The following is a 288358-nucleotide window of genomic DNA, read 5'->3' as shown; positions in this document are numbered from 1 at the left end:
GAATAAAAAGAAGAGACAGTATCGTAAACAAAGGGTTTACGGGTGAGGCAGCAAAACGCCACGTGGGTTTTGCTGGTTGGCAGGAAATGGGGGCGGGGGTAGAGCCAGATGCAGGCTTGTCCCCCCTTCCAAGGTGAAAAACCAGGTGAAGGATCAGAATGGGGGGGTGGGATGTTACAAACAAGGAGGGCATGAAAGGAATAGAGGAGTGCCTAGGGGAGGAGATTTGAGGAGAGCCATTGGAAGAGAGAGTGAAGGGCATAGGGAATCTTTTTAAGTTAAGGTTGGGCAAAAGGGAGTTATACAGTTCAAAGTTATTGATGTTTATGTTAAATCCTGTCCTAAATAAATGACCTTTTACACCAGTTATGAGTGTCACTGTATGTGTATCCCGATGGAGTACAGGCTGTCGGAGGTTTGCATATAACACCGTTTACCCGATTTAGGGAGGACGATGTTTTTTGCTGTTCATCACTGCCAGGTAACCGGAGTAGGCTCCATCATGGACGTACTCAAGATCTGCTCACCTGGTAATCAGGCAGGGCAGGAGTGACCGTAGGGGACATCGGGTGATTCCTTGGAAGGCTGGGGGCCAGTTCTGCAGCAGTGCGGGTTGGTTTTGTTACTGGGAGCCAGTTTTGCAGAAGTGCTGTAATATCAGCCCCCAGTAACAAAGCAGTGGTGCTTCACAATTGCACCCTCTACTCCCCCTCATCCCCCCCACAAACCCTAGAGGGCTGGTCTGGCAAAGTTGCCAGGGCTGCTTTGGGTTCCCAGTGCTGCGCTGAAATGAGGTAGGTGGGCCAAGAGTGTGGTGGAGAGGGTACTACGTCATAGCTGCAACAGAGTACCCCCCTCTGTCAACTCTAAATCAAGCCCAAATTATTTAAGCAGTTTGTGGGAAGGGTGATGGTGTGAGCATGTGTTATTACACATAAAATGTACTCATCTGTACATCAAAAGGACTTTGCAACTCACCTTGGAATTCCATACGGTCTTCAAACGCCTCAGTTATTTACAACGTCCTTAAAATGTTTGTCAGTGAGTACTTTATCCCATATTTATAATGAAAATATACATAATACAATAAAAAGTAATTGCTCCATGAATTGTACTTTTCAATTGGGTAGGGAATGCTTTGTATTCTAAAATGAAAAAAAAATGTTATGGAGGGTACATTTAATATGCAAACCCCTCAATGACCATACTGTAGCAAGGCTCCTGCCTAAGTGGTCGAGTAGCACACCTGTAGATCAGACTTTTTGATCTCTTATTCCGGAAGATTGGCAGAAGCCATTTTGGCTGTAGAGGAAATCATCTGTGAGACTGCCAGTGTAATTACTCAACTCCCAAACCTTTAAATTTATGTCACACTGTACTAAAAAGATTGGCCATGGCAGTTAGGCATGTCTACTAAACAGTTAGAAATCACCACCCATCAGAAATCCAGTATTCTGAGAAATGCCAATTGATGTTGAGTTCTATCTTGGGGCTAAATTGTCTTCCTGCAAAAAAAAAAAGAAAACAAATATATAATAATAATAATAATAATAATAATAATAATAATTGTCCTACTTGAGTTCTCAAAAAAAACAAGCATTGTCAAAGCCAATGAGTTGCAACTTTCGGAGCTACTGGCTGTGACAAGGCTGTTTGCCTATGCTGTGCATTAAATAGGAAAAAATACAGGTGATGACATGGCTGCTTGCTGTGTCGGTTTGTAGGCACACACATGCGTGATAACATATGTGCGTAGATGCATCACCATCCATGCACACCTACAAATTATGTTGGTGGCATTATTTTAATTTACCTATCAAGAGATACATCTTCAAATGAATCAATTTAATGAGCATGAACACTTTTTTTTTTAAGTGGGAAGGTCCAGCAGCAATTTGCAGCATGGGGTTGTTATTACATATGGTAATAAAATATTACTTTACGTCAAGAAACCCGTAGAAATTCACTGAAAATACCAAAGGGTAAAGTAACATTATAAAAAGATATGTTCTTGTTTGAAACAAACCTTAGAACTTCACTGAAAAAAAAACAAAGGTAAAAGCGACTTTCTAGTTAGGTGACTATGGTAGTTAACCGCCACTATGTAAACTCTAAAACAAACCCACTCTTTGGATGATTGAAGTAAATCCATAAGAAAAATACCAATTCAAAAAGTAGAACACTTGTTTATTTGTTCAAGTCCTGAATAATGAAAGACCCCAGCCGCTCCTGCTCAGCTCCTTCTTTAACTGCCTCCAATCCCCACATTCCAGGCAGTACCATTCTAAGAGCAGGGAGAGCAGGAAGATACCATTTCACATAACATAAATAAACGAAGCGTAAAGGGGCAAGATATAATTACCTGAACCTTGAATTACAATTTGCATACATAAATGTTTCCCCAACAAACAGAATACCACACCATCTTTCCCCTTCAAACAAATAACTATAAACATATATACATAATATTATTTTGACATTCCTATTGAGATTCCTAAATAACAATTAATATATACACATTATTTTATTTTGACAATTCTATTGAGATCCCATCCTCGTCGCCAAAATGAAGTAAATCCATAAGAAAAATACCAATTCAAAAAGTAGAACACTTGTTTATTTGTTCAAGTCCTGAATAATGAAAGACCCCAGCCGCTCCTGCTCAGCTCCTTCTTTAACTGCCTCCAATCCCCACATTCCAGGCAGTACCATTCTAAGAGCAGGGAGAGCAGGAAGATACCATTTCACATAACATAAATAAATGAAGCGTAAAGGGGCAAGATATAATTACCTGAACCTTGAATTACAATTTGCATACATAAATGTTTCCCCAACAAACAGAATACCACAATGATGTCATTGAGATGTCATCAGTGATGTCTTCGAACATCTCATGAGTGATGTAATATGTGAGGTCATAAGCAGTGCATGGCTGGAGTTTAAGCTCTACTAACTATAACTGGTGAATTTCTGTGTTTTTTTTTTAATTCAAAATGTTAGTGTTGTCACTGACAGTCACATAAATACATCACTTCAACTGTCACTTTAAACTTTGTTTTTTTCAGTGAGACTTTTACTCAAAAAAATCTTTTTATCACACCTACTATAACATTACTTTAACAGATTTTTATCTGCACTTCATTTCTCTTTTTTTATTTATTATTATTATTATTATTTTTTTTATCGCAAAGCAATATATTAATACCATACGTAGAGTCAACCCACTGGAGCTGCAATAGATTATTAAGTGGAGGAGGGACATGGTGGCGTCCCCTTCCCGAGTTCTATTAAGCCTGGGGACCCCATCCCCTGAGGTGTGTTTTATCAAAAAGAAGAGGTGGGCTGCGCGGCCCCTCCTCGAGCCTTCATAGGCCCTAGGGACTCCGTGCCTTATTTAAAAGGGGAGGGGCAATGCAGCCTCCCTCCCTGAGCCTATTTTGGACCTAAGGACCTCATCCACCAGGGTCTCCATTAGTTATAGGTGGATACCCTGGTGTGTACCAGGTTCACCCATCATGTTTAATGCTGGAGGCTGGGGGATGAGCCTCTGGCCGCCCACGGCCCCACCCGGCTCCCAGCATAGTGCGGAAGCCGGCATTGCTCTCACACAGAGGGGTAGCTATTTATGCTGCTCATTTTGGGTGGGAGCAATATGCATTTTGTTTCCCTGCCCACATCAGTGCAGGCAGGGACACAAAAAACAAGTCTGCTCTCAGCCGACAGGTGCATTTTTAGAGCTCCTGCCAGCTGTGAGCAGACTTAGGACCTTAATATGACCCTGGCGGTCCAATAACCACTAAGGTCGCGGCGGTGGTCGGACCACCGCCAACGCTGCAGTCCAATGCCACATTACAACCGGGTTGGTAGCGCTGCGGTTGAACTGCCAGCACCACCAGATTACGACAATGTCAGTCTGCGGTGCTGGCAGTCCTAAACCCAAGCAGCACTGCCCTGGGGAATACGACTCCTTTCTCCACCAGCGGTTTCATGTTGGTACCACCGCCATGAAAGAAGCTGGTGTAGACGGGGTGCAGGGTGCCCCTGCACTGCTGATGCACTTGGCATAGGCAGTGCAGGGGCCCCCTTGGCCAGCCTCGTGGCAATGTTCACTGTCTGGTTTTAAAGCAGCCATTCCATTTTTCACTTCAATGTGCTGCCCCCAAGGCAAAGCACTGTGTTTCACTGTGCAGGTGGCAACCTGCCTGCACTTTTAAAAGGGATTAAAGATCCCCTCGCAGGTGTATGAAGTGAGTGACTGCACCCACCTGCAAGGGGACCATAGGACCCCCTTTCCCTTGTCGAGAGGGCCACTATCAGGGGGCTCACTGACTAGGTGGCGCACTGTCAGTGGGGCATACTGTAAGTGCACCTTCTGACAGCTTCTTTGCCTCTGCGCCCATGTCTATAATATGGCATTGGTGCAGAGGCAAAGGGATTCCCTCATTTGCATGGAGCCACGCCCCCATGCAAATGACGGAACACCCTCTGTTGATAGCGCTGGTGCTATATGTGCGCCACCACTTACTGGGTGTGGTCCTGTAAAACCTGAGTGGAGGAGGAACTAGTAAATCAAAATTACAAATAAAAGACCCTCACTGGCTATCGATTAGTCATTTCCCAAAACAAAAACAAAACAGTATCCAAATACCGTGAGTAGAATATTAATTCATCTATTTGTATCCTTAGGAGTTCTTTTTTTTTTTTTTACACACACACTCCTTATTCAAAGACTCCCCAAGTTCCCAACCTGTGACTTGTTTGACAATACAACTAAAGACAATTACGTAAACATTGTCAAGTGTCCCTAATGAATATTCTACACACGGTATTTGAGCACTTTCTGGAAATGGCTAATCGATAGCCAGCGGGGTGTCTTTTATATTTGTATTATATGTGCACCAGCGCTATTGGTATTACAGAAGAGGCTGTAGAAGCATCTATGGGCCCTTCTGTAATACCAAAGTGCCCAAGGGGCACGCAAAGCGGGCATAAATGCCCATTGCGCCCTCAGGGAACTTCTGTAATATGGCCCCAGGTGGCTGGATGGTCCACAATGCCACTGTCCCTGGCCGATAGAATAGCAATAACGAAGATAAGACTTCCAGAGTTTCATTACCAACATTCCTAAAGTGCTCCCACAGTCTCTTTTTAAAACATTTTGAATGCACTTAATAAAATTGGCGCAGGCAAGCAAACAACCCCGAATTAGCTGGAACATTATGTCATTGCTATATGCACGTGGAGGTTTTGGTGCACCAGATCTCCAACTGTACTATCTGTGAGCCCAGGCTTAGTTTGTGCACTAGTGATACCACCATCATGAATACATGCCCCACCGGGCGGTTGAAGCAGAATATGCACACTCCATCCCATTCAAGGTCATACTACCACAAAGGCTTATAGATGTGTCCCACATGGAAATTAACACAGGACATTGCACCTCAAGCTCAAAAGCTTCCCCTTTATGCTCCACCACTTCCCTTATACCATCACCCATCCCTATCAGTCACTCAAGAAATAGTAACACTCGCTCTTTTAAAGACAGCGGGCTTGACAGGATGAATTATGTGTACCCTGAAGGGCAATTTGTTGCCCTAGCACACCAGACATCTGCACAAAATGAGGCACCACACTTTGCATTCACATACTATTGGCCAAGGTCAGTTATCAAAACAATATTCCCTTCATTTCAAGGTGAACCCCCCACACTAAACGTCCTACAAACCTTACTCACCAGCCCCACATGCTGATACCTTGTCACTAAACTCTATAATATGGCCAAGGGGGACAGGCCAGCTTTCCAGAATCCAGTCCTGAAATGCTGGAATACTTCTCTAGACGCACCATTGACATTGGAAGACTAGGGGTTTCTGCTGTACACTGAGGGGGATGCTCACGCCCAATTTCAATTTACAGATAATCCACTTGAAGTATCTGCAGCAAATCTACTATACCCCCGCTAGATCATTCAAATATGGGTTGTGGGGTAACTCAAGTGGCTAGGCACTGCTCCCAACCCCATGCTGGTGCACAACCCCCGTACTGTGCAAAAAAGGAGCAATGGGTGCCCTGGCTGCGCCCAGGTAGTCCCAGCTAGCACCCATCGTGGGTGCCGGCGGGAGTTTTTTTAATTTTTTTATTACGTGGGCACCCACCCAGGGCACCCACAGCGTAACTTTTGTTTAGGGCTGTTGGGGAAGCCCCAGGACCCCAAAGCACCAGCCGGCTCCTCTTGCGGAAGCCAGCCACTTCAATTGTTGGTGGGTGACCATGTGCCAACCAGGGACTATCTACATCTCATTGTTTGGGTCCATAGGGGGAGCCTTTAGGCCCCTTTGGCCCCTGACAACTTCTTGGGAAAAACCACACTAGATTCTGGGGGTGCCAGCACCATTCCTTATCTGCCTCACATGCAGGAGCCGCATTTTCCACTGTTCATGCTCGGGCGGGAGCAAAGTTCTGTTACCTTCCCGGGAGAGTGTGGGCAGGGAAGCTCAATGTCTCGGGGAATGGGGTCTCTGAGACACTGCGATTGCGATCTGGGAAATTAAGTCCCAGGTTCAGATCTTCAGGTAGGAAGGCTTCCCCAACAAAAAATACACTGGCCCTGGGGTGGGGGTCCTCTTTGATGCTTGAGGAGTGGGAGCCACAAGCTCTTCTCTCTATATAAAAAAAAACAAATTGGCCTGAGGATTGGGATCCCTGGGGTCTCACCAAGACTTGAGGAGGGGCGTGCATGCCTCCTCCCCATTCAATACAAATGCATTGTCTCCCGGGCCTCAGCGTATCCTGGGGATGATTTTAATGAAATGCTGGAGGCTACCAGGCCTAGGTGGTCAGGCTACCTGTACCCTATCTATTTTTTTATTTTTTTTAATTTAGAAGAGGGGACCGAGTCCCAAAGTCCTAAGATAGCTGCCACTGTGTTGTTTTTGATGTGGTGGCAGCCAACCAGATCTCATTCTGAGATCTGTCAGCTCCATGGATCCTTTGCGTTGTGAAATTTACAAAGTTGTTGAGCCTTTATTTCTCCAAAACTACTGAATGGATTTGTATCAAATCACAAAAACAAACTTTCTGCCAAATTTGGTGCAATTCCATTCAGCAGTTTTGGTTATAGCGGTTTTTAAATTTCTAATGGAAAAATTAATGGGGTAAATCCATTTAGGGATTCCCGTTTTTTCTCCACCATTGTCTGATGGATCACCCCAAAACTTTTCAGTGAGGAGCTGAAGTGGAAGGGCGTTGTTTTGTAAAGTTTTGTGAAGATTCCTGAAACGGTGTCAAAGTTATAAGCAAACCAAAAAACCAGTGTCGCTGGTGTTGCAGGGTGCTCCTTACTAGAGCAGCTCTCCACCTAAAATTGGGAACTTCCCAGAGTTCTCCTTTGTTTTTTGCATATATATATATATATATATATATATATATATATATATATATATATACACACACACACACACACACACACACACACACACATATATATATATATATATATATATATATATATATATATATATATATATATATATATATATATATATATAAATATATATATATAAATAAAATGTTCATGAAAATAAGCCAAGGCTCTCCTATGAAGACATTTCAAGACCAAACACACGCTTCAAAACTACAGTGTTAGTAACAGGAAAATAATGGTGGGACCAGTGGACTTGACATGCACTCTTCCTGGATACGTTACAGGCCACCCTCACACTGATATTTTGGACAACTTGGAGGAGATGGAGAATATCTTTGCCCAATTCGAACCACGCACTTTTTCAATAATTTAACAGAATGGACACATCTTGAGCAGCCTCCAATCCTGGTGTGAGAGGAGATGGTTTAGCCACCTATGTCTTCAACACTAGAATTGTACATTCTTTACTACCGCAGCCATCAGACTATTAAGAGCACTGCGAATATCAAATATGGCTCGTAGATTCTTGACTTTGGAGAAGAGATTCAGCCACACTGACATCGCTCAATGTTCTGTTCCCCCTGCAAGACTTACTTTTTCCACGTGGCCTACCCTTCTTGAATTTTTTTTTTAATCATGTAAAGTATGCTGGCGGTGGAAGAGAGGCATTGTTTAAAAGCAAATGGTGTTAACTTTCTAAATGCACATATTTCATTCTATAACAAGTAGATCAATAAACTACACGCCCCATTGATTCTGTCTGCTTTATATATAGACTCTGTAAGTTTAAAATCAGAACTTCAAACATCAGATTCTTTTTATGGACATGCAAAAATCACAAGAGCGTGCTGCAAATCCATGCAATAATGCATGTATGGGTAAGGATTCAGGAAACTATGGGAAAGCCTGCAAAACTACTTTCCCTTCAACAGGCATTGCCACGTTCCTTCCGGTCACTTCAAATGGGAGCAGATGGTTAAATATAATTTGCGTTAGCTTCGGAATTTTGATTGATTATTTCACTTTTTAAATCCAATAACGAACTCCTCATGTGAAACATACAATATCATTGTTAAAAGGTCTTTAAATACAAGGCCAAATATCGTCCTTGTTTGCTAAGAGATGTATGAATGTCATGGCCCTTGAATTAAATAAACGTCTTGTACTGGTTGAGTCATAAAAAAGAAAGAACTCAAAAAAGCAGCAGCCACGTAGACCAAAGTTCACAATTTGAGTTAAAGTGCCCTTTGATGGTACTGGTATCGTCTGTATTGTACTTTACACAGAGACAATTGATTCAAGGTAAAAAAAATCAAAATCCACCACAAAACTGTAGCCCAACTGGGTGTGAAGCCCCTCCCCAGATTTATGGCCTCAACTGATGTACTACGCCTTAGCCTCAAGAAGAGGGATATCTATACCTTAGTTGATAAATGTACCACATTGACGTTCTATAAGATGCTCCATCAGTCAAGGCTGTTTGTAGAGTTTTAAACAGTGATGAGGGGACGATGGAGAGTATGCCCACCATATCTATGGAAGAAGCATTTCAATGCATTCATAACCATCTGTACCAAATGTCTTTAGACTGAAGTAATCTCCCCATAATACAAATAAAATACCAATATGTTCATATGAATTTATCTGAGCCAGTGGGATTCTGACAGTATAGCAATGCCCTTAAAAGATTTCCTACCAAGTACCATAACCCGGGAGGCCATTATTCTATACATAACTGGCCAGTGTATCCAGCATCTGCTGTAATCTATTCACTGACTGATCATGCAGCATTTAGTCATTTGCATACTACAAAGCTCTGACCATTAACAACTACAAAGCACCATCTTCAGGAGTGAAGAGCCCAACAGTTTATAAAGGCTGGGAGCATATCCCTCAGGTAGATGTTGAAGCTAAGGGGAGCAAGGAAACATCTTTGTCTGATGCCAGAAGATCATCAAACATTAAGGGGTCAATTAAGACTTTGGCGGATAGAAAAGGCCATCTTCCGAAGTCCCGACGGGCAGGTTGCTGCCAATGCAGCTGCCTTCCCGCAGGCCCCATTAAGAGTTCCCTGCTGGGTTAGGTTCTGCCCGCTGGCCCAGCGGGAAACGGCCTACAGCATTGTCTCCGGCTCATAATGGAGCCTGTGGCAATGCTGCAGTGTGTAGGGTGCAGCAGCACCCGTCGCAATGTTCACTGTCTGCAAAGCGATGAGCCTCAGGAGCATAGCCTCCTTATCTATCTTTTGTTTGGCCTATTTGCATCCTACTACTGCTCAATTGAAGTGAACTATGTTTTCCTTTTGGTTAAGCGTTACATCAGAGAACATGTGTTTTCAAGCTCTCTCCCTTTTTTAATTCTCCACCCCATCCAATTATCTGCCACTGACACTGTTTCTGTCTCTAATGTGCATGTGTTACTTTTCCCTTCTTCCCCACTGACTTTTTATTTAATTCCCAGCTCACTCCCCATTGCTTCTGTCACACCGGTTGCCCCACCCCACCCCCTGTCCACCGTTGCCTCCCTCACCTCCTTTAAAATATATATAACATATATTCCGGTTCCTGAATTATTAGGATTGGTGTTTGCAGCCAGCAAACTTGGAGTTGCTGCACTGGGGATGCCACTCTGGGCAAATTGTAGTGATGTTCTCCTTTTAGTGTAAAATCATCTGGATTTCTCTCCACACAAGATCAAACAGTGTGAATTATTGCCCTTGTTTGGATCCATTTTAAACGCCGAGCTATTCAAGTAGTTATTAGATGGGGGCATCATAAATGGATCACCTTTGTGCAATATGCAATAGATTTTAATCACTTTCTCACTATTCCGTGGTTTTGCAGAGATTGAGTCTTCATAAGCTACAATACATTTAATGTATTTATTCTCATAACCTCCCTGTTCCCAGCTAAATCATGACAGCAACATGTAAAGGACTCCCAGGTATATTTCTAAAAGAGTTAAATTGTTGAAGTTTGTGGAACTTCTGAAAGAACCTTTAGGTCATTGTGGTATAGGTGGTCCCATAATGGTGGGAGTCACTTGACTGTTTGTTCCATGGGATAGTGCATTCCAAGAGGTATGGAATGATAATGTTTGAAGTAGAATTTAACTGAGGGAGTTACTGTAGGCAGTGGCCGAGGCAACAATAGAGAGGCTCTTCTCTCCATCAAGAGTCAGTCCTCTTATTCCACACTGATATATTTTTTTTTGCAGCCATTTGATTTACTTTTTTCACAGATGTTCTCCTTTTCCAACCTGACCCTATGAAGTCATGCACACCTCACGTGTTTCAGGACTATTTTCTCATTGCACAGAAAAAGCAAGTCATGAAGCTGCAGTCAGAAAAGAATTTGACTACCTTATCACAAAGACTTCAAGAAAACAGTGGCTTTATAGATCCTGATAACTTTCTAGTTATTTGTTTGACTGATTTAAAGTCTATCAAGCATTTCACATGAGCTCTAAGCAATGCACTGTACCAGCATCCTCTTCTTGATGAGCTGGAACATTGGTGGTTTGTCACACAGAACTAGGGATCTAGACTGCTTCTAGAAACCCATTTCTGGAATCCTCTATATGAGCAGCATTGGGTGTATTTTTTATGTAATTGCCGTAGAATCTCAAAGGAGCTGCCTCTGTGGGAACATAAATGTATGTCTTGCTAGCGCTTTAAAAAAAAAAAAAATAATACACAGCAGAGGCAAGTGGTATACTTACACTTAGCACTAACCAGGGCCCAAACATTGTTCTGGGTAATGATTTCAACTATTGTATCAAATCAAATAAATACTTTCTCCTCTTGCTAGTGTTGTCAAAATCCAGCCACCAAGCAATCCAGCCAATGGAGACCCTTCACATTGTGGCTGGCTATTTTGGAATAACACTGATGTAGATTCTACTTACTCCTTGAGCGTGGCGATTGTGGAAGTCGAGGAATTCCAACAATGCTGTCTTCTTTTACATGAAGTAACGTTAGGTAGGCTGATTATTAGTATTTATGGCAGATTCACCTTCAGTCTCACTTAGCAATTAGATACTCTTCTAGCATACCTGCAGGTCTATCATATAGAGCACTAAAATTTAAATCCTTATAAATACTGGTCTTCCCTTACTGACTTCAATTTACAATAGAGAGGGACTGTGAACTCTTAAAGCTTTTACTCACTACCACCAAGATGAGCCCTACTTGATCAATGGTAATTTATAATAGGGACACTCATATAATATGAATCTAAAATGTCAAGGATATTAGAAGGGATGACACTTTCACTTTCCTTACTCGTGTTTGTCCACATCAGCTGGACAGGACATGAAGAACAAGGGATACCTATTCCACAAACTGTGGATTGATATTTAATGCACATAAGCCAAGACTGTAATTCGTAAAGCTATTAAAACCATCCAGTAACAGTAACTAAGACACTACTATCCATCATGCAAAAGCATTAACATTAACAGTTAAGAAAGACAACTTTTACCAGAAAATCTATGACAAGCTTTATTCTGTTATTAGGTTAATTGACTGTAAAGCATTTTGGAAGACAGACATTTAGATGTCAGAACAATGCTGAGCCCAGCACCATGCTTAATACAGAAAGGGCACCATGTTCAATCTGTATTATCCTTTCAAAAGCTGAACAGGGTGCATACATTTTCCTAATCAACGTCAGGGAAAGAGAAAACTTTATCTCCCAATCAAGCCTTGGTTGAATGTATAAAGAGGCCTTGTTGTTTTTAGGGTGATGGATGATATTGTTAACCCTAGGCAACATAAAATAATCCCAGTCAGGGCTAAGAGCATTCCAGTCTTCAAAAAGGATTACAGAAATTTGCTAGGAGAGTGCTGGCCAATCCCTTTTTATACACAGTCACTAAAATAATTTTTTGTTATTTCCTCTACACAGACTCACGCCCTCATTACAACTTTGGCGGACAGAAAAGCCCGTCCGCTGAAGTTCCGACAGGGAGGTTGCTGCCATTGTGGCTGCCTCCCCGCCGGGGCCATTACAAGTTTCCTGCTGGGTCAGTGCGCGGAAACTCAGTTTCCGCCAGCTGGCCCAGCGAGAAACGGACTGCAGAATTGTCACCTGCTCGTAACAGATCCGGCAGCAATGCTGTAATGCGTAGGGTGCACAGAGCACCTTCGCAATGCAAAGCAGACAGTGAACATTGTGACAGGGATGGTCAGGGCTCCCCCTGCACTGCTCATGCCAAGTGCATGGGCAGTGAAGGGCCCCCCTGGGGCACCCTGCACCCCGTCTCCGCCAGCCTTTTCATAGTGGGGTTACCGCCATTTAACCACTGGCGGAGAAGGGGGTCGTAATCCCCAGGGTGGTACTGCTTGCAGCGCTGCCCTGGTGGATTAGGACAGCCAGCACCGCCAGACTGTCACAGAGATGAAAATTGGCAGTGCTGGCGATCTGACCGTGGCGGTCCCAACCCCATCGCGACCCTGGCGGTCATAAGACTGCCAGGGTCATAACAAGGTCCTCCGTGTATTCGTTGTTTCTGAACTTTTGTCTCAGAGGTCCCACCTTTGTGTTCTTTGCGAATTTGAAGGCTGCATATGGTAAAATAGATTAACATAATTCTTTGCTAACTTACTTTAGGGTTCTCCATGGGCAGGTGGATTTGAACTGGCTATTACTCTAAAATACTACTGTACTGAAGTAAGAAAAAGAACAAAATCCTAGTAACAAAGGCTATATTCTAAGAGCATGCCCTGGCCTTGACCTGTTTAATGTTTTAATATATTTATAAACCGGTTTGATGTTTGGTTCCTGGGTAATGGACTGAAGTCCCAATGACAGGAAGTGACTATATTTCATTATTTATGTTGATGTTATTTTTCTACTGATCCTAACAGAGAAGTGCCTAATTACGATCCCATTTAGGAATTTTTTTTATGGACAAATGTGTTTTGATAAATGTTCCTAACTAAAAATATGATCTTGGGAATTGTTTATGTTTAGACTGGCGTATAAAGAGCAACATATTACAAAGAAATGGAAAATAAAAATAAAGTATTATAATTTGGGAATCTGCTTTGCGAATTATGCAATATGGTCTGAGAAAAAATGAAAATGTAAGTCTCGCTATCCAGATAATGGCAACTCTGTCTCCCTCTTAGAGGCAGGTTGGTGTTTGTACATATTTTGCCCGCAGAAAGATTTACAGAACAGAGTGCATTCCAAGTGCTTTTTATGTAGCAGAACCGTGGGGACACAAACACCCACGCTTTGCAAGCCATTTTAAACTTTCCCACATTTGCTTGCAACTCTATGTTATACTGAACTAGAATGAAAGCCTTGGCCATATTAAAAGCACTTCTGTTATGGACATAGCCCTCAACATCCGAATTCAAGTTCATTATTTAGAATGTAGGACTGTCTCAAGGCAGCCTTGCTGTCTAAATGGCTCGTCTATTTGTGTAAGCCACTATTTTTAAGTCATCACAAAGCTTCCTCCTTCCACCCAGTTGATCAATATCAAAGAAAGACTCTGGTTACACTTGGGAAGCCCCAGATGTGTTGACGTACATGTTAATCAAATGATTTGAAGAATTATCAAAATGGTAATTGGCCTAGGACTCTACCAAGGCAGGTAAAAAAAAAAAAACTTGTAATGTCTTTTAGCCACATCTTTTCCATACTTAGTTCATACATGCACAGCTCAATGAAGACGACACTGCTACCCAGCCATCTAAAATGACCACAGTTGCATCTTCTGCAGTTAAATCTAAAATACTTATTACATATCTGCACATTGGTCATTAAACAATCTGGGCCATAACACAATTCCCAAAACACATCTTCATATGATGAGTCAGTCTCTGGTGTTCAAGAATAACTCCGAGCCCTAGACGGACACGCATCCCAGGATGTCCACAATGCTACAATGTCACACTATGAAGTTTTGTGGTAGACAAATGTTTATAACATGAAAAATACATGACAAAACAAAGTCAGGGGTGTACTGGGTGTGTCATGCAAATAAAAGCTTGCATCGCTTTTGGTGCTAGATTGTTGCTCACAGTACCTAGACATCTTGAAAATGAGATGTGTTCAGTTTGGTTCTGGCTTCATGGGCCGTAAGTTACTCATAGTTCATAGACAGCTCACATCCTCATGAGGGCATCCGCGGTAGATTCAGTTTGCTTGACCTTGCTTCTTGTCATCCTAGTGAGAGGCTAGTCCCTCTCCACACTAGAGAGTGGAAGTCTTTCTTCTCCTAAGGACCGTGGCACCAACAGGACGTGCTCCAGAATCCTAAATCCTGTTCCCGGCCAAGCATTCCTTAGCTCTGGAGCAGCAGAGTTTCTTTAAATTTGTATATGAATAAAATGTACTGAGAGGGAAAGCATTTTATATGAAAATTAAGGAACACGAGGTGGAAGCCAGGGTCTATAAAGTGTGGCTTCTAGCTTCAAAACCATAACTGTAAGCAACAGGTAGATCCATTTTTCCAGACTTACTGTGCTTTCATAAGCACCAACTGGTTACGGAAACGTGGATTTCCAGCACAGCAGTGCAGACTTCATGAGTGGGATTGTGGTAGGGAATATCATGGCCAGAATAGTGAATGGTCACATTATCATGTCCCAAGTATCGGAAACCAGAATACTGAAGATGTAAATGCACAGATGGAGCAATAGATTTACTAGTCATAATTCTACATTTATGTACATTTGAGATCTATACATCACCAAGATACATATATGTAAAGTTAGGTATAGAAAATGTATACCAATTCATCTGTCCATTTTTTGGTCCTTGATATTCTGGCGACAATATTGTGCCCATTTGATATTTGGTTCTCGATATTACCAAACTGCACCCTGATCAGCATTAATTTCACACGCAATCACCAAATGAGCCCATGGGTAGAAGCCACACATGGCAGCAGGTCATGAAGTGGGCCTCACAAACGTCAAACACCTGGAGTTGGTATGCTACCTCGTACCTGATCTGAAAGCAGATCTGCCCAAGCAGCAAAACCCTTTACAGTCAGGTTTTTTGTTTTCCCATGGTGTGTGGGACTAAATGCACATTGCAGACATAAATACGAAAAGGTGAAATTTTTAAGGGACTTTTTAGGTGCACCCCTGGTGTTAGCTTCAAGGAGAGAAAGGCTGACATGGCCTTATCCTACAGATGAAATCACCTTCTGCATGCCATATGACCACAGCAAAGGCATCATTCTTACCACACAGAGACTCTAGGTGCTCCATACATACGCAATATATCACAACTCACTACATATTTACAGAAGGTTCTGAAAGAGTCCAGTTATATAGGATGGCCCTGCTACTTGAGGCATGCATTCTTTTTTTTTTTTTTTTTTTTTTTTAGAAGACTGCCCTGCTGCTTGAGGTCTGTCTTGCTCTTCAGAATATTGCCCAGATGCTTGAGGCCTGGCATGTAGCTTGAAAGAGAGAGGACCATCTTCTTGAACCCAGGAATCCCACAGTGACTCCAAGGTCAGTTGGCTGACCTCCTGTTTTTAGCTACAGGGACACAACAAGCTCCAGAGGCCTCCCTGTAACTATCCTGCTGCATCTGACCCTGCCTGAACCTCCAACTGGACCTGTCTGAACCTGCAACTGGACCTGTCTGAACCTGCAACTGGACCTGTCTGAACCTGCAACTGGACCTGTCTGAACCTGCAACTGGACCTGCCTGAGCCCTTCTGTTTTCTGCTGGAGTACGTTCTTGATCTCAAAGAGGTATCTCCCCAGGTCCTGGACCCTGTGCTGCCATTAGTTGCGCTCCTTCTGTGAAATCCTGAAGTTGTGACCTTTGTGCACTAGACTTTGAGAAGGTAACTTTTCAGCAGGTCTAATCTGGTCCCTGTATCCGGCCTGCACTCTATCGCGGTCAGCCTGAACCTGTGACTTTGTCTCCGTTTACCGCGATCAGATACCCACAGTTAGTGCTTTCTGATTCTCGTCAGTATTTTTTACTTTAACTTGTAAAATTCCATATCTCTGGTTCAAATTATTGGATTTTTATCATTTTATTTATTATATTTTACTATAGTTTTCGAAATTTGTATAGGAATTTTCTTGTGTTGTGCTTTCACTTTATTGCAGATTGTGTGCTGCATAAATGCTCAGCAGAGTGCCTCGAAGGTAAGCATGACTGCTTTTGTGTTAAGCTACCAAAGGGTAAAGCACAGGTTAATTCAGTGACTTTTGTGTTCACACCAACATGGACTGTGGTTGTTGCTTGAGAAGGGTTTTATCCCCCCGTCAAACAAAATCCCCCAATTTCTCACACTTCCCATTACAATCGTGCAGTAATGAGTCAACTGTCTGGGAAACGGAAGAGGATGGCTTCAAAAACTATAATCAGCAACTCCCTACTACTGTTGAAGTCCTGTTCATATGATTGTTTGTGCACTATTGAACTATTCCCTAAGAACTCCGATTAGGTGCATTTTTGCATCCAATAAATTCTGAAACACAAGAAGTTGTATTTTACCAAGTAAGGTAAATAGCACCGACTTCTCCAGCGCTCTAATAATCAGTGTCTTAGAATCAGAAAACCTGAAAATGGCTGATAGTTTTAGATGAGAAATGTGGCAAATGTGGAGAATGCTCTTGTTCTACTGCCCTGAAGTGCAGATATGAAAAATGCACGAGGTAAACAAAGGGGAGAACCGCACATATTGCCACTTCCCTTTCATAAGAATGGAGTGAGGTTCTGGGAGCCACTGAATTTGTATTCAAACCGGGATCTGTGGAGGTGGACGGTGGTATGGTGGGGTACATGCCTACCTGCTTAGGCTTTTTTTTTTTTTTCCAGAGGAGGAGACCTGCCACTGGTGTCTAGGCTCACACTTACAGGATACCAAGCTAACCGCGGATCACCGCAAGAGCTTATGTGCATTTTGAAGGCATGACTTCTCTCCAAATCAAAATCTATATTGCAAGAACACAGAAAACATAAAGTTGCAATTGTAAAATCAACACAGCACAGTGTCTGCCCATGCCTCCCAAAAGAAGCAGAAGTGAAAAAATACCATTAATCACAGGGAAGCCAGTACTTCTGGAGTTACATGCTGTAGGCGTGTCAGTAACTGACTGAAGTTAGAGTCACAATTATTGCCATTAGAAGAAATTCATATTTGTTAAATACATTGTTAGATTCTGGGCTTTAAGTGGCTTGGGTCGCTCCAGGTCTGGGGCCCAGCAGTAGTTAAAAACGGACACTGAAATGGTTTCCTATTGGGCCTTATATTCATGTTCTTAACTTTAACAGCACAACAGTGATCTATTTCTAAACAACGTACTTAAAAAACATTTGTCCATATCAGTGATTTAGTTACTGTTTATACTTTACAAGTTTGAGTTAATCTTACATTCCCTAAAGGTGTTAGCTATTTCCAGGATGATGTGTTTCTGTATTTTAGAGCATAATTTGAACTAAGTCATCTCCAGGTTTGTTTTTTGTAGGCCACGTTTGAGAGCTCTAGCATTGAGGCTGAAAGCAGCCGGAGTTTCTCATTGTCTGTCAGTGGGTCAAAAAGGTGTTCTGAATACATGGTCATCCAATCCTCGACTTCTCTACAGATCACACAGAACAATGATCATATATTCTAGTTCCAACTGTGATTCCGTGCATATGAGTGTGCAGAAGGTACACAGTTGTCAAAATATTAACAAAGCAAAAGTAAGTGGAAAAAAAGCGTTGCTTACAGGCGATGAGAGATCACAGCAGTTTAGTTTACATGTTTAATTTACACCCTTAATTACACAGGCTATGACTATTTTATAGCAACCCCCATACTTTTACATCCCACTTTTAGCCCTGGTTGTATTGCAACACATCCACAATCAAAAATTAATGGTTTAGGAATTATATAGAGTTCACTACTGCTGCTGAGGCTCTGAAATACTTTCTAAGAGAGCAGCACACTTCTGATGTGTACCCAGTGTTAGTGGTTACTTATATTCAGGCTTATGGTTGCTCATGCTTTTCTAGTTTAGAGGCATGTAGTTTACACAGATTTCTTGGACAAATGTGCGTGTCATTTCTAAATGGTTGCTGCTCCTGTGAACAGACAGTTTAGTACCAGTGTTGGCAACATTATGACAAGACCCTTTTCTGGCCAAGTATCCCTACCATGAGTACCCAGTATCAGCTACTACCTACAAATAGATTGTTTATTTTACTACTGATAACGGTAATTTAAGAGATTTATTGTACAATTTTGAACAGTTAATGTTTTTCATATATGGAGTAATGTGTGCAGACTGGTAAAACTGTGGGCGTGATTTAGATATTGGTGGACAAGTTACTCTGTCACAATGATGACAGATTTCCCGTCCACCAAAGTCTAAGTCCCACTGGATATAATGGGATTTAGATTTTCGCAGACGGTACTGACATGCAGTAGCCATGCTTGTGTTTATTATGTAACAATGATTCTATAATTCTTATTTCGTTTTTTTTGTGATTTAGACCTTGTCATCATCTACTTCTCTAAGTAATTACCATTAGTGATTTTTGTCATTCTTGACTATTTGAGATATTAGTAAGATGTCTCTAGCTGGCTATTGTTATCAATGGCCCTTTATGCAGGGTTATCACCATACTTTTTGCCTCTGACCTCCTATTTTTGACTGTGTGCTGCATTTCGTTTTTGCTGGCTTAAGGACTCTGGCCACTTTACCACTGCCAACCAGTGCTAAAGTTCAGGTGCTCGCTGTCTAAACTGTATTGATGAGTGGTTTATCCATGATTGGCATATTTGATTTACTAGTAAATCCCTAGTATAGTGCACCAGGTGTGCCCAGGGCCTGTAAATCAAATGCTGCTAGTGGGCCTACAGCACTGATTGTGCCACCCACATGAGTAGTCCTGCAAACATGTCTCAGGCCTGCCATTGCAGTGGCTGTGTGTGCAGTTTTAAACTGCCATTTTGACCTGGCCCAAAGCTTCCCTTTCACTACATGTAAGTCACCCCTAAGGTAGGCCCGAGGCAGCATTTTCTTGCTTAACCATTCTGTGCTTCTGCCTGTCTGTGGAATACATGTCTGGGTCAGAATGACAGTTGGGTTTTTGTGAATTCACTCAAGACAGTCACACAAAGGGAGCTTAGGTGTTCCATGCATATCCTGATGGGTCTTCCTTAGCTAGAGTGGTGGGCGGAGCTGACACTTGCACCTGAACAGGGCTGAGCTTGTCCTTACACAAAGCAGTCTCTAACCCCCTGGAGTGTCTGAGGCCAGGGCAGAAAAGGCAGGGTCGTGTGTACTGCAAAGACTGTTCTTTGAAGTTTGCCTACTTCAAACGCAGAAATGGGTATAAAGTACTGGAGCTCTGACCCCACAAAATTAGAACCCTTCTAGACTGAAGACATTCTGCCAGGAAGAATAGCTGGATTCTGTAGGAGGGACTGCCACTCTGTCTGTTGCTTTGCTGTGCTGGCCTGCTGCTTCTGTCCTGGGAGTGAAAGGACGGGGCTTTGCTTTATACATCCTGCTTCCAAAGGTTTTCCAAGGGCTTGGACTGGTCTTGCCTCCTGTTAAGAAGTCTCACAGACATCAATGACTTCATCTGCCAGCACCTGGGTTCTTTTGCTGAGAGTCCTGACTTACCAAGTGCTGCCAAATCCAGTTCCCGGGCCCTTGGGAGTGAGTTCTGGTGTTACCAAGAAGAAACAAGCACATCGACTCCACAGCAACTTTGGAACCGGAGCCGCTATCAGACTCTGCACCAATGTCTATACTGGAGCCGTAGTTCAGCTGAGTGAAACAACTGCGACCGATGCTGCAGCAGCACCTCTAAAGTCCGCAGTGTGAGTCCCGAGTACCATGTCACCGACATCTATGACCCCCAACTCTTGACTTCGCTGCAACACCCATCGCCCTGTAGTGTGACGGCGACACTGAAAAGTTGATGCCTTGCATCTTGACCTGCTGGATTCATCGACCCGCCTTGTCGTAAAGAAACTAAGCCTCGCCACCAACGCCCCTTCACCTCCCCTGCAACCATAAGGAACTGACGCCTCACCTCCCCTGCCTAGCAGTAAGGAACCAATTCCTCACCTCCCTATTAGCAGTAAGGAACTGACATTGTACCGGCTCCAGTGATGCCTCACCTCCCTGACTCCATGCAACATCTATGTTTCCTCGTATTCCAAGATACTGTACCTGGGGACCAGCCCACACTCCCTTGCGAGTGGCATCAGACTGTTGGGAACGACTCCGTCAAGACGTCATGATAGCCCCATTTGGAGCTATTTTGTTTCCAAGTCCTATACTAAGATTTAATATTTCCTTGTGTATGTTGGATTTTTAATGTTTTAGTCTTGTTTTACTCAGATAAATATTGGCTATTTTTCTTAACAGGTGTGGTGTGTGCACACACACAAATACTCTACACATTGCCTCTGGGATAAGCCTGACTGCTCATGCCAATCTACCAAGGGAGTGAGCAGTGGTTATCTTAGCTGTGTGAATCCCTTACCCTGACTAGAGTGAGGGTCCCTACTTCGACAGGGTGAAAACCACTGCCAACTACAGACCCCATTTCTAACAGCTATGCAGAAAGGAAAGAAACATGATGTCACCATCTTCCTGAATTCTAAGTGAATATCAGTGGCTCACATCTTTCCCAGGCATAAATCATTAAAACCAATCCCTTACTATTTATTGCTAGTAGACAGAAGAAAGTAGAGATCTTCTGGCAACTAAAAACCAGTGTGAGGTCTTTGGTACAGAACACATGGTTTTGAAGTGGCATGTGTAGAAATTGTCTTGCTGTTGCATTCAAAATTCCACAAAGGCTACTCATAACTGAAAGTGACACATCATGGTATAAGCCAATGGAATGGGCCATTGGTGACCTGATAAGGGAAATATTAGATTGGACTTTCGGAAGAAATCCCAGATGTAGTAAAATACATGGTAAAATTCTTATGGTGTGGCGGAATGTTGATTCCGATACTCAGTTCACCTAGGTTTTGACTTCTTTTGAGGTTATTGGTGGTATTCCTAACTCTTCAGGTCCGGATGTCAAAGGGTCATATGATTTCTAGGCTCCAAATGTTAGGATCTCAGTTTTCGAGGTGTTGAGTTTGAAAAGGCTTGTTAACTTCTAGTTAACATCGGCTTTCAGGCAGCAACCTAGTTTTCACGTTCCTAGCTTGTTCCGGTTCTCCATATTAAGGGCTAGCTAGGTATCATTTGTGTACATATAACATGAAATTTGGAACAACTTGACAAGTCCCAGGACGTTAAAAAGCAGTGGGAGATGATTCAGCTTTGAGGAACTCCAGACAACAAAAATGCAAGTGTTAGTCTCTGATAAATCAGCAGAACGGATCGATTTTCTTTGAGCGTTGTAACAAACTGGAGCACCATAAAATTCAATTCTGTGCAAAAATTAAACAAGGGTCTTAGTCACAATTTGAATTGTTTAGGATCTGTCTAAGCAATTTTGTAAAAATCATATATTCTACCCATTTAATAAAAAATGTTCAGGAGCATTTGGTCATTGCACATTGTGATATAATGTTGACTAATCACAATTTAATACAAGCATAGGCAAAACCAATAGATTTGCCCTTGGTAAACTGATGTGATAGTTATTTTTTTTATTATTATTAATTGCAAGTATATGCCACAGAATGAAAAGGAAAATATACAGCTTCCCAAACGTGACCTCCATATGATTACAATAAAAAGGTAAAAATTAAAAAGACATCCACTGATGCAGCAATTTTACTAGTGATGAAGCCTTTCAGTTGTACTATGCATTTTATTAATTGTAAAGGAGACCAGAATTTATCACCACATAACCAAATATTTAAATTGCAGGCAGCAGTGTTACAATGTTACGTAAGCAGTTTATAACTGAAACGTTAATATTCGTTGTCAAAGCTAATTAGTCCTGTCTTCGAGAACTATTGGCTTTGTCAATTGCTTTAGGCGTGCAGTACAGCATTCCCTATGCTGTGTAGAATGGCTAAGAAGAAAAAAAAAGCCTATGATGTAGCCAGCCACATCATTTTGCACATACCACACATACACGTGCCTACAAAACGACAAAGCCACTTTGTTTTTATTTGCCAATCCTATTTGGCTTGGCAAAGAAAACCAAAAAATAAGTGAAAGCATTTTTTATGAGCATGAGAGCAATATGGAGGGTACAGGTGGGGTGAGCAAGACGAGGGCATGGGTTGGTGGAGCAGCAAGAGGAGTGCGAAGAAGAAGCAACAGAGAAGGAGGGTGTGGAAAGCAACACGGAGATTAGGAGTGGGGAGAAGAAGCAACAGATGAGATACTAATGTGGAGCATGTGGGAAGAAGCAAATAGGCAAGGGGACTCAAGAGTGAGCGCAACATGGAGAAGGGCAGGAAGAACCACACGGGTGATGATGAGCAACACTGAGTGCAGGGGAAGAGAAGAACATGAGGGAGACTGCCGAAAAACAGATGCACTCTTGTGGAGTGCTTCACCAAAAAGAACAAAGTAGTGCTTGAAAAGGAAGCAGTGAAAGCATAGAAGTCAGCAGTTCAAAAGAGATGGTAAAGATGCTATGCTTCATGGCACAAACAAGCACAAGATTGACAAACTGGTACACACAAAAGAAGTACGAAAATGAGAATGACAAGAAAGCCAACAACCAGTGGTAAGCACTGGACAGGACTGTTTGTTCTTGGTGAGTTCACAAAATGTCTTTCACAACTAGACAACTGCCCTATCTGGTAGGCTTGACCTAAAAAGGAGACAGTAAATACATTTCCATCTTAGTAGGCAACCTAGATGCAGGCAAAATAAATAGCCAAATATAATGTTGATACAAAAAGGAACACAATAAAACACATTGACCCAGATTTTGTCACTGAGGAGAAAGAACTATTGGGGTCGATGTGAACAATGCGTATAGGCTTGGTGCAGTCACTCAAAAGGAAGGGTACCAATTGGTGAAGTGGGCAGACTCATTGCCCCATGCAGTATGTTGTGGTGGATGGAAGTAAAATGTTAATAGCAGCCGAACAGATCAGTGGATAAAGCCCACGGACCAAGAGCCCTTCTATCTATATATAGTATGTATGAGTTTTTCGGAACAACAATAGCCTGGCGAGAGAGGTTAAACTTCTTCAAAGACCAAACCTAGCAAAACATCTCTCCACTCCATCTAAGCATTCCACAGCTCATTCCAACTTTTGGGGTTAAACACAACTAACCTCAATTTACAACAGAGTCAGGCAAAACATGATCATCGTTTACATTCCGCACAGCCTTGCAAAACATTTAACAGAAATACTTTCAATTTTCAGTGATATATGCCATGGCAAAACAAATCATTCTTTCTGGGCCCAGTGGTCATTCTTTTGACAATTCCAACAAGTGGCACACACTTTAAAACCAATTAAGGGGAGGAGTGAAGCAAACATTCTAATTACCGACTCCATAAACTCCATAAACTTTACAACCTTTCTAAACAACTGAGGGAGAACACTCTTCATATACTATAATCAGGCCCACTGGAATTATGCGATTCTGCAGCCGCTGCTTTTTTCTTACAATTATGAATTTGCCTAATTTGCAACAAACCCCATCATCTGCTGCAGTCTGCAGATTTTAACAAAAAAATAGTTTCTAGTTCAAAAGTTACTAAAAACTTAGCTACATTTGTTCATGCTCAGTGGAAGTCCCTTTGCAAAAGTTAATTGGTCATCTTTAGTTGCTTATTTTTGTATTTGGTTTTTAAGCTGGTACTAGAGAGTGAAATGTTTGCACAGAAATTATTACCATCTGTAAAAATTAGAAAATTACGAAGTAATTACTATAATAAAATGTCTGCATTACCACATAATTTGCCTTTTCTTGCTGCATAATTAAGTCAACCCCTCCACATAATATGGTGCTCTACTGCTACATAATTCCAGTGGCCCCGACTATAATACTGCTTCCTGGCAGGAGAGTAGGCAATATCTGATCAATAACAGATTCAACCATATTTTTAGTTCGTTGTATAACATGGGCTACCGTTTCCTTTTACAATAATGACAAAAAACTAGCGTGTGGGTTGGGTGCAGAGTTCCAGCCAAAGCGCTATTCACTTAAGGATAACAGGTCCAAGTGCACTCTTGTAAATCCAATTGTCAATCCCACAGACAAGGATTCATATTCATAAATAAGGATGCTTGTGGCCAAGCTGGCAGGAGACCAAGACTAGCCAAGCATGCCCATTCCCATGGATATATTTGGTGTTCCCTCACAAAGAATTTAGTCTTAATTTGATCAGATCAAATATCTTTGAAAGTCAGGAAAGAAAAGACAGCATGCTGATTTGATGCACATGGAGGGTTATCAGGGCTGTCTTTGAAAGCGAGTGTGGTTATGGGTATGAGATAGCTTTGTGAAATAGACAGGAAAGGGCTCAGTAAAAGTCCTATGTGGAAGTGGACTTTAGGTCCTATAGAATATCATATGATGCGAAGCAAGAAAACAGGTTATGCCACTTTGCTTCTCAAGAGTAATTGCTTAACATGCTTGGGTCACACAGAGTGCACCTAGAGTCATGGGACAAGAGGTGAAAGCTCCACTTTGAGAAGGAAAGCAATGGGAGGACTGACTGTTGTGGTCGTTTGATGGGAGTATGCCTTCCCTTATGGGATTTGTGGTTCCTCTCGTAAAACATGCTTATTCCACGCTGATAAACTTATCATGTGCTTGTAGGTGACATAATATACTCATTATCTAATATTCTGTGTAATAAGGTCTAATAGTCTGTGTATTACACAAAAAATACTGAGGTTAGCTAATGGGCTCTTCAACATTAACAGATATTTTTTCTGGTCGCTTTAATGTTAGAGCACTTCAAGATGAGCAGGAGAGAAAGGAGTTTACATGGACGGAAGGTAGAATTATTCTTCTTGGTTTCTTGGGGAGTAACCAGGGCACAAGTCGGGGATACACGCGGGTAGATGGCGTCTATCACCTTTTTTACATGGTGGACGCCGTCTATTCCTCCAAGAACTTGGGCCTACTGACACATGCTGAATTTGTGGACGTAGTCAGCAGGAACGTTTCTCCTTGTTGCCAATTTCTTTGTGGCACAGTTTCAAAAAATTCATGTATAAACTGAGGTCCGGATTTTGCGTTGGGTTGCGTCACTGTTTGGCACAGCCCAATGCAAAATCTTATTTGTTAAATGTTGTATTGTGCTTAAATGTACTCATGATAGACCTGCTAAACATTAGTATGAGGTGTTAAGATGTCACTTCTTGTGATCCCACTTCCTCCGAGGTCGTGGGGCCACTTCCTGTGATGCCGCGTGCGATGTCAGGCGGCGTGATGTCACGTGCCATGATGTCACTTGCATAGTGCCCAGCTTGATTACTTTACTTTTATATATATATATATATATATATATATATATATATATATATATATATATATATATATATATATATATAACGGGTGCCGTGGGAGTAAGAATCTCATTATAACTTCTCCAGACCACCGTAACGTCTCTCTCTACAGTTCTCAGTGTATTTGTGTGTGTGACCGGGATAACTGTCCTGTTATAACTTATGGGTAAAGTAACATTAAAAAATACAGATTTAAAATAGAAACACGTCAAGCAAGATACTGCTTGGAAATCTCGGAAGATTAGAAAGTAGACAAAAGCAACCATTATGCTATCAGAGTCAGCACACGGCATACAGTTTGCCTCTTAACTGTTAAGACCTCCTTCGATGTTCGTCCCAGGCGAAATACTTGAGGCGGATGAGATATTTTTCACAAAGGCATTCGAGCAGCATAGAAACTGCAACAAATCACCCAAAGTAAGAATACAAACCGAGCACTGCAGAAAACGAGGAGGCAGACGGTCTGGCGTCCTATTTATTGTTGGAATAAACACAGCAGAGGGTTTACAACCGGCACATCGTCTCTCCCCCCGATGGGCTGGGGCGAGGGGCGACACCCCAGAAATAAAACAATGGCCCTGAAGTCTAACGCTGAGAACAGCAAACATGGCGTATTGATATGCAGGTACCGCGGGTTTTTTGAGAAAATTGACTGTGACAAACAAGGGCCAACACACAGTCCATTCACCAATGCACAGCCTGAACTATCTTTCACCTGACAACATCTGGGGTCCTGCTGTAAACAAGGTCAGCTTGAGGTTGAGATGGTTTTAGCTGCCGACTCTGTTTGCTGCTCGCTGGGGTTCTCTCACATTGTGAACTCGTACATTTAACACCGTAGCTCCTGAAGAAAGTCTGACGACATATCCAGCTGATAGGGACGTTTTTTTTTTTTTTGGGGGGGGGGGGGGGGGGGGGGATTTACGAATTGGAGAACGAAATACCTCAAAAATATAAGTTATTTATTTCTACTGTTTTTGGCCATCATTACAAGTTCAGGACTAAATTCCAAAGCAAATACCAAAAGATGTTTGCACAGGCAACCGAACGACAAGTTATGTGATAATTATGACACTGTGGCATAGGGACACCGCCCCCAAGTCCCCACTTAACAGCTAAAGCGGGGCTGCCACTAAGCCTCACGGCCTGGCAAGCTTGGTCACAAACACAAGACCATCTTTACAGGCCCCTTTGGTCTGTTATTTATGAAGAAGCACAAATCTAATACCACGAGAAAACAAAGTCAGAGCTAACAAGTGGGAGCCGAGGGTTTCCACTGCAGCAACAGGGATGAAGACAGGGAAAGAGAAAAATGATGGCAACGGAGGGGTTGGGGGTGATTTGGGGGTGCAAACAGGGAGAGCGAGGTAGAAACAAAGGAAACAAACTATGGAGGCGAGAAGAAAAGCAGGGGAAAAATGAAAAAAACAAAAGAGAGGAATGGGGAGAAGGAAAACCCCTATCACTTTCGGTATAGCTCGGCCTCGGCACAATTGGTACCACATATTTTTTTTATTCAAAGACAATTGGAAGATTTTTTGGGGGGGTAATTCTTTATAAAATAAATCACGCTTAATATATTAAATGCACAATTTGGACTTTGAAATAAATAAAAATGTTCATAGCGGCAGAACACTCCTCTCGTGAAAAGATATAGGGAAAGGTCGAACTCCCTTGCTTTGCTTACTCAGCGCAAAGTATTGGTGGGTGAGCCACTGAAAGCTGAAGCCATGCTGCAGCCAGACGCATGGGCCTTGCTCAGCTTGGGGTCCCCTCAGAGCCTAAAGAGCAGTTTCATATGGCTTCTGCCTGCCATCCACACTCTTCATGTGCCTATAATTAAAGGCAAGACAAAGCTTTAACCTGTGATGCAAAATAGGAGAGAGAATGAGATACACATCTGATGGCTGAATTGCACAATGTGAAACCAGAAAACTTAGGATCAATGCTCGCTTCCTCCCTTGACCAAAATGTCTGACCCTTGATAAATATTTTATTTCACAGATAATCCTTTTTCTTAATTATCACACATCAGAGCACCTTTGGATCTGTGAGGACAGGATGTGCGCTGGACAAAAACCTCTTGCGTTTGACTTAATAGACTATACCCTTGTTTTCTCTATAATAACTATATTGGCCGCAACTGGGATACACATGACAACTGACGTTCATGTTTAAAAATGTTTAAGACATACCTATCAACACAGTGTATAATGTGATGAAGAAAGTGGAAACACCGCTGCATGTTAAAGAAATATACTTTTGGGATTTTGAAAAGACTTTGGGCTACATGTACTCAGCAGAAAGGGTAATTTGGGGACTGTGGGCTACCAACTTCTTGAAGGAGATGGTAGAAGATGAATGTTTTATGCCTGTAATTCGGTCACAAAATATTCATGCATCTCATTCAGATTTGGTATTTGGAAAGAACGCCCTAAACATGCCCCTTCTAAATACCGAATCGCAAGCACATATTGTGATTCAGAGACAAGTTACCAAATTGCAATTTGTGTTCGCAAGCACAAACTGCAATTCGGTAACGCTGTACATATGTAAACGCATTTATGTGGTCAGAAATGCCCCGAACATCAATTTCCGACCACAAAAATGGGATACATATGGCCCTTTATCATATTTTTTCAAGAAGTTTGTTGCACGATTAACATGCTAAATATTTTCATTGCTCATCCACAAGCTCCGAGAACCACGCCATACGCTTTGCTCGACTCTCCCTGCTACTTTTTTGTTAGCTTACCCATCTCTAAGTCAAAGTGGGCGTGGGGTATTTTAATTACACCACCCTAGTCCTTACAAAGTGCACCATTTTAGAAACAGTTCTAAACCAGAGATGAGTGAAAATCCTATTTCAATGTGATATGTTATCAATTGAGACTTAAGGGGAGTGATGTTTGGAATAGTAGGTTTTAGTAGGTTTTTTGACATTCCTGTTAGTGGGAAGCAACACAGAGAAAAGGTACCTGTGCATGACACATACTCATGCCTTGATTGATAAACAAGTAAACACACCTTGAACAGTGTTTTGACATTACAACACAGCGAACAGATAATACAAAAACATAAAAGAACAGCACCACTTCCAACAAGCCCCAATACGCAGTGTGTGAAATCATATCTATATATTCAGAATGCACAGAATATATCCACATATTTCACAATGTGTTGCTGTTTTGAATGTAGCTATATATTAATTCTGAATTATTAGTATATAGATCCGATTTATGAATTGTGAGCCCTGAATTCTGCTAGGTATGTAATGGTTCGACATTAAATAAAAAAAATCAGTGAAAACAACTTTATAAAAAATATAGACAAAAGGATAAAATATAATACACAATACCAAAACCAAGTATCAGAATGAAATTTTTTTCTATAGGTACTTTTCTCCATGCATCCTAAAACCAATAAATGTTAAGATCTAAAACGCCATAACATGTTATGGTAAACACAGTACCTTGCTTCGCAACCTATGTTAGCCTGTCTCCTGACCCGCAGTTTCTTGATGGAAGTAAGTGGGAGACACGCAATGAGTCTTTATTAGGGGCTTCCGGCCCCATGGGAATGCACATGAGACAAGGGAGAATTAAGTTGAAAAAAAGGGTCTCTTCCCATTAGTCATTGGCCTTTCTCAGTTGCCAGATTTCAAGTACTTCTCTTCTACAAATCACAGACTGAACCTAATAAGTAGACTGGAGAAGAACATATGGCAAAATGACCCCAAGGCCGCATACATGTTTCAATACTGGTTCACTGCTTCTTGAGCTACTGCTCATAGTATGTACATACCACTTCTGAGAATTATACTACGATTTATGGTCTTTAGCAGACCTGACACTAACTCAAGCCTTTATTTTTAATATGTTGCTATAAATCTTTGCACTTTATTGAGCTCTCAGACCTCGATTTCTTATCAAGGTGAATAGAGCACTTTATGGCCCCGGAGGTTTAATTAATAATTATGTTAATGTAGGCCTTTTTATCTAATATGCTGCTAAAAAATGTTGTGTTCCTGCAAGGTCTAAGTACCAAACCTTTTCCCCCAGTTGCCAAGGCAGCACTTTAAGGTACTGGGAGTAGATAGTTTATTTAAAAGCTTTGTTTTTAGGCTTTTTATACCAAATAGTTGCTCTTAATTGTTATGTTGAACTGCTTCTTGCTTCTAATTTTGGAATTTCAGTTTTTTGCCTGAAAAATCCAGGACTTGATTGCAATGATTTTAATGGTCCTTAGGAGCCCTAACAATAATATTGCCAAACCAGACTCTTTATTCTAATACGCTGCTAAAAAAATTGCAAAAAATAACACACTTTGCACTTTATTCAGCCCCCAGATTTGGATTTTCACTACTAGAGGCAAATAGAGCACATTATGGCCTGGAGGCCCAACAATAATACTACTAATGTAGGCCGTTTCATCTAATATGCTGCTAACAAAATGTTAGCTCTGGTCAGGCCTTAATGCCGAACTTTTACCCAGAGGCCAAGTCAGCACTTTAATGTTTGGGGATCAGATAAGTGTTGTTTTTAGTCTTTTATCTCAAACAGCCGCCTTTAATTGTTATGTTGAAACTGTCTTCTGATCCTATTTTTTTAGTGTCTGAGTGTATTTATGATTGTTTGAAAACTCTGGCCTCGATTGTAACGATTTGAATTAATTTTGCAATAAAGATTATCTGATCTATCTTTACTGTTTGATGTCTTACACTAGATCTTGGTTTGAGAATTTGAGAAAATTGTGTGAAAATGTGGAAATCACTTCGCAAGGATGTGTTGCCTGTGTAATGCCCAGCAGAAAGTCAGCCGGCTCCTTTACATAAAGAGCACCTCCAACTTCGAATCGTTTAATCTCTCTGTTGACAAACAACTGTATTGAAGAAGGAGCTTTGGCTTTGAGTTGGGCCTGTTGACGTCCTGGCTGGCAGAGAGCGCGGGCCCTTTCTTCGCTAATTCCTATTTACCAGGCTTCAAAGAAAGGAAGCGCTCTGCCCTCCGACTTTGAAGTGTGCACCGGGAAAGAGGCCCTGTGCCAGCCATGCCGGCCGCCATTTCCTGACAAAGTTGATCAGGAATTTGCTTGCTCAAAATATCGGTCGAATCTTTTTTTTTCCTTTTCTTTTGTGCGTTGCCCAGAGAGAGCACGGCCATCTGTCTTCATCTTCTGACTGGCTGGCGGAGTTCTTTAAAAGACTGCAAGGCCTTCCTCCATTCTTCGCAGTGCTCCCTCTCAGGGACATCTTGAGGATTTTGGGGGTCCTGGGCTAAGCGTATGTTGGGTGCCCCTGTTCAGAACAGCTTTAAATGTATGATTCAGTTTCAGCTCTTCCGTGCCCTCTTTGGCCAGGCCACTGACAGTGCACAGGCACATTGGTCCATATTCTATATACGTTTACATCTAGTGTTCAGGGATAGCGCTTTTAACAGATACACAGCAGCAGCTGTATCTCAAATATTCTCTGACACGCCAACATTTCTCAAATGTGAGGTCTTGTTTTGATCTAAAATATTTTTTTTATAGGAGTTGCATAAAACATAAACGCAACATTTGTCTGCAAGCTGTCGGTAATAGACTCTCACACATTACCCACATTAAAAATAAAGTATAACGCTACTTACAACAATCTGTTAAAGAATTATTCAAGGCCATCAGTGCACGACTCTCTGCAGTAGGGAGCTGGCTGTTTGGGGGCTGAAAGGATAGGACCCTGGGTCACAGCCCACCTTGCCCATGCCTTAAAACGCCCCTGCTCCATCTATATCATATTGTGCAGAAAGTGGTCCTTTGGTTGCAGGATTTCCTTTAAGGAACCTGTATGATCTTTTTCAAAGACTTCAAATGTGAGCTCAGATGCATAAGTTTGCTTGGGAAGGTTCTCAAGGTTTCCATTGTCTTTTTCTTCGGAAATAATTTGTTATCTCTGACTTGCACGATTCAGGGGTATTTATCAAGGCCACGTCATCTCGCCACAGGTTCTTCCTAATTACAAACACATTGAAATATTTCAGTAGTAGCTGGTAAGGAGCTACTAAGTAATCAGCAACCACCAGAAGATATACCACAAGCATTATATGACGCTTTTTGGTATATAATTTAATTCCAGCAATAGCTACAGTTAAATATAATATCAACTAAGCGGAAGATAACCCAGAGAAATTGGAAGGATTTGAATTAGGGTTTCACAAACTTTGTATTGGCAGAGCTCTTTTCGATTTAGTGTTTCTGCTTCCACAGTTTCTTGACTTATAAACCTCCATTATCATCATTACTCTGTTGACTTAGGCCTGAAAAATCTGCCTCTCCTAAGTGACAGTATCAAAGTTTCCTGACAATCCCAAAGATGTTACGATCCATAGGTTTTTCAAACTGATTTAAGGAAGCCAGATAGCTATACAGGGAATGCCAGGGTGTAGCAGCAATCCTTTCAGATAACAGAAGCCCAAATCAGTTTACAGAAGCCCAAAGCAGTTTCTCCTGTTACTGTTACCACGTAAAACTGAATTGTAAAACTCAATTATTAAGCCTCTTTTGCACCAGGAGTTGTTATCTAGTGACCAAAGGTGTTGGAAGGGAGGCACTGAATGTGAATTCATATTATTTTCTGGTGCCTGTCACTTCAGAACCACTTACTGTGGGTGAAGAATAGGCCTTCTAAGCCCCATTCTACTCTACCAGGTTGCTTAGGATCAAGCAGTGATCTAGAAAGCTTGTGTTTCTGTCTCGGAAATCCCCCTCTCCATAGTATTCACAGAAATGTTTATTATATGATGGTAGCTGAACTGCCTATTTATTCCCAAATAAAATGAACCTGCTGAGACATCTATTTCCAGGCTACACCCAAAAGCAACCTCTCAGCCTGATGCCTCCCATCTCATTCAGAAGGTTCGTCACGTTATGTCCTTGGGAGACCTGATGCAGACATCACCATCTGGAGTCCGTGCTGGCAACGTATGGCAGTCCTCGGAATGGATTCAGCATCCATCATCTAAATGGATCACAGAGCATCAATTGCACATGTCCATTCTTAACATGGAGCGTGTTCATTTATTCCTAACAAGGAGCATGTCGCAGAGGTTTGTGCCCTGACACTTTGTAAGTTCCATGAGCCAAATGTAATGCAGGTTTAACTGAATGTATTTCATGGTAGCAACTAAAATGCTGAGAGAACACAACATTTATTCACAAGAAGTTGGTCCATGTTTTGCCCCTCGACGTACCCCGCAACAGCCACATCTCCGCACACCTGAGACACCTGCATTGGCTCCCAGTCAGCAAAAGGATCACCTTTCGACTTCTCACCCACGCACACAAAGCCCTCCACAACTAGGGACCGGAATACCTCAACCGACACCTCAGCTTCTACGTCCCCACCCGCCTCCTCTGTTCCTCTGGCCTCGCGCTCGCTGCCGTCCCTCGCATCCGCCGCTCCATGGCGGGTGGGAGGTCTTTCTCCTTCCTGGCAGCCAAGACCTGGAACTCCCTCCCCACCAGCCTCAGGACCACCCAGGACCAGTCCGCATTCCGGAGACTCCTAAAAACCTGGCTTTTCGAGCAGCAGTAACCCCCCCCCCTTTCCCCTAGCGCCTTGAGACCCGCACGGGTGAGTAGCGCGCTTTATAAATGTTAATGATTTGATTAAATCCATTGCCTAGCTGCTTCCTTGGAAATGGCTGTACATCGCATGTAAGTAAGTGCCTGGCTGACTGGCAATCTGATACGGCTTGTGTGGCAAAATGTGTAATGGAATGCTTAGCCAGTTGACTAATCAATCTAGAGGAGTGATTTAAGCACTCAATTCTGAGATGTCTGTGTAACCTGAGAGGCACATGTTTACAACCAGCAGGTCTTACTCAGCCTTTCATTTTTCTGAGGTTTCTAAATGAGGATTGTTGAATTGGGTACCATCAACTCATCACCCGAGAATACACACCTACAATAGGTTCTAAATCCATTTATGGGTGTGGTAGACCTTTCACTAATCGCGGATGGTTCTCCTGCATTGCAATACCTACAGTGCCCTGTACAGCCCCATCAGATATAATTTCATCAATAGCAAGTATTTTCTTTCAATGATTCTATGTGTGCTAAGGAGCATCATGGAAAACATGCAGTCATGAATTCAAAGAATCAATGTGTCTGAAAGAGAGAAGAAGTGAAGACCCCTTACACATACAGTGGTCCCAACTTGAAGCTCTGTGGTTGTGTGCAGAGAGGGCAGGCTATAAAGCGGACTGAGGCAAATATATCTGCACTTTAAGTTTTTTGATGTGCTTGCTCGAAACTACTTAAACACACTACGGGGACCGGTCCTCCCAAGGACAGTGTTTGTCTTGAACTGACAGTATTTACCCACGCTATGAGGACCGAACCAGTCCTCACAGCGTGGGCTATACATGCCCACACGCACAAACACACCCACCAACACATACACCATCACACTCACACTGTAAACAGCCCCATTCAGTCTAAAATCTAGTGATAGTGGTAATCTGTGGTAATCTTGGGAACCACCACCCCCTCCCCCAAACCCCCCTTCCCGGGACATCCCTATCACCCATCATCATTTTGTTTTATGACACTACTCATGACAATGAAGATAGAGGGTATGTTTGAAAATGGAAGTTTCTTTGTCATGAGTGCTGCAAAGAAGAAGTACTTTTCTAAACCAACAAAAGTAATGACAGAGAAAAAATATAAACTAATTAAGACATAGTAACTTGCTCAATGGTTGCGAAAACGTGGCATTTAACCAAATTATACGAGCCACTGCATGCCCCCCTGCCCTGTGGCACGTAATGATGCGTTGTACACTGTAGCCTGGCAATGGGTTTGTACATGCAATCACCTGCTGTATTCTCTATTTTCATATTTCCTGCAAGTGCCACTTTTGTTTATGGAGAAACTACAAGGCTCTAATCAGTGGAAGCAAATTTAAAGCTGGTTATGTCTTTGTATGTGTTTCTTCGGAGTTGTTATTTTTCACATCCCTCTTTTAGAGCAGTGTTATTTCAACTTCAATCAGCAGCTTTATTGTTTACTTTTCTTTTGTTTCGTTTTTTTGTTTGTTTTTGATGGGTGGGGAGAGGAGAGCAGCCGGTACCCAACCGCATATATGACACTGGTTGAGCGAAATCTGAAACTGAAAATCTGAATGAGACACGTGTTACGTTGACTGTTGCATGGCAAAATACATGCTAACAACTGCAGGCTGATGCTACGTGGCATGAGGACAAAGCCTCTGGAGTCTTCATTTAGCAGGTGGATTAGGTGAACTACTTTTCCGAATAAGGCAGCTCTCTGTCCAGAGTGGCACAGTGGGTGAAAACAAAGGGTTGGAATGATACCAATTGCAATTGCCAAGTAGGCTTTTAGACTATTTGCAAGCATTCCTCTCATCACCTTTTGTGCATTTGATGTACCACCATAGGTGGCTGATGCACAGGTTGTGTCCACAAGGAAGATGGCAGCCACATGGGCAGACGTCCAGGGTTTTCTCCTGTGTGCGACTTGTGAAACTGCCATGGCATCACCCTCTCACACTTTTGTACTCCATCACAGTCTGTGCATGCCACGTGGTATGATTGTTCTTGTTGTTCGCCTTATAAGTAATGGCTGACAAATGGAGACCCGACAGCTGCCATGGCACCATTTTCTCAATGGCAAGGGACTTTGTCAACTAACTGTCTCTTCCACTGAGTGATACGTTTCCCCTTGAGTTGCTTAGAGATGGGGTAAAGATAGACCCGTCTTGTCCAAGCGGGGGTGAGTGGCGTTTCTGGTACCTAGGGTAAAGGTAATTCTGACTCCCCACCTTGTCCTGCGGCAGGGTGCGTTCTACCTACTAACTGTGCTTGGTGTTTGGCAGGTTCCCCGGTACTGAATTCACCACTGCACAAACGGTACCAGACCGCTGTCACAGTTTTCACTGGCATTTTAAACAAAGGAGGGCAAGGAGGACCCGGCAGACAGCTACCCCTATGACAACTGCAAACAGGGATCTCCTCAGTTTGTTTTGGACATGATAGATTTTTAAGAATGCAAAAAGTTCACTGGCAGAGATCTGGAAGAAAGACAGTCGAGTCCTGAATGGAGCAGATGTGGTCCTATTGTTTAGTAAGGTTTGGAAGTAGGGGTCAAATTGTTTGAGAGGTAAGAAGTTAGCCTGCAAGGTTTGTGGTATCTTGATGCCACTAACTCTTGCTTACAGACAACGCTGAAGACATAGCGGCCCAGAACCAGATAAAAAGGAGGCGGTCATCGTCCTCAAAGAGCATTCAAGGCTACAGCCGAAGACATGGACCCAAAGGAGGAGGATATGAGGAGCAGGAAGAAAAGAAGTACATTGAAAATCTGAGGGTGCCTGTTCACAGTATGCTGTAGGTGCAACAACTTAACATATAGAGCAAAGTGTAGGCCATGAATCCAGGAACTCCGAAATTACGCAATCAGTTAAAGTTTTGTGCAAGAGCCCTGAAGCTCTGGCAATCCAGTGGGTGTGATGAAGGTACCTAACACTTCATCACACACAGAAACCACCAGTGCACACCCATTACACCCTCAGTCACTCAGTTGCCCAACTATCCAATGTTAGATCACTGCTTAGCAGGCTTACTGTACAGCTGCATGAACACATGGTAAGGAACATCACTGCCCTGAGCAGGAAGATGCAGCCGATAAGATCAGTCATAAGTGCTTTGCCCACTAGCCACAGTGGTGTGCACTGCCTGCACACCAGGCGTTAAAAGTGATGTTTCAAACCAATCTAGTAACTACATATGGAGCGGATGTCCTAGTTACATGGCGCAATCTGGTCACCCTATGTACCTGAGCTTTTCATATTGCAGAGTTTTGGCTTGGTGAAGGACCAACAACTTATGAATTCTCAGTTTTTATGCCTTGGGAACATAGCTCCAAAATGCTGCAGAGTGCTGTTGTAGTGAGGAGGCGTTATGGATTGTAGATCTAGTCTATGTCAGAATTGTGGTGAGGGTTAAGAAAGTAGTCTGTTGTTGGCTGGCCAGCTAGAAGGACAACAACCAATAAGCAGTTTATCCCAATAAACTACAGATTTCTTTACTACAGTTTGGCAATGACTGCCAGCCACAGCTGAGGTATATGCACATTGTTCCTCATGTATCTGTGAGCCCTACTCATGGAAGCTGCGAGTCCTGCCTGAAGCATGCTTGCATTAAAGAAGCTCTCAGAAAGCCTGAAGGCAGATTGGTGCACCTCATTAACACATTCTACCTTTCACTGCCAGTTACAGTGAGACAGCTAGTGGCAGCACACAGACATAGCATGATGAAGAAGCAGGAAGCTGAAGCACAAATATGTGCTCCCAAACTGAGATCAGTACCACAAGCTCCAATTCACACAGCTGCACTGTGATGCCAGGAGAGAACATGGATATGGTCAAAGACTCACCTTACAGAAAAAAGGTAATATCAGCTGAGCCACCCAAAATGTAGAGCTAGGACGCACTTGCTCAGTTCAACACATTATTAACGTGAAGAAATAACAACATATTAAGAACACCCCTGCATGAAACTGACCAAGTGGAAACAAGCACTGATATTACTTTTACTGCCACCTTTGGTGATAAATACACAGTCTTAAAGAAAATCATCAACAGACGCCTCACTGAAAACCTCAATGACCACCAACTATGCAATACCACTCAGCCTGGTTGCAGACCTAACCAATGCCCTGACTGCTGCCATGGATGACATCCACATGACTCTGGATGCAGGAGACACAGCAGCCCACATCCTCCTCGACCTCTCCAAAGTGTATGACACAGTCTCCCACCCCATCCTCGTCCAACTCCTACACAACATAGGAATCCAAGGACATGCACTCCGATGGATCTGCTGCCTCCTGACTGGAAGGGCCCAGTCAGCCAGCATGGCGCAAGACATCTCAGACACTCAGTATCTCATCTGAAGAGTTCCTCAAGGATCCTACCTGAGCCCAACCCTCTTCAACTTATGCATGATCCCTCTAGCCAGCATCTTCCGTTCTCAGGACATCAAAGTTGTCTCCTATGCAGATGACATGCAACTCATTCTCTCTCTCACTGACAAGATGCCCAGTACCAGATCAAGTTCAATACATGCATGACTGAGATCAATCACTTGATGAAGACCAACTGTCTGAAGCTGATAATCGACAAGTTCCTGCGTTGGAGATAGCAGGCAAAGACTTCCACTCTGCCTCCCTAGCTGGGCGCTCTATCCAATCCCAACACCAGCAGCATGAAAGCTGCGTTCGGATTGGAAGCCTTTGCTTGCAGTCCAGATGAGGAGCAGATTGGAGCAGCGAGGCTCAGCAGAGCCAAAAAAGATACGTTTTGTTTTTTATTATATATATATATATATATATATATATATATTTTTTTTTTATCATCGTGCCCCCCCGCCACGCCGTCCACCCCTTTTCCCTTCTGTGAGCCACCACTGTGGCCCAGCACACCTCAACAATCGCCTCTGCTTTCACAACCTTCCAGACACCGCTGCTCCTCCAAACTCCTACTTGCACACATCCCATACATACGCAAACCCAGATCCTGCAGTTGAACTTTGTCATACATCACTTCCAAAGTGCAACACCTTCAGCTACACGTAAGAGCCTCCTCCTCCTCACTTCTTGAATTGCGCAAGAAGCTGAAGACCTGGCATTTTGAACAGTACCACTAGACCCTACGTTTGGCCAGACTCACATCTGCTCAGTGCCAGGATAATCTCCCAGGTGACAGTGTACTCTACAAACCTGCATAACATAACAAGTGCAACCATACCATGCCTTACTGGAATACCCTGCTCCAAATATGATTTAATCAACCAGTGCCGATAAATTAAACATAGTAAATTCTTCCAGCAAAGCCTTAGAAAATATAGTGTAATAATTACTAGACACCAGTGAAACACATTGCATCTTGTTAGGTAAAGAATGGAAGCCATTCAGGCAATTATACAGTCACAGTGTTTCTTGTCACAAGTGGGTCTAAGCCCAACAGAATGAGAGGAAAGTAATAGGGTCAGTGAAAAATGTTTGATCACTCTAGGTGGCCAGAGCCATAGCCTAAACGGAAAGAAAACACTCCTTCCGACCGCATTAGGCAAAGAGGAACAACATGAGTTCAACTATCTACCAGTGGCTGTTGTTCAGCAGGGGATCGCTGATGTTTAGGAGGGTAAATAGAGTCTTGAACCTAGATTTGCCAAATAAGCAAATGACGTAAAGTAAGTTATACATCCAATCACAGAAATATAACGAAATGGTGGAAGAGTTTGTCAAACACCTAAGAGAACTAGCTATCAAATGTCAAGTTGGCAAGATGGCCGATGAAATTACTAATGACCAATTATTAATACAACACTCATATAAGAATGTGCAAGAAAGACTCTGGGCAGCAACAAATCTTACATTAGGAGAAGCAATAGACCAGGGCAGCTGGTGGATTTTAAAAATAGTAGGGTGTAAAATTACCAACCCAGTATATAATAAGAAAGCCCAACCAGAAAAAGTGGTGCAGTGGATTCCCCACCCGCAAGGAACATTTTGAAAAAAAATTATTCTAATGGTTGATTCGAGTGGCAAAGAAATACACTTTTCAATTTTTTAAGACAACGTATCTGGGGTCAGTCCTGGCTTTTGTGTTTGACCAAGATGTGTGATCCTCGGCAAATAATTTAATTCACAAACCCCCTCCCCAATAGTTGCATTTACACAGTGCCATTTCTACATGGAATCCGAACCAGAACCATCAGGTGCTTTAGTGTTAATTACATCCAGCAGTGACTGCAGGGGCTTCTTATCCTGCCCATATCTTGCCATGTTGAAGAAACACGGGGGCTTGACTTGACTACCTCTGAATAATATACCTGCGCTGTCCGTCTTCCACGTGAAAAATTACTGTTCTCGGCCCTGTTTGAAGCTCGTCAAAATAGTCTGTGCTCGCAGTTGCTGCTCTGCAGATCAGCTCTAGCTTTAAATTTTGTCTCGCGCCATCCACCTGAGCTCCAAAAACAACAAATGACCTAAATTAAAGACGCCTTTCAGAGCAGGCGTCTTTCTGCGTAACTGCCACAGCTCACCCTCTTGTTTCTTTACAACCCGCCCCTTCCCATCTCCTAGCAGGCTGGGGTGGGATCAATTAAACTCATTGACCCCATACGCTCTTTGGGACTAGATGGGCTAAGGAAGGAAACCTGATTGTATTGTAATCGTATTTATATAGCGCTTACTACCCCTGACGAGGCGTTGAAGTGCTTTTCGATGAGTAGCACGCTACTCTGGAACCCAACAAGAATTAGTGATGGATTAGTATTGGGAAATTATGAGTACAGTTTTAGTATTATTATGAGTTAATTTGAGCCGCGGATATGAGAGTTTGTTAGTTAGATTGACTGGAGTAATGGAGGGGTGGAGGAGGAAAGAAATCCAGAAGTGTTAATTGGGAGTATATCCTTCATTTACTCAACCCAAAGGCTTGGGGTGAGTAAAGGGGGCTGGAGGAGGGAAGAGTATGTGGAAGGGTTAGGGAGAGCTTAGTAGTAGGGCGAGATAAATGCGGAAGAATTTAGTAGGGTTGTGTGGGAGGTCACAGTAGTAGAGTGAGGTTTGATGAGTTAGATGTGGAAGCGGAGGGAAGAGCTTAGGCAGAGTTATTTAGGAGATTAAAGTAGTAGAAGGGATTTGGGATGAGTCAGAGTGGGGATGGAGGATAGTTTGATAGAGACATGACATACGATGATGAGTAGATAAGTGTGATAAGATGAGAGCAGGAATTAATAGATATCTAGTATAACAACCCACCCAGGAGCCATGCAATGATCCACGAAACATGCCAAGCACAGAAACATCTACACATATACACACACACACACACACACACGAATACACACACATATGCACATACAACACATAATTAGAACCATGGGTAAAAAATACTTAGTCAAACAGTTTTAAAGAGTGTGTGTGTATTTTATTGTTATGACATAGTAGTGATACATATTTTCTAAAGAAACTATAAATAAATGGAAATACACACATAATCTGAAAACATATTTATCAACATAGGCATATACAGTTCATAGTTGTTTGAATATGGTGGTTATGAAGGAAAGAGCCAACTCTTGAGTAGTTTTCTGAAGACAAGAAAGTTGTCTGTGGCTCTTATAGTTGGGGGTAATGAATTCCATAGTTTGGCTGCTTTGACGGAGAAGGATGTCCCACCTATAGTCTTTTTCTTGTATGGTGGTGTTCTAAGGCGGGGTGCCAATCTTGAGCGGAGGTTTCTTTGTTGGATGTATTTGGTAATTTTCTTTCTGATAAAAAGCGGTCCTGTTCCATGTATAGCTTTGTGGGTGATACAAAGCAGCTTGAAAGTGCATCTTCTGGCAACGGGTAACCAGTGTAGTGCTCTCAAGGCAGGGGAGATGTGGGCTTGCGGCTTTACATGTAATAGTAGCCTGGCTGCGGAATTCTGGATACGTTGTAGTTATTTCATAACAGATAGAGATGATCCATGGTAGAGGCCATTGGCATAATTCAGTTTGGATAGTACAAGCGAGATAGTAGCTTGCACCTTGTGTGGAAATCCGAGGTGGGGGAAGATGCGTCGTAAAGTCTTCAAGGTGATGAAGCTTCTTCATGCTAATTTGTCGACTTGGGCATTCATAGTTAACTTGGAATCCATGGTGATTCCTAGGTTTGTAACTTCCTTGGATAATTGAGGAGGTGGTCCGAGATCGTCAGGCCAGACGCACAGAGGGTCATAATTTTTCCAGTCACCACATATGAGTATTTCTGTTTTGGAGGTATTTAGTTTGAGATGGCTCCAGGTCATCCACTGATCAACGGCTCTGAGGCAACTGAAGATTTGTGAGTTTTCAATGTTTTTGGGGCATTCTAATTTAAAGTATTTGTGTGTCATCTGCATAGTTGTAGCATGTGAGATGGAAATCATTGATCAGTTCTGGTAAAGATATCATGTAGATGTTGAGAAGTAAAGGTGAGATGATTGACCCTTGGGGGACCCCTGCTTTTGTGAGGTAGGTAAGCCAGCTGCACAGAAAAATAGACAAAGGCGAAACGTATTGACATGTGGGTAAGATGTAAGAAGACGGCAGAACACAGAGGAAGACAGAAGGCAGGAGGAGATAGAAGGAGAGAAGTCTGAAGAAGAAAGAAGATGGAAGAAGAGAGAAGATGGAAGAAGAGAGCAGGTGTGAGAAGACACTTGACGGAAGAAGACACTAGACGCAAGAAGACACTAGACGCAAGAAGACACTAGACGCAAGAAGACACTAGACGCAAGAAGACAGAAGAAGAGAGAAGATAAAAGACGTGAGAAGAGCGCAGGTGTGAAGACAGAAGATGGCATGCGTTACCGCGAAGACAGAAAACGGCATGCAGGAAGAAAAAAGACAGCAACGAAAAAAGAAGACAGAAGACAGCAGCGAAGAAGGAAGACGTCAGTGAAGAAAGAAGAAAAAATAAGTACCTTCAACGTTGCAATAAGGACACTGGCCAGTGTCCAATAGTAGGTGACCAGAAGGAGTACTAGGTCCACAGGCAACTCGACGGCAAGATCGTCAAAGAAGATGAAGATAATGACAGGAAGTGACATGAAGACGACATGCTGGCCAATCAGAAGCAGGTAAATCAGAGCAAAGTTAGAGTAAGCCAGTGGTATGTTCAGGTAAGAAAAGGGCTAGTTCCAAGCCCCTTTTAAGTTTTTTTATTTTTTAAACCTAGAAAAGATTTCACAAGCATGCGCACAAGCGCATGTGCAAGTCAAACCTAAAAATTGGGCAAGCATCAATAGCTGGAGACATATGTAGAAAGGTGAACATCACCACAAATCGGAAACCTTTTTCTGAGTTAAGGAGCGATGATGACAAGATGAATATTGGGGAGGTCTCAAGTATTGCAGAAGGAGTGGTAGCGGTTACCATCATGCCTTAAATATGGCAGGAAATGTGTGAAAAAGTGTTAATTTGCCAAGATGTGCAAGAAGAGTTGGAAAGAGAGCACACCGCTAAGAGTTCAAAAACAGAAAGAGTTGAGCAGGTGACGGGTGTAGGGGATGATGAAGAGAGCAGGGAAGATGATGCAAACCCAAGGTGACATTTGTAATTAATAGTACACAAGTGGGAAACAGCCTTTCCAACGAGGCCGGAGCCACGCAAGAGGAACACTTGCCTGAACAACAACTACCTTTTTCTCTGCCTTAACCACGGTTGTGCAACACCACGCATAGGTGTGGTTAAAGCAGAGAAAAGTCAGAAAGCAGGCTAGTGGTTCGGGAGAGGATGCAGTGAGGTAAGTGGGGCCGGGACAGGGTACTTTTTAGGGGTGGGTGTGTAGTGTAGCCATTTTTAATATAGCTTCATGCACATTAGGTTAACATATTAGGCCTTTGTACACTTTGCCCTAGATACATTTTATTCAGCCTCGCACTGTTATTTTACAATAACCAGTTTTAGGGTCTTGTTTTATTTATTTCTATCACACTGTTTAGTTTAGTTCAGCACTGTGTTCTCAAACAATGCATTCTTGCTCACCCTGTGCGTCAGTCAAGGCTACAGTCTGGTACATTGCCGGTAAATGTGGTAGAAGTTTAGTCTCTAGTGTTCGTAGACAATACGCATCCTTACGTAGGGACATCTGGTGTTAGTTATAAAACCACTTTCTAGTCCTAGTACAAGGCAGAGGGAGATTCCGACCAGGAACCTACAACTAGATGCTGACTGCCTTGTTGCAGATGCAGATTACAGGCCTTTGCTAAGGTATGAGGGTTGATGTCCTCCCGGGGGAACCTGAAAGGCAGGCTTAGAGCTTCACATGCTGTGCTCAGAATATAACTTAGAGAAAACATAATCTACTTGCACTATGATAGCCTTATTCTTGTGCTTCACTCTCATCGTTACTATTTTAACCCTACTATGTTGTGTAGTTCTGGTTGTTGCAGCTCATGCTTTGCTATCTAAAATGCAGATGTTTTATTAAACCATTCTTTAAAACTCAAACTGCCTTTGTCATTTTTATATGAGACCATACTGTGAATGAGAGAACTGGTTGGAACCTGAGTGACCACAACTTCCCTAAGAGGTACTAAGATGTCATGCGCTCCGCTGCCCAATTGTCTCTTCCCTTTGGGAGAGATGAAGCACTGCTAGTTAGCTGGAGCAAAACCCAGATTTAGAGTGACAAGGGTCCTTCATCGTGGGTCAGACAGTCCCCCGCCCTGTGAACGATCTTGCCGCTAAAAATCCAGTAGTCTCATTAGGATAATGAGAGCCTACGCGACAGGTGGAAGGGGTCAGGTAGTGTTTTTTTTTTTAGGGGCGAGTGGGGAGTTTTATTTTTGGAGGCTTAGGGTGGGTGAGGGGGTTGGGTAGTTTATTTAGGTGCAGGGGTGGAGGGGGTCAGGGTAGTTTATTTTTGTGGGGAAGGGGTAGTTATTTTTGTGGGGGCGGGGTAGTTTATTTTTTAGTGGTGGGGAAAGTTTAAGGAAGGGCGGGAGGAAAGAAGAAAGGAGCGGGAGAGGATGCAGTGAGGTAAGTGGGGCTGGGCCAGGGTTTGGGGAGGTAGTTTTTAGGGGTGGGGGTGGATTTAGTGCTTAGTGTGGGTGGGGTAGTTTATTTTTTTAGGGGCTGGGTGGGGGGTTCAGGAAGTTTATGTTTCACAGCTTAGGGTGGGGGGTCTGGGTAGTTTATTTTTTAGGGATGGGGTTGTTTATTTTTTTTAGGAGTGGAGGAAGGTTTAAGGGGGCACGAGGAGGGAGGAGAGGACGTGGTGAGGTAAGTGGGGCTGGGGCAGGGTTAGGGGTAGGTTTTAGCAGTGGTTGTGGATTTAGGGCTGGGGGTCAGTGTAGTTTACTTGTTAGGGGTAGAGGGGATGGGGTAGTTTATTTTTTAGGGCTCAGGGCGGGTGGGGGGTGTCGGGTAGTTTTGTTTTTAGGGACAGGAGTGGCGAGTTGGGTAGTTTTTTTTTTTTAGGGCTTAGGGTGGGTGGGGGGATCAGGTTAGTTTAGTATTAGGGGTAGGGGAAGGTGGGCTCAAGGCGGGTGTGGGTGTCAGGGTAGTTTACTTACTAGGGGCGGGGGTAGTTTTGGTCCTTAGTGCGGGTGGGGGGGCTTGGGCTAGTTTGTTAGGTTAAGAGTGGGGGTTGCATGACACAACCACGCATGCTATTTCCACATATGCCTTTTCTAAGCATGCTTTTACAACAAAATTAGTTTTGTAAAGGCATGCATTGTAATGGCATGCATGGAAAAGACGCAGTCGTGGTTCCGACCTCATTAAGGCATGCGTGGTTCCAGCATGCGTGGTTGCGCCATACAATCTACACAATCTGATTTGATGGTAGATTCTTGATCTATGTATAGCATCATTCTAGCAGATTTACTAGCGGTAGTGTGGTGGAAAATTGCTTTGGTGCAAAGGACTTTAATCCCAGTGAATATCAAGGTAGTAGGATAGATGTATTAGGTTATATGTGTTCAGATATAACTTTCAGTGAGAAGAGGGTCATGGGTAAGGTGTACGTGGAAAAGTTAGGACCATCAATCTTGTGGTGGGTGCATTAATACGACTTGCATATCAAAATCAACCCAAAGGCTAAAGGCCACATTATGGCAATGGGGGGCAAAATCAGAGTTTGGAGAGAGACTGGGACTATGGAAGGGCTATGTTCACAAAATATGGCTGAGAGATGGAGCAATGCCCACTTCACTAAAGGCCAGGAGAATACCTATGGTAGCGAGACAAGAGAAGGAGATGGTTTGTGAGAGAGTGATAGAACCAGTATAATCTGCACTTTGGGTCTAGCTTATAGTGCATCACACAGAAAGCTGGGATTTTGAATACATCTTTGACACTGAATCCAAACATAATGGATTACAGCTTTCCTCTACCTAATACAAGCGAGACAGCACAAAGGATAAAGTGTGTGTGGGGGTGGGGGGGGTAGCCTTCAAATTACATTGGTAGAATGCTTACTAGCAGACTAAGTGGCAATGAGACTCAAAAGCTATAAGCTATAACTGCTTTTATAATCACAGATGTTTTTCAATCCATCAGGCTGCTTTCTTGTCTCTCTCCTACAAGTGCATCCTAGTGCATGATGTCAGATATCGTTCAACACCAAAGCCATACAGTGTTCTTTCACAGTAATATTCTGGATTTGCCACAACTGGACTTTGAAGCTAGTATTAGATAGGTTGGGAACAGCTGGAATGATACTCTACAAAGGTGACTGAAGACTTGTGAGTTTCAGGTAAATTTCATGTATTCACTCTATGTGCATTGGCTATTTTGTCATATCAGGTAAGAACACAAACATCTATAACCAGAGTCTCTCTGGATGGAGTATGAGGATCTGCCTATATACACATTTTCCTTTCCCTTAGTGTTAAATCTATATACATCTCTCTCTAAGGAATCAATGAAACACACTGACTCCCATCTCATGCCTTGTCTAAATGGTAACAATTACTTCCAGTCATTTCCTTGATGTCCTTCACTTGTCAGGAAGGTAGAATAAAAACTAGGCATTAATGGAGATGCTCTCACTCCCATTTCATCCCTTGGACTGATCACTCTTTACCTTTATATGCCCCAAGGTGAGTGACCCCACTCTTTCTGAGTTCTTTGGGGTGTATAGGTGCCCAACCTTATACTCCTTCTCCAGTCCTTGTATTTCTCACCTGGATTGGCTGAGTGGCTATTTTCAAGCTTACCTCTCCCCCTTGTTAAGAACAGGCTTCTCCCATCCTTCTGCCAAGAAATAAGCCATAAGCAAAATGAACAGGTGATGGACGGAATGTTGAACAATGCAAACATTCACCCCCAATCACAGAGATCTGGGTTTATTCCACGTTGTTTTTTTTTTGCCCACCATGCCACCCCAGTTTGGAACCAGCCTTATGCAAAATCAGTCTTGACCTTGCTCCCCATGGGAACAGTCTAGCCCGAACTACCAGGCCAGGTCCCCCCTGGACTTGAAACAAGCATCCGGGGACCGGTTTCAGGATATCACCCCACATTAGCCAGGCTAGCTTGAATCCAGTGACGCAGTGAGCACAGGACCCATGTCTGGGCATACCCTTCCGACCTGAGGCAACAAAGAAAAAAAAAAGAGATGGTGGACAGAATGCTGAAAAACATAGAAATTCACCCTCTAGTCACAGATCTGGATTTAATCCACCGCATTTTCGCCCACCAAATAAAACATGGCCCTTTACAGGCATTCTGCAGAAAGTTCAATTACTTGAAGAGATGAAATATTTGGGAAATGCTATCTCTACCAAAAGCAGATTTAGTGAAGGCGATAAAGGAGGATGATGAACAGAGAGGCAATCACCAATTAAAGCTTTTTGTAGGCTTAATCAAAATTATACAAAATGTATGTAACGTTTTACACATAAGACTAAACCTCTCTGAGTGTTGTTATGAAAAGGAAGGTCAAGTGCACAAAATGAAGTAAAGATGGTAATTGGTGATGCTAAGATATTGACACAAAATGATGTACAGAAAAAACATCTTTACCAATAAATGTGAGTATCAAAGGAATTGGTGCAGTGTTGTCTCAAATGCATGGAGGTGTAAATAAAAACCTGGCCTTTGTGTCTCATTGTTAGATTGATGCTGAAAGTAACAATTATATTGTTGAGAGGGAGACATTGGCTGCTTCTTAGAGTGTAGACTATTTTAGGACATATGTGTGGAAAATGGATGTTAAATGACACACTGACCAATAGCCCTTATTTAAGGTGTTAAAACATGGACGTACTGGAAATACCTGAGCCAAGGCGGCTAGATTAGCCAGTAGGTTGCAAAGGTAACAGTATAAGGTGGAATGCACCCCAGGTTGGCGAATAAACAGGGAGATTGCCTTTCACATGTGCAATTGTCTCTGCAAAGTGGCGATACAGAATTTGAATTTGATGAGTAAGTTACAAGTGTGAAGGATGTCTTGGCAGATTGCAGAGGGGGGTGATAATCATGGAGTAGTGGATGACTGCAGATGAAGCAGTGCACAACTGATGGACCTGGGGGATCTAATCTGAAAGGGGGCAAAAGACAGTGGTGCGAGTGTTGCGTAATCCCATTGTGTGAGCTGAGGGATGGCTTTTGAGGGTTAGGGTGTAATAATGCATGTTGAGAGATTTATACCCTCGGAGAGTTTGTAGCACACAAGGGTCACAGGACAATAAAATGGATCAATGAAAATGTTTAGTGGCCAAGTATGTATAAAGAAATTATCCAAAAGGGAAAGGTAGTACAGGATATGGAAGAAAGGTAAAAAAACATTTGTTTTAAAAAAAGCTGAAAGACAGTAAAGGTAAATCCAAGTATACAGAAGTGCTAAGAGTTTATTGTTATTCTAGTGAGCTTGCCAGAGGCATTATGACAAGCTGTAGTAAGGGTAGATTTATATATCAGATTACTAAAAGTTTGTGTGAGAAATAACTGTGGTCTTTACTACTGAAGCGGTTATATAGATGGGAAGGTGTGTTTGAGTGTTTAGTGAAAGACCATGGTACACGATTCACTTCAAGAGAGAATGTTTTGGAATAGGCTGGGGGTGAGGTACTGCATGGTAGCCCTCAAGATAATGTTACTGTGGAAAACGCAAATTGCATTGTATTGAAGTATTTATATAGTGCTTACTACCCCTATGTTGGGCACTGAAGCACTTGCCTACATGAGTAGGATGCTACACCACTTAGGATCAAAACAAAAACAGCATCCTTCCAATGACACTCCCTATGTGGCGGTTATCATGTTATGGGCTGCAGCATGCAGCGGTGTGTTGGATGATGAAGTATAACAGACAGACACGCAGTTTTATGGTTTTCAGAATGCAAGCAGCTTTGAACAGCTCCACAAGTTCCTTCTTGGCATTACATATGATACATATTGCTTATTTGGTTACTTCAATGGGTTGTACAATCAGACATTTTGTGTAAAGTTGTGATCCTGAGCTGGCATTGTTGGAGGGAGAAAGAAGTGGAGAGATCTGTTGGGATGGAATTTTTTTAGGATCATTCCATATCAGAGTGGCTATATTTGTTATATATACAAGCGGTCAGATTGCATAGGTGTCAATTGTAGAAATGTTCCCAGCCACCAGCATCGCAGCAGCTGAACAACAGTTGTGACAAACGCTACTGGCATTGTGTGCATTAAAATAATTACGCTCAACATTTACAAAATTTCCCTTAAGAAAGATGTGACTTACAGCCCCCTTTAAAAAGTCCCCCTTTTAGCCATTTCAAATGTCAACATTATTTGTATCAACAATATTTAGAACAAACTATTTCCCAGAATTTACCAAAAAATCCTTTGAGACCACAATCTCCATTCCCACCCCAAGTACCTCTCCCCCCACCCCAATCTTACTGGTCAAGGGTGTGATGGGAATGGCTTAGAAAACTAGGTTGAAGTAGAAGGGCTTTAAAGGAAATAGTGTGATTACATCATACTTGTGCTAATCATGATACAGGACACAGGTCTTTTTTTCATGACAATAGGTAAAGAAGGGAATAGACAGCTAGTGCCATTTGGACTAAGGTGTTGGTAGAATGAATTAGATATGGTATTAAAATGTATGGAGGAGGAGATGCTACTGAAAATGGAAAAATAGAGGTGACTGGATCAAGGTAAGGCATGGCCTTTTAGGTCTGGGATTTGTCAAATTTCAGAGGGCCATGCATGGTGGGTATCAAAAGGGATGGGAATCTATATGAAGCTGTAGAATGGCAAGAGAAGGAAAAGATGAAGAGCAGCGTTATATCAGAAGAATAATGGAACAAACCAGTGGAGCACACCAATAAGTCTAAATCTATACTTTATAAATAATGTAAAGTCACAATAAGTATAAGGATCATAATATGTATAACTAGACAGTTATTTTAGTCCTCTCCTTTTCTAGAATAATGTGGAAAATCGACAACACTGACCAAAAGAACAAGACATAACACAAGAATATTTTTATCCAATCCAAGGATATATTCATACAAATAGAAATTGTCATACAAAACAATAAAAAAATTCTTAAACAAATAAATATAAACATATATACATCAAACATATAACGAAGAAAGGAATGAAAAGCGATCAGCCGACACGTGTTTCGTCCTGAACGGACTTCTTCAAGGCTTTGATCCTTTACATGTCCGAAATGTTATGTTCATATCTCATCTATCATGTACTGTTTATAACCACAGGCAATCACCTCTTTTTGCCTCTTCATAGGCCGTCTAAACACTGGGTGTCACAGGGCTCGTTCATGTTTTGCAAAGCCAACTATCCATCCATTTTCGCGAAAAAAACGGAGGGCATACACGAGGGATACAACCCTTGCGTACTTCACGTCGGGATACCCCAACAAATACGATTGGGGTGGTGCATTTGAAGAATAGACAGATGGATGGATAGTTGGCTTTGCAAAACATGAACGAGCCCTGTGACACCCAGTGTTTAGACGGCCTATGAAGAGGCAAAAAGAGGTGATTGCCTGTGGTTATAAACAGTACATGATAGATGGGATATGAACATAACATTTCGGACATGTAAAGGATCAAAGCCTTGAAGAAGTCCGTTCAGGACGAAACACGTGTCGGCTGATCGCTTTTCATTCCTTTCTTCGTTATATGTTTGATGTATATATGTTTATATTTATTTGTTTAAGAAAATTTTTATTGTTTTGTATGACAATTTCTATTTGTATGAATATATCCTTGGATTGGATAAAAATATTCTTGTGTTATGTCTTGTTCTTTTGGTCAGTGTTGTCAATTTTCCACATTATTCTAGAAAAGGAGAGGACTAAAATAACTGTCTAGTTATACATATTATGATCCTTATACTTATTGTGACATTACATTATTTATAAAGTATAGATTTAGACTTATTGGTGTGCTCCACTGGTTTGTTCCATTGTTATTAGAACGGGTTCATCATCATGAACCCTTCTTTACACATCAAGGCAACGATGTGTTTCAGCGTATGAGCACCCATAATTTTCCTTGTTGAATACTTATTTGAATGTGCATTTATTTCAATCAATGAGTTGCCATTTGTTGTTAATTTTATATCAGAAGAATGGCAGGTGTGAGGATGTTGGAATGGAGCGAGATTTATGTAGTGGGTTGATGTCAATGATGGACAGTGAGTGCTGGAGGGTTTCAGTGTGAGTGCGGAAAGAAGTGTGAGGTCTAGTGGCGAGGGCGATGGCAGGGATGGCAAGGTCTGGTGATGGGAAAGCCAATTAACACATCTGAGCATAATATCATATTATAATATCATAATATTTTACTGATGATTGGCACTTCAGAACAGACCACGTGAGTGCTTTTGAAGGAATTTCCGAGTCTACTTTGCCTCCCACTGAGTTTCCATATAGACCTTTCGTGGCTCTACAGAACTATTGACAATTACGTTGTTTCAACTAATAGATGCAAGAGTTCTTCCCAGAGAAACCAGTCAGACTTGGTGATTTTATGTGGCAATAGTTTGTATTATCCTTGTGTGCTTTTAGGCTATAGTGTTACCTAAAGGTGATTGCAGCTCGTGGACAATTTTACTGGCTTGCCTGGAAAATATTTGCACGTTTTATGTTAATAGTTATTTGTATTATCATTCCAAAGGAAAGGATATGTGTTGTAGTTATGTATCTTTACGGAATGGAGATATCTCAGTGGGTTCTAATGTATGTTGTAAACTGTTGGTGAGGGTTCTGAAGTGAATCAGATATCAGCTGTCTGCGTAGCAGATGGGATAATACCTAATTACTAATTTGTCGCAATAACACTGAAGTGGCGCTGGGATCCTTTAGTACAAGCACCTTGCTGAGAACACAACATTTTTATTGTGGCAAACATTTCTCAAACAGGATGTGCTGTACATAAAACAATATAGAAGGTGCAGTTGAAATGAGGCAACAACAACCAGGAGGAAGTCAAGAGTTAGAGAATGGGCCCATATTTACAACCTGAGGACCAGGAAAACACATTAATTTTCTCATACTCGTATAATTGTTGGTCAAGTGACCGTACCAGGATTAGAACCTAGGTCCCATGGATAAAAGGCAAACAGCCAAGCATAATCAAATATTCCCTGCTTTGCCATAACAGTTTATTCTGTCTATTGTGTACTATAGGCCCTTCTTTCTGAGAGTGGCTGAAGCCTCATCCAAAATGTCAAAGGCCTGCGCCTACTACAAGAATGCAGGGAAAGGGCTCTGTCACGGGGTTAGATTAATCTTAGGGTTTTCCAGCTGTCACTTATTTATGTATGTATTTAATATTTTTACATAGTGCGAAGTACTGTGTTTTTTTTAATTTTATTTTTATTATTGATTTTTCCATAACCAAAAATGATAATCAAGGTCTCACACTAAAAAGTAAATTCCCACCTGGCAGTAGCCACATCACTGACACCTGTTGAAATTGTGACACAACTATTTGTATTTTGACCTATGTACCATCCAGTGATGCCTCGAAACCGAAGATGACTTGTCAGTATGATAAATCACCTGGATAGCCAAGCGGCTTTTGATACAATTCATCATGCATTTTTTTTTTTTAATATCCAGAGGTCGCAGGAGGGTTGTGGGGCATAACCCAGGCCTGTTTCTCCTCCTCCTAATGGGAAAGGTCCCAGCAAGTCAGGATGGAGAAGCAGAATCAGGTCCTCACCTGGTGCCCTTTTCTGTACTTCAAGGCCAATTTTCAGTCTATGGATAGAGCTGCTAGTCTTTGTGGGCTGGCCGGGTATTTCTCTGCATCTCACTGGAATGCAACTCTAACTCTTGTAATTTCATCAACTAGAGCTATACAGCAATTACCCTACTGGTATGAGGTTAATGGGCCTAGCATTACCATATGTTAAATGTCTCCAAAGATCCAATTTCACCTGATCGTTGACTTTTTTCTTGTCAGTTAACAATGTAACTTTTCAGGGAGGCTCTGATCCTGGGTGGTAAGGCGAGTACATTAAGCTTTGTTTTAGGTTCAGGGCTAACATTGAAATTCCAAATCAAGTGTCAAGTATTCCTACTGTTGAAAATACGACCTCAATGTAAACATGGTGATCCAAGCCCTATTCCTGTTCCACGAGGATCCTGGCAAGGCTATTTTGACTTGCTTTCTGTTGTATTCCATGATTTCTCATGTTTTCTCTGGGAGAAAATGTAGTTTTCCATTTTGCTTTAAGGAGTGGAACTTACATCATTCATGGAATGTTGTTCACTGAGCGTGTTAGGCTTACTTCCACAGCAGTTGCAATGTAAGGTTCATCAATGCGTGTTGTTAACCCCTGCAATAAAGTTTCTATTTTCAACACTGAAGCAGTAGTTTCTTTATTGGTGATGAACATGACCTGAGTTGTCAGTGACTGTTGGAGTTGTTTTCAGAAGGGATAAGTTACTGATGCCAATTTCTTTGGAACAAAGGATGATAGTTTTGCTTCATGAATGATATGGTGGCATGGTTGCTATGAAAAGAAAGGCAAAAGTGGGTTTTTGGTGACAAGGTGGAGTCATGATTTCGAATGATGCACGAGATATTGTTTTGCATGCCAAGTGGTAAGTCCCTTTCTGTGAGAAAATCTATTCAAATTTTCAGACCAACCGTGGCAAAGTTGGAGTTGACATTTGTGGCCCGCTCAACCATGCTAAATGAGAAAGATACGCTTGCATTAATCTTGGCTGTTAATTACTTTAGGTGCCCAGAAGTGAGAATGGCGGATAAGGTTATGTCCGACACTGTGAACTCTTTTCTCAGAGATATGTTCATGAGGAAATGATTTCCAAAAACACGGCTACAGACAATGGTCCTCAGTTTGTTTCTGGAGATTGAACAGAATTTTGGGAGATGCATGATATATGTTTACTCATGTTTTCTCTGAGAGGAAATGCAGCATTCCATATTGATTTAAGGAATGGAGCTTACATTGTCACAGAATGTTGTTTTCTGATAGTATTAGGATTCTTTCCCTGGCACATGCACTGCTGGGTTTCCTCAATGCTTGTTGTTAACATAAACCTCTACAGTGGGTTTCCTGTTTTTCACAATGAAGTAGTGATTTATTTATTTACCCCGATTGTTACATTTACACCTGGGGGTAGTTCAGTCTGGTTCGTGGAGGGGGGTGGGGTCATAATGGTCAAAATTATTTTTTCACTGCACTAGCTCCCTCTTGACACACAACTTGACTTCAAGATTATTGCCCTGCATTCAAGAAAAGCCTCATGGGAACATGAATATCCAGTCCAAAAATTCACAATTTCTGTATTTTACAGGACTACCAGAAGCCAGGCCATTTATTGGCTAAAAATTACCTAAATCACAAAAGCCAAAGAAGTAATGACACTTCTTTTTTACACGTGACTTGACTTTTTTCATTCGATTTTGATATGGCCTTAAAACGTCCACGTTCATATCAAGCATATCAAGAATGATTTTTCTGGCTTCGACTTTTGCCTTTTTGTCTACTTCACATGATCAGGAATGATTTATTTCATAATTTTCTGTTACAATGGCTATATTTTTCCCTTGAGTATTATTGTTATTTTTCTGTATGTATATATTAATAAGCTCCAAGCTTGGATGTCCCTATGGATTTAACTCCTAGAACTTTAACCACATGAAATAATCCAAGATGTCAATCCCAAGAGATGTCTCCACTTCTCTTTCCCTCGAACATGGCAGCACAGAACCCCAACTACACATACATCTCAGACTGGGCAACCCAGCGCAGTTCCCAGCCAAGCAGACTATATCATATAAAACAAAGTGACACGCAGCACTGTTCAAAGCTACCAACGTACTGAAAACCATAAAAATGCATCTGTCTCTTACAGTCCATTATCCAAGACTCGGATTTGCACTGCAACCCGTAACTGCACCTCTTTGGTCATCACGCATGACATGGAAATACTTCCCACATAGGGTCAAAACAAAGACATTCTTCCAACCACACACCCTACTCAGTATGGCGTGCTACTCATGTAGACAAGCACTTCACCGCCCCGCATAGGGGTAGTAAGCGCTATATAAATACTGCAATACAGTACAATACAAATGCCGCTTGGGAACAATGCCAGGTGGGAACCAGATAGGGCACTGGAGACGCGGGTCCCATGTACAATCATCTGGTAAGATTGCTCAGTGCCTGGACGCATCTGTCTCAGAAATGTTAAAGCAAATGCAGGTTTGATGTGGCGCCAACACACCCTTCATACTATAGTCAATAAAAGTATTGAGCAAATAGGAGCACCTGGTATTTAATGTGCTGAGAAACAACATGACTTTGGCAACAAGGACTATTTCCAAAATACAAATGCTCATATCAACAGCGTGCATCTGCACACTGCTATTTTAAAATACAGCTGACGAAACCAAAGGCACACAAGACCTGCCCGGGCCAACACATGGTCTCTGTTTCGTACTAGATCAAGAACAATCACAACACAAAGGCAAATACCTTTTAATTAGTGGCGAGTATTAATAGATATCCATAAATGTATACGCGCGTGCATTGGGCCTGGCCTCGTCGCCAGATGGTCTGTGCACATCTCACTTGAAGAACAGGTTTGCCCTTCGGGAAGGGCAGCAGCAGGCTGCTGGGTGCGGAGGAAATTTGCAAAAGGATTAGGAAGGTTTTAGGCTGCAGAGAAAGGCAACAGGTGCCGGGAGGCGGGGCCTTTGGAACAATGTATGTGAACCCTTATGGGATTCGGAAGATCACTTATGCACCTTCCGGTGGGGCTGGTTCACTAAACGTGTGTAACAGGCAAAGAGGTTGCTGAAATCCTATTGAACCAATAAGGCAAGGGGGAAACGTCACAGGGATGGTCTGTAGCACTTTTGCATCGACTGCGTTGGAGCAGAACGCGCATTACTTATTTAAGGTTTTTACGTTTATCGCGCCCAGGCCAGTTAAGGCAGCAGGGCGCTGCACAGTTGTTACAGGGAGTACAATATACAAACATGCCGCGTGCACACGCTCATGGTGCAGGGTTAAGAATGCTCCGATATCCATTTCGAAGCCATTTGCAGGGAGCACATTCCTTGGCCTCGTTCCAGTTCACTTGGTCTTTGAAACAATGCGATGAGCACTGGCAGAGTACGCCGAGCACCTTAGTACCTCTGGAAGGTTTAAGGCCTGGATAGTCTTTCCAACAATGTGCTCTTCGCCGTTCGCGTTTTGTCGAACTGCAGCTGTTGTTGCGGTTGTTTTTTCTGCGTTAGTTGTGTAAGCACTAATCTACAGTCCTGCCTTATGGGTGAAAGGGAGGCCCTGGCATAGTTAGGATTTGGCCTCTTTTTAGGGTCGAGCGGGCAAAGCGCTCTGTCCCTGGTGTAATCTCTCTATGAGCTTTTAACCACGCCCATCTGTTTGTTTGGTTCGTGGGCTTGCCTTTTAAAATTCGCTTGCACACGTCATGCCTTTTCTGGTGGTTAGCCCTCCTCCAGCGCAGCGGGCAACTACTGAAAACATACGAGGCTCGATGTTTTCCGTATGATTTCTGGATTACTTTTTATTTTTATTTCGTAGGTAGCGCAATCTCGCTGGGCAGTAATCGAGAGCTTTGCATGACATTGACCCTGTTACATGCAAAATTGCACTTTTTCCGGTTACATGGATAATTGCACTTTTGCAGATACGTTTCACTGCGAGTGAACTTTTTTTCCTTTTGTGTGTCTGCTTCGCGCTTATGGCGGCCGTCGGATCGCTTATGTGAAACTGTTTTACTTTTCAGTTTATGTGGCAAAAGTCTGGTTATGAGTCTAAAACAGCTAATAGCTGTAACTCGAGCAGACGTGAGACCCATTACATTGCAAATGCTTGACGGACAATGCTACTTGCACAATGCCCTGTTTTCTGCTATATTCAATTGTAGGGCTAAAAAAAGTGCCTAAATAAGGACGGTTAACTGATACTACCCAAGGAACTGAGAATACTTGGGATCCAGCGAGTCTACCGGACCCTTAACTAGAGATTAATTAGAATCTGTACTAATAAGATGCACAATGCAGCCCCCACTCTCTCTAATGAAGCGAACAGTTGTATAGCACATGGTAACCACAGGGACATTAGAAAATATTCAAACTCAGATGTAAGGGAACGCATTAAGATACATTTGAAATTAGCATATTCATGAGCGTTAAAGCATGAAAGATCAGGGATAGCTGGGATAGGAGGTGTTTTTTTTTTTTTTAAAGGAATAATGATATCATTATGCTCAAATGTAGGGCTCTTCAGCTAGGCAACTTCCATTTAGTGTGATATCATACAAGTATTCTGGCTACTTATTAATTAAGATCAAGGTGGAGCGGATTAATCCCTCCTGAACTCCGCAGGAGAGCAGGAGTTTTTTGGATCATGCGGTTCCCATCTGAACAAGTTGAAGGCTGTTCATGAGCGAAGAGAGGCACCACTGTAGTACTTTCGAGGTGAGCCCATGTGCTTTTCCAGAGTGCCGGTCAATGTTTGGTGGTTGACTGTGTTTTGTCAAATGCTGGAGAAAGGTTGAGCAGGGCAGTGGTTGTTTTCACGGATACGGAGAGCATCATCACTTACTTGACGGGTGGCAGTGTCCATACTACAGTGCAGTCTGAAGATGGGTTGGTGGCCTTTAAGCATGAAGAAGCAGCATTTGAGAGTAAATTAAGAGGTGTAATAAGTAGTGCAGCACTCTGGACCAAAAGGCTGGAGAGAAGAATAAAAAAACAAACAAAGAGAAATTTGAAAAATAGAGAAGAGCGGGCTGTGCATTAAAGTATATGGACTCCTACCCGTTTTAGACATATTTCATTGATATGTCATGGGAAATATAATGGAAAGTAACAAAATGAGTGGATCACTGAAATATTAGGATCTTCTTTTGCAAGTACTATTTTTCGGTGTGCACCTTCAATATTGACCCCTAAACATTGAGGGGACAGAATAGTGAAAAAAATAGCAACAATTAAGTCTGGAGTTTCTATACCTAACTCAACATATTTGTACCTACGCAGTACATATATCTTCAGATGACCAAGTTGTGGAGTTAGGAATAGCAAATCTGTAGTTCCCCTTTTGCACTTACCATTTGATATTTTGTCCCTCAATATGCTGGCATCGATATTCTTATATGATGATATTCTAGGGTCGATATTCAGTAGTACAATCTTATTTTACTGACGTGTTTGACGTGTTGCAAAAAACAGAAGTAACAGAGAGAGAACAACATGAAATACTAAATAACAGTGGGATTTAAAGCAGACAAAGTCAATGTGTAATGACCTTGCCACTCAAAGCCCATGAATCGGTCTCTCTGAAAAGAGAGCTATGACTTTCCCTACCCTATTGCTCAGTTATTAGATGGAAGTGTTTTAGGCAGAAACATCCGTGCCAATTTCAAGTCTTTCTCAGCCATCAATATAGAAAGCTTGGTGGCAGAAATCACATACTCTAATTCTTTACTCTTCTAATGTTCTTTTATGATTTTGAAGACTATCATGATGAGATTTCCACAATCACCTTTTACTGGATGCTGCCGCGTCTCGCAAACAAGCAGCATGTACTTCACAGCTTTAAGAACAATCTGTTTAGCCTCTTTAGTGAAGAAACCCAGTCTGTGCACAAATGATTTGACAAAGTTTAGATGAATGCCCACCTTCCTTCACTGGGCAAAAACTCTTGAAAATGTGAGGCCTGGCTAGCTCTAGGCGTTTGTGGAATCTAAATGCATGCAGCCTTCTGTCCAAAAGAGGCAAATAATTGGTTTCAGTGAGTGTTGTTCATTACATCTGAGAAGTTTTGGCATTTATCAGTGATAACATTTTGATCCAAAACATTTTACAGAGCAGAAATAACAATACATAGGTGTATACAGATATAAATACTATCAGGACCGTTCCCTTTCGTATTTGTTGACTGATTTGTGATGCAATAGATATAACGAAAACTCACCTTGGGTGAATTTATTTTAGTCCTTAACAGATAAATTAATTGCATTAGCTCTTTGGTGTCCACGGGAATCAGCCTCTCTGTTTCTTAAACACCCTAGATTAGGATTATTTGTAAACTTGGGTCTGGTATAAGTATTCCGGCAACACGCAGGGCAGGCAGTACTCATGCTTCAGCATTCAAAAGAAAATTCTGCAGGAAAATGCTTCACCTGCTTGAATGACTGATTGCTGGATGACCTACAATTAACTGAAGCTTAATCCAAGTCAAAGTGAAATTATCATATTTGATTCTTCTATGATCTATGGTCTTAGATGTTTAACCAATTCTATCCTCTATATTATTATTTTTCATTACTCTGTTAGTAAAACATAAAATGCATTTAATTAGACAGTGATTTATTTTCTTTTTCGAATTATCTGTGTCAATTTTCAGTGTAGGCCTCATTTTAATTTCAGCCTTGCACTTTTAAACGCACGTTTTCTTTCAGTTAATCACACAATTTGTATTAGCAATTTATCACACTCTAACAATTGTAAACATTAGCTAAGATTACCTCATTAGTGAAACTGCCATGCAGATGACTAGTGACACTGGTAAATATGAGTGGGTTTGAAGTAGACTACTGTGGTAGTGCAAAGGGCAGACCGCTTTCAGAGGGCCTGCCTTCCTGGGTCAGGAACAGAGGTGGACCATGACCTGCTCCTGAATGTCACCTTTGCCCTTTTTGCGGCTGATGCGGTCACTGAGGGCAGGGTGAATGACTAAAGCAGCAAGAATGTAAGGAAGAAAGTGGAATAATGTTCAGGAATAATTTCAGCTATTTACTATTTACCCCTAAGAAGTGGCTTTCAGGTAGTAGGTCATTTAAAGTGCTGCAAACTCACGGGCTGTGTGTCACGACACTACATACGTTTTCTTTCTGGATTGTTGGCCATTTATATTTCACATTTTGTCACTGATTTTTGCCCATTGTTGAGTGCTAACAGCTATTTTGGACGTCTTACCTTTCAGTCTGCTTTCATCTTTTAGTTAGAAATGTCCTTCTGTGATTGGTTTATTTGTTCTGCTAACATTCCAGGTCCTTCGTAGACTATTTTTATGCCAGTGGCTTTTACCTCCATTACAGTGCTTTTTTGTAGGCCATTTACTAGCTTTGTGTGTAATATTCATAGCCTGTTGCAGTGGCTGCATGAAGACATTACCCTTTTCGCAGATTAAAGACTATTCATACACAGACAAGACAAGAAACTGCATTACTTTGCACTTGGTGTTGTTTACAGATCCTCATTATGCCCCCAAGGCCTGGAATGTAGTGCAATCAGAATAAATTCACATGGCAGTCATACACCACAGCCTTACCCAACACGTACACATTACAACAACATAAGCTTCCAAGTGCAAATGATCTACAACCTATTCCACCTCACCACCCACACAATATTTACATTCACTAATTTATTTTGTACTTTGTAGATATTTGTGTTGTAGAAGTTTGGCTGGTGACATTTCAGTCACTTCGCAGCTCTAACAAGTTTCTGGAGTAGGAACCCTGCTGATGTCTCCGATAAAGTGTTTTGGACAGTGAAGGTTATTGGTTGACAGGCCTTCTTCTTGTGATAATCTATGGTGGAGTCATGCAAGGTGTCCAAAGTGATATTCATAGAGCCACTGTCCCTTTTTGAAAAGGGCAAGGCCTTCTAGGTGTGACATAAAAGTCTTTGAAGAAGCTTGACTTAATTTTTACTATGAAGGCTTCTAGATCTGGCAATTGCTTGGGTCAGGGCTCAGAGCGTTCGAAGGTTGTGAACCCATAACTCCAACCATTCTGCTCCTCGTTTTTTCTCGTTGTGACCTGGTCTAGGTGAGCAGGTTGTGTTTGACTGACCTAAGGTTGAAACGGAGTGTAGCGTTGTGTCACCATATCGGGTAATTGTCAGTCTTTCCGATTGTTACAGAGTAAGATATAGAGGTAGATAATATCCACATAAAGTGAAATTGCAGTTGATGCCTAAAAATACCTGCACCAGTGTTCTCGAGTAGGAGTTGAAAAATTATAACGTTATTTTTATGGGCTCTTTCCCAATGTCAAACTCTACACCCAGAAGTAAAAATATGCCGCTAAAATTCAGCTTTGTAGAACACTTCCTTTTTTCTTGATCTGTCACTACTAAACAGCCTTGGTTCCTACACTGAACAGCTCATTACTGGATTGCTGCAATGCCATCTACATCAGATTGCCCAAAAGGATCTTGCTAAACTTTGCTAAGAATTGAACGTCTGTAAATACTTTCAATTCTTTCTTTGACTTCCTTTCCTCTTGCTGTCGTGAAAAGAATGGGGAAACCCCATTCTAAAGGCCACCTTTAGAACTACATGCTGGAAGTTTTGTAGCAAGATAATTATTTAACAACAAGATGTTGGCAGTTTATGTTTTGGAGCCTAAGGTTTTGAAAAAGTTGTTTTGTCATCTTTATTTTCACATGGAACCCTACATACCACTTTCTACTGTATTGTAGCTTTTGTACACCTCTTACTACTCCTGTGTGAGGCACTGAGGTGCTTATCCACACGGATAGTAAGCTACACCGTGTAGGGTGTGCGGATGAGAAGATGTTTTCGTTTTGAGCATTATTACCACCAAGACATGGTTATCGCTTTATGGGACGCAGTGCTTGGCGATGTGATGGATATGTGAGAGATAGACATGCAAATTATAATTACAATAAGGACTAGCCAGCTTAGACACAGGGGCAGTGGGATGCTGTGTGTCCGTTAACCAAAAAAAGGGGAGTAATTAGAGAAGGCCTAGTAATTCATAAAACACTATTCACTGGGCAGAGATGCTGTCAAATCAGTATAAGGATACGAAAGGAACAAGAATGGGAACTGAGGACATAAGCAGCACCCACACACCATTTTATTTTATTATTATTTCAAGGAAGGGACACTATCTAATGCTGAACACATGCACCCCACAAAGGAGGAAGGATGTGGGATAGAAATGAAGGCTGGCAACCTGACCAGAAACTATTGAAACTTAAAAAGTCCATCTTCCAACTACTCCTGTTAGGCCACAGGAAGCCAAAATTTTGAGCAAGAGTTTAAGCCCAAAACCCTTTTCAGGCTTTCAAATGTGGTGACCATCAGTCAAGTACTTAGATTTGTACAGGGGGAGTTCAACAACAATTTGAACAATGACCTTGGTGGTAACAAAATGAAACTATTGAACATTTTACAAACAAGTTTTACATTCACTGTCACTTACCAAGAAGATGCTAAAGGGTATGCACAATGCTGCTACTCTAAAGAGACCCAAAGGCAAGCAAGATGGAGGAGGAAATGGTCTCATGACCCAGAAAATACAATGCACATGCCAGGGTGATACTCAAAACCATTTGTTAGGCCACTGCCTTGCCAAATAACTCTGGCCAGGGCTTCCATGGAGCAATTTAAAGCCCTTTAGTCATCGGCTTTAATCTCACCCTCAGCCTTTCACCCAAGAAGTTCTTGTTGTGTCTTATGTAATAGAGCAAGGTCACTCGGAGTGGTCACTAAAGAGTATCCTGTAGACCACTGCATACAATTAATTCTGGTACTGCAAGGGTTGAAGAAACTATAGGCTGAATCCCCAACATTTTCTTTTTAAGACCTTTAATCTTCACAGAGGACCGAGACATGTATTCTTGTTTTTGCACTCTTGCACTTGCTTGTATGGACCAATTTATTTGGATCAATTTATTCGCCCCTGTAAAAATTCAAAAAGTTAGTACCAGTGTGGCATGGTGTCAGCCAGCCCTGCACATAGAGGAACAACATTTTATTAAAAGTGTACCTCAGAAATAGATTTTATACAAGTGAATGGAAATTACCTGCCAAACACTGCTAGTTTTAAAATGGACATGGAGAGTAACGTTAATTTAATTCCAAGTGAATTTGTGCTTTAAGTCATGGGTCGTGTCAGCATGTTATGTTACTTTAGTGACACTTGTGTAATGAACAATTTGTCATTAACTTGGCTTTACTATACAGCAATCTATCTCAGTGCTTTTTCTAATAATTGTGAGATTTCCACACAGACCTGGGTCTGATCGTTACTTGTTGCCCTTTTTTGGTATTATGTTTCTAGGTTGGGTGGTAACAGCTCTGTGAATAAATAGTGGTTTTACAATTTTATCAACAGAGCGGTGTAGCCAGAAAGACACATGCAAGAGCAGCTATGGAAGTGGATAGTGGCTTCCATCTGATGGATCTTGTGTAGACTGGGTGGCAAAGGAGTTAGCAAAGGTTCACAATTTGAAATTTGTGAAGCCCATTTGGCCACACAATGAGGACCAGGAATCAATGTAGAAAGTTTAGTAGGTTTATTACAAATTAGTAATCACTCCAATATACGGGCAAATCAAAATCAAGTTGTAAAAGGTATAGAATCAGAACTGGCCAGCTGAAGTACATGAATAAATGCAATGTCAATAGCATACGGCATACAGAAATTACAGTCACAGCAATGCACATAATAAGAAACGGAAATTGACATTCCTCAAAGGAAATCGGATTGCTCATTTTAAGCATAAACAGATTTAAGACCATCTAACTTAGGCTCTTAACTAAAATACCTTAGGCTAAAGGTTCTCTATGGGTTCAGGAATGAAGCAAGACAAGTGTCAGCATCATAAAGAATCAAGTAGAACACTGTAGAGGCCAAAAAGGGTGTGAAGAGGTCTGCACCTCGCCAAGTCTAAGAAATCTGCCATAACTTTAACAATGAGAACACTAACTTAAAGTGGAAAGTTCCAGGAACAACCATATCTCCAAACATGTCACAAAAAAACAAATTGTTTCTCTTTCTCACGGAGCACACTTGCAATATTGGATGAATCTCCCATCCCACAGAGCTCCAACAACCAAGTTAGCCTTAAGTATCTTCGTTCCAGATATGCAATGAATAGGAGGCTTCTTCTGCTCATTAAATCACCCAGTCCTTGCCAAGATTTCTATTCTCAGCCATCTTTATCTGTAATACACAATACTCCTTTCTCTAACTAAGAAATCACGACTATGCACCAGTAAAAGAAAAACATACAAAGAACGGAAAAATCGGAAAAATACATTTCATTTAAAAATGAAGGCCTAGTTGAGCTAACTTAATAAATCATTGTCAATATGCAGTTTTAATACACAATTACGGGAGCAAGCATTATGCCAGAATGAATGCAGAACATGAATAAATTAATTCATGATTGCATATGCAATGTGCTTTAACTAAATGCAAGATGTAAATGTGAATAAGAACTACAAATCTTCAGGTTAAGGTTAAACATTAGAACAGATGTACATATATAACGCTAACGTCTAGTGATAACATCTCCAAAAATACCTTGTGATGCTTCACTTTAAATTAATAATGTTAAGGCACACAGAATATACAATACTGGTTACATTTGTGTATTACTTCTGTAACATGTAGGGGTGCAGCCACAATTATGCTGCTTCACACACAAATGCCTACACCAATCTGTCTCATAATACATGCACAAAAAAAAAGAAATAACTACAGCAGCTGCTGGCTATACTGCTTGTGCCAAAAGTGGTGTTTCCATTGTCACGCCATGAAAGTTGACAAGACACTCCCAAAACAAATGGAGACAATGCCACTCACTTTAAATGCCACCAGCCTTAGCTTTACAGCACTGACCGATTTCGGCTGGAAACCGGCCTTGGTATGTATGTATAAGATATGTTTAAAAAAAAAAACTAATTTAAAGTTGTTGGGGGGCTGCTGTTCTCTCTGCAGCCCACTGAAACATTATAAAAATGTTTGGTGGTAACCCTCCCTATTCTAGTGCCATCAAATATTATAAACAAAAAAAGCCTTTGCAGGGCATTATGGGGCTCTCCTTCAAGGAGCAGTGAATCAAATTCATTTTTGTATCCCGGTACCCACCCAGGACACCCTTTTTAAAATAATTATTGGGGAGGGGTGTGTGGGGCTCCTCCCCGAACCTTTACAAGGACCAGGGACGCCAATCCCCTCGAGCCATTTTATGGGGAGAGGACGCACGGTCCCCTCTCCCCGGGCTTTTACAGACCCTGGGGACCACATGTCCCATGGCTGTATTATTTTAAAGGGGCTCACGGCCCCCTTCCTGACCTTACAGGCCCAGGGGACTACATCCCACAGGACATTGTTCTTTTTTATGTGGCTGGGGCGTGCACCCCCTCTACTCAAGCCTTTATAGGCTCCAGAGACTTATTATTTTTAAAGGGGAAGCAGGCATGTTGTCCCCCTCCCCTATCCCTTACAGGCCCCAGGGACCCCATCCTCTGTGGTCATTAAATTTTATTTAGGAGGTGGGTGCATGGCCTCCTCTGGAGCCCAAGGACACCATCTCCAGGACCTGAGGTGTGTGCACCTGTGCCCACGCTGGGCATCCACAAAACACTATGTTGAGCCCATGAGGAGCCCAGGGCCCCCATTGCTTCGCCAGCTCCCCGCAGACACCCATCCTGAGGGCATCCTGGGTGTATCAGAAGCCAGCCATTATTGTCTGGCCACAACATGGACAACATGCTGTGGCAGCATTTACAGGACTGTTGAGTTGTGGTACCCACTGAACTGCATTGTAGTGAATAGCAGGTTGAGGGTCACAAAAAGGAAAACGTATAAAGGGTGATAACAGATTTTAGTTTCAATATAAATCATTTGTGATGGTACCATACAAATTGTTTGGAATTGTTGCGTGTTCTAAGATAATTTTACTCTGTGAAAGAGCCTTCTGTTGGGATTTCATGAGTCAGTTTGGAGAGAAAAATGTTTTCCCATGGAGGTTATGGAAGGTGCTTATTTTCTGCAAATTTACACTATCTTTCTATTGAGAACTCAGAAAATATGTCCTTCTTTTAGTTTTTTTAGATCACTAACCGCAAGTTCTATGGAAATAAGACCCTCTAATGTTTATAATTTCTGAAGGAAATGCTTTAGGTATTTCAGATTTGCATACACCAAGATGACGTCAGGCATGCCACACTTTTATAGAATGTTAGCAATCATCTAGTTGTACATTAGAATACTGTGAGGAGGCAGATGTCAGACGCACTGACTCAGATAATTGGGGGCAGGGAGGAGGGTGCAGAAGCAACAAGTTGACCACGCTGGGCAGGCAGGAGGGGCAGTGTTAGCACGATGGACCATGTAAGATAGGGGAGAGGGTTTAGGGGCAACAAACTAATCATGCAGGACAGGCAAGAGAGGCTGTGGCAATATAACAGACCATTCAGGGCAGAAGGAAGAGGCAATAGCAGTACAACCATACATGCCAACAGAACCGATTCAGGCATGAGACTTCCAATATTTTTTAGCCAAAACAAAGGGGTTTAGCTCATCTGTCTCTTGCCTAAAATCTCCTCTTTTTCAATGTAAGTCAAAGGGTATAATCAGTTCTTCAGGCTTTTTTTTTTTTTTGCAACATCTCCCAGTTACTAAGTTCAAAATGTTGGCAAGTATGGTACATTGGAACACGGAGAGCAGGAGTAATGTGGTAGGTGCATCGACTGAGATAACAGAGGGCAGGAGGGAGATGGGAAGGTGCACCAAAGTGACCTTACGGAGCAGGCGTCGGGGGTTGCAGCAGCACAATACACCAGACAGGGCAAGCGGGATGGCAGTGCAGTACAACAGACCATGTAAAGCAATAGGGAGGAGATAGGGCCATGCATATGGACAACAGAGAGCAGAAGGGAAAGAGGCAAGGGCAGCAAGCATAATGGACCATGAAGGGCAGAAGGGAGGGGTTAGAGGCCAGCACATTGAAATCGGGGGCAGGGGGCAGCAGGAGCAACAAGCTGACCATGGATGGCAGGAAGGATGGGCACTGAAAGCACGAACACAACACACCATGGAAGGCAAAGTTAAGACTATAATGGCATATACACAGACAATGGAGGAAACGTGGGAGGGGGTCAGGAGCAACAAGCTGACTACACTGGGCAGGTGGAAGGGACTGTGGCTGCACAGAAACTATGCATGGCAAGCGAGAGGGTTAGTGGCACATCAGCCTTGGTGGGCTAGAGGAAGGGGGCAGGGACATGCACAAGGGACTATAGAGGGCAGAAGGAAGGGGGTAGGGGCTGGACAAAGACAAGTGAGGGCAGGGCAAGGAGCTGCACAACAGACCACGCAGGGCAGACAGGAGGAGCAGTTGCAGCACAGTGGAGCATGCAGGACAGAAGGGAGTGGCAGCAAAATGGGTCCCAGAGGACAGGCAGGAGGGGATAAGAGCATGGAACCCAGACAGCAAGGGTGGAGGTGGTCAGGACAAGCTGCAGCCATTGACCATGCTAAGCAGGCAAGAGGGACAGTGGCAGTTCAACAGAATACTGGCTAGAATACGTTGGGCAGTGGCATGTCCACGGAACATAGTTGACAAAAATGAGGGAGCAGGAACATGCACACAGACATCAGAGGGCAGAAAAAAAGGAGGATAGGGGCAGCAAGCTAAGCACAGAGATGAAGCAGAAGGGTTACGATGGGGCACAGAATTGTGAAACAGGCGAGTGGAGTAGGCAGGGACATTGAGCTAAATGGAAGGCAGTGCAAGAGCATCGGACCATGCAGGGTGGCAGGGAAGGGGCTGGTGCATGGACTCAGACAAAGGGTAGAGAAAAGGTGGATGGGGTAGCAAGCTAACTGTTCAGGGCAGGCAGGAAGGACAGTGGCAGAACAACGGTCATAAAGGGCTGTAATAAGGGACATGGGGCATCGACTTGTCATGGAGGAGGGGGGCAGGAGCAGCAAACTTGGATGGGGGCAACACAATGCCAGGCCAGGCCCTGTGTCCATCCACACCCCACTGTGCATTGCGATAGGCATCTTACGTAACATTAATAAAAACCCTAGAAATTCACTGAAAAAAAACAAAGGTTCCAGGGATGTTGTCGCTGGGAAATAGAATTTTTAAAAAGCAAAGAAATTCACTAAAAAACAAAGGTTACAGGAATGTTATGGTTAGGCTCAGATTTTACACGCACAAAACTGTAGAAAGTCAGCTTTTATTGTTAGAGTTATTTCAAGTAACTGTAACTCATGCCCTAAGATAACTATAACTCGCACCAACACCACGCGCTGCTAAATACCCAGGCATTACATCACTAATGACATCTTCTGAGACATCATTGATAATATCAATGTAACATTTGCAGTAAAATTATTGATGAGAAAACTGTGCATGCCGAGGGCAGGAGTTATAGTTACCCTGAGCGAAAAAGATAAGGTTAAAGAGCAATTAAACATAGATAATTTAAGAATGCCTTAAAGACAGGGCTGGGGTATTAAATAAAACAGTTGGGAAATAAGGTGATAGGGTTAAGCTATAAAAGCCCAAATAAATGTAGTTATATGTATAGACTAATGTAATGATGGATGGTATCATGGTACAATTGCTTTGTTGTGGTAGCTCTATGCAATGGGGTCTATATAATGGTATGGTGATGTAAGGGCACCTGATATAGTGAACCACATCTTCCAACCTTGGTTCAGATCCAGCTGAAAAGATCCACTTCAACCATTAGTGCTATTCTGACTATTTTAACTGTAACCACTTAGGCAAGACCACCGGAACAATGTGATTCTGTGGCCACAGCGTTTTCTGCATAATTATTTGTCGCTTTTGCCACATAATCCATCATCTGCTGCACAATTTGCAGATTTGAACAAAAAACTAAATTTGTTTCCTCGCTCATACAGGCCACAAGTTACTAACAATGCAACTGCGTGTTAGACTAGTAATAATGAGGTGAAACCTTTGCCCAGACAGTGTCAATATATGAAAAAACCGACAAAATAATTAAGTAATATGAAATAATGCTGATAACACAGCTGTATTTAGAAGAAAGTAGGATCTTTATTCAGTTACATCTAACCATGAGGGAGTCTTCTGGGAACTGCCTGTCAGTCTCTCTTTCATTCCATTCTAGAATGCTATCACCCCAGCCTTTTAGCTTTCCAGGAAGTAACGCTTCTCCCTTCTTTATAGAAACTACTGCCAGGAGTGTAGAAAACTACTGCCAGGAGTGTAGAATTCCTATAGCCTCACGCCCAGGACATATTGTTTTGGGTCAAGTACACCACGTTTTCATGATTATTTGGCCTAGGGACAAGTAGGCCCAGTCCCTTCCAGTACAAACCGTTTGGCTATCAGTTTACAGTACATTATGGATCAGGGACGTGCATTGTCTGTTTGTCCATATGGCACTGCTTTTCGAACTTGTATTTATGGTCTATTAATGCAAAGATCTTAATATTAGGGTGTAGCACTCTAAGAAAATAATGTAAGATAGAACTGCACTACTGACAGTGCATCCAGTATAAAAATGTGTACACGTTTGTAAAGTTTAACAATATGAAGCTATGTATAATGTTCCCAGAATGCTCTTTGTTTAGATGTAAATATTCAGAGAAGCTTGAAATCAAGACTGATGATTTGTAGCTTTCAAAGTAAATGTTAAAAAAAATACAACTGGGGAAAGAAGGTTTTGCTAAACTACTGTGAAGTATTAGGTACTATTTCTTTGAAGCATCATTTAATGAAATGTGTTGATCTATGTTGGTATTTGCAATAAATATTTATAATGGAAAATAAATGTAACCAGTTTCAACAAGATTATGGGAAGCATGAACATAATCAAGCATTGCCAAAGCCAATAGGTCAACATTGGTGGGTGGCATTTTGTTTTGTAAGTTCATGTCTTTTGACATGGTTTCTGTAAAATATTTTGTTGTAAGAGCTGCTGGGCCCTACCAATCGTAACATACATTGACAAAAAACAAAAGTATGATTTGGTCTCGAAAAGCACACATTTCCACAGTAGGTTCTGGTACTGAACAAAATGACTGTGTGCCAATATGCTTTTGTGAAAGAGCAGAATGCTTTCACCCACAGTGGAGTTAGCCGATAGATGGACTTTTAAGTAAAACCAAAGGTCTTGGTTAACGCAACACCTAACTAGGGACCCATTTCATAAAGAAAAATCACAAAAGTGCACCCATAGTATATATCCTTGCATTAGTGCAAATTTATGTCTTTCATGAATTCACAAGAATTTAGACAAATTTGCAACAAAATTGTACTCCTAGAAAATATTTATGAACTGCATTTTAGCGCAAACAAATATAAATGTGTAGATTTGCTCACACGAAAATCAATTCAGCATTTGCAAGTTCACTTTCCCTTCAACCACTTTTTTCCCCAATCCTGGAAGACGTTTTACTTCTACCCTTTGTCTGGAGTAAATTTCCAACATTTTTCAGTATGAGAAAGGATTAGAGAAAAGGTGGTGAAAACACCTACAACATGCATGTTAGGTTTGTACGGACTAGACAGGGCATTCTGACCCTGAAACTATTTCTTTCCAGCTCCAGTATGTAAATCTGCTGAAAGGTGGCAAAAAGGGAATTGTCTACAATAATGTGGGGGTAAACCTAAAGTGTCACAGCGCTCCTACTTTCCCAAATCCAAATCACCAATTTAATTACAACACACGGTGCCAAATACTGGGGTTATACCCTCCAATATCCCCAAACAGTAGCACAAGGTTACCACAATATAAAATTGAATATTCGCACACGTGTAATCCTAATATAGCATGTTAATCCATGCCAATAAACATAATATATCTCCTCTCCCTAATATATTAATTTAATACAAATCACAATAATACATAATCTACCAAAAAATCAATTGTCCAAATTCCAGATACAGATAAGTTTATACATAATTTCAATTGTCCATGAAATCAGTGTCCATCTCAAAGTAATCCTTGTAAATTTAAGCATACAAAACAAAGTTCATTTCAAATTTCATCCTCTTGAATCATGTTCGTCCTGTTGTCCTAAAGTCTGTCAACACGTGTTTCATCCTGGGAGTACCCTTGGATTTCGTCAGGACCTCCTATAACAATAAGTATGTATATGCTATTGTAACAAACTAAATAAATGCCTAATTTCATAACAAATAAATGTTAAATGTGATTATATACACATATCACAAACAAATATATGAAATGTGCGGTGGGAATCCATAATATTCAATCTTAATTGTGCCAATAAAAATATAACTAAAATATCCTAAATTACATGTGCTAAAGTTATTGAGTGAATGTTAGCACACCACCCTTATGTGCCATTCATTTACAAACCATCACCTCAGTGAACCCCTATTTGTTTTAATACCGCTCTTAAATCTTGTGGTCTATAATATTGATTCACCTCCTACCTGAAAATATATGTCCTTATTCTTATAAATAACTCTTATTTGGAGTATACTATCTGCTTTCAGGAACTCTGCCCGAGAAAGATTAATTGCAATTAAACACTGGAACCAATATAACTAAATCTAGCATATTCGTTGCATTAGACTAGTATTTCCAACTAAAGTGCTCACCGTGTAAATCTCTTCGAATCTCTCCAAAACACGAGTACGCTTGCGGCTCGTATTTCTCCGAAGCCGAAGCTTAACTATTAGCCGCGTTATAAAGCGTCCACTTCGAGCTAAACATAGAAAACGGACCGCTGCACTAACAACGTCCGTGTTTACTCGATAATGGGAATGAAAATGAAAAGCGGACTGAATACGTCCGAGATTATTAAGCTTTAACGAGTATATTTTTAATCATATATTTCCTAATTCTTCTATGTCCTCCTATCTTCAAGTCAATATGTGCACCCATAATATATTTATAATAAGATTTTGGTTAGTAAGACTATGAAACTTTTCACGAGTATATTTAGTCTATTTTTCGAGCTAAACATAGAAAACGGATCGCTGCAATAGTAACGTCCGTGTTTACTCGATGGTGGGAATAAAAATGAAAAGCGGACTGAATACGTCCGAGATTATTTGGCTTAAATGAGTATATTAGATCATGTATTTCCTAATTCTTATGTGTCATCCTGTCTTCAGAGGCAGTATGTGAACCCATAATATATTTATAATAAGATCTTAGTTTATATTACTACGATACTTTGCACAAGTATATTTAGTCTATTTCATATATACCTCAAACATGTTCAACATCCAAAACTCCAATAGTACCTCGTATTATGTGCAGCCCAATTTTTGTATATTCATAGATCTGTATTCTTATTCACTATATTTCTCCTACATTATACTTGTTATCCAAACGCAAACTTCTCCTTCAGAACATCTAATACATTTCTATAAACCTACAAATAAACAGATCAACATTGAGAGCGGACTAGCACATTCCCTAGTTATCATTCTGAAATTAGGTTATTTTCTTTTTCCGAAACCCTCAGTACCAATGTCTAAACTTAACAAATTATAACATTATAAGTGCAACACATTATTTATATGATAGTGATACCTTATACAGTAATAACTGCTACTCATATATTTATACTGTAAATCGCCACATTTGAACTTTTACCGTCTTCATACATTTATACTAATTAAATCACACTGTCTGATTATAATGTGCGGTGTTATTACAGTATACATTATAGCTTAAGATTTTCTGACATCCAGTTCCCTGTTCATGTATACATAAATTACTTATCGCCCAAATAATATTCCATTTCATATTCCGTATTAAGACCATGTTCCACAGCTTGTAATTGTAAAATCCACTGAGATTCTTTTCTCCTGAGGGTGAGCTCCCTATTTCCGCCCCTAGGATTGGCCAAACAGTGATCAAAACCAAAAAATTTAAATGTTTTGTATTGGGTCTGTGCATTACAAATCTTCATATGGGACGCTATAGGATAACGATCATCCCCCACATTTATGGCCCTCCAGTGTTCCAAAATTCTAACCTTCAGTGGCCTTATTGTACTGCCTATGTATATCTTGTTACATTTACATATAATCATGTAAACTACAAATCTTGTGTTGCAATCTATATGTGAATTAATGAGTGCTATTTTACCCCTGCCAATCGTAAACTCTTTCTTGGGCTGCAATGCCCATTTACATACTGTACATGAACCGCACTTAAAGAAACCTATATTTCGTTTGTCTAACCAATTCAAATCCTTACTCTCTATTGGGTAACTGGGACTCAGTATATTATTGAAGGTATTTCCCCTCCTAAATGCAACATCTGGTCTGTTCCCTATGTATTTATTAAGTACTTCATCCTGAGATAGTAGCGACCAATGTCTCTTCATACTTTTGATAAGTGTTTTAGATTTCTCTGTATAGTCTAAAATTATTCTGACCTTATGGTCTTCACCTCTATTCGATTTGCCACTATCCTTAATATTGCAACCTAGTGTTTGTGTACGTGAGATTCTTTTCACTTTTTGTATTGATTTATCTATAGTATTCTCTAGATATCCCCTGGCCAAAAACCTTTGACCCATTTTGTCAATCTCATCAAAAAAATCACTATTCTTACTGCAGTTTCTCCTAGCTCTAGTCATTTCTCCCAAAGGTATCGCCCTTATCTGATGTTGCGGATGAGCACTAGTAGCAAACAAAGTATTATTGCACGATGTCGGTTTTCAATACAGTCTGCTCTCTATTTTATTGTTTTCGATGAATAATTCCACATCCAGAAATACTATTCGTGTTTCACTATATTCATAAGTGAATTTAATATTCACAACATTACTGTTAAGATATGTGCAAAATTTCTCCAATGAAATGAGGTCTCCTGCCGATAGCATAAAGCAGTCATCAATATAGCGTCCCCAATATAAAATGTTAGTGTGCCATTCTGCTGCTCCTGGGCCCCAAATCCACCTTTCCTCTAACCATCCCATAAATAAATTAGCATACGAGGGGGAAAATTTTGACCCCATAGCCACACCCTGTTTTTGTCTATACCACTCTTTCTTAAAAAGAAAGTAGTTATTATTCAGTATAAGTTCTATCATATCAATAACCATCTGTGTATGTGCCATTAGACTGGCTGATCTCTTATGGAGTACATGCTCTATCGCGCAGATCCCTACTTTATGTTGTATACTGGTGTACAGAGCCACCACATCTAAGGTGACCATGAACATGCCTGTGTCCCATTGTATATCTGAAAGTATACTTAAAATATGTTTCGTGTCCCTGATATATGAAGGCAGGTTACATACAAATGGTTGTAGAAAAACATCCACAAACTCAGATAACTTCTCCGTGGGACCACCCACTCCTGACACTATAGGTCTACCTGGTGGAAACATAGCTTGTTTATGAATCTTAGGCAGTGTATATATGCATGGATACCTAGGTCGATACACCTTAAGATATAGATATTCATTTTCATCCAATAGTCCTTTCTCCCTCCACTGCTTTAGCTTCTCATTGATCTCCCTAGTCAAAATATTAATGGGATTAAAAGGTATCCTCTCGTAACAGTTTACATCAACCAATTGTGTACTGATTTCATGTTCATAATCCTTACGATTCATAACAACTATATTTCCCCCTTTGTCTGCTCTTTTGATTATCACATCGTCATCCAATCTAAGAGTTTTCAACGCAATATACTCTTCCTGATTCAAATTTGATTTAAAATATTGTCTCTTTGAAGTCTCCTCTTTGTTCAGGTCTGCCCATACCATTTTATAGAAAGTCTCTATATTATTCCCTGTTGTTAGTCTCGGTATCCACTCTGATCTAGATTTCAAACCACTTGTGACATGTACATCAGATATAATACTCAAATCTTCCAATATAGTGGAAACCACTGTAGGATATTCTTCGTAATCCGTGATTGTCATGCAACGAATATGCTAGATTTAGTTATATTGGTTCCAGTGTTTAATTGCAATTAATCTTTCTCGGGCAGAGTTCCTGAAAGCAGATAGTATACTCCAAATAAGAGTTATTTTTAAGAATAAGGACATATATTTTCAGGTAGGAGGTGAATCAATATTATAGACCACAAGATTTAAGAGCGGTATTAAAACAAATAGGGGTTCACTGAGGTGATGGTTTGTAAATGAATGGCACATAAGGGTGGTGTGCTAACATTCACTCAATAACTTTAGCACATGTAATTTAGGATATTTTAGTTATATTTTTATTGGCACAATTAAGATTGAATATTATGGATTCCCACCGCACATTTCATATATTTGTTTGTGATATGTGTATATAATCACATTTAACATTTATTTGTTATGAAATTAGGCATTTATTTAGTTTGTTACAATAGCATATACATACTTATTGTTATAGGAGGTCCTGACGAAATCCAAGGGTACTCCCAGGATGAAACACGTGTTGACAGACTTTAGGACAACAGGACGAACATGATTCAAGAGGATGAAATTTGAAATGAACTTTGTTTTGTATGCTTAAATTTACAAGGATTACTTTGAGATGGACACTGATTTCATGGACAATTGAAATTATTTATAAACTTATCTGTATCTGGAATTTGGACAATTGATTTTTTGGTAGATTATGTATTATTGTGATTTGTATTAAATTAATATATTAGGGAGAGGAGATATATTATGTTTATTGGCAAAAAGGGAATTGCTAGTGTTCAAACCTTACTATAGAATGAGCCCTTGCATAATCAGAGAGGCTATTATCCGTGCTCTTATATAATGACATTGCTGCAATAATTTGTCACCACACTACATGGCACCATAGGGACAAGGGGATGTATTTACAGGACAAGTAGATTTACATGCCAACGCCTCTTTCTCAATTGTAGAATGCTTCTTTTCCATATCCATTAGCGGTCTAGTGGCATAAGAAACTGTGAAATCTTTTCAATCACAATTTTGCAGCATTACTGTTCCCAGTCCAACACTACTAGTATCAGTGTTAATGATAGTAATTTCTTTGGTGTCAAAAGGCCAGCGCAATTGCAATATTCTTCTTGAGCTCACAAAATTATTTTTCACTTGTCACACCAAACAAACTTTTTATTCTTTGACACAAGCACTTAGTTTTGTCAGCAAACATAGGAATAAACCTTGAATAATATCCTGCTACACCCAAAAATGGCCATAGCCGATCCTTGCTGTCTGGAGAAGGGGCTTTTCTATAGTTGTATATAGTTTAATTTTGTGAGAAATTCCTCTTCCTTCAGTCCAATTACCCAAATATTTTACACCCCTGACACGGATTTTGTAGTTCTCGCTTCTAATAGTTAAACCACTCTTTTGCAACATCTTTAGAACTGTCCTTAAAGCGTGCTCATGTTCCTCCATATTCTTGACAAACGCTAGAATGTCATCCTGAAAGTACGAGGCATGGGGTACACCCTAAAACAAGCGATGCATTGCTCATTGGTAAACAGCGGCTGCTGAAACCAATCCAAACAGCATCCACTTGTATCTGTAAGCTCTCACTGGCGTGATCAAGTAATTCAAGGGTCTAACATTTGGATGTAATACCATTTGGTGATACGCCGACGAGAGATCTAAAGTAGAAAATACCTTAGCCCCTTTAATGGTCGTCAGCATCTCACTTATGTAGGCAAATCCATATGGCAGTCATGCATATCCACAAATCCACACTGCTTTTTTTGGGCAGTACCTCTGAAGCCAAGCACTCAGATGACTCAATTTCTTCAATGATCCCCTCATCACACAACCTCTGTAACTCTTGATGCAAATGCTATCTCATATGAGTGAAACTACGCAAGTCTTCTGAGCTTTAGGAGTAACTCATCCTTCAATATGATCTTGCACATAAACCCTTTCAGCAAACCACCTTTATCATTAAACACACATGGGAATTCCACGTCAAAAGACATTTCTCCTACAACATGTATTGCAGACTAAAACTTGATAAGGGTGGTTGGGATCAGATGTCTAAATAGATCGCTCTGCTGAGGCCAACCTAAAAGACAACAACCATCCTTGGTGAAATAAACTTTGGAAGGAACTTCCTCTTTTTAAAACTCGAAATGGGTGTTGATGAACCCTACCAGCTCTATAGGTTGGTCCCCACATGCCACAAGTTTAGCATCAGGTGGGTTACGAACATGCTCAGGAAATTTGGATAGGTATATTTCCTCAACAAGTGTGTATCTTGCACCGGAATCTGCCATTAGTCTCACACTCTCACCATCTATTTTAATGGGTCACAATGGATTTTCATTATTGACATTTTCTACTTGACCCATTTGCAAAATAACTTCTTGACCTGCTCCTTCCTCATGACATTTTCCTACAGTATTTTTTACAGAAGTTTTAGTTGTTTTCCTAACGTCACCCATCCCGCCCCAACACTCTTGGAAAATTGTCCCCTCCATTTGCACTTCCTGCATATTTGACCAATTGCAGGACAGGTCTCTTCCATCACCTCTTAAACCACGCATTTAGCAAGTCCAAACACTCTTATCTCCAGCAATGGGAGCAGCAGATGAGCCACCATTCTTGTCTACCTTTACTTTTGTAGCATCTCTTTGACCTATTTCCACCTTTACCTCAACTACAACTCCTTCAAGCCTTTATTGGTGTTCGCAGGTCTTTTCACGATATCTATTGCCTTCTGTAAAGTCAAATCCTCTCTATTCAATATCCTCTTCTGTATTCTCGTGTGGACCTTCAATACTAGTTGATTTCTCGACATTTCTTTTCTTCAGAATTCAAAGTCAATTGCTTTAATACAGTGTCATATTCATCCATGTCTTTATTTTCTTTATCATTTTCTACACGAGGTGGAATAGGTTTGAAGACTAGTCTTGCTACAGCTCTAAAACAATGCTTAGGCAATGCTGATTTCCTTGATGCAGGAAAGGTCTCTTCTCCTATGGCTTCAAGGTATGCTGCAAAACATTCTCTCCAGTCCTCCCCGGGCACATATGGACACATAACAAAACAGTGGATGCTGATAATCTTTCCATGCAAGGCTGAGAAAAAGCTTTTTACAATTCTACTTCTTATGATAACCAGTTAAACTCGTCAAGTGAAACGGCTGTTTCTCGAAAGTTTCTTTATAAGGCAGTTTAGTCAATCTAAAACCTGAAGAGGATAACCCACTTTAATTTGGTGTGCTACGAGTTAATTAGTCAAAAGAGTTCATGGCAGAAAAAGTGTCTGTCTCCTAGCAACTTCACAAACAATTAAATCATTACATGATGTACACAGCACATGAGTACGCACACATGCACTCTCACTGAGCGCACAGCAGTTTCTTGTGCATGTATGCACACTTGTTGCTTCCATAAATTCCACACACATGGAGGACAGTACACTCTACTTGCTGAGGCAAGTTGACACAGGACACTGTGTGCAGCATGTCATGCTGTTTGGATGCAGGCTCCTATAGCGGCTCTCCTCCCGGTAACTGAGTATGGTTTCCGCTCTGCACATCGCCAGCACAATGAGTCCAATAGCGCAGCTCATTTAGAAGAAGGTAGGATCTTTATTTAGTTGCACCTGACTGGGATGGAGTCTTCCTGCAACTGCCTTTCAGTCTCTTTTATTCCATTCTAGAATGGAATCACACCAACCTCTTAAATTTGTAGGATGTAACACAATACAAAACGTCCCACGTTGAAAGGAGATATAGTTTGGGTGAAATAACCCAATCCAATTTTGTACCTTCCATTCAATGCAACAAAGCAATGCAGTGCAATAAAATACATAAGGGATTCTCTTGCATTCCCATCTACTCCAGCCCCATTGGCTGCTGACTGAGAAACTTGGTGAAGGCCTCTCATTACGCATTACAAAAGAAAGGGATATGTAATTTGCTCTGTGTTGTAAACACTGTTGTAGACACTCATTGTGCCTATGGGCTCAACCCCATCGTTATAGAAGCTAGAGCACCACATAAGGCACAGATGCAGTTTGCAACACTGTTAGACCTGGCATCCTTAGGGTGGTCTTACTTTTTGCCCTTTCCTTGTGTTTTACTGCTGTATCTTTTTGCTGGCCTTAGGACTCTGAGCACTTTTCCACTGCTAACCAGTGAGTAAGTGCATGTGTTTTACCCCTAAAACATGATAACATTGGTGTACTCACAATTGGCATATTTATTTTACATGCAAGTCCCCTGTAGAGTGGTAAATCATACACTCATGCCTTTAAATTAAATGCTACTAGTGAGCCCGCAGCACTGATTGTGTCACCCCCTTAAGTAGCCCTGTAAACCTGTCTTAGGCCTGCCACTGCAGAGCCTATGTGTGCAGTTCCACTGCCACCCTGACTTGACATTTAAAACCCCTTGCCAAGCCTTACACTCCCCTTTTGCTTACATCTAAGTCACCCCTAGAAAAGGCACTAGGGAGCCCATAGGGAAGGGGGCCATGCAAGCAGAAAGGCAGGACATGTACTTTGTAGTTTCCAGGTCCTGGTAATGAAAAACCCCTCAAATGTTTTTTTATTTCTGTGAGGCCTACCTCTCTTATAGGCCAGCATTAGGAATTCCTTATAATAATTTTAAGTTGTAATTCCTGATCTGAGAGGACTGGCTGGGTCATATTTAGTACCACTGGAATGGTAATAATAAATCCTCTTTACTGGTAAGGTTGGATTTATTACTACTGTTCTAGAAATGTCACTTTTATAAAGTGGACATTTCTCTGCACTCCCTGCCCTGTGAGCCTACAGCCTCCCTCCAATATACATCTGGATTGGGTGGGGTGCAATTTCCACTTGCACACTCCCTTCAGAGAGACACACCACAGGATACTCAGACATACCTGCATTCATCTGGCTACTGATGGGTCTTCCTGGGGAAGGGATGGGGAGGATCTCACACTTACATTTCACAGGGTCAGGGCTGGGGTACATACAAGAGGGCTGATTACCTTCTACTGGCTGTCTGGAGCTAAGTCTAACTTGAAAGGGGGACCAGCGCACTTTCACATAGATTCTTTGTTGGTCACCCCCCACATCAAAGGCACGTTCATGTCCCACTCTAGAGATCGCATCTGGACTCAGAAGAATCTCCGCCTGGAGTAACGGCTGCTGTGCCAAAAGGATTGCCACTACGCTGCACAGATTGTTCCCAGGAACGATTGCCTGACATGCTGAGTTGCCCTGTTGCCTGCCGACCTCTGCCAAGTGGATACAGCGATAAAGAAACATCCCTAGAGTGTCTCAAGGGTCCTGCTGGCGTGCTCTGTCTGCCCGAGGATCAAACCGGCGAACTGCTGCCAGCCACGACCGCCTGCCGTCTGGGTCATCTATCTTTGCCCCTTGGTAGGAGTCTGCTGAGCCATCCAACTTTTATAATCTGCCCAGAGCCATCGCTCTTGGTGACCGTACATGAACTGTGGACCCCCTTCCTCCCGTGGATGATGCTGCTGCTTGCTGATCAAGATTACCCTTCTGCCTGAAGGCCAGAGCAGCCATCCTACGTCTGGGGCCCTCTGGAGCTGTGCCCCAGAACGCGCCAGCACCACACCAGCATCCGTCTGCATCAGCAGCGCTTCTAGGATTCGAGATCCAACACAGCCTTGCAGGGCACCTGTGACGCCCTCCAATGGGGAAGCTGCCCCTCCCTCTATTGGTAACAGTGATCTCCACCTTGCTTGCAAACTCACCTGATTCGGTGCGTCTGAGGACAGAACCTCACCACTGGAGCGCCGCACCGGTCTCTGCCTCCTCGCATCCTTCTTTCCATGGCGAGGGGAGAACACAGGACTCCACCCAGGACACCATTCCCTGCCGCTCAAAAGAAGAGAGAGTGGCCACTAAGAACTACTGTATTGACCTGTGGTAAAACGCCTCTGCAATTACCGGAAACTCTGCTCCTTATAACAATGTCAAAGCAGACATTCTGATGTATTACTAAGTGGATCACTGTTGTTTTTTTTCATATAACTAAGCATATAAAGATCTTATATTTTTTCTACTACCTTGTGGAGTCTCTGTGGTGCTTGCACTGGATTACTTTGTGGAAGGTTTGCACAAATACTTTACATATTGCCTGCTAAGTTAAGCCTGCCTGCTCTGTGCCAAGCTACCAGAGGGTGAGCACGGGTCAATTTTGTTTATATATCTGACTTGCCCTGACTAGAGTGGGTGAATTCTGTTTGGTTGGGGTGCAACCTAGCCAACCAGAAAAACCCTTTCTAACAAACATACATGGTGTGGCTCTGTGGTTATCCAAGAGGCTTCACTCCTATCTTGTGATAAGTTTAAAAGAGGTTGCCGTGACATTCAGATTAAGTAGTGTTTAGTTCCATTAGTAGCAGATCACTGACAGTCCTACTTCTACCAAGGACAAATGTGTGGCACAATGGTTAGAGCGGCAGACCCTGATGCAGAGATCTGGCCCGGGACCAGGGTTCAATTCCCACCTCGGCGGGTCTTGGGCTCAATTCCCTTGGACCAGATAATTCTTGCCTCGGTGCCTAATTTAATTAATGGGTCCCAATCTGTAACCCTGGGCAATGGCTTGCTTAATCTCCACAACGGACCTCACAGCGCTTGGATGCCTGGCTTCACCCTGGGGCTGTCCAGGAGTGGGTGCCTCGCAGGGAAAAGCCAGGAGGGGCTCCACAGCGGTATGCGTACAGAGCCTTGAGACCCTAATGGGTGAGTAGGGCGTTATGCAAGTGCGAAGTTTACAGTTTAAATGTAGGTTGCTAATCTAGGTAGCTATCCACCCGCAGGGTCAGTACTCATATGTGGTGGCAAGACATATCCCAGGAAAATGACCTCCAGTGGCTCACAAATGGCTACTCCTTTCTAATTGAGCTCTTGGATTACACTGGAGCACACCCCTGTGGGAGCCTGCTGCAAATTCCAGATGCGCTCTCTGCTATTTCTTCCAGAACTGCCAGCTCCGGGTATACCTAAGGCATACACCCTTAGTCAATTGGGCAATCAAATTCACTAGGCCTCTACCCTGACATCCAGGCCTGCCTAATCTCATTTCTTCTTTTAGGGAGGAGCATTACATGCCTGCTAAAGATGAATATATTGAATTTTGAGGAAGGACCTTTGCCTTTCTGAGCACCAGCTCACAGAAGCAGGGAAAGCACACAGTCAAGACAACAGAAAGGCAGTATGAGCATTTCCTTGATTGAAACCTGTGACCTGCAGGTCTTAGCAGTTTGAAGAATCAGGACTGTACCTACTAAAAATGAGAATTCAGAAGTATATTAAACAATGTTTAATGCCCCATGTTGGTTTTCTAAATTAAATGGAGTGCAGAGTACTACTATACTTTTGTTTCAATGTCCTGATCGTGATTTTTTTTTTCTCCAAAATATCTTCATTAGATTTTGAAAACAAATACAAAAACTCATGAGATGAGGACCATCCCAACTAACTATGCCAGATCATAAAGAAGGTGTAGCAATCTTAGGGAATCTCAGCAGTGGGGGCCGTAAACAACTAGTTGCATGTCCACCCCTATGCAATCCCCAAATTATTTTGCGAACTCAACAAGCATCATTCTTTGGTGCTGAGAATCGTAGTTCGTGACCATTTCACCTCAAACTCACTCAAGCTACAAATAAACTAGGGGAGAAGGAAAACATATCACAACACCCTTGTTACATTTGTAACATTCTGCCTGGACGGAAATGCAAAGGCCTCTGGCAGCTGCTAAGGACTGGCAATACTGGGTGTAAGGAAAAAGGCCTTTTGCAGTTTTCTCCCCACCTTTTGCCCCCATTTGGATTATTAGCTACTGGTTTTTCAACCCTCTGGTGGATTTTGCTCATCAGGGACTCCAAAAAGTAATACAAATAAAATGTAATTTTATAAATTGGTGACTTCTTTCCTTCATGTGTTGTGACTTTATTTTGTTGTTTGGTGCTGTTAAGTGCTAAACACATAGTTCCTTTGCCTGCTCGCAGCCTATTGCTACCCAGGGCTGAGCTTAAGGTTAAGTAAACAAGCCTGACTGAACCAAGATGGCATTTGTGAGTGTACTGCACGATGAGGCCCCACTGCTATATCATATAGTACACCCAAAAACTCACACTGGGCTTATGAGATAACTTTGTCCACAGACTCCAATTTTAATTTGATTCTAGTGTCTTGTTGGAAAAACACTCAAAATAATTTAAGCCACATCTCAGTGTGGGAAACATCAGGTTTGTTTGTGTTGTGCTTACTTTTAACTGCCTTACTTTGCCTACCCATAAGCAAAAATCTATTTTAAGTATTTCATTTATTGACTGAGGTGACTGTGTTACACGGCATCAAGTCCCTGGAGTAATACTTGACTGTTTTCACTACCTACCCTTTGTACCCAATTGCCGTGCAATAATATCTGAGGATCTCCAGTGCCTAATCATGGTATCATATAATGCACAATAGATACTGCCCAGTAATTACTTACTGGCATCACTAAGCAAGGCACAGTGTGACGTAAGCCTCCACATGCACAACTCCATAAAAGTAAAAATAGCTGCATCACTGACCCTGAACCAAACAGCTGTGCAAAGAAGACAGCTATAATTAAGCAGATGAGGAGAACCTGGGAGAAGAACTCTGTCTCCTTATTAAGCAACTCCAACTGTGTTCATACTCATGCAGGACAGCAGCAAAAGGAGGAGAGCATATAAGAAAGGGAAGCTCATTTGTAAGACAAAACCCTGTTCTAAATTAACATGGCATGTCTAAATAGACAGGATCACAGTGGCCAAGACATCATCAACAATCTACTTCTTATCATCGCACCTCATATACGCCCATAAAACATGCCATATCAGCCAGGATGAAGCTGCAATGCACAATATCCTATGTTGACTCCCTGCAGACAATCAAATGTGATATTATTGACATATCACAAATATCTTTGTTCAGGAGCAATATCATGTCTTAGATGCGCTCAAAACCTATGTGGCATGATATGTAAACTTTCTCTTGACACAGCCACAGATATGACATGCACAGAAGAACATCTGTGGCGTAAGTGAGATCCCCCTTTCCAGGGGTAACAGCACACACCTCACAGTTAAAAAGCGTTACAGAAGCCCCTTTGGTTACTACCACTCAAAGGATTCACCATCCTTGACATATTGCTGGTATGAAACTCACAACCAAACTTCAATGCATATTTTAAAGGTATTGGTTCATGACATGAAGCAGCCATCATGGATGTCAGTGGACTATCACAGCCCAGATCAACCCGGTCCTACAACAGAGTTTGATAAATCGTACCACACAAGGATGCACCTCAACTTACTACTGCAATCACTTGTGACTCCCAACTTTACTCCAATAGGTGAAGACACTAGGTCCAGGGGCAATGTACCAATACAACAAGACATTGGAGCATACCCATTGTCATTCGTGTGCTTACATCTAGGAATATGTCAAATTTGCGTCCATCCACTGGAGGTGGGTAACCTGCTGCAGGTCTGCTTCAAGTTTCACGACATAGTAGTCAATAGAAAAGTACCAATCCTAAATGGTCACGGATGGCCTCTGCCAGGGCAAATACTGTAGCTACTTAAATATGGGACAGTCAGGTGAGAACCATTCAATGCTAAAAAAGGAAAGTAATTGTAGTTTACACATTTTATTGGCTTCAATTTGTCCTATGGAAGAACATAAATTACTGTACACCCTCATGATTTGTATAGTTATCGAAACCAAAAGCACTGTCACTGCTGTACCTCAGCCCAAAAATTCTAACTTCCATAACCACCTCAGTGGACCCACTCAGTCTCGCTGTAGACTGCAGAATGTATTGGAAGGAAGCGGGGCAGAGACAGTTGTAGTGAACCTTGCATTGTTCAGATTTATGGGAACAGGCACTGCTGCAGAAGTCAGGGGAGCAGGTAATCATTGCAGCTGATGCAGCCTGCACACAGACCTGAGCAGAATCACTCTCTTAGTGTCCCCCAGCCTTGCTTCCCCTACTTGCATGCACAAATTGCCTGCTATGGTCTTGGATGGAGCCACCAATTCACTAACCCTGCATTCCCCAAAGAATTCTAATGCAAAAGCAGATGGGAATAACGCTATCTCGAAGTGTCCACTGGCTACCCTTTCCACTGCTAGTAGCAGCATACTCATGTCTTTGCTAGGGACCTCGAGGTCCTTCCATCCTATCAGTGCCACCCTTATATAGTGTGAGCCTGTGGGGTCCTTTCCCTCTGCCAACTTTGTAAAATGTACCACTGCAGATAGGTGGGCTTGTGTCCATGCCTTCTTCCTCTTGGCTTCCAAGGCCCATTTCAGGAAATTTGTGAATGCCTTGCTGGTTGTACCGATGTCCTCGAAAAATCATAGCCCAGTCACCTGTTGCACCATTTGCATGTACTTCCAGTAACAACTCATGGACTCAGGTGCCAGTGCACGTTCGATCAAGTCTGACAGGTCTGGCTGGCCAGCTTCCACAGCTCCTCCGGGAAGTGAGTCATCTCTCTGTCTGCATCTGGGACTAGTGCCCAGAACCTGAAGGTGAGAGCATCCGCTTGAGAGTTGTGTACATCTTGCATGTGTTTAGCGCTGATCTCCAGGCTGCGCAATCGTTGTATCTTGACCATGGGTCGCATGAGCAATAACACCTCTGGGCACCTGGCTGGCCAGCCGTTGATCGCATGTCCCAGTCCTTTATTGTCTGACCACAGTTATTTTCAGTTCCCACAGCTGGTCCTGCCAAATGGATAGCCACCACTATGGGAAGTAGCTCTAAAAAAGTGATGTTCTTAGTCAGTCCGGTTTCTATCCAATCCAGGGGCCATTCCTTGGTGCACCCGGACCTCCTGAGGATCGCTCTGAACCCTTGACAGCCCGCTGCATATGTGAACTGTGCTATTTGTTTAGCCAACATCCAACCTTCTCTCCATATCAGTGTTCCAATAATGCTTTCCAAAAAGGCCATCCACATAGCCAAGCCCGGTTTCATTCCCGCCTCCAACCGGACATGGTGGTGCTTCTTTCTGAGGCCTGTAGTGAGTTAGCGGAGCTGCTTGGTGAAGACTCACTGTGCCGGTCTCACATTTGCCACAAAGTTCCGTTTCCAAACTCGCTCTTGAATCTCCAGCATTTTCAGCATGGCCCCTATGCCCCTTTTGAAAGCCCCTATCTTGTCCTCTGGTATCTTGGACGTGCCTTTGACCGAATTTAGCTCTATGCCCAGGAACACCAACTTAGCGGCCAGGCCCAACATATCTGCTGCCAAAAGGACCTCCAAATCACTGGCTAACTGTTTTAAGGCTGCCAACATGCTGCTACGCTCACATGGCCTTCTCACAAAAAATAAATTAAAAAAAATTATTCGAATAGTGGACTTTACCCCTAACTGGATGCTGCCTATGTAGCTCCCACTCCAGGAAGGAGAGCGAGATATCAAAGTATGTCTGACCTTCAAAATGGAAGCTCAGCAAGTGATAACTGTCCGGGCACACAGGAAGCAGCCTAAATGCCGACTATGTCTGCCTTAGCCTTCTCTGCCCCCTTGCCTGTTGCTCTCACCAAGTATATGTCCTCATCTACTGTTGGGTAACCCATCACACATTGTTCTGGCTTGATCCCATCATTTACTGACTGACCTGCTGGGAAGGACAAGTGGTGGATGAGTCTATACTGTCCTGGCTCCTTTTTGGACACTAGGGGAGATATTACTAAGCCTCGTGAACAGGGGTTCTGGAGGGGGCCTTTAACTTGCCCCAGCCTAACTTCTTTCATCATTTTCTGATGTACCACCACTGGGTAGTCGCTGGTTGATTTAAGGTTCTTTACTACCTGTGCGCTAGTTTTACCCATAAGGGGGATTTTAAACCAGGGCTTAAACCCATCCATCAATGGGTGCAACCATCTTTGTTCTAGTATCCATTAAGTAGTTCCCTAAGCTTGGGCCTGTTTATGGGGGACCTCGCTAGCTGAAATGTCACCCATTATCCAGTGCCCCCCTTGCCATCGAGACCCTCACTGTCCCTTCTTGCTTGCTTCCTTTTTGCAGCTATGTGACTTTCTCCTTCTGCATTCCGCGGCCGGGTGCTCCCCCCAAAGTTGGCACCCATGTGCATGAATTTGAATGCTGGGCCCAATCCGCATTCTTTTTTCAGCAACAACTGTGCTCCTTTTGCTCTGTCCTGTCTCGCTCCCACTTGAGTAAGGCCTGGCCCTGGAGAGGCTTCTGATTTTATCTGTTTCCCTTTAAATGCTGAGCTCCAATGGACTGCCCCATCCCCAGAGACCAAACATTTGCTTCCTTGACTAGCATCATTTTATGCATGTAACCCTCCATGTCCTCTTCATCATATCTGGGTATCACTGCGTTTTTAGGCTGAACCCTTTGTCATATTCTAGCCAAGCATATCCTGTGGACTGCCTGTGCACAAAGTGGATCTTGGCATTTTACTGCCATAAGTGCTGCTCTTAATGAGGACATTTCTCAGCTATTAAACAAGCCCTTATTCCAAAGGCATCAATGCAGTTATTGAAATTCTGCCCTCCTCACCCTTCTCTCTTTCTTGTCTTCATCTTTCTTATCCACAGTGGCCAGGTCCAACCTCTTCATTTTAATCTCTGCAAGAGGGAAGATAAACTCCCTGTTCCATATCCCCTTTTTAACTGCAAGTGGGATCATACAGGCAAGCCAGTGGCCCTGGTTACCACAGATGGCTGGCCTTCAGACGGCGCTGGGTATTTGGGGTTTTGTGGCGGCCCATTGCTCAGTGAGATGTCCCTTGCTTCTAAAAGGACCCCCTTTCTGTGTCTGCTATTCCCCCAGTTACCGAAACCTTAACATTCACCAGCACGCTGATAACTGGAAGGAGGCCTGCACCTTTCCTGATCTTCCTGGCCCATGGCCACAAATTATTGCGCTGGTGCGGGGTGTCACTGCCATAGCATGATCCCATTGTGATACAGTTTGGGGCCCCTGTCCTTGCCCCGCAAAAAGCAATATCACAAATGATTTCACAGACTCCTTGAAAATCACACTGATTCACTCACCGTTCGTACCTTTGCAGTTGCCATTCCTGAAGGCTCCTCAGGTTGATGCATTGGTAGTCTGTGCTGCACTCCTCGTTTCGGATGCGGTCTTGTCCGCTACCCCTGCACCCCTTCTAGTGGTTCTTTGCCTCTTTTTGCGTTCTTCCCTCATATTGATGTCCTTACTAAGTTCCACTGATGCTCTGTTTTGCAAAAATCCACTGACCACTGACCCCCTCCTCACTGGGCTGGACGCAAGGAGTTGCCTTTGACTCTCCCCCAAGCTGTTTCAAAAGCTAATCTTTCCTTTGAATGGCTACTATTGCCCTGGCCATTCTGATCATGGTCTCCAGCTTGCTTGCCTTTGCTGGTTCACTCATGTCTGGTTCCTGCTGGGCTAATTCTGCAGGATCCTCCCATTGACTCATTTACCTGCCTGTGTGGCAGCTAATGTGGGGGGGAGGTTTAAGTTGCAACACCACTGGGTGGTCACCTGCCAACAATTAAGGGGACTGGGTTATGTTGCCGCAAGGCTGTGCACAGTCTGGCCCGTAGACTGCCTTACAGCAGTAGAAGTGTGATGGCAGAATGTCATGGGGTGCTGCCGGCCTGGTCGCGTCGTCATTTGGCTGTCCCCAGGTGCTCCTGGCTCTCCGGTCAGGTTGCTGGGGACTTCACTCAGGGCCCCGTCCTCTGGCTGTTCACCCGCGAGTTCGGCAGGCAGTGGAGCTCATTCACGCCTCACTGGATTCTTCTGCAGAGCAGTGCTGGCACAGAAGGGTTTGCAGAGTCTTCCCCCGCTTCCCTCCCCCGCCAATAGCCAAGGAAAGGCCTCTTTCTCTCTCTCTCTCCCTGGAAAGGTTGCCTTGCCTTGTTGGCTGTCCCTACCCTGCTGCCGTATCTCCCCCTTCCTTTGCCAAGGATGGAAAATGGGACCTGCCACCTGTTGCACCTTTCTGGGTGGGGCAAGCGTGCTCAGTCTTTCGGTCCAGCCCCTTCTAGAATCTGGTATCTGGCTAGAATCAGCCCGTAGAGAGTCACTTGGCTTTAGGGGCCCAAAGCTAAGGCCTCCCTTTTGGGGGGCTGGGTGGATCACATTGCCTCGCTGATTGCTCCCTGCCCTGCTTGCTGCTCCTCCTTCAGCAGAATTGAGAACTGTGCCTCGCCGTTGTGATTAGGTTGTCCATGGTCTTTCTTTTTAATTAATTTAATTTTGGGCTTTTACACACATGATCGCCTATATCCACATGGCCGATGGGGTGAGGCAGTCTGGAGTTAAACATATGTCCTGACCACAAAACAAAATTATACCCCAACTTTTCCTGTCCCCCCTCCCCTCACCAAGTGTGCCTTTCATACCCAATGGTAATGCTCTCATGTGTGGCGGTTGTGAAATCAGTTCCTAGAGTCGTCAGTGGAGAAATCATTAGTTGTGTGTAGGAGGAAGGCGGGGCAGGTCCTACAGGTATAAGTTGTAACACTTTCAGATACCGTGGACATGCAAATTACAGAAAGTCTCAGGATAGTATTTGTATGATTGGGTCCCAGATCACCTCGTAGGAGGTGGGAGTCGACTGGTGTGTCCTTGTGATTTTTTCTATTGCCAGTGCATCCCAAAGGCGGGCATCCAATTGAAAATTGTGGGCAACAGGGTTGTTCCCCATACTCTTAACACACTGCTGCAATCAGGGTTACAGCTATCTTATCTAAAAGGATCACAGCATGCTCTCTTGGAGTTTGCATATCAAAGGTAGCATTAATCACTTTGAACTCTTCTTCCCAGTTTTTATGAAGTTTGTGGCATTGCCAAAGGAGGTGTAGTAGGGTGCCTGTGGCTCCACGACCCCTCCAGCAGTTGGTAGATTTTGACATGTTCCACCTTGCTACCTTTTCTGGTGTCTTATCACAGTAAGCCATGAATTTGTTTTGGGTTTCCCGCTGGCATACATCAATTGCAAATCTGTCATAAATAGGCTCCCAGTCTCTCTGCAACAGTTTGCAGCCTAGTTATGCGTCTTTCCTTTTTACCTCAAATGTTAATGCTTTGTTTTTACCACTTTGCTTTGCTTGGTATCGGTATTGCACGCTTGTGTTGTATCACATGCTTGGGATATCATATGCCGAGACAGCAGTGTCCCCCACTGGGACACAGCGATTACCATATAAATTAAACTTTCCTTTTTCTTGTATTCCTTTTTTTCTTGTATATGTGACAATCTACATGTGTATTCCTCTTGGCAAACCATGTGTCAGATAGCCCATTCGAGAATGCACACAGGGACCAGGGCCAGGTATGAGCCTCTATTCTTGTCTGGTATTTGAGCATGTCATGGAGCCTCTCTCCTGGTCTCAGTTGTTCTGTCCATTTCACTTTTCTTTTACTTTCCTACTCCCTCTGCTTGGCATGGAGTGGTGTCCATTGTCCTTCAGAGTGACCAGAGGCTTGGTGCCTGCAGGGTTCTAATCCTTGCTTCCTACACACGGGGCATCTTCCTGTGGAACTGTGTTGTGTATTGCAGTAGTCTCTCATAATTGACAGAGTGCATGCCTGACTGAGATCTGGGTCAGCTTAGTTCTTTGGATGGCCCTATTGATCTTTGCCATGAATCTTTCAGCCATGCCACTGGTTTGTGGTCAGAGAGGAGTGATCATCTGTAGGTTAATTCCTAAGTACTCTATGAACTTGACTGTATTAAAATATAACAGAGAGTACCTTAAATGTGTCCTGGCAATAAATGTAGCTGAACATTACAAAAAAACTACGACTATGAAATTCTTCTCCCTAAAATGGTGGTCCATTGCCAGTCTTGAGTGTGACTGAAATGACCCATGTCACAAAAATGTAATCTAGCACAGGCAACACCACACGTGCTGGAGAGGATGACACGGTGCACAGATGAAACTAGGAGCATTTGTCAGTCACTACTATGGGATATCCTCCAGTCTCCATATGTTTGTAGAAAGCAGCTGACATCATTGATCACATCTTGTCTGGAGAGTCGCCATCTGTAATTGTCCTGGTCTTAAGGTTTTACCATGCTTCGACACAGGTGACATGTTTGAATGACTACATCAACCATTGTGTCCTTTCCTGAAAACCAGACCTTTTCTCAGAATATCTTCCTAGAGGTTTCTATGCCACTATGTCTCTCATGAGAAAGGTTTACATCTTATCAGCATAGAGATTTGAGTAGGACTATTTGAATTCCATAGAGAAATCATTGCTCAAATTCAGATAGTTCTGCATATTCTTGAGCACCAATACCCCTTTCTTGTAATTCCCCTGAAGCTATCGACTGTTACTGTTGACATGCTTTCATCTTTGCTTTTTGAGGATAGCTTTTATTTATTCAGTGTTGCACCTTTTTGTGCCTCAACAACTAGTTCGTCCTTGGAAATTTGCATGGGGGTTGGCTGATACACACACAAAGACATTATTTAATTTCTCTGCCACTGACGGTGTGACAGGTGTTGGGAAGAATGTGTCTTCAGGCATAGTCTGTTGGGTTGTATTCTCTTCCCAGCTTTTAAATTATTTTAAAGTCATACTTCATCAGTCATATGTCTCACTTTTCTATTCTTGACCGAATTTTTACTCTTGGGTTTCCATATATCACATCTAGCACCTGGTGGTCTGTTATAAGGGTGAATGGCTTGCAGTACAGGAACATGTTGTATTGTTCACAGGCCCTCACCACTGGAAGACTTCCCTTTTATGGATGAGAGAAGTCCTTTAATACATCTGTTAGACTCTGAATTACATATGCAATAATTAATCTTGAGGATCCTTGCCTGGTTTGTGAGTCTACTATGGTGCCAAGTCCTACAAGGTTGGAACCCACTATCAGTTCAACACATAGGTTGAGGTCAAAGTATGCTAGATGATTGACCGAAGCTACAGCCACGTTTAGGTCTCCTGAACTAATAAAGGGTTCTGCTTGTTTGTGAATTCTTAGAGTGGGACTTGCACCATTGTAAAGTCCTCGAGGTTCCAAAAGAACAATTAAGGTCCAAGAAAGATCCCAAATACATAGCATCTGTTTTAGTGGGGATTCTGTTGAGAGCTGCAAGGTTGATTGGAAGCTTGCACAAGCTAGACACAAGCGTGAGTCCTGATGGTAGATCATGGCCCTGGGAACAGCATCGGCTGACAGGAATAGAGCTTGTTTGGAGCAGGAGAAACTCTGGACCACACATGTAGCACAGACAGACAGACACTGCGGATTGGTCCTCATCTGGTGCCAATTTTCAAGTGAGATTTGTACCATCTTTTACACCAATTGTCAGATGCCCTCCCATTCAAAAGAGTGCGTAATGAGAGCATGGCCAGGTACGATAATCTTTATTCTTGCTTTGGGGATACAGCATACCACGCAGCCCCACTCCCCAGCTTCCAGTGTTCTGCCCCCTTTTCTTTTTGCCTCTCCCCGACTTCCTATCCTCGCCCCTTGTCTGGTGTCCTTCAGAGTGACCACGGGCCTGGGGACTGCAGAGTCTTAAATGCTGCTTCCTGTAGGAGGCCCTGTAACTTAACTGGGAGACTTAGGAGAATCGACATTCATGGCTTCCTAGGTATGTACTCTGCAAGAAAAACAAGGACTGCCCAAAACCTGCATCGGTTGCCGGAGATAACTTACCTCTGCTTACAATGTCTCCACTAGGCCAACACCAACACACTTCCCTGTGTATCTGTGGACTCAATTATTTTTTCTTTTTTCTACTGTCTGGAAAGTAGAGAGATGATGTCCAGAAAGTAAGTAAAGGCTCTACTAGATTACATATTCATATGACCCACAGGTACTGTCCCATCAACCTTAGTCTGGTATGAAGCAGTCTTTGCTTATTCACTAGTGTTATGAATTTTGAATGTGGCTTTGTTCTAGCACTCCCAATTGCCTGTACTCTTAACTAGTCGGGCTTTTTTAAGAAACTGTACAAGACCATAATAAATAAAGAAGGGCCGGGAAATATATAGAAAGACCAAGGAAGATAACAAGAAAAGCTTTCTTAATTAAATGCAGCAGGAAAGCTTCCTACAAATTCATAAAATTGATCCTTCGCCCATTTTTCCTCCCCAATTGTCTATATGTCCTGATTTAGGGCATCATTCACATATCCTTGGAAGGACTAGCTTGGTTATCAGGTTCACCCCCACAGGTGCAGCATGTCGCCAAATCTTCACCTGACTACCAGGTCAGTAAGTAACTGGAGCCTTGTCTCCGTTACTAATAAGCAGGTAGTCAATTGAGCAGTTTTTAAAAAATATTCCCAGGAGGGAAACTATTTTTGCCTGTATCTCCCAACCCAAGCACCAATAAAGGAAATTGTGACCAGGTGACAACCTCTGCTGGGCCAGGGTGCTCTCCCAACTAGAATGTTTCCTCACGTAAGCACCATGCCACCCGCAGCGACGAACTGCACTGCAACAGAAAATGGCAGCCTCTCCCTTTAACCTATTATTCTCTTGCATTCGCCACTGAGCATGTACAGAAAGACTGGCCTTTAAGTTGTGTCTTTGCTCACCGTGTTGGCCCATGTCATATGTAGAACCTCCTGCAATTTGTTTGCTTATATGTGGGGAAGTCATGCCACGTCCATGTGCATGTGCATTAGTTGTGCAGTGATAGTGGTCATCATCATGACAATTTATTTGTACGGCAACTCTTTTTTAATTATTAAAAAAAATAAAAATCTTTGGGGGGAGTTTTAGTATGAGCAAGAGCCAAGTCTGGCACAAAACAGATCCTTAGGCAACTCTTGATAGAGAATTTCGTTTAGTGACATCTGGGGGCATATTTAGGAAATTGTGGCAAAGTGCAGCAAGTCACCTTGCTGCTCTTTATCACATGGAAAGGGCAGGAATATGTCAGATTTAAGGCAAAATGGTGCATTCCTGTCCTTTCCCCTGCGCTGGTGCACAATGGGCTGTCTAGCACCAACACAGGAACCCTTGCATCAAAGGACACCTTCCTACACAAAAACAATCCTGAGAGGCATATTCCTCTTTCCGTGTGAGCTGCAGAACACAGCATACATAGAGAGAGCAAGTAACAAGGAGAAATAAAAGATATTTCTCCTTGTTACGTCTCCCCTGAGAAGGTGTATTTTTTGGGGGGCATTCCCAGGTCTACCAGTTCTGGTAAATCTAGGAATACATCAAAAGTCATGGGAGCTGCGTGGGAACATCCATGAACACCTTTTCAGGGCAGAGTAAGTCAACACAGCGATGTGCACTGCGTTGCCTTACTCCAGATTTATGGAGCCACTCTGGGCCAAGAATAGTCTTCTTGTGTGACTTCATAAATCTCACTTTAAGTTTGTGACGTGCATGTACCACCATGAGCGGTGCACACACTACACTAACCGGGTCATAAATATGGCCCTTGATCTTTAGAATTAATTTTACTCAAGCACAGAATCCTGAGCAAATAATGCTTTTAGAGGTTTTCTTGAAGGTTTTCGCTCTGAATGGTACGGCACCTTCCCATAGTGCCACAACTCCAGTACAAGGATGAGCATTTTGTTTCATGTGAATTTACATATCATACCAGCTGTCACTTATCCCTGACTTTTGACCTTTGTTGGTGCAATAAACCTCGTGGTCGATGCTTGCAGAGCTGGTGTCACCACTGGTGTGGTTTCTGTAGGTTTTGAATTCTTGCTGTATCCCTGAGGCTTGTGTGGTAGGGAACAGCCATCTTGTGGCATGGAGGTTTCTGTATTTTTATAAGCCGTCGTATTTTCCTGGCCTTCGTTTGCTGCAATGCTGTCATTTTATTTGTGACAATTGAGGAGAACTGTATTAGTTTGTCTTACCACATTAAAGCTGTGGGTGGTTTTGGCTCTTCCATACCTGTGCACTGAAACGTAAAGTAAGTAAAGTGTAATCAGATACATCTTACTGACACAATAGCACACAGTCTACAAAAGGCACAGAATTATCATGGATTACTCATCTACTGCAAGAGACATCCGTACCTCATTGCGCATTCGTAAATGTACTTCACCTGTTTACCATTCCACACTGATCGAACTTTAAAGATCACAGGCTATTTCATAAGGCAGTGAATGGGTCAGTATCCACTTTCACAAGCTGTGCCATTGCCTGGAAAGTTAAAGAAGATCCTGATCTTCCATCCAAACGAAAACAATTCTAGACATACTGAAATACCAACACAGAGGCAGACTAAGTGCAAGACTCTACACACTGAGACAACCAGTCACTCCACATCTCTGCCTGCACGCAGCCTTTTGTTACAGCCAAAAGGTGTACTCTGCCTGTAGTTGGACATTTAGGGCACCCTCTTTTCCTTTCTCTTTATCGCCATGTGACCCTGGTGTCAAGAATAGTGCTTTCAGAGCGATCTTGGGTCCGTTGCTTCTTCTAAGGTATGATCTTGCTTCAGGGCCGGCTTCTGGCACGGGCGAGCTGAGTCCATGGCGAGTAAGGAGTTGTGTGCATTAAGGTCATGAGGACAGCAGAGCCTAAGTCACTTGCATCAAGTGATTCCCATTAAAGTAATTTCACTAATTTTTTAACATGCAGCAGGAGCTATTTTGAACACCCCATCAGCTGTCTGTCTTGCCCTCCCATCTCCCTTTCACCTCGGCTGCCACACACAATGAAGCCCCCTTCAACACACAACTCGGCAGCAGCGTGAGGATCTAAACTGTGAGTGATTCAAATGAGTTGGAGGAGGTTCAGAGATGTATGTGGTCAGAGGCCTGTCACAATACCGATGTAATCAGCCAGGGACTGACCTCTGAATTACAACAAACAATGGCAACGCCAATAGGTCTCACATATGTGAGAGATATTAGCTTTGCCAATGTCTTTTAGTCATATTGTACAGCAGCATGGCTAACAGTTAGTGTTCTGGCGCTGTTTTACTTTCACTAATGACAGAGCTAACAAAAATCTCTGGAATGCACTTCTTAGCTTAAAGAAGACATTTATTATTATTTCGCCCCGAGGTTCCTGAGAAAGGATATTAGTAGGTTGGAGGCACACGTTTAAAAATAGTCACAGCAATGAAAGGAAAATAGATCAATATGATTCTCAACTGCAATGTACACAGCAAATATGTGATTACATTATAGCATAATTGCAAAGCAAAGAATAAAGTAAAAATTCATCACCGTAGGGCCTGCTAATGCTCTTCATCTTTCTCATGCCAGCAAGTTGATGACCCCTGTTCATCTGTGAGCATGAGTTTTCCACCCTCATGGGACAAGTGTCTGTGTCAGGCATTTGACGTCCAATCCTGACTGAAGTCTTGGAAAATTCCCCTCGCTGTTGCCCAGGGACACCTTTTATAGGTTAAATAATCATGGGAAAAAGCCTTCTGAAAGGCCCTTCCCTCTCAGATGGGAATTATTAAAAAATACTGGCTTGTTTAGGTAAACCTTGACAGGAACGGGTCAAAAGCTGGCCATCGTTTCAAGACACGGCTTTCAAGGTCAAAACTGTTTTCTGCACTAAAGAAGAACACAAAATATGCGCTTCCTTATCATGCTATTGTGTTCAGTAAGTTTAGTTTAGCATCTGGAAAAACACAGCTCATCTGCAATGTCTCAACTGCAAAGTCTAACGCCACAATAAAGCTAATAGGCAGTTAAGCTGAATACAAAATGTAATGTGCAACTGGTGAACATTGAACAACTAATATGCACAGTGGTGAACCACAAAGTCAGTGGTCAAACATACTTATTTTCACTACAGGCGTCAAAGAGGTAATGACAGAGTGGCACAGAGTTAGAGTGGCTTAATGTTATAGCAAGTGGAATGGTGTAGAGTCGAGTGAAGGAAAGTGGCATGGGGTAGAGTGACGCAGACTGACGTGGGGTAGAGTGGTGTACAGTAGAAGGATGTGGAGTGGTGTAGAGTAGAGTTGAGTGGTGCTGAGTAGTACAGTTGTGGGTGTAACTGAAGTGTAAATAGAGATGGTGACAGCAACATAAATAAGAAGCAGTATGCCTGTTTTAAAAGAAGTAGTAAAGCACACTGCATGTCAAGGAATAATACAGAAACGCTTACAAAACAAATAGTGCAAGGAAAAACACATGTACTTGGTCCATGCTCCAGGGAGCAGCACTGTGTTATACAGAGTTTAGTTTTGCTGTCTGATTAAAGTACTTTCTTTTTCCACAAAAGATAAGCATTGAGCTGGATATTACCTTAATGCGTCTAGTAGTTGGCTGTTGAGTTCTGAGCTTCTGCACCACCACCTCTACTACTACCACACGACCTTTCTGAGAAGCCTGTGACTACTTGTCTTCCCTACTCTGAAGTTCAAATGCAGAAAGTGTTGCACTTTGCCCAGTTTGCAGAGCTATAGTAGGATGGACCCAAGGACACCAGTGGCAAATTAGTTGAACCTCCAAGTTTGGAGCCGAGTAGCCTCTGTCTGCCCTGTGCCCCCCCTTTCATTCAATAGGGTCTGACTGTCAGACATTTAACATTTTCGTTCTGTGGTCTGAGTTTTTTCCCATATTACTATCACTGATGCGTGCCTGCCAAAAGACCCACATAATGAACTATTTTAAAGGAAGGGGAAGGGAAGCCTACATGAAAGGAAGGGAAGCCTACGACAGCTAAATAATTGAAAGATTGCAATTGAGAGCGAGAACGAAAACAACTAATGGTGTGCTGGGACAGCTTGCAAGCCCACTGAATTTTAAAGAACAGGTCTCGCAGCACAGTGCATATTCTGTTTAGGGGAGACCTAAAAAAGACCCCCTGGCTGGCTCGTTTTACTCTCCAGCAGCAAGAGTGCCAAATTTGTTTCGGACCAGAATACTACCTTGGCAAAGGCTGACACTGCTTTGCTTTTGGGTACAAGGGCTTTAAGGTAAACGGGCCCCAACCTAAGCGCTACACAAAAACAGCAAGACAAAATATTTCAAATGAATCTGTGCCAGTGAATCTAGCGCTGAAGTTGTCTATGCTTTAGGGAGGAATCACGAGACAGTCAGGCTTGCATTGCAAGTCTCCAAGAATTACCGCAAAAAACATGTTGTTGCATAAGGGGAACTTCTCAGGACACGTTATCACACTGTCGGCAAAGTCATCAGTTAGGAAATCGTGTAATTTTTTTCAACACAATGATGCCTCAGAGGCGAATCATGAAATGTTGACAGGAAGTAAAAATGTATGTATCTTGGTGTAATGGCAGTGTAATCTCGTTTCTTCTTTTTCTGCAATTATTCAAGGTGTATGCAGTGCTACTCTAGGTCTCCTTAATAAAATCCTGTATTTCATAGACCTTGTGAAATCCCTCTTCCACATAGCAGCATCAGAGTATTACAATCCGGTCATAGGATTTCTAAAACATGGACGTGCTACACATCACGTGCTCTGTAAACTTCAAGTTAAGTCCACAAATCAGCAAGATTGTTTCTATTCAGAACGTGTTATCAGCTAAAACTGCTGTGAGGTTGCTGAATTTCACGAGCCTTGTACGCGTGAACCTTGACCCAATGCCTGAAGCACAGCACTGGTATCCTGTCCCGTGTATTAGATGTTGTGCGATTATTTGGACTTGAAAGGACAAAAAATACAGGCTGCTTGGCAATCACAGTTATTGCAGTACAAACATTATTTTGGAGTACAGTACTAAAATAAACATAAATACAGCATTTTTGGGATTGTGTGAATAAATTGTATTAATTGTTCATGTTAAAGCAATCACGTTTGTAAAAAAAATATGATTTGCTTATCATAAAATAGAAATAAAAAGCAAACAAAAATATATTTACTTTATAAATAACTAATAGGAAATATAGGCATCTATAGGAGAGTAGAATACCCACAATGCAGAGCTCTCAAATTTCCCAATTGCATGCATGGATAGCTCAGACAGCCCAGGAATTTTCTTTAAATTCTCAGAATGTATTCCTAGTTTTAGAAGGGGCTCAACAGGGCTACTAATCCTGCATGCAATGAAATACCCAAATCCATGGGTAGGTATCTCACCCAGTCCAGGGTAATTTGAGACCGCCAACAGCGTTGCGCACGCTACGACATAACAATCACCGTGCATATGGCCGGGTATCGCTGAGGCCTCCTACCACCAAACACCACCCCCGCGCAAGCTTAAAATTAAACCTTAGATGCACTTTGCTTTGGAATTAGGGGTCGTAAACCCCCAGCCGTATTTTTATTGGAAAAATATTGTTAATCATAATCAAAATTATACGCAGTAACCACAATCATATTCACAAAGTATTTACAGAGTTCAAGGGATGCCTCCCCTTAACAGAATACGCTAACACATCCACATTCCTGCCACTGACTAAAACAGTTTGTTCCTGCGTACCCAATGTTGGTGGCTGTGAATGAGATCATGACTGATTTCCTATTACCCCAAACCCTGCCTCTCCTTACGCTACGAATCCCAGGGTTAAGATCGCCATCAGAGTGTTCTCATACCTTCCAAACTGCATTGCTGTGGTCACTGTGGCCCCCTGGTCCGGTCGGCGGGCGTGAGAAAGACATGCTCGCCGACTGCAGCCACCTTATTAAAGCCAGCCCCGTGACTTCACAGTTGTGTGTGACAGCGGAAGCACAAACAGTGCTTTCGGGGCCACAGACCTCTTTTCAGCCAATCAGCTGTATTTTTCTTGTGGGGCGGGGGCCGAGGAGCCTGCAGCTCCCCGACCCACGCCCCTGCATCCCTCGGCCCAGAGCCACAGCCATCAGCGGGCCCCCCTGATTGGGGTGGCCCCTGTGCATTCTGCAGGGAATTTGCTGCCTGACTTTCTTCTCTGTTCAAATCAGAGTAGTTTTCCAAGCAACAGTCCAATCAGGATTGTTGTTATGGAACATTGTAACACAGCTGCTCGCAAGACGGATACCCCAGGGTGACCATCGGTATAGTGTAGGCTTGTGAACAGAGCAAAAGTGGTTGTGTCTTTCCTGATAAAGGGACCTGTTCATTAGATTTAGGCTGCTTTGGTTCTTCTTTTGACTCTGCTTCACTTTTGGGACTGGAATGACCCCTACATGGTAAATGGGTGTTTACCACTTCCACGAGTTCCTGCCTACATGTAAAGCGGGTATCTTAGCTTTTTTATATTGTTGTTATGGAACATTGTAACACAGCTGCTCGCAAGACGGATACCCCAGGGTGACCATCGGCATATTGTAGGCTTGTGAACATAGCAAAAGTGGTTGTGTCTTTCCCGTTAAAGGGACGTGTTCATTAGATTCAGGCTGCTTTGTTTCTTCTTTTGACTCTGCCTCACTTTTGGGACTGGAATGACCCCTACATGGTAAATGGGTGTTTATCACTTCTGTGAGTTCCTGCCTACATGTAAAGCGGGTATCTTAGCTTTTTTATTTTGGCACTAGTGTCAAACTAATCTAGCATGTGTACAGAGCCCTAGGCCTGTTCCTGAAAATGTGAAGTCCAGGAACCGTTTAGTTACCAAGAGGGGCCTGGTCTCACCTTATTTAGTGGACGATTCTCCTTTCCCTGGACCTATCATATAAAGCGGTGATGCAGTATACCATATTTTGGGACCTACAGAGTGACCAGACCTTTTTTGTGTCAGTGGCAGTGTATAAAGTTTCACTACGTCGCAGGACTGCTCAGCTTACCGCCCCATATCGCTCCTCAATACGGAGCTCAAGATTTTCTCCACGTTACTGGCCTTGAGACGGCAGAGGGTACTGCCTGCGTTGGTTCACCATGACCAGTGCGGTTTTGTGCCTGCTAGAAGTACCTGGCACTATATTAGGCGCTTGCACATGGCTCTGGCTCACAAGGCCCTTCTTACCCCTCCACTGGCGCTTCTGTTAGTGGACTTCGAAAAGGCTTTTGACACTGTAGATTGGTCGTACCTATGCTGCGTCCTTGCGAGGGTGGGGCTCGGGCTGCGGTTCCGTACATTAGTGGGCCTCCTTTATTCTACTCCATCAGCCTGGGTGCAGGTCAATGGGGCAGTCTCGGATGGATTCCCCATCCGCAGGGGGACCCGCCAGGGATGTCCCCTCTCCCCGCACCTCTTCAGCCTGGCGATGGAGCTGCTAGCGAAGCTAATTCGAGAGGATCCCCTGGTTGAGGGATGGTCATGGCCCACCGAGAGAGAGGACCTTATCGCGTTATACGCAGATGATGTCCTCCTGTACCTGGCTAACCCGGCCAGCAGTGGCCCCAGGGTGCTGCAGTTAATGGGACTGTTCGCAGAGACGTCAGGCCTAGTGGTTAATCCTAGTAAATCTTTATCGATCCCGCTCAGTCACTCTAGGGAATGCTATGATTGGCAGCACAGCATCCCTATTATGCGAAACAGCTTCTGGTACTTAGGGATCCAAATAGCACTGTTGCCAGAGTTGGTGTGGGCTTTGAACGTCAAGCCCCTAACCAAGCGGGTCAAGGAAGACCTCCAGAGATGGAGATCTCTTCCGCTCAATACTCTAGGGCGGATCGTACTATATAAAATGATGGTACTCCCCCGGTTCCATTACCTACTTCAAAACTTTCCCTATCAAGTTCCCCGACGGTGGTTCGCCGACATGAAGGCCGTGGTGCGACAGTTTTTGTGGCATAGATCCCGTCCGCGCCTGGCGCTTCGGGTCTGTCAGCGGGACGTCTACGAGGGTGGCCTGGGGAAGTCCAATCTTCACCTTTATCACCTGGCGATGCATCTGCTGGTGATTAACGACTGGCTGGGGGGGAAGATGGTCGGACCCCACCTATCAACTGGAGCTCCTGACAATGGGCTTCCCCGACTTGTTTGGAATGCTCTACGGTGACCCCGTGCCGTGTGGGATTCCCGAAGTGACAAGGGTGGTGCTTACAGGGAGGAGGATGGCGCAGCGAGTGTCGGGGTGGTGGCGTCGGCCTACCCAGCAGACCCCATTGTGGCAGGTTTCATAGCAGAGGGAGGTCTCGGCGCTCCAGGGGTTCCATAAGTGGGATCTTATTGGGATATCGTCGCTCGGAGATATCTGGGCGGGTTCACGTATGCAGTTCTTTGAGGAACTTCAACAGCAATTCTCGCTCAGCCAGACCCAGTTCCATAAGTATTTACAACTCAGTCATGCCCTTCAGGCAGGAACGGTTCTCCCAGAGTTCAGTCCCGTGGAAACCAAGACACTTATGGGACACCTAGGCAAAGGGGTGTATCGCGTATATACCGCATGTTGACTACTAATACATCGCAACCACTCGATAAGCTTAGTGCACGATGGGAGCAATGGGTGGGTCCGATGATGGAGGAGGACTGGAGAAACGCCCTGATGGCCGCAAGACTGTTGACTGTGACCTCACATCTTAGATTGGTGCAGAATTATTTTCTTCATGCAGCGTATCTCTCCCCCACAATGTTGCACAAGGCCGGCCTTAGGCCGCAAGCGGAGTGCCCACGGTGTGCGAGCTCGACAGCTGATTTCTTTCATATGGTGTGGGCATGTTCCGATATTGCTGCCTACTGGCGCGCAGTGTTAGCGAAGGTGTCCAGGGTTTTGCAGGCGGAGATTGAGCCAGCTCCCCTGCCGGTCCAGCTGGGGGTCCTCGAGGGAGTGGGCTCCAGCAGGGCGGAGCGAACCTTTGTAGGAATGGCTTGTTTGGTGGCCAAAAGGGATATCGCCTTAGGCTGTAGAGCGGAGTCTGCCCCCGCGCTGGCAAAGTGGCGCCACAGGGTGGACTGGTGAGCCTCCCAAGAGAAACTTGTCTATGAAGCACCGGGCTGTCCTGCTAAATATGAACGGGTGTGGGAGAAATGGATGGGATCCTGGGAGGAGGGCACTGGGCGTGATTCCTCGGTGTGAGCTGGGGGAAGTGCAACTAAGACTTGATGAAGACTTTAGGGGGATTATTAGTCCTGTGATTATGATCTATCTGTGTAGTGTCCAATCAGGGAAGGCAAAATGTGACCAGTGGTGTTATGCTGTGTTGTTTCTTTGTTCTGCAATAAAATCAATAAAGCTGTTTTATAAAAACAAATACAAAAAAAAAAACGTTTCACTACGATGGGAAGTCCAGAACCTGGTGCTGACGTGCCTTGTGCATGCAGAGCGAGTGTATACATGCAGTGCATGTGTAGCGCGCATATTGTACTAGGTCTGTGTTTGTGAGAGTGATACCAGGGGCCATGGCAATCCATTTTGGATGTTCCCAGTTTAGCATGGCACACAATAGAAGGTGAGGATAGCTTACCCAGAAAGTGGACGTCTACTGCCTACATTCCACGGGCTGGAGAGTGGAGACCTAGACGCGGACATGAGAAGGATTGAAACAGAGTTCCGTATAGAAATCCCAGAAGGGCATTGCTAGCAAAGGACTCTGATTCGTTCGTACTGAGCACTGCCATTTAGTGGATGGTAAGGGTGACGAGTGGGAACTGAGGTTTTGGTTGTTCAAGGTGAGGAAGTTTCTAGGCAGGGCATACACTTTTGTCTGTCTTTGATAACTACTTCAGGAAGGCTAACGACAGGCTGATGCAGAGATCTCACAGTTCTCTATGCCTGTTTTGTGTACTCCTGTTGTGAGTAACATCACTTTTAAAAAAAGGCTGGGTCTTGAGTGCACCCTTGAGGTGACATTTCACAGAGGGCAACCTAAATGACTTTATGAAGCAACACAGAGTGGATTTACATCCGAGGTCTGGAAAATGTGTATATGGGTAGGATCCTAACTACTCACATTGTTTCACTCCCAAGTTCTTTTTGGCAAAGAAACAGTGTTCTGAACAGAACTCAAAAAGCTGCTGTGCAACCACTTCTGGTTTTCTGCCTGCCCTGCCTCGTAAGAGAAGGAAGGACAGTGAATGGCACGACAGGAGGGGAGACTGTCCAGGAGGAGAGGCCCAAAGTGTTCCTGGCATGTAGAGCACCCTAAGGAAGAAAGCATAGTGAGGCAGGAGTGACTTGTGCTGCACAAGGGCCTCCCCAGTTCTCTCTGGGAAGATGCCATTTGAAATAAATAATAAATGTACCTTCTTGCGTAGCAGTCCACCAAAGTCTTGAGATATTGGGACTGCTGCTTCCAGCATAGATAACAAAAAGAATACCACCACTGAATCAGGAAGTTAATAGTGGCCTGGAGGCCGCAACTGTCACAGAGATCATCAAATAGAACACAGGTGACAAGCTATAAATGCTATGTCCAGGCATCGGTCTTCAGCAAGCCATGAGGGCCGCCGCTGGCAAGGATTGGTGTGACTGCGTAGACCTGCAGAGAGTATGCTCCATGAACCCTGACTCAGGCAAGGGTATCACTGATCCACAAAGAATAGACCAGGGTGAAAACATGACCTGCCCCCTCTTTACAGCCTGAACTGCAATTCAATTAAGGGCAGGTAGGATTGGAGCCTAGCCTGCACATGGGCACATAGACTGAAGCACCCTGTGCCGTGCCACTTATAACGTTTTAACCAAGGACTGAAAATACATTGAACCAAATTACCCTGTTAACAATTGACACTGCTTTGAGTTATCTGCACCTGTGCCTAATCCTTGCATACTCCACATACTGATGGGAGCTATAGAGACAAAAACCCAACCATAGCAAGATGGAGAGTTGCTAGGGGAAAAGGGGCGTGTAAGGCTTCACTGTTAAATACAACTGATTATAACCCAACTAGCATTGTGTTATATACTGTTTAGTTTTTTTCTGATTAAAGTATTTTTTTCCCCACAATGGATACGCACTGGCTGTTGAGTTCTGAGCTTCTGCCCCTCACCCCCCACAATGCCCCCAAGACCTCCCAACCACACTACCTCCCCGAGAAGCCTTTGACTACTTGTCTTTGCTACCCTGAGGGTCAAATGCAGAAAGTGTTGCACTTTGCAGAGCTTTGGTAGTTCAACTTTCAAGTTTGGAGCCGAGCAACCTTTGTCTACCTTGTGCCTCCTCCCATTAAACAGGGTCTGACAGTCATACTTTTAACATTTTTGTTTTGCGGTCCGAGTTTAATCCTACGTTACTATTACTGATGTGTGCCTTCCAAAACAGCCACATAATGGACTATTTTAAAGACCCTAAGGGGCTGAACTAGGACACCCCTCACCAAGGTCTTTCAAATGCCTTGATAGGTTCTGCTAGCACCTTATTCCTCTGACATCCAAACAAAGACTACTGCCTGCAGCTAAGACACCAGGCGACATTTAAAAGGTTCTGTGGACATGTTCTGCCACAAATGGCCAAAATATTAAAACCGTGTTTCTAAGGACTAAGGTCATCTCATCTCTCAGAGGTTCACCAACCCAACCAATGCTTACCAATCCACTTCTGATGGTGAGACATTTCTAAGGCCATAAATATGATGATCTCCTGAATCTACCAAAGGAGACTGGAAATGTAACTTTACCCAACCATGACCTTTGTCTGCTATCCCTCCAACTCCACGGCCTTACGACCTTACGTGTCGGCGGAATATGTGCTGTCTCTTCTCGCTCATCCCCTTTAACAGACTGGCACCCGTTCCTCCACTGGGGACATTTAACTGCCTTATAGGCCTGCAGCGTGATCCAAAAGCACGATGGATTCCAGTTAAAAATTCTAAGAGTGCATGCCTTCCTAAGGCTTCTGTTGAGCACACAATCATCATTTACATCATAAAGTGCTTACCAAACCTCTAACATCAATCCTCATACTTCTCGGATTACCGCAATATCCTCATACTCCCCATAACCAATGACTTATGATTTTAAGTTTATTTTCTTTGTCACCACTGCCACGGTCTTTCAAACATGTCTAGAAATGGGCCCCTTTTGATGCCAGCACTTTATGTCTTTATGACCCTCTGTGACATGAAGAAGGAACACACTGAGAGTACCATGATGATGATGAAAGAATAGCATCGAATCTTGACAAGACAAGGATAATGAAATTTAGAGGTGGTTACATTGAGGTGGGGGATTTTAGGGGGTTAGGGAGTATCAATATCATGTAAAGTAGGAGACGGGTGAAAGGCCCATATGCATTTTATAGTGTGATATAATTGCAAGTGGAATCAAATTATCATCAAACTGAACGGCCTAGGGGAAAGAAGGTGAGGAAGGAGTGATAAACCTCGCTTCTGGGTCATGGAGTGAATCCCCGCCCTATTGTGGGACAGTACGTAGCTGACACCCATTTGAGAGAAGTGTAGGCAATAAAACAATTGTCAGGCAGTACTACACCAGTTACTTTCCTTGTCAAAATTCTGTCCATTGAATACAACCATAGTATTTTACATATTTTCCCACAACTGCCAAGGATCACATGGTCATGAGGAAAGTGCCATGATTCCACCACCTTCTCCCATCTCACCATCTGGGAACACAGTTGGGCCAGTCACTTCTCTGTTTGTACATCCATCAAATACACCTTCCCAGGGTCAGGTGGGGAATGTTTTTTTTAGCATTTGTGGTGAGAAATGGTATCCCCTTCACATCGCTAGGATTATTGGTGGGAAAGGCATAACCGACGTGTCAGCTCCACTCATATACACTGGAAAGGGAAGAGCAGGGGCTTGCCTGTCCATTTGGGATTCCAGCCATTATTTTCGATTGATCGAGATACAATATGGCCAATTCAAGTATCTTTTGAATATTTTCCATGTTCTTACTCAAGTCACTTATTAGGAAAACAACCTGAAAAGTGCAGTGACCCACCACCCTAATGTCACACTGTTTTACCATAGTTTGAGGTGCAGTTTTTAGATAAAGTAATATTTATAGTCTCTGGACTTGTCAAAGCCAAGTAGGACAGTGGTTCCTAACCTTTTGACACCTGCGGACCCCCAAATGAATCACTACTGGAAGCCGGGGACCCCCAAGGAATTTGTACAATTTAAATTTCAAACATTAAAACAGTAATTAGCAAAAAATACACAAACAAGTACTCACCAAACAAATACTCAAATTATTAAAGATATAAATAATTTATATTGAAAAAATATGCAAAAATCAAGAAATTGTAATGGGAAGGTTGGCACTGCATCTCTGCGACTAACTTTTCAATGTTTGGTTAGGCATATTAACCATCTGTACTGTCCTTCGATGAGTCAAAACTACAACTAGACAAAACTCCCATCTCTCTCCAGCAGATACATGAATCACCAGAGTTATCTTGGCACTTATTTTTGCCCGAAAGCTGCTAGATTTACAAGGAACTTTAAAGTGCTTTTAAGGCTGCTACACAAAGCAAGTAATGAATATAAAAACACGCAGCGAGAAGCCCCAGCTGGACAAGTGCTTTCCTGCCCGCCGAGGCCTGCAGACTCCCTGGGAATGTGTCACGGACCCCTGGAGGTCCGCAGACCACAGGTTGAGAACCACTGAAGTAGGATATACAATGCATGTGAGCAGTAACTGCTGACGTCACCCATGAGCACCAACAAAGACCCTGGTGGTAGGTGGTCTCACAGACCACAGGAACTCATGTTAGAAGCAGAAAATGTGTTTAAGTTTTTCTATGATAGGCCTACATAGGCCCAGAGTATCAATACTCGGGGGGATGGGTGCTGGTCAGAGACGTTTTAAGGCATGGCCAAAGGGGTCCATTGCCCAAGGCCCCCACTTTCCACAAGGACCCCCCTGGGAAAGTGACATTTCTCTCTATCTCACCAGTCTTATTTTCACTCTCTTTGACCAGTGTCATGCTAAAGACTTGTGGATCCACTGTTTTTGTTTAACTGCGTTTCTGAAAGTGTGTTTCATATCATGCCAGCTTGAACTAGCAGGAAATGGGTAAAATAAATTAAAAGTTGTTACGAACATAAGCCCCCAAAAGTGTGTGTTGCCTGGGGTCCCAAAAATCCTTAATCTCACACTGGTATTGGTTGCTCCATTGTGGCACATGGGAGCACAGGATCGGATGATGCAGGTGCACCTCCAAGATGGGGACTGATAGCAAGCCCTTGAGACACGGAGCAGCAGCAGTGGTAGTCCTTGCAACAGTATTGGCAGAGTAATATGAAGTCGACTGCATCACTAAAAAGCCAGCATGGCTGCAGAAATCTCAGTTGCCTTTCCGCAATTGTTAATAAAAGCTTGCACAGGGAAATGTGCAGGGTTTGTGATTGATATGAATTTTTTAAATAATGATAATTAAATCCATGTAACAATTATAGAAAGCCGGCAAGGTAGACTGCCTGATAAGGCACCCTGCAGAACACAGCATTAGTATGCAAAGGCGTAACCTCAATGGGAGAGGTTAATAAATATGGGGGGTTGGGGAGGGGGATATAACCACAAGTAAAGTATTGAAACTTTAATCCAGTAACCCAACCGGGTAGATCTTTCCTGTTAGGACGTCACCAGCAAGTAGTGCAGAATTTAATATCTTATTCCCCAAAAAAACAACTGAACAAGGACCATGAAGACAAAAACATCACGCATAAAACGGTAGTAAACAGAACTCCCTACGTACGCCCTAAACACTCAAGACAGCTACCTCTAGAACAAGAAACTCTTTGAAATGTTTTCGCACAATGACGACTGAAGACACCTCCATCTCTCTGACAATAAACAAGGCTGCACTCCTCTCTACAGCCTAGTTGTACCAATAGACAGAAAAACAAAACTCACGTGCACTGAACCACTCACTGTTTGGAGCAGTGGTTCCCAACCTTTTGACTTCTGTGGACCCCCACTTTAACATTACTGGAACCCGGGGACCCCCACTGAATTATTATTGGAATCCATGGACCCAGGGCCGGCTTTAACACTGGTGGCAACCCCACCCCATGACCATCTCCTCAAATTCCCTTCATACCTCCCGAAAATAGCGCCCCTCATCTCTCCATAGCATCCCTTTCACATATACATTCGTTTTAAAGCGCTTGTAAAGGCTGGCTTTACCAATCCACTCAACTTTTCACATAAAATATAGTTCTGTTCTTTGCAGCAGGTATATTAACCTTCTGTGCTACTTTATGGCGAGCCAAAGCTGCGCTAGATAAAATTCCCATCGCTCTCCCTAGTAGGAACATTAATCACAAGAGTTATCTTGCCATTTTAATTGTTTCATGAAGGCTTAACACAGGAGGAACTTTCCAGCAGGTGCTTTTAAATCGCAAGTTTCGTTCCAAAAGATAAAGCATCCCACGTAGCGGGTAAAATGGCACACTTAAGTAGCGCTAAATAGAAATGGAGAAACCCCACTCCCGATGGTTCCTGGGGCTCATTGTCCTGCTCCACCACCAACAGATAAAGCATTGTATCATAATTTGCCCTTCTACGTCTCAAAATGAGATGCTGTGCCACTGGGCATAACCTTTTAAGTGCAAATGTTCAGAGTCTGGTGCTGCAACCGCAATCCTGTACTGCAACTATTCTCACCGCTCTCGCTCATAAAAGCCTTGAATATCTTCCATTTCCAGTCCCTAATCCCGCAGACTATTATCTGCCACCCTTGGAATTCGAGCGTCTCTATCAATTTAAGTAGAGCACCGTGTCTTATTAAACACAGCGCCCCCATCCAGGTCAGCACATGGTGCGACCGCACCACTCGCACCCCCGTAAAGCCGGCCCTGCATGGACCCCCACTGAGTCATCCTTAGACGCCAGGACACAGGCCAAAACATTGTCGATGATTTGAAACACAAAACACAAAAAATACAGGAACAAGTTTCCCATCAAACACATACACAAATATAAATTTTATTTAATTTGCAAACAAATAAAACAAAAATTTTAATTGAAAGGTTGAAGCTTTTCTAAATTCAATTGAAGTCACACATAGTCTCTACTATATTCTGTTTAATGCACCCACAGTACTCCCACAAATCAATCTGAGGATACTAATTTAACTTTTAGCTTCCAATTGCAAACTCCTCGACATTTACAGGTACAGGTTCTAAAATTTACAATTATACATTTAGTCACCGACACCCGAGAAGGGGTCCCAGGACCACAGGTTGGGAGCCACTGGTTTAGGGGGCTCGTGACCCCAGAAATGATGGTCAGGTATCAGAACCAGTCACACGGTCAGGGCAAAACTGCCCTGGGCCCTAATGTGAATAAGGGAAATGGGCCGCAGTAAAAACCAAAAACAACAGCAACAAAAACATATTTAGGGTGCGCCTGCTGTACCTCCGATAGCCACATCCCTTCCCACGGCTTCATGTAGGTTTAGTCGAATCGTAGGGATAGAGATGAGTAAGTAATGTGTGACACCGTTTTTAGAAATGTAATAGTTTTGCTTGTTGAGCTGAGAAGTAAAATACCTTTGCTATGCAGTCTCACGTCAATTCAGAGCAGTAGATATTAATGATGACGCAGTGTCCACGAACCGTAATAATTAAAGGGCCCACTCAGCGTAAACAATAATAAGCTGCTGACAATAAGCCTTCCAGAATGTTCCATTATTTAATGACGTCAGTTTGGGTTGTGAGATATGGTGCGTTGACATTGGCCAGAAGGCCCCTTTCAAGTACACACTGACAGAGTGCAGGGTTTCTGATACGTTTCACGTTTGCTATGTACTATATTTGTCCTTCTGAAAGTCTATAAGATAGAAAATATATGTGTCATTAAAGTGTTGTTTTATTTTAGTACATTAGCATACAGTTTATAGTCTTGAAGACTATGAGCATAGTAAATGATATTTAGCTCCAGAGGTTGGATTGTTGTTGGTAACATTTCTATGTCTTAAAAGTTGTAATTATTACTCCAATGCTGGTTCTGCATCACGGCTGGTAGAAAAAGCAAATCCAGGTTCCATGGTGTAAGCTTCAGGTAGTAGCTAACGAAATGTAGACTTTCCACTTTAAAATTAAATGCCCCATTATTATCTTCCGAGACATAAATCTCAATTTCCGGTTAAACTATAACCACATTTTTTTTATCCTTGAGTGGCCATTCTAAGATGGCCCCTGTACTTGTTCAGTTTGGTGAAGGGCATCGGCAGGTAGAGGCAGTGTTGGTAGGCAAGGTATGTAGCATAGACATTGGAAGTAATGGTGTAAGGGTGCTGCAGCACCACCAAAACACCCATGCTGGAGTTCAGAAGGTGAATAAGCAATAATGATTACTTCAAATTTAATTATCTTGCCACTTTTGCTGTGTAAGTAAGTAGACTTTATGCGATTTTCATGAAATCACCAAAGTATACAAAATACATAACAACAAACCCTGACAATCACTCTGAAACACATCTACATTAAATGACTTATAAAATAGATAAATAAGAACAAATAGTACTATATAAATAAAATCTAGGAACAAATTAATATCACAGCTTATAAGCTACAAATAGAGACAAGGACCCACCAAAAACATACTAGAGTCTAGTGCCCACAGAACAGCCCAGAAAAAAAATGACTCAGAAATAGCAAATAGTAGGTGATTTTAAAAGCTGGAGAAATATTAACGTGGGCCTCACTTGTTTAAAATTCATAGGCAACAAGAGCGAGTGAATATAGTTGAGCCAAAATTACTAAATCTCGTGTATGTCCCGAATGTGTGGAAAGTGTCAGGGAGACATCACCATAAGGACATGCTGGAAGATCCTAAATTTAAACCAAGATCCCGTGGGCAACAATAGTTGATGGAATAGGTTACATCTAAAATAGGTAAGTAACCTTTGATGAAAGATGGAAATCTCAAGGGTCCTTCATTCCAGGAACAGTTTTCACCATAACGAAGTGGCAGATGGTACGCTTATGGATGGCCATGGCTTCTCAATCCACAGCTGCAGAGACAAAAAATGCCTTCTTTAACGATGAAAGATCCCTCCTTACTATGCACCCTAGTTCTGCAAAAAGCTCAGCACAGCCAGAGGAAGTTAACATACCCTTAATATAAAAGAGCCACGGGATATGGACATGTCAAGGGCCAAGCAGTCATGTAAAATGAGCCTGTTAGAGACAGGTCCTCCTTCAGCCAAATGGACATCCAGCGTAACAAGGGGTGCAGTTCAATCAAATCAGAGATATACCCCACACCAACTTCCTTATGGAGCAATACAAGGGGTGTACTCTGGGTGGCATTGAGAAGGCCTCTCATGAAGGAATTCTCAACTACCTGAATCTGAGAATGAGACACACAGCCCCAGATGTCACATTCATAACAGGCCACTTTTGCTGTGCTTTAAAGACAGGTGGAATGCCAGAATATGTCTTCTGACAAATTAGTTTATTCATTTAATATGGCGATTGGTGTTTACATTTCTTTCTCTGACTACAAAGTGATAGAATTTTGTAAAGTGAACTATATGACAATCTTCCTGCGGCATAGGTCGGGTGAAAAGAAAGCCTGTAGAGTGTAATTTAATCAGCAAAATGTTATGCCTCTGCAAACTTAGGGGCTATTTCAATGGAAAATGTGCTGTCTATTAATGACTGTGTGCCTCTACTCCATGTTTAGTAAAACATTTGTAACAGAGTGCTGCAAAATAAAGCACTAGCTACACACCACAAACTTACAGCTCTCCTGCAGAACACATTTGCTCCACTTGATCTTTGTTTGGTGCTTGTATTTTTCACAATCTGTAGGACTTCAGTGATGTAACAACAGTGGCAGAATTTCTATTCTGAAAATTGTTTCAGCACCACTGGTGTGTAGCCGGGGAATGTTCAACAGTTCCATGATGACCCATGCGCATGCTCATTGTAATAAGGGCCATCAGCAGAACGAGGTGGGCCTTGTGGGAAGCCAGAGAGAGGCTGTGGCCGTTGCTGCTGCCTACTCCTACTCCTACTGATGGATAGCAACAGAAACAGGTGGCCCAGTTAAGTGGGGTCGACAGGCTCCACTCCCCAGAATACCTACTGGACTTGGGGTGCCAGCAGCCTGCATGTTTTGATGGAGGCATTTTTGCCCTTCGCTTCCCCACCTATATAGGGGCCCTGTCTGCCAGGCTGTGGGTCCCAAACTGCCTACATTGAAAAGTCTTTTGAAAGACAGACGTTTGTCATGTTTTCACAGGAGTCTCTATTCTGTTCTGCCTGCCCTGACTGAGTCAGACACACACAAGTATAAATAAGAATGTGTAATTCCTTTGTGCGCGCTCTGGAGGGAGAGATGGTCCTGCTAAAATAACAATAAGTGAATGCATTTTGTAAACAATGGAGAAATGCAGTCTCTAACATTGTTTTGGCGCCAAAGAGTATAAAAATTGATAATCATGGTTTTGAAAAATTAGAAGACACTGGAAAATACCTACTGTGATTCAATGGTGCAACACAAATGACAGTATCAAATGAAAAAGTGCAAAGGTGCACAGGACAGAAACAGGCAGTGGCAGCCTCTTGATTTTGAGGTTGCTCCAATACTAGAAAAGGTGCAGGTACAAACACAGAAGCACTCCCACTGAGTGCTGAAAGCAAAGGAAACAAGCATTTGCCAAGTCAACCAGTCTGGCTTGTATTTATGAGGCTCGAATAAAATATTTTAACGAACTTAATGCAATGAAAAAGCACGATTTTATAGTTTTCTTTATTCAATGTATCATTGATATAAATAATCCAAGGTGTTATGATTTCAATTACTTTTGAGATGTAAAAAACAAAAGTCCCTCATACAATGCAATGCAAGCACTTTATAGCAGACACAATAACACACCAAAACAGCTAATTGCATTTAGTAACAGAGAAGTGCTCCTCTGGGCAGAGCCAAAGTTTACTCTATTTATATTTTAAAGAATTGTTGCCAATACATATTGTAGTCAAGCCAAACCTAAAAGTAGTTCCCTGATGTAGGACTGTGAAAGGATACAAGTCATCCAATCAACAAGTGGCTGAAGGAACTACAAGTAGAGAAGGGGACCAATACAAGGAATAGAGGAAAAGCCATTCAATAAGATGCAAACAAGTGAGATTTACAAGAAGGCTAAGCAATTTTAATCAAATGGCCTAGAGAGCCCACTGAAAGTACTGGTATTGTCCACAACAGTCGTCAACATCAGACTGCTAAAAGCGGCCTGTAGGGGAGACCGCAAACAACAATACTTCTATACAGCTTTAGCAAGCTGCACATTAAATCATCCGCAAATAGTATGGAGATATCAAAGCCACCTCCACCTCTTCAGTAGACCAAAGTGCCTTCAATCATGTCGTGTTTTTTGCTACGGAAAGCGTTGTACTTATTGTTGCATTAGGATACAGGGTTTTGTGTTTGGATCATTCACCAAAGTTTCGGATAGCAACTGCAAAATCATCATACTTCATTCCAACACAGTAGTGTGCGACTTTGGCTTGGTGTAATTTGTGAACTGCCCAGCCACAAGATCGACTCAGTTGCAGGCTTAGCTTTACTTCCAGAATACTGCCGTTAAGCACTTGCAGCCATCACTTTTGGCAATTTGGAATGACTAGATCTGAATCGCAAGTCATTTGCATGTTTAAGGAGCATGTAGGTTTTTTTAATTTCTCAACATCTGCTCACATGCTGTAGGGGTGCATATAGTCAATAACTTCATTCATCAATGTTAGGAAGAAATGAAATTGTATGACATTATGTGCTCACTGCATGTAATTCCACAGTGTTTTTGGAACTTGAAATGGTAGAACTTTCTTCCAAAAGTGTTTCTGTAACTCTTAGGGAGAATGCCTGGTAAGATAATCCTTCTGTCATTGGAAGAATTATTGCAAAGGAACACGTTGTGCAAAAAGGCAGAACCGAGAAGTGGTTGAACCATCACAGATGCAGCTGTTTAGATCCTGTTTCTTGTTTTCAGTTTACCTTAAATGCTCTTATATGTGTAAGAAAAATCCATTCTCATCCAAATGGTACACAGCCAAAACCTCTTCTGAAGCAATGCTGTTAACAGGTCAACATGTGACTTGTACATTTGTGCTTTGCTTTGGAAAAAGGAAGAGCATGGCCCAACTGACCTTTTCGGTGCATCTTCTGGCCCAGCATTAGTTTGCTGATCTCTATTTTTCCTTCTCTGCTTAATAAGCGCATTTGCAATTGCTACAATTATGTTTTTCATCAGCAATATCCAAATGTGTTGTAACTGCAAATCTAAATACAACTATAGAACATCACAATGAACAGAATTCTGAAACAGAAATCATTTTTAAAAATTTATACAGGGCCAGGGTAATGGGGATTACAAATATATTTTGGAATTTTATAATGCTGACAATGTCTGGATGAAACAGTAAAAGTGTCAAGAAACTGGACAAATGTACAAACTTTAAACTGATAGCAAAATCATGATTACAACATCAGGACTTAACAAAAAAGGTTATAAATATCATCCACAGTGGGAGCACCAGCCATGAAAGAGAGTTCAATTGGGCCAAAATTCACAGCCATTTAAATAGCAGCAAAGCGCGCATCGACAGCTTCCCTCTCCCTATGTTGCGGTTATTTGACGTTAAAGCCCTGGATGTTTCCTCTCGACAGTTTGCCCCTACGGGGGTCTTATTCTCTAATAACAAACATACCAAAACTAATTTGCATACAGTTTTTTATCCATATTTCTCCAATCAACCTAAGTTATGCGTTCGACAATGTCTTAAATGTTACGAAGAACGCACGGCCAATCTCAGAACGTCTTCCTTTTCCCAGTTACTTATTTCTTTCCGCAAACCCTATAAGCCTGTTTCTTTGGCAACTCTTGCCAGATGGGTTCGCTGGGTAATGTCATTGGCAGGTATAGATACCTCTGTTTTTGGGGCTCATTCCACTAGAGGTGCTATGGGCTCTAAAGCTTTCTGGGTTGGTTCCAGTTTGGAAGACATTCTGAGATCGGCCGATTGGTCTAATGATAATGTTTTCAGAACATTCTATTGTACACCTGTACATACTGCAACTTCTGTGGTGATTAATATGCTTTAAAAAAGCATAATACGAGCATCCGTTCTTGACATAAAATGTAGATTTTCCTAGTAGGTTATGACGGAAAGTCTTCATTTTATTAAAGATACGGAGGCGGGTATTATCCCGCCTCAAGTAGGGCAATCTCCTGATTTTGTCTTCTTTTCCCTCCCTCACAGCAACATCTACAACATCTCAACCATCTACCTGATCGGACCTTAGTTCTGCCGATTCCAGATGCTCCTTCTGGATATCCAGCTTCTTTCCAGCTGAGTCTCCAGACTATTCTTCGGCTTTCTCCTCGTTTCCTCTTTTGCCTGAACTTTATCCAAGAACTTTGTTCATTAATTTTGGCAGTTGTAATTGTTCTCACTATTTTTCTGTTGTTTTCGCACGTTGATTAACTTCTCGCATCAAGAAAGTGGGCTGGTCGCAGTCAAGCTTAGTGGTCACGTGTGCCCTGACATTGTGATTGGTGCATTAGTTTTACTTGTTGACCTCCCATTGGCTTTCCTGTTTTCAAGCCCCATGGGAGTTGTAGTTTCTTGACTGCTGCTGTTAAAAATAAAGCAAGATAGAGAAGCACAATACGAGCCTCCGTTTTTGACATAAAACTCACTGGCAGCTACATACTCTTATCACCGAGTCCCCAACTATTCTCTCAATAATTCACCATGTCGCTTTAGGAACCTACATAGTGCAGCCCTTTAAGCTTTTCCCTCTTGTGACATGGAAATACTTTGTTCTTGAAGCACACTAACCTACTAGTCTATACACAAATATCCAGTCACCGCCCTTGAAGTTTTTTGGGTGCAACTTGCTTAGCATCTGCCCCAACACTTAGTCAACCACCATCAAAAAATTATGCAGATTTGCTCTCGACAGCTTCTTGGCCCGCCTCATTTGAGGGAGCGTTGGTGACAATCTCCCCTTCTGCATTTAAAAGGAGTTTTTGCTGTGAAGGAGTGAGTGGGCATTACTTGGAAACGTATGACTATGACAAGGCCATCAAACTGTGGTTGTTAGGTACACTTTACCTGACAGCAGGTTGAAAGCAATTTTGAAGGCAATTATTCACCTTCTTAGCTAATTCACTGGTTTGGTGATAGGTACATGGCAGAGCAATATTTTTATGGCAGTCTAGAATATAAAGTTGCACAGGGGGCAACAGTGGCGTGTGAGCTTCCAAATGCTTATCAAGTGACACACTGCGCAATTTCTCTAAAAATACATTGAGTTATTGTAGGAAGGTAGCCTCTTTCTAGCCTTGTTACCCCCACTTTTGGCCGGTTTGTGAGTATATGTCAGGGTGTTTTTACTGTCTCACTGGGATCCTGCTAGCCAGGGCCCAGTGCTCATAGTGAAAACCCTATGTTGTCAGTGTGTTTGATATGTGTCACTGGGATCCTGCAAGCCAGGACCCCATTGCTCATAAGTTTGTGGCCTGTATGTGTTCCCTGTGTGGTGCCTAACTGTATCACTGAGGCTCTGCTAACGAGAACCTCAGTGTTTATGCTCTCTCTGCTTTCTAAAATTGTCACTGCAGGCTACTGACTAATTTTACCAATTCTCATTGGCACACTGGTACACCCATATAATTCCCTTGTATATGGTACTTAGGTACCCAGGGTATTGGGGTTCCAGGAGATCCCTGTGGGCTGCAGCATTTCTTTTGCCACCCATAGGAAGCGCAGACAATTCTTACACAGGCCTGCCACTGCAGCCTGAGTGAAATAACGTCCACGTTATTTCACAGCCATTTTTCACTGCACATAAGTAACTTATAAGTCACCTATATGTCTAACCCTCACTTGGTGAAGATTAGGTGCTAAGTTACTTAGTGTGTGGGCGCCCTGGCACTAGCCAAGGTGCCCCCACATTGTTCAGGGCAAATTCCCCGAACTTTGTGAGTGCGGGGACACCATTACACGCGTGCACTGCACATAGGCCACTACCTATGTGTAGCGTCACAATGGTAACTCTGAACATGGCCATGTAACATGTCTAAGATCATGGAATTGTCCCCCCAATACCATGCTGGTATTGGGGGGACAATTCCATGATCCCCTGGGTCTCTAGCACAGAACCCGGGTACTGCCAAACTGCCTTTCCGGGGTTTCCACTGCAGCTGATGCCAACCCCTCAGACAGGATTCTGCCCTCCTGGGGTCTGGGCAGCCCTGGCCCAGGAAGGCAGAACAAAGGATTCCCTCAGAGAGGGTGTTACACCCTCTCCCTTTGGAAATAGGTGTGAAGGGCTGGGGGGGGTGGGGGGGGTGAGTAGCCTCCCCCAGCCTCTGAAAATGCTTTGATGGGCACAGATGGTGCCCATCTCTGCATAAGCCAGTCTACACCGGTTCAGGGATCCCCCAACCCTGCTCTGGCGTGAAACTGGACAAAGGAAAGGGGAGTGCCCAGAGCTCCTCCAGTGTGTCCCAGACCTCTGCCATCTTGGAAACAGAGGTGTTGGGGGCACACTGGACTGCTCTGAGTGGCCAGTGCCAGCAGGGGACGTCAGAGACCCCCTCTGATAGGCTCTTACCTCTCTTGGTAGCCAATCCTCCTTTCTTGGTAGCCAAACCTCCTATTCTGGCTCTTTAGGGTCTCTCATCTGGGGTATTCTTCAGATAACAAATGCAAGAGCTCACCAGAGTTCCTCTGTACTTCCCTCTTTGACTTCTGCCAAGGATCGACCGCTGACTGCTCCAGGACGCCTGCAAAACCACAACAAAAGTAGCAAGACGACTACCAGCAAGATTGTAGCACCTCATCCTGCCGGTTTTCTCGACTGTTTCCTGGTGGTGCATGCTCTGAGGGCTGTCTGCCTTCACCCTGCACTGGAAGCCAAGAAGAAATCTCCCGTCGGTCGACAGAATCTTCCCCCTGCTAATGCAGGCACCAAAAGACTGCATCACTGGTCCTCTGGGTCCCCTCTCATCTTGACGAGCGTGGTCCCTGGAACACAGGAGCTGGGTCCAAATGTCTCCCTTCAGTCCAAGTTTGGTGGAGGTAAGTCCTTGCCTCCCCATACCAGACAGAAAACCTGTGTACTGTGTGATTTGCAGCTGCTCCAGCTTCTGTGCATTTCTCCAAGTATTCCTTTGTGCACAGCCTAGCCTGGGTCCCCAGCACTCCGTCCTGCAGTGCTCAACCCTCGGAGTTAGACTCAGACGCCGTGGGACCCTCCTTTTGTGACTCCGGTTCACAAATCTTCTAAGTGCCTGCTTCGGTACTTCTGCGGGTGCTGCCTGCTTCTGCGGGGGCTCTCGGAGTTGCTGAGCGCCCCTTCTGTCTCCTCCTCCAAGGGGCGACATCCTGGTCCTTCCTGGTCCCCAGCAGCACCCAAAAACCTCTACTGCGACCCTTGCAGCTAGCAAGGCTTGTTTGTGGTATTTCTGCAAGGAAACACTCCTGCAACATCCAGCACGCCGTGGGACATCTTCCATCCAAAGGAGAAGTTCCTAGCCCTTTTCATTGTTGCAGAATCTTTGGCTTCTTCCACCCAGAGGCAGCTTTTGCACCGTCCTCCGGGGTTTCCTGGGCTCCTGCCCCCCACCCCCCACCCCCGGACACTATCGTGACTCTTGGACTTGGTCCCCTTGCCTTGCAGGTCCTCACGTCCAGGAATCCGTCTTCAGTGTTTTGCTGGTGCTTGTGGTTCTTGCAGAATCCCCCTATCATGACTATTGTGTCTTTCTGGGGTAGTAGGGTAACTTGACTCCTACTTTTCAGGGTCTTGGGGTGGGGTATCTTGGACACCTTGACTGTTTTCTTACAGTCCCAGCGACCCTCTACAAGCTCCCATAGGTCTGGGGTCCATTTGTCATTCGCATTCCACTTTTGGAGTATATGGTTTGTGTTGTCCCTAGACCTATGTTCACCTATTGCATCCGATTGTGATTCTACATTGTTTGCACTACTTTTCTTGCTGTTACTTACCTATTTTGGGTTTGTGTACATATAACTTGTGTATATTACTTACCTCCTAAGTGAGGGTATTCTCTGAGATACGGTTGGCATATTGTCACTAAAATAAAGTACCTTTATTTTTAGTAACTCTTGAGTATTGTGTTTTCTTATGATATTGTGCTATATGATATAAGTGGTATAGTAGGAGCTTTGCATGTCTCCTAGTTCAGCCTAAGCTGCTTTGCCATAGCTACCTTCTATCAGCCTAAGCTGCTAGAAACACCTCTATTCTACTAATAAGGGATAAATGGACCTGGCACAGGGTGTAAGTACCACAAGGTACCCACTATAAGCCAGGCCAGCCTCCTACAGTTATTTCCCTACAAATGTGAAATTGCCCACAGTACACATGCCCTTATACACCCATTACCTGACCTGATACATATCAGTTGCACCTCGATAAACTGCAGTTCTGCTGTTGCTAACTGTGCAGCATCTCCTGTATGAATTGGGCTGTATCCGTAACTTGCGTGTACTGGCTAAATTCTCCACTTCCTCCACAGACCTCTGGGCCTCCTACTGCCACTAAGCTACATGTGTTAATTCATCTTCACAGACCAGACAAAATATATAAGACTGCCTCAGTTACTTACAAGTCCGTTCATTTCACTCGTTCAGAGCTCCACAAACAAATGTTTACGTCTTTAATTCAATCTCAGCTGGACTATGAACATGCTGTTTCTCGAGATCTTCCAAAGGTACAATTAGGATGTTTGAAATTAATTCAAAATGCACCAGCACGTCGTCTTCTTTCTAAACTTGCCATGAAATACCACGTTTCCCCGTACTGTTTCAGATCCCAGGGCTTCCAGTAGCTCAGAGAACTGAACTCAGAGCGTCACCATGACCATGGATCATGGTGTGTGTAGAAGATGAATATCTGTCACTATTTCTTTTGTTTTACCCAACATACATACTCATGAACAATACATACATATACAGAAAGTGTGATTTTCATGTTACTTTTAACCACAGTTAGTGGTTCTCATGCTATAGTTGGCCAGAGTTAAAGTGATTTGACTCTTAAATTAGCCACAGTTAATATAGGCCTCAGTTTAAACACCTCATGACAACATTTCAAGAGCATTTTGGTTGTTGTGATTCTATGTCAGGACGAGAGGCTTCAGATTCTGCTTCTCTCTCTTTACTGAATAACTCACAGCAGCCAATGAAAACACTATAAACATATAAATGTTACCATCCACAAAGTCCTTTTTCTTTCTTTGCTGCTCACAGCACGAGATAAGCGTCATTGTTTTTACTATCTGATTAATGTGTCTCCGACTGTCCTCTTTCTGTTTCCAACTCGCGCATGCACTCTGACAGCACCTTTGGTTCCGATGCGCCTCAGAGCAAGGAGCGAGTTATGAATCGAAACAAGCGGTCTCCGAATTCCTGTTGGGGGCGTATAAAAGTTGTAGGGCTTTGCACTAGGGGTTGCAGGAGCTCCCTCCACTACTTTAAATCGACCAGAGCTATTTTATCAGCACTTTGGTGCTACATATTACTTTACCTGTCAGGTGATACCCCCCACCAATGAACTCCTCCTCTCCTCTCCTCTCCTCTCATTACTAACATGGTGTACTACGCTGACAAATAGGGGTTTTACCAGGAAAATCCTGGCATGCACGATGAATATAGAATAGAGGAAAGATCTGTGGAAGCCCTGGGCACCCACGTTCAGGACACAGTAAACCAGACTCTAATAAAGGCCTTTCACTTGCCCATTAGTCTGATATGGTCAGCGTGAATTAAGAGACAAACTCCCTATGGTGAATATGCCCAGAGACGATTTGTCATCAGATGTGGGCTTTGCCCAGTGAGCCTCTGTGGCTCCATCAGAGATTCTTGTGCAGATGGCTGCGTCATTGACCAAGGACCTCGAATATGACCCTTTCTTTTCCTTGGAAACTGCTGGGTCTCTGCCTGGGCTGACTACAAATACCTTGTGGAGGCCGCAGAATCAGATTCTTCCCATTCCTCAGAATCGGAACATGCAGGCGACCTGAAACCCTTAGGTAAACGCAAACACAAAACCCACAACATCGAGGAAGAAAGGACTTTGTCATTTGATCCTGAATCTATTATACACCCCAGATCAACCAAATGGATTCTCTGCGCAGAGATAGCACACTACATGCAGGACGGAATCGGTAAAGGTTTTGATTGCGACATACATATGACTGCGCACAAAATGCCCATGCCCTTCACTTCTAGAGAAAGTCGCAGATACTCCAGAGTTGGATCCAAATCTATCAACTTTTATTAAAAAGTTCACTAAAGACACCAAGAAGGATTTAGCTAGAGCCTGAAAAGGATGCCAGGACAAGTTGTTGGACATATCTGGCCCCATTACAAAGATCCTCAAACTGGTGGTGCAGGCTAAAGAAACCAATACTCCCTTAGATCCAGACACTATATTGCAATGGTCTCAAAGAACCATATGTCTGCTTGGCAACACAAACTGTGCCATTTCCACTGAGAGAAGGCAATCCTATCTCAGGAGGATTGACCCCAAACTAGTAGAGCTAGCCCACAACGAGGCAGGTACATTAGCAAATGGGAGCTGTTCGGGGACAGGTTTGTTAAAGATTTAGGGAAATAGGTGGCCACCTTTTTGTCCTTAGACAAAGCCCAATCATCTATGAGGAAGATGTTTAGCGGAGGCCTTTTTGTCAGGGCCGAGCGATTCAGAGGTCACTCGCCGGGCCGTGGATTCCATCAGCCTCAGGAGGATTTGTACAAAGAGGAAGAGGATCTTCTCATACCTCTGCGGGATTCTATCCCTCCAGATCACGAAGGGGCGGCCATGGCTAATCGAGGCAGTAACAGGGGAAGGTCCTCCACTTCAGGCAACACCACATGTGAGAATTATTCCCTTTTCTTAGGTAATCCAGGGGGCATAATTAGACACTGTGTAAACTACTGGGAGAATCTCTCTCCAGATCCTTGGGTCTTGCAAACCATTCAAGGGTTCAGACTAGAAGTCTATGCAACTCTTCAACAATCCAAATGCCCTCAGACTTCATTTTTCCAGAGAAGAGCGTTCTTTCATAGATGTAGAAGTATCCGCTTTGCTTCTCAAGCACGCCATAGTCGGGATGACTCCACACCCTCTCTGGTTTATCAGTCCCATTTTTCTGGTGCAAAAGAAAGGTGGAGGTTCTCGTCTGGTTCTCAATCTAAAGGAATTCAATTCTTGGATAGTATATTGTCACTTCAAGATGGAAGGTATCCATTTTCTAAGAGACCTGCTTCAAGAAAAAGATTATCTTGTGTGGCTAGACCTCAAGGACGCTTACCTAACCGTCCCGATCTTCGGGCCACATCGAAGATTCCTCCAATTTTTCTGGAGAGGCCAATGTTACGAATTTACCATCCTCCCATTCGGTCGGTCATCCACCTGTAGTGTTTTACCAGGCTCTTACAACCGGTGGTAAAATCCCTCAGAGAGAGGGGTGTTTGTCTGATTATTTACCTGGATGACATCCTGCTCATGGCCCAATCCAAAGAGACTCTTGTGACACATCTGTCATGGACTATCAGCCTTCTCCAAGACTTAGGCATCCTCATCAATTTGGAAAAGTCAATATTGACTCATTCTCAGAATACAGAATTAGACTCCATCAAAGTACAGCTTCTATTACCTCTTTTGAAACGAACCGCTATCAAGAAAGAGTGGAGGAGAGCCCTTGCCTCTCTGAATATATCATTGAGGATGTTAGCTCGCCTGGTAGACCTTCTGGCCTCTTCCATTCAAGCGATCTTCCCAGGACCTCTCCACTATTGGGCCCTACAACTCTTGAAGAGTCTATAGCTTTGCAGGGGTCTATCCTATTCAGAACAGATCCAGCTTTCCGACGAGGCCAAAGCAGAGATCTCTTGGTGATTGAATCATATGGATGCTTAGAATGGCTGAACAATATTTGCAGCCACTCCGCAGATAGTGATAAAGTCAGATGCCAGCCTTTGGGGCTGGGGAGCCCGTTGCGGCTCAGTGACAACAGGGGGGAGATGGTCCACTCAGGGGAAATTACTCCATATCAATTGCCTGGAGCTCTTAGTGGGATAGTTTGCGATTCGGTCCCTACCCCCTCGAAACACGAATTGTTGCATTCTGTTGCACTTGGACAACATTTCAGCGGTATGGTATATAAACCATCTGGGGGGGGTGTGGCGGGGGGGGGGGGGTAGACCAGGTCACGTCACAAGTGCTGTTTACTATAGCGAAGGAATTTTGGAAGTACTGTCTACAACATCAGATTTCTGTTGTGGCAGAGTACATTCCGGGAAGGTCCAACCTGATTGCAGATTGGAACTCTCGTTTCCTGAGGTAAGGCAGCGACTGGAAACTGAATCCTCAGATATTCTCCAGACTCAGTGTGATATGGGGTCCATGTTCCGTCGATCTTTTTGCCTCAAGTCTGAACGCACAGCTTCCTCGGTTCTTCATTTGGAGACCGGACCCTCTGGCAATGGGGTCGGACGCTTTCCTTCAATCATGGGAGACGGGGCTGCTATATGCTTTTCCCCCGTTCACCAAGATTCAGAGAGTACTCTCTCAGGTGACGAGCCAATCAGTGGAATTGGGCCTCGTGACCCCGCTTTGGAAAGCTCAGCCATGGTTCCCAGTGGATATAGAACTCGCATCTGCCCCTCTGATTCGGATCCCTTCACATCGGTCTGTTGCTGGACCCAGCAGGGTTACCTCATCTGTTAATAATGACAGGACAATTGTCCCTCATAGCATGGAGTATTTCAGGAACCATTGGCGGGTGTCGAGAGTTTCAGATAACGCTTTGTTCTTCCTGTCCCAATCCTGGGCTCCCTCTACTCACAAACTGTACAAATCTTCTTGGAAAAGATGGACGGGTTGGTGTAGTGAATGGAGTGTCGATCCCTTGGGGCACACATTAGTATAATTGTGAATTTCCTCTCAGATTTAGCAGCCCAAGGTTTGGCATATGGAACAATCAACAATTTTAGGCCGGCTATATCAGCAGGACAGCCCCCATATTGAGGGTAAATCAGTGGGAGAGCATCCATTAGTATGTAAGCTATAGCGTGGTATCAGGATGGTTAATCCTCCTAAACCTAAATATTCTGTGCTTTGGGATGTTGATGTGGTATTACATTTTCTGAAGGCTTGGCCTTGCAACGAAGATCTTACATGTAAACAATCAGCAGCGAAACTTACGATCCCTCTTTGCCTAATATCCTGTTGAAAAGTGTTGGATGTTAAAGCACTGGATTTGGCAGGTAGAGTATTTACTCCTTCTGGAGTATCTTTTACCATTTCCAAAAGAACAAAAACAGCTTCTAAATGTGTTTCTTACTCTCCTTTTCCACATCATAAACAATTGTGTGTGGTTCAATGTCTGAAAGCGTATGAGGAGTCCACTCTGGAAGTTCGCTGAGACTTCCAGGGTCAACTACTCACCTCATTACAAAAGTCTTTTGGTCCAGTGTCATCAGCTACATTAGCTAGGTGGGTTAGATGGTTAATGAACGAAGCTGGGTTAGATACCTTTCATTTTGGGGCTCAATCGGTCAGCGGAGCTATGGCTTCCAAGGCTTTTTCGACAGGTTCTCGCTTAAAAGACATTATGGTAGCGGCTGATTGGTCAACCGACTGTTCTTTTAAAGTATTTTACCATAAACCTATTGCTGATGTGGCTTCAGTTATAATAAATCAATTTTGAACTAGCATAATCTGAAGCCTCTGGTCCTGACATAGAATACAAAATGTTCTTGTTGTCGCGTCAAGAATTTTCAATTCTATTAAGGACACTGAGGTGAGGATTAGCCCATTCTTATTGGTTTACATTAAAGCAATTTAATGGAATATTTTATGCTATTGACTGAAATGATGTAACATGTCAAGAATTTTATATATATATATATATATATATATATATATATATATATATTTTTTTTTTTTATCTCCCCCGTTATTTTAAATCTGAGAACCATTTTAGTACGGTTTTATTTTGTCCTCTATTCTAGATGAAGATAAGAATTCATGAGATACGAGAGAATTCGTGAGAAGTCCTGATCTTCTGCAAGTTGGTGTCCCTTTGACTCAACATCAAGAAGATGTGGTTCCACTCAAGTGCAGCTGATCTTGAATTTGCACCAACAATTTGCAAGGTGCAAATCCCATCCCATGTTGCTTCAAACTGGTAGCAAAAAGTGATTCTAATTAAGGCTTAGGGAGTTTGAATTTGCCCCAGCAGAGTCCGCATCGTGAAGGTCCTGTGGTCTGGTTTAGAGAATTTGCAATGTTCAGTTGTTACTGAAGCGGTTGCAGTTTTCTAAGACTGTGAGTATAGTAGAGTTATGTGTCTGTGTGTTGTCAAGCATTGCAGTGCTTGTAGTTTTGATGTGTTAGTATGTTTCGTGTAGTGGAGTCCACTTGGGTCCAAAGAGGCTCCGGGTTGAGGTTGACATTTGAAATGTTGTTTAACGCATATGCTTGGGCTGATGAAGAGAAACAGCTTGCTGCAAAGAGTTGAAGTTGGTTATTGAACTTATCGTAGTCTAAGATCCCAGAATGGATATTGACTATCTTGAGTTGTAACTTGTCTGTTAAGGTTTATGGTGTCAGATTGTGAAGAATTATTGGCCGTACAATAAGATAGGGACTTATTAAACTTCTGTTATTAGCGTGTACTAATTGAGATTGGTGTTTTGTTAATCCTTTTGTGCAGAGGAGTAGACCATACTAGTCAGTGTGATTTCCCACTGATTGAGAGTTTACTTTGTGTGTGCGATAGCACCAGTAGGTTGCTATTTTCCATTCTTCCCCTAGAGTGAGTAGTGTTTGTGAATTTTCTTTTACTGGAACAGACAAGAACTATCATTTTGTTTTGAAATGATTTACTATTGTGAAGCTGATCGCAGATATGGGACAGCTTCTGTGAAGTGCTGTGAGTTACGTCATAAGGTACTGCACTGGCATTGGTCAGTCAGTGTTGGTGCCACGTTGGGACTGGTCTTTATATTAGAGAGTGCTGCACTGTGCGAGGTCAGTTAAGAGGTGTCACATTGAGATTGGGCACTAGTGTTGTTAAATATTCACTATGATTTGCCCTTTTCACTAGTGATGTGCACAAGTGTGTAATCCCCTCTCTGTCCCCCAGACTGTCCACCAAACCCAACCGTCCGAGACACCTTGAGGGTCTGGCTCAGTATGTGCTACAGTCACAAAAATAGATATGCAGTAAGTGTGAATAAAGGACAAGTCCAGACTATATAGTAGCAATCCCCTGATTCCCCCACCACATTTAGTGCAGGAAGGGTCAGGGAGCCTGCAATTCCCCCTATTCCTATTCCTCCTCCTCCTATTTCTACTCCTATTCCTATTCCTCCACCTCCTATTCCTCCTATTCCCCCTCCTCCTATTCCCCCTCCTCCTATTCCTCTTATTCCTATTCCCCCTCCTCCTATTCCTCCTCCTCCTATTCCTACTTCTCCCATTCCTACTCCTCCCATTCCTACTCCTCCCATTCCTACTCCTCCCATTCCTACTCCTCCCATTCCTACTCCTCCTATTCCTCCTCCTATTCCTCCTATTCCTCCTCCTCCCGTTCCTATTCCTACTCCCATTCCCATTCCTATTCCTCCTCCTATTCCTATTCCTCCTCCTATTCCTATTGCTCCTCCTCTTCCTATTCCTCCTCCTCCTCCTCTTCCTATTCCTACTCCTCCTCCTCCTCCTCCTATTCCTCCTCCTATTCCTACTCCTATTCCTCCTCCTATTCCTATTCCTCATATTCCTCCTCCTATTCCTACTCCTCCTCTTATTCCTCCTATTCCTACTCCTCCTCCTAGTCCTCCTATTCCTACTCCTCCTCCTAGTCCTCCTATTCCTACTCCTCCTCCTAGTCCTCCTATTCCTATTCCTCCTGTTCCTATTCCTCCTCCTATTCCTACTCTTCCTCTTCCTACTCCTCCTCCTATTCCTCCCATTCCTACTCCTCCTCCTATTCCTATTCCTACTCCTCCTCCTATTCCTCCTATTCCTACTCCTCCTCCTATTCCTACTCCTCCTCCTATTCCTACTCCTCCTCCTATTCCTACTCCTCCTCCTATTCCTCCTCCTCCTATTCCTCCTCCTCCTTCTATTCCTCCTATTCCTCCTCCTAGTCCTATTCCTCCTCCTAGTCCTATTCCTCCTCTAGTCCTATTCCTCCTCTAGTCCTATTCCTCCTCCTAGTCCTACTCCTCCTATTCCTGTTCCTATTCCTACTCCTATTCCTCCTCCTCCTCCTCCTATTCCTCCTCCTATTCCTCCTCCTATTCCTATTCCTCCTCCTCCTCCTCCTTTCCTCCTATTCCTATTCCTCCTATTCCTATTATTCCTATTCCTCCTATTATTCCTATTCCTCCTCCTATTCCTCCTCCTATTCCTCCTCCTATTCCTATTCCTCCTCCTATTCCTCCTCCTATTCCTTCTCCTATTCCTATTCCTCCTCCTCCTATTCCTATTCCTCCTCCTCCTATTCCTCCTACTCCTCCTCCTATTCCTATTCCTCCTATTCCTCCTCCTCCTATTCCTATTCCTCCTATTCCTATTCCTATTCCTCCTATTCCTATTCCTCCTCCTCATATTCCTATTCCTCCTCCTCCTATTATTCCTATTTCTCCTCCTATTCCTATTCCCCCTCCTCCTATCCCTCCTCCTATTCCTCCTCCTCCTATTCCTCTTCCTCCTCCTATTCCTCTTCCTCCTCCTATTCCTCTTCCTCCTATTCCTATTCCTCCTATTCCTCCTACTCCTCCTCCTCCTATTCCTCCTCCTATTCCTATTCCTCCTACTCCTCCTCCTCCTATTCCTCCTCCTATTCCTCCTATTCCTCCTCCTATTCCTCCTCCTCCTATTCCTATTCCTCCTCCTATTCCTATTCCTCCTCCTATTCCTCCTCCTCCTATTCCCATTCCTCCTCCTATTTCTACTATTCCTATTCCTCCTCCTCCTATTCCTCCTCCTATTCCTATTCCTCCTATTCCTCCTCCTCCTATTCCTATTCCTCCCATTCCTCCCCCTCCTCCTATTCCTCCTCCTATTCCTATTCCTTCTCCTCCTATTCCTCCTCCTCCTATTCCTCCTCCTCCTATTCCTCCTCCTCCTATTCCTCCTCCTGCTATTCCTCCTCCTGCTATTCCTCCTCCTGCTATTCCTCCTCCTATTCCTATTCCTCCTATTCCTATTCCTCCTATTCCTCCTCCTCCTCGTATTCCTCCTCCTCCTCGTATTCCTCCTCCTCCTATTCCTATTCCTCCTCCTCCTATTATTCCTCCTCCTATTATTCCTCCTCCTATTATTCCTCCTCCTATTATTCCTCCTCCTCCTATTCCTATTATTCCTATTCCATCTCCTCCTCCTCCTCCTCCTATTCCGATTCCTCCTATTCCTCTTCCTCCTCCTATTCCTATTCCTCCTCCTATTCCTATTCCTCCTCCTATTCCTCCTCCTCCTATTCCTATTCCTCCTCCTCCTATTCCTATTCCTCCTATTCCTCCTCCTCCTCCTATTCCTCCTATTCCTCCTCCTCCTATTCCTCCTCCTCCTCCTATTCCTATTCCTCCTCCTATTCCTATTCCTATTCCTCCTCCTCCTATTCCTATTCCTCCTATTCCTATTCCTCCTATTCCTCTTCCTCCTATTCCTCTTCCTCCTATTCCTCTTCCTCCTATTCCTCTTCCTCCTCCTCTTCCTATTATTCCTATTCCTCCTATTCCTCCTCCTATTCCTCCTATTCCTATTCCTCCTCCTCCTCCTATTCCTCCTCCTATTCCTCCTCCTATTCCTCCTCCTAATCCTACTCCTCCTAATCCTACTCCTATTCCTCCTCCTACTTTTCCTATTCCTCCTCCTCCTCCTCTCCTCCTATACCTCCTCCTCCTCTTATTCCTCCTCCTATTATTCCTCCTCCTCCTATTATTCCTCCTATTATTATTCCTCCTCCTATTATTCCTCCTCCTCCTCCTGGTCCTCCTCCTCCTGGTCCTCCTCCTCCTATTATTCCTCCTCCTCCTATTATTCCTCCTCCTCCTCCTATTATTCCTCCTCCTATTATTCCTCCTCCTACTCCTATTCCTCCTACTCCTATTCCTCCTACTCCTATTCCTCCTACTCCTATTCCTATTCCTCCTCCTATTCCTCCTACTCCTATTCCTCCTCCTCCTCCTCCTATTCCTCCTCTTCCTATTTCTCCTCCTCCTCCTCCTCCTATTCCTCCTCCTATTCTTCTTCCTCCTCCTCCTCCTCCTATTCCTCCTCCTCCTATTCCTCCTCCTCCTCCTATTATTCCTATTCCTCCTCCTATTATTCCTATTACTCCTCCTCCTATTATTATTCCTCCTCCTCCTCCTGCTATTCCTCCTCCTCCTCCTGCTATTCCTCCTCCTCCTCCTGCTATTCCTCCTCCTCCTCCTATTCCTCCTCCTCCTATTATTCCTCCTCCTATTATTCCTCCTCCTCCTCCTCCTATTCCTCCTACTCCTATTCCTCCTCCTATTCTACTCCTCCTCCTCTTCCTCCTCCTATTCCTCCTCCTCCTACTCCTACTCTTCTTCCTCCTCCTCCTATTCCTCCTCCTCCTATTATTCCTATTCCTCCTCCTCCTATTCCTCCCTCCTCCTCCCCTCCTCCTACTCCTCCTCCTCCTCCTCCTATTCCTCCTATTCCTCCTCCTCCTATTCCTCCTCCTCCTATTCCTCCTCCTCTTATTCTTCCTCCTCCTCCTCCTATTCCTCCTCCTCCTCCTCCTATTCCTCCTCCTCCTCCTCTTCTTCCTCCTCCTCCTATTATTCCTATTCCTCCTCCTATTATTCCTATTCCTCCTCCTATTATTATTATTCCTCCTCCTCCTATTATTCCTCCTATTCCTCCTCCTATTCCTCCTCCTATTCCTCCTCCTCCTATTATTCCTCCTACTCCTACTCCTCTCCTATTCCTACTCCTCCTCCTATTCCTACTCCTCCTCCTATTCCTCCTCCTCCTCCTATTCCTCCTCCTCCTCCTCCTATTCCTCCTCCTCCTCCTATTCCTCCTCCTATTCCTCCTCCTCCTCCTATTATTCCTATTCCTCCTTATTCCTCCTCCTCCTAATATTATTCCTCCTCCACCTATTCCTCCTCCTCCTACTCCTCCCCTCCTCCTCCTCCTATTCCTCCTCCTCCTATTCCTCCTACTCCTCCTATTCCTCCTACTCCTCCTATTCCTCCTACTCCTCCTATTCCTCCTACTCCTCCTATCCTCCTACTCCTCCTACTCCTATTCCTCCTCCTCCTATTCCTCCTCCTCCTCCTATTCCTCCTCCTCCTATTCCTCCTCCTCCTATTCCTCCTCCTCCTATTCTTCCTCCCTCCTCCTATTCCTCCTCCTATTATTCCTATTCCTCCTCCTCCTCCTCCTATTATTCCTATTACTCCTCCTATTATTATTCCTCCTCCTCCTATTATTATTCCTCCTCTTCCTCCTCTTCCTCCTCCTCCTATTCCTCCTCCTCCTCCTATTCCTCCTCCTCCTCCTATTATTCCTCCTCCTCCTATTATTATTCCTCCTCCTCCTATTATTCCTCCTACAACCTCCTCCTATTATTCCTCTACTCCTCCTCCTCCTTCCTATTCCTACTCCTCCTCCTCCTCCTCTTCTACTCCTCTCCTCTTCTCTCCTCCTCCTATTCCTCCTCCTCTCCTCCTCCTCCTCTCTTCCTCCTCCTCCTATTCCTCCTCCTCTTCTTCTTCCTCCTCCTCCTATTCCTCCTCCTCCTATTATTCCTATTCCTCCTCCTCCTATTATTATTATTCCTCCTCCTCCTTTATATATTCCTCCTCCTCCTATTATTATTCCTCCTCCTCCTCCTATTCCTCCTCCTATTCCTCCTCCTCCTATTATTATTCCTCCTCCTCCTATTATTATTATTCCTCCTCCTCCTATTATTATTCATCCTCCTCCTCCTATTATTATTCATCCTCCTCCTATTATTCCTCCTCCTCCCCCCCTCCTATTATTCCTATTCCTCCTCCTTGTAGTATGTATATATATATATATATATATATAGTACATGTATATGTACAAGTTTTATTATGTTGTGTTTATCACTTGTGAGGTTTTATTTCTACTATGTTTATAACTCTGTGTTTATCTTTGTAATTTCCAAGTTCTTTCACCGTTAAGCAAATGGAACCTTGTTTGAGTTCTAGAGCTTTAGATACCCTGGCCAGCATTCGTACTGGAGGTCTCCGTCCTGTGCGTACGTGTCTGTGCCTGTCGTGGACCTTTGAATAAATCTACATATTTCTTCCAACTTCGTGCTTCAACTTATTTAAGAAGAAATTGCCTACGATCCCATACTCTACATTTGGTACCAGGAGTGGGGTGAAGTCGTGTTTACTTAAAGATATCTACGGGTCCACCGACCAGCACTTGTTCCGTTTTTTCTACAAGAATTTATTCTCGTTGTGTTGCCGAGATTCCTGTTTTTCCTGGTGTTGACGGTACGCTGGAGACTATGTGAGGACTCTATTTGTTTTTTATGGATATTGAACCGAAGATTTTATCCTACCGTTGGCCGTTGCTTTAGACCGTGAGCGCTGTCTCGAGCGCACAACTCTAGACGCGTGCAGCACAGCAGCATTCGTTGTTTTGGACCGCGAGCGCTGCCTCGAGCACAGTACAACTGTAGATGCCACGTTACGGCACACGCCCCTAGTTGTGACGCTTGTGACGTTCACAGCGTCTCGGTTGCTCGGATACCCGCGCTGTACGTGCAAGGACGCGGAGTGTGTCTCGCTGTCCGTGTCTTGTCCACATTTTAGTGCGGCATATGTGCATCCTGTTAAGCGTGTATTTAGCAGCTGCTAAATTTGTTACACGTGCTTACCGGGAGTGTCTACGGAATTTACTGCGGAGCTTATTTTATTTTCCAGTGAATTATCGGAAACAGCTGTAACAATTTACAGAACAGTACTTATACAACGCTTAACTCTTTTTGTTTACATAACGTGTACAGTTTTATTTTATCTCTTGGGCAGTATATGTAACAGCATGGCTTTCAAATCAGTTAGTTGTTCAGCCACCACCATTTCTATCTAAAGGAGGGAAACCAGATATCAAATGGACTGAATGGTTAAGAATTTTTGAAAACGATTTGACTGCAATTGATGCCAATGACTTTTCCCCTGCAAGGAAATTTGCTCTTCTCTTCAATCATCTTGGTGTGGCTGGACAACGTGTGTTTGATAATCTGCCTCCTGTTTCTTCTCCTTCCGGGAGTGGTGATAATATGGTGTGGAATGTATATGTTGAAGGAAAAGAAAGAATTAAGAAACAGTTTTCTGACGAATCAAATGTGTTACTTGAAAGGTTTAACTTTGCAATGTGCAAGCAAACTGTAGATGAATCAGTAGATGAGTATGTTGCCAATTTGCGTGTGCTTGCGGCAAAATGTGATTTTGGCATTGATGTGGATGTACATATCAGAAATCAGTGTGTGTTTCATTGTCATTCAAGAAAAGTTCAGGAACGCTTATTGGCATGTCGCAATCCTTCTTTGGATGAAACTATTGATATAGCTAAGGCTGTTGAAAGGTCTATTGTTACATCCAAGTTGTATGTGGGCAAAATTAACAAACTAGTATTAACCAAGTACAGATGTTTGTTATGTTAAAGAAAGAGTAGCAAGACAGAGTAGAAATTCTTTGTCATGTTTCCGGTGTGGCTCGCGTAGTCACATTAGTAATAGCCAGTCTTGTCCTGCTTCAGGTAAGAGATGTTTAAAATGCCAAAAAATTGTCATTTTCAAGCTGTTTGCAGGCAATTTAATCATAATCCCAAGCAAATCAATAGTGGTATGAGAGTGAAAGTTAACAATATCTATTCCCAGGATGAAAATGCAGTTCAAGAATGTAACGAATAAATTTTTCCAACGTTGTTTTGACGGTTGATGTTTCTCTTCGCAGAGGAAGAGAGGTTTTGAGCATCAAAGGACCAATTTGCCAGGCAACTATTGACACCAAAGAAATTTTAGTCATAGCAGATTCAGGTGCACCTATTACTATATTAGCTGATGTGACTTATCGTAAATTTTGCCCAGCATCAAAAATGTTACAACAAGCAAACATAAGTCCTAAGGCCTTTGGTGATCACGATATTGATCTTCTAGGATGTTTTTCTGCCACTTTGTCCATATTAGGAAGGTGCATTGTAACTACAGATCTATGTGACATTGAATGGTAGAGACATTGTTGGATGGAAGGATCTAGCTAAATTGGGTATTATTCTTCGTCCTGGATGTGATGATCCAATAACTTTAGGTGATATTACCGTGGGTGTGACTGAATTTAGTGTGTATAATATTTCCACTGATTTTGATGCTGCACCATTTATAGCAAAGTTTCCCAAAGTATTTGCAGACAAAGTGGGCACAGTTAAGGGTTTTGAACATTGCATTAGAGTTAAAGATGGTGCCATACCTATTTCACATAAAGTCAGACCCGTTCCTATCTCTGTGAGGGGACAATTGAAGGACTTGCTGGACAAATTAGTTGAAGATTGCATCATAGCCCCCCACAGATTCGTCAGAGTGGGTTTCGCCGGTTGTGCTCACAAAGAAAAGGAATGGTGATTTAAGACTATGGCCCTCATTCTGACCTTGGCGGGCGGCGGAGGCCGCCCGCCAAAGTCCCGCCGTCAGGTTACCGTTCCGCGGTCGAAAGTCTGCGGCGGTAATTCTGACTTTCCCGCTGGGCTGGCGGGCGGTCCGCCTTCAGACCGCCAGCCAGCCCAGCGGGAAAGAGGCTTCCACGATGAAGCCGGCTCGGAATCGAGCCGGCGGAGTGGAAGCTGTGCGACGGGTGCAGTTGCACCCGTCGCGTATTTCACTGTCTGCGCAGCAGACAGTGAAATACATGTAGGGGCCCTCTTACGGGGGCCCCTGCAATGCCCATGCCAGTGGCATGGGCACTGCAGGGGCCCCCAGGGGCCCCGCGACCCCCCCTACCGCCATCCGGATCTCGGCGGTCCGACCGCCGGGATCTGGATGGCGGTAGGGGGGGGTCGGAATCCCCGCGGCGGTGCAGCAAGCTGCGCCGCCGCGGAGGATTCAATGGGGCCCGCGGTACACTGGCGGGACCCCGCCAGTGGTGCCGGTCCGACCGCGGCTTTACCGCCGCGGTCGGAATCCCCATTGGAGCACCGCCGGCCTGTCGGCGGGTGCTCCCGCGGTCCTCCGCCCTGGCGGTCAAAGACCGCCAGGGTCAGAATGACCACCTATGTGTGGACCTCAGGTCTCTGAATAAGAATATTATTGTAGACTGTCACCCTCTTCCACGTATACAAGAATTAATTTCTAGTTTGGGCACCTCGAAAAAAAATTCAACAATAGATTTACGTTCTGCGTATCATCAAATTGCTCTTAGCGAGTGTTCTCAAGAACTCACCACATTTGTAACCCCTTTTGGCGCTTTCAAGTATCTCAGGTTGCCTTTTGGTTTGGCGTCTGCAGCGAGCGTATTTAAAAAAATAATGGATTCTCTATTTGGTCATCTTAAAAATGTGTGTGCGTTTCAAGATGACATCTTAATACACACTGAGAGTATTGAAGAGCATAAAATTCTACTTAACAAAATTGTTTCCATTCTTGAAAATCACGGTATGACCATTAAAGGTGAGAAATGTAAATTTATGGTGAAAAGTGTAGAATATCTAGGTCATACAATTTCTGCAGAAGGCATTAAACCTAAACAGGGGAATTTGGAGGCTATTAAGGATGCCCCTTCTCCCACTAACAAGGACGAACTCCGTTCATTTCTCGGTTTATGTAAGTATTACTCGCGATTTGTTGATGGATATGCCATGATAGTACAACCTCTCAGGTCCTTGTTGAAAAAGGGTAGTAAATTTGTCTGGGATGATCAAGCCAGTGGTGCGTTTGCAGCTATCAAGCAAATTGTTTTGTCTGCTCCAGCTTTAAAAATCTTTTATACCTTCAGCAAACTCTTTCATTACGGTGGATGCTAGTTTGAAGGGTTTAGGAGCGGTGTTTGGTCAATGGGTTAATGGACAGGAACATACAGTTGCTTTTGCATCCAGCGCTCTTTCTGAGGCAGAGAGTAATTATAGCAACATTGAAAGAGAGGCTCTAGCTTGTACTTGGGCGGTGCATAAATTCAAAACACACATTTGGGGCTCTGGTTGTGCTCTATATACTGATCACAAACCTCTTGTTTTGCTGTTGGATGGCAATGGTCTTGGAAAAGCTTCTGCCAGACTGGTAAGGTTACTTTCAAAGTTACAGGAATACAATTTGGATGTTAAGTATCTATCTGGTGGAAAGAATGGTAGAGCTGATTGTCTTTCACGTTTACATCTGCCAATTTCTCGAGACTCCTATTAATGAGGACACTGAATGTGTAATTGGTACACTTGACGTTGTCTCAGCGTCAGATGGCTTATTTAATGAGCAAGAATGGAATTCAGCTATGTCTAATGATACGCTCTTGTCAGAAGTAATGCACCATATCAAGCATGGGTGGCCTAATCAAAGAAAGTATGGCAGTGAACTGAATACATATTGTCAGGTGGCAGCTGAACTGTCTTGTGAAAATGGTATATGCATGAGAGGTTCTGTTTGTGTTCCTCAGAGTGACTTGAGATCCAGATTGATAAAAGCGGCACATGAGGGTCATCTTGGCATTTCAGCTACTTCCAGGAGGCTTAAAGAGAAGTATTGGTGGCCTGGTCTTGATAAGCATGTGACTGATTTTATTAATAAATGTACCTATTGTGTGGTGTCTGATAAACACTGGAAGTGCCATACTAAACCCCTGCATAACATTCCTCTCCCCAATAATGCTTGGGAAAGTTTAGCTATGGATTTTTCAGGTCCTTTCCACTTGTTACCCAAGGACATGAGGTACTTAATTGTTGCCATTGACTATTATGCTAAATGGATATACTATGAATTTGTTGAACATGCTGACACAGACTCAGTAATTGCATTCTTGTCTCATGTTTTCAGTCTGGAGGGTGCTCCCTCCATAATTGTCACTGATAATGGTGTACATTTTAAATCTACCAAGATGGAGAACTTTATGAAAAGGATTAACATTAGACATTCACGAGTGGCTTTGTATAGTCCATCCTCTAATGGTTTTAGTTGAAAGGGCTAATCGCTTCCTGAAAGAAGGCATTCAAACTGCTGTTGCAACCAATTCTGATGTGAGAGAATTTTTGAATGAGAAAGTATGGGCATATTTAAATACACCTCACTCTACTACTGGTTTTTCTCCTTTTATTCTTCTTAGAGGTAGAGAATCTAGATCTCAGTTAGTACCGTCCTGGATGACTTAGTTATGTAATAAGGATGTGAATGTAGATATTGAAGAGTTAAGACAAAGAGTAGGTGAGAAACAGAGCGTGCAGAAATATTATTATGATGTCAAAAGAAATGTGAAGGATGTTAAACTTAAAGTAGATGATTGGGTTCTCATCAAGAAACCCCATAAAACATGTAAGGGAGAATCAAGATTTTCTCTCCCGGTTAAAGTAATTAAAGTTACTAAAACGTCTGTCTTGCTGGAGGGTAAAGGATGGTGGAACAGGAACTGTGTGGTTCCTATATCTGTATCACAAAGAGATATTTTCCGAAATATATATGAAGGGAGGAAAGATGCTAGTTTGGATAGTACATTCATCGAAAGCACGAGGATGAAAGAGACAGAGAACAGTGGAACAAGTCACGAAGAGCGTAGTCATATGGAGAACTCTTGTGATGATGCCTCTGCAACATCTTTAGCTGCGGAACCAGTGCATACGCGGAGTCACAGACTTGTCAAAATTCCATCCAAGTTTAATGATTTCATATTAGGTTGAAATTTAGTTTTATTTGTTTGTTTCCATTGTAAGGAGGGAAGATGATGTAGTATGTATATATATAGTACATGTATATGTACAAGTTTTATTATGGTGTGTTTATCACTTGTGAGGTTTTATTTCTACTATGTTTATTACTCTGTGTTTATCTTTGTTATTTCCAAGTTATTTCACCGTTAAGCAAAAGGAACCTTGTTTGAGTTCTAGAGCTTTAGATACCCTGGCCAGCATTCGTACTGGAGGTCTCCGTCCTGTGCATACGTGTCTGTGCATGTCGTGGACCTTTGAATAAATCTACATATTTCTTCCAACTTCGTGCTTCAACTTATTTAAGAAGAAATTGCCTACGATCCCAGACTCTACACTCCTCCTCCTATTATTCCTATTCCTCCTCCTATTATTCCTCCTCCTCCTCCTCCTCTCCTATTATTCCTCCTCCTCCTATTATTCCTCCCACCACTCCTGCAGGGATCTAATGTACAAGGTGAGTGGTTAACAAATACCCCCTCTAACAAGTGGGCATCCAAGGAGCCTAACTTCAAGAGGGTTGTAGTTGGGGGGAGGGAGGGGGGGAAAAAAATCAGACAGTGCTGGGCAGATTTCAGAAAGTGCATGACTGAGCTGAAGATAAACAAAACTGCGACTTATGGAGGGAAAAAGATGAGAATTGCAGGTTCTGGAAGGACTTTATGTGGTCGCCCTCCCAGACATCCCCCCAAGCGAGAGATACCGATGGCATCCCATTTCCTGAATCCTGTCAGCCATGTCACTTGGCGCAACTATCTGCCTGTTCACAGTGGTTTCCCTAGGGTCACCCTCTGGTCACACCCTATCCAGTGCAGCCCTCCAGGTCCCAAATACCACTTTGTTGGTGTCAAGAACCCTCAAACTTGCCATGTAAAAACAGCGAAACGTACAGGAAAAGCTATAGGTGTGCTGGTAAAGAAGTATCCACAGTGGAAAAAGCAATGTCCTTCCTGGAGAAAGTTTTGTCGAGTCATGCTACTCATGTTGGAAGGAAAATGCTAAAGAAAGGAATCCAAGATGGCCGATGAGAAGTTCAAACGATAAGTTGTTGTTCTAGTGTTGCTCTCTATTTCGTTGCTATGATGCGAGCTTGCTGCTAGAGAGCTTTGCACTTCAACTGTGACCTGACAGGAATCCAGATGTGTTGAGAGAGCGCCCATTGTGAGGTAAATGTTTTATGAGGCAAACTTGGCTTTGCATGCGTTTCATGGACTATTTGAGTTAACTACAGATAATATTTAATCGCTTAGAACTAGAGGCAGTGACAGAAAGTTTTCCCAGCTTATGAATGAGTTTCCAGCTGGAAGTATTTCTTGTGGACATCCAAAGAATATAAAAATATTATCAATCAGATTTTGAAAGCTTTACTGGAGAATATCAACACGACGAGTTAAAGAAGTCTACAGATTATTCTTCACAGAATAGATAAACAAAAAACAGACAACAGGAAATACAATCTTCACGCATTATACAATCATACTTGACTTTCATCTATTTATATCTATATATAGCAACTATTCAAAGTTATTTAAGAACGTGCAGTCAAACGAACTCAAGATATATAGATCAGCATGAAGGTTGAGAAGTAAGCTAATCTTCACTTAGAAAAAACAGAGAACAACTTCAAAGAAAACTGTTTACTAAAAACTATTATTCAACAGTAATAGAGAAAGAGAGGCAAAATCCTCAGGGAGCTTAGGGTAAGAGAGTGAGAAATAATTGTTAAGTGAACCTAATCATTAGCAAAAATAAATGGATAATGTAGTTACAATAGGGTGTCCCTAGTAATTGTAATTTTGCAGGTGCTGTTATCCAGTTAAGATAAGAAGTGAATGGCAGACTGAGTATTAGAAGAAACACCATCTCTGAGGCAGTCTCTCTAAATCCCATTCCCCTTTCCCCCTCCAGGGTGCTCAAAAAGGGGAGATTCTATTTTGTTGCGAGTAGTCTGGGTTAAGACTGAGGATTTATCTTCTGCTCCTAAGGACATGGAACCAAGGTACTCTGACAGTTGGTCTCCAGCAGCGCATGAAGAATTGGTGTGCCATAAAGTATGCCCATCAGGTTAGCAATCCTGTGCATGGCGACTTGAAGCCGAAAAGCTAGGTTCGCCCAACCTCCATTCACTCACTACCATGGTATGCACCGCCCAGTAACTGAGATGGATGTCAGCCATCGCCATGCCACCTTCGTGGATGGAGCAGACACATTTGTCAAAGGAGATCCTGGCTGGTTTATTGTACCAGAGAAATTTCCAGGCACAGGAAGTCATGGCAGCGAACCACTGACTAGGCACTGGGAAGCGGAAACTCTGGAGTATGTAAAGGACGCGCTGAAGCACCATCATTTTATTTTTTTTATTTTTTTTAAACAGGGCCACCCTACTAACCACACTAAGCGGAGCTTGGTCATTCAGAGGAGGACTACCTTGACAGCACAGAGAGGGGACTAAAATGTAGGTTCCAGGCCACATCCATGTCTCATAACATGTAAATCCCAAGGTACTGGAAATGTAAGCGCCGGGTCGGCAAGGCTAGGTGCCATGTCTCATAGGCCCAGTCTCCCATAGCAGTGACATAGGCCAATTCACCTTAAGGCATAAAGCGTCCCTGAAGGCATCAAAGATAGTAAGGAGGCGAGGACCCGTTTTGGATGGGTGGGCCATAAACAGAAGGACGTTATCGGTATATAAGGATATTCTGTCTTCCAGTGCCATTCCCCAGTCAAATTCCCAGATCTGGGCACTGCATTATATCTAGGAGGCCAGGGGTTCTATAGAAAGAGCAAACAGGATGGTCGACAAGGGAGATCCTTCTCTGGTGCCTCGATAGATGGTAAATCTGGAGAAGAGTACACCAATGGCATGAATCTGCAGCACTACATACAGGATGTAGACAGTCTTGAAATATGGGTCCCAGACCCATTTTGACCAGCACCTACTGGAAAAAGTCTAGTTTAGAGAGTCAAATGCTTTCTCAAAATCCATGAGCATCAGCAACTTGGGCCACTGGAGTTCCTGGAATCTGGCTAGGGCCAGGTGGACCCTGCAGATACAGTGTCTGGTGCTGCAGCAGGGAGTATAGCCAATCTGGTGCGGGTGGACCAGATGGCCAAGCACAGGGGTGAAGCGCCGAGCCAACAGTTTCACATATGTTTTCGCTTCAGCGATAATGAGAGATATGGACCAGTATGAAGCACACTGATGTGGGTGCTTGTCCGGCTTCTGCAGAACCAAAATGGTAACCAAGTCAATGTCCGGCGGGAGGTGGCCCCGCTCAATCGCCTCAACAAACATGCCCAAGGGAAGAGGTAGGAGGGGAGTGCACAGCCTGTGACAGTATTCTATGAGGAACCCATCCAGGCCCGGAGTTTTGCCCATGTTAAGTTCTATAAAGGTATTGTCAGGCTCCTCGTCTGACAAGAGTTGTACAAGGGCTGCCCATATGGTAGGAGTTAAAGGCTGAAGGGGGTGTTGCTACTAAGCTGACTTACCGGGGGGTCGTGCTCTCGAGGCATAAAAGGCCAGATAGCAGTTCACAAACATGGCAGCTATCTCTAACCCAAAAGTAACTCAGACACTTTCCAGGCCTACAATACTGAGTATCACCCTTGAAGGTCACTCCCTGGTGGACAGTCAATGTAACAGTTTGCCCGATTTGTCTTCCCATTCATGTACCCTGCTGGCCGAGGCCTCCCAGCACCCGCAAATCTCCTCAAAACCGAGGTGGTGCAACTAGGAAATTATTAAAGGAAATCTAGAGTTGGGGTTTACAGATGAATACAACAAGGAGGAACTCTTGGTTCTATGCAAAGATGCCACTAGGCATGCTTATGGGACTCCTATAACCCTGGAACAATACTCACAAAGTTTGGGGTCAATTTATCCAAAATTCAGAATCTAAAGAATACTTTTATGAACTTTATGGGTGAGGAGGTTCTTAAACACATGCAGGTGGCTAGACTAAAATTACATCCAAGGGATTTAGTTGCTAACACCCAAAGATAGAGCGATGTCCAAAAGATTGAACAGTGGTGGCCATAGAAGGAGAAGAGAAAGAAATAGAAAGATGGTGCCAGGGGACCCAATGGGAAGGGTTGTTAAAGCAACAAAGACCAAAGCTGATCAATTTAGAGAGGTGCATTGGGGTGGAAAAGTGCATATATGTTGGAGTCATGGTGATCTTTTCACTTTTGGAAGTAAATTTACAAAAATTAGAGAAAAATCCTGCCCTTTGGTATATTCAGGATGATCTGTTTGTGATGATTTTAAAGGTGCTTCCTTGACATTGTTGTTCCTAGTGATTTGTGGACTGAATAGAAGGAGCCAGTGAAGTGGCTGACTGAAGAACCATAGAGCATTGCTCAAATGAATGCTCCTTCTCCTACAGTTATGGATAACTGTAATCAGGGGATTAACTTTCTGAAAAACAAGGTGCAGCAGAAAGAGGCTGAATGTTTAAAAATACTACGAACTTGTCAAGAGTCTAATCCAAGCTGTGCAGTCAGAAGGGGGCCCAAGAATAGAAATATTTACAAGGAAGGGGAAGAGACTAAGAGCTGTTGTGTCAGAAGAGTGCATTCCAGAGCCAGTCAATGAGGAAATGGAGGCAAGTAAGTAAAGAGATAGTGAGGAGGAACAGCTAGTAGTCGGGAGAGTGAAGAGAAAATGTATGTCTAGCTGAAGGTACTCTGTTCCTGAATGGATATACTTAGCTGAGAATAGGGTGGACTCAAAAAACAATGAAAATGCTTGAAAAGCGTCTGTGAATAGGGCTACCATAGTGAAGATGGACTTATTTTTTACCCTAATCCAAATGTACTTTTACAAACTAACTAAACATTTCTGAAAATGTATGAAACTTCTTAGGGCCGGGTTCCAGTAGAGTAGGGTTGTAATTTTAGAAGAAGCTGGTGTAGGGTTTAGGAATAACTTTGGAAGATAATGAAACATGTATACTCATCTCAGAACTAATCAACATTTTGCAAGGCAATTAAAATTTGCTCTTAGATTTTGTGCCAACAAATATAGGGGGATGTTAACTGTACTGGCAATGGTCTTTCTCGTGATCTGGTTATTAGTGAGCCTAAAGTCTTCTATTGACCATACTTCCACCATAGCTTAGCCTAATGAAACTCACTTAGATGAACAGTATAGGTTTAATCTCAAGATTTTACATGGCGAGATGGTTCCCAAAGGAACCACAGCAAAAATATTTCTTTAACCTATTGTATGTCACTGCCTACTCTTAAAAAATAAAAACAAAAAAACTTTTCATTTTTTGGGATGCATCCTGTTTTCCTTTGTTTATGATGAACTACTAGACTGTCCAGAGAATTATTCATATTCTTATGTATTTTGGGCAACACATACATAGTAGGTGTTATCGGATCCACCTTTTTTTTTTTAAATAACATCATATATATTGTAATTTTCATTTTAAGTTTGACCATAATTAGTGACTCAAGATATAGTTAACCACAATTAAAGTGGGTTCATGTTAAATTAGCCATAGTTAATGTAGGTCCCAGTTAAAACAACTCATGCTGTTTAAAGTGCATTTTGGCTGTTGGAACTGTTGCACTCTCTCTCATTCCAGGAGCAGAGCTGCATTAGCTTGATTTTAGTAAATTGTTACAATTGTTTTAGTTTCTGTGAGAATTGTTTACCCTTTCGAGTCTCACCAAAAGCTAAATAATGAGTTATCTCCCTCTGTGGTTCGGAAGGGCCGGGCTGACAGCGATGTATCATTCTTGCGCTATAAAACTCTTGAAGGTTGTACATATCTAAGCTTTGGTTGTGCAATGTCTAGGAGAAGGGCAAAGCCACATTAATGGGAAATGCTGGATTTTGATTGGTCCCCACTTGCTGGGACCATGGGGAGTACTTTGTATTATTGTAAACTGTATAATTTAATTGTGCATTACTGAGCTAGGTAGATTCAGATATGCTTTTGCACTTGCATGAAAACAAATGCCCCTTTCCATGCTCTTGAGACTTGCTGCTGGCTCTTACCCCTTCTCATCAGAGTTAAATTCCTGAGCAAATCTTTCTGTTTTACCCAATTGAACCTTCATTTGGTTCTGCCGTTAGAGGTTTTGCTTGCAGACACCTGTTGCTACACTTCACCCTATCTTATTTGAATCATCAGCTCAGCATAAGAGAATTTCTCTTCAGGGGCAACTAAATCCTATTTGATTTGTCTATGACAAGCTTTAAACCACTTAGTTTAAATTTGCTATTTTTAATCACGCTTTGGATTATAATGACCAATACTTTTATAAAAATAATTATTTATTTATGATTAATTTGAAGGATTTGAGTTTGTAACTTTGCTAGTCTTCTAATACACTTTCATGGTTTGCAGATCGGTTACTCTCTGTTGTCTCTGTCCGGCTTAATGTACTTACTTGTCATTGATGTACTTTTGATAAACTCATGTTAAGTCTAAATTTCAGACCAAGGACCATCCACTCCAGTGCAACTTGTATTTAACTTTGCGCCGATTTGCATAACGCAAAGCCCATCCTGTCCTACTTCAGCCAGGCTTCATCTTTCTTAGAGGAAATTTCAAGATACACAGCCCCACACACCATTGAGGTGAAAAGTATTCTTAAAATATACTAATCCCCTGATGGAGGGGTGGAAGAGCTTTTTTTATGCTGCTACTAAAGAATGGAACCCTATTCCTCCCTACTCGCGCTTCCAAGATTCTCGGAGTAGGTACAAGAAAGATCTAAAAATGTTTGTATTTAGAACTACTTACAACCTTGTCACAATAACTTTTAGTGCTATGTTGGTTTAACTCTGCCTAGCACGAAGCAGCTTCGGATGTCGTGCATGCTAGTAATAACCATAACGTTAAGCACTGTAAATTGTAGCCGTTACTACCACACACCCCGAAATGGTGGTCTAGATACCGATGTCAAGAGGAAGAACTGGTTAGTTGGCCTTGCCGAGACTTACTAGCACTCGTGACATGCAAGTCACACTCAAATGTCACCAAAGAGCGCTTAGAGGCCACTTCGACCATAGAATTTTGGCATTTGACAGACGTTGTCTGCAAGCCTGAAAATAAAACCAAGTAATTTTACAGTGGGTCCTCAGCAGTTGCAGCGAAAAAACTGTTTACAAAAATAAACCGTTAAAGGCGCCCAAATAAAACAGACCTCTTTCACTGCAACAAGTGCAGCGCGCTCATTTTCAGCTCTGGTGACCCCCCGTGGCACCCACGCCTCACCTTTGCCTTGCAGCGTGTACAAGGGGCGGTTAAACGCGGGCTTGGGCGGCAACCGAGCTGGGCGCCCATTCTGTGTGGGGAAAACAGCGAGTAGTGACGGGAAGGGGCCGGCGCTAGGACCGGCCCGGACGCCCTTTCACAGCCCAGACAGTCCTGTGTTTCATTCAGCTCCCTGACAACAACACACAGACGGGGCCGGGGTAGAAAGTCTGCTGCGGGCTGCCTGGGAGCCTGCCACCGCCTGCCACTGCACAGACGAGCAACATGGGCAAGAGAGGCCGACCGAAGAAGGAGCTGGACTGCGAGGACGAGGAGTCCATGGACACGTCCCCGGAGCAGCCGCAGGAGATGCCCAGGAACCCTTTCTGTGATCTCTTGAACACGGACCCCACGAACGCTGACCCCATGCAGGGCATCAACACCTTCCTGCAGAATGTGCAGGTCATCCTGGAGGCAGCCAGCTACCTGGAGAGGGTGGAGAAGGAGAACAAAAGTAAGTTTGCTCTGCAGTCTAGCTGGCTGCTGGAACACATAATTTAATGCCCACAAGTATATTTGCTGGTGATGCCAACATGCCGGCGTGGGTAACAAAGGGTAAATCCCCAGTGTACTCTGGTTTTAGGGCTGGCAAGACTCGTAGCGAGTGGCCAGTGAGCAGAAATAATGAAATGCTTGCGTTTTCTGAAAAAAAATAACGGACTGATTTCCGCCGAATTTAAGTGCGTTTTCAGAAATGCCGCTGACCAGAGAACAAAGCTCTCTCTCTGGCAACAAATGCAGATAAGGCTAAATATGATTGTTGAGAAAGCACCCATCATGCTACAGACCAGGCTCAACCACTGAGGCAGGGTGTCCCGCAATGAGCAAACCTTTTCAGAAACTAGGTCTGCGAATTTATACTTCTTGCATGACAGCGTGCACGGGTGTGTGCGCGCACCGCTCACAAAGAAAGAACGCATCGAGCTGTTTCATTTGTTTGCGGAAGGAGCAGCAAAACAAAAGGGAAGAATAAGTAGTGTATTGTAATCAAGGAGAGTATTTTTTGATGAAACATAAAAAACAATAAAAACGGCAGCTCGAAAATAAGGTTTGTGTTGGAGGGCAGGGTTCCGGGAAGGCAGTTGGGAATTACAGCATCTCTGAAACACCAGACAGACAAGGGAGTGACACCATACCCCCTCCACCAACCCCCCCCCCCCCCCCTCAACAACAAGGGACTTAATTTTCTGCAACACAAAAAAAGAAACACCCAAGCATGTCTCTGCTGCACTGACTTGTTTTGTCGTGGTTTTCTGCTGACTGTACATGGGGAATAGTTTACAAGCTGCTGAGGGAGGAAAAAAAAACAACTCGGAGAAACCGGCGGGCAGCTATCATTTTCCTTTTCACCAGGGAACAAGCGTTCGCCCACCTACAGTTGAGCTGATTTAAACAAGCATTTAATTTATTTTAGGTAAGTGTAGTCCATGCAGTACACTAAACAACTTTCGTGCTTTATGAAAGCGAGGGTACAATTAACGTTGGCGCTGTTCAAATGAATACAGTAAAATAGATTCAAGAGGAAACGACAGGAGGCTCCACGGGACTGCTGCTCTCCCGCCCCTTCCCCCCGCCTTCCCTGTGCACAGTGATCCCGGTCTCGTGCTAGCTAAAGCCTTTTAACTAATCTAGCGAAGTATTTTTAGAAAAAGATCCTGGTAGTTGTTGTTCAGAGCGAGGGTATTTTGTTTGCAGATGGAGGTTTTTCCTCAACAAATCTAGTTCTGTTTTTACATTTTTTAATTGTGTTTCCCTCTGACTCAGATATGAGCCGGTTACCCAAGGGTGCTTCCTTGTTCGCTAACCAGGGGTGCTGCTTCTGCATGTCGGTCACGTAGGCATGGAAGGAGTGCGCGTGTTGGCGAAGGGGGATCGGGCGGGAGGCACACATGGCAGTTTTAGCCACGGGGTCTTTGTGCCCAGACAGACCTGCCTTTATTGATGCCCTCATTGTGTGCACTGGGTGAAGAGGGAGGCTACAGGGGAAACCGGTGTACGGACAATCAACCTGCTACTCCCCAAGAACTGCATTCCCACCCTTGGTGATCTAGGGACAACGCAAGGCCCGTGAATTGTTTTACGCTCCCGGTGGCACAGCACAGCAGGTAGTGCAGCGCGGGGCATGAGACTGCAGGCTTTCCACTGTAAAGCGTGTTTATTTATAACAGGGGACGCCACGTATTGCTCGTGTGTTGGTTGCAGGGCGTCAGTTTGATGTTTAAAATACACAAGGCATGTCATTGTATGTTTAACTTTATAAGGAGGCTTACATGTAGTGCACGCCTAATGACCAGGAGGCATGCCTTACGTGCCTTTAGCGGTGTGCATTTAATAACGTTGATATTACTGCTTGGTGACCTATGACACGCGATTGCACGCTTCGTAGACGTGCTAGTATAGAGTAATAGCACGTGCCTGATGAAGGAGCTATGCGCGTAATATTTACAATGTACGCTAGTTAATTACTGTATTTTATACACAGTGCAACACTGGTATTTGGTCCTTCTCCAAATGTCAGGAGAGAAAAAAAAAAGAAATTAAATATTGATAGCCCACAGCATGATTAACTGGGGGAGTCGCTACCCGAGAGTATTACCAAGCGTGAAGCATCTAAGTAGTCCTGAGGGCTACAGACCCGGGGTGGAAATCAAAATCAGCAATGACAAATATGTTGAACGTTAAAGGTTTCCGTGGTTGCGTCACGGCGGCCCATCCAGCTCTGAATGCAACCCCCCTACTTTGCCTGCAGCCCACTAGGAAAATGGCAGGGTAATAGAATGGCCAGTTCACCCGTGTTATTAGCTAAATTAGACATGCATATACCTCTGGGATGCATGGAAAGATGAACCAGTAAGCTCTCGCGCACATGGGGTACTCTGATGAATACCTGCGAGGAGTTTACAAAAAAAAAAAAAAAAGCGTTGTCTTACTACCAGCTTCTAGTACCAGGAGCAACAGAGCGGAAGAAACATATTGGATGTAGGTTGCTGTTGCCTGGGCACTACATGGCAGATCAACCACTCAAAGCGTAATCGAACAATGTGTATGCATCCCAACAAGATATGGGTGCCAGGTCAATACAGCCCAGACACGTACATTCTAACAGGTTGGATTGTAGATCCGGCACCTGCATTCTAAAAAATCAGATTAAACATTTAAATAGCAGGGTGCCTTTCTTTACACGCCACACTTCTAACCATTGTAAAACGTATGCAACACCATCACGTCGAGATACGGCGCGGAATATTTATTGTGCTTCAGCAGTACAAGCAGGCCGCTTAAGTGCTCTTGAATTGAAAACATTGTAATAAACACATGTACAGTACCATGTAAAGTACGTTTGTTTTGACTCCATCGCCCTTTAACTCTATCCCTCTGCTCCTCATCACATCCTGGTTTCTGTAATAGGATTTCACAGAAACACAATACAGTTCCGTGTAGAACACCTCACGATTTAGATGCCTGTGCTGGTTTTTCGTAAAGCCTTCAGCTTATCCTTGGAACTAGCTTCGAGCTACTTCAAATAGCCAAAGCAAAATAATAAGCAGCTTAAGGACGCTTGTTTATTATGTTATTTCACATATGTTTGAGACAGAGAACGACAAAAGACAATTTCAAGGATAAACAACAGTAAAACATATCTCAGCTACTAAAAACATGAAAATCCTGTTTCTTGAGAAATCGTCTACGCATTATGCACGGCAAGCAGAAAAACAGCTGCACATATTCACCACTTGAAATGACTGATATGCCACAGGCAAGCAGGTGAAAATAATAGCCAGTTCATTAAAATAGGTCTTAAATCCTACTGTACCTAAAATCAACTTCATAAATCCAGGAATTTCAAAACCGGACTTTATCCATAGGTAGCAATAAAAGCGAAACATTCATTATTTGGGTGGGGGGGGGGGGGGGGGGGGGGGGCTTATCACTATCCAGACAACTTCCTGGGGGGGGGGGGCTTATCACTATCCAGACAACTTCCTGTTAATTTGACTGAAAGCTTGCCCTATACAAATTGCCCGGCCTATATTTCGGCACTTTGATGCGGTGAGATTCCCAGCCAGACATTTATTTTTGCAGGTTTCCTTTCCTAGGATTGAAACTTGCGACCTGTCCGTCACGTGGATCTCGGCAATGAGAACTTAACCCACCTAGAAAATACATTACCGACTTAAAGGCTTATCGCGCAAACCGTTATTTCAGTCTTCAAGGTGTATATTAAACGCACGCCTCTGCAGTACAATCGCTAGCCTACTGACGTAGTTTTACTAGCACGTATTTAGCGATGCTTTGTACACTGAATGGTTTACATGTAATGCTGTGGTGTTAAGGAGAGGCCTCTAGATGACTCGATACATTATTCCTCTCCAAGAAGCGCGTGGCAGTGCCCTTCTTTGCTGCGGCCCATCGTGGGTATCTTAGCTTGCGGCAGTCAGTCCTTGAGGTCCAGGGTACCAGCAGCTGCTCAGGTGCGCGCTCCTCTCTTCTCTCCCCGCCAGCTGCTGCAGCCCAGCCCCCATCTTCGCCTCCGCCTCGTCTGCCTGCTGAGGAAACACATGGCTTCCACATGGAGACAAGCCCCGCTCATCCCATTGGCCCTGTAAGCTGCAGCACCTCCACACTTTCCGCCTATCAAAGGCCGCACTTTGTACTGATGTCAGCCGTTGCTGAGCCTGGTGGCGCAGGGAACGCATGGCCTGCTGGGAGTTGTAGTCGGGTGATGTCATCGCTTTCTTCTTAAAGCTGAAGCGGTGCATACGAAGCCTGGCCTGCTGTCTGTCTCTCTGGAGTCTTACACCCACAACGATATTATGCAGTTTTGTGTAAAGCGAACTATTGGAGCGCTTTAGATGAGCCCCAAATTTTATCACACAAGATCAGAGTTTTCTTCAATGTACGAGGAGATTAAGTGATTTGCCCACAATCACAGGATTATGAGCAGAGTCCAGGACTGTAACCTCGTCCTGTATTTCCAAAGTGGGCAGCTCTCTTCCCTAAAATTGTTCTGCCTGCAGTACGAACGCGCAGCTTTTGCTTTCAGGTGCGACGTTTAAATATAAGCTCAATTTTAAAAACCTGTGTGGTGTGTACATTGGGCAGTTCACGAGTTTTCGAAATGCAAGCAAGCCATTTCTCAGTCTGCATTTGTCATACCACAATGGATGATAGTGTATTTCTGGGCAAGGAGCAAGTGGAAAAAGCCCGAGGACTAGGCTAAAAATGAGATGAGCCCAAACATAAATCACAAGAGTAAAAAAATGCAGCTCTTTAAAAAAATGTTGTTAACAAAGCAAGCAAGAGGTTGCACGTATTTAAATAAATTATAATTTCAAATTAACGACGGTAAACTGCAGTTCATTTCAGAGCATACGATGGTGACTAGGAGTCACTGATTTGCCGGGACAGTCCCGGTTTTTCCTTAGCTGTCCCTGCAGATTTCGGCAAATGTGGGTCATGTCCCGGATTTCCGCAAATGTGGGACATATCCCGGTTTTTAGGGGGTGGGGTCGACTGAAAATAGTCACAGGCACTTCTTCAGTTGTTCTAAAGCTGCACTAACCACCAGCTGTTATAAGTAAGCAATTTAATTAACTAGTATGATGCTGGTTTTAAAAATGACATTTTATTTGTTTTCTTAGTGCCGCCAATGTTGATAAAAGCTGTCATTCTGCGCCCCTCAGTTGATGTAAAATTGTAGTCCGTCTATTTTTGCAAAATATCCCGGTTTTTGGTTCTCAAAATCTAGCCACCCTAAAACATATCCATGCTTACCGAGATGTTTCCGGTTTCCTGTAATAGCTCGTATGCTTTTGCTGCCTTCTCTTCCACTGGTACTCATGGATTCAAAATCCTCCTGCCCTCTGATAGTTTCCCGTATGCGTTCCTACAAATATCCCCATCTACGCATTTTTCACTTCTCTTTGCATTTGCTCATGATTTGTCTTACGTTGCCTTGCTTTATAACAGGCCTTCTATGAGCTTTTAATGCAATGGTCACCTCTGAACAACTTTTCACTTAAACCCTCGACACACTGGAAGCACTTACGTAGGGCATCGGAATGGTATGAATCTCCTCTGAAAATTCCAGCAGCGGAGCATATTGTTCCTTCGAATGGATATTATAGGATCTGGATAGTGCTCTGCCCAAAACTCAAACTTACTGAATATAGGCCACAACTCAAAATTCTGGGCAATAGTCAATCTTTGTAGTGACATGTTTTACAGAATTCCCAAACAGTTAACTGCAAAACAGTCTTGCAAGTACATGCTTACTTGACATTTAAAAAACAAGTGTATTTAAAGCGCTTTTCTGCTGTAATACCATTCATTCTATTTATCTAGCAAATCAAATCACGGTTTTACTCATCTTGTTATCTCGAAAGTGGTCTGAAGCACTCCTTTGTGTGTGAAGCCCCTTCTAATCCTTTAAATAAATAGCCCGCCACAGTTGTGTTTGCCAGCACAGTAACGCAGTATGATAGCTCTAGCCCCCCCCTAGACCTATAACACGTATAGCTATGTTTAGCAAAGAGTAACGATTATTTACAGTGTGCCGATGTCCATGCATTGCTTTGAGGCCTGCCTAAAGCGACGTAGGCTTTGATGGTGTAAAGATAAAACATTCTACAAGCTTGTGCACTTGCCGCGCACCATCTTTAGAAACACACTATTCCCTGGGAACATTTATGGCTTTGTATATACTTATAGTACGACTAAACGTCTTCGACTAAAATCGGTTACAAATAATTGAATTGCAGAGTAACAAGCTTGCTTAAAAGAGGCTGCAGAATGTATATTTAAAAAATATATATTAAAATGTAGGGCTAGATGTCTGAAAGAGTTGTATACCAGCCTTAAGCAGGCACAGTATAAGGATGCACGTTGCATAGGTTCAAAGACAGTTTGGAATGCGCAAATCAGGTTTCCACTTGGTTATAGTTTTAGTGCGCTACAGATTACAAACAAGTTTTAGGAGGCATGGCTCTCTTACCCACGGGGATGTAGCAGCATGTCTACATATTCTTCCACTCACAATAGTGCCTGTGGTTGTGGCGAGGCTGAAAAAACAGGATCCCTTCTTAAAGTGAAAGTGATCCCTGGCAGTCATGCTGCTACCACTTTTTTTCCTCAACAGCTGTCAGGGATTGGTGGTTAACAGCAGTCGCTAAAGTCCTCATTTATGTCTACTGCTGCCTTGAATATGCTTCTCACCACTTTATTCGCATGGCGTTTTCAAATTCTGCCAGTAAAATTATGGATGGTCAGAAGTTAAGTGTAGGAAAGATCAATTAATTGATTGAAACCAACCGTCATCTGCTCCTTTCTGTAGGCATGGCACCCATGTGTCTGATGGCAATGGAATGCAGAATAATGTTTTATTTACCAGACAGTTTCCACCTTGCAGATACTCTGATAGAACCGGTGTAGTGGATCATTGTTTCAGAATTTGTTCTTGGTCTACTTGTTGATCTTCTGGAGGCAGGAGCATGTTGTGTTCTATCAAGGCAATGACATCAGTGTGCCAACTAAGGAATCAAATAATCTGTGGAGATTAACGGTGCCCATGTTTTCAGACAGCATTGTTCTGAAGTTGTTTGATAGCTGTATGCTACTTGAGCATAATAGAGTATAATGTATGTCTTGTATGTGATCTGACCAGTTTATGGGAACACAGCTGTTTTTTTAAAGTTGGGTTGCTCTCTATTGTACATGACTATGTTGAGACAGTGGTGCGAGAAGGTGTTGTCTCATCTATATGTAGAAAATCTCTGCATGAAGGCTCTTTGTACATACTTTCAATAAATAAACAATAAACACCATTCTTTTTTTTCCGATTCTGAGTGAGTGTGGGCATCCAGTTTTCTTCAGATACTTCTGCAGGGCAACAAACACCTGATGCAACCTTTAAAGTACAGTATTGCGAGCATCTTTTCAAAGAGCCAAGCGAGAAAGTTATTGAATGGACGATGCTCATGATCCTCGCATAAATGTATACTATGCCAAGCTATCAGCAAGACAAACAAGACATACACTTGTGCAGTGTTCCCTGTGAAATAGTTAGGGATCTCAGTCTTGTTCCAGAAATGAGTTAAAAGACTACATTGAGGACCACGTCAAGCTTTCTGTGGACTCTTAAGAGTAAATTTCATTACTGAGCCAGGCATGAGCGAACTCCTCCCTCCAGAAGTATCCTACAACTTACACTGGAAAGTGCTGTACCATTTGGCTCGTTTTGTGTGGACTCACGGCCACCGAAGAGACTCTGCCAAATAATCTATAGGATACCCTCGAGAGAAAGCATCCGAATTAACAGGAATAATATTTAAGGTAAAAACAAATCAGAAAGGAGAAACGGAATTGGTGAATAATACATGGACTTCATGATGGAATTGAGCATGAAGAGAAAAGGAAAACTTGGAGATTTATTTAAGCAGCCTTAAGAAGCCCTGAGGAAGTCAAGGGGAGATATAACCCAGATGAAATACGTGTTGGCTTGGCTGGAGTGGAATCTGAAGAAGCAATAAAGAAGAACCTTTTGCATACATTTTGGGACTTATTGGTGTTTTTTTAACATTATATTGAAGACAGGGGCTTCCTGTTATTCCATAATGCTGTACCTTCGAGACTGAGTTGACCCGGTCATTATAGACAGGTTGGAATAAAGAGTGAATTGTGTGGTGGGAACTGAACCACAGCAGGTGAATTCCTCCTTTCAAATTGGGGCTGGGGGAGGCATTAGCACGGTCAGCAAGAAAGAATGACTAGGAGCACTTCCTGCCTAGGAAGCAATGAACTAGAGACTTTTATTGTCGTAGACAGATACTTCCATAGCACTGGTGTCTCCTTTTGACAGGAAAAATTAATGTGCTGTATTCTGTCAAAGACTTCAGTATCTCTTACACCAGGATAGTGGAAGTTACCTACTGGAGAATAACTAGATCAAGCAGCACAACCTTTTTTTGTTACACCAGCCACACTTTGCAATACACAGCTGAACAAAATCTGGGTATGTATAGTTACTAACGTTTTGGGATGCTTTTCCACAATCACTAATTTATCACGTGCTGGGATACTTCTCTGGAGGCACGTCTGTACTTTTAAGATGGCCGGGAGAGCTAAAGGCTAGATAACTGTGGGCTACCTTTGAGTACTTCTTATTAGTTTTTTTTTTTTGTGTGTTTTTCTAAAGGAAACAAATGCTGGTATTCCTATTTCTTGTATAGACCTTGAGAAATACCAGCTGAGTCAGTAAAATACCACTTGCAAACATATGAGAACTGCTGGAACAATAGTTTTAAAAATGCACGTACATCTTACGAGAGATAAACAAGGAAGAGAGATCCTAGAAAGCCTAATGAGGGAGCGACTGACGTCAAACTACCCCATAATTCCTGCCTAAACATGAAGCCTGTTTCTTTAAAGCAAATGTAAAACAGTCGCCTCTTCCTCGAGTTTCCATTAGATCCTGGCTTGGTGGAAGTGACCACTGTGGTCTGTATATGGCAGTCCGAGGCTACAATACATTGTTGATGTGAGTTATAGGACCATGGCTGTAGCAGCCATTTTTAGGCCTGGTGCTAGCCAAGCTCATTTTATTTGAGTAAAAAAAAAAAAAAAAAAAAGCTTTGAGACTAAAACATATTTTTGCTTTTGCGCTTTTTTTTAAATTGACAAGGGCCAGGCAGGTTCCACAACCTTTTACAAACCATAGAAGAGCAAACAACAAACAATGACGAAGCCCAAAGGCAGGTTGCGCAGATCAGACCTATTGGCTTTGATGGTGGCTGTTTTTTTTTTTTTTTTTTTTTATGTTGCTGGTTAACAGAAGGGGCTAAGGGATATCCATGGAAAATGGAATTACAGCCTCAGAAAAATGAGATTATATTTTGTGTCGTGAAATATTGCCAATCGAGCGTTCCATAGGTGATTTCACTGCCAAAACACAACTTTGGCACTGAAGCAGAAGATGACATCACACCTTGTCTTTCAGTATTTCTTCTCCGGGGCACGTAGCCTGTTTCTAGAAGCCTATTAAAATATATTAGTAACATTTTATTTCCGGACTGCCATTATTGTGAAGCATACAAAGAATATATGAGTTAGCCTCTGCAGTTCTATAAAGCATGTTAGAGTTATGACAAGTGTCCTATTGACTTTCAAGTTCACCGTTTGAAAAAGGGAAAAGAAGGCAGTGACAGATGTGAATGCCACATATTTTTATTATTTTTAATTGTTGTTACTCTGATTTCAGAGGCACCAGTTAAACCAATGGAGGTAAATAAGCATGTTCGTAGTCCCAGAATACTTAACGTCTTTTTTCCGCTACGTATATTATGTGTATCCTGCTCACAAAACTGCTGTTTATTTTAGTCTCAGCCAGTGGGTTTTAAGGTTCCCGTAGCCACTCCAAAAGGTAGTGTTTAAATTCTTTTTTTCGGCTGTCATCATGTGATTATGTCACTTTTAAGCATCTGGTGCAGACATGTCAGAGACAGCCTCTTTAGTGCAGTGGAGTCACGCCCTTGGGTAATAGCTAGCTCTACATTGTCCGCGAGGCTGTGCTTTGAGCAGAGAAGAACAGCTGCGGAGTAGTAGGGTAATTAATGAAGACTTGTATTTTTCGCCTAGTTTTTAGGTAAGTGATATAGTACTCGGCATCCATGCTGGACCGAATCGTCCGTAGAACCTCCTCAGAATGCTACGTGCTCATTACTTGCTACCAGGATCGGGGGGTTTCCTAGCCCCCTCCATCTCAACACTACCTCCACTCACCACCTGTTCTCCACACCAAAAGAAGGAGACAGGGTACGGGTAATTCCCAGAAAGCCGCTAGCGTAGGGTGCCGCAACAGGCTGTGTAACAAGATGAAGGGACCACATGACTTCCAGAAAGATGTCATGGTATGGGTGTGCATGCTGTGACTACCTACTCACACAAGTCAGTAGAAAACTGCAAGCCTTGCCCCCATGCGGAAACATCCACGAAGACATCAGCAGATAAAGGAGAACAAGCATACACAGTCACCTTAGGAAGACACAGACCAGAGGAGCAAGGAGACATCTACAAGGCTATCAGTCATAAAACACTGCCAGGGGAATAGGAAGACCCAGGTTGGAGGAAAGGTAGAAAACTCAGCCACCTATAAAGCAAACTCTCGAGAAATAACCCTTCACCATTGCCACTGAGACACCAGGTAGCGCTAAGAGGTTGCAGAGATAGCATGCACTCAGGTCGATAAATTGATGTCTCAAGACAAAGAGGTAAAGGACTAGATCATCTTCGAAGGCAACTGTTGCGGATACTCCTTCTAGTAACAAGGTGTCTTCTTTTGAAGTGTTACCGTAGATAAGCAAAATATGCTAAATATGTAGCATGTCACTAAGGCCCAACTATTCAGGAGTGCCTGTTGGCTACGAGCTGCAGCAGGGATAATCCCATGGTAAAAACTTCTCTACAACAGTGGAAATAGGTCTCACCATTAGGAGCTACTGCCTTTGCCAAAGAGTTTTGGCGTAGCTGAAGAGCACAGTGCTCTCCACACACAGGCACAGGTAAAAGCACAGTGCTTTATGCTGATGCTATCTTCAGCACCAGGAAAAAGGGCACAAAGGTGCAGCTGCTGTTGGGGGGGGTACCCTTTTCTTTTAGATTGTCCACAGAGGAAAAAAAACATTGTGCAAAATCACATTTGTGGAGGGCTCGCAGCAATTTGCTGACTAGTCCTCTATAAATATACATATATATTTATATGAAGGGGGGCAACAGTAACTGGTTGGATAAGCAGGCAGGGGAAGGTTAAGTAAAAAAATGAAGCTGGAGAGGAGGGAGACGCAGCGTTTGAGGGAGGTGGGTGGGCGGAGAAGCACACAGATGGACAAATGCAGGGGTAGATGGATTTGGTAACAGCAGAAGACAGCAATGGGGGAATGGAATTCAACAGGGGGAAAAGGGCATGATGAAAGGAGCCAATAAACACAAAAGCAGTCTATTGGAATGCTCAAACAAAAAGAAAAATGTAGTTCCCTTAAATTGAGCAGTGGAAGAATACTAGTCAGCAAAGCAAAAGAATGGTAAAGAGGATATGGTCCAGGGGATAGTCAAACATAAGATTGACAAAGAAAGCCATCAAATAAGAAGCAAGTAAATTAGAGCGACAATAAAGCCACCAATGGTCAGCAATGGGTAAGCTAAAGGCCCACTGGAAGTTCTTCGTGAGCCCACACATGTCTTTTTCAACTCGACAGCTTGCGCTCTCTTATAGGAGAGACCTAAAAAGGAGGTAGTCGGACTGGAAGCAGCAAAAGTTAGTAAGTGTATGCCATATGGTGGCATAGCAGAGTGAGAATCTGCTCCCTCTCCATGAACAAACTCGCATAACTAAATAGGATCAGAACAAATTCTACCCACTAGTCAAATTGTTTTGTGCAGCATTGTGCAGTAGTTAGGCCCTCCACGTATCGAGTGATTTGCCAGATGTGTGAAGACTTCGCCTTCACCATAAAAGACTACAGGAAGACAAATGTGTCGTGCATATTCAAATGTCAGTGGTGACGTTTTAACACTTTTCACCGGGATCGTTTTAGAATTATGTAAATATGTTTTGCCTCAACGTGAGATTTGCCTACCGGTTAAACCTTCCGTGGCAGGTGGCATGCAGGTATGAGCTGGTGCGGGAGCCAGATGTTGCTCATTAAAGATTTCTGTCGGAAGGGCACATTTATTTGGGACTAAGCAAGACAGAATTCTTCTAAACATAACTATGACCTCACCTGTACCATCGAGAGATTTATAAAGAAACTCAACATGGACCCGGAAAAAAAAAAAAGTGCAAATAGTTGAACTGAGAGGAAATGTAAATGACTGAGAAAAAAATGGTCCTCGCCACAATTTGCTATAATACTTGTTAGCTCATTCCTAGTGCAATTAGTGTGAATGAGTAGGTGAGTTGGAAGAAGCTACGATTAAATGACTTAGTGAAAATAACTTTCAAATAGATCATGATATGCCACCATTGAAGCTGTTGTTGAATTAAATATGAGTGCAAATGCATAATTCGAAGGATTAAAAATGAGTACTTTGTGCAAAAAAAATCTGGGAGATCTGCGAGGGTGTGGCCAAATTGGTACATTTTCTCACACTATATGGGAATGCCCAGAGAGAGATTTTGGGCAGCACTGGTCACATGTATGGGCGAGGTGAACAGTGGTTCTGTAACTGCCTCCGCAAAATGGTGCCTACAGACTATCTGGGGTGAAACAGCTCTAAACCATATGGAGCGCTCTTGGATAACCATGGGATTGGCGGTAGCCGTTGCTAGTGTGTGGGGAGTAGAGTAGTTGCCGCAGCTTGGGGCCTGGAAACGCAATATAGACTGGTGCATGCTGGCCAACAGGGTGGTATATGAAGACCGTGGATGCACCCAGAAACAGGTGAAAATCTGGAGACACTGGGATGGCTATAGGGGCAAATCTGTAGCGACCTCGCCACCATCAGTCTCGAGAGGACACTACCTGGTAGTGCTGTTTCAACAATTAATGTCAACTGTGAAGGGACTGGGGAGAAGATAGGGATGTCAGGTGCTGATACAGTGATATTGAAGAGATTGACAGTGCACAGTTACGTATTGTACTTTTTTTTATTAAAATGTCAATAAAAAGATTTATAAAAAAAAAGTCTAACAAAAAGACCACTTTATGAGTACATTCTGAAGCACTGACGTTGGTGTTCCCATACAAAGCTAGTTTAGTGAACCAAAACTGCAGAGTTTCAGCCTCAAATTTTGGATCCTTTGAAATGAGTGATTCAGTGGTGGCCTGACCTACCTGATTCTAGTCGGCTTCCAAAAGTGATCCATAGATATCAGACCATAGTCAAGAAATCACCCAAACAGCAAGGCAGAAAATCCTGATGTTCCATTGTCCTACTAGGAGATGGCAGAAAGCACCCACACTTAACTCGCTAAAGTTTTTCGCACAAAAGATTTCCCACTTAATAAGAGTGTAAACGGCAGTCTTGCAATCCAAAAATTAGAGTGTGAGGTTTTTTTCTAACACACACCCAATCATGTGTGGAGATAAGCACTTGGATAGTAATGATAACGTGATTTAAGGCGCAAGTCACTTAGCAGAAATGAGGAGACTTACGCCCAACTAAGTGGGCTATCCATTCTATTTTAGTAATCTTCCTGAAAGGTATGGCAATTGCCCTGCTGCCTTGAAGTCTGGAGGTAAAGGTAAATTGTGCGATCTGTATGTATTTTGACTGGTTCCTGGACTGATACCGTTTTTTCAGTGTTTTTTTTTTTTTTTTTAAAGATTTGCGTTACGTCCATTTTAGAAGGGAATGTGCAAATCTGTGGTTTACTACTTACATGTGGCGTTCCTCCAATATTTAGAACGTCTGCTTTTGTGCCAGGCTGGGTTTCACTTGCTGGTGAGTCACTGTCACCCTGGAGAGATCCACAAGTACTATGGTGGTAAAAAGTAAGGCGTGTCCCACAGACGCTGGCTGATGTAAGCCTGGATCAAGAACGTCTCTATTGTTATAGCCTACCTGGTCACACTTCTGGGAGTAGTAGTGTAGGCTTTTACCAGCACTGCCAAGTAATCTGAGAAGAAAGCAAAAACAAACATCGTGTTTCACAGAAAACAATGCATGTGAACATAGTGCCACACCAATTGGGCGATTACAGAATGACCAACAAGCAATGAGCAGACACTCTTCGGGCACCTTTTTTCGGTAATTGTGTTCTGATTTTTCTGCAGCAATTGGAACTGGAAATGCTATGGATGAATGACATACCACATAATTGCTTGGATAACATTTGTATAAAAGGTTCCAAAACACCACACTTCACATCTCACGAGAATCCGTGGAAATAGACTAAGCATGACAAAGCATGGACATACGTGGAAATAGACATGTAACAATGAACATAATGGAAACCCCTATATGTTTATCCCAGTGATCCATATTATATCATGAAAATCCGTATAGATTTCAGAACAAGTGCTCTACGAAGTCAGTCTCCACTCTTGTGTTGAGATAAGGATGTTTGTGCGGGTTAAAAGGCAGATCCCTGGGAGAGATGGTGTAGTCCTATAAAATTGTGAAGAATAATAAGTGAGCCACACTTTCCATGGTAGGTTTGATCCCAGTGATAGAGACAGGCTGAATTGAGAGCTGTGTACAACTGATGTACTTACGGCGACAGCAGCAGGGTATATAATGGTGCAAGTGTAGGAAGAAAGGCGTAAATAGCTTAAGGGGTCTGGGGAATGAGCATGGTGTGGAGAAAGCGTCAGCCATGATAGAGAATCTGAAACACCTTAGGCACTGACAACGAAAGAGGCTTCCTGGTGCCAATGGTATAATACTTAACAAAATGAGATTTTAATGTACGAAAGCTCAAATTATACACAATATTTTATACTAAATGTATACATTTATAATTAAACCAGTGTAGTCTCAGAGCCTTTATCAGCCAATTTTGTGGGTGAAGCCGCAATGTCTTAGTGCCCCTCAGCCAAGTGCTGCAAACTCAGCGTCCTTCAGCAATCTCGAAAAAGATTTGTTAAAAGAATTGTGTAAAACCATGCTCAATTGGATACGAACGGTCAGACTGTAGTGCCCGTAATGCCCCTTTGCGTCTCCAAACCCAACTGGCAATGGTCTGCTGGAGGACTTCACATTTAAAAGAGCATGAAACACAACATAGAGAATACCTTTGACCAGCAAAGGGCTAAGGGCGAAATCTTACCAAAATATTTTCTTTAATTTATGAGGCCTGGTCACACAACCCTTCGACACAAATTCGTTTTTTGCCATCCAGTGGCAGAGGGAAACCTACAGCTAAAAAAGCTCCATATCTTCTATTGTTCCACTAACATTTTTATGGTGGACCTTGTGTGCTTTTCAGAAACATCCACATTCTATTGCAGGCGCAGAGAAGGCTGTTCGCCAGTGGCGAAGTCACATCAGTGTCACAAGAAAAACACCACCTTAAAAATGGCGACGGGTGTTTCCATGCTTTATTTACAGAAAATTGAGCCTTCGTTGGCCTAGTAATGAGTCACTCGAGTCATTCTTCAAGAGAAACACAATAGTTTATTTTCCGTTCCTGTTGAACATATGCAGGCTTGCCAGTGCAATCACCCTTCAACCATATGCATTTCCCCAATTCCGCAGATCACATGACCTAGATCCCTGGTCGTGACGCCTGAAAGTCGAAGGTCTGCAAGAAAAGAAAGAGCAATGAACAGCCAAAGAGGCTGTACTCCTTCAGGAAAACAAGCAAGAAAAACATGTCTGGCACTGTTTTGTGCAAATTTGACTGCAGGAGTGTAGAGAACAATATGATATGAATAATAAGAGTGCAGTGGTCCAACCAATACCGCGTAATTAGGCCCTCAGTCACCACTTGATCTATGCCTGGTTCATGTTATTTAGTCACCACTTGATCTATGCCTGGTTCATGTTATTTAACAGATAATTGGTGCTGTCCAATCCCTTTTGCCACTCTCTCACTACTAAAGCAGTTTGTAGTCTCGCCCCTCTAACATAAATATACTTTGTGCTCTTCAGTCTTTGGCCAATATTGCTTCTATCCGCTGCCTCTGCGTTGTTAGGGGTCAGTGGTGCCAAACTCGTTTTGGATTTTTTTTCTCCAAACAATAGTATTTTGAATGAAGTGCAGGTGCGGCATTCGCCTTCGTAGAGGCACAGGGTCTGTTATGCTCTCTATGAATATTGATCCATGTTTGGTGGAGGAGCTAGGTGGTGTCCCTAATACACATGCTGATTGTGACAACTGAGAACTCTACCTTGCATGACTGTCTACTTCACATCTGGCTGGCTAACACAGCCCTTAACTAATTTCAAACTTTCTGACAAACCGAAGTAAACAATTTCCATTCGTCCATTCTCCTCACCCCCAAAACTGATGAATTGTAGCTTGTACCAGGTATTTATTATCTCGTAGTCTGTTCAATGTGTTCATTGAACCTTGGCCCTTTGCACGTGGTCCTGTGTGGTTTGTTCCTACACGTAAGCCAGCAACGCCCATATCCTCCTGAAGTTGTGTATACAACTGGATGCACTTAAACAATGCATGATTAATGTCCCCAAGTTCAAGAGGGGCTACACGCTATATGCAAATAAAACTAGTAACACAGCGAGGACCACAGGAGTTATGACTGACTTTTTTTTTTACCACTGGAAACTGGTGTTTGGCAGACAAAAGGGGCCTACAGCGTGCTGCTTAGGACTTCAGTTCGGCCACAGTCTCTCTTTGGACCCACCTTCTTCACATACTGCCTGTGCCTGCTCCTGCCACCTTAAACTTCTGTGTACAAGCTGATTTGCCTGGAACTCTATAGCTAAAACGTTGTGGTTTTGGCAGTTGGAGTCTAAACAAGCCAATAGAAATGGCCTGTACTTGGTGCTCCCCAAACTTTTGTTGTCCTACCGGCAGGTAGTCCTGATTGCTATGAGTCTGGTAATGGTAATCAGAAATTTGAATAATGCCTCACCCTTGTCGGAGGTTTTCTTCACTGACCGACAGTGTCGGTCAAGGTAAAATTTAATGTTCATTGTACAATCCACAAATCCATTTATAGATCTGCATATTTTGTTATCAAGGCCAAACTTTTATCCTGTTGTCATTCACTTTCTCTGATATCGGAATGAGTGTTTTTTTTTTTTTTTTGGAGGCTCTCCAATTAAAAAAAAATAAGGCAAAGGTGCAAGAGCCATCTCTGTTTCTTGTCCTGGAATTAAGGAACTTTCTTGCGCCACAGCTGCGCACTATGCCTTTTTAAAGAAACATGTGAAAACATGCTTATTCTTTATTCTACCTTAATGTCTGCTTGGTTCCACATTCCTTTCTTCATTTTCCTGCATCTGGCCATGAGCACCATGAAATGCACGCAAATGTTTCACAAAGTAAAAACAAGCATTTGCAACGCAATGGTCCTCGCATTTGCTCGAGTTAACGCTATTAGTGTTCTAAACTCCTTGAGAGTTCCTTGGGATCTAGCGGACCTTGGGAATCACAATTTTGGACGAGGAGACCTACTCTGTGCGCGCTGTCCCGGAAGGGAGGGTTCTTCCAGGTTACTTACGATGTAGTGTTTATGTAAGTAAAACCTACTCCTTGATAATTCTAAGAGGTAGTATAGCAGAAGAATTGTTGCTATTCTTTGGTCCTGAAGAAGCACCATACGATCCGTAGAGGCATGAAAGGCGCGAAACATGTTGACCTGAGTTACTAGCTGTTGAGAAGAGTATTCTCAACAACGCTTCCACTTTGTGAGTGGGGGAACATTACTCCGCACCCACTCCTTATGTGTACGTTTTTAATCTTGACCAAGGCCTTCCACCTCAATTAAAATCAGTATTAGGAGGTCCTTGAGCCAATTTTATTCTGTTTTGGTTTCTTCTGCTTTTTTCTTTTGGGTAAGTCTAGATATAGTCCTAACCCTCACTTTTGACATACACTGTTGTTAACGATCTCCGGCAGAGTGCCCCCTCTGGTGGCCCGTCAGACACTGCAGCGCCAGTCTGACGTGGAGCAGGCCCTATGATGAAGCATGATATCCCACGGATGTGTGAGGGCCTGCTTTTTCTAGCATTTTAACTGTCGGTGCTGAACCTGTGTCTGCACATTTAATATGTAGGAACAGTGGACTCTTTTTGATATGTACAAGATTTTTTTAGTCATATTTTAATTTCCAGCAGATTCTGGCTTTTCGCTGTTAATTTTTCACATTATTTTGTGCCATGTTGTCTGTACAGAGATTCCTTCAATTTGCAACCCTTGACACACATTCATAGTTGCCCACAGGTGCCGTCACTAAATGGCTGAGAGAGAGAAGAGGCAGTGATACCTTGCTTGTACTCTCCCCAGGCTGCCCACGGTGACACCTGACATGTGCGGATGTGTCAGTAGTGAGCCCAATGTTGGAAATTAGGGGGATCCTTCCAAATCCTGTACCTGGAGGTTATTATTGAGCGAGATCCATGATCAGGGCTGGCCTCAGTGAAATTTGTTGCCTTTGTCCTGGCAGTGATTCTAGGACACATTCAGTAGCATTGGCACTTTGTGTGCTTTGCATTCAGCATATAAGCCTCCAGGGGGTGAGGGAGGCCTCTTAATTTCAGTGCCAGCTGGACCCAACACAAATCCGTCACTTAAAGGGTCATCAGCACTCCTTTTGTTAAAGTCTTCCCCTTATTGGGAGCTAGCAGGAGCTGAGCACCTTGATGCCAGGGAACAAAGACAATCAGCTCATGACTTCATAAGTGCTCAAGAGGCTGGACTTGACGTGTTTTTAAATTTCTATATGTCATGTGTAAGAGGAGATATGCATTCATTTTATGAATGTCAGATACATCCGTCTACATGAGAAATTACACTATTAACCCTTTATACAGCCCAAAGTCTTTTTTACTATCCAAAGGAACCTTTACAGAAACCTCAGAATAACGAATGATTGATTAAAAAAATAGTAAGGTTTTAAATGTATGCTTTTCAGTTTGCATGCAGCTCCTTAATGGCAGTCCATAACTCACTAAGCTATATTACAGAGATTGAAACTTAAGATCTACGTCACACCAGGACTTCTGCAACAGAAGCAATAACCCAGTCGGCGGTCGGCATGAAACAAATATCTGACATGCCTGCTACACGCTGTGGTTTTAGAAAGAAACTAACCATCTATGCTATATTATGAAATGTCAAAGCTTTGACTAGGCTGTCTCCAGATCTCTGCATTATTTCACAGCTCTTGCTGGGTACAAAAAGATGTTTGCTTCGGGTTCTTTAACCCCCATATGTATTTATTTATTTTTTAAACAGCTTAGTTGTGACAAGTAAGCCAGAACAGATTTACCATCATGATTGTCAGTGTTACCAATTTCTTTGTGGGAGAGTTGTTTTTAAAAGGGCCCAGCCCTCGAATTATATCGCAAAATGTCTCAAACCTGAATGGGCATCAAAGAAACGTTCTAGAATGTTACTGATGTGGAAATGGGTAAACATACCTGTCCTTTTTTCTTCACTAAATGTACTGATGAAAATAAATGTATATGTTGACTGTGACATCCATCTCCTTATTAATCTGGCTCTCTTCTCTTTCTGATGCCATGCCTTCGACCCCAATTTGTGGGACCTCAGAGTATATTTTTTTCCACCACCTCAGACAGAAAACGTGCTGGATGGGGCTCCACTTGTCCCATTATGTTCTGTATCCACCCACTTTTAAAACAAAATATGGCATATTAAACAATTTTAAGCAACAGTACATCACATGTTGCAATCTTTGCAGTACTCACTGCCACCATTTCTACGACTTAAGATAATTCCTCAATGCCCAGTGTTAAACCATGCATGAAGGATTGACAGAGATCAAGGGAGTGCATGGTGTCACCCTTAACAGAGCTGACTACTATTCCAACATTTAACATATATGGGAGCTCTGTTTGTAGCAAAATTGAGGCAGGTGTGAAAAATGATGATGCACTTTTTACTTCATGTTTTATTTGAATTTGACAAGTCATCTGGCAAAGGGACCAAGAGGACGGCCAAGTATTAGCTGCCCTGGGTGGGCACAGTCTGTATTATGATGTTGTATTTTTGATACAGAAAGCCCTGGTTTTATCCCTGCTTGAAGTAAGGTGGAGATATCGTTGCAAATTGAGTTGCTCTCACTTGTAACAGGATATGTGATATCCATTCAGCAGAGATTTGAACAGCACAGACTTTAAGTGGGGCTGCCCTCTTCATGACTTCTGTCTCGTTTGTGCTGTCTTGCAGCCATTGCTCAAAACGTTGATATGTTGTAGTTTTGTAGCAGTGTTCCCCAACCCCCGGGCCGCGGACAGGTGCCGGTCCGCGGATCAATCAGCACCAGGCCGCCCGAGGTCTTCAAATCTTGAAGGCATGTTTAAATACAATTAAATTAAAATTATTAAATCAAAACAAGCTGGCCACGGAAAAATTATCAAACATTTACCGGTCCGCGGCGATAAAAAGGTTGGGATTCACTGTTTTGTAGGATTAGTTGCTTCAGTCATTTGTCTGACCTCAGAGAGAGGAGAGGTGACTCAAGTCCGCCCAGCGTGTTCATACATTTGTGCGTGTGGTTACCTTTTGTTTTGGCTTTTGCTTAATCTTCGGTGCCCAATTCAGTTTTTAAGGTGTGCCCGTAGTACTATGTACAACGTGTGAATGTAAGCCACCTGAGCGTATGCGTGGGAGGTTTGCTGACTAAGTAGAAATAGTTGTATTTGCTCACATGGAGTATCGGACCAGCCTATGTATTAATGCACAAAGCCACAACAGCAAGTATTTTTTTACTAGTTACGGGACATCTGGCTTGGACTTGGTGACCTCCCTGTATGTGGTTACTAAATGAGCAACGTTACATCATCAAAGCGTATGTAAAGTGTCTGTAATCTCCGATAAATAGTAATAACGATACTCATTTTTCATGTAAAAAAAATGTTTTAAAAAACTTTCCCCTTGAAAAGCCACCTAAATCACTCATCATTTGTTTAAACGGGAAAGACTGTCCACAACACTTTCCCCCTGAGTTGCCTATGCTTTCACATTTTTCTCTCTTTCTGTTGTTCTTCAGTCTCCAATACTTCGAATCGCCCCCTCCTTTATTTATGCCTTACACTTTTCCATGACCTCTCCTCGATCCATCTTCAGCTCCTCTCCTCCTCATTTCCATCTACTCGCCTTACCCGTTTACTCAGCTTCTTGGTGCAACCTAGAACATTCTGGAGCCAACTTAACTAATGTGGTTCAATTGGACCAAGGTTCTTTGGATGAAGAACAACTGCCTGTAGCTAAACACAGACAAGACGGAAGTACTGATCTTTGGCAATAGCAGCAACACATGGAATGACTCCTGGTGGCCATTAGACCTAGGACCCACACCCACTCCCTCCGACATGCCAAAAACATCAGAACCAGCATTGACAACAAGCTTATCATGAAATCAAAGATCAACACCATCTCCTCCGCCTGCTTCCTCAATTCGTGCATGCTAGGCAACATCTTCAAGTGGCTACCCCGACAAAAGAGATGCATCGTGACACAGGCCCTCATCACCAGCGGACTGGACTAAAAGCAAAGCCCTCTATGTAGGAATCGCTGCACACCTCCTACAGAGACTTCAGACCATACAGAACGCCACAGCCAGATTCATCCTCAGCCTGCCCGAATGAATCAAAATTACACCCGACCTCAGGAAACTCCACTGGCTCCCCATACAGAAGAGATGCCAATTCAAGCTGCTGACCCACGCACACAAGGCTTTACACAACCAAGGACCCTCATACATAAACCACAGCCTGAACTTCCCCCAACCGGCGAGAAGACTACGTTATGCTTCCCTTTCACTTGCCCATACTCCCCACATCTGCCGAAGCAAAAGTGGAGGATTCTCCTTCACTCACATCGCAGCAAAACACTGGATCCCAGTCACCTCCGGACCATCACCTCACTTCTGGAATTACAAATGGCTCTCAAGACCTGGCTGTTCCAATAAGCCTGTGGGACCTGCAAGCACCTGGATACCCTAGCCAGTGATTAGCCGCACTTTATAAATCCTGATTGATTGACTAAATTATTGGTTTGCAGTTGTTAAATTGGTTTTACTTCGGACCAGGGCACTGATACCTCAGGGTTGGCTGCGCTACATGAGAAGGCATAAATAATAAGATAAGAGGGAGTTATGCATTCATATGTGATGAAGGTTAAGGACCTCCTGGCCCATACTATTTCTCAAGTCTATTCTTAACACATCATCTTACTCAGTATTTCAATTGCTTTCTCGTACTTTGCTCTACATTATTTGTCCCATCTATCTTAAATACTGATTGCAAATCCAGAACACCAGAGTTTCAAGTCTGGTTTCCCAACTTGACCATATTGTGTGATGTGGGTAAAATTGTAGTCTTCCTAAACCTAAGTCGCATATCTGCCAAAAATAAGAGCTCTTACTCGTACAGTAAAATATGGTACTAGACACTTTGAAACTACCATAAACATTTACAATCCTTAAATTACTGAGCGTCCAAATCTCTGCTTTGGCATTCAGTGGATCACAATGGCGGCAGCAGGCATCACACGCCCTGATGAGGCCATTCTGCAATTCTGCATTTAACCCAAACTGCCGGTTGTAATTTAGTTATCAGTGTAATTAGAATGCAACAACTCAGGCCCAGATCCAGGGGTTGAGGAGTGGGGTCAAGTTAGATGGTATCACCAGTAATTTCTATAATAGTTCATGATCCAATTGTAACTGAGAATTTGCTGCCTGTGTAGCAAAAAACGGAAGATGCAACGTAATAAACACTTTGATACAAGTTTGGTTCCCTTTTTCAGAACAGAAAGAAATAATTTTCAACCATCGTTATGTTGATGCCAAGGACAAATTTTAGCGAACGTCTATCAATGTGTACACGCGCACACTTGTCTGCTGTCAGTCCAGTGTTGCTAGCCATTTCCGTTAAAAAACGAGCTTTTGATAATTTCTACTTCCCCAAAAGCCTTTAAGAACCTGTCCTGAAGTGCAGTAGATATTTATGACTTGTGTCATTTTGGTTTTCCATATGCATAATATCTGCAGGAGGCCTGCAGCCCACCATTTCTTTTTTCTGTGACAGGCGCAGCCCCTGCCCTGTCCTCCAGAAGGTTCATATGTAAAGAACTACTATACAAAAATAACAAAAACAAGCCCTCGTTAGCCAATAACACTCGCTTGGGATAGTATTTCAGTTTGTTGGGTGTCTGACAGAAGATATCTGTCCCCGACAGCGGATTTTCCTGATTGGTTTTAATGCCCCTCCCCCAAAAATACAAGCCTGGTCATGTTAGTAAACTTATATTCGTGCGTCCCTTACCACCTAACTGCGTCCATATACATGGCTATTCAAGGGAAAAACATTAAGAATACATTAAAACGGAGAACCCTAGTGGCAACATGGCGAACAACCATATTCGTAAGAACGACTACCTCATTCCATGTTATTACGAACACCATTACTGGGCTTTTTTGTGAAAACCCAACGCATCGTGGAAGTTGTAGTCTTGGTTTGCTTCCATAGAGCGGATTATGCTAAACGCCTGACACCAGCACTGTCTTGCATGTTAAAAGTTCACAGTAGCAAACAGTGGCCATTGCATTGTGTGCTGATGTGGGTTCTCTCCTACAAATGCTTACAGTAGTCACGGGAATGTAAATGTAGGGGTTCAAACAACGAGTTTTCAACAGAAAACTGATTTCCATACTGGGCGAGCGGGTTACAGAGCGCTTTGGTCTCGTGGGCGTCTGTGCTCCTCCAAGACATAAAATAATACCTGAATCAATAAGAGGGACTTAAAATATCACACTCAACACTCATCTTGATTAGTATATGAGGTGTAGTGTGTGAGGATTCGCATTAGAAGCAGTGTAGGTCTATTAAGTTCACTAATATAGCCAACAGTGCCTGTGGGTCCATCATACACAGCTTAAAAACTACACTTCCCATGAAGCAATATTACTTGCTAATTAATGGACGAGCCCTCTAGTAATCAACAACTCCACAAGATGCCTTTTCGTCGGTTGCTCGCGCACCATTCCCATCTTTGAAGCCTCGGAATACCTTAAATTCTGCGTTCCGCTGTGCAGCGCATCCTCGCTGTCGACTACCACGTTGACACTTACAGCACAGCTTTCACGCCAAACGTCCTAACAGTTCCGCCATGTCGTGTTTAAAAAAAAAACTACATTACCCACAATGCCCGTTTATGCTCCGCCCCCGACGCGCACTTCGGAACTACGTATTCCATACGCGTCCTTATTTGCCTCAGGGACTTCTGCTTCCAAACTAAACTACATTTCCCGTGACACTACGCTTCTCCGCCGTTTTCCACTGTCCTTTGGTTCGCTGGCTTCTTAACTACATTACCCAGGAACCGTTGCAGAGTGCTGTCAGCTGCTGCCATGCTCCTCCTCTCCCTCCAGGCTCAGCAGCATCCAGAGGTAAACAAAACTGTGCAGCAGAGAGAGGCTGACAGCAGCACGGCAGTAGCCAGCCTGTGCTTTGCGGACAGGCTTCCCATCCACCATTATTATTATTTATTATTTTTTTTACTGGCCTTATATTCTCTCTGTTAAAGCATATTTTAACGACTCCTTATACCTAGAAAAAAATAAGAACAACAGCATTGAAATACGAGCACGATTCCGACCGGGCCCTGCAAGGATCCCACAGCCTTTACTCATCTCTTTATTTATTTCATTTTTTAATCGGCTGTTTCCATATTTCCCCCGTGGAGGCGATAAACAACGGTGCATTTTTTAATTTCAAATTTACTCGAAAAGGAACCAGTACGCCTATTTTTTTTAACTTGGTCGACCTTTTGAAGGATTTTTTGTAAATTATTTAAAAACGATATAAACATGGATGGTGTGCACATGATCAACATCCAGCGGTTGATAGCGGCTGCAGAGTATTTGGAGAGGAGGGATCGAGGTAAGTGACACACGTTCCATGTGCATTTTATTGAAATTGTGTGTGTCTGTGTCGATTACACGTGTCATTGTTATACATGTTTACATTTTGTCGCCACTATGTTTCGTATTTTTAAATATGACAACGAGTCAAGTGCATATTCTTTTTGAGGAAGTGGGGAGATATAAACCTTCTCCATTACTTTGACAGTCGTGTTTTGTTTCTGTCGGTTAGCTCACGTGCACAAGTTTTCTGATTTAGTGACAGGTTACCAAGACGAACTGTTCGCTGATACAGTATGTGAAATATGGAAATAGTTGGTTTTGATGGAGCCGTAGGTAAAAGCCTGTTCCTTCAGAAAAACAATCACACTTTTGACCAGCTGTATTTTACATGTATAGTGATGTATAATAAACGCGTGTGTGGTTACGCAGTGGGCTGACTAAAGGCGTTTGGTTCATTTACAGCCATATTTGTGGCTCTTTTGTCATCCGAATTGTTGATGTGAAAAAAAACGAAATCATCTCTTCGGCCCCGGAGATGAGAGCGCGCGCGGCGTTGGGCTTTTTACAGACGTGGCAGAATCATAACAAAAATAAGGCCTCGCATGCAGTGATTGTTTAGAAAAATGTCCGGGAGGCGAGGGCAGCGTTTGGCAGGGTGGTGCGGGATCCGTAACACGTCCACCGTCTTCTCGTTTTTTCGAATTCAAACGGGTTCAGTGTAACTGTCGAAATGTGACGAGACCTGAGCACTGTGCACTGCGTGCGAGGGGAGGCTGCCCCAGCATCTTCCCTGCCCGTGGGTGGGGGGTAAAGCAGTCCTCACCCCCTCCTCCTTGAGCCCCCACCCTTCTGCTGCTGAGTGTTTTTGTCTTTTTCTTTGAGGTATTTTTCTTTAATATTATTTTATTCAGGTTTGTTTTTGTTTTTCTGTTTTTTTTTTAAATATTTTTTGTAGAATGTGAACACGGCTATGCCTCGACCTTCCCTTCCCTGCAGAGCCCCAACCCCCAGCACCAGAAACAGCGGAGGATGAGGAGCAAGAAATACAGCAGCACCAGCAGCAGCAGCAGCAACAGCCCCAGCAATAACAACAGGTAATGCAGGCGCGGTGACGTCAGTGTTTATAGAGCGAGGGGAGCACGCTGCATCAGAGCCAAAAAGAAATGTAAAATGAATTAGCAGAATACATGTAGGTCGCCCAGGCACGCCAGCACGGGGTGGCAGCTGCATCAGAAGTGACGACAATCTACCATTCACGTACAGAATTAGATGCAGGTCGTGCAGGCACCATGACATTTGTGTTTGGAGAGCGAGAGGCGAGTCTACGTTAGAACCCTGCAAAATTCTAACATTAATATTCAGAATACATGCTGGTGTTCCAGCCAGACCGACATCAGTGTTTATAGAGCGTGCACAACACGCTGCATTAGAGCCAAATAACTCTACCAGTAACATACAGAACAAATGCAGGTCGTGCAGACACGGTTCTGTCAGTATTCATACAGCAAGAGGAGCACACGACACTAGACTGGCACAGAAATGTAACATTAGTAAGGTAGCATTCATCATGAATGTAGGACGTGCAGGCGTGCCGACCCAGAAACATCGCCTGTATTAAGTAAGACCAAACAGAAATCCACATATATGTTTGTACAGCACGAAAAGGACGCTGCTTTGGAACCAACTAGAAATCTAATGTGAATATTCAGAATGCATATGGGTGATGCGGGCACGATAACATCACAGTTTGTTGAGAGAGTTTTAGCATGCTGTGTTACAACAAGGCAGCAATCTACCATTAGCATGCTGAATAAATGCAGGTCACATACAGTATGCTGTTACACATCTGACAGTTTTATTCAGTTGTATAGTAACCTTTTAGTATATAAGACCACATGCTGCATTTTGCTCTTTGGTTAAAAACAATGCAATAAAAATATTTTGAAATAAAAAAAGAATAAATGGAGGTATTGCAACTATACTGCCATTAATGTTTGTATAGTGAGAGAGGCCACATTTTATTAGAACAAAACAAAAGTACCAATCATATTCAGAATAAATGTAGGTGGTGCAGGCATACAGATACCACACTTTGTAAGGGGACACGCTGCATTGTACCAAATATAAACATTTTATAATGATTGCATGCCATGCAGACAGGTTAGCGTGACGGATTATAGTGCTGAGGGCAAACTACACTATACACAGACATGAATCTAATAATATCTAGAATAGCTGCAGGTCATGCGGACATCAGTGCTTATAGAGCTAGAGGAGTGCAATAAATATAGTTCTAACATTAATGTTCATCGTAAGTGCTCGTGGTACTGGTACAGTGACTTCATTGTTTATGGACGGATGCGAGCATGCAGAATTCTAATATTAATATTCAGATGCAGTTACGGAGATATCAGCACTCCTAAAGCGAGGGGAGCATGCTGACTTTCTTACATTAGTGATTTGTAAGAGTAGCACAGTGTCAAAGATAAATACAGGTCATGCATGCATGGCGACCACTCTAGGTGCAAGGGGGAACACCTTACAATCGAACTGCCATAAATATATTCATTAATATTTGGAAGAAATGCAGGAGGGGGCATGAGTGGCAGAGCACTCACAGGAACGAGGAGAGCATGCCTCAAGGAAGTCAGACAGAAAGCATACACTCACATCAGCATTAACAGCTGGTAATGCATGCATGGTGACATAAGTGCGTACAGGAGCTAGGAGAGCTCCATGGCTGATAATCAGAGTGAAATGCAAAATAGATATTCAGAATAAATACAGGTGAAGCAGACACAAGGCGGTTTGGTGCATCAGTGCTTATATGTGCTAGGAGAGCATGTTGCATGATAAGCAAATAGTCTGCACTCATATCCTCAATGCCAGTAGGCATGTAAAGCATGCATGGTGAGACCACTGTCTGCTGGGGTGAGAAGAGCCCGTCTGAGATGTACATAAATGCCAAATAACAGTACCAATCAGACAGTAATCTAGCACTAAATTCAGAATATAAACAGGTCATGGTGGCACACAAGGAGGCATGGGTGGCCTCAGCGTAGAGAGAACAATGCATTTGACAGCCTTGTTTCCATGAGGAAGAAGAGCACCATGCATGAAGACCAGATACAATTCTAATATTAATAATGTGATCCATAAATGCAGGCAATGCATGCATAGTGACAGTGCAGTTACTGCATAATAACTGAACAGAAATGTAAGGTTAATACCAGAGATAACTATGGGCATCAGACAGGCCTCAGCACTTTTATCATTATGAGTACATTCTTATATTCAGACAGAAATCACGCATTGATCTCTACAATAATGAAAGGCATCCAATGCACAATAGGTGGGATAAGTGACATTTGTGAATATGGGACTACAGTGTGTGATAACGAAGCAGACGGTATGCAGTGACAAGTTATAAAATGACACACGCCAGAGCGAAGACCGTACAGAGCGCCAAGTAAATAGCAAATGCCATTACTTACTGGCTTAACAAACACTGCTTGGGCCTTCAGTGGGACACGCAGTGACTAGTGTTCAAACTCGAAGTGAGACATCACTGAACATAATATTCAACAGAATTCATGATTAATGTTGAAATTAACTATATTCCAAGGCAACGATCAGGAAGACTCTGATCAATGCGAGAACAAGGTAACAACAGACAAAATATCTACATAATTACTTCCAGTAACAGCAGGGAAAGCTGGGTGGGAGAGGGCTAGTGTTATCAACTGGAAGAGCAACAGCTAATGCTGTCTCAGGGGCTAGTTGATAAGGCACAGTAGTGTATGTTGGACCACAGGAAGCGTAACATATCATATTCAGATTTTTTTCTAGAATTTATATTAGCAACAGCAAGAAGCAATGCCAGGAAAGCAGGCAGAGTGACACCATTGTACACGTGACATAGGCAGGAGCAGAGAGTTGAAGAAAAACAACTCACACATACACTTCTCACAAGCAGCAGAATAGTAGATGTAAACAGTCAGCTCCACCTGGTAGCCCACAAGTCTTGGACCTACACCTGCCCCAACTGATCAAGCTAGTAACCTAGGCCTCTTCCTGGACACCAACCTCACCATGAAGTTCAGGTCAACGCCATCACCTCCATGCACCCTCTGCATGGTACATAAAATCTTCAAGTGGCCCCCATTGGACAGCATATGTACCATCACACTGACCCTAATCACAAGCAGATTGGACTACGGGAACGCACTCTACACTGGCATCCCAACCCATCTTCATATACTTCAAACCACCAAAATGCTGCCACGAGACTCGTCCCCAACCTCCTGCACCCAACCCACACCACACCACTCCTCAGAGAGCTCTGCTTGCTCCCCATTTAGAAGTGCTGCAAGTTCAAACTTCTCACACACTTATTCATGTCACTGTGCAACATGGGACCTGCATACCTTAGTTTCCGGCTTCACTTCCATCAATGTTGCTCAGTATCACTCGCACACCCACCCCACATCCATGGAGGCGGAACAGGACGTTGATCATTCTCCTACCAAGCAGTCTCATTCCACAACGACCTCCCCCAACACATCAAGACTGTCTGTACTCAACCCCAGTGCCAGCACACCCCTACACTCACCTACTCAGTGCCTGGATACCCTCATGGTTAACAAGGAGCACTCTACAAATCCATCTTACATTACGTTACACTGTATTACAATCAGCACACAGTCAACTGAGACAGTGCCAACAAAAATGGAAAGCTGAAAATTCACAGAATACCTCACAGTTCAGATCAGACTTTCCACCAGTAAGATGGGTAACATATGAACATACATGCAGAGACATGGAGCACACCTCGTAGGCGCAGTAAATTGACTAGTGTTTAAAGGGGGCAGTGCCTCTTTGACTTTCTGAAAACCATGCATTGTTTTTTAAGTTTTTAAACATCTATCTTGAAAAGGCCATACAGAACAAGTCAGCAGTCCTCGTATAAACTCTGGCAGGGCTGCCCTATAAAGGGCAGGGGCCTGAGTCCTGCATGTGGGTTTGAAGCAAGCCACTGTGCCTGGTTTCAGGGAAAGGCCGTGCCTTTTACTTAGCCTTTATTTACAAAAGTAGTAAAGCAAATGATACAGGCCTTTGTTGCTGGATAATAGCATGAATATAGACACTGGCTCGGGCACAAGAAAGGCATGGACAACATTCACTGGTACATTTGTCCAACAACTAAACAGACAGCCAACAGCAGGTGAATCGTATGGATTATTGTCAGACAAACAACAGTCGTGCACACCAGATCTAGAAGGGTCATAGAAAAGAACAACACGTGATATGTAAATAAAGAAATGTCAGGTAGCAGCAGCTATTCCATCAGACCACATAGCCTATGGAAAGAGACAAAATGAGCAAACCAGTGGCACAGTGAGGGTTGAAAACAAAGCCGACAGGGCCAGATCAGACTGCAGTACATACACTGCTGCAGCAGCTGTGTCCTCAGGAAGGCCAACACAGCATGGGCAAACAATACAGCTGGTGTACGTGCGGCAAGCAAAGAGAAAAGTAGGAAGTAGCTTTTCTGATACACACATATATACAAAAGCCACTCTAGGAGGAGCATGGTAAGCAGCAAGGAGGGTGGGGGTGGGTGGGGGGGGGGAGGGCTCAGAGAGCACCGCAGCCCAAGTGATACAACCAGTGTGCATGTGGCATAGATAGAAATCAATAAAAATGACACCAACTGTCCAGGCCACAAGGTAGAATGTAGAGACATCTAGCAGAGGCAAACTTATAGTAGGCAGTAAATAAAGAGAGATCCAGTCATAGAGTAAGATCTAAGGAAAACCCAGAGTAGAGAAACTACTAAAGAGGGACACAGCACAATACATAGACAGGGATAGCAACATCGTAAACGGCATCGCTTACAGAAACGAGGAAATAAAACTAATACATGTGATTCAGAAAGGTGGGGTGGTGCAGGATCTGTCCTTCTCACAGCACAGAACAACTCATGGGTGTAAACCACTGATCTCTCTAGCAGTGCTGAATAGGGAGCTGTGCCAACGCACATGCTGCAAAGGCAGCAGGAGAACATACAGGAAGCAGCAATTCAGAACAGTCAAAGGTCTCCGTATGAATGTGTGCCACGCTCGGGTAGATGCTGACTACCTCTTCAAATTGTGCACAACTGTCAGATTTGGAGCTCAAAAATGTCTCCTTCTAGAAACTTTTTCAATTCAGTGCAGTCAAACAGTAGCTCCACTTCATATGCTTTCTTGTAGGCAATTGGGCTCGGCTTCTCAGTTTTCACCCTTGATCCCCTATCATCTAAGCTGCTTATTTCTCTGTCCCTCCTCCATGTCTCAAAGGAGGAGCTGTCCCTAGACCCTTCCAGTATTCTTATCTTGGAATTCTGTATCCCAAATGCCTGCTTAGAAAAATGCTGCTGATTTAACCAGAGGCTCGTAGCCTTGCACGAATTTTTTTTAATTTCCCATCAGGCCAGAACCCCCAAAATCTTGCATGGCTGGGGCAATGTTATACTGACTTGGGACTGACACTTTTTAAGCTGTATCTGCCGTTCAAAGCTTAGGTCTGCTAGGAACTTTGGAGAATTTGCATGTAGGCCTATTTTGTATTTTCTCTGTGTTTGCCTAGCAAATGAAGGCCACCTTTCATATCCTTTCTACTGACCATTTGACTCTAGTGGGGGGGTTTGAGCAACAGTTTGTAAGCCCATTATCTCTCCATGGTAGAGTTTGGGAGGAGACAAATCCTTTTTAGCTTGACAGTTTAGCCAGCATTGCAAACCGAAATAAGTGTCACCCTGAGGTTCTGTGTCTTAAAGGCAAGCCCACAAGGGTGCTTTCATTTTGAAACAACTATTTATTTTATTACCAACCATTTTACCACAATATATGACCGTGGGTTGTGCTTCGAAAAATGAAACCACGAATAGTCACAAGTAAGCTCCTATAAAAAACAGAGCTGTCGTTTTGACTTGTATTCCTGCAATTTTGACGAGGTTTGTGTTGTGGTTTTGTGGAGGCGGGAGCAGAAAATAACATCCAGCCTAATCGAGCAGGTTTAGCAGCTGAACCAGAAACTACCACTGGCACAGATATTGTGCAAATAAAAGGCGTAGCTGGTATTTTGATTGCAGGTGAGGCCCGGTGACGACCTTAATGCACACTCCCTTTCCGGATATTACATATGCCTCCTACGTTTTTCTTAGCAGCATACCGTGCGTGCACGTGCCCCTTGAGACTATTGTGCCAGTGCCCGGATGTGCTCGCGTGTATGCGGCGCTTCTTGCGATAGTGGGTGTAGTGACCATGAAGATCTTCTCACATGGTTGCCACGACCACATCAACCTTTACAGGGAACATATTGAGAGACTGGGCCTCGTAGTTGTTTATTGCGTTAATTCAGCATTTTGCCCGTTTCGCCATCCAAGTCAAGTTTCCAAATATGATTTTACAGGCAGCTTGAAATACAGTTATGTGGCGAGCAAAACACTATGCCCGCGAACCCACAGTGTATATTTTTAATTTCAAAGCGGCAGTGTAACTTACAATAATATATGCTTATTTCATGATACACAAATAGAGCCCTTATCCTTAAGAAAAAGGCGTTGATGTGCTTAGAGTACACAGGCATGATTTATATATTATGCCTTAATGCTCCATGATTGCTTTCTTTGCAAGGCCCAGGGTTGCACTGCCCTAGCTTTTTAAGTATTTGTATTCCATTTTGTTTGTTAAGAAATGTTTTTCTTATCCTCTAGCAAATTTGGCACCTAGGGGACTGATGTACATTTCAGCATTGTTATAGCACTTAGCAAGAATTCGTGGCAATAATTTATTATACACTGTTTCAAAATATCCATGAAAGTTGCTAGTAAAGATTAGTGACATGCATGTATGGTTTCTCACGGAACAGTGTGTCTCCCCTTTTCAGTCTGAAGGAGGGCCCAGTTATTATTGTTCTGCGAAGTGCGTTATTAATAGTGTGGCTTCCAAGCAGTTCACTTCGCAGAAGAATCGTCATTGTACTGTGAAGCGTTTTTTTTTTTAAATTAGTCTCTAACTTGGCACATGTACACACAGCATTTTTGCGATTAATAGCTGTGATGAGAGGCAGTGTAGTAGGCTTCACTGCACAATGCTTCAAATGCGCCTCTGGCCTGTTCTGCAAGCATCCTTTTCCCGTCCTCACTCAGCCTTAGAACGAATGGTTGTACTCACAGATGCAGTTTGTGTGTCATGTGACCAGCACCCTTTCACAGCAGAGGGGTGCAGGCCTTTAGGTAAAGCAGACAATATCATTACAGGCGTGTGCCCTTGAAAGACGGGTAGGATCTGGACAATTAGTCACATCAAGGCCGGTAGGCCTTCTGAAAGTCGGTAAGGTTAGGGAAACACCAGTCACACGTCAGGCCGCCAAACATGTGATAGATACTTTTTCTGAACCAAATGGGAAGCTTGAACCACAGTATTTTCTAGAACGTAGCCCAGCCTCCTATGGGTTTAGCATATTCTACGAAAGCATTCGGCCCGGGGTTTTCTCCACCTGTCTTACATGGCTCTAACTGTTTTCTAAAATGTGCTGATTCCTTAGGTTTGTAATTGGCTTGTTTTTGGTTTGTTTTATGCGCAACATGACTGTATTTAATATTTATTATGAAGCATAGCTTGTTCCCTGAACTTGATCATTTTATCTGCAGATTTTGAAGCCATGTCTCAATCTGAGATGGAGCTAACATCTAGCTGATAGATTTTTGACGTGTTCAATTGAAAGGGCCCACTTTGTTTTGTAGCCACAGCACCTCTAACATCAACACTATGAAATGGTTAAGGCTTAAAATGCAATGATCGGCCCCACCACACAGCCTCCACTTTATTGTTTTACAGAAATGCAACTCATAGGCTCTGACTTCAGGCTAGAAATGCATAGAAGCCAGGGCTCTTGCTTTATGTTTAGAAACAAACATGACAGTATTTACAAGTTACTGTTAACCAAGCAAGACATGAAGGGTGAAAGAAAGAGAACTCCTTTGAATAAAACATTAAAGATTACTGCTCCTTAACATAAGCTGTTATTCAAACACAAACATGTATTTTGTCTTTCCAAATTAAACCTGAACTACAGATTATTAAGTCACTTTATCGTTGACCCTTTAAAGCTACATTTAGTTAGGGGCTGCTGTGTGACTGATGATCGAAAGGTAGCTCAGTGGGTTAGGTTCTTGCTGCTGGGAACTGTGTGTGATTTGCAAGTTCTCGTACTGCAAAATTGACAAAGACTTCTTTCTTCCTGAGACTGATATTACGAGTGCCATTTTAGATTGGGTAGTAGTAACTATACATACAAAAGTTCCCTGCCAAGCACAATAGAAGCAATGTATTATTACTTGAACTGACCACTGGTTCCCCAGCCTTGTCAGTTGCTGATGTTACCTATTTACTGGGTTGGAACACCAATGGTTTCCACTCATAGTGCTCTTTTGGAAGCGTGTGGAATGCCTGCGATTGTGGTGGCATCTGTACAGATGGAAGTGTGCATTTTAGAGTAGAATAACGGCTGTCAAGGTGAAGGTACAAACTTGGCAAGGTTATACGTTCTCACTTAGATAGAGTATCCAAAATATGTCTGTTTATTTGTATCACAAATGTCATTTGGATTTGGATTTAAAATCCTATGACGCTTAAGTATTTGTAATGACAACTGAACAGACCGGTGCAGGATTCAGAGGAGATAGGAGCGCTAGCATCAGGGCTTCTAGTGGGGTGTGCATCTCTGTGTGAATATGGATCCTTCAGAAACAACTCCTAGTACCTGTAAATATTTAGGAAGATGTTAAAATGTGCTTGTCTGTATTATGGACATTGAACTTCACATTTGTTCCCTTATTTGAACTTCTTGTTCAGGCGAAAGCATTTCAGATAAACATTCTGAGCTTCTATTCATTAAAAAGCCAGGATTGCTGTGTCATGGGACACTTGGAGGTGTGTGAAATATTGCTATCAGTGGCCTACACCCATTTCCCTATGTCTGCAGCCACAGAAAATGGTTATTCTTTAGGGTAAAGGCTACTACACACTGCCTGGTGGTCTGCTAACCACCTCACCAAATGGGAATACTCCTGCTTTCATGAACGTCAAACCAAACAAAGAAGGTGTGAAGAGCCCAAGATAGTTTGGAACACCAATTGTTTGGGCCTTGCTGATTGGCTGATGGCACCCAGTACTGATGGATGGCTCTTGCTATGCCTTCCTGGGCAGGTATTAAGATCAGGGAATATATAGGAGCCAGTGGGAGCTGTTGAATGTACCACTGCATGCAAAGTGGGAACATTTACTTCCAGATTCAGTCCACAATCCTGTATCAGGGCCTCTGAGCTTTGGTGCCTTACCATCTTTCAGATCACAGATACAGTGGTGACTGAATGGCTCAGTCTGCATCCGGATTTTAACCAGTAACCATGCCAAGGCTGAAAAGAGCTGAGGAACTTGGGGAAACAGAAGTGCTCTGCTTTTGAGCTATCTCTTCACGATATTAAAACTGCGAAAATTACATTGCTTGCAAAGCTTAAATGCCTCGGGATTCAACTTGCAAAATCAAACATAATTATTCAATACTATTTGCTGTTTACTGTTGTTCTAATTAAGTAAATGATCATAGAAGAATGTGTTGTTTGGGCATGCATTAATAATACTAATTTTAAGAAAGTAAAAACTAATGTAGCGGTACCCTAATTTCGTCGTGGTTCTGTACCATTCACAGCTACGGCACCTCAATACAGCATCTAGTACTCTGTTTTTCAGGATTTCATCAGGGTGATATTTTATTGCCTAAAGGTACTGCCTTCGCTAAAGTGAAATCGGAATTAACCAACAGCCTTTGGTTACCCTGTTTTCTATTATAAGCATGTAATGGTCCTTTTTGGACATGCACTCATCTTAACAGTAAAAGTACATTTTGTAAACCCTTGATTTAGAACACTAATCAAAGTAGAACATTTGGCTTAGACAGCCGGCCAGTGAGTAGAGAATCGAAGGGGTAGTCAACTGCCTCATCTTTTAATGGAGATTACATTTATTGAGTTGTTCGTTTAGACGACCATGTGGTCTAGGCTGTTCAGCATATGTTGACAAGTCAACGACAATATTGTTAATACAAAATGTTATCTTCTGGAACCTCTTTGATCACAACATACACCGAGGGCTTAGGGAGAAATACATACATGCAGTCACCCTGAAGAAGCTAAAACCGTGGGTGTTTTTACCTGCTTGGTTGGCCCAAAAATGTAGCAGAAGTAAATGGTTTTAATCGTATTGGTAAGCTGCTCTATGGTTCTGATACATTTTGTAACTCTGTAGATACAAGGTGTTACTTAACACACTTTCCTTAGACGGTCCTTTTTGTGAGAGTTGACTTTTTTTGTCTAATGGCCGTGTTTTGCTCTAGACCCTCGCAATTCTTGCCCCAAGAGAGCCACATGTCACGCTCTTGAATAAAATAATGCATCACAGCATCATATTGCACACTTAAATCTGTTTAAGTGCAGCGTTGACACATTGTGGTGCCTCTACTAAGGCACACAGACGCTCTCTGCAACAGCTAATGAGAACAGAGAGAGAAGAAAGATTGAGTGGGTTAATAAATACAAACAACAATAAATGTACTGTACTTATAAATGGGTCCAGAGATCGATGAGAAGCTGCAGTAGGGCAATAAACCAGTGTAATTTAAAAATCACAAGGTCAGAGTTGAAAATGAGGGCAGAGGACAGATGCCTTGTGACACTGAGAGCCCTGTGTTTACAAAGAACTGCGTTTTTCTCAAGTCAGTCTTTGATGGTTTAGAAGAACATTCTAAACAAATGGGGAAGCTGTTGTGATAGTACGATATATGTTTATCTTAAGGTATACATTTCTCAATGAATGTGTGTTTGTCTTTGAGTGTATGCACGTTTGTGTGTGTATGGTTTTTTTTTTATATGAATGCTCTGCCAGGAAAATTAAATGTGGCAAAATAACACATTTTGGTCAAAAGAAGTGTACAAATAAACGTGCATATAAACATCTATTACTGCAGAGAAAAGATCAACTCACATTATATTACCATAGATCATCCTAAAATTGTAGAGGAATTAATATTTAATGCCTTACATAGATTCTGTATTAATGATCATTGTTCAGTAGGGAAATTGTGAGCTGGTCGAAGTTTCAGCTCCTCCAGACACAAGTTAGTGGTGATCTATAGTTTATTGCACTGAATTTCTGCATACATGTGATTCATATACTCCATATGTGTGAATGAGGGTGTGTATATTTTATGTATATTTCCTTAACGGATTTGTAGCTGAATTCTCACATTTTTTAGAGGCCAGGTATATTTCTTAATTCCTAGGCGTGTTCCAAATACCTGTGTATACTTTCAAAGTCGTGAGTGTGACCTTTCAACAAATTCCAAAGTTGATTCTTAAGTTTTTAATTGTATCTCCATATTACCGTGCGTGTTCGATGCATTTCCAATTCCTAGGTTGATTTCCAGATTACTGGTTATAGTTCTAAATTCTTACATATTACGCCACAATACATTTTTCACATTGTCCCAGATGTCAAGATATGTCACTTTGAAAGGCAGTGCGGAGAAAAAAAACACCTGTTTACCCACCACACAAGAACAATATATATTTTAGAAGTCTCCTTTGTTTGATTATGTCAGCTTGGGTTTGACACACCATTCACCGGATGGCCCCTTTAAGCGATATCTCTGTGATGTCCAAGAAAGCACTGGGTCACATCATTTTTTCAGGTAACTGCACTTCCGAAGTTTTAGTTCGAGCAACACAAGTAAAGATACTGGTGTCAGTGGCAAAACGATTTTGGCATTTACTCTTACAAGCCATGTGTCCAGAAATTCAATGACCAATAATTTAATTTTGGTGATAATTTGTGACTCTGCATTTTTGGATATGTGTTCAAGATGAAAAATAAAAGTATGGTTGCATTGGATGAGCTATTCACCTGTAATAGCTGGAAAGTAATATCTGGTGTGCCAGTTTTGTCGTTTGTGGTATATGGTGGCTTCTGGTGCTGCAAGAGCGAACATGACCACACGACTTCCCGAATTGTCTACCATATCTGTGCAAGAAGCGCAATGCACCTTACTCATTTTTCTCTCTAAAAAAGTCAGAAATCTACTGTGATAAGGTTTGTCCTACATGTGTACAGATTTCCAACTTTTACATGATTGACAAAAGTCTCACTTACTACCCCTGCGCTTCTGTCCTTTAAAAGGTAGCTGCCTTGTCAGACAGTCCACTCAAATAAACATGGTTGAATCCACAAGTATTTTTCCCTGTGAATAAACCTCGCCACAGAAATCCCTACAATACTTGAAGATGGTTCTCCTTCCATTCATGCCTTGTATCTGCAGTTACTGCATCCTTTCTTGGGAGTAACATTACACGAGTTTCCTGGGTAGCAGTGGCCATGCAAATTGTGCATAAAACTTTCTGAGCTTGTGGATGGTGGATGCATTTTGCACTCCTTTGTCGGCCTTAACTGTGAAATTTAAATAGGGAAATACCTGCTATTTTTCCACATACCTAGGTGTGTAAATCATAGTGTGGACTTTAGAAATGGAAATGCTTTTTTGTGCACATCTATGTGACCACTGAGTGTACAAAAAATGACCCATAGAGATCACCCTGCATTAACTAGCCAGTTATTGTGGGACTCAGTCTTTATTTTCTACAACTGGGCTATTGCATCTGGTGACAATGAATTGTAGAAGGAAAGCCTAGGCTGCTACACGGTGTCCTCTTGACATGGAGGAGTTGAGACATCATAGGTTAGTCTTTGAGTAATTGTTGGAAGAACAAGAAAATAAGCGACAGTAAGCACTATTTGTTTAATTTAGGAAGTTATCTTTTCCCAAAGGCATATGGTTCGGCTGCATTGAATTAGAGGATATGGCGTTTCAAAAGGCGTTTGCTTTGGAAACTAAGCCATTCTCACAAATAGTTAAACTTTTTGAGATACAGATAGGCTAGTAAAAAAGGTGCAGTGTGAAATTCAAGATTCTGAACTTTAATGTATCAATGATGTTACATAATTAGGGAATTTTCAAGTAAGGGGCGGTTTCTTCTTAACATCCCCCTTCTTTCGAAGTGGGTACCGGACAATTAATTGAACAAATACCAATGGGTGATTTCTAATTACAGGTGACCCCTAAATTTGGCACCTACAATTTAGCTGTCCATGCCATTTGGCGTTGAACTCTCTCATTATTTTGACAACATGTGGCCGATTTTGGCCGGCTCTGGCCTCACCACTGTAGGTGTCAGTTTTAGAAAACCCAGTGGGTTGAGCTGCCCGTCTCAAGCAGCAGCCATACACGTGTTTTTACGGATTCGTGTTTCCTCGTGGTGTATCACTTAAGCTGTCCAGTTGGCCGCTGCACCCACTCTACCTGCATCTGCCTGGACTAGTGCCAAGACGCTGCTCTGGCAGCCTGATAGCACATTGTAGGCACTGTTCGCCCTGCTCTCTCTCTCTCAAACAAGCTCTTTTTTATTTGTATTTCTTCCCCTCCTCATCTGCTTCCCCTTGCACTGCTCACTCAAGCCGAAGCTTATCGGGGTTCTCAGCATCCAAGTCTTCCTTCTTCGAGGTGAGACGTGTCGGCTCCATTTTCTGTCGCCGGCCTTCCTTCAGAATAAAAGCGTTCTCTTTCAGAGGGGTTTTACTAATTCTGTTTACGGCAACAACCCATTGGAAGGAAGCCATTTGGAATAAATTAGGACGTGTACGTAACAAAGCTGTTTTATCAACAAAGGTTCCCGCTGGAACGCAGTAAAAGCAGGCATATGTAATGACGCTGTACAATCGGCACACGATTCTTAAGAGAGGCGCACGCGATTGTTCCAGGGTATTTTTAGCGTTCATCAATGGCTCGCACAATCTTTCCTTTGTAGGAACACATTTTTTATGCCATACAGAGTGTTTTTAATACATTTGGCATCACTTATGTTAACCCAGACAGGCTTTTGGGCACAGCAGAGGAGTCTGCAGAGCCAGACAATGCTGTAGGTATTTTTTTTATTGAAGTATTCAATATAATTGTCAACTCTATGAAAGTACCCGATGAAATGGGTACAATTTTAAGCACATAAAAGGAGGGAAGCATCTTCATTTTTCAACCGTTCAAAAATAACTAAGTAAACAACCATTATATGTATTTATGATTATATTTTATATATATATATATATATATATATATATATGTATATACATATATATATATATATATACATATTTATGTATAGATAGATAGTCATAGTTCTCAAATGGGCGGGAAAGCATTGGAACTAGATTTTATTATTATCGTTCATTTGAAAGATACGGCGTATGATAAAACGATGCTCAGTTCAGTCCACTGTAAGACAATAGTTACACTGAGGTGCCCACGTTTTTAACAAGTTCTGACGAAAATGATGAGGACATGCTTCCGCTCCTGCCTCACTGTAAAGTGTTAGTTTGAAAATAAAAGTGGTTGTGAAATTGCCTTTATGTTCAGATTCACATTGCCTGCTAGACTTCTCCTCCCTTGCTCTTGCAGTGATGTGAGCTCATATCCCTTCTTAGTAGTTATTACACATAGATTGGTGTGCGTGTGGGCATCCACTTCTGCTTCGAAGGAGGCTCACCCAGCCTCTTATCCTTTAAAGGTCTATGGCAGATACTTCCTAGTCTGTGCAGATGCTCATTTATGCAGTGGGCGGGTAATTGTTATAAAGTTGGATGCCTTGTTTGGTTACCTGCTTAAAACATGATAACTTTTTAGTTGGAAAAAAACTTTCCGAGCGGGATATCCAAACAATGTAAGTAATGTAAACATAAATAAACCAACGGCCAGTGCATAAAAAACCCCAAAGTAACACAATCCCTGCAGAAAGTGAAATCCATACAGAAAAAAAGATCTTGCAGCAGTAGGGAAACATAACTCGGTGGGACTCAGATGCACACTGCCTGGGTGATACTGACGATAAACCATCCACCCGGTGTTGAGTGTGTCCCTCTCAGGCAACAATGAGAGAGGAAACTGCACTGCTGTTTTCTGAGGGAGAGAGGCCCACTGGTGTCTCTAAGGTAATTGTGCCAGTGTGTCTGAGCGAACAAAACCGTGGCACTCTGAGAAGTAAATGCTCCACCACTGAAGAAGAGATGATTGGAGCACTACTGTTTGAGGGTTACTGCATCACTGCTGCCTGAGGAGTAACTGGGCAAACGCTGTTTGAGAGATAGCTTCACCACTGCTATCAGAGAAGTGCCCACATCTCCCAGAGCAGTAATTGGGGCACTACTGTTTAAGTGATAAGTGCACCACTGATGCCTGTGAGATAAGTGCACCACTGATGCCTGAGAGATAAGTGCACCACTGATGCCTGTGAGATAAGTGCACCAATGACGCCTGAGAGATAAGTGCACCGCTGACGCCTGAGAGATAAGTGCACCGCTGACGCCTGAGAGATAAGTGCACCGCTGACGCCTGAGAGATAAGGGCACCAATGACACCTGAGTGATAAGTGCACCAATGACACCTGAGTGATAAGTGCACCACTGACGCCTGAGAGATAAGTGCACCACTGACGCCTGAGATATATGTGCACCACTGATGCCTGAGAGATAAGTGCACCACTGATGCCTGAGAGATAAGTGCACCACTGATGTCTGAGAGATAAGTGCACCACTGATGCCTGAGAGATAAGTACACCACTGATGCCTGAGAGATAAGTGCACCACTGATGCCTGAGAGATAAGTGCACCACTGATGCCTGAGAGATAAGTGCACCACTGATGCCTGAGAGATAAGTGCACCACTAATGCCTGAGAGATACGTGCACCTCTGACGCCTGTGAGATAAGCGCACCACTGACGCCTGTGAGATAAGCGCACCACTGGTGCCTGAGAGATAAGTGCACCACTGGTGCCTGAGAGTTAAGTGCACCACTGATGCCTGAGAGATAAGTGCACCACTGATGCCTGTTAGATAAGTGCACCACTGATGCCTGATAGATAAGTGCACCAGTGATGCCTGAGAGATAATTGCACAGTGATGCCTGAGAGATAATTGCACTACTGATGCCTGTGAGATAGGTGCACCATTAATGCCTGTGAGATAAGTGCACCATTGATGCCTGTGAGATAAGTGCACCACTGATGCCTGTTAGATAAGTGCACCACTGATGCCTGTTAGATAAGTGCACCACTGATGCCTGTTAGATAAGTGCACCACTGAATCCTGTTAGATAAGTGCACCACTGATGCCTGTTAGATAAGTGCATCACTGATGCCCGAGAGATAAGTGCATCACTGATGCCCGAGAGATAAGTGCACCAGTGATGCCCGAGAGATAAGTGCACCAGTGATGCCCGAGAGATAAGTGCACCAGTGATGCCCGAGAGATAAGTGCACCAGTGATGCCCGAGAGATAAGTGCACCAGTGATGCCCGAGAGATAAGTGCACTAGTGATGCCCGAGAGATATGTGTACCAGTGATGCCTGAGAGATAAGTGCACTAGTGATGCCCGAGAGATATGTGTACCAGTGATGCCTGAGAGATAAGTGCACCACTGATGCCCGAGAGATACGTGCACCACTGATGCCCGAGAGATACGTGCACCACTGATGCCCGAGAGATACGTGCACCACTGATGCCTGAGAGATAATTGCACCAGTGATGCCTGAGAGATAAGTGCACCAGTGATGCCTGAGAGATAAGTGCACCAGTGATGCCTGAGAGATAAGTGCACCAGTGATGCCTGAGAGATAAGTGCACCAGTGAATGCCTGAGAGATAAGTGCACCAGTGAATGCCTGAGAGATAAGTGCACCAGTGAATGCCTGAGAGATAAGTGCACCAGTGAATGCCTGAGAGATAAGTGCACCAGTGAATGCCTGAGAGATAAGTGCACCAGTGAATGCCTGAGAGATAAGTGCACCAGTGATGCCTGAGAGATAAATGCACCAGTGATGCCCGAGAGATACGTGCACCAGTGATGCCCGAGAGATACGTGCACCAGTGATGCCCGAGAGATACGTGCCCCAGTGATGCCCGAGAGATAAGTGCACCAGTGATGCCCGAGAGATAAGTGCACCATTGATGCCTGAGAGATAAGTGCACCACTGCAGTAGCTTTATAGTTGCTGTATTTCTCACTCAAACTCCATCCACAGCCAAAACCTTTTCTCATCTTAATTACGCAGGTATACAACCTTCACAACTATATTTTTCCTGTGGACTGTGTACCAAAATTTCACCTGTCGTGGCTGTCCCGGCAGTCTGAGCCGGAAACAAGTTTAATCTAATGTTGGCAGAACATAATACCAGGGTCTAACTCGGCACATTGTGGCAGAAGATGCTTGGTGCCTGGCCTCTATTTGATCTTGGAACGCCTGCTGCTGCAAGTCTGGCTGGCACGTTGAAGCATCAGTGTCTTGACTTGACAAACATGTCATGACCTGGGGGATTTATTTTGTGTGCAGGAGAGAATATAGGAAATAAACGGTACCCTGTTAAAAAATCACCTGCTGTTTTAATTTTGTTTCCCAGCAGTGAGCCCGACCGCGTCCTTTCAGCTACGGGCATTCTCATTGGCTCAGAACGCAGGAATGTGACTTATTTTGTACCCGTGGGCTTCACGCGGTCAGTGGTGTATCCAGTTTGGCACTCAAGGCTAACAAGCGCGTCAGGCGGATTACATGCAGAAGTGAACACATTGGAACCCGAACATCACCAATATAGACTCAATAAATGGTTGTGTGTATTTTTGTGACTGGGAGAAAAGGGGGGAAATAGTTACCAAAGGTACACCAAACAGACCTTTACTTTGTGTTTCGGTAAAGTAGTAAGAGATAAGAAGGGTGTTCATGTATTTTTATTTTATTTCTGTGGGCACTGCATGCTGAATGAATTCGGACACTAAATGTAGTGATTTTTAAGAGCCCTTGGTTTTGATGTGAATATTGAGTGCAGGATATTGATAAGCAAAACTATCACAGACAAAACTTAAAGAGGTAATTATGTATAGATTTTCTATACCTAACTCCACGCCTATTTACTTTAAAGCCATTACAATAGTAAATGTGTAATCCCTCTGCACACTCACTTTCGATATTATGTCTCTTGATATTTTGTCCATTATATTCTTGTACCTGATATTCAAAAGTACAAACCCTCGTTTTGTGGCTATCTTTGGATAAGTCTCACCATGGAAGAATGGAGATGATTCTCCCTTTTGGACCACAAAATATAGAATCAACTCCCTCGGTCTCCTCCATTATGGTTTTTAAAAAACCTGGAAAACCCTAATCGTCCCCAAAGGTCACCATTTTGAATGATTTAGCTCCTTCGCTTGGTGGAAATGGATAGCATCAGATCTGGCCCCTGCTCGCTCTTTACATTCTCTACCTGTAAGCCACTTGAGCAGAGCAGCATTCGCGTCCACAACCATGGAGCAGACATCGTGAAGAGGAGGCGCCCCCTCTAAAACACCTGGAAGGAGCGACCAGTAAAAAAAAAAGTTGTTCTTTCCTCTTTACGCAGACAGTGACAACAAAATACACTGATATTTAACACCACTGTCTACCAGGTGATGGTTAGTGGTTGGCCAAGAAGTAGTGGTAGTGGGTTTCATCAGATACAACAAAGTAATGTTCGCCACCGAGACTTCTTTCTTTCCTGTATTCATTTGTTCCTAATGTGCATATATTTACGTGGCCTTCCGCTTAATACTCTTGCTCACAGAGGCCACTGGACTACCCCGTTCTCTATGCCCAGTAGACTCAGAGCACTGACTGGACATTAACCAAGACATGTGCTGATATCTCTGTCCATAGAACACTGGGCTTGACCTTTGGTTCTGACCCTGGCCATTAGACTTTGCACTGTGCAGTAAACACCACAACATCCCCCAGAGCCTGCTGGGTGATTCTTTTGGTCATGGCAAGTGCCTTCTAGCTGCATGGCACCTGCCACTTATCTTGCTCAGTGCTGTCTTTGCCTTAGACCTTTCACCACCTCCAAGTCCTTACAAATGATGCCTGTGGAATCATGTCTGTCTTTGGACCACAAGTCAGCAGGTGTGTAAAGGAGCAGTTATTTGTGGTTCAGTGACATCATAAATGCTGATAGTCTGTAAATTCATCAGTTGCACTATTTGTCTTTGAAGAGTGCCCATTCTGAGTTTATTTGAGCTTCGTAGCGCTTTTAGTTATCCTGTGACTTTCTAAATGGCTTTAGGTTTACAGTCTGGTGTCTCATTCAGCCTTTGATGATGGGTAACCAGTATTGTCTTGTGATCATATTCTCATTTAGGTGGCAATGTCTTATTCTTTGTGCTCTGGGTCAATGCCTTTGGGGTTGAAGGGTTGCGAGCTTAGGGCTTTGTCAGTTGCTTTTTCATTTTGTTAATCACAAGACATGATCATTGATGCAAGATGTGTGTTTGTGGCATCTCTTAGTGGTGAGTGCCGCTGGGCACCATAAATGATAATAGTGCAGATCAAGGCCACTTTGAAGGTTTATTAGAAGTTGTTTTAAATGTGCTCTATTTGGTCTTAGTGTGTGGCAAATCATCTATAGATAGGCTGGTTTTAGCACGGTTATAACCAATTACGTCTCATATCTATGTGGTTTGGATGAATGTGAGGTGGTCCACCTAATGTGTTCTGCTGGGCATTCATATTTTTTCATGGTGGTTAGTGCATCTGTGAGGCTCATAATAACCAGTTTTTTATGGCATACTTGGTCTGTGTTAGGTTAATGAAAGGTGTTGTGGGTAATGTGTTCTGTTCAACTTTTCTGTGTGTTGTCTCTTCGTGGTTGGTCCTTTTGTGAGGGGCCTACCAGCTCATCTTGTGCCTATTACTTGCCAATAATGGCATTACTTCTAGTCCTCCCTTGCCTTCCTTTTCAACCAATGAGGCCCTTTGCCTCCCCTAGACTCCTCCCTTTCTTAATAAAACACCCTATTCGCCCCCTGTCCCGTACGTAAACAAGCCAACCATAAACTCATTTCTTCAAAACCGGGAGGGCGGGAGGGAACTGGAAGGAAGGCGAGGGAGCAGGACTAGGAGTAATGCCATTATCTCCCTTCTCTCCCTCACCTTCCTTCTTAACCAATGAGACATAGAAAGTAACAACAGAAGTGGATAACTGAGTTGCGACACCCAATTTTTAATAAAGCGTCCAGAAAATACACAGAAACACCTCTGTTCCCCCATTGTCTGTTTGTACCAGCACCGCCTTCCCCCTCACGAGCCCCTGAAAATGCACCCGTGCCAGAAGGACCGTTTTCAACTCCTTCATATTCGTGGCCCTCCAAGACTCCTGAAGAAACCAAATCCCTGAACCTGCTCTGACCCCAATTAAGCCCCTCACCCGGAGAGACTGGGATCCGTTGTAACACTCACCAGAGCTGGAGGAGACAGGGGAATCCCCTTGACCAGATGCTCCTTCTCCAGCCACTACAACAGTTCCCTGCAGACAGGAGCTGCTATCGGGATACGCTCCTGAAGACTGAGAGTCCCAGGAGACCAATGGGAGAGAATACAGTTGACCAGACTGTGCAGATGAAATCTGGCCCAAGGGACCAGGAACACAGCCAACGCCAAGCAGCCCAGCACCAGTAACCGCTCTAGAACCCAGGGAGCAGCCTGAGCCAATAACAACAGAACCTGATCCTGTAGGCAGACCAACCTTCTCTTGGACAGTGTCACCAACCCTCTGAGAGTCATAAAATGTGCCCCAATTAACACCATGTGCTGGGGCAGATCCAAAGCTGGCTTTACCCAGTTTATGAAAAACCTGTGCTCTTGGAGGACCTGCAAAACTCTTGTCACATGAACCACCAATTGGGACTCGCCAACCAAATAAGGATGCACGAATACCCCCTCTGCATGAAGAATAGCCATCAGAGGTGCCAGACCTTTTGTGAACACCCAGGCTGAGGACTTGAGCCCAAAGGAAAGTACACGGAACTGAAAATATTCACCCTCTATCACAAACCACAGAAATGATTGAGAGGGCACTGCAACAGTGGTATGCAGGTAGGCATTTTTTTTTACAGATCCATGGATGCCAAAAAATCTCCTGGACAAATCAGTGGAATAATTGCTTGAACAGTTAACATTCGCAAATGAACAGCTTTGATCCAATAATTGACCCACTTGTGATCCAGGTCAGGGCGAAAACCCCCAGTCACTTTCTGAACCAGAAACAAGATGGAACAGGCCTCTTTTCCCTGCTCTGCCACAGGAACCCTACGGATGGCCCCTTTCCCCAACAACTCCCAGACCCAAACTAGCAGGGCTGACCTTTTTATTCCTGCAACAGGAACTGAAGTAGGCAGGACACCAGTATCTGGAGGAACATGATCGATTGTGTAGCCATTTGTCACAATGTTCAGCGCCCATTGGTCCGACACATCCTGCTGCCAAATGGACAGAAAATGGCATAGCCTGCTTCCAACTGCTAATGCCCCACCGGGACAGTGGGCAGGACACCAGTATTTGGAGGAACATGATCGAACTCTGTTGTGTAGCCATTTACCACAATGTTCAGCACCCATTGGTCCGACACATCCTGCTGCCAAATGGACAGAAAATTGGCAGAGCCTGCCTCCAACTGCTAATGCCCCACCGGGACAGTGGGCAGGACACCAGTATCTGGAGGAACTTGCTCGAACTCTGTTGTGTAGCCGTTTACCACAATGTTCAGCGCCCATTGGTCCGACACATCCTGCTGCCAAATGGACAGAAAATGGCATAGCTGCTTCCAACTGCTAATGCCCCCCCGCGAACAGTGATTGTCAGGAGCCCTTCTTTGAGGCCCCCTTTTGAGCAGGAACAGTGTGTTTAGGAAAGACCCGGGGCTGAAACCTCCAACTCTGAAAGGAAACTGTCTGGGACTCATGCTTAGGGGAAGGATTTATAAGCCTTATTCCACCCTTTACAAGCAGAAGAACCCCGTTCATATGGCAAGACATGCTATGCTTCCTCTCCTTAAATGCCTTGGAGATCATGCCTGGCTGGCAACTGTTCCCCATAGAGTGCTTGACCCTCCGTCATGATCTTCATCAGGTCTGCTTTCTGCTGTCTCAACCACAGAGAACATCTGCCCGCAATCAATGCCCCAGTAGACATAATAGACATGCCTATAATATCCGAGGAAACGTCAGCTTGTCACCTTGCCTGCTATGCCACCACTGCCAATAAGTCAGAGCACTCAGACTCTCCTGAATGGCCGCAGCAAACTTATCAAAATCCTGCACCACGGATTGTGCCAAATAGGCTGAGAAAAGACTTGCCCTCAAAGCCAACTTCTCAGTCACAAATGCTTTCTTAAGATCAGAGTCCACCTTCCTATCTGTGGCATCAGGAGTACAGTCCTCTGGATTGATGGCCATCTTAGATCGAATCCAGATGAACAGAATGAGGAAAGGACATCCTCCTCCTCCAATAAATAAATTTGTTGCAGAAACCCAGGGACCTGAATCTTCCACATCCTTCCATTACTGCAGTCCCACATCCTTAACTGGACCCTGGAAGGGCATTGCAAATCTAGAAGGCATAAAATATTAGGGAAACAAAGCAGACCGCATCTCTGATGATTGGGAAGAAGGAAGGCCCAGGTTCTCTCTCACATGTGCCAGAATGTCCCACATCTCCTCACGGGAAACATGCTTCCCACCAGAATAAGTAGATGGAGCCTCCAAATCCGAGGCAGAAGAACCTTTGTCCGCCACCAAAGTCTTACGCTTGGATTTCCTCCCAGGCTTTGCTGGATAAGCCTGAAGAGCCCTTGTCACTGACACCTAAATCATCTCTTGCACCTCTTCCCTAGACATGAGAGGTGCACCCCCCTCCTGAACTCTGAGCATCCTGAGTCCTCTTCTGAGGGAGTGAAACCTCCTCCTCCGAGGAAGAAGTAGTCAACAGCATGTTTTCGCTTGCTAGCCCTCTTCCCCTCTATGTTTCAATACAAATGCCCAAACCCAGGAGGGAATATTAAATAAGGGAAACAATCTCCACTCCAAACCAGTGGGGAAATGCCAGCAGAGTTGCAGCAGGAACCAATCAAAGTCCCCCATTCCCTACCCAAAGTGGAAAGAAAAACAGCCTCAAACCTGTTCCTACCTTGACACCAGGGAAAAATGCTCTGAAAACGCATCCTGCCAAGCTAAGGCGTCGACCTGGAAGCTCAGCCACAGCAGGACTGCCTGACTGCACCGTTGTGTCTACCAACCACAGCCTAACACCAGCCGCACTGCTGATGGAGAACGCCACCAAGCCGGGAGACCGCCGCTTGGAGCGCCACGCCCCGCAGGGATCCAGCCACAAAGACCCGCAGGCCCTGCTGTGAAGGAGAAAGAAAGGCAAGCCTCCTGGGAGACAAAAAAGAACAGGACGGGGAGGGGCGTTTTATTTAGGAAGGGGGGGCTCTAGGGGAGGCAGGGGGCCTCATTGGTTAAGAAGGAAAGTGAGGGAGAGACATATGCCTTTGTAGGAAGTCATTTACCCTGAAAACTTATGCATGAAAATAATTAGATTTACAACATTTTAGAAACAGGGTGAATAGAGGATGCTGAAGCCTTGTTGTCTTCTATGAAAAGACTGAGCAGCACTTTGTGAAGCATCCTTTGTTTGGAGAGAAAATAGAGGTGTCTTGGTAGAAACCTGTGAAAATTGCCTAGCTTGTGGCCTTCAGCCTTGAGGTGCAGGTCCCTGTTCTCTCAGTAGATCAAACAAAGATTCGGGAGCCTACTCCAACACTTTAACTGTGCTTTCATATGGCCTACAAGCTGAAACTGAAACATGTTGGTGCAACGCTGAACAGCAGCTTTTAATCGTGTTTAATGATGCCATTCCTTACTGACGTGTCCAGATGGGTTTCATAGGATAATCCTTTCGGCAATCAGGAAGAATTTGCTCTGTAATATCCTATATTGAAAATAGGGGGAGGGGGGTGTTGAATGAATTCCTATTAAGTACATGAAGCCAGACATGTTTAGTAATAGATGAATTTATTGCTGAAAAAATGAGTAACCACTTTTTCTTTTTCTATTTAAAGGTCTACGCACAACGAGTTAGAAAAGAACCGGTAAGAACTAACTAATGTATATTTCTCATGACCACTTGTTATCTTTGTTGTTCAGGATTTCTTGTGTATAATGATTAGTTCTGGATGAAAGATTAAGCATAACTACTGTTTGAACCATCAGTAACCGATCAGGGCTGCACTTTTGTCCAGCAAAACACGGAGATGTCCTGCTTAAGGCACACCTCTTGTGTGACTCTCCTCATAAGGTGTTGCTAGGGTTTCAGGTTTCTGAGACACTTTGTGAGTAGGTTTGCATCAGCTGAAGAACAGCAGCTCTTACACTGTTAGTAAGTCTGGCCACAGGCTTGGAGGTATAAATGAAGCCCGCAAGGCTGGGTGTTTCCATGGTGTGTTACTTCACACAAGCCAATGGCAATTGTCTTGGGAGGGAGAACATTTATCTCTTAACAGTCTGATGAAGAGTGACGCCATTGCGTGGTTGTGTTTGGTTTTTGTGATCGCGCAGTGCTGCGCTTTAATCCCTCATAGCTGCTGAAAAGCAGAAGTGTTTTTAAGATGTGCTGTGGTGACTGTGTAATCGATTTTCTGTTCCTCGCTGTCTCCTATTTGGCTTAAATGTGTGATCTTGCAGAAAATACTTTATCATCATGTGAATCAGTAGAATTGTTGCAAGAACTGAGAGGATGTAGAAACAATCTGAGGTCTACCTGGAGACCCAGACAGGAATCTAACCAAAGAATAAACACGGATATTTTGCACTTGGTATGCTCCCCTTTTCTTGGCTGGTAGTATTAACCATGTAATCAAAAGGCACAAGCATACTTTATTTCACCTGTCCGTAATTCTGCACCATCAGCAAGTGTTGCAAAAACCGAGGTGTTACAGTATGGCCCGTTCTCAGTGAGCTTCTTCTTTCTCTGTGCAGCACTGTCCATCTTCGAATGGCCATGCCAACCACAGTTGCTTAGCCAGGGAGAAAAGGGTGAGGGCCCCGTTGTGCATGTCAGAATGATCTGCACTTGAGAAGGAGGCTGGTTGTGCAAGCTGATAATTCCATGATCTTGCCAGCAAACTTAGAATGTTGCTTTTTTGAAAGTGGGGTTCTTATGAAATCATTTCCATTGGCATTCTACAACAGATCTCAAAATCCACTGAGGATCTACAAAGCGCAAAGTCGGCCCCTCTAAGGTTACAGCTGTAGATGTCTTACAAGGTGGTTTCATAGTGGGATCAACGTAAGTAATACATAGGTTTGCTTTCTTAGGCCCACACTTCTTTTGTCCCACGACTCATCAAACATCTGGAGATGTGATTCACAAAGAGCCATTTGGAAAAGTCCAGAATATGATATCTGGTAATTATCCAACTTTTTAGAGATTCACAAAGAAGTCGTAGATTTCCTGGAGTACATACATGAGTATGATTTATGGTTGAGTAATTTTCAGCAGGTGCAAAGTCTGCAACCGTAAACGTGGGCGATCGCCCTTCCCTTATTCCCACACTGAACATGGTGTATTCCTCCTCCCAACCTGAAACATCTCCCCTGCCTGTGACAACAGGAAGTTTCTATAAAACTCTATGCAAAGTGTATATCAAGGTTCACAAACATTGAAACTTCTCTACGTCACCTGCTAGAGCAACGTGGCTCACCTATAAATGCCTCCAAGCCTACTCTTATACCTTAATTGACAAATGCAGTAATTCATTCACATAGGTGACGTCTTTATGTGTAAGTTAAATTACAAACTATAACATTCCACCATTTCAGAGTCTACAACTGAAGATTGAGAATTTGTATTGACACGTATGAACATGCATAAATACGTGTACGTATATGCACTAACTAGGGCACACATGCAGATGAATGCACACAAACCTATTTACAGTATACTAGCACAAACTTACAGACGTGCCTTCCTTCATACGCCTCTCCACCTCTATCGGCTAGGTCTGGCTAGACTTACACCAGCTCAGCGCCAGGATACCCTCCCGCGTGATGGTGCGCTCTTCAAATCTGCAAATCTGCCTTGTACCTATGCATACTCGCAGAAGTACTGATATGTATACATAGACACACAACACGCACAGAGCTACGCTGTGACACAAACGCACGCAGAGGGAAGTTAATGCACACACACACTTGCAGATGTGCCCACAAACCACACACTTGGCTGTACAGATGTACAAACAACAGACTCGTACAGGATCACACACCCTTTCACAAACTTATACTGGCACACACCAATGGTAACTGCGTGTCGCTACAACCGGAGGAGGGGATTCAGTGTGGGGGAGGGCGGATGCTGTGCAACAGACAAAGGGGGCTCACCGGAATATTGAACAGCCCCAGATGGTGAGGCCTGGGCAGAATTGTGCCACCATTGTCATAAAGATGAACTAACCAGCCTTTCAAAAGAGCCACGAGGTGTTGGGGGAGGATGGCTTCAACATTTCATCATTGTTGCTTAAGAACTGATTTCACCACATCCCCAGAGCAGACGCACATTTACGGGAGGAAAAATCGTGTGTTTGTTGCGTGACGCCTAGAAGTGTCACCGAAGCTGGAGATGCGTTGCTTTGCGTTCTGTGCTCTCAGGATTGCACACGTGGGAGGCGGTGTGTGTGTGTAATCCGAGGCCGGTCTAGTTTCGTCTACATCCTTCTGTGCCGCCGGGAAGTACGTTGCTGGCTGCTTTGTCTTGTGATTGGCAGTGTTGGGATCGCTTCACGTTTTTCTAATTGTGGTAAAAAAAAACAAGAGCACTAAGGAATTAATAACTTGGTTTACATATAGTTGCATACCGCATGTTTGCCTTTTCGAGACGATGTACTTAACAAACATCGCTAGTAACCAAGTTGATATTTGCCGGCTTCCTCGGGGTGGAAGGCTGTGCTGGCACTCCAAACCCTTGACGTCAGATCCCCATCTCCATCAGCAACAAACCCCGGCTCACTGAGGCATTCTGAGGGCAGGTGCTGTGCCATCCTGCAGACACGGACCTCACCTGACATCAGTCTTCGTCCCGGTCTTTACATGTGCGTGCCTGGAATATATTTCTCATTAGTGCTAGATATCTGTGGCAACCTGGCAAGGTTGGGCGAGGTTGTTAGGGTGACGGATGAGTAACCGGGCTAAATAAAGGTTGAGGAAAACTTTCAAGGCGGTTTCTCTCCGTGTGGTTTTTTGGGGTGTGTATGTTAAGAGCGTGTGCCTCGAGTTCACGTGAAACCGGACCTATTGCAGAGGACGCACGTGGATAGCTGCTATACATTCGACCTTAGTGTACTCTTCGTCTCTGCCTTTCTTATTATTTAAGTCACAACCCGACGGACTGTCTTTGTCATTTGGCCTCAGAATTCATGTTATTGTAGTGTCCCCTGCTTTATTAGATCCTCCTTTGACAGGACAGTGGCAATGCCAGTTACTACAAACTCCCATGGTGCTTCATTTTTTAGGGTAGTTATGATGAGCAGTTACTGCCTCAGTGGTGTTTTTGTGTATCCCCTGTAGAGCGCTCTCATCCCTTCTGGTTTTAAGCAGTCGCATTGCTGGTCTTTTCAACATTTAGGGCCTGATTACAACTTTGGAGGAGGTGTTATTCCGTCCCAAATGTGACGGATATACCACCAGTCGTATTACGAGTTCCATAGGGTATAATGGACTCGTAATACGGCTGGTGGTATATCCGTCACTTTACTGTCACTTTTGGGACGGATTAACACCTCCTCCAAAGTTGTAATCAGGCCCTTAGTTTCTGTGAGTTTTACTGCCTGTTCCACAGTTCATTAGCATGGAGCCGACTCTGGTTTCAATATAGATTGTCTTAAAAATATAGTCGGCAGCCATCCGGCTCAGAAATGTGTGATGTCACTTCCTGGACATTGATGGAAAGAGCATTTAATCGTACTACCTTTTTGAACTGATTCACTAATAAACTATGTAAATAGTATAGACTGGCCTGGGAAATAATATGTGTCTTGGTCCAGCCTATCTCATAATTGTTAAGCTAAAACACTCACAATTATGTTTGACTCTTACAGACGAGGTCAGAAATGTCGGTACTGCCCAATAGCCCTTCATGACCTGATATTCTGAAATATGTGAAAATCGCAAACATGACTACTGTCCAGCTAGGCTAATGTGCTCAATTATGTGGCCCCACCTCCCGCCAGTGATTTCACAGTTTTCCATGGTGCCACCACACCCCTTGTAGTGCCCTGCTGGTGTCCTCAAGTGCCATTACTTTGAGCCTACCATCTTCCTGTCATTGTCTTGTAAAGCCGCTTTTTTTTATCTTTAAGTCTCTAGCGTAGCCTGGCCACAAAATGGGTTCCATTGGGTCCCTGTTCTCTCTATATACCACAAACAAAGCCACGAAGGCACAGTCACCTCTGTCGATCATGAACATCGGTTTGGAACACAGGTCTTTCTTTTATTTCTATTCCTACAGTCCCATAAACAACCCCTCCCCCGTCTTTCTCCCCCCTCCTAACTGTGGTCTTTATTACATCACCTTAATTCTTCACTCTACCCAGTATGTACGAATTGTCCTCAGATCTGGTCCTGTTGTATTTAATTATACCTGTTATGATGATCATTATATATGTCTGAAATGCTTCTACTTCATTTGATACATATTCCTGCCCCTCCTCCAAGTTTCTTACTATTTCAGCCATCCACGGAACTTCACTGCTGTGCCACCCCTGTCACGGTCCTGCAAGTTTCATTTGCGTGCGGGGACAGTATCTACCTTATAAACCATCACTTTCCCAGTGTGCCTTCCTCATCATCTGTGTTTGCATTGTTCCTGATTCCAGTCATCCACCTGCTCACTCTTAAATCTTTGTTAGGGTCTCCATAATTGTAACAGCTTCCATTTTTGTTTCTACATGTGTGAGCTCTCCACTGGCAGTTGACCACTTCCTCCAAGCAAAACCCCTCTCCTCCCTTTGTTTAATGTTCTCAGGAGGTCCTTAGTCCTCTCCTCGTCTTCTTTACTACTCTGGTCTAGGCCTTTAGCTTCTTGTCAGCGGCAAACCCGTATTCAACATAGTCTTCAACTCATGCATCTACCACTTGATGCATTTAGTAGTAGAAATGTTCCTGTCCTCCAGTAGTTGATAGCGCTCAACGATAACCATCATTGAAGCAGAAACAAGGTCTCTATAGAAGAAGGTACACATGGCTGCTTCAGAAGAGGAGTGTGCAGGGCCTAGAGCCGTGGTCTGCTTTAATACACACTAAAGGCAGCACCTAATATGTGCTGGTGATAGCAGGTGGGGGATATCAGCTCTCGTGTTTTGGGGACTGTGACTTATTTTTCATCACCAGACTTTCAGCAAGAGCGAGAAAGGCTGAAAAGGAAGATAAAGGAGAAAGCTAAAGTTAGGAAGACAGCAACAAATATAGAAAGCATAGATGAAAAAGAACTTGCAGGTGTGAGACAAAGAGACAAGAAGTGTAGGATGTGGAAGAAAAGCCTGAGGCTAAATCAAGAAGAGGCAGCCTGTTTACCGGGCAACCGTGACATTTGGCAGCACCTGCAACAGTCTCCAAAGAAAATCTTTGGTTCCTCGAGCATTGACTTTTCCATGCTGACATCCCTTTCCTTTATGGGGAAGATGGGTTGCGCTGTGCAGTTCTTTTGTGGGACACCAGTCCTTACAGGACCTCTTTTCGAGATAGACATGCGAGTGGTAACTTTCAGTGTAACTACCTGCGTACACGTAGCCTGGCCCCCTCTACTAAGCTGCAAGTAGAGGGGGGGGCAATGATGTTGACATTGAGAGTGACTACATGGGCGCGTCTGGTTCGTCATGGTAAACATGAAAGCCTCTACTAATAGCTTTCGCGCTGCAGGCAGCTAGTTTTGCCTTTTCCCATAATATTGGAGATCACTGCTTTTGACTCCACGGGTGTTATCTGCATTATCACAAAACCTATAATTTTCAAAATTGTCCACTATTATGTGCCTGGTTCAAAGTTTTTGTTTTATTGTTTTCTTCTGCCAGCAGCCTGCCTACGGTGACTGGCTATTAAATGGCATGCTTTTCAAGTTCTGGCACTAATAATAGGGGCAAGAGGAGCAGAGGCGGAAGACATATTTACCCGAGGAATCTTTGTTAGAACGAGGCAGTCCGCGTACAATTAAGAATACGTATTCAAAAGCAGGTCGAGTGGGTTGCGGCAGCATGGCAAGTATTTCCTGTTAGGAAACTCTACGACCATTTGCAAAATGCTCGGCACTCTCAGGAATCGGTACGTCATCATGCGCTGTATTTCATCCCTTTTCCTGAAACTGACGTCGATCTTGTGAGATACAACCTTGCTGCAAGCTCGAACAAGTCTTTGCTTTACAGCCTAGTCATCGCGAGGTGGTAAGCTTAAACCTTTTTACAACAACGAGTTCTAAAAGGCCAAGTTGAATGCGCTTTCCTATGTGATGCTATGTCACTGGCCTTTTCTGTAGCGCTGCATCCTTCAGTTATTTGGCCTGTTGGCGTTTTGGGAATGGCAGGAAGCAGAATTAAAAGGTTGGTGGCCATGGAGACGCAACAAGGGCCTGTTTATAATATCTGCTGGTCGATATCGGTCTTGCGCAGTCTTTCCAGATATTCTGTAGCATAATAAGCTAAGGCAGAAACTCATGGCGGGGGTGTCTGGCGGGGGCACAGGACCCAATGTAGGTCATGTGCAAACGCCAGAGATGGGGCTGCTGGGTGAGGCCACCGGGCTGCCTAGAAAGAGCTGAAGGCCGCACTCTGGCGAAGAGCCAGGGAGAAGTCACTCTCAGCGCGGATTGTACCATGTCGGCCCGTCCTGTTTATTTGAGTTTTTTTTTTACCTAACTCACCAAGTACACCTCAGACGTCCGGAGACATTCCGCCTGTTTACCTTCAGTATTTTTCTTTTGAGTTGCGCAGGGTGGGAGCTTTCTAATCCAGGCTCACCGTCTGCTCTGCAGTTGTTTGTACACTGACGACATGTGGCGCACTTACGTCTAGCCTAGATTGTACTCCGGCAGCAACAACCTTTATTGGGTATAGCTTAAGAAAACGCATTTATAACATATATAACAGTATATAAAAGCCCAAATCACTCTATAGAAAATACCTTAAAATCCGAATAGCCTGTTTAAAGTCTATGCCAAAATAAGATAAAGCGGTAAAAACAGAAATTATGCCAGCCAGATAAAGTTAAACTACCGCATGTTATAGCCGCAGGGCTATTCATCTCCAAGCTCCCTAAATGTATGAAGCAAGTGCTCGATAGATCATTTGAAGGTCAGTTCTATAGTACAAGGCTCAGGGATTTTTTTACCTGGCAGTATTAAAAGACCTAAAAAGGGGCAGCAGCCATCTGTTGCAAACAGGAAGGGATATAAGGCAGAAAATCTGGAAGTGTATTAAAGTATCTTTGCTGCCTGTGCCCCAGTCGCAAAGCCAGTCTGGTATTCGGTTGTGTGGCATTTAGATAAGTATTCCCATGTATTTAGAGTGCTGAGATGAAGTTTTGCATGGTTTTGTGCCCGATTTCTGCCTGAATAATATGCAGATAATTTTTACAACCTATCTGTGGTTTTTTTTAGGACAGATAGGTTGATGTCTGGGATTGATGAGTGCTAATATTCGTTTATATTTTAGGTCCCAATACAGTTTTTTTTAAATGTATCTACAGATGTGCTGATGTGAAGTCTTTACAAAGTTTCTCCAGACCCATCTGCATTAAAAACGTTTTACCATGCAGAAACCAAGGCAATTTACAAGCTCCCGGGAAGAAAACCACCTCTTCCAACGCCTTACTCTAGGCTTCAGCATGAGCGTTTGTATATGTCCTTAGTCAGTACAGTATGGCACAAACTGCTTTTTCATCAGAAATTTAATTTAAGACAAGCTCCAACCGAAGTGGGGACAGTGGGGTGCCTCGATCCAAACACAGTAAGGATCTTAAAAAAATATTTTCAATGCTCAGAGCCACCTTGGTGTTTCAGTGGCCACATGATTCTACACCATATACAGCAGTTGATACTGTAGATTTGTAAGATAGTGCTGATTACTTGTCCGACTGGACTTGTCCTCCTGACCTAGCTTTGCATTTCAGCGCAACTCCTGTAACCTGTTGTAGTTTTAGGACACCTTTATCTCTTTGCTTGACGCATGACAGACGATGATCAAATCACACTTCCAAATAGTCAAAATGATTTTCTCTTTCTAATTCTTGGCTGTTAATCTGAAAGTTCTTCAAAAGGCATTTGACTGGTGCATAATCATAACTTTGGACTTGGGGATGCTAATGCTCAAATATTTTGTCTCACAGTAGTTTGTAAGTCCTCTGATCAGTTGACACATTGCCTTCTCTGTTAGGACTAGAATACTCACATTGTCTGCATACACTAGAAGTGGGATCTTCCCATTACACACAATGGGATGTCTGAATTTAAGGATTTGAGATGGTTGCCAACATTGTTCAAAATAGGCTTAGGTATAAATCTACAGCAGAATGAATTCCCCGTGTGTCAGTGATAGGAGGGTGCCGCAGGAGACAGAGGTGCATACAGATCTCAAAAGCCTTAACTACCTGGCCTCACAAATGAGACAGATGGGAAAATGTGCTAATTCGAGTGTATTTCCACAGGAGAGCATGGGACCGCTCCCTACCCTTAGTGCTCTTAATGTCACAGTGTTCTTGCCTTAGTCTCTCCTCAGTGTGTTCCTTACCTCGTCTCCTAGCCTTCTTTGAAGATGCCTCTATCTTTCTAACTGGCTGCTCTTTCTGGTACCATGCCCGTCCGCTCACTGCTTCCCAGGTTGCATCATCAGTGCTGTCTCTTTCATTTAATGCTCTGAAAATAAAAAACCACATGTGTGTTGCCACTCTAGCTGCATGCAGTTGTTGTGCGGAACCAACACTGTGTACAAAACTACATGCAGTGATTCTGCACCCGGTCCTGTGTGCAATTAGGATGAAGTAGAGGAATAACTCGTAACAAAAATTACATTATGAAGGTATTTATGGTAATCAGTCCATATGATTTTGTCTCAGTATTTATGACCGTTTGTTATGATTAGTTCCAGGAAAAAAGACTGTTCCAAGTTCGTGTCAGCTTTGTCCAGTATTGGACCAGCAAAGAAGCTGAGGGCATTCAGATGCTTCCCAGCCTGTACAGTACCGTTGTGAAGCAGTAAACATGGTTATTTAGTGGCGTGAAACCCCTTGGGGTGAAAGTGCACTTCACAAATACACCGTCTGTGATGCACAGCCAACATTTGGCCTTATGAAACCTGTCCTAACACGGAGGCCTCGGTGACATGAGTCATACGGTCACACTGGTATGGTCCCCGTCCTTCCTGTGTTTCACACACTAACCAAGAGAAGCGCTGGATCATATAAAAGCATAAGGGGTCTTGATTACATAAACGGTGTAAATCTACAGCCATAGATTTATATGTGGGTGCAGAGTTACTGTTTATGCTATTCACAATTATTCACAATAATAGACTTGAAAAGCTGTGCTAGGTACAGGTTTCCATGCTTACAAGTGGGAATGTCAAGGTAATCAACTCTTCAGGTGGACTTCTATTGTAGATGTGTAGACTTAGCTATAGGGAACAGCCTTGATTCAAGTAAATCTCTGTCCATTTCCAGGGTGGGAAGTGGCAGAGAAGAGTTTGGGAACATAGATGTTTGTGGACATTCCCATGCTTCCCAAGCAAACCGTGCCTTGGAACACCCTCTTTTCGCCAGTTGTGTGGGATGTACATGTGCAGATTCTCCCACAATTATGGCAGAGGAGTTCTCACTAGTAAATAAGTGGGTTTACAAATGACTGAAATCCCTTTGTGAACGTAACGTTTATGATAGAATGTACCTTTCTGAATAGGGCATAATAATTTATTGAATCACCTGAACAGAGTTCAATGGCGACAATTTATGGGGACAAAAAAAGATTAAAAATAATAATAATGTATTTAATTATTTCATTATGTTCCTTCATATCATAACTAAAGAGAGCTTAGAGGCGCTTTCCGTCCAGGGATCAGAGTCGGTGGGTGTCCTTCCTTTCCGGGACAAACAGTGCCTTTCAGAAAAAGACAACACTGAACCCTTGTGCAAGTGCGAGCGTTTATCATGTCCTGGAAGTGCTCTACCAAGAAATAATATTGCGCTTGTAACCAGAAAAGAGCTTACATTATCTGCTGTTACCTAATTGTTGGGAAACTGAAGTACAGGAAGGTAAAGGAGACTGCTTCAAGGTTGCGCTGTGTGTCAGTGGCAAGGGCGGGCCTTCATTTTATAGAAGCCTTCTGGCTGCTAGTGCTGTAGTTAGGTCTCTGAACTACCGCCTTCTCCTCTTGTACCAAAATATGACATACTGGCCCCATCTGCATCCACCCACCATTTAGAGCATGCCAGTGTTCAGTAAGTTGAAGATACACATCTTTCCCTGGCCTACAACCTCTACTGAACATGCAAACACCTTTCCCTGGCCTACAACCTCTACTGAAAAGCAATCGCATTGCATGCAAGTGCACTGCCATGTCTGCATTTTCAGCCACACTGCTTGTCGGCTCAACGGCAAGGCACCTAAAAATAATCTCTCCAAATATTCTAGTACCGGAGATCCAATAGTAATTTATCCTGTCCTCAAACATCTAAGCATATTTCCTGCCTCCCTTCATTTTTGAGAGAAAGTAGGAGGAAACCTGGATGAATGGTGCTGCGCTATGAGAGTGCAACTAGATGGAGTACAAGCGAGGTAAATAATGCTAACGATGCCAAAGGTATGTTTTTATGGGAGAAAGAAATTGAAAGATGGAAATATGAAAAAATGGACAACGGATGAGGGTAAAGGTGGCTGAAGAAAGTAGAAGCAAAGTATAGTCATCCACTGCAGGCAGTGAAAGTGTTGTGCAATTCTTGTCAAGTTGAGTGATGGACGAATGTGTCATTTAAGTGTGATACCTTTGTGTAGAATAAACGGCCAAATTGAAGGTAGTGAGTTTGGGTGAAAGTGTTGAAGTGCAAAAGATGGATGAGACTGTCTTAGATATGGGTTTGGAAGAACAAGAATACACGCAAAAGCTGAGCGAGAAAGGCAGGGTACCAGAACATCATTATCAGAATATTGTCTTACATCAAAATTATGGACCCATGGGAGTATGTAACAAAGAAAATCTACACCCAATAGCAGGCATGGGCAGGATTGGCAGGAAAAGCGGTTAGAACCCCTTCCTGGACCTCCGTCAAGCCTAAATGTCTTACAAAGTAATAGGTGGGAGAACATACAAACCTCACCCTCGTAGTTGAAAAACTTTACATTTTGCATGTTATTCTTGTTTTTCGGGACGCCGTTATTTGAAGAGGGGAAAATCTGAAAAAAGAGCCAAGTAGTGCATTTAAAAACATACCTTTCCTTATTGAGTAGCAAAAGTAGGTTTCCAGGACAATTTTGAAGAGAGATGTGAAGGATCTATCCCCACATTGTGTTTTTGTTTTGTTGCATTTTTTAAATGGGAGTTTCTTAAACATCAGTAGTTCTCAGAGACAATTCTAATGGTGAACTAAGCATTTTTTAGTTCATTGATCTTTCGCCGGGCACCTGGAAACCTTAGTTATGAATCTAGAACACCTGGCCATGCTCATGAAGTGTGGCTGATATGTGATATGCCTTTGGCAGGAATGAAAGTGTTGGGAACAGGACCAGAGATTTTTAAACACGGAGGGTCGCACTAGTGGCTAACACATTCCAAAGTCTGGGCAAGATTACATTTTTCTATGGTCCCTACTGCGCTGTCACTACTCCAGCTCGACCAGTTCCTACTAACAACTCAGGCACCGTCTCAGCGGAACAGAGAGATTGAGATTGCATATCCGTGAGTTACTGACTACCCGAAATACCCTCAAAATCTGCAGGTGATTAAAGGGACAGGCAGCTCAATTTGCTGTAGGTTATAATTTATAATTTTATGAACACCTGCTTTAGCTGCAGTCTTCTCAAAATCCTCCTGTGGTGTGAGTTTATAAAACTAGTGGCAGCCAGACAGCATGTTTTCACTTGTCCCCGCTTGAAAATGTGTGAAGGCAGAGTTCCAGACTGGCGGTGGCTAGATACCTTTCTTGTCTGTCTTCCACCTCTATGGGCATGAAATGTACAGAAATGGAATCCCGAGTCTAGTGATAGGCATCGGTAGGCCCATCGTGCACGTAAAAACACGTTGCTGACGCCAGCAGTGAATGCCATGTGGAGTGTTACTTTCAAATTTCTACTTCTTTCTTAGTGCCCTATGTTTGAGACAAGTACGCAGAAAATAATGCAATCAAAGAAAGTGCAAACGTGGGCTACCTTCTTTTTGAAATAGTGAATTCGGCCTGTTCTATTAGAAGATTTTGCTGCTGGGCTGCATCTCAACGAGTTGCAAAATCTCTCAATACAGAATTAAAATCAGACACTGCTGCCTTTAAGATCACCAATAAAGTCAGGCCAATGTCAGTTTAATCTGAAAAAAAATACATTTGTTCGCACTAGCAGGATCACTGCCTCGCTTAGTATGTTAATAATTTAATACTTTTTTTTTCCTGTTGAAGGGCATTCAAACCACCTTCAAAAGCCAAAATAATAAACTACGGTGGTTCTGATTGCAAAAGGTTGGCCCGGGCTCTGTAGCGTACTGATGGATGTAGCAGTCCGAGTTAGAAGGACACATTGGGAAACATCCAGTAATGATTGTTGTTGTCTTCGTGAGTGCTGTGCCACACATCCAAGGCCTGTATGTATCACAGCAGCCAGTAAAATGAATATTTGCATAATTCATGCTAGAGTGGCCTCAATTTTGAATCTTCACTCTCACCTGAATGCATGATCTAGAATTTAATGAGGGTCAGGCTGTTTGTCAGTTTTGAGGCTCTTTTGCCGGCTTCATGAGGGGAAATGGCTATTTTGTGAGGCCAGATAAAGCACGTGCATATTGTGCACAGTGGCTTCTGGGTGGCATAGAATTTGTATGCCAGTAACTTTCAAAAACCTCACAATTGCCGTGAAGAACTGCGCTTTCAGTCATATGCTAGATCTGCTTCGGTTCTTTCACCTGCATTTGTGCACATTTCTAAGCAGTGGGGCATATTTTCTAAACATCTTGTCAGAACGAAAAGTTTAATTGGGTACAGCTTGGCCAAGAGCTTTAGCCAGACATCCAGTTTCACGAAGGCACTGAGTAAAGCGTGCAGCATTGCTGCTTCTTGAAAAAAAAAGGCATAAAAGCCTCTGTAAATTGAAAGCATTTTTTTGGTTTAAATAAGAATGTTTTTACAGCTAGTATTGTTGGAAAAGAAAGTGTTTTGTCCCATGCCAGTCCCATTTATATGTTCTCTGTCTATGAAGCCAGACAGCCTGTGCATTCTGGACAAATAAGGAAAGCACTGAAACGCAATTAGGTATCTGGATAAAAGCAACAACTGTACGTGCTGCATATTAGATACATTTCACATAATCTACAAAAACACAACCTCCTCGTAACCGTTTTGGATGTGTAGTATAAGGAGATAGTTCACAATTAGAAGCCGTTTTCCTGTAATACTCTGTAAGAAAAATCCCTTTATTCACTGTATACACCCCACATGTGGAGCACTAGACTAAATTTTACAAATGTGTTGGATTAAGTAGAGCAACTGCAATTTACATCTATTAACCAATCACGAAGCAACAGAAGAAAATTATTCAGACGGATTTGTGTTAATCGGATTGTGGAAGACCATCATTCTTCTGTACAGATCACGGGGGGTGCGGGTTGTGCCTTAATAGTCGGGCCCTTCCTTCTTCAGTTTCTTGTAGTCTGTGGCCTTAGAGTAAAACTTGCACTGGTAGTTAGGGCTGGTTTTGCGCCAAGGTTCTGAGTTATTTTCTTCTCCCAGCAGACATCAGGGCTCTCCGTCGTCACACGCAGGGCATACATGACTGAACCAACAGCTCCAAGGGATCAAGCTCGGGTGCTTCTTAGCATGGGTCGGCATGGTACGAAACATGGTGACTGTTGTCGGGTCTGCCCGTGCCCTTCCCCGTAGAAAGTAAGACCAGAGCAAAATCCCTGCCAAAGTATAAAAAATATGTTTGAAGGCATTGTCAATTAACCCGGATTTTATCTGCCAGTAGATTCTCAAAGATATTCGACAAGCACAGACGCCCTGTTTCGTGAATGGTGGCGTGTAATTTGTTATGGGGAGGCGGACACTTCAACTTCAAATAAGCACTAAATCATGGGCAAAATATCTAAAGCTTTTAGTCGCACTTCAGCAACAGAGGCCTAAACTGAATGGGCGTTTTGCTTATACGAATTTCATAGCAGTGTATTTGAAAAATGATAAAAGCAAAAGGTCATGTGTACAAATAACTCACCCTAGAGGCCAGTACAAGAGGCTTCTCGTCTGTAGACGTGAAAGCCAGTTGTTTGCAACGAAACGCAAACAAGTGTCAAGAACTTCGCAATGATTATCGACGCCAGGGGTAATAAAAATACGTTTCTTTCTCCCTGAAAACCTGAAGTAGATTGGTTAATAAGCCCCTTTTTGTAGCCACGCAGGCTTCGGTACCATATCCATTTTGTAGTAAAACAAAAAACACGTGGCTATCTTTAGAGCCTTTATGAGCAAAAGGACAAACTACTGTAATCTGGCATTGGCAAAGCCTGTAGGTTTGGCTTTATTGTACCAATGCATTTAAACACAGACAATCACAAATTATGTTTACAGCGGTACATCCGCAAATGCTGTGTATCACATTAAAGTCTCCCCTGGTGGCTTGGCCACTGGTGACGACAAACAACTACAAGCATTTGCAATGCAATAGGGTCTCGCATTTCTCGGAGTTGGAGCTATTAGCAGATCGCGCTGCGAAAAAAAGATAAATAGTAGTCCACAAACCTGACGGTAAATAGCGAGTCTCGCATGTTTTCAGTACTTTGTTGCTGCGCTCGAGGAGGGCTAACTACCAGAAAAGGCATGACGTATGCATGCTTTCCACTAATGAAAACAAGCAGATTTTAACAGGCAAGCCCACAAACCAATGAAAGACACTGACGTGACATGGACAGGGCTCGGAGCCCTTTTCTAACTCCTGAAGCGCCTCGCAAGCAAAACGCATGCGCAAGCGCATGCGACGCAGTCTCGACCCTAAAAAGGATTGTTCTCTGTATAGAATGCATACAAGAGGAATTGAATCTGACTGTGTGTCAGATAGCGTAATGATCGAGTACACTTTTCATTGGCAAAACAGTCCATACATGACTGAGAAAGCATGAAGGTGGATTGCTACACCAAACAGCATGAGATGAGAGAGTAACATTCCTTTGGGTGGAGCCAAAACCCACTTTATGTATATTTTAATGAACTCATGACTGGTGATGTATGTTCAGACCTGTGTACCAGACCCTGGTGGACCTCTGCAGAAGAGTGATGTGTCATAAAGCAGAGTCAACTAATCATAGCTAGTTATAGGTGGTAATAAACAAATTAACACTCATAACAATTGCTTCTGAAGTTGCAGTATAGAAACATCTACTTGTTGGTGGGTGTTTGCTTTCTTTCACTGGTTGCCTCTTACATCCCATTACTCCCTTTTGTCACAGTCTACGCCCTGCCACTACCTTCCCCCGCCTTTTGACAAAGTAAAGTTTGGGCTGCCTTCTTCTCTTGCCCCATCACCCTCACGTACTTGTGGTTTTTGTGTGATTGTCTGTGTAAACAGTCCTGGTCCCCAGCTCTCTGCTCGTTTTTCACCTCTTTGTCTTACTACTTTCCCTTCTCTTCATCTCTCACCTCATCGCCCCACACTGAGCCCGCTGCCCCTCTCCCTGCTTTTTGCCTCCATATTTCACACCTAGGTTCCCATTGTATAAGTTCATTCCGTAGAGACACAAACGACGGGAGGTGTTATCACAGTAGAAAGTCGCACATTTGTTCAGACATTTAACTTAACAGCTCTGAATTGTGCAGAAAACATGTTGTCCTCTTGCTCGTTTCTTGGGTCCACTCGGAAACACGAAGGGTACTAATTTATCGCTGCACACGGCGCAGTAACACTGAGCCGACAGCACCGCCTGTGTGCCAATCAGCAGTCGCGAGCTGCAGCCGAGAGACCATGGCAACACGTCGATAGCTCGAAGGGTTCAAACTTCAAATGCCCACAATTAAAATGGAAAACACTGTCAGTGCAGCAACCACCATCCATCCTTTCAAGCTTACTTTTCCAAGTGCCTGCCCTGCGCCAGCAGCAAATGTGAAACGCCTGGCAACGTGGGCGCGTCTGTTCTTCATCACGAGGACCATGCCTTCGACACCTCGCGCTGAGCACTTGGTGCCAGTGGAGTCAGCATTTTCTGAGGTCCTGGCGCCCTGCTGTCACTTGGTGGAACGTGGCGTTCTGCACTGCAGGCCGTGGCAGCATGTTCATCATCAAGAGGCAGCTGATGCTTCTACACCATGCACTCTTAAGATGCAGTACTTCCAGAGTTCAACACAGCCGACAGAAACATCGCTCTTGTGTTTAATTTCATTGCGTCACAGACGCCATTTTATGGAGTCTCTCGAGCCATTCACCCAAACCCAGCATAAGCCACTCTACAGGGCGGATGGGGCATTTCTTTGGGGCGGGGGCTGTCTTTAGCCAACATGGTTCATTCATAGTGCCGAGCTATCCCAGGTTAATGAGAAATACATTCCAGGAAGGTGATGTTTGAGCTTAGGGACCGTGTAAAAGGTGTAAGCCAGCATGCTGCTGTAACCTCCACACATCAAAGAAAGGAAAAATTCGGATCAGAATGAGGTCCAAAGAGTGCCAAACAGAGCAAAACACGGGCCACCTCCTGTTGAGCAACACAAGTAGCCGTATTCTCAGAAATATGCAGCTAAACACGTTATTATGTGTACATTTTGGGAGGGGTGCATAATATGGTTAATCTCAGTTAAGGCCTAACTTGCTTGCTTCGTTTGCTGCTTCTATGTACTCTGGCTCTTGTTGTTAACAGAATGCCAAGAGGTTGATTTTCTGGTCAGGAAGAAGACAAGCAACCCACTGTTTATTACTTTGGAGAGAATACTAATTTTCATGCCTCTTTTGATGGAAAATCATAATTGCCCTGATCGTACCTAGGTTCCACCTGAGCTGAGCTCCGTTTAGCTGGTTGGGGAGTCCTCTTCAGGAAGAAGACTCACTGAAAGATTCCCTGGACACAAAAACCTCCGGCCGACAAAGCACCAGCCAGGGTGTTATAACCGCATCTGCTAGTCCAGGTGCATGCGCAGGCTTGCCAATAGCAGTTACATCCATGCTCCATTAATCAGAGCATCAGCAGGCTTTCACCACCACCAGGGCTCCTTCTCTGCCTGCTGAGAGGTGCACAGCACTGCGGATGAGGGTGATGTGGCTATAGCCAGTGTTCTTGTGACAGAGCAGCACAGCAAGGTTTGTGCTCTGCTCGCCAAGAACAGTGGCTATTGAGCCACCTTAAAAATAGTACTAGGATCGAGAAACTCCACTAGAGAAGCATACTCTGTCAGCAAGGGCAGCTACAGCGTGAAGTTCAAGGAGAGGCTTATCGCTGACATTTCATGCGAGCAGGCCCCAAACTCTTCCCCTGCTTGAAGACAGCACAATATATGTATACCTCCATATTGAACATTTTGTGCACTACCAAATTGTTGAAATATCTCACATTAATGCCTTATCAAAGTATTTTTAGTTTATTCTAAATGAGAACAATGTTATTAAATACACCGTAGAAAGACGGTATTTGAGTGACAACTACTTTTGTCCAGCTACATCATTTGTTTGTTTACTAAGGAAACAACCTTGAGAAAAACAATGATAGCTGTGCAGCATTATGGACTTGCTTTCTATATAACAGCAATTGAAAGCACCTAAGTGTTTGAAGAACTCCAGGATTATTCATTATTACTAGCAAAGAATGGGTAAAATAAAAGGAAGCCTGCTTCCCACAATCTTTCGTGGGAGAGAAGGAAGGCTTACCTCTCTGATCTCTGTTTCTCTGGGAAAATTGAAACTTGTACTTCTCCGCCTGCTTGTACAGTAGAGGAAGAACGCTTATGATTGAAACTGATCTCAGGTTAGTTGTGGGGAACTAGTGTTGGATGGGCCAACAAATTAAACAATCCGAGCAAGAGTCAGGCCAAGGGTCTTGCTTGGCTGCAGGTGCCCTTGCACAACCCAAGCCTTGAAAATGTTTAGCTTGTAAATCATGCAACAAATAGCATTTAAAAATATGATTATGTTGCTTCAAAATTTTTAAAAAAGTGTATTTTTTTTAACTTGGTGAACTGTTTCACCTTAGTAAATTAGATTACATCACTGCATTGAGAGCTATTTATTAATATTGGTGTTTTTTAAACATGAGCTTAGAAACATTCATGCTCCACCTTCCACCGCCCTGCCAACAATGCCATTAGTAAACCAAGAGTCAGGTCAGTTGTCATGTGTACCTAAATGTGGCTTAGGTTGTTTGTTAGGTAGGGAGTAACCTTACAGTATATTAAATGAAACACAAAGATTTTTGTACAGTGCACATCAAGGAGGCACGGTCAAATAAAATATTCACCTAGGATCTCACAATTTGGTTAAGTGGGAAAATGGGCATTAAACCTACGTTTTCTGGTTTTGTGTTGTGCAATTCAGCCATTAAATGTGTATCTCTTTGTCGCTCCTATTTTGCTTCAAAGGTTAAGGCTTTTCCTTGCCTTTAATTCTTTGTACTTGAAGAGCGTGGGTGGCAGCCAGAAGCCACATAGAGGCTTGGCTTGTTTTGGTCTCTAAGGTCCAAGATAACCTCGTGTCTTTCGCGAGATAAAGATAAAACCCAAACTAATTTATGGTGGAAATTAGGAGTGCTTTTGACTTTGGCAAAAGTGATGGGTCAGGACATACAGCTCATGATTTGTTACTGAATTTCATATAATTGCTTGGCCTTTAGGGAAAGCCGCCTCAGTCGGTTTGAAAAAAGATTACCTGGAGATCTAGAACCATGTTGGAAACCTAAGATGCCTCTCCTAAGCAGGAGATTTAGCTCTCGCCCACAAGGGATAAAAAGACACACGTATTCCTGTCCTCATCCTTTACAGTGAGGACCCGGTCAGAGAAATGCAGATTGTCCTCAAAATCTCCTTCACTGCTGGAGGAAGTGGAATGGTGCTAATTTGATGTTCCATTTTTAGAAGGATCCTGTTTACTATTACACGAGAATTATTCAAAACTCTCCATTGTAACAAGAACTTAGTGACAAAGGTTTCCTAATTTCGGTTTTGCTATGACAGACTCCTTTCATGCATTTTTGCAAAAAAACAAAAAGGCAAGCATTTCTATAAAATTGTTTATGTTCTGCTTTATCACTGGGGCACAGTTTCTCATCCCCCACTGGGGTGTCCGATGTCTTGCCCACAGACAAAGTGGATTTATGGAACAGACTTTGTATTTGTTACATTTTTAATAGCAGATATGACAGTCAATGCCTCAGTTTGATCTCTGGTGAATTAATGGAGGTCCTACTACAAGCGCCAGTCTGAGGTTTTTCTTCTTTATTTTTTATAATGTAAGGTGGTATTTTTGTGCAAGTTATTCTTTAAGCCAAAGGTAATTGTAGGGAAAACACCTAAAGAAAATTTGTCAAAAATTTATTTGAGTAGAAATCATAATATTGAACTATAGTCACAGGGAACCGGCTCTTAATTGTTTAACTGGATTCATTAGGGGAAAACAAAGAGAATGTAAAAATATGCTTCCTTGAGAGGTGGGTCAGCCAGAATTGAGATGAAAGCAGAGTAGGTAGAGACAAAAAGAGGCGAGCAAAGGCATTACAGGCGGTGCTGATAGTACCAGAGAGAAGCATGTCTGAGGGCATGCCTTATAAGGCAAGTGGGCATACCAACAAATGTGCACACACTCAGGATAAAACATGGCCCAAGGTTGGTTGAGGAGAGCAACACACGCCTCATTTGATGAAGATGAAGTTGCCATCCGTCATGCTGCTGCTGTCTGAGAGGCAGGTGTGCACTGCCATTACTGACAAAAGGGCAAGCAGGTGTTCAAAGAATATGAAGAAATCCAAGGAAAAATACCACACTGCAAGATGGAAAAGGTGAAAAATCGTAATTGACTCCTCAAATGAGCACCAGCGTCTGGGTGCTAAGTTGTTCTGTGTTAGTGTCAGTTCATTTTTATTGTTTTAACCAAGTGTGATCCTTGGTGTTGGTTTAGGTAAGGCTTCTTCTCTGTGGAGAGGTGTTTCTGAGCTGTCACAGGAGTTGCAGAGTAGGTCACCATTATTCTTCGTAGAAGCAGTTATGAGTAGGGTCTGCCTGCCAGTGGATGCAGTCATGCTGGAACCTGTTCAAAAGTTCTCTTTGAAACCTGTCACAAAGATGAAAAGAGGTGGACAGTCCATTTGGGCATCTACCCATCAATTTTAGGCTTTCTCCTTATTGATTGTAAATGGTAGGGTAGCTCTTCCGCAACAATACATTTATCATAGAAGATACCTTACCTCCAAAACATTGTGGCACTTCCATGGGCTCTCTAGACCTCAGAACAGTTTTAAAGGCCATGTTACTTGGTGAACTTCAAATGAAAAACATTTTGGATCTCGGATCCACCTTGGCAGTCTCCTGGTTTCCATGCCTCTGGCTTGTACTAGTGTCTCTCAAACAGTGTGCTAGGACTTTTCTCCATCACAAAGATACTTGTCAATGCCATTTCTCATTCCATGGCTTCTGCCTCCTTCTCTTACGCATTCCCTATCTTGCCCAGCCATACCCTTTCTCTTTCTTGCTTCCTACTTCCCTGCAGCCCTTGGGTTGACTACCCACTACACACAAGTGGTTTCTAGCTTGATGCTAGGATATGGTGGAACATCACTCTTTCCTCATTCCTCCTATTATGTTGTCCCTTTTCCTTTTCTTTAATGCCCCTTCAGTACATTGAAGTGACATAAAGCATCTTAAAACATAAAATTACATAAAAGTACATTAAGATCATTTATGGGTGATGTCTGGATGTAGAAATGTCGGAGAATCAATTTTAGTTCAGTTCCCCATGCCTGGAAATATTTTGCTCACCTGTTACCAAACCTCTGCCTCTATGGATTCTCATTATGATTTTTTACCTTTCTCTTGAGTCAATCAATTGATATCTTTTAACATTGTTAATTAAAAACCCATTTCACTGGATTTACTTCAGCAAAGATGATCTGTGATTTTTAAAGTTTCTGCTTGGACGTTGATGGTGGTCTTTGAGCAAGGGTGCAGTTTTTATATTCATCTCAGTCTGCTGTTTTTTCTTTGAATTCCGCCTGCTAATCCTTAAATCCTCGGGAGGAAAACTCAGTAAACTAAAAGTAGGACAGATGTAGCCGTTGTACCAAGAAAGAGCCAACACATAATCCACTTCAATTATCAAAGAAATTCTTTTGGTGGAAATTTGTAATGTTGCATCCCGGGCTTCTGTGCACACAATCACTATTTTGTACACTCTGGGGATGATTTTAGATTTAAATGTGCGCTACTGCAGAGCCGGGTTTATTGGATGTTTTTATTCAACCTTTATGAGAAGTCTGTCCTTTAGGTTACTGCTTAGATGCTAGAATCTTAAAGGCGAGCTATATGTTGGATGGAGTGAAGTTGATGGAGAAGTTGGGGTATCTTAGGAAGTGGATCTCTGAAATCCTATCAGCCACACCCTCTTTCTTTTGCCATTTCAAAAACAAACAATGTGAATGAGTAGATTGGAAATGGCACAGAGTGTAATTGGGGCTACCAGAATGTAAATGAGGACAGGACATTTGTCTGCCACCATAACTTTACAAGTTAATGTTACTATACAGTTGTAAGTTATTTTTAGATCTCCATAGGCAATACTTGGTTCATCAATTCATATTTAGATCTTTGTAATTGGTTACGATATAGTAAAACCTCACAATCAAAACTGTATGTGAATGGACCTGTCAGCCCCTTGCAAAGCAGCGGTTTAATTTAGTTTTCTATTTGTTGTTGGCACATCTGAGCATCTTCCTGTGGTATAACTAGCACAGCACATAATGCTACATTCTGATGGATACAACTACCTGTGGATTCCTCACCTGATGAATACTCCCATGGCGCCAGCATTTGACGGACATCTTCTTACTAGTCTCTGCACGTCGACGAGGACGTCACTCTAGCCCACGCGACGCCGTCTGACGTCATACAGGCAATAAGAAGTCCTCGCCGACGTGCCGATGACAGTTCCCTTTTTTCCGTGCATTCGAAACGGTTATCTTCGAGGGAGTTACTGTTACCTTCGTGGTTACAGTGTATTGTCTGCTGCGTAGTCTTCTCTGCGGTAACAATGTCCCAGAGGAAGTCGGGTTTCAAGCCCTGTCGAGAGTGTGGGGGCAAGATGTCAGTTACAGATCCTCACTCCGACTGTCTATGGTGTTTGAGCTCCGACCACGACGTCAACACATGAATCCGAAGGCCCTCAAAGAGCGCGAGGCCAAGTTATTCATGGCAAAGTCAAAGAAGAAGGAGAAACATCATAAGAAGTCTTCTTCGCCAAGGTCTCACCGGCGTCATCGAGACTCCCGGCGCCGTAGAGACTCACGACGTCACTCCAGCAAGGAGTCTCATTCGAGGTCACCTTCGGCTCGGCGTCGGAGGACTTGGGAGGTCAGCCCCACGGTCACGCCGCATCCATCGACGCCGTTGCCCTCTCCGGCGTCACCGACTTCACCTGGTCAGGCGTCAGTGATTGAGGTGGTGCAGCCTCTTGTGTTTTCTCCGGCGTCGCAGACGTCGAGGCCGGCGTCGGGGTCGCCCTCGATCCAGGCACCCCAGTATCCGGCTTTTCCCACTCCTGGAGCCGATAGTACCGCGTTTCTTAATGCGATGTATACCATCTTTCAGCAGATGGCTCCAGGAGCTGCTCCGGCTGGTCCTTCGGGGCCCTTGGCCTTTTCGTTGGGTGATCCTGCGCCTCTTCGGCCGGCACCCTTTATGCCCTTTCTCCCTTTTGGGAATGTGGGCTCGGCGCCGGTGCCGGCGTCGGTTGCCCCTCCGTCGAAGTCAGGATTTTGCCCTGTGACTCCGGTTGGTCCATCGGCTCCAAGACCTCGTCCTCCGGCTCCTGCCTCGGCGCCGAAGCTGCCTGTGGCGCCGGACGCGGCGTCAGATGCTTCTGGAGATCGGCGCCGTTCTTCGACGTCGGCGGAGGCCATGTCGACTCCGCGTATCGAGGAGAGACTTCATTCGAGGAGGCGTGCTCTCCGTCTTTTAGAAGAGCAAGAGTACCAGCGAGTCCTAGAGGAGGGAGAGATTGAGGACTCTGGAGACGGACTGCATGGTCTGGATACAGCCAGTGGGCTGGACACTTCCCCTGAGTGGGACCTTTCATCTCCAGGGGAATATACGGAGGAGGCTGCTTCCTTTCATGCTGTGGTGAGGAAGGCAGCGAGCTTTTTGGACCTGCCTTTGCCGGTGGCAGAGGCAAAGCAGAATTTGCTGACAGAGGTATTGCATCCGGCCTCTGCTGCAGCTGAGCCTCTCTTGCCATTTAATGAGGCTTTGCTGGATCCGGTGTTGGAGGTGTGGAAGAAGCCGGTGTCTTCCTCGGCCGTTCATAGGGCTGTGGCCAGGAGGTATCGAGCTGCACCATCTGACCCTGGCTTTCTCTCTAGACACCCTACGCCGGAGAGCTTGGTGGTGCAAGCCTCCTGTTCCTCAAAGTCAGCGCCTGGTTCCTTCCCGACGGTGCCTGGAGACAGAGACTCCAAGAAACTGGATGCGCAGTCCAAGAAAATATTTTCGTCATGCAGTTTGGCGTTGAAGGCCACCAACGCCACGTGCATTCTGGGGAGGTACATCCATGCGCTGATGGATGATATTTCGTCTTCATTCACGGAGCTTCCCCAGGGTCTTTTGGATGTGGTCTCGGACGCCCAGGCTGCCGCGACCCAGATTATCCAGTCTGGGCTGGACACGACCGACTCGGTGGCCAGGGCGATGGGCACGGCTGTGGTGGCAAGAAGACAGGCCTGGCTCCGAAACTCAGGGTTCTCTGCGGATGTGCAGTCGACCCTGCTGGACCTCCCGTTTGATGGGGACAGACTGTTTGGAGCCAAGGCAGATTCAGCCTTGGAACGATTTAAGGAGAGCAGAGCCACAGCCAAATCGTTAGGACTGCAAGCTCCTTCTTCCTCTGCCTCTTCTAGAATTTTCAGGAGGTTTCGGGGATTTGGGCGTGGCTCTTATTCCTCTTCCTTTCGGGGGAGGTTCCAGCAACCCGCCTCTTCCCTCCCCTATAGGTCATTTAGAGGGAGGGGGAGGGGTGGGGTCCGTACCAGAGGAGCCTCTCAACAGCACTCTGCCTCTTCCTCGTCCTCTGGAGGGGTGCAGCAGGGGAAGCAGCCTTAGGCTTCCACCGTTTCCCACTCACTCCTCTCCTGTAGGGGGAAGATTACAGCGTTTTCTCCACAAGTGGAAGTCTATCACAACGGACACTTGGGTTCTCGGCATTGTGGGAAAAGGCTACGCCCTTCCCTTTTGGGAGTTCCCGCCCCTCATCCCGCCCCGCCCATCTTATTGTTCAGAAGAACACCTCCTGTTGCTAGAACAGGAGGTTCAAGTCCTCCTTTCAAAGGGCGCGGTAGAGTTGGTCCCAGAGCAGGAAAAGGGTCGAGGTTGTTACTCAAGATACTTCCTGATTCCCAAAAAGGATGGTCAGTTGAGACCAATCCTGGATCTGAGGATCTTGAATTGGTTCCTCAAACAGGAAAAGTTCAAGATGCTGACCCTAGCACAGGTGCTTTTGGCGTTGAACAAGGAAGATTGGATGGTGTCTGTCGACTTGCAGGATGCTTACTTTCATATCCCGATACTCAAGTCGCACAGGAAGTATCTCCGGTTTGTGGTAGGGTCGCAGCACTATCAGTTTGCGGTCCTCCCGTTTGGTCTTACTTCAGCACCTCGAGTCTTCACAAAGGTGATGTCAGTGGTTGCGGCGGAGCTCAGAAGGAAGGGGATAGCAGTATTCCCTTACTTGGACGACTGGTTGATCAAAGCCAAGTCCCCGGAGCTTGTGTCGCATCATCTGCAGTCAACAACCCAGTTGTTGTTCGACCTGGGCTTTTCGGTGAACGTGCCCAAATCTCACCTGGAGCCCTCTCAGCGCCTCCTGTTCATAGGGGCAGTACTGGATACAACATTGAGTCGAGCCTTTCCTCCGCCTCAGCGGATTCAAGATATTCAGGAATTGGTTCCAATGTTTCGAAATGGAGCGGTAGTTCCAGTCCTCAAGGTCCTTCGTCTGCTCGGTCTGTTCGCCTCCTGCATTCTGTTGGTCACACATGCTCGCTGGCACATGAGGGCTCTTCAGTGGTGCCTCCGAAGGCAGTGGTCTCAACACAAGGGAGATTTAGAAGGTACTGTCAAGATCTCCAGAGATGCTGCTGTGGAATTGAAGTGGTGGATTGCGGGCAACAATCTTTCACAGGGGAAGCCGTTCGCGCAGTCGCCACCAGTGGCCACGGTAATAACGGATGCCTCCACCCTAGGATGGGGAGCTCATCTGGGGGATCTGGAGATCAAAGGGCTTTGGTCTCCAGAGGAACAGGTGTTTCATATCAATCTGTTGGAGTTACGGGCTGTACGTTTGGCTCTCAAGGCCTTCCTCCCATCCCTTCGTGGTCAGTCGGTACAGGTCCTGACGGACAATACTACCACGATGTGGTACATAAACAAACAGGGAGGAGTAGGGTCGTACCTTCTCTGCAGAGAAGCTCTTCGGCTATGGTCCTGGGCAAAGGACCATCAGATTTGCTTGGTGGCAAATCATCTGGCCGGGGTCTTGAATGTACGTGCGGACAGTCTCAGTCGCCAATTCTCGGCAGACCACGAGTGGCGTCTCCATCCAGATCAAGTCTGTTTAATCTTCCAGATGTGGGGGTTTCCTCGGATAGATCTGTTTGCCACTCGGGAGAATGCGCATTGCCCGTTATTCTGCAGCCTCCAGTATCCGATGCAGGGAGCGTTGGGGGACGCGTTTCAGATAACCTGGTGCGACCAGTTGCTTTACGCGTTTCCCCCCATACCCTTGATTCCTCGAGTGTTGAGGAAAATTCGCCAAGACCGGGCCCAAGTCATCTTAATAGCTCCGGATTGGCCAAGGAGGGTATGGTACTCCGACCTTCTCCAACTCTCACTGTGCCCTCCGCTCCGTCTCCCTCTCAGGGCAGACCTCCTCTCGCAGTCGCAGGGGCAGGTTTTACACCCCAACCTCCAGAGTCTGCACCTACATGCTTGGAGATTGAACGGGGCAACCTGAGTTCCTTCTCTCTCCCGCCTGATGTAGTGGATGTTATCTTAGCGGCCAGGCGACACTCCACTAAATCTATCTACGCTAATAGGTGGTCTAAATTTGTTATGTGGTGTGGAGAGAGACAGATTGATCCCTTACATACTCATCTGTCACATGTTTTGTCTTTTGCACTGTCTCTAGCGCAGAAAGGTTGTGCAGTAGCTACCATTAAGGGTTATTTGTCGGCCTTGTCAGCCTTCATTTGTCTTCCAGACCAACCATCGTTATTTAAATCCCCTATTGTTCTCAGATTCTTGAAAGGTCTTCTGAATCAATATCCTCCAAAACCATTCGTTATGCCTCAATGGGATTTGTCCTTGGTCCTGACTTTCCTTATGGGGTCCCCTTTTGAGCCTATGCATTCTTGCCCCTTAAGGTATTTGGTTATTAAAACAGTATTCCTGGTAGCTATAACATCTGCAAGGAGAGTGAGTGAGTTGCAGGCCTTATCGGTTAAACCCCCTTATATAATGTTTTATGGGGATAAGGTGGTGTTGAGGACCAAGGCTGCTTTCCTTCCGAAGGTTGTTTCACCCTTCCATTTGGCTCAGACAATCACTTTGTCCACGTTTTATCCTCCGCCTCATCCTTCAAAGGAGGAAGAAAGACTACATCGCCTAGACCCAAAAAGGGCGTTGAGCTTCTATATCGACAGAATGAAGGATATCAGGCTGGAGGATCAGCTGTTTGTCGGATACGTGGGCAAGAGGAGAGGAAAGGCAGTCCACAAGAGAACACTCTCCAGGTGGGTTGTTCTTTGCATTAAAATCTGTTACTCTTTGGCAAAGAAGGATCCGCCTGAGGGCATTAGAGCTCACTCCACCAGAGCTAAGTCGGCCTCTTCGGCCTTGGCCAGGGGTGTTCCTGTGGTTGACATCTGCAAGGCCGCAACTTGGTCGTCCCTTCACACTTTTGTGAAACATTACTGTTTGGACTCTGAGGTCAGAAGGGACGGTCATTTTGCACGGTCAGTGCTGCAGGATTTCTTGGTTTGACCATTTAGGCACCCACCGCCGGGCGTGGTACTGCTTTGGGACTCTATTCATCAGGTGAGGAATCCACAGGTAGTTGTATCCATCAGAAGAACGAGTTACTTACCTTCGGTAACGACTTTTCTGGTGGATACATTAGCTACCTGTGGATTCCTCACGGTCCCACCCGCCTCCCCGTTGCCTTTTTGGTCTCTCCAAGCAATCCTTGAGTGTGCTCCTTTTGGTCTTCAAAGTTGCAATACATTTTGCATGTATGATATTTGTATATATGTGTATATTTATATATAAATCTATATATATATTGGGTATATACATGATTCGTATGTATAAAAAAAAAAAAAAAAAAAAAGGTTATATTAAATCTACAGCTATTTTATTGCAACGTTGTGTGATTTACAATATTAAGAGATGTTGCTTTGCTCTTTCATTGCATTGGGTTATTATTATTATTCTCATGCACGTAAAAAATGTTGGTACTGTCATCGGCACGTCGGCGAGGACTTCTTATTGCCTGTATGACGTCAGACGGCGTCGCGTGGGCTAGAGTGACGTCCTCGTCGACGTGCAGAGACTAGTAAGAAGATTTCCGTCAAATGCTGGCGCCATGGGAGTATTCATCAGGTGAGGAATCCACAGGTAGCTAATGTATCCACCAGAAAAGTCGTTACCGAAGGTAAGTAACTCGTTCTTTCTGTATTTATACTAGAGCAACTCAAATTGAGAAAAGTGTTTCAGCTTGGCCAAGATTGATGATGATCCATACAGAAGTTACATATGTTACGTACTTCAGTAGCAGAAATACATCTATACTTGCTGAACATTTAATAGAAGCAGAAATTCTGGCTTGGATTGAATAATTTAATGTAACTGAGAATCAGGCTAGGGTGATTATGATCTGCTTCCTAGAGATCTGAATTGATTGCGTCCATGTCAAGAACACTGCAGAGGTGAATGTAAGGATTGGGATGTCTTCTGCCAAACAGTGCTGTGAGTACTCCTAACAGAGTATGTGGTCAACATATTGCAAGTCATTCAGCCCATGTGTAATCCATGCCAGTGTGAGCAGGTAACTCAGGGTGGGAAAGAGGGAGACAGCCATGTAAAGCAATTTGAGTGGGCAGAGGGAGTGGGGGGCTAAAAGTGAACCTAGGAGATTAATTTCAATGTATCTAGCGGAAGGTATGGTGTAAACATGACAGTCCAACAGATACAGCCATGTATTAAAAAAAAAAAAAGAAAGAGGGGTTTCCCTTCCCCAAGCAGGGACCTAACAGAAACAAGCATCTTCAATGCAGTGGGCCTCGCGTTTGCTCGTGTTATAGCCATTAGCGATGTAAATGCCTAACTGGACTTTTCTTCCCACTAAAATTGAAAATGAGAAGTTAAACAGTTGACTTAAGTGAGCCGATTCAAAGAGCCATGGCTGCCATGAGCGTGAGGGACAGGCACAAAAAGAAAAAGGTTGTTTGCAGTCAAACGTGTTGGCAGTCGTGCAATTATCTATGTAACAGGGGCAGTCTGCAAGACAGTAACAAAACTGCCCCAAGGAGGGACAGACTTATTGCATTGATCAGTGATAAAAGATTTTTGAAAGGCAAGCCCAGGAACAAGTGAATGTGCTCGGCGTGCATGGTTAAAACCCCACAATACTTACAACAGGTCAAAGTGCTTGCGCGCTCGAACTAAAAAGGAAGGATGCAGAGAACATGGACTAAGAAGAACAATTACCATGGAGTTCGGCAGTTTAGTGTGAGAACCTTACAAATGGGGGTCATGGAACAGTGAGGTTCCTGCACTGCATTCACCCAAAAGCCTTTTTAGGTGTGAGTTGCCTGCAGTCTCCACATGCTCACTGCATAGGAAGGGTTGTTAGTGAAATTACTGAATGTAAACTGTAATTTTATTCTTATGCACAAATTGTTTTAAGGTTTAAACCACCATCACTGATCAACTCCAGGTGATGGACATAAGCGTTTTTAAGTAATGTGAAATAGTTAACATATTGGCGCAGTCATTCAATGCATTTAGGAACTATTTGGAAAATGTGACACAGTTGACTTACTTTGCTTTAGGTTACGCTTGGAAGGATGTGGTAAGTGTGGTGAAAGGCAAGAGAATGCAGGGTCTGATCATTTCCTTTAAAGTGGCTGTATTGGTAGACCGACTAGCTGTTAAGCTTATCTGATGACAGCTGTATCCCATCCAAGTGCATTTAAAAAAGAAACCAAGGCGTGAAATGAGCTGACTTCCTGTAGAGGCAGCAGTGTTTTCACCTTTACGCATGCTCAACTTTTGTGAGTGCTGGACATGCTTGCGTTCCTCACTATCATGCTTTGGGGTTCACAGATTGGCACGTCACTATTTTAGAAGTGCATAACACTACTGGAGCACCTCGTAAAAGAACATACCTGAATGTCACTGCTTACAAGACTGAGGCACGGAGATTCACGTAGAAATCACTGCAGCTTCTAAACATTTCCATTGTCACTGTGGAATATTTTCACACACATATACATTGCAACCGTAAGTCAGCAGAGCCATTTGTTAGAAGTAGCACAAGACCAAAAGTAAACATTACACAAACCTCAGATAAAGAGGATTCATCTTAGGAACAGAGTTTAGACATCTGAGATCAGTGGATCGTGCCCGTTCCATCTTCTCCACCATTGCATATACGAACACCGAGGCAGTTCTGGACTTGCACTATCAGGGCTGAAATAGTTTTTTTTTTTTTACATTGTCCAATTCTAAAAGCTTCCCAACACCTTGTGGCTTCTGGGAACCGTGATCCATTACCGCTTCCCTTGTTTCCAGGCGGATTCCAGTCTATTCCTACATCTCGGAATCTGCAGCTTATGTTTTGCTATATCTGGAGAGAGAAATTAGTACAACAGTCAGGCAAGTGCTTTTCGGTGTGTAATAACTCCAAGACGTTAACGAGCTGTGGGTCTGGTGCCAGGTTTGTGGGTTTCCAAGCCCAAACTGACAGAACTGACCATGATTGCCTCAGATTTTAAGAAGTTCACACCTAAAAGTAAAGCCCGATCCCTTCTAGGTAAGTGATGGCGTCAGCCAGCCCTTGTTTGAAAGAAAGGTATTTTGGACAAAAAATCAGGTGCCTTTCTGGGACCGTTACGGCTTGTACTCTGTTCCCCTCCACCTTGCTTCAGTGCAGGAGCAGCCGCAGAATCTTAGGCTGTGTCCTAGATACTTTGTAGCCTTTGTGTTAGGCACAAGGAGCCTGATTCCTAAAGGTTACTTCTGACAGTACTGCCTAATACCCCACTGCATCTTAGATATACACCAGCCGTCTTGTACAGAATTTTTAAAGATGTACACCGAGCCACACCTGAGGATGCCTGCTGTATCTTTGGACATTTCTGAGATGCAATTGAGCACATCTTTGTGAATTCCGTATAACTATGAGGTTCCACGAAGTGATTTGACCTTTTCCGGATTGGTTTTAGTACAGAACTTTGTGAAGGCGGCATTAGGCAGAAAGTGTAGAACTGAGATATTGGAGAACTTCTAATTTGCTGTAGCGCAAATACTAAATTTTCATTCTGCTCTTGGAACCTCTCGTTTTCACTCAACAGTGGATTAATGCAATCAGCTCCTTTTCAATAGGAGCTAGCAGTCAGATCGTCCAAGAGCATGTGAGGGATGGAAGGTGAAAGCAAAACGAGGCCTCGAGAGGGTTCAACATTTTTTTTTTTAGATGGTTCCTCTGTTAGACCATTAAAGGCCATTTTCATGAAGCTGCAAAAAGTGCCTACTAATGCACTATGCTCTCTAACTCTGTAGACATTAGGCTCTGAGCATCGGCATGAGCCCCTGTGGGCAAAATGTACTGAGTCGCTAGTGGTAGCACTCTACCAAGTAACGTCCAACCATCTCTGCTGCCCCGATTTTTATTATCATTTATGTCTCTTTTGTAGCCTTCTCCAGTTTCTCACCATTTAGTTCATTTTCATGTCTATAGAGGTTTTAGCCCCAAAGGCATGAGGCATTGCTTTTTTCCGCAGCTGTTACAGATTGCTTCACCCTTACTTTCTGAAAGGTACTTTCTATAAGGGAAGGTCACTAATTACAAGCTTTAGGAAGTATGACCTTTCCACTTCTTTACTTCAAATCCACACAAAGGCAAAAACGTTTCTGGTGAACAACCATGTACCGACAAAATTGTAAAATCATAAAAGCAACAAATAATAAAATGTGACGTTTCAGTTTGGACAGCCCTGTATTGCTGAGCTTGATTTAGCAGTGCTCTTTCCTGGTCACAAGTCACTGATCTGGGAATGGGATAGCTTTACACGAGAACGGCACTGGGTTAAGCCATTTTGTGGATTCTGACCTCATAGCGCAGTGCTGGGTTGATTTAAGGATGTCTTCTTTGTTCCTTCTGACCTTCTGGATCTTGAATGTACTCATTCTATTCATCTAATACATATCTAGTCCTGCAGCCCCTCCTACAGCCATCAGCTGCTCACATACCACACCCAGTGCCAGTTACAGCCTACTGATTGACAGTACACAGTTCACCGGGTGCCTCGTCTACCTTCCACTCATTTGCTGAGACACCTCCTATGCAGTGGTCTTCCTATTCAGACCAGAGTTGCTTTTTCTCCTGTTTTTCAAGAGCTCCATCAGAACCCATCCCGTAAGCCTTAAAAACATAGACTTCTAAGTATCCCAGTGCGCCTGATTGCCTAGCTTTGTCTGGAGACACAAGAAACGGCATCCCTTGAACTAGCCATGTGAAGATGTGTTCTCTAAAGTACTTCTAGTGTTTGGACTCCTCAAAACTCACAATATGGTATGGTTATCTAATTGTTACATGCTCCCCTTTCGATACACCTTGTATCGTCATATTACTTTGTTCAGTGCTGATGGGTGCAGGACTTCCAAATAAATGAAAACAACTAAATAAATACCCATTCAGAAGGAGAAAAGCTCCAGAGGTGGTTGAGACACAGTTGTGAGGGGGCAGGAGCAGTAGCTGTTATGATTTTAGAATTTCGGTGAAGACGCTGTTACTTTTAGATTCATCCAGTACAAATACATTGCTTTAAGACAATGAGTGTTGCTAGAATCAATTTAATATTGATTCAACTTAAAACACTCTCTTTGGTTGCTGATTGCACTTGGTGGTTCTCTGACATGGAATCTTCACTAATATATATATATAAACATTAAAATACCCCAAAGTGTGTGCAAGGTTCGGGGTTTAGCACGTGTATGGAGATATTGTAGTGGTTACAATGTAGAATGAAGATGTCCTTAAAGGAGAACTGATGTTACCAGCAAATACCTTTTTCTTTTCTGACATAACATCTTTAGAAATATTCATAAACATGAGCACTTTGTTCAAGTAGGAGCCCTAGAACCTGCATATGAGCAGAGTTATTCTATCGTGTATGAATGTAATGAACACAGCCATCAGAGAGAGCTGGTGCTACAGGTAAGTAACATTTAGTTCCTGGATATATTAGTGGCTACTTCAAAGCACGTCCCATTTCCACAGTCCATTGCCTTGTCACTGAAAGATAGTAAAAGCTCCAGGTTGTTATTGCACATCCGGGGGCTATGGTGTATCCACAGGCTAACAGGCGACATTTGTTGTAATGTTTGAACCTTCAACCTGTGATAACACTCTGCGGGGGGTTTGCTAAAAGTTATAGCCCAGTTGCTTAGCTAGCACTTACAAACAAATCATTAAATGGCCCGTGTTTTATGGTCGAGATTCGGTATGCAAACACAATAAAGTTAAAATATATATATTTATATGCCTCTGTTATACTGCAGACCATGGGAAGCAGGCAGGTAATACAGGCGTACAGCTAGTGCAGTGTTTGTGTCAAGCTGTTGTGTTCAGTTACAATCTTGACGACCCCATTGAAATAGCGTTGATGATGGAAGCACTTCTTCAAAAAGTCCATATCTGTCTTTGGTGAAAATACCAGGACTGTGTTTTAACTTGGGAAAAATAATTTAGAATAATCATTGTTTTTAAATGGGGAAGCCTTCTGAGTGGCGTTTTGAAATTGCAGCTCAAACAGAAGATCAGCATTTCAGAATGACTATTGAAAAACATGGATAAGTACAACAAAAGAATATTATTTGTAAATCAGTTTGCCCGTGTATGTTCCCGGTCCATTTTTTCCACTGCATTTTATTGTGGTTTTTTCCACCCAGGCAGCAGCATAGTGTACGATTTAGTAATAATGCTCCACTTACACTGTGTTGTATATCTGGGGGTTCAGAGGGTTTGATAGGATGCTGGAGCCAAACTCCCCGTGCTGCATGGATTGTAAGGTGTGGATTTCCCATGCCAGAGCAATAGAAGAAATGGCTCCTATGCTTTACGCTACTTGTAGCGATTACCTCAGAAGACCAGGATCTACTTAAGAATAAGCTGACAATGGACACAACAGTTGCTTGTGGCCCTCCTGCCCACCGTCAGAGCTCAGAAATTGCACTCTAGGTGTCCACTTGGGCTCAACAAAACCATAGACTTCCTTTTATTGTGTCTTTTAATACTGGCTATACTTTACCTGTGTGGAAACAGAGCTTCATATTGTGCATAATACATCAAGAATATTAACAGTACAATCCTTCTCCTCACCACAATCCTCCATTGCACTCAGGTATTTTGTGGATTAGACTTGAACGGTAATGCATTCATGATCAGGTCATGGGATCAGGAATGTGATCTCCTTTGTGATATCACTCCAATTTTATATCAAGAAGCACCATAATGTATGACCAGCACCATCGTTTCAGGCCCATCTATAGTGAGATCCACAATGTAGACTTTATGTGCCCTATATTATAATGGCAGAACTCCTTTTCCTACTCCTGTCTGAGCTCACTTCACCGCTGTTCTTCAGAAGCGCATCTACCTCCTGAGAAGGTTCAAAAACACAAAGCTTCTTATGCAGGTCCCAACACATTGCTTTACAGTGGTAATACATGTTTCATGCTGCTGTCTCTTACAGTGCTTGGTACCAAGAGACCCTGCATCAATCTTAAACTTGATCTCTTTTGGAAAAACACCCAATGTGCCCCCCCCCCCTTAGCAGGTCCCGCCGAGTTTTCAGTTCATCATTTTGCACAGGGCATTTCATTATACTGATTCACCTCTGTATAGCAACGCAGCCCAACAGCGCCCTAGCCTGTGGAGATAAAAATGCTGCTAGTTATATTAAAACAAGAGTACAACCGCCTGACTTGTAGCAACTCCCTAGCAGTAATTCTGTCGGCTATGCCCTTGTTGTCAAATCACTGCTATTTTGATTTGTACTCCTGCATGATTTTTTGGATGCTAAATGTTCAGCGTGGCTTTAAGGACCCCGCTCCACTAGGCTTTTTGTTACCATTCCTGCAACTAAATGTAACCTTCTCAGTTTTCCTGATGTAAGTGGATCCTGTATAGCTGCTTATCTGTGTCTGTCCCATCGCCCTTTAGCAGCGACTCTAAAGTGTATCTGGACATATTAGATTGGGTTTACTACTACAGTCAGTCTAACCTCTTCAAAAAACCTGCACAGACAGAACCATGCCATATCAAGTAATAAATACAAGCTCGACCTGCAGTATTCACTCTCATGCCACGGTACCTAGAAGGTGAAGCTAGGTGGGGTCATAGGGTGTAGGAAGGATAGAAGGAAGCATGAGAGGTAGAGCACTGTGAGGAAAGACTAAACAATAACAACTGTAAGTTCAACAGCCACTTTCTGAAAAAAACATGTTAAGGGAAATCTCAAAAGAACTGCTCCTTCACAGCTCACTGCAGCCTTTCACTTCCTTTTTTTTTTAGAATATATTTTTATTAACATTTTGCTATTACAACGTTACATATTTATTCATTTCACATGCACTTTTATATCTGCTTCTTATTTTGTACTTTTTCGCTTATTGCTCAATCTTTATTAACAGTCGTTTTATTTCTCTTTATTCAACCAGTTACTCTTTTACTTATTCAATCACTTTTCTTTGTTACAGCTCTTTGTTCTGCATAAGCAATAGTCAAGCAACAGGTTTAAACCCCTTCTTCCTTGTAACTTGGAATAATGATATAGAGGGTTAGGTGCCTCCCAATTGGGTGTGGGAGGAAGGAGGAAGAGGCGGGAATAAAAAAGAACAGGCCACACAGGGCCAACCATGCGGCTATGTGCAAATGATTTTTATAGTTGTTGAACTGAAGGTGCTATGTCAGATCCATTTTTTATTTTAATTTTAAGCAGGGGGTGATATCGACCCAGGGCGCAGGGACGCGCCGTGTAGACGGAGGGGCACGCACACTGCCTATCATGTTCGATGGCGAGGTGGGGATCCACGGCCCAGCTGCTTTCAGGCCTCTACACTCAATGAAAGCCACGTGGAGGTCGGGTTTGTTCTGGGCGCCTATCTATGTGCTACAATCGCCTGGCTCCGACCTCAGCGTGGGTTGGGAGTCGCTGGTTTCTCTTGCTGGGTTCACCAATCTCCTAGTTATACTCTCCCAATTCGTCACTAAGTTCTCCCACCCCGGAGCTATGGGAACCCGGCGGATACTCCTGGCTTCTTCTGCTTTTAGGACCTGTAATTCAGCTCTAGCCCACGTTAATGTATCATTCTCCCAGACAGTCAGTAAAGGACAACCCGCAGCTTTCCAGCCCCTCGAGATTAGTCTCTTATATAGTGCCAGGGTGAGGTCCAAAAAGCGCCCCTTCACTTTTCCACGGAGTGCCGTTGGTCCAAGGCCCAGCAAGCACATCTCGGGGCTGGGTCTTAACTCAACCTCAAGCAATTCAGTTAAGGTAGTCAACATTTCCTTCCAGCCAGTCTGGATCACCGGGCAAGTCCAAACCATGTGGTCGAAATTCGCCCCACCCCCCCGCACCTCGGGCAGGTCGCTGGAGATCCACCGTATATACGGAACAGCCTGTGGGGTGTGAGGTATGTTCTATGCAGGAAATTATATTGAAGGTACCTTAAGCGTGTATTACGGGACACCATCCGGGGGTAAGCCAGTATCTTTTTCCACTCTGAGTCTGTGAGTTCTCGACCAACCGTGCCCTCCCAGCCTCCTCTCAGTGAACGTAGGGGGGTCTAAAGCTGCCTCAACCTGGGACCGATATATCTTGGTGATGAGACGTGTTTCCTCACCTAATGTCATCAGTGAGTGCAAGACCCCGTGTGTGTCAGGTTCCGCATTTGCCGTGTCCCAGTGAGCCCTAAGGGTATGTACCAGTCTCCCGTACAGTAGAAACTGTCCACCGGGAACACCCTCCTCCATCAAGTCAACAAATCCCCTCAGGACTCCCTCTTTGAAAAGTCCTCCCACTACTTCTATTCCCGCTGCTAGCCAATGACTGAGTCCCATACTTCCCGGCCCCCTCCCCCTGGGTTCTATAGCAAGTACTGCCAGCGGCAGAGCTGGAGAATACGGGTGACCAACTCCTACTCTTTTCGTGCATCTTTTCCAACATCCTATTGCCACTTTTATCATTATGTTGTTCCCAGGGAGAGTTATCTTCCTGTTTGCCATGTTTGCCGCAATCCACGCCGTATCAATCACTCCCTGGGCCGTATATAAATCCAATTGGCCCCGACCCGTAAGCCACCCGGCTATCCACTGCAATTGGGATGCAAGGTAAGATGCCTCAAAGTCAGGTGCCCCCAGGCCTCCCGCTTGGGGAGGCCTGCAGATGGTCACAAGAGTGGTACGTCTTCGCCCACTATCCCAAATTAGTTCTCTAAGCAATGTGTTCAGATCACGGAACCATGCCCGGGGTATTAGCAGCGGTAAATTGGCAAAGTAATAGAGCAGTCGGGGGAGCATGATCATTTTGGATAGCGCCACTCCAGCCATCACTGACAATTTTAAAGAGCGCCAGAATGTTACTGATGATCTCAGCGAACGAAGCACTCCACCTAGGTTACCCTCTCTTAGGTCAGCCATACCATGGTAGATCTGGATCCCCAAGTATCTAAATGTACGCGGAGCCCATTTCAGGTCCACCGGGCACGCTATGGGGCGACCATATCCAGACGTCAGGGGGAACACATATGTTTTATTACGGTTAAGTCTTAATCCTGATACTAAACCAAATTCCTCAAGTACGTTCAGGGCCCAGGGGAGTCCACTCGCCCCGTCTCTAAGGTATATCAAAATGTCGTCTGCATATAGCGAGATAATGTGATCCCCTGGTCCCCACCGAATCCCTCTGCCCGCTCCTTCACCTCGCACCCACGCCGCTAAGGGTTCCATCGCCAACGCGAACAACAATGGAGACAGGGGGCATCCCTGTCTAGTTCCCCGATGCACTGGGTAAGCAGCTGAGACCGTCCTACCCGTCTTGACCCTTGCCAATGGGGACGAATATAACAGGTCCACCCAGGCAACCCAGCCACCACCCAGGCCCATTTTTAACATTGTCGCCCTCAAGTAATCCCATCTGATCGAGTCGAAGGCCTTTTCAAAGTCCACAGCTAGCAAGGTCCCGGCTGGTGGCTTCGCCTCATCAGGCATATGCATTATAGAGAAAATCCGCCTAAGATTCAAGGAGGTGCTGCGACCAGGAATAAAACCGTTCTGGTCAGGGTGCACCAGGGTCGGCATAAGGGGCAGTAACCGATTAGCTAGTATCTTACTCAAGATCTTAAATTCGCTATTTAGCATTGATAGTGGTCTAAATTCTGTTACCGATGGATCACTAATGTTTGTTTTTGGGAGCGGCACAACCAATGCTTCACGGAGCGTGGAAGGGAGCACCCCATTCTTTACCGCCTCCATATACATTTCCTTCAGTCTGGGAGTTAATAAGGATTTATACTTTTTATAAAAATCCATCGGAAGACCATCTGTGCCCGGGGTCTTCCCAGGAGCCAGCTGCGTGATTGCTTCGTTTATCTCTTCTGCAGTCACTGGACCCCCCAGGCCGGCCCCGTCCTCCGGGCTCAAAGCCGGCAGAGACATCCGAGTTAGGAAACCATCAAGGATCCCCACCTCCAAGTCTGTGGGCTTCCTATACAAGTACGTATAATAATCTTTGAATGCGTCGTTAATGGATTCTGGACTAATTCTGCGTGTCCCACCCCTGTCCAATACACTTGCAATAGGACCACTATCACCATTCGGGCGCACTAGCCATGCCAAAAGTCTACCGGATCTCCCCTCCTCTGATTGCATGGATACCAAGTATCTTTGCACACTGTGGCATCTAAGACGCTCTTCTATTCGGGAGTGCTCCCTACGCGCACTCTCGTACTCTTCATCCGCTTGTCTTGTGGGGCCCTGTCTCAACTCCCCCTCGTGGATGACCTTCTCCAGTGCGTTTAATTCTTTCTCAAGTGTACGTTTTATCCCCACTGACTGTCCCAGACAATGACCCCGCGTCCCCACCTTGAGTGTCTCCCACTCTATGCCTCTGGAGGAAGTGGATCCCCGGTTATCCTCTATGTGTTCCTCTAAGTAGCTTTGTACCCCCTCCCTGTACGCTTGGTCCTCCAAGGCCGACGGAAGCATTCTCCATGCCGGTATAGGAGGTCTGTCCCGAGATACATTCAATGTCATCAATAGAGGATTATGATCAGATATTGTGCGGGCAAGGTACTCCGCGTGGGTCATATTTCGGGCCAGCCCTGCTGTGCAAACTATTCTGTCGATTCTAGTATGTACCTGGTGGAGGCCCGAGTAAAACGAATAATCCCTGGCAACAGGGTGTTGTAGCCGCCAAGCGTCCACCAGTCCCCAGGCGTCCAGCCACTCTGCTAGTTTTTTTGCTGCTTTAATTGATGTTGCTCCCTGCAGTGGGGGGTTAGACCTATCTAGGTCGATATCAAGCACTGCGTTAAAGTCTCCTCCTATTAGTACTTCCCCCGTGCATTGACGAGTGAGATGCCCAGACAGGCCCGTCATGAATAATGCTTGTTCCTGGTTGGGGGCGTATATACAACTCAGGGTCAACTGGAGCCCCTGTAGTTTCCCTTCTAGAATGACAAATCTTCCCTCCCTGTCTATGTTGGAGGAATCTAGCACAAATGGAACTCCCGCTCTAATCCAAATTAGGGTTCCTCTTGCGTAAGCTGAATATTCTGTGGCAAATACCTGACCCCTCCATCTCCTCCGTAATTTCTCCCCCTCTCCGGGCGCGAGGTGAGTCTCCTGTAGCATAGCTATATGCACCCCTCTTCTTTTTAAAAAGGAAAGAATTCTATGTCGCTTACTCGGAGTGCCCATCCCCCTAACGTTCCAGGTCATAGTGTTGTAGCCCCCCATCGTATTCTTAGAACCCGTTGTACATGGAGTCTACGCGCCCCCGGCCCCGGCCAAGCCCCCCAGAAGCTTGCACCTTCATTATGATCAGCCCACATCGCACATATAGCTGGTATAACTAATAACAAAAAAAACCAACTCCCCTTCCCCAGGGCGCCTCCAAAACTGTAGGCTGCCCAGTAAGTCCTACAACACTGCAGATCACACAAACACATCAAGTCAATACTCGCCGGTCAGGGTTGACAGGCGAGAAACAGGTCCGGGGGGGCGGCCAGGTCCGGAGGGGCCACCGTACTTCTTATCTTGACTCGCCTTTCAGCGCCGCTGCGGGTTCTGTTTAGATCAGTTCATCAGCCGTTTGTGGGGTTACCTCCGGCGCACTAGTCGATCCCCCAGAGCCCTCGGGCGAGGACACCACTATGTCTTCTGATTCCTCTTCAGAGACCGCCGGCGGAGACGATTCCACTCCCATCTTGGCTGCCGCTTTTAGGGCTTCTCTCTTTCCAGTCTCCCTTTGTGCCTGCGTGGGTGCTAGCCGTCGGCCGCCCCCTGGCCTTTTCCCTCTCAGGGCCCGCCGGGACCCCCCCCCCACCGCGGCCCCCCGGCGCAGGCCGCGCCGGGCCCGACCCCGAGCTCTCAAGCCACTCCCATGCCTCCTCCGGAGTCTGGAGGAAAGTGGTTTTCCCCTCCACAATCACTCGTAGTCTTGCTGGATAGAGCAATGAGTACTGTATCCCTTCTTCTCGTAAAGTTCTTTTAACGGCCAGGAAGGAGGCACGCTTGTTTTGGACCTCCAAGGTGAAGTCAGGGAACAGAGTTGCTTCGCCATTGGCCACTTTAAACGGACCCAATTCCCTGGCTTTCTGCAGGAGGATGTCTCTGTCACTATAGTGCAGGAGTTTAGCAATTACAGCCCGGGGCGGTCTGCCAGGGGCAAGCGGTCTAGCCGGCACCCGGTGTGCACGTTCCAATGAATAAAAGGGGGTCAGGCATCCTGGTGCCACAACCGTACTTAGCCATTTCTCCAGAAACTCCACCATGTTAGTCCCCTCGACCCCCTCAGGGAGACCCACCACGCGAATATTGTTTCTCCTGTTTCTGCCCTCTGCGTCCTCAGCTCGCCGTTCGAGCTTCGCCACTCTGTCTGCCAGAGAGGTCACCTCCGCTGATACTTCTGCTTGTTTTGGAACAACTTCCTCTAGTGTTGCTTCTGCCTCCTTTACTCTGTCGGCCAATTTGTGGTGGTCGGCTCTCAATAGCCCCACCTCTATCGCCACCTGATTAATGTCACGCTGTAGAGTGGATTTGGTGTCCTCAATGGCACCCAGTATCTTGTCCAGGGTGTCCTGAACCTTGGTTTGTGACTGGCTCTGTGTGGTCAGCTCGTTGTCCGCCATTGGTATCAGTGTCATGGGTTCCATGGCTTTGTTCTTGTGTCTGCCCTTGGAGGGCATTGGATATGCAGAGGAGGGCGTCTCAGCGAGGCCGGCGAGCTGCGCAGGTAATTATGCTGCCTGCTGTTGGCCTGCTCGTTCACCCAATCTGTTGCCGTCAAGATCTCAGGTTCTGGTCGCTCTAGGAGGAGTCTCAGACACCAAGCCAGTCATCTCCAGCTCGTTGGGCCACAGTAAGCAGGTGCGCCCAGGATCCTCGATGTCGCCGTGTAGCTCGCCTCCTCCGAGCGTCCCCACCAGCGGCGCAGTCGGAAACAAGGTGGCTTGGATCGGGTCGGGGTGGCGCCTCCCCCAAGACCGCGCCGCCCTGCGCGGGAGGGGCAGCCGCGGCAGGCCCCCAAGGCCGCGCCGTCTCCAGCAGCCAGGAGGGACCCCAACCCCGGGCAACAATGGTGCGCAGTCTCAAATTTCGGATGATAACAGCAATCAGCACGGGGCGGACCCTCACCGCCACACCCTGCGACGGGCGATCAGCGTCCAACTTGAACCGTCCTAGGCACAGGGGGCACCCGGGCAGCGGCAGTCGTACGGCCCCCAGGGGGCACAGGAGAAGCGGGCTCCCTATCAGTCCTCCTCGGGGCGCCTCTTGTCCCCTTGTCTCCTCACCGTCCGTGCCCCCGCAGCCGGGAAGCACCAGGCCCCGTCTCCCGGGTGGGAGGCCAATTTCACTCCGTCCGGCGTCCCCACTCGGCACTCCGATCTGCCCCTCACACCTCGGGGCGGGCCCGCGCACAGCCTCCGCGCCCCGCGCGGCACGCCGCACGTCCCAGGACCGCGGTCGCAGCCCGCCAGCAGGCCCCCGGGCACGATCCCCGTCGGGCCACACAAATCCGCAGGGGGCCACCCCCGGGGCAACGGCCCCTCGCCAGTGGCCCCACCCGCAATCGCCGCTCACCTCCTCCTTCGCTCCGAGCCAGCGGCACCTCAATTCAGCGCGGGGCGGCCCCGCCCGTCAGCTAGGCCGCAGCCGCTCCGCAGCCCCGATCGGCCCCGGGAACCCAGGCGCTCACCCCGGGGGGGGCCAAGCCGCGCCGCCACCGTCTCCCCACGTCTTCAGCAGTCGTTCCGCTCCACTTTGAGCGCGACACTGCCCGCCCCAGCGCGTCTAGGCATACGTTTGAAGTCGGCCCCTCCGGAGCCGAGCGGTTAAGCGTGCGCCATGCTCAGCTCCGTTAGCCACCACCAGCCTTTCACTTCCTTCTGCACAATACTCCGTTCTGCTTTCAATCCTCCCAGTAGGTCACATTTCATCTCCGGCAAACTTTCCTTTAGGAAAATTAGGACATTTGTTGATGGTCCAGTGCCTCTGTTTGGCCAGTAGAGCTGGAGCAGACTTACTACGAAATGATAGCTTCCAAGCCTTGTTTTGACCCTGAAAAGTTTATGCTGTTACAAGCATAGTGAGATTCAGTTTCAGACATGAGGAATCAAACTAGGAGGACTTTGAATGGAATAAGACATCACCCTTATCACACATACTCATACAAATAAAAAAAAAATGCTTTTCACTGTTGGCGAAGCAGCTGAGTGCCTCAGTGTTATTCTTAAATACAAAAGTTGTGTTGGAGGATCTATGATTCACCCACACTCATCATTTGTAAAGCACACAAATGAAGTTATAATACTGGGTGATACTTTTGTGAGCACATCTGAAAGCCAGCATCACCAAAAAGAATTACCTGGTGACGGCCTAATGCCAAAAGCAAGGCACCAAAACACATCATGGCAATTATTAGCAACATTTGTTAACTTCTGATCAGCGATGATGAGGCTATAAACAAAGAATTAGATGGAGGTATGAGGGACCTACACAGATCCAAGCAGGAGGAAGCCGAAACAACTTGGCAGCAAAGGTGCTAACTAGTCGACTGACAGCAAGTGTCCAGAGCCCAATACCAGGGAACGATCTAGTGCAAAGTTAAGATAAATAAAACAAACCCAAATGAAAGCAAAATCATGTGGAGCGGCTTTAGCGCGAACAAGTCCAGCAACAGCCAAGTTCCAAATCTCCTAACATACTATTTATTGTTTATCGTGGGTTTGAAATAAATAAAACACACCCAAAGAAGAAGGAAGCTGAACTCACATGGACCAGATTGAGAGTTAATAAGTCAAGTATTAAACTGACTCGGATCCCATAACATATCGTTTGATGTTGGCTTGGAATAAATAAAGCACCCTCCTTGCGGTTCCTCCAGGTTAGACCGGTTAGTTGGAACTAGCTTACATGAATTAATAAAGAACGGGTTTGGGAGTCTACTACTTCTTTGTTATTGGTGCTGCCTTCTAATGCACAAATCTAAGTAAAGATGAGCTTAAGTATTGTACCCCTTTCCTTCAACTGCTTTAAAGATATCGCTGGCCGTTATACTGCCACACTGTAAATCCTAGCTAATTTAACCTTTTAAGGGTGGCTTTGTGCTTTATGTTCATACTCCATAGCAGGCTCCATGAATATTTCAAAAGTATGTTGTAGAGATCAGAGTTGAAGTGTGCCTGCTTCCAGTGTATCATGCAGTGTGTGTAGCTTGTGGCTACAGCCCCTAACATTCCTAAACAAAATGTTCTTCGGTTGCTTCTGGAACTGCAGGTAACTAAACATATAAGTGATCTCCATTCTTGTTCACTTGCATCCTCATTATGCACAAATGTTAATGCTGGTGCTGCTCACACACCCAGGTGAAGACAGAACTGGAGACTGAGTGTGGCATGCAAGTATGGCACTCAACTATGCACGGTGTAGGCAGTGAGTGAATGAGATAAATAGGCCTGGGAATGCATTTGTGCCACTGGCGTCATTGAAGATCATAATGCAACAGTGCACACGATGCTGATTACACCAAGGAAGACTGGCACCGTCTAACCCCCTGTAAAAAAAATAAACCTGTTAGCAGAGTACTTTCTTGTGATGAAATAAAACAACTTTTAGCATACAGAAGAAATACAGTTGCCACCAGTTTATCAGAAGGAAAAGAAAGATGCTTTCAATCGTGAACTATGTTTCTGTCAGTAAAGGCTTTTGAACTCTTTAAGATTTAAATGATGTTGATATCTTTAACACTGAAGCAGGACTTCCCGAAGTCCAGTTTATTAAGGTAATGCCAACCTAAAAGTATACAATATTGTTAATATTTGTAGGTCATAAAACTGTTACAGTGAAAACAAAGTGCCAGCATTCAGGTACATAAACCATGATTATAGTTCCTTATATTGTGACCCAGAAAAAGTAATCCCAAAGTATCTGAAATGCACAAAAAAAAGAAATCTAATTCGACATTTAAGCCTGGCTTTTGCACGAAGCCTAATACTATCCTATCCCCAATCCCTGCAATGTCTCCAAGTCTAATTAACCCTAAAACCAACCCTATTCCGGGTCCCAGGCCATACAAGGCCAAAGGAAAGCAAGGACTGAAACCAGTGATAATCTTTGTTTTAATTTTCAGTTTAACGAAAAGTGCATTCAACACTAAATATTTAGAATGTATTTAAATGTGACATTTTCGGTGTTTATGCCCTAGCTTCATGTGTTAGCCTGGCATAACATTGTTAATGTTATTTGTTGGTCAGTCACATTGACTTGTCTGACGGTTCTTCAGCCCTATCAGCTTTTTGGTGACGTAGGCCTGCAGGGAGAGTTAGCTACAGTCCAGAAGGCCTCTGTCCCGGTATCTTAAATCTAGTGTAATTTTAAGTAAGCAATAGAGATTATGGGCCTGATTCTAACTTTGGAGGACGGTGTTAAACCGTCCCAAAAGTGGCGGATATACCACCTACCGTATTACGAGTCCATTATATCCTATGGAACTCGTAATACGGTAGGTGGTATATCCGCCACTTTTGGGACGGTTTAACACCGTCCTCCAAAGTTAGAATCAGGCCCTATATGTCGTGTTATACATGCTGGTCATATACTGGTAGAAAAGGGGGCTATTATTTTGAGTAACTGTGCATCTGTAAATAAACAGAATGGCCATTGTCCATGTCTTTGATGTACAAAGACTTTTAATTCTGTAAATCATTAGACTTTTGAGGACAGGGTTTGATCCAAAATTAATAAATGTTGGATGTGTGAAAACTTGCGGCAAGTTTGAGACCTTGAGATAGCAGGGAGTGTATTAATGTTATTGTTGTGAAATTTTAGTGGTCCTCGGGCATGTATCATGGAAGTACCAGTGCTACTAATCATTTATATGGAGCACAACATAAAGTGAAACCTTGAATTTCCATTGGGGTAATCGGTGTTTGTACTATCCAAGTCAATTGTACTTATTTCTTTGAGATGAAGCATGGAACGTGTGTAGACCCTGGATAGTTCAGAACTGTTTTTTTGCTTACTATTCATGCAGTGGCTACTCTTCTCTGTGGAAGTTATGCCTTCGTTAGCAGTGAGGCCTGGGCCACAGAGCCATCTTCCTCCCGTAGAATACAAAGGAGTATTCCTGGAAGCCCAGGTGATGCCTTTCAAGACTTCAGAAACTCAACCACAAATCTCAGTAGTGCACTTTCAACACCCCAATCTAACATATTGAGGCTGTAGGGGACATCTTGTTTGCAAAACTCCCTCAAGACCTCTGTGCCAGAGTGTGAAACTGTATATATAGAATGATAAAGAAACTTGCCTTAACTTTATTCACCCTGTGGACAGTCGGCCGAGGGTGCAGTGGAGCCCTGATTAACACACCATGACTGAAGAGGGCAGAGAGCTAAAGATGGAAAGAGAATCAACCAATACCACAGTTGAGCTTCCAAGAATGTACACCTTTACCACTATGATCTGCCAAAGATTTAGAGGCCATGGTATTATCAGTGTTTAGGGCAAAGGGCCTTGTCTCGACAAACAGTCACATTGTAGTCGTTTTCTGGCAGGGGCAGGGCGCTGTGCCCCAAGTGTTGTACGTCCCGTACCTTCTGTTTTCAGCGCAGTTACATTTATGCTGCTATTCCATTGTTTAACACACTCTTCCATGTACCACATTTTTTTTTCACACAAAAGCGCAGCCAATCTGTACATACGACAACAAATGTAAATCTTTAGCTTTGTCTCAGCTTGAATGGCCAGCCGTCATGAGGGGTGGCATTGTCTTCTGGGCAGTTTGCAGATGGTGACCAGAATGCCCCATCGCACTTGTCCAGATTGTGTGTTAATGGGCAAATCACAGTGTCCTTTCATTATCTGCCAAACTGGGGATGCTCGCGAGCACGCCAAGTCCAATGCTATGTGCTATACTTAAAATAAAACTGGAATAATTATAAGTGTTCGTCAACGCTACCCTATGCAATTCCGGTTTCTTTCTGGAGGAAAAAAACGTTTGTCATAATTATTTTCCAGAGGTGCAATTAAGAGTCATACTCCTTTGTTGTAAAGGAACATGAAACGCGCTCTGAAGAGCAGAGGGGATATTTGTGTACTTTTCCGCAAGAGCTCCCGCAGGGGTACAGCTTCTTCGAATTATGCAGAGCGATGACTGCAGGGAGCAGAGCTGGCGACGAGGAGGCCGCGGAACGGCACAGTGGCGCAGTACTCGGGCCGCTGCTTCCTCTTCTCGCACAGCGGGGTTTGTAATGGCGCCCACGCCACGGGCCGCATACGTCAGGCGCCTCAGAAAGCAACAACGGGGTAAACACACCTGAGCCTCTCTAGGTCGGGAAATGGAGGGGAGTGGAGTTTAGTAGCAAGGGTCGTGGTATCGGCGGCACCGAAAAGCCTTAGTCGTCTCGTTTATCTAAGCTCGATGCTGAGGAGGATTTTCAGCATGAAGGAAATAGCTCTATTTAATGTGTCACCGGGCAATTCTAGACTTCATCATTCATTCAACAGCGCACCTACTGGGAGATGCGGGTCACATGCATACAGTGCTTTAAATGGGCCGGTACTGAGTACCGGCACTTTTCTATTTTGAGCGGGAGAGTACCGGCACATCTCAAGAAAAACGTAATACTTTTAATTGGGGAGTACCGACACTTCTCAGAAACAAGCAGGTACTCTGCACTTTATTTTTTTCCATTTCAAGCACTGTTAAGATTTCCCTATAGTTCGTTCCCTTCCATAGGCCAATTAGGTGGAGGCGGAGCCAGCCGCACATCAGCTATTGGCATTTATTTTATGGAGTTCGAGGGATGAATGGCTGATTATACCCTATGAGATTGACTCTTAGGGCCTTTCGTGTACAGAGGTTTTATTGAAACTCGCTTTAACCCTGAAACAACCTAACCGGCTTATTACAGCATAGCACGGCCCATATATGACCATTTTCCAACTGAAAGTAGGCATGCACCGGATGTCATAACTAAATGCGTTTTTAAAGTTATTTCATTATGGATAGTCACCCTCTTTATCGATAGAATTAGATACGAGATTAGCGTGCATTACACATATTTTTTAGGAATCTTAGAGGTTAGAAAAAATGATGTTTTTTTCTATCACCTACAATATGTCGACTGAAGGCAATGTGGCTTTCTGCATAGTGTTTGAGTATTTAACTGTTCACTTATCTGTTTGCTTGCAAAGGGATGGGAAACTGTCACTTGGGCTCTCAGCGTTATGTTAATACTTTGACTGTTCCTATGGAGGCCTACCCTTGCCTGAGCCCCTCCAAAGCATATTGGTATGTGTTTCAAGGGCAGAGTAAAAACCCCATGGTATTCTGCACCTCTTTACGCACCTCTCAAACCGACATGCCTGAACAACCATGACCACAAGCCCACGCGCCATCAACCACCTCAAGTGCATCCTAGTCAACGCTCGCTCCGTCCACAAACACGCCGTTGAACTCTGGGACCTCCTGGACTCCATAGCACCGGACGTCGCCTTCATCACGGAGACCTGGATGAACGCCTCCTCGGCCCCTGACATCGCCACTGCCATCCCCGAAGGCTACAAGATCTCCAGAAAAGACCGCACCAACCAGGTAGGAGGAGGTATCACCATCGTCTTCAAAGACTCCATCAGCGTCACCTCCTCCACCGAAGACACCCCTCTCGCCGCTGAACACCTGCATTTTCAGATTCGCACCGATCCGAGGACCACCCTCAGAGGATCCCTCATCTACCGTCCTCCCGGGCCACGCGCCCCTTTCAGCGACGCCATCGCCGACTTCATCTCCCCGCACGCCCTCGCCTCGCTGGACTACATCCTCCTAGGTGACCTCAACTTCCATCTGGAACAAAACAACGACCCCAACACTACCACCCTGCTCGACAACCTCTGCCTCAAACAACTGGTGAACACCGCCACCCACATCGCCGGACACATGCTTGACCCCATCTTCTCCGCCAGCAAACACGTCTTCTTCAGCCACGCCTCCGCCCTACACTGGACCGACCACAGCTGTGTCCACTTCACATTCCGACGCGAGACCCGCCACCTCCGCACCCAACCCATCCCTCGTCGACAGTGGAACAAGATCCCCGAAGAGCAACTCTTCTCCGCACTCGCCGCCAACCAACCCACCCTCACCACCGACCCCAACGACGCAGCCCTCAACCTCACAAACTGGATCTCCAACTGCGCAGACATCCTTGCTCCCCTCAAACGCACGCATCGACAGACCAACACCAAAAAACCTCTCTGGTTCTCTGACACCCTCAAAGAATCAAAGAAAACTTGTCGCGCCCTTGAGAAAGCCTGGCGCCAGGACCGCACCGCTGACAACATGACCGCCCTCAAGAACGCTACCCGCGAACACCACCACCTGATCCGCGCCGCCAAAAGGAACTTTTTCACCGACAGACTGGACAAAAACAGACACAACAGCAGAGAACTCTTCAGCATCGTCAAGGAGTTCTCCAACCCCAACGCCGTCACGCCCTCACAGGATCTGTGCGAATCCCTCGCCACTTTCTTCCATCGCAAGATTAGCGACCTCCACGACAGCTTCGGATACCAGACCCAACCAAACACCACCGAACCGGCATCTACGGCCATCACCCTCAACAACTGGTCCCACATCAACACGGAAGAAACCAAATCCATCATGAACTCTATCCACTCCGGCGCCCCTTCGGACCCCTGCCCGCACTTCATCTTTAACAAAGCCGACGACATCATCACCCCGCACCTCCAGACCGTCATCAACTCTTCTTTTTCTTCTGCTACCTTCCCCGAATGCTGGAAACACGCCGAAGTCAACGCCCTACTAAAGAAACCTACGGCTGACCCGAGCGACCTGAAAAACTTCCGCCCCATCTCTCTTCTGCCTTTCCCAGCCAAAGTAATAGAAAAGACCGTCAACAAACAGCTGACCACCTTCCTGGAAGACAACAACCTGCTCGACCCCTCACAAACCGGATTCCGAACCAACCACAGCACTGAAACCGCCCTCATCTCAGTCACTGACGACATCAGAACCCTGATGGACAACGGTGAAACAGTCGCCCTCATTCTGCTCGACCTCTCGGCTGCCTTTGACACCGTCTGTCACCGCACCCTAATCATCCGCCTCCGCTCCACCGGAATCCAAGGCCAGGCACTGGACTGGATCGCCTCCTTCCTCTCAAACCGTTACCAAAGAGTTTACCTCCCTCCGTTTCGCTCAGAACCCACCAAGATCATCTGCGGCGTACCCCAAGGCTCATCACTCAGCCCGACACTCTTCAATGTCTACATGAGCCCCCTCGCCAACATCGTACGCAAGCACGACATCATCATCACCTCCTACGCCGACGACACCCAACTTATACTCTCCCTCACCAAGGACCCCGCCAGCGCCAAGACCAACCTACAAGAGGGTATGAAGGACGTCACAGATTGGATGAGGCTCAGCCGCCTAAAGCTGAACTCTGAAAAAACGGAAGTCCTCATCCTCGGCAACACCCCGTCCGCCTGGGACGACTCCTGGTGGCCCACGGCCCTCGGCACCGCACCGACCCCCACAGACCACGCCCGCAACCTCGGCTTCATCTTGGACCCTCTTCTCACCATGACCAAGCAAGTCAACGCTGTGTCCTCCGCCTGCTTCCTCACCCTCCGCATGCTCCGCAAGATCTTCCGCTGGATCCCCGCCGACACCAGAAAAACCGTGACCCACGCCCTCGTCACGAGCCGCCTGGACTACGGCAACACCCTCTACGCCGGGACCACAGCCAAACTCCAAAATCGCCTGCAACGCATTCAAAACGCCTCGGCCCGCCTCATCCTCGACATACCCCGCAGCAGTCACATCTCCGCACACCTGAGACACCTGCACTGGCTCCCAGTCAGCAAAAGGATCACCTTCCGACTTCTCACCCACGCACACAAAGCCCTCCACGACAAGGGACCGGAATACCTCAACAGACGCCTCAGCTTCTACGTCCCCACCCGCCTCCTCCGCTCCTCTGGCCTCGCACTCGCTGCTGTCCCTCGCATCCGCCGCTCCACGGCGGGTGGGAGATCTTTCTCCTTCCTGGCGGCCAAGACCTGGAACTCCCTCCCCACCAGCCTCAGGACCACCCAGGACCACTCCGCTTTCCGGAGACTCCTAAAGACCTGGCTGTTCGAGCAGCGATAACCCCCCCTTTTTCCCCTAGCGCCTTGAGACCCGCACGGGTGAGTAGCGCGCTTTATAAATGTTAATGATTTGATTTGATTTGAAGTAAATTTCCGTGCACTGCATCCAAAATTAGGCCATTCGTTTTTTTGTATAGCGTAACAAAGAAGAGGGAGTATCGAAAGAGCATGATATTTGTATACATATGTGCGTGTGTTGGTGTGTTTATGTCAGTCACTCGGTTATGGGGGAGACTGTTTGTGACACAATTTTGTTCAGATAGGGAAAGTGAGAATTAGAACTCAGGTCGCCGCTTTTTTCACTAGTCCGAATAAAAGCCAAGCATTGTTGTGAAACAACTTGAAAAACGTTGCAAATAGCAGGTTCGGTGTTCATCCAGTTCGCCATTAGAACATATCACCTTATCTACCAGTCGATACATTTGCCATTTTATTAGGGAATGTTTCTATGTTCTTGCCCTTAAAGGACAGTCACAAGTTTCTGATATATTTAGACGACCGTAAAACAATGGGTTCTTAAAGTATAGACTTTGGAAACGTGCACAAAATGCCCCTTTAATTGGAGGATCAGTACTAGGTTTCTGAGCAGCAGATCTGTTGCTAAATATGCCTATGTCATGTACGGACCTCGCTTTCAAGTACAAATCCACCAGCTGCTGCATACCATGTGTGTGGCTATTTGAGACTATGATTTATTTGTTTACCGTCACCCAAGTTCATACGCTACTCAAGAGGCACCCATGCCCTATGCAAATTTTAAAATCAATTAATCAGTGTTGGCACTGAACTCAGGAAGCTGCCAAGACGCATAGACCATACAAAGCACAGCATTAAAATGCCTACTCAATAGAATATTTCAAAATAATACTGGTTTGCATCGTTCTGTGGCAAAAGATGTAATTTGCTGTTACTTGTAGGTGGCAGCATGTAAAGCTGATAAAAGAGGACAGGTGCTTAAAATTTTGTGGCCAGGTCATTGCTAAAACATTTGCTGCAAGGTCTTCTACCAAGGAAAAACTACAAATATACTGGTAAAAGAGTCCGGCACTGGCCACATTTATAATTCAGCCTAGAGAATTAAGACATGTAACTCTTTCGTGTTTCCTGATCTCACATTTTGTGCTTGTTTTGGTATCTGTGTTTTTACCATCTTGCTGTTTCAGGTTGGTGGCGTTGATAGCCAGGTCCTGTGAGCCTGTGTTCGTTCCACAACCACCTGGTGAAAAAAACTACAGCCATCTACCAAATTGAAGTGCCCAGATGGTGTGCTAATATCGCGTTATCTTGTTTAATTCCTTTTGGTTTGCTGTCAAGGCAACACTTATCATTCAAGGTGGTGCTCCTGGTCGATATTGCTGTCATCAGCTCTAGACACATGACTTAATGGAAATTTAGATGATAGCCCCGGCTGCATTATGTGTGATATCTGAAGAGTTACTTTAGCTTATCTTCTTTGGACACACCAGCAGAATTAATGTGTCTGTACCTCTGTTCCGAACTTATTTTTATTGCCTCTTGCTTCATATCTATTTTAAACCAAACAATTCACTTCCATTTTTCAGAACAAATCCTAGTGTTAAGGGCTAGAAAATGGTTCACCCCTCCAAGAAAGCAGCACCAATTCATGTATTTATTTAGAAAACATTCTCTGAGTTTATGGCCACTTAAACGTTATAATAACTTCACTCTGGTTTCCAAAGTTTTGAATCGAGAGTTGTGAATAGATCCAGGCAACATCCATATCATTATTTTATCATTTGTGTTGCTGCTCAGAATTATCAGTAGTTTAAAAAGTTTCCTTTTTAGTTCAAAAGTGGTATTGAGATTTGTATATATCTGTACCATATTTGAGGCATCAACACTATAACAGTTGGTTGTATTAATCATAATTTAGAGATAAGGTGCTCACAGGAGAACAAAGCTCAAGAGAGTGTTTGACCATTCTATATGCCATCATATTTGGATATAATGGCCCTCATTACAACTTTGACGGGCGGCGGAGGCCGCCCGCCAAAGTTGCGCCGCAGGAATACCGCACTGCGGTCTGAAGACCGCGGCCGGCATTCTGAGTTTCCCGCTGGGCAGGCGGGCGGCCGCCTTAAGGCCGCCCGCCAGCCCAGCGGGAAACAACCTTCCCACGAGGACGCCGGCTCGGAATCGAGCCGGCGGAGTGGGAAGGTGCGACGGGTGCTACTGCACCCGTCGCGTATTTCACTGTCTGCTATGCAGACAGTGAAATACAAGCGGGGCCCTCTTACGGGGGCCCCTGCAGTGCCCATGCCATTGGCATGGGCACTGCAGGGGCCCCCAGGGGCCCCGCGACACCCCCTACCGCCATCCTGTTCCTGGCGGGCGAACCGCCAGGAACAGGATGGCGGTAGGGGGTGTCAGAATCCCCAAGGCGGCGCAGCATGCTGCGCCGCCTTGGAGGATTCTGACGGGCAGCGGAAAACCGGCGGGAGACCGCCGGTTTTCCTGCACTGACCGCGGCCAAAGCGCTGCGGTCAGAATGCCCTAAGGGGCACCGCCAGGCTGTCGGCGGTGCTCCCGCCAACCGCGAGCCTGGCGGTCACAGACCGCCAGGCCCGTAATGAGGGCCAATGTGTTTAACCTGTCTAAAGAAAGAAAAGGAAGACAGGAAAATATGAGGAGGGAAGAAACCGAAGAATAAATAGGGAAGAGGCCCTTGTTCCAGCGTCATAGTGTAAATGGTGTTGGATGAGTTGTCTCATTAGAATAGAATATTTTTAGGGATTTACGTCCTGGGAGAAATTTTGTTTCCACAAAACAAGATGTGTTATCTTCTTGATGGATACTTCATTTTCTGTGTCTGTCTTTCTGTAGCTGTTTATTGTTAGTTATTTTCCTATATTAATGTGCAATCTTTAGAAACCATTTCATGCAATAATGTATCCACCACCGTACTTCACTTTATCCTAGAAATTCCTCGTGTAATGACTATTTTAACTGAATCTGTCAATATGGAAACTTCCACTGAATTTTCCTCAGAGAAACAAAATTTCCAGTCAACTAAGAATGTGATTTTTTCTTAAAATAATTTTCGTCTGATTCACCGAGCTTTTTCCGTGAGTTGTTTTGTACCTTAGACGAGGGTGTGACTGAACTCCTTAATTTCCCCAAGTAGATAATTATGAAAAAAAAGCTTTCTGAACTGGACCGTCATTATTTAATGCTGGACAGAGGTAAGATGAGACTAATGACCGTGATTGGTTGGCAGTATAGTGTCTTTGTTATTGTTTTGGCCTCTTCTGAAGCATGTAACAGTTATGTGCTTGATTGTTAACATGCATAAACCACGGTTTTTGTCTGGCTCTATTTTAGTTGGCAATTGTATTGTTTTGGGGCATCGCAGTGCCTTGGGCTAGCTATGGCATGCCTAGACTGCCGCCTATTGCAGCACCTGCAGCAGGTGGCAGATTGAGTCAATGAGTAGCGCGGAGGAGGACGTAACTAAAAAAAATATTGCATTATGTATTCGTTGCCGTCTTGACATTGCGGTCTGCTTTTAAGTGTCATTTCCACCTACTGTTTTGGTATGCGCAGTGAGCGTTTCATTAGAGCGTTCAACATTATTTGTACAACAACAAAAAAAAAGCCAAGTGGATTCTGTTAGGGAGAGTAGAATGTCGATTGTTCTGCAGAACATGTATTGCTCAATGCTACTATGGTTCAGAAGGGCCTATATAAGCGTGGACTCAGTAGGAAGTCTGGAAGCGTTTAAAGCAGTGGAGTGTTCAAGTCTGCTGATTTGAAGGAGCATCGGGCACGCGCAAAACACAGAGGTTTTGTATTCACTCCTTCGGCGGATAAAATACCACCCAGTTCTGCCTTCAGGAAAACTTTATTTACCTTTCAGAATAAACCACACTCGCTGTTTACTCCAGACAAAAAACATCACCTCTCTCCTCTAAAGAACTGGATGTGGGCTCGGAGCATCGACACGCCTGCCTGGTATTTATAAACAGTGAAGCTGCACGCGGCCTCGCCGTGCACGCGCTCTTCCTCGCAGCGGCCGTGGAGGCGGCGCAGCGCGCGGCTGAAGGGCTCCCGGCCGTTACGTAATCCCGGCAGCCAGAGCCTACGTGCGCGGCCTGCCGCTCGTTTTCAGTGCTAATGTTTTTGTCTCTGGCACGGCGGCGGAGCAGCCTGCTAGGAAAGGCAGAGGTTTCGAAAAACCTGTGCTTCTGAAGTATGGTGGGGCATTGAGAGACGTCCAGTCACAAATCATACTTCTGTGTAATTTGGGGCAGTTTCCGGTGCAGTCGAAAGGCATATTTATTAAACATGGGAAAATAGTGCGTCACGTGGGGTCTGTTCTCGTCGAAGGCCTTTTGGTAGTAGTGTGTGTGATGAAACTGCGGGGACCCTTGGGAAGCGCGGACAGCTGCCAAGTTTCTAAAGTCCCATGCATGACTACTTGCCCCAGTCCATGTTCCTTTCCTGTGGAATTTGCGGCCTGCAATCCTTATTTTATAATTGAATAAATAAGACTGCAGTTCGTAGAATTTAAAGAAGAAAACGGGCTAGAGCGACTAGGTTTACACGGGAACGGGAAAACATGACAGGGCTGAGTACATTGTGCAAAGCAGCGGTTGATTACTGTCACGTACTTATATAAGCTTTAGTAACAAAAGTTGTTTCCTACTATTGGTATGTGATAAAGGAATTCCAAAACTGCGCATGGGAGCTGTTATAAGGCCTGTCAGTGTAGCACTGGCAATTTACTCCAATGGAGAGCAGAGAGCACAGACACATATTTCTCCAACTATCATTCCTCCAAAAATAATAATACTGGAGAAAAGATTCCTGATTTAATTTGGGTGCATACAATCTTATGTGGTTGACACAGCATGTCCTTCAACCCAACAGTTGAATGGTGATTGGTGTCATAAATGAAATTGAGACCTGGGTGCTATCTATAAGTCTGGTATTTACTCTCAACATCTTTCATTGTGATATGCTTCAAAGTTGTGTAGACATCAGGGGCCTGAACTACAGACTGTGGAGTTTACTGCCAGGGATGTTATAGAGGTATTTCTCCAGTCCTACTGCCTGTCAGACAAATGTCCTGTGTGGGATAATTTTTTCTGGCTCACACTCTTCCTTTCCCTTGAATTGTTTGAATAATGACATTCCTGGTGTTGGTAACAATTCCTCACGGATCATTATGCCGTTGCTGTCAATCACAATGAAGGGACTGCAATGACAAGGCGTCCATACTTGCTTTTTGGACTCCATGATCACCCTTAACCTTAGCACTGTCCTTCTGCCTCTTCTCTGCTTAGGAGCAAGAATGGAAGGCTATCCGTCGGTGGTAAATGAACATGGCCACAAGTTCAACACTTATATGCGTGCAGCTGAACTTATTTTTCTTGCGGGCACCCTCTCCATAACCTTTAAATGGTGACTGGGTCCTTCAGTTCACGTTTGCCTTAACCAAAAGTGGATAAGCTGCAGTGTCTCGGTTGTGTTACAGCATAGTAGTGTGCCAGTCACTGCCTATGTTAGAACTTTTTTCACAGACATTTTTTGGTGCAATGCTTTCTTTTGTCTTTGAATGTGTCCTAGTGGTAGGGTGTAGTGCACTCAGTACTCATGGATGTCTGGATGAGCTTTGGTTTGGCTTTAGTTGGCTGAGTTTCTCGCTTTCCATATCATTAATTGTGCTCCAGTGTCTTAAAAGCTATAATGTAGTGACCTTAGATGGTTACTTTGCATTCCAGGTGTGAAATCACAAAAATGTCCCAAGTCATTATGGCTGACCTCTGATAAATGATCAGCTAGTTCTGAATGTACATCCTCCCCTTTAATATACTTTCATCCCTGCACATTTTGCACTTGTGGTTCAGTTTGCTACATGGACAGCTTTACTTGGCAGGCCACTGACAGTAGCCACACATGAGCTTTTATTACTTATTGCACTGCTTTGTCCCCTTGGTTGTCGGTGGTCTCCCAATTTAATCCACCACATCTGTCACCTTTTCATACATAGACTTGCTGGGAAGGCCATTTCGCTGTGCACTCTATTTGTGACTGACAGTGTGATCAACGTTGTTCCCACAATTAACCAGTGAGGCATGTGGTTCTTTCAGTATGAACCAGTGCATATCTGCATCCCTGGATGACTTGTTCCTGCACCTCTTGCTTTGGGTCAGTGGGTATTACTTGCTGACATGTTCCCTCAGCCCTGCATGAACAGTGCCTTCTACACGCCTCTGCGTGGCTTGTTGCAACACACATCAGTCATAACTGGGCTCTGGAGTAGCCTTGGGGAACTTTCAGAACTGCCCTACAGCCCTTTTTATCCCTGGTGCAACACATGGTAATGATTAGTGCATTGGCATTCCCGTCGTGAAGAAGTGCAGGAGGAGGAAGCAGATTGTACCTCACCAGTTTCATTGGTTGCTAAGTACCATTGCCTTCACAGTCATGTCACCAATGGCTGGCATAGTGGTGGCATGGAAGTTGGCGCTGCTTCGGGAATGAAGGCCGAAGCAGATAGGTGGGTGCACGTTTAAAGTCTTGCACGGAATTATCAGTGCTTCATCCTGTCCCTCCTTTTTTATTGAGAGACCATTATGCTCTTCGGCTCAGTGGTCTACTTATAGGTCCATGACCCAGCTAAAATAGGCTAAACGTTTAGCATGGTAGCCCATTATAAATAAAGCATTACTGAGCACGGACCTCCCAAATGACTCACCCTTTTGGGAAATCCACCGGACGTATTGCTCGTATTGTAGCAATACATAACTGGATGTTTCAAAGGGGCGAGTAAAATAACTAGAAAGTTGCTTTACATATTGACAAAAGCAGCACGAGTTACGAAATAATATCGAACTCAAATACTAATTGTGTTCTTTCAATAGAAAAGTGTTTCCTTTGCCGTCCAAAGGAGAAGCCTTCTGTTTTATGAAGGCCCTTTTACCTCAAACACATTTTTATCAGTAATCGGTTTTGCTGCCGATCTGCTTCTCTAAGCATACACATGGACAAAGCACATGGCTCGTGACCTCTGCAGAAAAAACGCGGTTGGCCTTCTTCTCTTTCGTTATCCCACGTGCACAGTAAAGAACGCGAATGCAGGACAACAGTCAAAATCACGAGCTCCAGCAGCATTATGTCTTTATGATTTCGTGACGGTATTTTCGCTGTGATTCTGCGTCATTGGAGGCGCAGTGACTCAGCCTCGTGTTGGCGAGTTTCTGTTTGTCTTTCTTATGAATTTGTATGTAGGATGCTGTCCTTAGACGCTTTTGTTCCGCAACTAGGGGCATCCTTTTTAAAGGGTAGGAGCGCTCCAGTTTAAATGTCACAGGACTTTAGAATTTATAGAAACTACCACTTGCATTGCAAGGATCTCGCATTTACTTGAGTTGGAGCTATTGGCATTGTAAATGCATAATTTGACTTTTTTTGCCACCCACATTAATTGGTCATCCTTGCCTCATATTTTGGTCCTTTCTGCTACAAATTTCCAGTGGCCCTGCATATAACTAAAGGTCTAGTAGGCTTCCTGAATATTTTTTTAAACAAGGCCCTTAAAACACAAACTACTTTCAGGTGCAAAGCAAATTTACTTGGCAGTTGGTACAGGGCAATTAATAAATAATTGCATTCCAAGAATGCATGCTTACTGGATCACTGTCCCTTTACTGCAATCTGGGGAGTCAAACAAAACGCCCATGATTTTTCACACGCTTGAAGAGAGCCACCTTACATGATATTAATTAATCTCAGTCAGTCTTGAACTGAAATATTAGTTATAAAATATTGACCATTGTACAGCATAATCAACTGTAAGCTCTTCTCGAGATTAGTTTTATAAATGCACACATGCACAGAACAAATCTCCCAGACTCATGTGTGTAGTTCATTTTGTCAGGTTTCTGCTTTGTATTCACAGCTTGTATCACGTTATAAAAATAAAACTTAAAGTCCCAGAATGGAAAGCTGAAACATAAACTAAATGAGCAAATCAAGCATTGAACTAGGGAGCTGGACAACTCTACAAATACTACTAAAAGGGCTTGTTTCCAGCATGTATCACATTATTAAAATAAAACTACATATCCCAGGATGAATATGTGTGCTGTAAAGAAAGTGTAATAAGCAAATGGAGTGAATGTAATGTAAAAATGTCAAAATAACTCTGGTGATTAATGTTCTTTTTGGAGAGAGAATATACTTTTGTCCAGTGGAAGTTTGGACTCGTTAGAAGGTAGCACAGAGGGTTAATGTTCTTTCTGGAGAGAGAACATACTTTTGTCTAGTAGAAGGTTGGAGTCATCATAAGGTAGCACACAAGGTTAATGTGCCTGCTGCAAAGTACTTGTACCAGGGAAATCACAAGGTGCATGTAATGTAAAAATGTCAATAACTTTGGCGATTTATGGTCTTTCTGGAGAGAGAACATATTTGGTCTAGTGGAACTTTGGAGAGATGTTAAGGTAGCGCCTAGGTTTTATATGCCTGCTGCAAAGAACGTGTACTAAGCAGATGAGAGTGCATATAATATAAAAATGATAAGGCCGATCAAGTTCGCGCTGTGAGCGCCATGTCAGCCAACAGAATGTACTTTTGTCTAGTGGAGGCTTGGAGTCACCATAAAGTAGCACACAGGGTTATTATGCGTGCTGCAAATAACTTGTGCTAAGCAAATCAGAGTGCATATATTGTAAAAACCATACAGACGATTTTGAGTTCGTGCTCTGAGCGCTGTGAGCTTCAGGGCAGCCACGAAGCACAGACAAAAGAAAAATGTAGTTCACCCGCACTGAAGTATATTGGCAATCGTGCAATTATCCCCCTAACGGGGTCGTAGTCCAAGGCAGTAATCAAACTGCCCTAAGGCGGGACAAACATAAAGCATTTACCAATTACATCAAGTGATTTTTAAAAGGCAAGCCCGCGAACAAAGTAAAGTGATGGCCGTGAGGTGGGAGTGGTTAAAAGCCCACAATACTTACAATACGTCAAAGCCCTTGCACGCTCAACCTTAAAAGCTAACAGGTCCTGTACTAATCAGAGCTACATGAAATATAGAATTTTCAGTTGTGTCTATTCCTTTGAGTAGGTTGCATTCTGTGCATGTTTTGTTTGCCCTTACTTGGTGTCAGTTGTGCAGCTCAGTCTTCATCTGCCTCTCAGCATTGCTCGAAATGTCTAGCTGCTGTATAGTTTTACTGAGTCCATTAGTGTGTTGCCTCTCCTTATTCATATGTCATGCTCTCTGGGCTTCTTCATCTGTAAATCAAGGGCGTAGCTTCCATTGGTGTAGGGAGGTGCAGTGGCACCGGGGCCCAGAGGTCTGAAGACCCACTGATTATTGATGTATTTTCCATTCCAAATAGCACCCTGGGGGCAGGCTTCCTTTCTTGCTCAAGGGCCTGAGACACACTGGTTATACCACTTCTGTGAATGTCTGCACCAAAACTATTTTATTTTATTGTAAAGATGATGTTCACAACTTCAGCAAGGAATTTAAGTGTTGGCTTCTCTTCCTCTTGCCCAGGTCCTGATTTCTAGTCATGACCCATATTAACAGTTCGAGCCATACACACATCAAATGTGGTGGATCTGTATATGTAAGCTTTTTGGGGCCTGCGTTTCGCTGCTTTTTGACCTTCACCCCTCAAGTGTGAATCATATTTGGAACGAGGGGTTTTACCCATCCACATGCCAATTTCAGGTGTGGAAATAGCAGCGTTCCACTAGTTCTTTTGGGAACACTGTTTGAGAATTAAGTGATGCAACCTAAATGAAGACGTCACTTGTTGCATTGCCGAGCCAAGCAAGGTCTTTAATAGGGTTGGAAGCATTTTTTGAAAGGTGTGCCAGCCTATTATCCATTCTTTAATAAGACCCTGGAATTCCTAAAGTCTTTGTGGAGTAGTTTTGCATAAGCAGGTGAAAACGCCCACAGCACCTTCTCATTTCGCATGATTCATACTTCATAATGCAGGTGGTGGAATGTAAACAAACTGGATGCCTTGGGTTTGAAGATCTGGCAATAAAAGCAGAAGATTCCTGATTCATTTCAGAAGATTTATGGAAGGCCGTTTTTTCTTTCTATAAGTAGGACGGTTCCATTGATCACTCAGATTTGATTCGAACTAGATGACCGCTTTCATGCATGGCCTAAGTCTTTGTGGGGAGTACACAAAATCTGCATTCCAACATCTCAATGCAAGTTGGCATTTACTGTTCAAGCAAACATACATATTAACGTTAAATTGGGATACACTTCGGAATTGGGAGTACTTATGAACTACAGTGGTAAGGGTCTATTTACCACTAAGAGCCTCCTACATCTCTCTAGGGTATGGAGCAATGATTTAAAAAATCTATAACAGGAAAATGAAACAATACCGAAAAAATAGATATTTTTATTATTATGCTTATGTAAAATAACAGTATATACTGATAAACCATGGATAGTCAATTCCCTAGCTTTGCTGTGCTTCTCTGATTGAAAATGTGCTCTTATCTATCTAGTCCAATCTAAGTTGCGACATTGAAATCATGTTAGCTCTTTAGGCCTTTCTGTCCTCTGCTGTCTAATTCAGATATCCAGATTGGCCATGAATTGCCTTTTGTACTAATACAAATTTGGGCTACTCAGGAGAAATTGAGATTTTTGCCTTTTTTTCCAAAACATTAAAAAAAAGTGTTGCACAATGTTTGGAAGTACAACAATCTACATTTTTTGTTGAAAGTACAAAATTGCTGCAACCTGGAGAATTCTGATGCGGGAACACAAAGCACAGTCTTGTGATGTCGGTGACACACGAGAGATATTTCTAAACCCATAATTTCATTTTTAGGAATTCAAATGAAATAATAACATTTTATTGAACTTACAAAGGGGGCTAACAGGATAATAGCTCTTCTGCCACGATGTGCACTTTACTTGAAAGGGAGGACAAAAGCCATTATGCGTTTTCTTCTCCCTTCTTTTAGCAGAGATGAAGTTAATAGGTGTGGTATTTTGATTGTCTGCTAGGTACTCTTCGAAAGAACGAGCTGTGATGTAAACTAGCACGCATGGTTCGTACTCAGTATTCAGCCTCTTTAGGAAGGGCACATTAATTGCTGAATGTTTTGTTTTGTTGGCTTGAACGAGAAGACATTTCTTTGTTTTTGTGACGGCCTTGTTAGTCACAGTGCGTGGGAGAAGTTTTGTTTAATGGCAGGGTGGTTGGTTTTAATATGGAGGATGAGTACTAATACTAAACGGAGTTGGATTGTTACTGGCAGAATGCAATAATATTTGAATTCGTTAGTTCAAAGTACAGCAAGGAAATCAGTATGCCTGCTGATATTATGGTTTTGTTGAACGCTTATTTTCAATGTAAAATTCAGATTAGAAACTGACTGCTGATCCGGTATTGTGCATATTGGGTATCCACAAATCAGGCACAACATGAACACTCTTAGTAGTTCAGATCAATTAGTGCCAAGTAGATCAGAATGTTACTTGTTGTTTCAAAACTGTAAATTAAACAAATACTAAATCCAGAAAACTAGAAAACAATTGGTGTTTTTTATAGCTTTAGTTGGGCTTACAAATCTTTTCTCTTCTGGATTAAGCTCTTTCCACTATTAGCCTAGTCTGGATTTAAAGCGAAACCCTGTCCAAAAACCTAAACTGGTTAAAAAAATATAGGTGAGGTAGGTGCAAGACTCTTGAGATCTAATTTATTCATGACAGGAAATTCACTAAGCTTGACCAATGTGAACTCATGTTAAATAGCTTGAACTCCTTCAGGTACCTTACCCAGCTGGCTTAGATAACACCCAAAACAAGGGGTACACATTCTAGATTCTCCTCCAGAATTCATGACCCTTCCCAGAAGATTATCCTTCCAAGGAACTCTGAAGACCTTTGTGTATAAGAAGGCTTGCTGTAAGAGATCAGTGCCTTAATTCTGCCCCTAGTTTCACATAGAGGCGTTGATAAGCATGTTCATTTATCTGAGTGTTTCACTCTGCCTTCATGGACAACTCAGAAAAAAAAAAAAGAAAAACACTCCACTGCTTTAACAAAAACATTTTTATTATCCAAACCACATGTCCCAAAACTACTCAATACGCAAGTACTAGTAGAAGATGCACCCCAGCCGAGAAGGCAACACATCTGTTAACAGCACTGAGGATATTGCAATATAGCTGATACAAAATCACTTCAGACTTCAATGGTTTACTTTTTTTGCTGGGGACAGATTTTCCCAAATTGTTCACATATATTTTAATATTGGTTAATGTATAGTGGAGCCTGACTGAGTGTGCATACAGTGGCCAATATGTGGACTTTGGTTGGAGAAATGCAGAACACGTGTAAAAGTAGGAATAGTATTCAAGGCTTCGAGCTTCTTTGGGTAGAAGTGAAAAATTAAAAGGGACCCTCCATTCCACTTATTGTTTCTGTTTTAGCAAACCTTTTAAAGGATATATGAGGCTTAGAACCCATCCAAACTTCCTTTTGTCTTGTTTCTTTTTGAGGTCTCCCAGTCCCATACTCATACCTCTAAACTTGAGACTACTTCCACTATCTCCCATTGGCATACAAGGTGTTAGTGTGGGTTGGGCGTGGGCGCCGCAACTTCAAAAAGTATCACCGACAGTGGTGCTCTGGAAATAAAATGCAAAATTTTCTACTAAGAGGTTGGTATAGTTGAGGTAAATCTTGTTCTCCCCTCTTTAATATATAATTGGAGAATCTGGAGCTCTGTTGGTACTAATGGTATTTTCACACAATCAATCAATCAAGGCATTTGTAAAGCGCACTTCTCACCTGTGAGGGTCTCAAGGCGGTGGGGGGGCTGCTACTGCTCGAACAGCCAAGTCTTGATGTGTCTCCTGAAGGTAAGTAGGTCCTGTGTCTGTCGCAGGTGGGTGGGAAGAGTGTTCTATGTCTTGACGGCGAGGTGGGAGAACGATCTGCCACCGGCAGTCGTTGTGTGGATGTGTGGGACGGTGACAAGGGCAAGGTCAGTGGAGCGAAGCTGTCGGGTCGGGGTGTAGAAGGAGAGCCGTCTGTTGAGGTATTCTGGTTTGGTGTTGTGCTGTGCCTTGTGAGCGTGGGTGAGGAGTTTGAACGTGATTCTCTTGTTGACGGGAAGGCAGTGCAGGTCTCTCAGGTGGGCTGTGGTGGAGGATGTCCAGGATGAGGCGTGTAGAGGGGTTATGGATGCGTTGCAGTCTTTTCTGGAGCTTGGTCGTGGTTCCTGCATAGAGGGTGTTGCCGTTGTCCAGTCTGCTGTTAACGCTTGGCTGGCCGTTCTTCTGGTTCCAGTGGGGATCCATTTGTAGATCTTCCGAAGCATGAGGAGGGTGTTGAAGCAGGAAGAAGAGATGGCGTTGACTTGCTGGGTCATTGATAACGATGAGTCCAGGATGAATCCCAGGTTGCATGCGTGGTCGGTGGGTGTTGGTGTGGTTCCCAGTGTGGCAGGCCACCAGGAGTCGTCCCAGGTGGAAGGGGTGGAGCCGAGGACCTCCGTTTTGGCAAAATTCAGTTTCAGGCAGCTGTTCTTCATCCATTCGGTGATGGCCTTCATTCCTTCGTGGAGGTTGGTTTTGGCGGTGGCGGGGTCTTTGGTGAGGGAGAGGATCAGCTGGGTGTCATCGGCGTATGGAACGATGTTGAGGTTGTGAGATCGGACGATGTTTGTGAGCGGAGTCATGTAGAAGTTAAAGAGGGTCGGGCTTGGGGACGATCCTTGGGGTGCGCCGCAGATGATTTGGGGGGCTTCAGAGCAGAATGGGGGAGGCAAACTTTCTGGGTTCTGCCGGTGAGAAAGGAGGTGATCCAGACCAGGTCTCTGTCGCGGAACTCTGCATCGTTAAGGAGTGTGCGTAGGGTGTGGTGGCAGACGGTGTTGAACGCGGCCGAGAGGTCCAGGAGGATGAGGTGGCAAGTATGGTCCTGATATTGCGGTGGCGGCGATGAGGGCGGTTTTGGTGCTGTGGTTGCTACGGAATCTGGATTGGGACGTGTCCAGAGTGTTTTTCTCCTCGAGGAAGCGGGTCAGTTGTTTTTGACAATTTTTTTGATTACTTTTGCTGGGAAAGGGAGCACACTAAGCAAAAATTCCCGCTTCGATCCTATGGTAAAATTGTGACAAATATCAAATGACTTGGTGCTGTCTGAAGTGCCCACATTTCTTCTAACTGCCTCTCCGTCCTCTGCACTGGATCCCTCTTTCTGCCTCAGATCGTGTGACCCTAACTCTGGTGCTTTCTGCAGGTTCGTTATTTTATTGCACTTGCTGCCTTTTCGTAATTACATTTCAAATATTTTCTGAACAGCTTCTTTCTGAAATTTGGATGAAAGTGTAAATACTCATTTACCCAAAAATGTTATTTAGGCAGTAGTGTTAATATTGGTCTGCTGGAAGTGTTGGTCGGATGTTAAATGTTTTTACCCCCATCTAACACTTGCATGTTCATAGTGTCCAGTTGTATGATGGGTGTGCTCAGATTCCTTTATTTTCTGTCAGTTCACTTCCCTGCTGATGTTAATTTTATGACATTCTGCATTGCTTGCAGAGATGTTCCTACTTACTTTAAGGACGTATCATTAATTTCTGGTGGCCTGTGCCTCCTTCTCCACAGTCCTACTCTTAGATTTGAAATCGGTCTCTTCAGGAAATACAGAAAGCACAATCAGGCTTTATCAACCCAAATCGCAAAACTGTGGAATGGTTTCCCTCCTACTTTGAATTGCATTTCTTTCTGAGTTTCTGCTTAGCAAGCAATTCCACATCCAACCCACTCATCACCATTTCTAAACAATCTATTAATATTAAGCCAGCGTACCTGTACTTTGCAAAAGGCACAACAATTGTTGGGTGCTTTGTTATTTGGTAGAGGAAGTATGTTTTTGTTATTTTTGAATGGAACGGAATGGACATGAGAAACCACAAAAGTCATTCAAGTAACTTGTACTTAATGGATTTTAGTAACTAGTAAACTAAAATTGAGTAACTAGAAGAATTGGATTAAGTAACTAGAACGTTTAGCCTCATCCATTACAAGAAATAACTTGGGTAACTCTGAAAATGACTTGAGTAAGAAGGAGAATTGACTCAATTAACTCAGAGAATGAACTTGAGCAACTCCAAGAATGGACCTGAGCATCTACAACAGTGGCATCTAGTAATGAGGAGAAATGACTTTAGTATCTAAGAGGATGGCCTTGAGTAACTAAAAGAATCTAATTGAGTACTTCCGAAAATGTACTTGAATAATTGGTAGAATGTACTTGGGGAATTCGGAGAACTGGCTCCAGTAATTCTGAAGGAACTCATCAAGCACAGCCAAGAATGGACTTAACTATCTAGGGCAATTGCCTCTATGAGATGAATTTGAGCAGGTGGTAGAATGGTCTTAAGTAATTAGGATAATGGATTTGGTAACTTATTATACTGAGTTTAATGATCAGTAACCAGAACAGATGACTTGAGTAACTCGGACAATACTCAGACTTTCAAAATTAGAGCATTGACTTCAATAATTAGGAAAATGTCTTGAGTAAATAGCAGGTTGGGTTTAGTAACTAATTAGATGGATCTGAAAAGCAAGAATAATTTATTTGAGCAACTAGATGAATTAATGCACACAGGGTGGCCTTCCATTAGGGGAATTGACATGCATATCGAGAACAATTAACTTTAGTACTAGGTAAATGAACGTCGAATAATCTGGTAAACTGATCTGAGTTATTAAGAGATTGGACATGAGTAAAGTAGTAAACTGCTTACTTTGCCGTGTTTTTGACATGTGAACGACCAAAGAGCGGTGATGAACTATATTTTATTCTTGAGAGAGATGTTGATAGCCCCACAGGCACGTTTTTTGGATAGGTGACAGTTATCTCTTGTTGAAAGGGGATTTGATTTGAGTTGATGGTGTGGAAATTGAATATTTACATAAGACGGGTCATGCCAATAAATCAATGCTGACAGTTCATCAAATAAACCCAAGGCCTAACAAGCCTTAATCCTCCTTGCTTGTCAGTGACAACATAATTGCATGCGTTACCGATTCCTGCAACTCGACGCACTCTCGAATCCCTCCACACACAGAGATTGTTGTTCAATCTGACAGTTGCTTTATCGCCAGTCTCACGATGGAGGGTAGATTGTGTTTGGTGAGGTGATACAACTGTAGCAGTTTAATAAAGGTTAGGACAGTATTGACAGCATTTTGTTTTACATTTGCGAATGGCGATTTTAATATAGCAGATGTGTACTGGCAGGAAATGGGAGGCTTTTTGGTTTTTGTATATCTGAGATTTTTGGATACAGGAAAGGGGTTTTAAGAATAGGCAGCAAAAATCAATTCTCTTCAGACATCTGGGAAAAGAAAGACATACATCTCCTTAGTTTTAACCCTTTTGTTAATATTATGATGGAAGAAGGGTTTGATAAAGCAGATGCATTTTTCTGTCTATTGGATGACTCACGCATTGGTATGTAGGGTAGGCCTCTGCCAGAAGAAAGAGCATTGTTTGCCATGCATGATTTAAAAGACAACTTGATAAAAAAAAGAGTGCAACCAGTAATTAGATCATTTACTAAGAATACTTTTCCTGCAACGTTTGAAAGAAAACAATTGTGTAAAGTTGTCTCCTAGCTAAATACATAATGATGGCAGATACAGACCACTGGGCCTGTCTAGCCTGCGTATGCTGAGCACATTCTAGTTGTACGCTTAAAGTGTCTCCAAAAGGCAATAGTCAAAATTGCAAAGACCGACATTTGTTTAAAGTTGTTACTGGTGCCGAAAAATACAGACATCTGGTACAAACCTCTAAATAAAAACAAGTTATTTATTATTATTTCACTGAAACCGAACAAACAACGTGCGTTAAAACATGCAGTCCCTTTCTTTCCTGGTGTTTACTATGTTTGGCCCGTTCCCTCTTTTTGCCTCCACATGGCCACAGTTGGCTCTGCTGGCTTGTTTAATTGACCAACTGGCAGAAATTTAGATGCGATTTCCGACATCATGGAAAATACTAGTAAGCTGGGCTCGGGGTGAATATGTTATGTAAATAAGGCAGCGGTCCTCCCTCTCACGCCCCCTCAAGTTATTTGCCGAAAGCTGGACTCTTTCAAAGGCTTGCTTGTTACTTTGTCTTTTTCGCCACGTTCATTACGGTACTCGGCGCATTATATTTGCCCTAATTAGAAAGGGAACGTGAATGAGACTGGCATACACGCCAACATCCAAACTTCAAATGAGGGGCCCTTTTGGTCCAAGGATGGGCTGTGTTCCAACTCTTTTTAAACAATTTAGCGAGAGATTTCTACGCGTTATAAGACAGAAAGTAAAATAAAAATGAGCATTTTCATCTAACGAGTCCTTCTCCCTCCTAAAGCAGGACAATTGGCAAAGGGGGAATGTTTTAAAATAACAGCCTTTTTGGAGAAAACAAGTCATATCTTTGATATTTAATTGTATACGCATTTTAATACAGACAGTAGAAGGGCCTACGCACAGGGTTTGTGGGGCTGGATAGAGAATAAACCCAGTTTTGCGGGACTTGAAAATGACAAGCAGTTCGTTCTCTACCACTTTCTCGGTGAACTCAATATGTCTAGAGAGCAACGGGAGTTACATTCTGATATAGTTGTGTCGAGAGGGTAGGGCAGGCAGAGTGGCTGCTTTTCACAGGAGGCAAACGTAGCCATGGTGCCTGGACAGACAAGCCTGGGCTTGCATGGGACTGTGGGCGAGACCAGGGTTGTGTATTACAGTTGTGTCTGTTGCAATGCTGAGCATGATTTCCACGCAGTACGTTGTCTAACAGGCTGTAACCTTTCTTCCTTCCAGCCGAGCGCACCTACGCCTGTGTTTAGAACGTTTAAAAGCACTCATCCCATTGGGCCCGGACTGCACCAGGCACACGACGCTTGGGTTGCTAAATAAAGCCAAAACACATATCAAGGTAAGTCCTGCGAACAGGCCTTCTTCAGAAACGCTTCCGAAACATATAGCTCCAGTGAAAATAATATTCTGAACATTTGGGATGCTTATTTTGGAAAGTAAAAAATGTTGTTGACCAGGGGAAACACCAAATAGAATGGCTATGGCAGGAGTGAGGCAAACATTGAGGAACGAATATCAAAATAGAAGTTGAGCCATGGGATATGGCAAATGTAGCACAATTCCTGCTTTTAGACGAAAAGAGGAAGCAGGGCTGGTTGGTATGGGCACAGAAAATTTGGGAACGAAAAATTGAGCAATTCTTGTGGAGAACCCCTCCCCCGATGAAAATTCGAAATATGGTGATTTTTTATCTTGGCTGGCTTAGCAATTGACTAGCTCACTCCTAATGAGGGCTTAATATTCAATAGAAGCCTGAAGAAAAGCCTCACCCATGTTGATAGAGTTTCAAGTTGGCAAATCATCCCATCATTTTTGTTTGCAAAACACAATAGTATCGCAAATGGTAAACCTTCTTGAGTGTTTTTTGAATGTGATTTACTGAATCACTGCCCAGTCATAAATTACTGCAAGTGAGAAACATTTTAGTATGATTTAATTTGCTTTATGCGTACCAACCAATTTAGGACACCCTTTTCCAGACAGCCCAGTCTGGTGACATCACCATCTGAGCTTCGTCATTGAAAGGGATAGATAGGCACGTTGGTTACCTAGGTGCTACTAAATTACCTCCCTAATAACTGGAGTCCTCTGGAAGCACAAATTAATTTTCTGTGATCTCTCATGCCAAATCTTATTAGTACCTTCTGAGGTTCCACTCAAGCTCCTCATCTCCTGGATGGCATTATGGGCAGTCTAATTTCTTCACACATTTTTCTCATCATAATTTTTGTTAATTAGTAAACTTTAGTGCTAGAAAAAAATGTTTCCACCCGTAAAAAAAAAAATGTTTCCACCCATAAAATCACTGTTTAAGTGCATACATCTCATCTGCACCGAACTTTTGCCTTCTTGTGTCTTTCGAACATATTCCTTTTTGAGTGTGGTACAAGACCTACGCAGATTTGAAGCATGTGTGCTGTGTCGGCCTGCATTGTTTTATTGTAGCAGTGTTAACTCTGTCATTATATTTGTCATTATTATGCCTCACGTAAACCACTGTTAAAAGCGATCTTTGTCTTTTAGCTTACTATCAACATTACTAAAATTCAATAGCGGGAAATATAACATGTGTTGGGCAGGAGCCAATAATTATGCCTTCGAGTTTTTTTATGGCACTGTCATGCTAAAACTACACTGTTTGTAGTATGACTCTTGGTTCGAAAATTGAATATTTTTTTTTCACAGCGCCAATCGAGACACCTTTAGAGCTTTTGGGGTACACAAACTGAGTGGCAACATGTGGACAAAAGATATGTATTCTTCATGAAAAATCATTCACTTTTTAGAATTACCGTCACTGGGAGTTTTTCGGCTTTGCTAGAATAGCTCCATCTCCAGTTACCTGTAGTGATCTTAACACTTGTTTGCTCCTGTTATACTGTTGACCAGACCTCAGAGTTCTGGCTGATACGGTTTGATGTGAAAAATCTCATAAGCAACCTACATTTTCCCTAGAATTTCTTGTATATTACGTTGGAGAGATACTTCGCTATGCCATTTGTTGAGACCGCAGTGGAAGCTTGCGGAACAACTTTATGCATTTTCTACTTGGTTCAATTTATGCTGTAGATAACCATTGGCATTTATCTAGGTGGGCTTTGAAGAGGGGTCTGATCAACTCTGTTTTGTGATTCCTCTAGAGCATCTTTAGTTGTTGGTAGACTCCCTTGGTTACTTTATTGATCTAAATGATGTAGGATAGATGGGAAACAAATCGGGACAAAGTTTTTAATTTTATGAACCATTCTCAGGTCTCGTCCTTGAAATGGGAAATGTATTACCTGCAAGTATTGCTTCTATTTTGGTCTCATTGAAACCGAAGAATCTTTCCCACATCTAGGTTTGAAATGTTAGAATGGCAGTGATGGCATTTGGGTTAATCAGTAGCCAGAGTTAGATCTCCTTATCACCTGCATACATTGTAATAGAAGGTAATAAAAGTTGTAAATGTTGAATAGCAGAGTCGTGTGGTAAAGACACTGAACATTTGTTTAAAGGAGCTGTTTCAGGTAACACTTCAAGACCACTATTCCTGAGGATAGCCGTCCATCTATAGCAATTACTTGTTTTTCAGTTTGTCTCTGTGATTAGTGAAGGGCCTCAACCATTTGCAAATAATTATTGACCAGTCGTAAAGGAACCAGTCTAGTCTTAATTGCTACCACCCCTTTTTCGCACAAGCAGTCCTAGGTGTATTTCAGTATTGGGTACTCATTATATTAAACTGAAGTAATGAAAAAAGTCCATTCTCATTTTCCTGTAGTTGCAGAGGAATGAGTGTATTCAATCTTCTACATTTCTGCTTGCTTCCAACTAGTCATTTAGTTATAGCAATATATGTTAGAATGGTACTGCTCGAGAAGCAAAGCAAGTATTAAGTTATGCACCTACCATTTGGACACAGGAAGACCACTGGTGGCGATATGCTTTAGGAGGAATCTAAAAATACATTTCATGAAGTGTTAGCAAAAAGTATGTGATTTCAATATGTAATCAAGTAGTATTGTATTTCAGAAACTTGAAGAAGTTGAGAGAAAAGGCCAACACCAGCTCGAGAACCTGGAAAGGGAGCAAAGGTTCTTGAAAAGAAGATTGGAGCAGCTCCAAGGCACTTCAGAGCTGGAGCGAATACGGATGGACAGCATAGGATCAACCATTTCATCGGACCGCTCAGATTCTGAGCGAGGTGGGTATTTTAATAATAATAATAATAATAATATCTATAATGAAAGAACTAATACGTATTTACTCAGCAATTGCTACTGCAGATGTTGCAGTTTCATAGCAAATTATTTTTGTGTATGGTGTTTTTGTAATTCCGGGCCCTTTATGTTTGATTTCTAAAACGCAGAATAATGGTCCCTTCAAATTTATTTTTATGGATTACATTTGATTAGGTGTCAGCCATGACTGTTTTACGTAATAGTAGGACTTTAATTTATCACTTTAAATTCTATCAAATCAGTATTAATTGATGCACTGTCCAGCACACTGTCCACTGTACCTATCAATCTCATATTTCACCTGTTTTATTGAGACCATATTCTTGATATATTACAGTTTGCCTTTGATATTCATAATTAACACATGCAGTGGAATGCTGAGAGTAGGAAGTCACCCACATTCCTCAGAACAATGTTATTTATGCCATTGCATAACTGCTTTATAGTCTCAAAATAATCAGCTCATTCACAGAATTGCCAACGGGCAGGCGAGAAAGAGAGGAGAGACTGTGCGGCAAAGGGGGGTTGGCGAGGGAAGTAGAGTAGAGATTGGGAAATAGGGCCGAACCATTAATGTAACAGTAGCATTGTTTACCTCGGAGCTGGAAAGTGACACCTCTTCGACCTTTATCCTGCTAATGCGCACTCGCTTGCTCCATGGGACCACACGTTGAGTGTAGACAAATGGCCAACAGTAGTCCTTGACTTTGTAGTCAATAAATAATGCTTCACTCTCTGGCTCTTGCTTGGCTTCTTCTCACCAAACAGTAGGTTTGCGAACCTTCAAACACTTTCGGTGTTCCATGTTCAACACTCCATCGAATTACATTTTACTAAAATAAATATTCCAACTTACTTGCAAGTGTACGTTTTAATGTGTTGTTTCTTGTGAGACAAACGTAAGACACAATACAATAAATGATCTATCGTTTTCGCTGATCTCTGACAAGCACTGTTGAAGCCCGACTTTAAATAAAATATGTATCTTGATCCGGTTGAACTAAATGCATGTATGATCCACTAATTAGGTATGCCATAATAACGTTAATCACAGGATCAGTTGTATTTAGACAAAATAATGGAATGTCGTAGTTAGAATTGGAACTAGGACATGGAACAGTGTTAAATAGTGTCCCAGTTCACACTTAACACTTTCAAATAGGTCACTGGTATGTTCAATTACCCATAATGGGTTATTTCCCCAGAGCCAATTTTTTTAGAAATTTACAACCCCCTATTTGGTGTTCATCTCAGTGCCTCCAAGTAAATGGAGTCTCTCCATACTGTACTAGTGCACTGCCTCCTGATCGGAAGGGGATCTAAACTCAGATCAGATATCTGACCATGTACTGAAGAAAAAGAGGCTTAAGCCATTTTACTCTCCACTACTTGGGCACACTTAAAGCACGTGAAAAGGGGGTTTAAGCCTTTGTGCAAGCCCTCGTAATTAAACAAAGAGTGGAACAAGCCCTTCCACTATCCATGGAGATACTCCCTGTAAGATCCCTAATAAAAGATTAAAAAATATGCGGTGCTAGAGATAAGGAAATGAATGTGCTCCAGAAGATTCTCCTGGCTGTCAGCTGGCTATTAAAATTAAATCTTTCAAATTGCCTTGACATTTCATATCTTCATTGCCTTACAATGATGGTGTTACAGCAGTGCAGTTTTTGTGCATGTTTTTGTGAGAGGAGAGGAAGTCAGTAGGTATTTGTGAAGTGAAATGTAATGAAATCACCAACTGTTGTCTAGCTTTGGCCATCATCTTATGTGGATTCTTTGTGTCCAAGAAAGCTAGGTTTGCAGGAATTACTGACTTTTACTTTTTCCAACTTTAGTGGGAATTGTCCTTAAAATCATAATAACCAAATTCCTTTCCCTTTTCTTGCAGAAGAGATTGAAGTGGATGTGGAAAGCACAGAATTCTCCCATGGAGAAGTGGACAGTATCAGCACAACCAGCATCAGTGACATTGATGATCACAGCAGCCTCCAGAGTATAGGGAGCGATGAGGGGTATTCCAGTGCCACCGTCAAGCTCTCCTTTACTTCATAGGAATACAGCAACACATCAGCACAGGACAAGCTATAAACTGGTGGCCAAACTCTCTCTTCGATCCAAATCCTCTACAGGTTGGGGTTCAAGACACAGTATCCCTTTTCAGAACCTGCCGCCTGAAAAAAAATCTTCAGTTCCTCACAGGTCTGTGGTAGTGGCCCTTTGGTGCTGAGGGTTTTGTAAGCAAGTGCATCCTGTGAAGATTGGTGCACTATAAAATACCCACTCAAGGGCATCAGGCTGAATGTTGATGAACTCGCCTAATATTTATGTGAAAAAGGATACTGGAGTTTCCAACCCTTTTGAGGGAATTCAATTTTTTTCCATGGACACCCTTCGGGAAAATTTGTAGAGCTGGGTTCCATCCTCTCTTAAGCCAATGGCATTGTCGAAAGAAATCTCGAGTGAAACAATCAGACCTTTTTTTGGGGCGTATATAGTATGTCTGTAGATGCAGGCTCATACGTAGCCTTTGGGAAAAAAAAGGCAAACAAGCCATGCTCTGAGAGTGAGATTGACGATCATGAAACACACCCAGTGGACCACCATCCAGCTTAGATGTTTGTTGAACTTTGTTTTAGAACAAGTACTTTCTCCTTTCACTAGTCCTAGAGTACCAAACCGTGTCCTGTACTTTAACTTTGTGCTGCACTGGAGCACAGTCCCACGCTGACCACAGCTGTTGACAATTTTGGGACAAACGCAAAAAAGAGAAAGGCATCAGCATCAGTAACACAGAGAGGTGTGCAAGAATCTATGCCCGATTCCCGAGTCATTACACCTGTTTTCTTCTTTAACAGTTTTTCACGTGTGTTGAAGAACCAAAAGTAGACATTCTTCATAATCCTGTTCTTTCAAATTGACAGGCCCATTCTGAAAGGAAAGCATTTACCTTGGCTCACTGCCATGCTGGATCTGGCGGTAAACGCAGAGACTTGAAACTGGTACCTTGCTCTATCATGCACAAACAAGTGAAGCTTGTAAGAGCTAGAACGGGTCATATGTGATGTTGCAGCTCTCTGTAGATCATTCCCATTTGAATACCCACACGCCACCTGTTTTTTAAAGTTATCGCACTAGATTTAGTTACGTAGATCATTATGTACGTGTCACATTTTAATGTCAGTTTGGCCTGCACATCTCATTAGGGCACTTTGCATCGCATACACCATCCCACTGTGCAGGTGCTGGTGCTGTTGTTAAAAAAAATATTGTATGAAACGTTTATTATTTCTTTCATGATGACACTTCTAACTTGCACTCTGAGGTCTTGTTTTTCTTATATATATATTTTTTTTTAAATGCAACAATTTTTTTTTCTCCAATTAAAACTTCTTATATTGACCTCACCTATGGCATTGTTTGAACCTTTGTATACCTGAAATAATTTAACTACCCCCAATAACTAAAAATGCTTTATAAAATTCATAACTTATTGCTGACTTTAAATGGGTTGTTTAATTTCAGTCCTGTAGATTTATTTTGTTTTAGATAGGGCTGGGCAAATAAAAGATTATTGAAAAAATATTGAAAAAAAAAAAAGACGAAATAAAGACACCCTTATTTAGCAACATTGTCGGTTTGTGTTTTTCCGCATTCACATACTGTAAAGCACCACCCTCTATTTGGGAAGTTCATTTTGCTTAATTTTTAATAATGTCTGCGTGTGTTTTGTAGAAATCTTTCACTAAGTAGTATACATAGTTTAAAGATATTCCTAAATTATTGAAATTAAAGTTTTTGATTTGTTCTACAAACATGTCTACACATTTCAGCCAAATCAGAATTAATTTATATAAGCTAGAGGCTCATCCACTTACTCGCCGCTCTTAGTTTGTTCATATGTTGACCTTTTGCACTAAAATAATTTAAGTGTATGATATTGATATTTGCCTCTCCTGTAATCACATTTGCAGTATTCCTTATGTAGACGGATCCTGAACATTTGATTGTAGCCCAGTACTTTAAAATTATGTGATATACTTGTAATTAAAAAATGCACGCGTCCATGCCACAGACGAAGAACATTTGGAAATGAATAGTAGCACAGGCGTATGAGACATTTAAGTATTTCCCCCCAGCCCTGATCCTCACACATTTGTGTATTCCCCAGCCAAAGGAATTCGTCTGGAATTTCATATGAAATTGCATACAAACCTTACAGATAAAAAAGGCCCAGATTTACTAACATCCATGCAGTGCAACACCAAGTAAAACAGTACTGTATTGCGTGAATGTTAAGAAAAAATGTGCAGAAGCAGAGTTATTAAGTCACATGGCACTAATGTAATCAGCGGCTTCATTAAACAATAAAAAGCTTGTTTAGCAGTATACCAAGCATGGCGCTGTGGCACAACAGCAAGCAATGGTCTCTAATGTGAGTATGTACTCAAGGTGCAGAACACATTTTAATGTGATGCAACAGGTAAGCTACATAAAATGTTTATTTCCACAAAGCAAGTGCACATTGTGCCTTGGGAGATCACTCTATAGTATTTTTACCCTTTATTTGAGCCTGGTTTCATTTGGTATTAGGATTCAACCTAAAGCTGCATCACACTAGCTTAGTTTTTTGTTTGTAACATGTTGCTGTAGATAAACATGCTTTGCATACTCTGGCCATCTAGTTTCTAATAGAGACTTCTAACTGCATATTCTTTACCTTGTGAATTTCCCCAGGCGCCATACTGGATATAGAAACTTTTGTAGCAACTCTGCCACAATTTGACAAGTGACGATGTGCAGCTCCTCATAGGATCAGTCCTGCACGAATGTGACATCCGGACCCCTACATATACGTCACCTCCGCGTACCATGAGTTCTTTTATTTCTACACCTACCAACACAGATCTGAATCATTTTGAATTCTGTCACTTCTGATAGAGATTTCCCTCAAACGGTGTACATACAGCGTCACCCCCTAAGATTACAGGGTTCAAACCATGTCATGACTGTAACCAACAGATGTCTGTAACAGACAGCCATGAAGTGTCTATGCTGCCTCGTCCTCCAACACGGCCCTGCTGCATTAAACTGAACTGCAAGGATATCTGCGATTGTTAGGCCAAGCTAGCCGTCGGCGAGGACAGTAAGACAAAAGAAGCTGTCCCTATCAAAGTCAAGGGTAAAGATGTGCTCTCTCTCACGAGGCCACTCCCGTGATTGATTGTCATCGAGGTCTCAAAGCTCATGCAAGTCCAGAAACTTCCATAACGAGTCAAAACATGGTTCCCTTCCAGCCATGGCTTCTGCGAAATCTGACTCCTTCGACCAGTAATAAGGAGGGCGGCAAAAGTGCTAGACCTCATCCTGCCAGCTGAAGAAGTAAAGACTAATGTATTCACAGAGGTTTTGAATCCAGGGCAAACAAGCCAAGAGCAACTACTCCCTTTCAATGAGGCTTTGACGGATCTACTGGTGTATACGTAGGCAAAACCAGGATCTTGCCTTTAGAATAAGCAGATAGCAAGACATCACAGACTTGCTTCCCAAGGTCTGGACTGCAGCACCCCACTCTGTGGAGCCTTGTGGTCCAAGCATCAACCAACCACTTTAACCCAAATTCACTCTATACGACTCCACCTGACAGGAAATCTAAGAGAATGGAGACATTTGCCAGATAAATATTCTCCACCAGCAGCCTTGTACTTAAATCGGTCAATATACCATGCCTCCTGGGCAACTATTCACACACGTTATGAGACAAGGCAGCAGAACTCTTGCCAGCTATCTCTGAAGACATCTAGCCTATTTTTCAGTGGATTATGTTAGATGGCCAGGATGCAACAAGATATTGTATAAGATCTGGAAACTAGCGAGAGGGTAGGCCAATTGGAACCGAGTGCTGCTCAGGATATATGCCTAGATTCACTCCACATGGTTCTCCGATGTTCATGGACATGCCTTTGACAGCTCTTGGCTGTCAGAAACCACAGACTAAACATCATCTCCTATGCTGACAACACTCAGCTGATCTCCCTCACTGACAACCCTACAGCTGCAAAGATCAACTTCCACAACGGGATGAAGGCAGTCACTGCCTGGATGAAAGACAGCTGCCTCAAGGTCAACTCCGACAAGACAGAATCCTCATTTTGGGCACCACCCCGTCTGCCTGGGATGACTCCTGGTAGCCCGCACCGCTCGGAGCCCTCTAACCCTTCTCCAACCGACCGACCACGTACGTAACCTCGGCTTTATCCTGGACTCCTCGCTGTCGATGAACCACTAGGCCAGCACCTTCTTGTTCTCCTGCTTCCACACGCTCCGCCTGCTCCGAGAGATCTTTAAGTGGATCCCCATCGAATCCAGAATAACAGTTACCCAGGCGCTCGTCAGCAGCAAGCTCGACTACGGCAGTGAACTCTATGCCAACACCTCCGAGAATCTCTAGAAGAAGCTGCAAAGAATCCAGAATGCTGCCACTAGACCTATTCTGGACATCCCTCGCCGCAGCCACATCTCCGGACACCTGAGAGACCTCCACTGGCTCTCGATCAACAAAAGAATCACATTCAAGCTCCTCACGCACGCCTACAAGGCCCTCAAGAACATTGGACTTGCTTATCTCAACCACCACCTCGCCTTCCACACACCCACAAGACAACTCCATTCCACTCACCTGACCCTGGCCACTATCATACGGATCCGCAAGACCACAGTCGGAGGAAGATCCTTCTCCTTCCTCACCCTAAGACCTGGAACTCTCTTCCACTTCATCTTAGTCTCCCTCTCTGCCTCAGTTCAGGAAGGACCTCAATACCTGTCTCTTCAACTGAACCGGCCACCCAACGCTTCAACTGAGCTGCAGTACCCCTACCCCCACCCCAGCACATTGAGACCCGAACGGGTGATTGGACGCTCTCTATAAGAATTCTGATTGATTGATTGAAGCGAAGGTGGACAAGGCCCTTGTATTATTTAAAGAGAGCAAGGCCACTAACCTCTCCTCAAACAAAAGCTTCCCTTTCAAGGCTTCTGAAGGGGTTCTCAGTAATGGAAAAGACAATATGTACCTCAGCATGAACAGGTCTCCAAGACCTTCCAGGGTACATGCTAGAAAGCACACCAAGGGCCTTCAGGGGTCTTATTCAAACTTTAAGTTATCCCCGCACGGCCGCTGCACAATCTCCTTACTTTGTCCTAAGGTGGCCCATGATCACTTGGTAAGATTTCGTCTCACCTTACATCTCCCTGAGTGGACGAGCATAACTTCTGATATATGGGTGCTCCAGAATGTGGAACATGGATATTACCAGCCCTTCCTGTCTAATTCCCCTACATGCACTCACACCACAACAATTCCTCGAGGACCACTTGTCCATACTTCGTGGAGGTGTTCAAGCTCAAAGAAGCAATAGAGAGGGATTCTGCATTAGAGACGGGACTAGTTGCTACTCCTGCTATTTTTTGGTGCCAAATAAAGGATGGAGTCCTCCGCCCATCCTCTATCTGCACCCACCAAACTTCTTCCTCTGGAGGGGCAAGTTCAAGAGGCTCACCTTAGCACAAATTCTGCCTGCCCTGAATCTAGAAGACTGGATGGTGACATTGGATTTGCAGGATGCCTATTTCTACATCCCTGTCCTGCAGTCCTCAGAGGGGTGGAACTTATTAAAATATCTACTTGTCCATGGGACAGGTTGGCTCATAAATGTACTTGTCCTGTAAAAAGAAATCTACATGTCCATTTGGAGTCATGTGTTGCGGCGACAAAGTCGGGCTGCAATCTCATTATATAAGAGCTCTGATAATAGCCTTTCTGATTATGCCAGGACTAATACCATAGTACGACTTGAATACTAGCAATTTCCTTATTTTTCCACCATTCCAAAGATGTACATAGTGAGGCTAAAGGAAGGAGTAAGCAATAGTTCCGGGGATGGAATGCCTCTTTGAGTCTGTGCAAACCTACTAACTTGCACGTTTTAAGGGTATTCATCAGCATTTCTGTAATCTTTTCCCATACTGAAAAAGACTGAAAATTTGCTCCTGACATGGGCAGAAGTAAAACATCTTCCAGGGTTGGTAAAAAAGTGGTTGGAGGGAAAGTAAACTTGTAAATGCTCAACAGATTTTCACACGAGCAGATCTACATGTGCATATTTGCTTGTGTTAAAATACAGTTCCCAAATATTTTCGAAGAGTACAATTTCCTGGTCTACTTCTGTAAATTCTTGTTAATTCATAAAATACGTAAAGCTGCACTAATGCAAAGACATATACCATGGATGCACTTTTGTGACTTTCTTTAAGAATTGGGCCCCTTATTAGGCCTGGTGTTAACCAAGATGTTTATGTTATTATTAACATTCTGTATCACGCTCTATCCATCTATCGGCTTGCTTCACTGTGAGGAATAGCATGCTGCTCTTTCATAAACGGCATATTGTCACACAGAGTTTTTGTTCAGTGCCAGGAACTACTGTGGCAATGTGTGCTTTTTGAGTCAAAAAATAATTTAGCTTTTTGCCAATGTTTGTTACAATGGTGAGGGCCTGACAGCTCCCACAATAAAGTTTTACGAAAACCATGTCAAAACAAGACACGCATTGGCAAAACCAAAAGACTGACCACCAATGTCAGAACTTTTCACTTTGCCAGTATTTATTTATTTTCATGTTTCCTATAATGTTGAAACTGGTTACACTGATTTTCATCTATGAATATTTTTGGGAAATACTAGCATGCATCAACACATTTTACTAAACAATGCTTCTAAGAAATGGTACCTAAACTTTCACAGTGGTTTAGCAAAAGTTTTTTCCCAGTTGCATTTTTTTGTGAACATTTTATTGTGAAAGAAAATAATCATCAATCTTGCTTCCAAGCTTCTGCAAATATTTGCATCTAATCAGAGAGCATTCGGGGAGCATTATATGTAGCCTCATATTGTTAACTTTTGCAAATGTGTGTGCACATTTTTTTTACTAGAACCACTGTCCAGTTGTGCAATCTGAGCATACGACATTTTTCTAGAGCGCTCACCCTAATAATAAAGGGTTTGCATTAATGAACCATAAAAACAAGTTCGAACAGCATTAACATATGGAACCAAATATTACCTCAACTGCAGACAGTTCCCTTACCTTCTCCATAATGTCATACTGTAAACTAGCAGCCAAAGGGTTTGTGCTGAAGGGGATGGGAGCTTCCTGTCCCAAGGACAAATAAATATGAAAACTTGTTGTCCTTGACCCAAAACAATATATCCTGGGTGTCGGGGTTTCAGGTATGCCAGGAGTACTCTCAGTTCACTGTGCCTCCCTTTGGCCTTCCCAGTGTTACTGGATGTGATCGTTGTGGTCGCAGAGCATCTGAAGGGCTTGGGAATACCAGTCTTTCCATACCTCGATGACTGGTATACCCTGATGACTGAAGGCAGGCTTGCCTCAAAGAGTCGTACACAACCTCCAGATGATTGCCAACCTGTTGACAATGTTGGGTTTCTCCATCAAAACTCCGAAGTCACACATAATTTATTCACAACAGCTCCCCTTCATCCGAGCCATCCTGGATACTGTGCTCTTTCGAGCCTTCCGCCTGCCTAACGGAGTCCGAGACATTCAGGCTGTGATCCTGATTTTTCAGTCTTTGACCTGGGTGAGAGTAATTTTGAGGCTTCTGGGCCTCGTGGCGTACTGCATCATGCTTGTGACCTCACCAGGTGTCAGGCTCTGCAGTGGGATCCGAAGTCTTAATGGGTTTAGAACTAAGGGGCCTTGTCAGGGTATATACAGGAGACTGCACTGGACCTGCAGTGGTAGCTGCTCAACTGGGGACAGAACTCCTGTATGTCTTTCCACTGCTCCCTCTTCCCCCAGAGTGCTGAAACGGGCATCAGATACTGGGCCCAGGTCATCCTAGTGGCTCTGGGCTGGGTGAAGAGAGTGTGGTACCTGGAATTTGCGGACTGGGCATGTGCTCCAATTCTGCTACCCCTGCACCACCTGCACCCCCATGCAAGGAGATTGAGTGTGACAGTTGGGCGCTTCCGAGCTCCCTCCTGAAGTTATTAGTGTCATCCTGGCAGCCGGGCGTCCATCTACCAAATCAGTTTGCGCAGGGAGAAGTGTGTTGTCTGGTATTCTTCCTGTGACATTCCACCACTGAAAGCACAGTTATCAGTTCTGTTTTATTTGTTATCCGGCCAGTAAGGTCTTGTGTGGCAACAGTTAAAGGTAATCTTTTGGCCTCCTTATGTGTACTGTATCAGCCATTCCTCTTCAAGTGACCCATTCTGATGTGTTTTTTTTAAAGGACTGACCCATATTCTCCCGCCAATACCCTTTGTGATGCCTCAGTGGGACCTTAGTTTAGTTCTTTTCTACTCGATGTGCATGCCTTTGGAGCCGATGGACATTTGTCTCTTCACCTGCTAATCATCGAGACTGCATTCTTCATCACCTTAACATCAGGCAGTCAAGCAAGTGAGCTCCATGCTTTGTCTTTGGCACAGCCACATACTTCATTCATCCCAGACAAACTGGTCCTTCAGACATAAGTGGCATTCCTGCCAAAGGTAGTCACATTGTTCCAAATAGGGCAATCCATTACTTTGCAAGCCTTTTATGCACTGCTCCATCCCTCCAAGGAAGAGGAACGACTTCACTGCCTCGACCCCAAAAAGAACTCTTAGGTCCATATTTAACAAAAATGATGCACAACTGTTCTAACGCAGTTGTGCGCCAAAAACATTACCGCCATTTCTTAGCGCCGTCTGTGCACCATATTTATAAAAAGACCCAAAGTGGCACCAAGGAGTGGTTTGTGTAAAAATAAACCATGCTAACCTTTGCGACATGTCATAAGTACAAATGATGCTAATGCTGTAAAAGTGGCTTAGCACAATTAGCAGCACGGTTTTTGACGCTAAATGTGTTAGCACCATATTTGACAGCATTAGTGTTAAAAAAAAAACGTGCAAGCAAGAAAAAAAAGAATTGGGAGACAAGATGGAGAATGCAGGCTATAAGAGACCCCAGAGAGATCCCAATCACCCCACTACCAGCCAGAAGGGACCAGCAAAGTCCCAGGAGAAGAGGAAGCGGAAGAGTCGCTTTAGCGAGGAGGAGAATGACATCTTGGCAAGAGAGGTGACGAAGCACCAACATCAGTTCTTCGTCACCTCCAAATTGTCAATATGGCAGATATAGTAGATAAAGTCAACAGCGTGGCAGAGGTGAAGAGGACTGTCACTGATACCTCAAGCTTAACTCAAACAAAACCGAAATCATCATCTTCGGACCCAACAAAACCACGTGGGACGACTCCTGGTGGCCCACCGCCCTAGGCCCCGCAACCCACGCACACAACCTCGGCATCATCCTCAACCCCTTCCTCTCCATGACACAGCAAATCAATGCTCTAACCTCCTCCTGCTTTCACACAACCCACACTCCCAAAAAATCCTTCAAATGGATCCCCCCAGAAACCAGAAAGACAGTCACCCACGCACTCATCAGCAGCAGACTGGACTATGGCAATGCCCTCTACGCCGGCACCACACTCAAACTCAAACGCAAACTCCAAAGAATCCAGAACACAGCCGCGCGCCTCGTCCTTGGCCTCTCCCGCCACGAACGAATCTCACCACACCTCAAATCCCTTCACTGGCTCCCCATAGACAAGAGAATCACATTCAAGATCCTCATCCACGCACAAAAAGCCCTCCACAACACCGGCCCAACCTACCTCAATGAAAGAGTAAACTTCCACACTCCCACACGCAACCTCCGATCAGCCGACCTCGCCCTAGCCACAGTCACCCACATCCAGCACACCACCACAGGAGGCAGGTCTTTCTCCTACCTCACCCCCAAAACCTGGAACTCCCTCCCCACCGACCTTCGCAAAACCAAAGACCTACTGGTCTTCAGAAAGAACCTCAAGACTTGGCTGTTCGACCAGTGACCCTCCCTGCCCCCCTCATTCCTCCCCCCCACCACAGCGCCTTGAGACCCTCACGGGTGAGTAGCACGCTCTACAAATTTCTTTGATTGACTGATTGATTGATATTAAGAAACGCTGGCACGATTGCAAGTGCAGAACTAAGGAGAAACTGGCCAGGAACCGAAAGGCAGCACTCCAGACTGGAGATGGAAGTCCTGCACCCCAGGAGGACCTAGATGAGCTGGAGGAGATGGTGGCAGCGGTCATCCCAGAGGAGCTGGTCACTGGAATCGCAGGACAGGACAGCACAGACTACCAAGAACTTCCACAAATGTATGGTAAGTTGCAGGGTGGGGGACCATCTGGAATTTTACAAATGGCAGAAGGGGGAGGCACATAGGACACACAGAATGCATGCAAACGGGTTGCATTGAGAAACATAGGGCCAGAATAAAAAGGCTGCATCGCCACCGGAGCCTCACTTTTAGTGACGCTCTTTGCGCTATGCACTCCGACATATACACAATGTGGTGTGAAGCCACTTACTGTGGCTTAATACCACCTTGTAAATATGGCCCCTACACGTGCCGCACTTTGCCTGGAAGGGGCGTGTAATCCGTGTAGTTGTGGCTGTGCCACAACACCCATTGCATATTGTTGTTGCCCCAGATCCAAGACTAGATGTTAACCTGAGGCTGTGCCTAAAGTCAACACCACCCCTGGGGTGGTGTTAGGATGGCGCAACCAGGGGAAATGTTTTCCTTCCTCTTCGTGTCATTGCCTTTTTGCAGCACACATAGAAATGCCAAATCGCCATAATAGATTGTTTATGTGCAGGAAGAGAAATCTTCCTGCACATAAACGATCTATCCCCTCAAAGCAAGCACCCTTGCACTATGGTGCAATGATGTCTGCATTGGTGCAGGGAGCTTAATTCTGCACACGGGGAAACACAGGGGTACTCCTTATTCCTGTAAATATGGCGCATCCCTATGTTTCAAAAGAGGTGCAGCACGGTGCAGCAATTTTGCTGTTGCACCACTTTAGAAAAAAATCAGGGTCTCAGTGTGCAACATGTTCCTCGCAACTCGCATAGGATGGCCCAATAACAACTCAAACACACCTCCATGCACCATTTGGAAATGGGCACAAAAGTGAACATATACAACATATGGGGCAGTCTGTGATCATCATTTGTGTTGCTATACAAGTAGCTTAAATATCACCCTGGAACAAGGTTACCTGTGTTGTGGGAATGGTTGGCGTTGTGCATAAAGGGACACCTTCATGCATAAGAACAGGCACAAGTGGCATCGATGTTGCACTACAGGCACAATGGCACTAACCAGTAATGCAACAGTACCATCATACAAATAGTTGCTAATGTGAATCCAAGCTCAGCATTCCCCTCATGCCACATTAACAAACTCTCAAAATGCATGTATTGATCCACATTGTACATCCTTACACCAACATATGCCTGTGGCAAGATATGCTGTATGCAAGGAATTGTCCCTAATGTAGAAAGGGACAAACTAATGGGCTGACAATCCATAAAGCTTGCACTGTACCATCCAATTAGCACATGTGTGGGGCCTGCTAAAGGCAGATGACAAAGTCAAACAAGCATTGTAAGCAATAGACCTCCCTGTGCTTTGCTGCACTAGTGCCATCATTTATGATGCCAATGTAGTAAAGCACCAAAATAGTGCAAACACTCATTACACTACTATGGGATTGTCCACCATGGTGAATAGGAATGTAAATGACGTGCTACCATGTTGTCAGTGGCTGGAGCAACGGGCCTGCAAGGAATATGGTGGTGTGGGATCAATGCACAAAATACTTTGAAAGGTTGTGCCATGTGTGATGCACAATGCAACACATAATAAACAACTACAACTTGGGGTCTGTAACATGTCACTGAGCCACCAGTAGCATGTAAATGATGAGCCATGTCAACAGCCGCTACAGTCAGATTGACATTTTGCTATCTCATTGGAGAGGATGATGCCTTACCTGCTTCCGACCTGCCTGTCCTGGATTTTACAGATGACATAGATGACCAGCTCCTGACCTTCAATGAAGAGACTTTCCAGGATATCCTAGGTTCCTTCCAGACAACACCTCCAGTCACAGGGAGGATACACCTCGTTCAGGGTCTCCACATGAACCACCCAACTACCAACACACAGCACCAACCAGTCCTGCCACTGCCCTGGACTCTGAGGACCCAGACATCACCTTTTAGAGGACAATGGTAGGAGTCCAGCAGGAGCTGACCAGGCTGGTGCGGATGGGGATGGAGACCATGGCAGTGAGCCTAGAGGGAATGCAGAGGGGCCTCAGTCCAAATAAGGACAGCTCAGCTGCCATCAGAGGCACCTACTCCCCGCTACGTGGACTCCAGCAATCTCTGGACGACATAGCTGCTGTCATGAGGCAGAGGCTTCAACAATTGCCCTCCCAAAGTGGCAGCAGCATGATAGATAACAGGCTGGGTGGGCAATACAAAATGCCCTGGAGTACATACAGCAGAAAGTGGCCTCCCTCAAGAAAAACATGGCTGCCTACCACCATGATGTAGCTGCGGTGTTGAGAAATCAGCAGTTCCTCCTTGCTCCAGTGATGCCTTATGTATTCCCATAAATGGCAGCTACCGGTACCTTTGGTTCCACATTTCTATCCCCTGATATGTGTGTGTGTGGCCCCCTCAACTTCAACAACAGCATCACCCAATGCACAGGAGGCACCATACACATCAGGAGATGAAGGAACAACATTCACACGTAAAACCACCTGGTAGCACCAGTCTGTGCCACATGGACAGTATCGCCTTAGTTCTGTGCTTAAGACCATGCCAGTGTTGTGACAGTTGGCAATGTTCCCTCTTCGCTAAACCACTGTTGACTATCTGCTATGGACTGCCATTGTCTCAATTCCTACCTATTGTCAAATTGGACATCTCCTCACTAATGCACACTTCTCCTACCCAGGTCTCATGACATGTCCCTTACCCTTGGACTCTGAAAGTACATCAAATGGCTCAGGATCTCTTGTGGGGTCAGTGAACTGGACATTGTACTGGATTGGGAAATAAACCTTCACATAAAATCTCCATATTCACATGTAACATGCCATCTTTTACTGTGATCCATCAACTCGTCTAAATGTATGCATTATGTGAAGCTATGTCAATGAGAACAGGAACAATTGTAATTACATGTGTGGCTTACTGTCAGACACAAAGCCACACACTAGGACTCTAATATGAAAAAGGTTACTGATAGTGTTGTGGACTACAACCAGCTTACACAGCCTTAAAAGCATGTATTGAACAGATATTCATGCAAGTTAACATATGGCATGTATGGGTCAGAACTCAAGTGTCTGGAATTTTCCCTGATGATAGCACTAGTACAACAAATGTGTGTTGAACAAAAGAAGCAAAATTGATCAGTGACTGTAAGCTGTCAGTGTGCCAGGATATATACCCCAAATAAGGTGGAGTAAAATGTGCTACACTTTACAAGAATAATTGTGACAGATCTCAGCGATTAAGTTGATGTTCCATTCTTTCCTGTCAAAGATTTTGTATACATACACAATGTGATTGTCAGGAACTGGGGATGAAAAATGTTTTGTGTAGCTAATGTCATATTGTAGCCAATATGACAGCTCCTTCGTCATAGGTGATACACATATTCATACATGTAAATCAATACAGAAAGCATACCCGAAGGCATTCTTCTAACTTGGCCAGCGCACACATGAGAACACCCAGACACTCAATCATCATGGACACCTAATTGTCTACAACTAACATGATTTATTGGTACTCAAAAGCACCTTATAAAAACCTAAACTAAACACTATCCTACACTAAGGTAACCTGTGCTAACTTATCTAAACTTACCCCTACAGCAATTTATTCTAATCTAAACTTATCTTATACATGTAACGCCACATACTAAACATTGTTCTCCCCTTCCCTTAAAAGACAAGATATGCGTAGGGCAACATAAACTAAAGCTACACATGTACTAACTTAACCTATATCCTAAGCAAATATATATTTTTTTGTATTTTGAATGGATTTTTTTTTTTAACATAAAGCCCCATACATAACACCCAACCAACCACCTCTAAACAAAAAATGAAAATAAAACCCACCCATCCAACTATACTTACTCTATTCTATCCTACAACTAACCTAATCTATGCTATCTAACCTATTGCTACCCACCTAAAACCCACTGAATCTAAATACAAAATACAACAGGTGAAGGGAAGGAACTGGGAGGCTGTGCATATCCTGGATTACAGCTTCTTCAGCTTCTTTTTACAAAACTTTAAGAGTTTAAAATTTTACCGTGCTTGTATCTCCATGATGTGGCGGAATCGCTCGGCCCTCTTATCAAAAGCATGCTTCTGTGTTCTGTGCTGGGGTCATAGTGGCAGCTAAAACATAAGGAGAACTTGACATCAAATACTGCATTGGGTAGAGGTTAAACAACCATGCAATGTACACAGCATCATCAGGTGACACATGCTGTCCACCAGACATTCCACAACAATGACAAATACCAAATTCAGACTAAGGGCCTGATTCTAACTTTGGAGGACGGTGTTAAACCGTCCCAAAAGTGGCGGATATACCACCTACCGTATTACGAGTTCCATAGGATATAATGGACTCGTAATACGGTAGGTGGTATATCCGCCACTTTTGGGACGGTTTAACACCGTCCTCCAAAGTTAGAATCAGGCCCTAAATGTCCTACCAGCCATCTACAGTATCATGTTCATGTCACAGGGTTAACGGCTCTCCATTGTTGACCATTAGGGCCCAGAGGTAAGTTGGACTAGTGCCTCCTGGTGCCACATTTGCATCATCATACGTGTAAGGAGCAAGTGGCCCAACAAGTCCCAAATCCCTGTGCCATAGTCACAAAGTGGTGCAATGCATGTATTCCACCACTTTGACTCCCCTTGCGCTACAATAGGCCTTGGCAAAGCATCATGGATGCAAGGTGGGGTTCACCCTGTAGCGGAGGGCAGGAAAAATGGCACCGGGAATTCTGTGAGATTCTAATGCATCATTTATGTTTCCTTTGGTTAACACCTGCTTGCAGCAGGCATTATAAGAGGGCACACCATTGCTTACAATGGGCCCCTATGTACAGTTCAGGGTTAGTGCCAATATCATTTGCCCTAAGCCTGAACAGTACATCTATATTGTCTACAGATTTTGTACCTATTGCCCCCTACCCTGTGGCATGCTGTGCAAAATTTCTTATGCAGCGCAGACATGGTGGTGGTAGGGGTGCCCTTAGTGGCACAGGAAGACTGGCACTGCACTGGGTGCAGTGACAGTTTTGCTTATTGAACTACCTGTGCACATGCATGTTTTACAACTCCTAAGTACCAGAAAAATACTCGCCATCCACATTTTATACACATATGATGTGATCAAGCTCACTCACAATTATCATGATGGGTAGATCATGTAGGTTAATCTGTACATATCTTGTTTGCTACAATCCGTAGACATGTCCCACATCCATCTGGAGCAGAGCTGAAATCTCAATGTGTACTCAAATGACTGTTCAGCACAATAAGGCTCCTTGCATGGCCGCTGCCTCACTTAATTTCAGAAGAGTAGTGAGGCACCGGTGGTGCATGTGTCTCCTAGGTAAGCCTCCGTGAGACCTCAACACATGTACATCATTTGTACCATGTCCTGAGTAAATTAAAGCAACGTGTGGCACACAGTGCTGTAATGTGCTGTGAAAAATGTGTTGGCAACAGGCATGCTAATCAGATAAACAGCACCTCTGACACATATCTTGACTGACATCACTGTGTATATAGACATGCTTTACTTCTGCAACAATCAACTTAATCATGATGTCAATACCCGAACTCAGATGATGTTATCTTTTTGGTCACACATGCCATTTTAACATTGCAGTGCACACATCATAGCCTCTCACACAAAACCCTGGAATGACACATGTGACGCACATGGTGACACTTACTGGCTGCATCGGGATCTTCAAACTGGGAAACCTCTCCAATTGTGTAGGGTGAGGTCCACCTACAAGTCATGACAGGAACACATAGCTTTGTGATTTTTGAACATTTATGAGCATGGACAACTGTTACACATTCAACTTGTTTAGCTGAGTAAGCTAGTCAACCTTGTGTTAGGGATGAACAACTGCCAACCTTTACATTTCTGTCTGTAAGACAAAGGGCCAGATTAAAGAGGCCCTGTCAACTCTAGAGCGTCACTTTCCGTGACGCTCCTGTGGTGCTTTTCACTGCATACTTACAAGGAGCTGTTATGCCGCTTTTTTGTAGCGTAATGCTTTCATGTTCATATGGGGCAGCATGACACAGTATTCTGCGTCAGTGGGGCATGCAATGGCTGTAGCAGTGCCCATCCCATTGTTACATCCATAGCTTTTGACGCTGCCCCAGATTTACAAGACATCATACTTACTGCCAGAGCCAAAAGGCTAACAACATCCCAAGGTTGGTGTTTAGCATGGTAAAGAGATGAGGAATGCTTTAATACCTCCTTGTTTCTTGCATCTAATATGTGCGGGCCATTTGACCGCACACACAGAAGAGGTAAAATGCCATGGATGTTTGCTTATGTGCAGGTAGGCGTCCCTTCCTGCACACTTGCAATCTACCATAATGGATGTTTTGGCACTGCTATGTGGCCTGCATTCTGCAGCACACATAGAAGTGGCATATCGCCATTGTAGATTGTTTATGTCCAGGAAGGGATATCTTCCTGCACATAGACACGCCCCTCAACACAGACACACTTGCACTGTGGTCCAAGTATGCCTGTATTGGTGCTGGCTGCTGAGTTATGTGTCAGTGCAGGCACAGACGCAGGCCTGCCTCGTACTCTTGGAAATACTGGGCAGCTCTGTTTTTGAAATCCAGCGCAGCAAAGTGCTGCTGATGTTGGCACACCACTGCGCTGCATCTGTTTCTCACATATTTGGCTCATAGTTATCACACAAGAACATGCAGGGATTCGGGTGGCAGACATATGTACATGTTTCAGATACATAGGTGGTCATTACAACCCTGGCGGACGGTGTTAAAGCGTCGGTAACACCGCCAACAGGCCGGCGGTAAAAATTTTGGAATTATGACCGTGGCGGAAACCGCCAACAAAGACAGCCACTTTAACACTCCGACCGCCACGGCGGTACAGACAAACAGCGCGGCGGTCACCACCAACAGACAGGCGGGAGACAATGTACCGCCCACAGTATCACAACCTACCAATCCGCCACCTTTTCCGGGGAGGATTCACCGCGGATAAGAACACGGCGGAAACAGCCATTTCAAAGGGAAAACGCTCACCTCTACACATCCCACGAGGAATCAGGACACCATGGATCCGGAACTCCATATTCTGCCAGCGATAGTCTTCCTGCTCCTATACGAGGATCATCAACACCGGCGGCGAAGAGCACGGTGAGTACTGCACCTACGACATAGGGGAGGGGGAGGCAAAAACACAGGGACACACACAACCAACATCCCAACCCCCACCCCGACTCTCACACACTACAACACACACCAATGCTTATCTATACATTACAGTAACACCCCTCATCCCCCCCGGAAGAATGCAAAGACAAAAGGAAATTAGTGGAACCATTGTAATATATCAAAATACAGTCAGCAAATATATACAGATATATATACACATTAAACAGAATATACACCACGATTAGTAGTGCAGGTAAAGCACCATTCATTGTCCGTGGACCACTGGGCCCAAAATGCATGGGCGAGGCCCACACAAGATACCTGATCAAAACGGAGAGAACACTGCTGGGGCATCAGATAGAAATCCAACAGGCACCTCAGGGGGAAGGGAAGAGGGGGCACCTCAGCCGGATGAGTGCACCACGCCAGATCCACGAGTGGGCTCCATGCCCATTAATGTATCCTGGGGAGTGCAAAGCCACAGTCTCTCAAGTCTCAACAGTGGGTGGGTTGCCCACTGTTCCATCCTGGGGAGTGCAAACCCACAGTCTCTCAAGTCTCTACAGTGGGTGGGTTGCCCACTGTTCAATCCTGGGGAGTGCAAAGCCACAGCCTCTCAAGTCTCTACAGTGGGTGGGTTGCCCACTGTTCCATCCTGGGGAGTGCAAAGCCACAGTCTCACAAGTCTCTACAGTGGGTGGGTTGCCCACTGTTCCATCCTGGGGAGTGCAAAGCCACAGTCTCTCAAGTGGTGCTGGAGGGGGACTGGTGCCCAGAGTGCAGCACACACCCCGTGACGGTCCCAATTGCGTCACTGCCCCTGCCGCAAATGGGCTAGCGGTGCATTCCATGGCGGTCTTTGCCCTGTTCAGCGGTCCCTGGCCTGTTCAGCGGTGCTTGTGTTGCCAGTGTCAGGCCTGTTCAGCAGTGCATTCCATGGCAGTCTTTGCCCTGTTCAGCGGTCCCTGGCCTGTTCAGCGGTGCTTGTGTTGCCAGTGTCAGACCTGTTTAGCGGTGCATTCCATGGCGGTCTTTGCCCTGTTCAGCGGTCCCTGGCCTGTTCAGCGGTGCTTGCCAAGGCGATCCTTAATTGCCCAGCAGGGCTGTGGCTGGCGGTCCTTCATGGGTCAGCTGGGCTGTGGCTTGCGGGGCCCTCCTGGCCAGCTGGGCTGTGGCTGGCGGTGGCCTCCTGGCCGTGACGATGGGGCTGGCAGTGGCCTCTTGGGCAGTGACTCTGGTGGTGGCCTCCTGGCCAGTGACGATGGGGCTGGCGTGGCCTCTTGGGCAGTGACTCTGGCGGTGGCCTCCTGGCCAGTGACGATGGGGCTGACCTCTTGGGCAGTGACTCTGGCGGTGGACTCCTGGCCAGTGACGATGGGGCTGGCCTCTTGGGCAGTGACTCTGGCGGTGGCCTCCTGGCCAGTGACAATGGGGCTGGCGGTGGCCTCCTGGGCAGTGACTCTGGCGGTGGCCTCCTGGCCAGTGACGATGGGGCTGGCGGTGGCCTCCTGGGCAGCGGGGATGATGGCGGTCCTCTCCACCGTGCTGCTCCTCCCAGACTTTGGAGATTTCCTCTGCCCCTTCCCCACCTTGGGAGGAGTCACAGCTGAGTCGACACTCCCCCCGGGACCCTTGACCCTTGTGAGCGGCTTTGCTGGCTGGAGTCTTCCCCCTCTCCCGCCGGACACTGTCCAACTTCTGGTGCTTCACAGGGGGGGGACTGGCTGTGCTCTGGCTCTGTGCCACACTGGCTGGCCTGGTGGCCGGTGCACTCCACATACCCGTAACAACAGGCACCACTGGTCCCGGAGATTTCTTGGCTGAGGTGCTAGTACGGGACCTATAAGTTGGAGGGGGGGTGGTGGTGGTGGGAAATAGGTTAAGTGGGGCCAGGAAACGTTTTTTGGAGACACTGGGACGGGTAGATGGAGGGGGTTTGGGAGTGGAGGAAGAGGTGGTGGTTGTAGGAGGTGTAAGTTTTGTGGATTTGGGTGCAGGTGCATGGGCTGGAGGCTTTCGTGAGCTGGATGGCTGTTGGGTGGGTGTGTACCTGCGTTTGTGTATCTTCAGAGGGGGCGTCACAGACACACTGGGAGAGGACACAGGGGACGTGTAAATGGTAGTGGGGGTGGTGAGTGCACGTGAGCGGGGTGTGGTTGTGGGTGTGCTGGTGCGGGACGTAGTGGCTGTAGTGGTAGTGCATGCAGGTGTGAGTGTAGACGAGACTGGGAGGGAGGAGGGAGACGACGAGGAGTGGGACACAGTGGAGGCAGTGGATGTTGGTGTGTCTGTATGTGTGTGATGCTTGCGTGAGTGCCTGTGGGATGTGTGGTGCTTATGTTTGCCTGAGCTTCCCTTGTGTGGTGAGG

At 43.9% G+C, this 288358-nt stretch overlaps 1 protein-coding gene and 1 pseudogene across 2 annotated transcripts; one reads left to right on the top strand and one right to left on the bottom strand.

The window, feature by feature from the left end:
- Positions 1-144512: 144512 nt before the first annotated feature.
- On the top strand, positions 144513-270142 carry MXI1 (MAX interactor 1, dimerization protein). 2 transcript variants are annotated; one of them, XM_069239412.1, is made up of 6 exons: positions 144513-144899; positions 170921-171059; positions 195083-195112; positions 263515-263629; positions 266305-266476; positions 268405-270142. In XM_069239412.1, the coding sequence occupies exons 1-6, from the start codon at positions 144671-144673 to the stop codon at positions 268566-268568; spliced, it is 849 nt and encodes a 282-aa protein (XP_069095513.1). In that variant the 5' UTR covers positions 144513-144670; the 3' UTR covers positions 268569-270142. The 2 variants fall into 2 exon arrangements, with proteins under 2 accessions (XP_069095513.1, XP_069095514.1); XM_069239413.1 differs by lacking the exon at positions 144513-144899 and adding an exon at positions 169489-169981.
- On the bottom strand, positions 208866-209134 carry LOC138302042 (cytochrome c oxidase subunit NDUFA4 pseudogene; annotated as a pseudogene).
- Positions 270143-288358: the final 18216 nt, after the last annotated feature.

Source organism: Pleurodeles waltl, chromosome 6 (genome assembly GCF_031143425.1).
Source record: "Pleurodeles waltl isolate 20211129_DDA chromosome 6, aPleWal1.hap1.20221129, whole genome shotgun sequence".
NCBI classification, from domain to species: Eukaryota; Metazoa; Chordata; class Amphibia; order Caudata; family Salamandridae; genus Pleurodeles; species Pleurodeles waltl.
This window is presented reverse-complemented; position numbering and strand designations above follow the sequence as displayed.

Coding starts and splice junctions, on each gene's coding strand:
- MXI1 (XM_069239412.1), top strand. CDS start 144,671: ATGGGCAAGAGAGGCCGACCGAAGAAGGAGCTGGACTGCGAGGACGAG. Junction 144,900..170,920: donor GGTGGAGAAGGAGAACAAAA/GTAAGTTTGCTC, acceptor TATTTTTTGTAG/AATGTGAACACGGCTATGCC. Junction 263,630..266,304: donor AAGCCAAAACACATATCAAG/GTAAGTCCTGCG, acceptor ATTGTATTTCAG/AAACTTGAAGAAGTTGAGAG.